This window comes from Cynocephalus volans, chromosome 9 (assembly GCF_027409185.1).
Source record: "Cynocephalus volans isolate mCynVol1 chromosome 9, mCynVol1.pri, whole genome shotgun sequence".
Classification (NCBI taxonomy): domain Eukaryota; kingdom Metazoa; phylum Chordata; class Mammalia; order Dermoptera; family Cynocephalidae; genus Cynocephalus; species Cynocephalus volans.
Window position 1 is genome coordinate 54,599,520 of NC_084468.1, and position 288,358 is coordinate 54,887,877.

A 288,358-nucleotide genomic window follows, 5' to 3' on the forward strand; every position below is an offset into this window, starting at 1 on the left:
TATACAGAATTCTATCAAAGTCTTGTTTTTCTTTTGGGGGATGTTATTTGCCATATGTGCAGTATTTTTAACTCTGCAGGGAAAAAAACAGGGTGAGAATTATAGTTGCTGGAAATTCCTGTCATCTGGCTTCCTGACACCTTAAATTACATGTTATAACCCCTTTCCTTTGACTATATATGTCTTAGGCTGTTTTCTGTTGGTAAAATTGAGTACCTGAGGACTGGGTAATTTATAAAGAAAATAAATTTATTTCTTATACTTCTGGAGGCTGGGAAATCCAAGGTCATGGGGCCACATTTGGTGAATGCCTTCTTTTTGTTGGGAAGTCTCAGCAAAGTGCCAAGTTGGAAGAGGGTATCACATGGCCAGGGGGCTCACAGAGACAGCCAAACTGACTTTTATAACAGACCCATTTTCATGATAACTAATCCACTCTCTTGATAAACCATTAATCCATTAATTCATAAATGGATAAATCCAGTCATGAGAGCAGAGCCCTTGTAATCCAAACACTTCCCAAGGTCCCATGTCTCAACACTGCTCCATTTGGGACCAAGTTTTCAACACATAAACATTGAGCAACACATTAAACCATAGCATTTTGACCCTAGACCCCAAAATTCATGTCTTTCTTACATGTAAAATAAGCTCATTCTATCCCAGTAGCCCCAAAGTCTTGTTTTAGCATGAAATCAAAACTCAAAAATCCAAAGGTCCACATCTCATCTAAATCAGATATAGGTGAGACTCAAGGCACAGTTTGACTTGAGGCAAATTCCTTCCAGCTGTGAGCCTGTGAAGAAAAGTTATCTGCTTCTGAAATACAATGGTGGGACAGGCATAAAGCAGACATTCTCATTCAAAAATAAATAAATAAACAGAAAGCAACAGGAAAGAAGAACGTGGTATCTGTTTCCAAGTAAGTCCAAAACTCAGCTGCAAAAACATTAAGGCTTAAGACTACAGAATAATTTTTTCCACCTTGTGCCACCTCCTGGACACACTGGTGTGGAGATTGGGCCCCCAAGGCCTTAGGCAGCCCCATCTGTGTGATTTTGCTGGGCTCAGCCCATGCTTCAGCTCCGCCAGGCTAGTGTTGCACACTGGTAGCTCTACAGTCTGGAATCTCAGTGGTGGTCCCATTGCACAGCTCCACTAGGCATTAACCTGGTGGAAAATTTTCTAGCAGCTCCAAACCCACAGTTCCACTTGGCATTGCCCTAGTGAAGGATTTTTGTGATGGTTGCATCCCAGCAGCAGTTTTCTGCCTGAGCCTTCAGGCAGTCTGATACATCCTTCCAAGTCTAGGTGGAGGCTGCCATGCTTTTACAGCTCTTGCATTCTGCACACCTGCAGAATTAGCACCATGCAGCTATTGCCAAGGTTTATGGCTTGTACCTCACATGGCAAGGGATTGAGCTGCACCTGGTTCTGCTTGAGCCATATCTGGGGTGGCCAAAGAGTGCTAAGCAAGAATGCAGGAAACAAAGACCCCAGGCTTCTCTGAGAAGTGAGCCTGTGAAAAGCTCTCCACGTCTGTCCCTAAACCATTCTGCACTCCTAGAGCTCTGAGACTATGATGGCAGGGACAACCTCAAACTTCTCTGAAATACCGTTAGAGTCTATCTCCCACTGTCTTGATGATCCCTCGTATCTGTGTTTATCAAATGTGTCCCCCAAAAGTTCATATATTGGAAACTTGATCCAAAAGAGAGTACAAAATCTGATCATAATAGTTGAAAGGTGGGGCATTTGCAAGGTGATGGAATTGTCAGGACTGTGCCCTCTTGAATGGATTAATTCATTCGTGGAGTAATGACTTATCATGAGTGTGGGCTGGTGGCTTAATAAGGAGCGTGTGACAGAGCTATTTCCATTCTCACCATGTAATACCCTGTGTTGTCAAGGGGCCCTGTAGAGAGTTCCCATCCAGAAGAAAGCCTTCACCAGATTCACCCCCTGGACCGTGGACTTCCCAGCCTCCAAAACTATAAGAAATAAATTCCATTTCTTTATAAATACCCATTTCCAAGTATTCTGTTATTAGCAAAAAGAATGGACTAATACAGCCTTATTATGGTTTTGAAATATGTATTGTTATAAAGTTACTTGTATCTTAAAGCAAATATGATGATGGTCTATACTGAGGCATATGTCAAGTGAAAAATAAGACTAGAAGATGCTGGAAGAAGTTCAAATGTATTAAGCTTGAAATGATAGATAAAAATAGCAAAATGTTTCTTATGAACTGAAGTATACAGAAGTCAGAGGTCAAACACACCAAAAAGGCATTTAGTGACATTGAGAATTCACACCAGTAACTTATGAAATACCTACTACTGATGCATAGACTTTTCTGCACATTTTCTGATGTTGCAAGTACAAATGAGAATTTGTTGTATATTGGTAAGTGCCTTACAAGTAAACTTAGAATCCCACCTTCCTGATAAAACTACAGTTACTAAGAGAATAATTTCGAGGTACATTTTAAAGATTCAGGCTTTCTGCTTAACCTTCCTGAGTTCTACATTCCACCTGTGTAATAAAGTGAAATGTAAGAGAGAAAATATTCCTCATAGTGTTATATAGATATATGTTTTTTCAAATGCCCAGTGATGAATCGCATATAGTTGTTATACAGAAAATGTTAATTACCTTCTTTAACTTTACAAGAATTTCTTTATAATTCATCAAAATTTTTAACAATTTTTTTTTTTTGAGAGTGACGATATAAAAACAAAACGAACAAATGAACAAAAAACAGAAAAAAATGATATTGAGCAAGGTAAAAATAAAATCTCTTTACCTGGTCCCTCTTGGATTATTAATAAACCAATGGCTAAATCTTAGTCTTATAACTGCACGTAATAAGAAGATTTTTTTTAAGTGCCTAATTTTTTCCGAACACTAAAATATACCGACATTTTGTATATTTACCTTGAGGTCAAGAAGAGCTCTCTGTATGACCTCAGATTGAATGAGAGAGATACAGCCTAGGGTGAAATGGAAAATAGCATGAAGGATAAAAAAAGAAGCAGGCTTTTCTTTTGTTGTTTTGCTTGTTTACCAATGTTTAAGGCCAATGGTTTGGTAACATACAAAAGGAAGAAAGTAGACTAAAATATGCAAAGCACTTAGGGATTTTCAAAAATAGGAATATTCCCAAGTTAATTTTCATAACACATAATATCTTCTCAGGTAATAACCATAAGACATTATGAAACATTATTAAAATAAGTATTACACGAATAATTTTACCCTCAACCTATCTGCACTTAAAAGTATGAATCACCTCAGAGATGGATGAAGGTAAGTTTCTGTCTTTTTTTCCATTGCCTATCTCTCCAATGTGGGAGTAAAATTATGTCATTAGTTTCTATATCCTATTAAGACCAGAAAATAGATTTATCCAATAATTCCAAAAATACCCATATATTTTACTACAAAGGTCAAATCTCAAAAATCTTCCATATTATTAAAAAAAACAAACAAAAAAAGTACCCAAATCCATCCATTCCTGCTTTCTGTTACTACAATCAGAGCAGTTTATCTTTAGAAGATTCATTTGTTTACAAAATTATGTACTTAGAAAAATGAGCTATATGTATTTATTACAAGTGCTATCTTGGTGAATCTATGACAAAGCATGGTGATGACAGAAAAAAAAAATGTCCTTAAGAATAAATTGGCATTATTTTTAACAGCACATTTATACTGATAGACAGATACATGTTTATGCATTATTTTAAGCAAGTTACATTAGATTATACTGATTTATTATTATAACTTATGCAAGTAATATCCACTATGACAATTGGTGTTCTTTGACTCCTAAATTTGCCTGACCTATAGAAACTAGGAAATTTATCTGCTTAGATATTTTCATGAATGGACTCCATGTTGCTTATAGAGCAGTAGATTTCTGAAGTGGCATAGAAAGACCTGACCTTTCAACCTTTTTAAGTGCAGAGTGCCCATTAGATATAAATATGTAACTTACGATTATATAACTAAATATGTTTTTTCACAAAGCTTTGAGATTTGGGCATAATAATGTGTAAGGTCTATTCACTAAAATTAGCAGAAAACAATTTAAATTGAAAATATGACATGATTAGAAAAAAACATTCTTTTATTTCTCTGAATAATGATGATTTAATAATTCTATACTAGTGAAATGGCTTATGGGTATATTTCCTTAACAGAGAGGTTTCCTGTCATTACACCAAAATTCTGGTATTAAATGATCTTTTGGTTAGTGTAATAATAGTTTCCATTTGAAAATACTTAACAATTTCAGAAAGCACTTTTATACAATATTCCTAAAGTTCTTCAGAATAACTCTGTAAGATGACAGATAACTTGTATTTCTTTTTTTTTAGAAAAATAAATGAATAATGGTTTAAAGAGGCTTTATAACATGGCTACAAAAAATTAGTAGCAGACTTAATCTTGAATCATGTCATTTAACTCTCAGTCCAATGTTCTGGCCACTAAACTACATGGAAGGCAAAAGTTATGAAAATAAAAAAAAAAAATCAAGTCAGCAAGTATCCTAAATTATACTTTACACCAATCACCTAAGTAAAATGGACATATTTAACTATAATCTAAATATTGACAAACATCTGATATTCCAAGTCATATAGCTCCCACTTAGGCCAGGTTTTTAGAAAAGAAATGTTGTAAGAACATTAAAGACAATACACATAATTAGCTCCCAAATGCCTGAATTTAGTTTTTCGGTGAGTCAAATGTGACTCATAATTATTTTTGTTTCAAAAGACCACACTTCCAAAATATAGTTCACTAATGAATTCGTCTATATCCTAGAAAATTCATGTTTTTAGTGATGACGCTTAGAGCTACTCACTATTTGTACTGATTTTGTAGTTCAAATGGGTGCAAATAACTCTCATGGCAATGGTAAGTTTTCCATGAAAATGAGAAGTTTCAGGTACAATGAATGTTCAGATGCTGCAAGTGATCCTGATCCTTTTCTGCCCTTCAGTGGAGAAAATATCCCATTGCTCATCTGCCTAATATATTTGTTTTCAGAGAAAAGTCCCTCTCTTACCCATTATCACTCATCTCGTGCTGCTTTTTGAAGATGCTCAGGACACTCCATCTCAGGAAGACATACTTGGTATGCCTCTTGGCTGGAACACTCTTCCCCCAGAATTTTCCCGAGAGCTTGTTGTGTCCCCTCTTTTAGTTTCATATTCAATTACCAACTTCCTTCAGAATATATCTTATACAACTCTATATGAACAAAGCAGGCTCAATTACTCATGGCATTCTTGACTTTATAAAGTCTTGGCTTTATTATCCCTACTGAGCGTTAATTCTTTCTTAAAATCATCTTAAATATTTATTTGTTGATTTCATTTCTATCTTTCCCTCTGTACTGTATGAATGATAAGAGAAGGGATTGGAACTCTTTCGTTTCACCGCTATCTTAGCAGAACCTAGAAGAGTCTCTTGCATATGTCAGCTGATATTGCATGATTAATTTATACCACTCTCACTTTACTGATTTTATTAATGCTACCAACCCTTCGGAATTCATGTCCAATGGCACCAAAGACTAGGTATTTTGAAGTTCAGACTCAGTTAAATAAATGCTCTGTCTAGCTGTTGTCTTTTATTATGTGGAGAGTAGTCACTTTATTTTTTCCTGCACGATTCAAATACATTTAGTTGTCTAATATTACTTTAGGAAACTTAGTGGGAATTGAAACAATCCAAGTGAAATTTCTGTTAAATCCAAGGGTTTTAGCATATGAATGATTGTACAGGCATACCTAGGAAATATTGCAGGTTTGGTTTCAGACCACTGCAATGAAGCAAATATTACAATAAAGTGAACCAAATAAAATTTTTGGTTTCCCGGTGCATCTAAGTTATGTTTACACTGCACAGTAGTCTATTAAGTGTGCAATAGCATTATGTCTAAAAAACAATGTGAATACCTTAATTATAAAAAGACTTTATTGCTAAAAAATGTTAACAATTATCTGAGCTGTCAGGGAGTTGTAATCTTTTTGCTGGTGGAGGGTCTTGCCTCTAAGTTGATGGCTGCTGACTGGTCAGGGCGGTGGTTGCTGAAGAGTGGAGTGACTGTGGTAATTTCTTAAAATAGTACAGCTATTACATTTTCCACATTGATTCTTTCATGAAAAATTTCTTTGTAGCATGTGATGCCATTTAATAGCATTTTACCTACAGTAGAACTTATTTGAAAATTTGAGTCAGTCCTCTCAAACCCTGCCAATGCTTTATTGACTAAGTTTATGTTGTTATTTCAACACTGTTTACAGCATCTTCACCAGTAGTAAATTCCATTTCGATAAACCAGTTTCTTTGCCAATCCATAAGAAGCAACTCCTCATTTATTCAAGTTTTATCATGAGATTGCATTAATTCAGTGACATCTTTGGGCTCCACTTCTAATTCTAATTCTCTTGCTATTTCCACCACATCTGCAGTTACTTTCTCCATTGAAGCCCTGAACACCTCAAAGTCATCCATGATGGTTTGAATCAACTTTTTCTAAACTCCTATTAATATTGATATTTTGAACTCTTCCCATGAATTATAAATGCTTTTAATGACATCTACAATGTTGAATCCTTTCCAGAAAGTTTTCAATTTACTTTCCCTAGATCCATCATAGGAGCCACTATCTATGGCAGCTTTAGACTTATGAAATGTATTTATTAAATAACACTTGAAGTCAAAATTACTACCTGATCCGTGGGCTTCAGAATGAATGTTGTGTTAGCAGGCCTGAAACAACATTAACCTCCTCGTATATCTCCATCAGAGCACTTTAGTGACCAGATACATTGTCTTTTTTTTTTTTTTTTTTTCCTCCTGAGGAGTAGGTCTCAACCATGGACTTAAAATATTCAATAAACTAAGGAACCAAGCTGTAAACAGATGTGCTGTCATGCAAGCTTTGTTGTTTCATTTAGAGAGCACAGGCAGGGTAGATTTAGCATAACTCTTAAGAGCACTAGGATTTTTGAAATGTTAATTTAGTACTGGCTTTAATTTAAAGTCACTAACTGCATTAGCTGCTAACAAAAGAGTCAGCCCATCCTTTGAAGCTTTAAAGCCAGGTATTGCCTTCTCCTTCCTAGCTATGAAAGTCCTAGATATCATTTTATTCCAGTATAAAGCTTTTTTGTCGATGCTGAAAATCTGTTGTTTAATGTAGCATACTTATCAATTATCTTAGCTAGATCTTCTGGATAACTTGCTGCAGCTTCTACATCAGCACTTGCTGCTTCACCTTACACTTATATATTATGGAGACGGCTTCGTTGCTTAAACCCCATGAACCAACCTCTGCTAGCTTCAAACTTTCCTTCTGCAGCTTTCTAACCTCTCTCAGTTTTCATAGAGTTGAAGAGAGTTAGGGCCTTGCTGTGGATTTGTCTTTGGCTTAAGAGAATGTTGTGTCTAGTTTGATATATCCAGATCACTAAAACTTTCTCCATATCAGCAATAAGGCTGTTTAACTATTTTATTATTTGTGTGTTCACTGGAGTAGCACTTTTAATTTCCCTCAAAAACTTTTCATTTGCATTCACAGCTTGGCTAACTGTTCAGCACAAGAGGCCCAGTGTTTGGCCTATTTTGGCTTTTGACATGACTTCCTTACTACGCTTAATCATTTCTAGTTTTTGATTTGAAGTGAGAGACATGAAATGCTTGCTTTTACTTGAAAACTTAGAGGCCATTGTAGGGCTATTAACAGGCCTAATTTCAATATTTTTGTGTCTCAGAGAACAGAGAGGCCTGAGGAGAGGAAGAGAGATGGGGAAACAAACGGCCCTGTCAGTGGAGCTGTCAGAACACACATAACATTTGTTAAGTTCACCGTCTTATATGGGCATGGCTTGTGCTGTCCCAAAACAATTGCAATAGAAACATTAAAGATTACTGATCACAGATCACCATAACAGATATAATAATAATGAAGACACTTAAAATATTGCAAGAATTATGGAAATGTGACACAGACAGGAAGTGAGCACATGATGCTGCTGGAAAAATGGAGCTGATAGACTTGCTCAATGCAGGGTTGCCACCACCTTCAATTTGCAAAACATGCAATATCTGTGAAGTGCAATTAAGTGGAGCACTATCAAATGAAGAATGCCTGTAGTGCAAGCCAGTTTTAAATAATAAAGTCAATGATTAAAATAGAGTTTCAAACATTTTAGATTCCCATTGGTGGCAGCAATTGGCCGTGCTTTTATTTTTCTGTTTAAATGTTCTTTTAAACATAAAAATTTCCCTTGTGAGCTCAGGTTATTTGATTACTCATAACCAACATTTAGAAAATGCCCATTTTCCTTTTATACTGACAGGCATCCCACAATTTGTCCATTTTTCAATTCTTACTTTTCTCTATTTTCCTGATGTAACTGTTGAACACAAAAATTGTCCAGTGTCCTGGGGCTTCTTTTTGTTGGTTTTGAATATTTTATATTTGAATACATCTGCTTGAGTTAAAACCACTAGGATAGTTTCTCTGCTGTTATTCTTTTCCTCTCCACTATCAAATTTATTTTCATTTTAAACATTATTGCCCTTCTCAACCACAATTTGCATACTTAATCTCCAAGAAACAAAATTGTGTGATTCTAATATATTTCCTAAAGCTCGTTATATTTTTTTTAGTTAACTTTATATTTAGACTACTTTTTCATAAGACACGTCATCTAGATTTGTTATAATAGAAATACAAAGAAACATATATCTTATGTATTTACAGGTCATTCATTGCTTAATGACAGGGATACAGTCTGAGAGATGTGTCGTAAGGCGATTTCATTATTGTGCCTACATCATAGAGTGAACTTACAGAAACCTACATGGTATAGCCCACTACACACCCAGGATATATGGTATGGCCTATTGTTCCAAATTTCATCGTATATTTGCAATCTGTCATTGACCAAAAGTCGTAATGCAGCGCATGACTGTATATATGTATTTATTTCTGAGTTACTTTAGAAAAGAAAACATAGTTTTTAAAATTTCTAAAGTATCAAGTAATATGTCTTTCAATTACTTGCAGAAAATCATAATCACTAACTGACTGAATAAAGAATTCTAAAAAAATTAATCAATGAAATCACTTAATTGGACTTGTATTAGGCAATCATACAGTAACCTTCAGCAACTAAGATATAGTAATGTTTAGTCTACATAAACATTGTGGATTAAATTATTTTAATATCCTCATTTACCAATTCACTAATTCATAAAAATTAGGATTTAGCAGATGTATTTTATTATATTTTGTGGCTTATTAACAATATCGACAACCAAAGAATTAATCTGATTAGTGTTTATCACAGAATTTGCTAGAGTATGTCTTCTATATCAAGAGCTTCCAGTACAAAACTGAATTTGGGAAAATATTTTCATTATTTAATACGATATTTGTATATTAAAAAGCAATAAAAGTGATGTGTCAACAGAATCAGTATTTTAAAATATTTGTCTTAATTAAATATGCAGCTCATTCAAAACTTGGCAAAGGCTTTTGATATTTAGCTGAGAACACAAATATTTACATAAATTACACTATGTTGATGCTAAAAGAGTTGTTAAATGTGAAAAAGAGCTGCTAATTATTTTCATTTTTCAATTCATATAGATTTTTCTACCAATGATTTTTATTAACAAATAAAAATGGAGTATTTATTTCCAAAGTCCAGAATTTACCATATTATTTAAGCTTAACTTCAGCTAAAGTAATATTTGAAGAAACTTTAACTTTTGCTAGTTGAGAGCTCATTAGGATGGCACTTTTCTGCAAACAAAAGTCATTTATATTCTAATCAAAATCGAATGTTTACATCCGTATTTTTGGACTGTAATGTGGTGTGGTTATGTCCAAATAATGTCTTATTGAACCAAATCAGATTCAAAACTTCACTTACAAACAGATTTACTTTAGTAATGTTAGTGAATTTTTACCAAATAAGACAAAAAATGTACTGCTTAATACGTGCACAGTTTTGCAAGAAAATGCACTCACTTGAGCAAAAATGCTCTCTACTTAGGGTTGACACTTCAAGAATCAAAAAGCAATGGGCTGAGACTGACAAATCCAATGTCTAATAACTTGTTCTGCAGTAGTTTCCTGAGGTCATTGGTCAGTCAGCAGTCACTGAGCAGCTTTCAGTCCCTTATCCTACTTGAATATTTGGTTATTTCCCTTTTATGTTTGCAGAGACAATTGTCATTGTTTTTTGCTTATCACAAGTTGATCCAAATGAAATAGGACTATGTCAGACCTGTGCCTAATTATTCAGTTATATATTGAATTAGTTATATAGTGCTTACAGTGAGCTGGTAAATTTCTATCCAGTTTACATATATGAACTCAATGCACTTTTGCAATAACCTTCTGAGTTAAGTAATCTGTCTAAGGTCATGTTGCTTGGAAATAACAAAGCTGGGATATTAACTCTGTCAGTCTGGCCGTGAGAATCTGTTTTTAGATTAACACTCTTTTTAGATAACACTGTTCAGGACTTTCTCCAGTACTTTCTTGGAGTCACTGCTTTGACTTACAATTTAAAGTTATAAGCTAATCACAACATTCTCTTCATACGATTGATGCTTTTTGTTAGAGGATATTTGATATGAAAGTCAAGTTTGTCATCTTGAGCAAAATGACTTGGTCTCTCAGCAACTAACATCCATGTCAGAGGTTTTCATATCTGTGGAAAAGTTGTAGACACATGTGTTTAAACATTATTGTGAATATTCTGATGTACTCCAGTTATATTTTATTTGCTAGTTGGCTTCAAATATCCTTCTCCTAGGGGAAAAATAGAAATAAAACTACCGTTCTATGTTTATGTCTCACAGAATCTTCTCATAAATATTCTCAAGATAAGACCCAAATCACTATTGAAACTTTCACCTGTGTCTATCAGTTTGTGGTACATATCATTATATCTGTTCAACTATAGAGAGTGTATCATAATTGTTGCTCATTTGTATTCTAGATAGGATTGTACTGATTGACTCTACCAATAAAATGCTTCTCTTACTATGCATTATCAGCACAAGTACTTTTCTTTAAAATATTGACAATTTTATAGATGAAATATGATTTCTATATTTTAGTTAGTATTCTAAATTTTTTAATTAAAATATAGTTTATTATATATATTTGTGGGGTACAGAGTTGACTGTGTACAATATGTGATAATCAAATCAGGGTAATGAGCCTATTCATCATTGCAGAATATAATCATTCTTTATGTCCATTAACCAATTTCTCCCTAACCTTTTTGCCCCCCTCTTTACCACATCTAATATCTAATAACCACAGTTCTGTTTTCTCCTTTTGAAAGTTCAGCACATTATTGTGATTGTTGTTTCTTTCATTCTTTCCCCACCCACCTCCCCTCTCTCTCAGCTCCCACTTATGAGTAAGGACATGCAGTATTTCTCTTTCTGTGCCTGGCTTTTTTCACTTCACAAAGTTTTCTCCAAGATCATCCATGTTGGTGCAAATGGCAGAATTTCATTCTTTTTATGGGTGAGTAATATCCATTCTGTATATATATCACATTTTCCGAAGGTCTGTAATCCATTTTGAGTTGATTTTGGTATATAGTGAGAGGTATGAGTCTAGTTTCATTCCTCTACACATGGATATCCAGTTTTCCCAGCACCATTTATTGAAGAGGCAGTCCTATCCCCAGTGTATGTTCTTGGTGCCTTTGTCTAAGATCAGTTGGCTGTAAGTATGTGGATTGATGTCTGAGTTCACTATTCTGTTCCAATAGTCCATGTCTGTTTTTATACCAGCACCATGATGTTTTGGTTACTATAGCTTTGTAGTATAAATTGAAGTCAGATAGTGTAATCTCTCCAGCTTCTCTTTTTTTTTTTTGCTCAGGATTGCTTTGGCTCAGGGTCTTTTGTTGTTCCACATGAATGTTAGGGTTGTTTTTCTATTCCTGTGGAGGTTCATTGGTAGTTTGATGGGGATTGCTTTGAATCTGTAGATCACTTTGCGTAGTATGGACATTTTCACAATGATAATTCTTCCAATGCAGAATATGGAATATCTTTCCATCTTTTTGTGTCCTCTTTAATTTCTTTCAGCACTGTTTAATAGTTCAGTTCTAATTCTTTTCTTTTTTTTAAAAAAATTAATTAATTAATTTATTTATTTATTTTTGTCTTTTTCGTGACTGGCACTCAGCCAGTGAGTGCACCGGCCATTCCTATATAGGATCCGAACCCGCGGCGGGAGCGTCGCTGCACGCCGAGCGCCACACTCTCCCGAGTGCGCCACGGGCTCGGCCCAGTTCTAATTCTTTTAATGTGTAGTGATAGTATACACTTGCTGAATATTTGGAGACATTTATATATTATGAATTGTTAGTTTTATTTTTTTATTAATGTATCAGTGACTTACTTTTTGGTTTATAAATACTTTTTTGTACAACGGGTTGCAAGACTTGTTTATTGTACAAATTAATAACAGATAGTTCAATTAGATTCTGCTCAAATCTTCCTTGCATATATGTATCTGGACAGCTGTTTTATGTATAAAGTCAAATTATTGCCTATTAAGTATAAAAGCTTGAATCTCAAAGCTGTTTATGCATCAGCATTACTTATCAGCTTAAAATACAGAAGATATATTTAATATTGAGGTTCAATTACCTTATTCTTTAAATATCCCACAGATGATTCTAAAATACAGTGAGGATAGAGGACCACTACTGATCCGGATGGCTAATATCTGGTGCAGTTCTACCGGACTAAGTTTTAGTCTACTACTTTCAGGGCTGTGGCTGCTGGAAAAATAAAGACTTGCATGATCCTTATTGTCCATTTCTTACAGGGTCCTTTATGTACTTATACACTTCTTTTAGCTCTTCTTATACTTCTTTTAGCTCTTCTTAATTTTTCTTACTGCTTTCTTGAGAATACATTGCACTAACACCAATGTACTGTCCTCCATTTTCTGCATTTTTTGTTTTGTTTTCTGAAAGTTGCAGTCAAAAAGACAGTTTTATTTAACTGTGTTTAAATAGCACAGTTAATATCTAGGTGTAGACAGAGCAATCATAGTGTTAGCTCGATGCAAAACAGCAACTGCAACCACCTACAGTAAATGTTCAGGCACACACAGCTCTTTTACATATGTATGCTTTGCTTTCTCTGAAAGAAACTTTCAATAGTAGAAGAAGGTAAAAGGATTTTCTGACTTCTCAAAGCCTGCTTAATCTTCTGTTTGAGCTACATCACCCTGAAGGAACATTATTACAATCTAAGAATGGGAGCTAAAAATTAATATATAAATTCACACACACACACAAACCGGGGGGGGGGGGGAGGAAGAAGATATAACAACCACAATTATTTGAAGTTGATACAACAAACAAACAGAAAGGACATTGTTGGGGGGGAGGGGGGGGAGGGAGAAGGGAGGGAGGTTTTGGTGATGGGGAGCAATAATCAGCTACAATGTATATCGACAAAATAAAATTAAAAAAAAAAAAAAAAAGATGTATTCTTTCAAATGTTTCACTGGATACTTAATTTTCTACTGAGAATATGAATCAGCGTATGCAAAGTATTTCCTTTCATACTCGGAAATTCATAAGTTAATAAGTTAACTTACATCCTAATGAAGATTTTATGTATCAAAGAGCATATGGTGACAATGATAAATAATAATATCCACATTCCCTTGTTCGGAGCTGGCTAAAGTCAGGACAAGTTAGTACATGGATGAGGGAAGGAGAACAAGGGATTAGTGAGCTCTTTCTTTCTTTCTTTCTTTCTTTCTTTCTTTTTTTCTTTCTTTCTTTCTTTCTTTCTATTTTAGTATGTAAATAGTATAAAATTTAAAAGGGATTAAATTTAAGAAAGTTGCTTTTTTTTTTTTCCTTCACTGATGAGTAGTTGAATATATTGGAATTCTCTAAATCAAAAGCCCCAAATGTCATTTGATGAATACTAATTAAATTGAACTTTAATGATCATACTATAAATATAAAGGCTATAACTAATTTTAAACCAAACCATTCTAGCCAAAACCAAACAGCAGGGAATGAGAAATGTATACTGAGTAAATTATAGAACATTTTATTCAAATTGATAGGGCCCAGCAAGATAAAACAAACATTTGTCCACAAAGTATTAATGATTCATTTACTATGTTAATTACTCAGTGTGCAATTAAGCTTCCAGGGGAAGTCATTATACTAATAGAAAGGGAATATTTTTGCAAAAGTATTATGCTTGGAGCAATTAGTTTACATTTTGTGAATTTCTGGGGGGAAATAAACAAAACAAGAATTTCTTATTGAATAGGATTAATTTGATTTTCTCTTACCATTCTGCTGTTTTTATTCTTTATTTTTAGTGACACACTATTTTCAATTAACTCAGTTGAAATCCAGAGTAATAGCATTTCTTCTTTTTCTAAAAGAATCTTTAGGGGAACTCAATGAGAACATTCTAAAACAATAAAAAGCAAATTAAAACATTCAAAGTCACTTGAGATTCTCTCTCATGATGACTTTTTATATAATGTGTTTTAACATGTCTATGCTATTTGTTTCAGATCAAATGGCTTCTAGTAGTTCAAACCACAGGCAAGCCAAATGCAATGACAAAGTACAGTGTTAACATGAAAAATTAATTCTAAACTTCAGGCAATACTATAATGCTATCATGTATTGAGCAATAGTAAACGAGATGTCCTTGTGTCAGATATTTTGTAGAAATGCATAATTATAAAAATTTTAAAAATAAAACACTTTTTTCAAAGGACTAGTCTTTTATTTGTTTTATTATACTTTTTTTCTATTTTATCCTATTTTTATTAAAACATAATTGATTGTACATATCTGTGTCTATCACATCAAACAGCAATCCCTGTATGCAATACATAATGCTCAAATCAGGATACTGGTATATTCAACATTACACGATGTAATCATTTTTTATGGTCCTTTACCAATTTCTTGCTAAACCCATCTCTCCCTCCAGCTTTCCCGCCTCTGGTAACCTCAGTTCTATTCTCTCCTTTTGAAAGAAGTTCAGTGTATTAATGTGGTTGGTCTATATTTCTTTCCTTTATTATGTATATATGCATGCATTTACTAGCTCCCACTTATGAGTGAGAACACGTGATATTTCTCTTTCTGTGCCTGGCTTATTTCACTCAGCATAGTTTTCTCTAAGTTCATCCATGTTACTGTGAATGGCAGAATTTCATTCTTTTTTTATAGCAGAGTAGTATTCCATTGAGTATATATACCACATTTTCCTTATTCAGTCATCTGTGGTTGAATATTTAGGTTGGTTCCAACTCTTGGCTATTGTAAATAGAGCTGCAATAAATATGGTGGGGCAGGTATCCCTTTCCATGATTTCCATTCCTTTGGGTATAAACCCAGCAGTGGGATTCCTGGTTCATACATCAGTTGTATCTGAGTTATTTGAAGAAACTCCATACCGTTCTCCGTAATGGCTGCACTAATTTACAGTCCCACCAAGAGTGTAGAAGCATTCCCTTTCTCCTCATTCTCGTCGGCATTTGTTAGTTTCTGTCTTTTCGATTATGGCCAGTCTAACTGTTTCAATGAGGTTTCAATTTGCATTTCTCTGAAGATTAGTGATGTTGAGCATATTTTCATGTGACTGTTGGCCATTTATATATATTCTTTTGAGAAATGCCTATTTAGCTCCTTTGCCCGTTTTATAATAGGGTTACTTGATTTTTAACTGTTAAGCTATTTGAGTTCCTTGTATATTTTGGATATTAATCCTCTGTTGGATTCATGCTTTGCAAATATTTTTATCTCATTTTGTGGATTGTCTTTCACCCTGTTAATCATTTCTTTTGCTGTGCAGAAGCTTTTTATATCATGCTTTTTTAAAATCTTATAATGCCTATTTTCTGTTCATTATTTTTTATGTAACCTTATTCTTTGTTATATATTTTAGCTATTTTGTGTTGGAAATATATTACGTTTTAATTTTTTTGTGATTATTGATGAAAGTATTTACGGTTATAAATAATCTACTTGTTACATTTTTAAATACATCATACATATTCTTATCTGTATTCTTTCATTATCATTATTTTACCCAATTTGTAATTTATTGTATTCACCCTTTTATCCAAATGTTATTTAGTGGAAATTTATAAATTTTCAGGAATGGTCTTTTAGTTGTTTCTGTTTTGTAATTAATTTTTAGTTTTATGTCACTGTGATCAGACTATTGTTCATTTCTATTGTGTGAAGTGGTTATTGATACTTTCTTTGATTTAATATATGAGCAGTATTTGTGAATGTTCATGTAAAATTGAAAGGTTATAATCTCTATTATTGTGGGAATGTGTGATATACATCTATAAGATCAATGTTATTATTTTGGAGGTGTTATCTATACTTACATATTTTTGTCCCCTTGACATGCCTTAGGTGGAAGATAATGTGCTAAAGTTTTCTATTTGTAATGTATTTCTCTTCACTTTTCTTCTCATCTTGTCAAAACAGTAGCTGTGTTATTTGGTTACATGGATAACAATAGTATTTTTATTTATGTTTTGAATTGTGTTTTTTTAGTAATATATTGTGTCTTTCTTTCTTTGTAACATCAAATGATTTATGGTCTAAATACATCCTTTCCTGATACAATATTGCTCATTACATTTTCTCATTACTTTTGCTTTAGTGTCTTAAAGCCAATTTGCTTTAGATGTGTCTGTGGTATGCATCATTAAATTGTGTTTTGCTTTGTAAGCCAATATAAAATAAAGTTTCTTTTTAAACAGATGGTTAAAGCTTATGAATATATATTTATAGGATAGACATACAGCGCCACAACTATGTCATAAAATTTCATGTTTTTTTTATACATAATGAATAATATGTTTTTTGTGTTTCTATTCTACATTGTATATTTTCTGTTTTTTTTTTTTTTAGCTATCTTTAGGTATTTTAGAAAGATATATATTTTTATTTTAGTGATCACCTTTATGCTTGTAGTCTTATAAGGTACTTTATTACTGTTTAAACTACTTTTACTTTTTGTCAAATATGAATAAGTTAATTTAATTTCTAAGTGTTTATTTCTAACTATAGAAATACAAATTATTTTTGTAAATTAATTTGCCTCCTGCAGTCTTTCCCAATTCTCTTATTAAATGTAGTAATTTTCTCTTTGATTTTAGTTTTCTACATATATATTATGTTATCTGCAAATAATGACACTTTTATATTTTTGTAATATTTATGCCCGTTATTTATAGTTCCTGGCATATTGCACAGGCATGGAACTCTTTTACAATGTTCAATAAAATTGGTAAGATCGGATATATTTGGCTTGTTTCTAATCTTATGAAAACAGAAGTTTAATGTTTAATACTAATACTTTATTATGTTTCATTATTACTGTAATGTTTACTGTAGTTTTTAAAAAATCCTTATTATCACATTGAAAAGATTGTTTACTGTAAATGAACATTAAATTTTGTCATTTGATTTTTCTGCATAAATTAAGATGATATATTTTTCTTTTATTGATTTTTGAATGTTAAACAGATTTTTATTTCTGAAGTGTAGAAATTTATCCCCCTTGGTCTTAATGAGTTCAGAAGTAGTTCTTATTTCTCTTTTAGAGGTAGAGTTTATGTGAGACTTTTTAAGGGAGATAATTTTTCTCTTAATTTATGGAAAAATTCACAAGTGAAGGCATTTATACATAGAGTATCCTTGGAGGGTAAATTTTAATTACTGTAAAAGATTTTAATATGACTCATAGATTTATTCAGGTCCAACTCAAAATAATACTTTTACCATTTAGTTAACAGTACAAAAACATTGTAATGGTTTAGTGTGATATATTTCCTTTCCACACCTCGTGCTATCATTTTAATACATTTGATTTTACATATTTATTAATCCAGAAGGCATTATTATTGTTTAAGCAGTCAATGTTATTTTATATTTACTCACATTTGAAGAGAGAATTAGAAAGAGAATTGACTCCAAAGGCTCACAAAAGGACCTTTTAATAAGATAAGATATCATATATTTTGAACGTGATGGTGGTTTTATGTACCAAACATTATCAATCTGTAGAATTAAAAATTGTGAATTTTATTGTGGATGAATAGGATTCACTAAAACAGACTTTAAATACATAAATTACAAATATCTCTGAGGGGTCTTCAAAAATTTTATGGAAAGATTAATACTATCTTTTAATTCCATACTTCCATATTTCCTGAAACTTTTCAAACTACCCTCATAAATAAATTTGATATACATATTATATATATATGTATACATATATATGTATATATATGTACCTATAAGTCTGTAAAGTACAGTTTTATCATATCACTTAATGCATGGCTAATTATTTTGTAGTTTTTCTTAATTACCAAGATACTTAGATTTTAATTATTTTGTACATATTGATGTCTGATAAAATTGTTGCTTAATTCAGCAAGGCACAATATATATGGCTGTTAACTGACAATAGTTTTTAAGTTTATATTTCATAGAGTCCTTTTCCTAACTTCAAAGTTTGGGGAAAACTCTTTCAAGATGTATTGTTTATTATTTTAAAAATGCTTATAGTATGACTGATAAAATAATATTTTCAAAAAGTAGTAGCAAAGATAACTCGGGTATTATTTTTTCCACAAATCCTTGCACTATTAGTGTTGTTTGCAATCCAAACTATATTTATAAGAATACTTAGGCTTTTGGTCATCATTAAAGGTAGTTTAGTCATAATTAGAATATTCTATACATCCATTTTCTTTTCTGAAAAGTATACACTGAAATACGTTACCATATAATGAAACCCAATAAATGATCTTCAGGATCTCATGGACCAGGACAAATTATCTTCTGACATATGCAAAAACAAAAAAACCCAAAACCAAAAAACAAACAAACAAAAAAGAGATAAAGTGTTCCATTTCCAACCCATGCTTCTTCAGTCCTGCTGCTGGATTTTTTCAGTAGTTAATATTTAAGCAATGTTTTCGAATTACCTCTATAGTTAGACATTTTGCTTATTAGATAATTGTTATCCCAGATAATACTATAATTCTGAATATACTGTAATTAACTGAGTAGAATATAATTATATCAAGAAACTCATATCAGATTTTACAATTAGATTTTGTTTGATTCAAGTTTTGATCAAATGGAATAGAAAAGGCAAAATATCTTATTTCATTTGCTTTTAGCCTATAAACATAACTTTTCACTTCAAATGATGATTAACTCTGCAGAGAACTTTTAGAGGTGGCAGAAAAAAATATTTGCTCTAATAGTTTAATTAGACCTCGGGTGAAGCAACATCTAAAGAATTTACCTGATTTTAAGATAATATGTATAGGAAGGTTAAAATAATTAATTTTCTTCTTGGTACTTATTTTTGTTTCTTATGTTCCTTTATTGGCAAAAATTAAGAAGTTAGAGTAAAATCTTTAAATTGAAGAAAAAAATATTTGGATGTCATTTCTCTTTGTATACTGCATATAACAGAAAATACAAAAATGGTATAATGCTATTTGCTACTGGGAAATGAATTCATTTTTTCACTATAAGTTTTGCTGTTTTATGTTTCCAATTTTTGTTTTAATTTCATTTTTTGTTCTTTATGTTGCTTTATTTATTAATGTATTCATTTTGAATGGTAACAAAAATCTCTGTTTGGTATGTTGCTGACGGAATAAGAATTAAGAGACCACACAAACCACTTAGTTCACCATTTAAAATGTTTTTAACAGCATAATTTGCTAGGGAGCTAAAAAGACATATCACCTGAATTGCTGAATTTCTCATTTTCTCTGCACAACCACTAGGTGTCATCTGCCCACTGATGTTCTGATGTTTCTTGGAGCAATACAGGAAGCCAAGGTCATCAGTTGTTTCTTGGGAGCAGGTTTAGTGATGTGATGGTTTAGTGACCAGGCTTTTTACACTTGTCAGAGAACTAGATATTTCTGATATACTTCATGTTCTTTTGTTCAAAAATACAAAATTTGGGTTGAGTTATTAATCTTTAATGTTCCCACACTCCTTATGTTCTTATCTGTCCCATACATGGTGTCAATATGCTTATCAAGATGATCAATACTTATTTCGGGTAACATAAGGCAGAAAATAAGTTTAGAGACAAAAAAAGTTTATTTTGAAGCAATTTCCTATTCAAGACAGTTGTAGGCGTCAGTTAAAAGATCAATTCAAAGGATGAGCAATTCTTTACAATGTTTTGAAATGTATATTCCAAAGTTCCTTAAATTTTTTAAAAAGATAAGTCCTTTTTCTTTTTTCTTTTTTTGGTAGCTGTTGGGTAGAGGGATAAGCCTTTTGTCTGTCATGAAAATTACAGATATTTGGACACATAGAAAATTTAATTAATATTTGAATTTGATAAAATTATTCTAATTATAAAACATCTTGTTTTGGATTAGTATGTATAACAAATTTATTTGTTATTATAATGATTATTAATGACATCAAAGCTTCCCTTACATTTGGTTACCTCATCTATCCATTCACTCATGTATACATTTACCTATCTACCTTTGTTTCATCCATCTATCTGTGTCTATCTATCTATTCATTGGTTGATTTACCTAAACTTTATCTATTAACAATTACTTTTTTAAATAAAAGCTAGAGTTATAAAAGTTAGTAGCAATTTGTTTCTTAATTTTGAAAACTTAGCTTCCAAGTACCTGCTTTAAAGGAAAATAAGTGAAGCAAGAAATTTCGTGAACGAGGATCTGTATTAAAGTTTGTAGATCCTAGCACCTTGAGATAGAGTGAGTTGTCAGAAGTATCTATTATGATCTTATTCAACAAGGCTCCATTGAAGCGTGCCTCAGTTAAAAAGCAGTTCTAGGGTCAGAGTGGTTAAGTTTATGGGGTACTGTTTAAGAAAGAGGTATTATTCCTTAAAAGTGATACAACTAAAGACAACTCAAGAGAGTCTGTTTTTAGTAATTACTTGTACCTTCATTTTATCTGTTTTTTATTGCAAAAATTTATTGTTTTTAATTTAAGGCCAACACATTTTTTTTTAATTTTAACTATTAATTCAGTAAGCATGATTAATACAATAACATTTTTACTGTAACATGTTGATTGGACATTATCTGTATACAATATGTGGTGCTCAAATCAGGATAACTAGTATATTCAACATTATACAATGTAGAAGCCAAGAACATTATTAGCCTTTGCTTGTTCATTTTTGTTTATTTTCTAAAAAATTCCAAATGCAATTTTCTTGTTTGAGATGAGCATCATATTCATTATGGACCAATATAATATGATAATATGCCATTATTTATTGTATTTTCACAGTTTTCATGTGGTTTGATCTTAAAAGTCTCCAATCTTCTTACCAGTGCTTCAGCATTTGACAGTGATGAATCATTGACTGAGAAAACATACTGATTTGATTTCCTATCTGAATTATGAAGTAGCAGTGGAATTTACAATACCCAACACAGAATAAAATCATCGAATTATTTTTAACTATTTTTTTAGCCAAGAGACATATGAAAAAATGCTCAACATCACTCAGCATCCGGGAAATGCAAATCAAAACCACATTGAGATACCATCTAACCCCAGTTAGGATGGCTAAAATCCAAAAGACTCTGAACGATAAATGCTGGCGAGGTTGCGGAGAAAAAGGAACTCTCATACATTGTTGGTGGGACTGCAAAATGGTGCAGCCTCTATGGAAAATGGTATGGAGGTTCCTCAAACAATTGCAGATAGATCTACCATACGACCCAGCTATCCCACTGCTGGGAATATACCCAGAGGAATGGAAATCATCAAGTCGAAGGTATACCTGTTCCCCAATGTTTATCGCAGCACTCTTTACAATAGCCAAGAGTTGGAACCAGCCCAAGTGTCCACCATCAGATGAGTGGATACGGAACATGTGGTACATCTACACAATGGAATACTACTCAGCTATAAAAACGAATGAAATACTGCCATTTGCAACAACATGGATGGACCTTGAGAGAATTATATTAAGTGAAACAAGTCAGGCACAGAAAGAGAAATACCACATGTTCTCACCTATTGGTGGGAGCTAAAAATTAATATATAAATTCACACACACACACACACACACACACACACACACACACACACACACACACACACACACACACAGAAACCGGGGGGGGGGGAGAAGATATAACAACCACAATTAATTACTTGAAGTTGATATGACAAGCAAACAGAAAGGACACTGTTGGGGGGGAGGGGGGGATGGAGAAGGGAGGGAGGTTTTGGTGATGGGGAGCAATAATCAGCCACAATGTATATCGACAAAATAAAATAAAAATAAAAATAAATAACAACAACAAAAACAAAAATTAGTGTTTGAGTCAACATCCCTATTTACAGACAACAAATGCACACACAATAGTTTAAGCAGTAAAATAGTTATTGAGAAACACTGGAAAGCTTACAGAATCTTTGGATGGGAAGAGGAACAATCTCTTGGCTAATGTTAGAAACAATTCCCAGACGCAAACACAGAGGAAGCTTTGTATAGGAGAGGCTGCTGCTTCCTCCAATCCTATTTCATGCTATCTATATAGCAATAAGAAAATTTCTGGAACAGCTGTAGACTCCAGATATATACTGTTTGGGTTTTCATCTCTGTCGTCAAAATATATTACTTATGCCTCGCTTTGTCTTGTGGATCTCTCTTCTGAATCAAAATCCAACATGCTTGCATTCGATGGACAGTTTCTAAAATATACCTCCCATATGTCTGTACTCTGGAAGCAAGGAAAACTGAGAAATTTAATGTTTTCGTGTTCTGTATTGGTTTTTGTTTTGGCTGTACTTATCATTAGAGTAACAAAGCAAGAAACTATTAAAATTTGGAGATGATGGTGTTTAAAATATTTTAGACTGCTACACATGAGACGTGTATACTTCATTTGGCCCCTTTAACATTTATTCTATTCTTAAATGCTTCTGAACTACAAAAAGATAACACTCTTACTAAAATAAGTACAAATTGGGGATGGGACTATGATATGGCCTAAAAAAAGGTGCCAACGGAACAGAATTTAAGGTTGTATTTATTTCCAGGTCTAGGAAGGAGCCCATATTTCCATTTGCAAATCCAATATATCTTCTTGGTTAGGTGAAGCCTTGCGATGATATTCTATCACCTATGAAATAAATTACAGAACTCAACACAACTAAGGCAGTCTATGTTTAATTATAGGCAAAAAGGATAAAATTTAAAAGAGAATAAGGTTAAATGTAACTATAATCATAAAAAAGCAAGAATAGAGAAAACGTGTGCAGTAATTACAATTCTTTTCTCTGCATTTGATTATAAGAAAATAGTTCCTTTGTATAAGTTATTTCCTCTTTTACCCACGCTTCTTTGACCTCAGCTTGCACTACACTCATGGTGGGCAAGGAAACTAAATACATTTCTAGCATAAGAATCTATACCAATGAGGACAAATTGCTGTTTTCTCTGTGATAAAAGTTGTTGCAGGTACTCTATTACAAGATCAGGATAGGTTACAATTTCTGGGCGGTTTTCATCTCCGTATCATTAGGTGTCAGATCAACTCTGGTGAAAGAGAGCTGAGGTTATCAAGCCCTTGCATAACCTTTATATTTGACACTTAGGTCCCATTTTTCATATGCATTGGCCAAGTCAGGATATGCTGGGGTAAATCTGACTGATTCCACAAGACAGGTATCATATCAGACAGGTTCTCTGCAATGGAGTTCTTCCCCACCCCACCCCCATACACAGATCTGCTAAGTTTTTTGCAAATTCGTTCTTGGGATGAAATGAACAATCAAATAGTACCAAAGGGCCTTAAGGGTGTATCTACTCTCCCTACCACTTCTTACCTGCTGCCCAATCTGATGAGCTTACCATCATGTGTCTGGTTGATAAGTGCTTCTTTCTGGCCTTTCCCCATGTATTTGGGAGCCCATTTCAATGACTGAATCTCACATTTACATCCCTATCTTTTTGAGCTTTTCTGAATTCTTGCTATTTTCCTCACCAATGTAGTTTTCCTTGACTTGGTGAAGAAAATGTTCTTGAACTCCTCTCCAGGCCTATAATAAAATAATAGCAAATATTTCACACATAGCTTTTCAACCCATACATCTCCTGGTATCTGGATTATTTTTCTATGTCATTCAATATAGCATCTCAATTTATTTTAGAATAAGCCAACATTGATTGCCAGTTGCAGTCTACCAATTTAACAAACAATTGCTACCATTCCCAGCTGTTTAGCTAGTGTGTTCAATTCAGTTTCTCTAGATAAGTGCATATATCTAATATGCATTTCTCTATCAAATATTTATTATAATTCAGTACTTTGTAGAACCAGGAATCTTATCTTCTCCTGCATCTGTTCATGGCTACAAAAGAAATGTGATTCTTCCAGGGCAGTCCTAGAGACTGTATAGTTCTTTGACTTTGTTTGATACAGGGAGATAAAATGACAGGCTTGAAATTTTCTTTCTTTAAGCATTTCATAGCTGTTATAAGTAATGAACCAGCTCATCCCTTCTTATAAACTTTATGACCATAATAATAATTTATAATAGCAAACATTGATTCTAAATGAATCATCTTGCATTCAACAGACACATCAGTATAGGTGATCCTTTATGAAAATTTAAAACAGAAAAAATACAAGAAATGTTTTAGCTGCTGTGTGCAAAGGACTGTAAGAATTTCTTCCTCTGATGCAAACTAGGATATAATTTTTTCTAAAACTAACTAGGCTCCTACTTTTCTCAAAGGTTTTTTTTCTCTGAAACTAGTCTTGGTATTAACTTTTTATTTATCAACATAATTAGTTTCAGATACTAAAATTCACCCTACCTGTTTTAAACAGGAAGGAATTTTCTAAAAGAAGATTGAGAAAATAAATGAACAATCAGACAGAATTTTTGGAGGGAATAAAAGTAACAGGTCCTGGCTGAATTTACTGAACTCCATTGAAGATTAATGTCCAGACTCCATTAAAAATTAATCTATTAGATAATGCTTAAGCTATTTATACCAGAATCACTTTGCCTTTCCAGAATGACAAGGCTGCTGTTGCTTCCACTAATCAAGAATTGTGCTTTTTCTAGTGCTATTCATGCAGTTACCCTTTTGCTCTCTTCCCATTTCTTTCTTCTGAAATAATATCTCGTATTAATGCAGACTAATGCATATATTTATTGTATAGTAACAGAGAGCAAATGTTCACTTTAACTTCTATCCAAAAACTAAATAAACAGCACTTATACAATTGAATACATATACACGCATTAATTGTACAATAGTTGTTTTTATTTACTTTGGCAAGTTAAACACACACACACACACACACACACACACACACACACACACACACACACACACACACACACACACACACACACACACACACACACACACACACACACACACACACACACACACACACAATGTCCTGGAAAGGAGACAGGGGTTTGCCTGCTTGCCATAAAACATTTTACTAAATGTGGGCTCTATATACATGATATATGAAAGCATAGCACCAATTTTTATAAAACTTGAGAAAAATATGATTTTGGAAGTTTGTGTGTGTGTGTGTGTGTGTGTGTATACTCTGTGCATATACTGTATTTCAGTGTGTGTTATCATGCTATAACTACAATCAGACTTACGCACTGAGAAGAAAAAAAAGGGGTTTGAACATCTCTCCAACATTTCTTTTTATTTATTCAGTGTTAAGTAAAAATTTTTTTTCCAAATAATGTCATAAGTGATTTGGTACTACATCCCTGGAAGTGAGTGAGTGGATTGTTTTTAAGCATTTAACTTGTAGATGGCATGCTATAGATTGGAAATAAAATTTGTTGGTGACTCTCTTGGAAAAGATTTTAAAAGAAGCCTTACCTAATAGGTAGAGTTTTAAAAAGCTATGTGCTTTTCTTCTTTTATCAGATATAACTATAGATAGAATTCCAGGAGCTGTAAAGACCATCCTGTGCTCAAGAATAAGACACTGCTTTAAGATTGAAGCTATGAGCTAACAATGGACAATAAATTGTTTGGTACATTGTTTGCACATCAGTTCCAGGTTGCCTATTTTAGAGAAAGGAAAAAAAGAAATCCATTTTCTTGAAAGCTAAAGATTTCTTTAACAACTGGGCTATATCATGGAGAGTCCTGTTTCCAGGTACAGAGAAGATGTCTATAAATATTCCACTGAAAATCATAAAAGGCCGTCCTGTGCTCAGATTAATGAATATTTTGTTTTGAATAAATGTAGAATTGACAAGGGATGTAATTATTTTGTTAGATGATTCCAGGTTATCAACCACACAGTAAATAAAATCTTACATATTTTCCCCAAGCAACTAGCACATCAGAAGGAATGATGATCTGCAAGGCATGTCCTCTTAAGAATTAAAATCTTATGTAAACATTTACAAATATAATTGCAAAAAATATAACTTTTATTTTTAGTATGGGTGAAACTGCCTGTTTCTAAGCTACATTAACACAAACACAGTCCTGAATATGGATGTGAAAACATGCTAAAATATATTTTATTTGTGTTTAGATAGATTGCAAAGCATATAGAGTATACTGTATGTTTATACACTGTGTAACCCATATATTCATATGTGTGTAATGCATACACACATATACACTTATACACACATGGGTATGTCTAGGCCTATATCTTGCTTTTCCTCACATATGATTTTATGCAACTTATAATCAGTGAAGATAAAAAAAATAAGACTTAATCACAGGTACTGGTTAATAAGTATAATTTATAGATGCTTTATTAAGTGATCCTTCTTAAAAATATTGTTTTTAATTAAAAGTACCCTGGTAGGGGGTCAGCCCCGTGGCTCACTCATGAGAGTGCGGCGCTGTTAGCGCCAAGGCCATGGGTTCGGATCCTATATAGGGATGGCCGGTGCGCTTACTGGCTGAGCCTAGTGCAGACAACACCATGCCAAGGGTTGTGATCCCCTTACCGGTCCAAAAAAAAAAAAAAAAAAGTACCCTGGTAGTGATAATTTTACTACCATTATCCATATAAAAATAGAGACTTAGTACAAACCAGTGCCAGAATATCTAAGAATATTCCAGTGGAGGTAATCCTCAGATTTTCCTCAAGAACATAAACACTGGTTCTTTAAAGTTAGATATACGGGTTATAACTCTTTCTCTTTCAGTTATAATTTAGCCTCTTTGAAAAGATCACATAGGTAAGGTAATTAATACACTGTGATGTAGATGGTATTGTTTAGGTAGAGTTTCTTTTTGACCTCAACTAATTGTTTTACAAAGGCAGTAAACATTGAATGCTATTTAGAGTCTGTTCAATGTTGTCTTTTAGCAACTCTATAATAAATTTTCCTTGTGTCCTTTACCCTGTATGATAGAAGCTACAAGCCTAAAATCTGTATTTTTCCATAATTCCTCTCAGCAGGATTCCAGACTGTGTTATGTCAGCGAGGGGCATTAACAGAAGTTTTGGAGTGGAGAACAGAGGAAATGCCATGCTTGCTCATGTGGGTGTGGCAGGTAATCACAAGGTCAATGGCATAAGGCAGGAATAAGGTTTTGCCAGTGACTGTAGATATCCTCTTTCAAAACACTTCCATTGATGATCTCAGAAAATTGATGGCTGCTTCCTATAATAACTGAAAATTTTTGATTTTTAAAAAGCCACTGGCAGATTTCTTGACTTTTTCTTCATCAGCCTTTGCAATGGTTTTGTAAAAGATCTGTTTCTAAATACCTTTATTAAATTTCTTCCTGTTTGATATTCCTATAGTGCACTGTGTCTTCTCGATTAAAGCAGGACTCATACAGAAGAACCATAAAATAAAAATTATTTACCTATGCCAGTTATAACAATAGCAGAGTTATCAAAAAAAATACAATATTTAAATTTCTGATTGGTCTCATCTTGAATGTAATGCTCTATTTCAAATTTCAAAGCCATTTAACTGAGCCGTAAATATGTATGCTTGTAATTACTCTCTGAACAAAAATAAAATCATTTTTGTTCAAGGACATGAATTACTGTCACTTCTAGGAATCACATACAGAATCATCTTAGTGAATTTTTCTAATAATTCTGTTGCCTTAATTCACAGTGGCTTTGGACTTTTTCTGACTTCTATTTTGTTCCAAATGAACAAAATTTAATATCATAATGTTCTATGTTCTGTTCACAATGCATATTCAATTTCTGATCCATTTTTAACCCTTCTGTAAATTGGAAATAATCTTTAAAAAATTTCTTCATGTAAATGAGAATTCAGAATGTAAGAAATGAACATACCCTCTCACCCTAAACAACAAAAAAAATTACAAACATATGTTTCTCATATCATATAGCACACGGGACAATAATCCCTGAGAAAAGAGACATAAATGATGTGAGCCCAAAGTTTGCTGTAATTTACCGTGTGGAGATAATCTACAGGTTGCAGTGCCTGGAATTAGCTTCCCTGGTATCTTTAGTGTTTGAATCCTTTCAGTTTCTCAGATCTCAGTTCAAAATTCACATCCTTAGAGAAATCTTCCCTTGAATTTTACCTCTCGATCATATTATGACATTTCGTGTCATTCATAGCAGTTATGCTCAGATGTTATCTTGCTCATTTCTTGATTAATTTCTCATTTTTTATATATATATATATATATATATATATGTATCTCCATCCAAAGATTGTGATATTTATAAGATCATAAGCATTTATAGAGTAACATGTCTGATAATTTATCAGTTTCTTCAATGCCTACACATTTCATGGCATAAAATATATACTTAATAATACTATGTCAGGTGAAAATGCAATTAATAAATACAAATAATACAAAATCACTTATATAAAGGTAGAGATGATTTTTAGAAAAAGCAAAACCCTATATTAGCTGTTTTGAATGATTAATACTTATTATTTAATTTAATCTTTACAATAGTCTACTGAGTAAGGGACTATTATCATTCTTATTTTACCTTAAAAGAAACTGAAAAATAACTAGTTTTTTTTTTTTTTTTTAATCCAGTGCCATAATATTAGCATGTGGCAAAGCCAGTCTCGCTTGAATTCTGGTTTGAATCTTAGGTTCTTAACTTTTATTTAGTGCTATTTAACTACTACATATTACAAATGTGATACATTTATAAATTACTAAGTAAAGTTTGAGAGTACAAAGAGGTGTAAATACATAGTAAACAAAGGAAATATAAGAAAAATAAGAAAAGTAAGGACAAGACATGGTCAAATTCCGGGCCAATAATTGAAAATTTTAAAACAGAAAGGCTTTCATAATGGTAAAAGATATAACTACAAAAATTAAACAGTCAACTATATATCAAATACCATGCAATAAAAATGTATAATTAATAAAAAAAAATGATATGAGTACATGAGATGCATGCTAAAATGCAAAATCATTTTGTTTCTTTTTAAAGTACTTAAAAAATAGTTAATGAATGGCTACAATTGCCAAATACAGTGCTGGGTTTTGAATATTCAAAGATGAGTAAAGTACTATTTGTGACTTTTAAATATTTATAATATGGACAGATAAATTTCCTTACTTTCCAATATATTGTTATGGGATCTTAGACATTTTGAAAAAAAATTGGTATTATAACTGATAATATCATGTTTCTATCCTTATCTAATTAGATAATATTGCTAGAGTTGGAAAGGACTAATTTATAATGACAGTTTTTATAGTTCTGAACTATTCTTACTCTTAAGGGGAAAGAATTAGTAGGTTATTGCCAACTGGTGGTGTGATTACATATTTTAAGTGAGAAGTATAATTGCATGTGAATATAAATGGACATCACAGATTGAGGATAAAATTAAAAAGAGGGATATTGAAGTTGCTTGAAATCTTTGCCAATAACAACATTGTTCAAGCTAGACTGTTTACGCTAAATAACACATCAATTTTTATTTATTTGTCTTTGGCAATTACCATAGATTTGCTGCAACAATGTGATGAGCTTTTGAGGAACTTATTTCAACTAGTTTTAGTAGACAGTACTATTCTTTTGGCAGAGTTAAGAATCAACAGTCAGAGGAATTAATTGGAAATATTTGGGATATCTCAAAAGGTCTCCTCAGGATTTAATTGTTAAAGGAAGATTTATGTACACATTTGCCCAAAGATGGAAAACATAGTAGCACAGTAATGATTCTTCTCCTGAAAAATAAGTTAGCAATAATCCCTCACTTCCATGATAGGAAGGGAAGATCTCTCTGGTCCCTCTAATGTGATATTATTTTATATGTCTCTCAGTAGGAAGTGTTCACACATGAAACAGTCCTACAGGAGAAGAAAGAATATCAGTATTCTTGGAGCATTATTGCAGCAATTACATGTCTAGGAAAGCCTATTGCTTTATAATAAAGTTGACTTGCCTTGTGTATCTTTTGGTACAAGTGAGGGTGAAAATGAAGCTCTTCAGTTGAGTGTGATTGTTCAGACCAGGTAGTATTACAAAAGCAAAATAGGTGACATGTTTTAGGACACAGGAACATTTTGTGAATTTCTCAACAAAATAGAGAGATTCTTGCAACTCTTTTTTGAGCCATGACATATTCTAATCCTGTTGTATAATCTAAAATTTTTATTCTCAAATCAAAAGTAAAATGTAATGGCCCATTTTTTAAAAAATAACTATTTTGTACCAAATACTACATGGGGACTTCTCCACATGATATCCAGTAGAATTCTCTCAAAAACTTCCTGTAACAATGTTCATATTATTACATCAATTTTTCAGTGAGGAGAGAGAGGTTCATATAGGATAGGCAAGTTGCTTTATGATTGCAGTAACAGTGTCAGAGTTCATATTTAATTCCAAGTATTGTTGACATCAAGGTCCATACAGTTTATTTGTCACAGTATTATGCTTCCTACAGTGCATACAAAATATAAAAACTGGGTTCCTGCAGTACTCCAGAAAATAAAACTTTTACAGTATTAAAACATATCATTCCTATTTGGTGTAGTTATCACTACCTATTATAATTTAGCATTCAGAAAATTCAAAGACTGATGTAGGCAATGGAATGTATTACTGTAACTGTTATTTAAAGACTATGATTTTAACCACAGTAGGCACGTCACTTTGCTTATGCCCAGTGATTACTTTGTAGTTAAGAATATCATGAAGGAAGGTTTCTAGAGGCACTGTCACAGAACTATCTTATTTTATACCAAGCCTGCCTTTGATTCCTTGGCTTCAAGCATTCAGACAATGCTTTTGCTTGGACTTAACTCTTGAACCTTCAAGGAAGCTCTTGACAGTGGAAGTTTCTCAGGAGACAAAGGGTTAACCCTTAAAATGTTGTTTTATATATATATATATATATATATATATATATATATATATATATAACAAAATAATTCATAAAATAAATAACTTTTGTAAACCAAAACTGTTACCATATAAAAGCAACTTACCAATATTTCAAAGAACACACTTGGAAGATTATGAGAAAAGTTATTGAGAGTAAACATGATGCGTTTTAAACTAGACTTGTTTAATTAACTATAAAAACAAAAAATCTTTGTCATAGCAGCTCAAATTAAGAAAAATGTGTATAAACAATCCCCTTCATTTTTGTTCTACCACGATAAAATCATGTATACCTGTGGCAAACAATATTCTCGTGCGTGTGTGTTTTCATACCTAATTTATGACAGCTATCTTAATTTATTGAAAAGAATCATGATATCTATGAGTTGGCTTATTATGACAATTATTTTATAATTCGTATAAATTGTGCCAATTTAAAATATATTTGCATGTATATACTACATAAATAAATATACCCTACCATTTTAAATTTCAAGTTGCAATTCATGAATATTATATATACATACATATAAATACCTTGAAGTTTTCTAGCTATTAATTTTTCTTTTTCATATCAACACATTTGACAAGAATGAAATGGATTCAAAATTAACTGTCTGTTATTGGTTTGTACTATCAAATTGCTATTTTTAAACATAAGCACTAATTTACTTAAGGAAGAGACAGGAGATTTTGAGAGTTAATGTCCTTCACCCTAATTGTTCAATTTACCAGCCCACATAACTGAAAAATATAAACAAAATCACAGTATTTTAAAATAATGTTGAGAATAAAATTTTCTAATTCTATTAAAGTTGCAACAACTATTTAACAAACATTCATTAAGTATGATCTACGTATTAGATTCTGTAAGAATATATATAAAGAGTTTGTGATTAGTACTAATAGAATCTTATAGCAGTGCTGAAATCTGTAAGATAAATTGAAAAACTAATCTCCCAAATAATTAAGTACTGCATTAGAAACAAAGAAATTGAGTCTGAACTTCAAATAAATAGGCTATTTTTTATTAAATTTAAGTTAATCAAGTTGCTACCTTGCTGTATACCTAACAGATTTATTTTATAAGAAATATAAAAAATATTATATTAGAATTCAACATCTTTTAATATTTCCACTGAGCAGATAGGAAAAAAAAAATCAGAGTCTGCATTTTTCTTTATATTAAAACAAAGAAATTCTAAGTGAAAAAGTTATTTTTAAGAAGTTGATGCTTTAAATGTACAATTTAACTGCTTTTAATGTTTAATTTTTCTCTGTGGTTACTAGAGATCGGAAAGAGTTGGGAGGGAAGTGGGGATGGAAAGAGTTTGATTAACTGATACAAAACTATGTAACTCAACGTATGCTGTTACAAGTAGCCCTGAAGCTTCCTTAATGCCTTGCTGCTTAGATATTTCTTCTGCCAAAAACCTTGGGTTAGCAACTTAAAGGTCCACATTCCATGAAAGTTTTGGGCATGAACAGAATGAAGTCAAGTTCCTTGCCAGTTCATAGCAAGTGTGACCTTTGCCCCAGTTTGTAATAAGTCCCTTCTCATTTACATCTGGAATCTCAGAATGGCCTTTACTGTGCATATTTCTATCAGCATTCTGCTGACCACCATTTGCTCAGTCTTTAAAACATTCCAAACTTTCCCTGGTTTTCTTGTCTTCTAAATTCACAACCAGCATCTAGGCTTTTCCTAGCCTGTTCCTTCAAATTTCTCCAGCCTCTCCTCAACAGCCAGTTCCAAAGCTGTTTCCACATTTCAAGTGTTTGTCATAAGCAACACCCCTCTTCTCTGGTACCAATTTTCTGTATTAGTCCATTTCTGTTGCTTATAATAAAATACCTGTAACTGGGTGATTTCTAAGAAAGCAGAATTTATTCCTTAGAGTTTCAGAGGCTGGGAAATCCAAAGTCCAGGGAAAACATCTGGTGAGGATTTGGGTAGTGGCAATAGTGACCCAGAGGTCTCCCATGGCAGAAAATGGCAGAGCGGAGAGAGACTAACCTCTCATGTGCTCTTTATTTAAAGCCTTCAGAACCACAACTCTAACCATCATTATTATTCCATTCACTACAGCATGGTTTTACAATCTAATCACATCTTCAAGGCCCCAGCTTTCAATTACCATAATAGGATTTTCCATCCTCAACAGTTACAGTGGGAATTAAGTTTGGGGGCGGGGGGATTCAACCCAAGGCAATGTTAGTATGAATTCCTTCCCTCTTGTCACTTACAGTAGGCTAATTTCCTTGTTTAGTTCAGGTTTTTTTCATGAAAGAAGAGTTGAGCAAGGACTGACCGAAAAAAATGGGTCTAACCTCTGTCAGATACCGTTCTAATTATTTTCCTTCAGAAGAATTTCACTGTAAGCATTGCCATCTTTTCCTAACCTAAATGAAAATTTTAAAAAAACTCCCAAAGAAAATTATTAAAAATAATACTTAAAATAATCATTATTTAAAATCATAATAACAAATTTAATAGGCTTGATAGTGATGGATAGTCATCACTATTGCTTGAGGTTAATATCTGCTGGTATGTTTTGTAGTTGCTACATGTTATGTACATGTTACACTTCTTTACTTCCATTTTCATTAAGTTAGATGGAGGAACATGGAAGTCAATTTTTTCCTAATGTGGTGGGTAATATAATGTATTAGGCAGATTGGAATCACACATGAATAAATTATAACAGTATAGACAAAGGGAGACATCAGCAGATATTCCACTGCTGTAACAGTTAAGTACAGACATCCATTTGTTTAACACAATGATTTTTTTCTTCCATAACATTTGTTTATGAGGAAACTCAATGATTATACATTTCACCAGGTGAGCAGCTAATAAAGCAAAACAGTAGCAAATGCATTCTTTCCACAGTTGATTTCAAACGGAGGCTTGTATATTTCTTTTTATGGATTTCTAAATAAGTAAATGAAATTTCACCTGGTGGCCAAGTTCTGCAGTTTGAGTTATTGCAAATTCTTGGTTGAGTTACTGTTCTCAGAAGCAGACAGGTGTTCAAACACCATTTAATTAGCACTTAGCATCCTTTAATTTATATATTATATTTAGTTCCTCCTTAGTTTTATCAAGCAATTAGTTTAGGTAAGAACCTTTTTTTTTTCAGAGTACAAATAAATGTTTCCAAACATATTAAATTAATTTTCCTGTTTTCCTTTATTCTAACAAAAACGAAGAATATTATCATGGTGAACTAAGCACTTTGATGTTTATAATTTATTCATCTCTCCTGTTTTGGTATTAGGAAGATAAATATTTGCACTGTTTAGTATATATGTGATTAATGTCACTGTTATTTTCACACCATTAGTTCATTACCTGCTGCATTTGATCTTTGTTAATAAAACACAAAAAAAACATGATTCTTTTTGCAAAGATGTTATTAACATGCTAATTTAATTTTTTTCATAGTATAAGAAATCTGGGGAAAATGTTTGATGGACACAATGCATTTCAGACCAATGCATGATCTGAATAATGTGAAAAGAAAAATAAGGAAAAAAACTTAAAATGCAAACATTTGTAGTATTAAATTTTCTAGTAATCATTGTAGAATCATTGTTAAATTACCATGTATACATTAGTTTATTTTGTATCATTTAGCTCATCAGCAATCCATTCATTTATTCAGTAAGTACTTGATGTATGTATACACTACATTTAAAACAGTCACTAGGGGAATAAACTTCTATAGCATAAGTTTAATGCAAAGGAAATGATGAGCTATACATTTCTCTTATGTTCATTCTTAATACTGAAAGAAGACTCCTAAGATCACACATATTTAAGAAGCACAGAATGTAAGATCACCTGAGATAAGCTAAGACAAGATTCTCATAAAATTTTGTTTTCTTAAGAATCATTCGGCTCACTTACAAAATTTTTTTATAAAAGTTCAGATTTCCTCAGTTTTACTTGTTCTTATTAATACGTGTGTGTGTCTGTGTTCTACACAATTTCATCACCAGTGTATGTTCATGAGTCCACCATCACAGTCAAGATAGAAAGCAGTTTCATCAGAACAAGGATGCCTTGTGTTGCTCTATAAAAGCAACACACCCACGACCCTCCTCCTGGTCCTTACTTAATTCCTAATCACCCTAATATATAGGTGTGTGTGTGTGTGTGTGTGTGTGTGTGTGTGTGTGTGTCCTTTTTTTTTTTTTTTAAGATGACTGGTAAGGGGATCTTAACTCTTGACTTGGTGTTGTCAGCACCACACTCTCCAAAGTGAGCTAATCAGCCATCCCTATATAGGGATCCAAACCCATGGCCTTGGTGTTATCAGCACTACACTCTCCCAAGTGAGCCACCCTAATATATTCTACTCTTAAAAAAAAATTTAGTCTTTTCAAAAATATTATATAAATGGTATCATATAGTATGTAACCATTTGGAATTGGCTTTTTTACATAGTCTAATCCTTAGAAATTCATCCAATTATATTACCAAGTAATATTCCATGGTATAACTTTACTATACTTTCATAATCATTTACTCATTAAGGATATCTGTCTTGGTTTCAGTTATGAACATTCATGTACAGGTTTTTATGTGAATATAAATTTCCATTTCTCTGGGATGATATCAAGAATGCAATTTCAGGATCTTATGGTAGTTTAATGTTTACTTTAAAAAAAAAAAAAAACCTGCCAAACTTAAACTGTTTTCCAGAGTTGCAGTACAATTTAGTGTTCTCATTGGCTATGCTTGCATGAACTAGTCTCTTTCCATCATCACCAGGATTTGATGGTGTCACTATTCTTTATTTTAGTCATTCTGATAGGTGTGCAGTGGTATCGCATTTTAGTTTTAATTTGCATTTCTCTAATGGTGAATAATGTTATACATATCCATGTAATGTATATGGATATCCAACTATATATCCAACTGTATATCCTCAGTATAATATATTTTATATATTTTCCCATTTAAAAAAAATGAGTGTTCTTTACCATCAAGTTTTGTGAGTACTATATATATATATATATTAGTCCTTTGTCAGATGAGGTTGGCTAATATTTTCTCAGTTTGTACCTTGTCTTTTCACCTTCTCTACAGGATTTTTTGCAGAGCAAAAGTTTTCAGTTTTGTTGAGGCTCAATGTATTTATTTTGTGGACTATGCTTTTAATGTCAAGTATAAGAACTGTTTCCCCAGCTTTACAGATATAGATTCTCATATTATTTTCTAAAAGTCTTATAGTTTTACATTTTACATTTAAATCTGTGAAGCATGTTGAGTTAATTTTTGTTTAAGTAGTGAAGTTTAAGCTGATGTTTATTTTCTGGCCTATTAGATGTCCAATGGTACAACGTTGTTTGTCATAAAGTCTAACTCGTTCAGCACTGTTATGCACTGGTGTCAAAAATGGGTTGGGCATATTTGTGGGAGTCTATTGTTGGGTTGTCTATTTTGTTGTACTGATATGTGTGTCTGTTCCTCTGTCAACACCACACAGTCTTGATTGCTATAGCTGTGTAATAAATCTTATAATCAGGTAGACTGATTCCTACCATTTTAGTGTATGGTTTTCTTAAGTTGTATTAGCTATTATAATGCCTTTATATTTTTATATTATTGTGGACCAAATGTTTTTCTGCCCTAAAAATTTGTATGTTGAAGCCCTAACTTCCAATGTGGTGATATTTGGAGGTGAGGCCATGGAGATAATTAGGTTTAGATGAGGTCCTGAGGGTGGAGCTTCCATGATGGGATTAGTTTCCTTACGAGAAGAGGACAAAAGATCAGAGTTCCTTCTCTGTCCTTCTGCCATGTGAAGACACAGTGATAAGGCAGCTATCTGCACACCAGGAAGAGGCAACTATGCTTTGAATGTATGTGTTCCTACGAAATCCCTAAGTTGAAAATTAAATCCCAAGATAATGATATTAGAAGGCCCAGCATTTGAGCTGTTATTAGGTCATGAGGGCTCTGCCTTCTTGAATAGTATTAAGGTCCTTATATAAAAGCTAGAGGAAACTAGCTGGGCTCTATTGTCCTTTAGGCTCTGCCATGTTAGGATGCAGTTACAAGGTGCCATCTTGAAAGGAGAGAGCCAGACTCCACCAAACAGTGAATGTTCCAGGAACCTGATCTTGGACTTCTCAGCCTCCAGAAATATGAGAAATAAATTTCCATTATTTGTAAATTACCCAGTCTATGGTATTTTGTTATAGCAGCACAAATGGACTAAGAAAGAAATAGGTATTGAAAGGTGGGCAATTGCTATAACCTAAAAATGTGGAAGCTCCTTTGGAACTGGATAATTGACAGAGGCTGAGCCATAGAGGACTATTCTGGTGAGGGCTCAGAAGATAGGGAAAGCTATAGAGAGAGGCTCAGTCTTCTTAGAGATTATCTAAGTGGTCACGAACAGAATTTTGGTATAAATGTACACAGTAAAATCCATTCTGATGAAGTCTGAGACAGAAATGATAGTAAAACTTAGGTAAAGGCGATCCTTGTTATAAAGTGACAACTTGGCTGAATCATGTTCATGTCCTAGTGCTTTGTGGAAGGCAGAACTTTAAAAGTAATCAACTAGTATATTTAGTGATAGAAATCTCTAAGCAAAGTGTTCAGAGTGTTGCATGGTTTCTACTGACTGCCTGTAATAGATTGTGAGAAAGAAACAAATTACAGGTGAAAATTATCATCAGAAGGGAAGCAGAATGTAAAAATTTGGAAAGTTCTTGGCCTTGCCAGGTTGTAATTAATAGAAAGGTGTGTTCAGGAGAGAATACCATAAGTGTGGCCGAGAAAACCTAACCTATAAGGAGGTTAGCATGAATATAAGGAAGCCAGGTGCTATTCATCCAGACAATGAAAGAATGACCACAAAAACACTATGGAGATCTTCAAGGATGCCATTACCATCACGACCTAGAGTGGCACGGCCTTAAGGGAAGATAGTTTTAAAGGAGAGGCCAGGGCTCCCTGTGGAACTTGGGTCTTACTGTCCAGTGCCTCCTCAAGTCTCTGCTCCCTGACTTCTATTGCAGTGTTCTTCAACCACTTCAGCTGTGGCTCAGGTGAAGCCTAGACCACCCATTTTTTCTTTCCTATTTCTTCCTTTTGGAATGAGGATGTTTATCCTAGGCCTGTCCCACCTATATATTTTGGAAGCCCATGAGTTGTTTGATTTCACAGACTCAAACTGCAGGAAAAATTTGCTTCAAGATGAATTGTACCTTAAGTCTCATATATGATTCAGATGATATTTAGATAAGACTTTTGACTTAGACTTTAAAGTTGAAAAGAGTGAGTTAAGATTTTGGGGGCTATTGGGGTAAAATAGATATATTTTGTATATGAGAAGAACATAATTTGGGGGAGGTGAGGAAAAATGCTATCATTTGAATGCATGTGTTTCTTCAAAGTTCACGTGTTGGGTCTTAAACCCTAAGGAGATGATAGTAGAAAGTGGGGCCTTTAGAAAGAGATTAGGTCATAAATGCTCCATCCTCACAAATGAGATAAATACCCTTATAAAATCACCAAAGGATACTAGCTAGGTCCTTTTGCCCTTTCACATTGTTCTTGGACTTCCCAGCCTCCAGAACTGTGAAAAATAAATTTCTATTATTTGTAAATTACCTATTCTGTGGTATTTTGTAATAGCAACACAAATGGACTGAACAGAGCCCTTCTAAATCCCGACCATGCTGATATGCTGATCTCAAACTTCCAGCCTCCAGAACCATGATAAAATAAATCTCTTTCGCTTAAACCACTCAGTTTATGTTATTTTGTTATGGCTGCCTAAGCAGACAAATATAATTTAGTCTGTGTTTAAAAATAAGATCTACCTGGGATTTTGATAAGAATTGTGATATATCTATATATTCCTTTAGAAGATAACTGACATATTTACTTGTTGAATCATACAATTCATGATCACAATATGTGTCTCTTCATCGTTTTAGATTTTTGATATTTTAATCAGTGTTTACAGTTTTCCACATACAAGTCATATACATGTTCTGTTGGATTTATACCTGTTTTTTTTTTGAATGATTATAAATGGTGTACTGCATTATTTTCAATCTCCGTATATTCAATGCTAGTGTATAAAATGCAATTTATCTCCTTAGTATGTGTGTCTTGTATTCTGCAATCTTTCTGAACTGACCGATTAGTTCTAAGAACATATATGCAGATGCCATGGGATTATTATAAACAGTCAAATCATCTATACTTAAGTTTTCTTTCTTTCTTTTTGTTTGGCTTATTTTTTTCTTGCCTTATTTCACTGACTAGAACTTCCAGTACCATGTTGAATAAGAGTATTAGGAACAGAGATCCTTGTCAGGTTGTCAGTCTTAAGCAGAGAACATTCAGTCTTTCATGAACATGCATGATATTATGTATAATATTATGTGAAGTTTTTGCAGAAGTTTCCTAACATCTTGAGGGTGTGTACTGCTTTCTCACAACATTTATTGTAGTATTATTATCCTTCAATGCCAGTAGAATCTTTAGTGATATACTTGCTTTCATTTCTATTATTGGTCACTTGTTTCTTCTCTCTTTATATTTTGTATTCTATTGGTAGAAGTTTCTCAACTTTATTGATATTTTGGAAGAGCTAGCCTCCTGCTTAATTCTCTATTGAGAATGAAAATTGAGAAACAATTGAGAATATTGATTTTCTCTATTGTTTAACTATTTGCAATTTCATTGATTTCTATTCTTGTCTTTATTATGTCCTTCTTTATACTTGTGTTGAATAAATTTTGCTTTTGCTTTTCAAGTTATTTATTTATTTGTTTGTTTGTTTGTTTGTTGGCAGCTGGCTGGTACAGGGATCTGAATCCTTGTCCATGGTGTTAACCAACTGAACTGTATTCTGTAACCAACTGAACTGAACTAACTGGCCAGCCCCTATTTTCCAAGATTTTTGAGGTTGAATTTTGATTATTTATTTTAGACCTTTCCTTATTCCTAATTTGCATATTTTGGATTATGTGTTTCCTTCTAAGTACTACTTCCGATGCATTGCACATATTTTAAGTATTTTATTTTCATTTAGTTTTTGTGTATTTTTTCTTTTGAAACTTCCTCTTTTGTCCATATGTTATTTGTGAATGTGTTATAAAATTTCCAAGTGTTTTGAGATTTTACATTTATCTTTCTGTAATTGTGTTTATGTGTGATTTCACTGTGGTCAGAGAATATACTGTGTGTGAATTCCATTATTTTAAATACGTTGTTGTTTATTTTATGGGCCATGATTTAGATCTTGTTGATTGATTGAATTAACATATTTCATATCCTTGCTTATTTTCTGTCTAGAAGTTCTATCACTTTCTTAGAGGAGAGCAATGAAGTCCCCCAAAATACTAAAGGATGTATCTAGTTCTTTCAGCTCTATGCATTTTAATTGATATATAATTGTACACATTTATGGGGTACATGCATATAATGTACAATAACAAATTAGGGTAATTAGTACATTCATCACCTCAAACATTTATCATTTTTTGTTGTAAGAACATTCAAAATCTACTCTTATAGCTATTTTGAAATATACAATATATTATTTTTAACTGTAGTTACCCTACTGTGCAGTGGAATACTACAAGTTATTCTTCTATCTAACTACAAATTTATACCTCTTGACCAGCCCATTCTATCTCCCCCTCTCCTTACCCTTCCCCACTTCTGGTAATGACTACTGTACTCTTTACTTCTTCGAAATCTATACATTTCTGCTTTATGTATTTCGAGGCTCTGTTGTTTGGGGCATACACATTTAGGATCATTACATTTTTCTGGTGGACTGATTCTTTTATCATAACACAGTGCCCATTGTATCTACAAATTTTGCCCTTAATCTACTTCATCTCATATCACTACAACTATGTCTGCTTTTGTAAATTAATGTTTGCATGGTACATACTTCTCCATTCTTTTACTTTCAACAAACCTATGTCATTGAATTTGAAGTAAGTTTCTTGTTGAGTCATTTAGAGGAAACAAAATAAACTACTTTGCCAATATTTGTTTTTCATTGATATATTTTACCATTTACATTTTTACATATTAGGTCATTTTGTTTTTGTTTTTTCTTCTATTTTCCGTAGATGATGATAAGTTACATTTGTATATTTTAATACCAAGACCATCACGAATAAAGCTACATAAGTATGTACCCCCAAACACCATAAAAATAATAAAAATGAAATCCTAAAAGTGATAAAGTAACTTCAGGAACACAATTTAAAAAATAAAACAAAAGAGTGATGAGAATGAGATGAAAATGGCACTTAATTTCCATGGTCTTTTGCCAAAAATAGATCACCACACTTTAATCATGTGATAAACCTCAGACAAATCTCAGTTGAAGACCTTTCTACAAAATAACTGAACAGTACTTTCCAAAACTATAAGGCCAACCAAAGAATAAAAAATAAAAAATAAAAAAGACATTTCTAAAAACTGTCACAAGCAAGAGGAGCCTAAGGAGATATGGTAAGTAAATATAATGTGATGTCCCAGATGAGATCCTGGAACAGAAAAAAAAAAAAAAAAAAATAGACATCAAATGAGAAAATCTAAATTATGAACTTTAGTTAATAATAATGTATGAATGTTCATTAATTGTAGCATAAAAATGTAAGATTTTAATGCTAAGGGAAACTGGGTGTAGGGTATATGGGAACTGTGTATTATCATCAATTTTTTTGTGTAAGTATAAACATATTTCAAAATAGAGTTTAAATAAAAAATAGGTTTTGATTTTAATATGGATAATAAATTAGAACATTGAAGGAGAGGAGACAAAATTTAGGATGTTATAATAATCCATGTGGCAGATGATGTGGCCTGTCCTAAGAAAATGCCAATAAAAATGAAAAATGGGTGAATGTTTTCCAGAAATATTTAGGAATTAAAGTATTTATGGCTAATTACTGACTTGGGTATAATACTGCAATGTCAAGGGGTCAAGTGTTATATGTAAGTTTTGGTGAATGAATGAATAACGGTGAAATCATTCAAATATATAAAAAAGGAAGAGAATCATTGGAAAGGCAGGTGTAATGAGTTGAGTTAAGTTTTAGACAGTTTCTCAGTTTCCATGTGCAGATATATATATATATATATATATATATGGTTTTATGAATCTTGAACATGATTTTTAAAAATGAATTCAAACATTTGCCTTAACATTAGGCAAGTTAAGCTAACAACAGAATAATGTACTTCATCAAGGTATTTTGTTTTGTAACGTGTTTACACCAGATTCATCTCTGTCATGAACACATACCCAAATGATAAGTAATTTTTCAAGACTATTTTTTCCTATTGAGATGCCTGGCATAATATTTCAATTGTTTTCCCATTCAAATGTTCATACCTGGTTTTAATGTTTGGCTTTCAGACAATAATAAAAATAAATAAATAAATAATAATAATTAAAATACTACAAGTGGCACAGAAAGAGAAATACCACATGTTCTCACTTATTTGTAGGAGTTAATAAAAATAAATAAATATACAAACAAATTACCTCGGGGGCAGGGAAGAAGATACAACAATCACAATAATTCCTTTAACTTGTTAAGACGTGTGAAAAGATATAATGCTGTTGGTGGGGAGTTGGGAGGAGGAGGGGGGAAAGAAGGAATTGGTAAAGGGACCAAAAAGCAAATACACTGTATATCGATAAATTAAATTAAAAAAAAAAAACTTTAAAACACCGTAATACAAATGGGATACAATTTTTTGAGTCCTGTAGATTTTGTTGGTATCCTTTCTGAGCTATTATTTTTCTGATCAAAATAATAAATTATAGAAGTGGTAAGTGGGTTTTACTTCCCCTCAAGTATAAGGTTAGATGGATAAGCCCTGAATGAGAGGTAAAATTAACACTGATCTCCACTAATAAGGACACACACCCCTTGCTACAAAGTAAATAAATTAGATGAACCATACTTCTTAGTTATTTATATGATCTATTTTAAGAGAAAATTATCTCGAGAATATTAGATCTCATAGACATGAAGTATACTTTTTGACCCAAGCAAAAGTGTTACAAATAAAAAAAATAATTTTATTGGAAAATGAATGACTTTATTATGCATTTGAATCTCAACTAATTCCTCTAAATTAGCTTTTGTCATTGGATATGTTTGGCACAGAAATAGTGAAAATGCACTAAGTGTTATGCAAAAAACAAAATCTTCCTTCAAATAATAATATAAAAAAAAAAAAAGCCACAAAGCCAATAATACCATGGCACAGCTCTCATTTCCTGAGTTTTAAATTATTTTTTCAGCAGTTCAGCGAAATGGATACATCAACTTTGCCACATCAATAATTTCTGTCACGATTCTTTGACAATACTGGACTTGCAGATGTATTTCTTGATAATACTACATTTTTCCCTTTAGGGAGTGATAGTTTCTCAGTTGTGAAGCTGATGTCAGCAAACTCTACTTATTCGCTCTTCATAAGGTTATGCTTTGAAAATTGATAGAACAGCTACGTATGAAATCAAAACCAATTTGCTACTTTCTACCGTAGGGAAAGAATGATATAAGGTGTGGAGCATTATAACAGCTGCCATCTTATCTCACTTTTCTTAGGTTTTTTAACAAACTGATTATGCTTTATTCTTGTAGTTTGTAACATCAAAGGGACCCTTCTGTAAAATTATGGCAATAAATTTTACCTCATGCTGGACAAATTTTACTTCTTTCTGTCTATCTGTCATCCTGTTTTACACATAGTGAACACATGACAAAATTGATTAAAGATTTATCTTGTCTTCATGAAATGCAATAACTGCCTTACTTAATTAAAAAAATGGCAATGTAAAAGTACAGCTAAGTTTAGACCAAGTTACTATTTAACTCAGAAAGACAAGTGATATTGAGGTAAACCAAAATAGTTGCCTTTATTATCACTGAATATTTAATTCCTTCTAGTCCAAGATAAAGCAGATTTCATTATTACCGTCAGCATTTGGCAAAAGTTGTTAATCAGTTATTTTAAAAATGCATTGTTTACTACCATCTGTCATCACATCTGTTTTACAAATACATGGCTCCAAAAAGATAATATATAGGTTCAATACAGGACAGAAACTCCTAGATATATTTTTTAAATATTAAAGACAATTTTTTTTCAAAATATCAAACTTTTGAATTTTTAGGATTTTTGCCACAATGCCAAGGATCATCACTCTTTATTTTTAACAGATCTTTGCTATTTTACCTATTTCCTGCAATAAAAAAAAAATCATCATTCACATGCAATCATTTACTATGACACATTATTTAATCAAACTGAAGTTCTAAATAATTATCTAATTATTATTCAAAATTAGAGTTTTCTCCAAAGTTCAGTGTTTATAGTTCTGCTTTCTCACACCTCACCTATCATCACTCAATAAATGATACCCAAATGCACATTACTAATTTTTATCTCTTTATCTATAATTTCTTGCACTAAAATTTCCTTTAATATCTTTCCTGTGAACTGCTGATACTTCCAGAACAAGCATGGATATATTAATATATCATCTAACCTCTATATTCAGGTTTTTTGTATGTTTTCCTGTTTTGTTTTTCGTAATCTGACATATTTTCTGTGTACCAGACCTAAATGTAACTGGCCCTCATTTATTCCCCATAACTGTTTGGTCACTAAATTCAATTGGCTCATCTTTTATCACACAAGGGTTCTCATTTTCAGTGGTACTACACCCATTCTTTTGGAATTTTATCTGTTCCCTGAAAGGTCTTTCTGCTTCCTGTTTTTCCAGTGCTATCATGTAGTAATTACCACAACCCTGCTAATCTTCATAATAATAGTTTTATTACCTCACACTCCCACTTCAAAACACCCAATTAAAAATTCCAAACTTCTTTATTCTTCTTTTTAAATTTCTTCATATTGTGATTCTATCTTTTATTTGCAAATAGTTTCTCAATCTTTTAACAAAAATGATAAAGATATAAATATAGTGTAAACTATTCCTATACATACTTATTGTCAGTTTTTCTCTACTACTCCCTATATTTAATTCTCCATTTGTAAACCTTCCATTATCATAGCAATTGTTCCCCACATGCTCAGACGGCTCATTTCCTTCTCACTCCCTGCGAGTCTTACTCCTCTTATGCTCACTCCTTTACAAATATCTGCCTTGTCTTGATTGTAGTATTCACCACCAGGGAGAGATTTAATCAACATCTCTTACTCATCCATTACCTAGAATAGATTACAATATCTTCTCTAAGTATGTGCAATATGCACCAGCTCTTTTTTCATATATATAACTTTCACTGTTGTACATAATATTACTTTTAACCAATACTTTCTGCATCATAATGCTAAGATACAGAACAGCAGTCCTCTTATAATTTACTCTGCCATGAAAGAGCATGATGTATAGTTAGCAAAAATTTTCTCCCACTCTGTAGGTTATTGTTTCACTCTGTTGATTGTTTCCTTTGCTGTGCAGAAGCTTTTTAGTTTGATATAGTCCAATTTGTTTATTTATTTATTATTTTTTTTTCTTTTGCTGTCTGTGCTTTCAGGCTCATGTTCATAAAGTCTGTGTCCAGACCTTGTTGCTGAAGTTTTTCACCTATATTCTCCCTTAGTAATTTTCACTTTCAGGTCTTATACTTAAGTCTTTAATCCATTTTGAGTCAATTTTAGTATATGGTGAAAGATGGATATCTAGTTTCATTCTTCTGCATATGGATACCCAATTTTCCCAGCACCACTTATTGAAGAGGCAGTCCTTTCCCCAATGTGCATTTGTGTTGCCTTTGTCCAATATCAGAAGGCTGTAAGCATGAGGGGTGATTTCTGGGTTCCCAGTCCCACTCCACTGGTCTGAGTGTCTATTTTTATGCCAGTACCATGCTGTTTTGGTTACAATAGCTTTGTAATATAATTTGAAGTCAGGTAGGATTATGTTTCTGGCCTTATTTTTTTTGCTTGGGATTGCTTTGGCTATTTGGGGTCTTTTGTTGTTCCACATGAAAGTTAAGATAATTTTTTTCCATTTCTGTGAAGAATGTCATTGGTATATTGATGGGGATGGCATTGAATCTGTAGATCAATTTGTGTAGTATAGATATTTTCACGTTAATTCTTCCAATCCAACAAGGGATTAATATCCATAATATACAAGGGACTCAAGCAGTTATACAGTAAAATACCAAATAACCCTATTAACAAATAGGCAAAGCAGTTGAACAGAAAATTTTCAAAGGAAGACATACATATGGCCAACAGGTACATTAAAAAATGCTCAACATCACTAGTCATCAGGGAAATGCAAATTTAAACTACATTGAGATACCACCTCACCCCAGTTAGACTGGCTATAATCAAAAAAACAGTGAACAACAAATGCTGGTGAGGGTATGGAGAGAAGGTAACACTCCTACACTGTTGGTGGGACTGTAAACTAGTACAACCACTATGGAAAGCAGTATAGAGGTTTCTCAAACAACAACAGGTAGATCTTCCATATGATCCAGCAATCCCACTTCTGGGTATATATCCAGAGGAATGGAAATCATCATGTCAAAGGGATACCTGGTTTCTCATGTTCATCACAGCTGTGTTTACAAAAACTAAGACATGGAACCAACTTAAATGTCCATCAATGGATGATTGAATAAGGAAACTGTAGTATATATACACCATGGAATACTATTCTGCCATAAAAAAGAATGAAATTTTCCCATTTGCAACAACATGGGTGAGCCTGGAGAAACTTATGTTGAGTAAAATAAGCAAAGCACAGAGGGATAAATACCAAATTTACTCACTCATAAGTGGGAAGTAAGAGAGAAAGAAGGAAGGGAAGTAAGACCACAGTGGTGTCTTGGAATTGCAGAGGGAGAGAACATATCTTGGGCTACAAAGTGGAGTGGGGGGGAAGTGGGAGGGAAAGGGAGGGAGGTTGGGGCTAATTGGATGGCAGACACAGGGTATAAATGCAATTTGTGGTAATGGGCATGCTGCCAGCATGAATCTGGTCTTCACATTTTGTTCATGAGGGGTGACAATCAGCTCTGTATGCTATGAATATTCATAACTAGTAATAAATAAATAAATGAATGAATGAATAAATAAATAAATAAAACAGAGTGGAGAATTGAAAAAAAGAAAGAGCATGATGTTGAAACCCATGGAGTAACACATACACAAGTAAGTCAAGACTCTGCTGTGCTGTAAACACCCTCTTAAAAAGGAGACCTATTTCAAAATGGAAACAATACATTTTAAAATTTTAATAATTTTCCCTAGGATTGAAGAAAGGGCCACCAGTTCTGAAACCTCTAAGTAATATTACACAAAAATCCCAATCAAGTGACTTTTCTATAAGTAATCAATTTAGAAATGGATTATGAGGCCCTAGATGTTTTCTCACTTGTATTTTCACCCACTCATTGTCCCAAACATGACCAGCCCACGTTTCTACCAAACATGACTACTTTGTTGCTCAAATTCATCCAAGCATCCCCTCATAGCCTAACCTCCTTCTCTGCATGTTTCCTTTACCCTGTTTGCCTTTTGTCACTCCTGTAAGAATACCCCTTACCCTTCAGCATGACCAAATATTGACTGTTTCTGACTCCCTACCTCCTGTAAGTCTTAGAGGATGAGTGTGAGTCCTCTTTACTTCTCATTGCTACTTTCACAACATCTACCAGAGGTGAAAACATAAGAACTAAAGTAGGTAACAGTTAACTGGTCCAGATTTATAATGTTAACACAATGTAAAAGGTAATAATTATATCTCTGTCAATATTGTACAAAACTAGTAATGGAATAATTCAAATATTTTTAAGTGCTAATTTGCCCTTAGCAAGAATTCTTAAACATAAAAATAGATAATCAGAGCTTTAAGACAGACTATAAAAAGTATTTGCAATGTATGTACCTGTCAACAGTCTGCCAAATGAGAAATTTCCATGGACTTCTTGTATCCCTCAATGCCTTCAAAGATTATTATTTCAATTAATCATTATGTAATATAGTGACTTTTTTATTAGTGATAAAAATGTTTGAATGACACTGATGCTTTAACAGAAATGCCATGGAATTTTATTTTATAGTCTAAACATTCAAAGGCCCTCACATGAAAAAATATTAAAATTTATACTTATTTTGAAGGTTGTAATAGCGGGCAAGTTTGATAAAATGCAGAATATAAATTGGAGATTTATGTGTCTGTAAAACTCATTACAGAAATGGACTCATAGTGTTCCATTAAGAAACAGCACCTGTTTTTGTTTAAGTTCTAGTTTGCAAGGAAGTAAATTTAATCTACTGAGCAATTAATTCAATGACATGCATTTGTATGAAATATAATAAATGAAAACTAATTATAAAAACTGTTAACTGAAATATTCATGTCTCTGCAAAGCTTTGTTTTTCACTCCAAAACAAATGAGTTTTTATAATAATGCTTATGAAAAAACATGATATTTTGTTAAGATTTTATTTTTAAAAGAATCTTATAACAGTGATCTATTTTCATTTTATTTAAAAAATCAAAATCAAAATATAAAGATGATTTTCTGAAAAAAAAAATTACAGGATTATGCACCACATTTAAAATAGAGAGAAAAAAGTGAAAAAAATCCAAAAAACCAAAAAACATCTAACAGCCCAACTTATAACTGTGTATTGTTTCTGAATAATAATAATAAGCATTTCTAGCCAATTAAAAATAGACAGGTATAACTGTTTTTAAACTCAGCCATAATCTGACCAAATTTTTTAAAGGACTATATGACACGTCTTATTTGTGTGGCCTAGAAGTAGTGAAAATGTACATGTGTAATACTCTTCCTCAAATTATTATTATGTAAAGACTTGTGTATTTTATATATTCTACAAAATAGGTTGAAGTTTGAGTTGAAAATAAAACTATTATTTTTCTCAATTTAAACAAGGCACTTTTTTTGGTGCTAGATTAAAATTTTAGATTTAATCACTGGTAACATTTTTCTTTTGATGACAACATGTCATATTGATTCATTTTCAGTATTTTGCAAGCATTTTTTTTAATGTCCAAACACACAAATGAAGTAGAGACAACAATGAATTCCATGGACTGATCAAACAACTTAGTTAGCATCCTGCTGTAGTAGCAAATGATCCCCAAATCTCACCCACGTCAGTGTAAGCTTTGGCTCTGCTCCATGTGTTATTTATTCTGAAATCACATTGAAGGATAGAGTTTCTTTTTCAGTTTTGAGAATTTTGAAAAGATCATGGCAAAACAATAGGGAAGCTCTTAAAGCTTCTGCTGAAAAGTAGCACAGTTCGATTTTCCTTGCTTTCTTTGTGGACAAAGCAAGTGCCCAAAGATGACCCTGTCTCACTAAATAGGGGGTCAAAATGTGCTCCTCCCTCAGTGAAGCATCAAAAGTCACATGGCAATAGTTGGGATGTATTAATCATTTTCCAGAGAGGACAGGGAATAAGTTATAAATTTATAAATTGATTTGAGGAGGATTGACTTTTTTTTCTGCTGAGTCTTGCTATTCCAGGTCCTTGTACTTTTTCAATCTGTTTAAGTCTGCTTTGTGTATTTTTGGAGGTTTGCTCATTTATGTTGTAAAAAAAACTTTTGTTGCATATACTTTCCAGATAATTTACTCTTTATTGTTATATAAAATAGGACTTTTATTTTAATTTTTAAAATGTACTCTTTAATAAAAAAATAAATAAAGACTCCAAATAGTCTGAGAGGCAATATAAAATGTCCCAAAATAAATAATTAACATGTCCTTGCTCTTAAACAGCTTATAATTATGCATGACATAAGATATTTCTAGTGAAATTTAAAATAGTAGGTAACAAATATACTAAATGGTGTGACTTTGAATGTGATGGATTTATGCATATGTTGCTCCATTGAGCAATTAATTTAATTAAACTGAGCAAGTTAACACTGTCTGGCTCCTTATTATTCCCTAAATATCTTTTCTGAAACTGTGTTAACCTATTCTTTCACATGCATGCTTATATTATTGAATGATATTTGTGTCTGTAAGTTTTTCTTTCACATGTATGTTTATAGTATTAAAAGGTATAATTTGTATCAAATGTATGTACCAACTTTTTTTATTGGTGAATGACAATAAGTGAAACTATATAGAGTTGAAATGTAGCATATGCTTATACTATATAATTAATACCACAAGAATCACACTTTTTTCCATTTGTGGTTTTCTATTTTAATTTATCATTCATAACTGTATACATGCTTCTGACATTACTGGGTTTATAATTGCCAAATACGTAAATGAAATAAAACCCTAATTCTACATTTGAATAAAAAATAAATAGATTGTTAATGAGTCTATCACATAATTATGTTTTTAAAATAATGTCAATATTTTTTAAAAAGATAATCATGCATTACCTCAAGTCAAAAATATTATTCAGGCAACAAAAATAAAAAGTTGAATTTAATATTGTATGCAATTTTAAATACAAGGTGTGGAGTAGCATGTTAAAATAGAGCAACTTGACTTCTGGTCAGGATGGCAGAATAGACGGTTCCTAGTGTCACTGTCTCCCACAAATCAACCAAGTTACAAGTAGTAAAAAGCAATGACAGGAAGCCTGAGAGCTGCACCAGGACAGGCAGTAGCTATGCACCAGGGGACCTCGAGTCCAGGCCAGTCCCCACTGCCTAGAGAGGCTCAAGAGCTGCCAGGCCCACATGCCCCAAGACAGCCATACCAGAACAGGCAGGTGCTGAGACCCCCAGCCCAGACCAGTCCCTGCTGCCCAGAATTGACATTCCCTGCAGGATCCAGGCTAGATATCAGGGTGGGATGAGAGGATCATTATACCCCCTGCCACAATGACTAAACATCAAAGGAAAGATACCACAAATATGAAAAATCAAGAAAGCATGACACCACTAAAAAAAAACAATACTGTCAAACTCTAGATCCTATAGAACAGGAAGTCCTTGAAATGACTGCCAAAAATTTTTGAGTAACAATTCTAAGGAAACTAAATGAAATACAAGAAAACTCAGGTAGACAACACAATGAAATGAGAAAAAGTATAGAGGACCTGAAAGAAGAAATGTACAAAGAAATCATTGCCCTGAAAAAGAATGTAGCAGAGCTTGTGGAGCTGAAGGATTCATTCCACAAAATTCAAAACACAACAGAGAGTATAACCAGCAGACTTGAACAAGCAGAAGAGAGAATTGCTGAACTTGAAGATGGGCTGTTTGAATTAACACAGGTGGACAAAAAAAAGAACTTATAAAATGAAGAAAATCTAAGATAACAGACAACCTTAAGCACTCAAATATCTGAATCATAGGTATTCCAGAAGGGGAGGAAAAAGGAAGTGACATTGAAAATGCCTTCAACAAAATAATAGCAGAAAACGTCCCAGGTATAGGTATAGTCACAGATCTTCAGATTCAGGACAACCAAAGATCCCCAAATATATATTCAACTCTAAAAGGTCCTCTCTAAGACTTGTTATAGTCAAACTGGCAAAACTAAAAGACAAAGAGAAAATCTTAAATTCTGCAAGAGAGAAGTGGCAAGTCACATATAAGGGTGCCCCAATCAGACTAACATCAGACATTTCATCAGAAACCCTAAAAGACAGTAAAGAATGGGATGATATATTCACAATACTAAAATGCAAAAATTGCCAGCCAAGAATACTTTATCCAGCAAGGCTATCCTTCTGAAATGAAGAACTAGGAGTATATTTCTCAGACAAACAAAAACTGCAGGAGTTTACTACCACATGACCAGCCTTACAAGAAACTCTCAAGGTAGTACTGGGTTTGGTACCTTAAAAACAACCATCACTGCCAAGAATACTCAAGAAAGCACAAAACCCACCAGTAAAACAAAAATGCTAACAATAAAGAGAAAAATAGTGTATCTACCACCCCAAGAAACCAACAAACACAAAAGACAAACAGAAAATCAGAAAGAAAAGAACAAAAGATACTTAAGACATCTAAACAAAAATCAATAAAATGCTAGGAGTAAATCAACACCTTTCAATAATAACTCTAAATGGAAAAGAATTAAATTCCCCAATCAAAAAGCACAGACTGACACACTGGATTAAAAGATTGACCCAACAATATGCTGCCTTCAAGAGACTCACCTCACCTGTAAAGACACACAGAGAGTAAGAGTGAAAGGACAGAAAAAGATATACCATGCAACTAGAAATGAAAAATGAGCTGGTGTAGCTATTCTTATATCAGATAAAATAGACTTTAAACCAAAGACCATAGAAAGAGACAAAGAAGGCCACTATCTAATGATAGAAGGATCTATCCACCAATAAGACATAACAATCATAAATATATATGAACCCAACATAAGTCAGGCAGATTTATAAGGCAAACACTATTAGACCTCAAAAATGAGACAGATACTGTAATAGCAGGGGACCTGAACACCCCACTCTCAACATTGGACAGACTATCTAGACAAAAATTCAATAGAGAAACACAAGATCTAAACAACACTTTAGACCTACTGGACTTGGCAGATATCTATACAACATTCCATCCAACAACCTCAGAATATTCATTCTTCTCATCAGCACATGGAACATTCTCCAGGATAGACCACATTAGGTCACAAATCAAGTCTCAACAAATTCAAAAACACTGGAATTATTCCATGTATTTTTTCAGATCACAATGGATTAAAAGTAGAAATCAATAACAAACAAAACTCTGGAAGCTATACAAACAGATGGAAATTAAACAACATTCTACTTAATGATATATGGGTCCAAGAAGAAATTAAACAGTAAATCAAAAAATATCTACAAACGAATGGAAATATGACACATCATACCAAAGCCTGTGGGATACTGCAAAAGTGGTATTAAGGGGGAAATTTATTGCATTAAATGCTTACTTCAGAAGAATGGAAAGATGGCAAGTAAACAACCTAACACTTTACATTGAAGAACTAGAAAAACAAGAACAATCCAAACCCAAAGTTAGGAGATGGAAAGAAATAATTAAGATCAGAGCAGAATGAAATAATATAGAAATCTGAAAAATGATATAAAAGACCAATGAAACAAAAAGTTTGTGTTGTGAAAAGATAAATAAAATTGAAAAACATTTAGCAAGGCTAATTAAGAAGAGAGAAGACACAAATAGCCAAATAGAAATGAAAAACTTATATTACAACTGATACCTCAGAAACGCAAGAAATCATTAGAGACTACTATAAACAACTATATGCCAACAATTTTGAAAATCTGAAGGAAATGGATAAATTTGTGGACACATAAAAAATACCAAAACTGAGCCAAGAAGATATAGAAAATCTGAACAGACTAATAACAATAAAAGAGATTGAAGCTCTCCCAACAAAGAAAAGCCCAGGACTGCACATGTTCACTGCAGAGTTCAACCAAACCTTCCAAGAGGAATTGATACCAATTCTCTACAAACCATTCCAAAACATTCCATTCTCCTCCTACAGAAGTCATTCTCCCAAACTCATTCTAGAAAGCAAACATCACCCTGATACCAAAGCCAAAGATTCAACAAAAAAAGAAAACTACAGGCCAATATCCTTGATGAATAAATATGCAAAATTCCTCAATAAAATACTAGCTAACAGAATACAGCAACACATACACAAAATTATACACCATGATCAAGTGGGATTCATCCCAGGGATGCAGGGTCAGTTCAATATATGCAAATCAATAAATGTGATACACCACATCAATAAAATCAAAGACAAAACCATATGATCATGCTATAGATGCTGAAAAAGCTAGGTATAGATGGAAAGTATCTCAACACAGTTAAAACTGAATAGATAAGCCCACTGTCAATATCATCCTGAACAGGAACTAGAGATGGATGCTCACTCTCACCACTCCTATTCAACATGGTGTTGGAACTACTAGCCAGATCAATCAGAGAAGAGAGGAAAATAAAGGGCATCCAGATTGGAAATGATGAAGTCAAACTGTCCCTGTTTGAGGATTATATGATCCTATATACTGAACAGCTTAAAGTCTCTACAAAAAAAAATCTCTTAGATTTGATAAATAATTTCAGCAAAGTTGCAGGACACAAAATCAACACACAAAAATAAGTAGCATATCTGTACTCTAACAGTGAACATGCAGTAAAAGAAAATAAGAAAGCTATCCCATTTACAATAGCCACCAAAAAAGTAAAATACTTAAGAATAAAGTTAACCAAAGATGTGAAAAATCTCTATGATGAGAAGTACAAACCACTGTTGAGAGAAATCAAAGAGGACACAAGAGGATGGAAAAATATCTCATGCTCCTGGTTCAAAAGAAGTAACATTGTGAAAATGTCCATATTATCCAAAGTGATTTACAGATTCAATGCAATCTCCATCAAAATAACAATGACATTTTTTCTCAGAAATGGTAAAAACCTATCCAGATATTAATATGGAATAACAAAAGCCCACAAATAGCCAAAGCAATCCTGAGCATAAAAACAAAGCTGGAGGCATAACACTACCTGACTTTATACTACAAAGCTATAATAACCAAAACAGCATGGTACTGGCAGAAAAACAGACACACTGATCAATGGAATAGAATATACTATCAAGAAATTAACCTGTACACCTACAGCCATTTGATCTTTGACAAAGGCGGCAAGTCTATGCATTGGGGAAGAGATTACCCCTTCAGCAAATGGTGTTTGGAAAACTGGATATTCATATGTAGGAGAATGAATCTAGAACTGTACCTCTCACCATGTACCAAAATCAACTCAAAATGGATTAAAATATTTGCAAAATATACATCTGACAAAGGATTAATATTCAAAATATACAAGAAACTCTAACAACTGTACAGCAAAAAAATAAATTACCCAATTAAAAAATGGGCAAAGGAGCTGAATAGGCATTTCTAAAAGGAAGATATGTGAATGGACAACAGACCCATGAAAAAATGCTCAACATCACTCAGCATCCAGGAAATGCAAATCATAACCACTTTGAGATACTATCTCATTCCAGTTAGGATGGCTAATATCCCCAAAACCGAGAATGCTAAATGCTAGCAAGGTTTCAGTTAAAAAGGAACTCTCATAAACTATTGGTGGGACTGCAAAATGGTGCAGCCTTTATGGAAGATGGTATGAAGGTTCCTCAAACAATTACATATAGATCTACCATATGACCCAGCTATTTCACTGCTGTGAATATACCAAGAGGAATGGAAATCATCAAACTGAAGGGATACCATACTCCAATGTTTATTGCAGCAATATTTACATTAGCCAAGAGTTGGAAACAGCCCAAATGTCCATCATCAGATGAGTGGATATGGAAAATGTGGTATATCTACACAATGGAATACTACTCTACTATAAAAAAGAATGAAATGCTACCATTCACAGAAATATGGATGGACTTAGAGAAAATTAATTGTAGAGGATTCTTAAAGCAAATGTACTTCACAGGGCCTGGTTTTCCAAAGCCTTGCAGTTTCAAATATTGACCTTGTGGAGGACTGGAAATTTTCCTCAGGCTATAAAGTCTCTGGTGTAAGATAAAGATTTGTAGCACAAGGAGGTTGCTAGCTCAAGGACAGACTAGTTACTAATTGCTATATAAAGACACTGAGAAATTGCTGTAAGAAGGGAATGTTTGCTAAGATTAAGCTTTTGTTAATGGATCACTTAATTGCCTTACTGGAATGTCATCTGACTTGTTTTTACTGAAAGTTACCAGCCTATGCTGTGAAACTATAACCACACCTATGTCTCTTCCTGTAACTTCCTGGGCTGAAGAATAAATGCAGGAAGAGAACCCCAATTCAGGGTTAATTTCCCAGGAAAGAAATGCCTCTCTCTTTAGAGTTCAGGGAGATTAACCACTTCAGGGCTTCTCACTGTTCAGAAGAGATGGGCTTTGAGTAATCCTTTGTGTCTTCATCACCCAAGGGAAGTGGGATGACAAATCCGTGGGGGGCAAAGTAACAATTAAGTGAAACAAGTCAGGCACAGAAAGAGAAATACCACATGTTCTCACTTATTTTGGGGATGTAATAATAAATAAAGAAATAAATATACAAACAAAAAATGGAGAGGGAGGAAGAAGACACAATAATCACAACAATTCCTTGAACTTTTAAGACAAGTGAACAGGTATGATGTAGCTGGGGGGAAGGGGAAGGGAGAGGAATGGGTAAAGGGACACGAAAATCCACTACATTGTATATTGAGAAGTTAAAATAAAAATAAAATAAAATGAAATAAAATAAAATAAAACTACTTCTTAATGAAGACTTAGAGATTAAATAAAATGTAATATAGCTAATGTATTACCTTTTACAATAGAACTAAAATAAGTCAAAAGTGGGAGAAATTAAGAAAAAAATTAATGGCAATATTGGGCACAAACATGGTTCTTTCTCTCTCTCTCTCTTTTTTCTTTTTTACATTTTTCTTCCAGCCAGCCACGTTTATGTTTGTTTCTTGCATTGAGCATAAAAATTTGTTTATCAACAATTTCAGTCAACACACTTTTATTGATATTCTCTCTGAAGACACTATATAAATAATGGGAATACTACAATTCATGAAAAGAAACATGATTTGTGCTCAGGTATTTTTTGATTATAATACTATCATTATTACTCTAATGCATTCATTTATATTACACAAATACAATTTTATTCTAATTTATTCTATTTAAAAAATAATAAAAGCATCCCCCCATATCATTGTGTTTTCATTAGCTATTAATAAGTTTTGATCCTACATTGGGACAAGTAACTGGTAAGAAAAAATCCTGTCTGTACTCTAGCAGTGATGTCCTGACACTGAGGAAGACCATGAACTTCTACCATAACGATGCATGTGTGTTAAGCTTAGGCAACTTCTGTTTCATTTATCCCACTGCAACAATATTCAAGTGACTGAAGGTCAATGAGACCATAAAAAGGGTAAAACATGGATGAACTTGGAAAATATTATGTTTAGTGAAGTAAGCCAGGCACAGAAAGAGAAATAACATATGTCCTCACTCATAAGTGGGAACTAAGAAGAAAGATAAAAAAAAAAAGAAAGAAAGAAAGAAAAAGAAACACCACAATATATTATTGAACATTCAGAAGGAAAAAACAGACCTATAATTCTTAGAGGTGGGAAAAGAGGAGGTGGAGGAGGGTTAGGGAATAGTAGATAAGGGACACAAAGAATAATTACAATTTGTAGTGATGAACATGCAAATATTGATTTGATCGTCACACATTGTACACAGATACTGATAGTCAACTCTGTACCCCATAAATATGTATAATCAATTATGTTTCAATTCAAAGAATAAATTAATTAAATGTTAAAAAAAGATAAAATAGCAGTAGCATCACTCTTTAATGCCTTTATAGTAGTTCAGCATAAAATCTGCCATAATTTATGCAATCATTTTCAAGAAGATTACAGGTAAAGGTAAATATAATGAAAAATTAATGACTTCCCTTCAAACAATACTTACCTGTGTGTGGCCTATCTTTTGAGTTCTTCTCCTGTTATATGATGATGTAAGATTTAATAAAAAAAAAATTCTTAACACAGAGTTTGCAACACAGCAGGCCCACCCTTGATTTAGTTTCTACTTGTCCTGTTCTTCCAGAAAAAGAAATCCTACTCTAGAACATTGATTTTCTCCAAGGGCCTTGGGCTAAGGCTGCTATAATTGAAAAAATAACTTCTCTCTCATGGGCTTATTTTCTTCCTAAAACCCAGGGGAAAATTAGGGAAGTATATATTGTCTTATCATGCATTTTAAAAGGAACATACTAAATTTATGCAAAAGGAAAATCATAACAATATTTAGTGAGAAAATTTGCATGCACATAGTGGCAACTCCTTTACATTTTTTTATCTTCCAAGATAGAGAAAATTTAAGAAATTCATTCTAAAACTGCTTACATTGTTTTTAAGTTTTAAAAATGTTTTTTTTAGCAACAGGACAAAACTTTTTAGCCTACTCTACAGAGAAAAGGGTATTTTATAATTTGATATTTTATATCATTAGATATAAATGAAGGGAAATTTACCTGTTTTTCTTAATATTGTAAATCATCTATGTAAAACAATGATGATTTTACCACAAGCTGGTTATTGTATTCATATGTTCTGCAAGGTTTTAAATCAATGCTAATTTGGTGTAGTTTTGCCATTAAGGCTTTGGGATTGTATTCATTTATTTTGCTTCTGAAGCTCATGGGAATAGTAACATTTTGCATGATTGTATGCATTAAAATTACCTTAAAATCTAGTATCAAAATCTAATAGCAAAAAAAGACTGCATAATAGGATAGATGCTTTTAAAATTTCTATTAATATTTTATTCAAAATATTTAGACATGGATAATATTAGATGGCAACCAAAAGCTGTAAAGATGTGTCTCTGAGAAAGAAAGGAGAAAAAACAAAAACAAAAAAACTCTTTATCAAAACATAAATAATGGCCAACCTCGTGCATCCTACTGTTCCTGATAAAAGGAGAGGTCATTTTTGCACATATTTTCTGACAGAATGAGGACATTCCTGTTATCTCTGATTAGTTGAATAATGTCCTGTAGCATTTTCTGCACTGATGCAACTTAGCAATGACAGCCTCACTTGCTGTTAATCCTGACCTTTTTCTTCTGCTACACCCTGTCCTTTCACAAACAGGCTTACAGGGATCGGTATATTCTAAGCTATAAAAATACAATAAATTTTTTTCTGGCTTACAATACAAAAATGAGATAATTCTCATTTGCATTCCCACTTATGTTTTGCTTCTTAAAAGTGCACATTTCTAGAAAGAAGCCATTAATCCTTATGAAATAATTACCCAATAAAGTAAGATTTTGGTTTCTATAAAATTTAATTAAAATTTAAGTGCACTTTACTTTCATTAACATTTTACATGTAAAAACTGGATCTATGTCAATTATTATTATATTTTAACTATATTTTCACAGTTTATACATAGCAAACATGTCTTTGAGGTATATTCATAAGAGAAAAATATGTGAAACCAATATACTAAATAATAAAGTCTTTTAATTTTCTATTTGCATCACAAATACACACTTTACAATAATTATTTTTTATTATAAATCTAATCTTGGACATGATATTAAGATAATTCTTAACTATACTGTACTAATTTTTGGTATACTCAGAGAACTCTCTTACTGGAAACTATTTTTCACCAATTTCATATACATAAATGTTAAGATTATAAATAGATGATTAAATGATAAAAATAGATAGATAGAGATTTTATTTTATTTTATTTTATTTTTTATTTTTTTTTAAATTTTATTTTCTCGATATACATTGTGGCTGATTATTGCTCCCCATCACCAAAACCTCCCTCCCTTCTCCCTCCCCCCCTCCCCCCAACAATGTCCTTTCTATTTGCTTGTCGTATCAACTTCAAATAATTGTGGTTGTTATATCTTCTCCCCCCCCCCCGGTTTTGTGTGTGTGTGTGTGTGAATTTATATATTAATTTTTAGCTCCCACCAATAAGTGAGAACATGTGGTATTTCTCTTTCTGTGCCTGACTTGTTTCACTTAATATAATTCTCTCGAGGTCCATCCATGTTGTTGCAAATGGCAGTATTTCATTCGTTTTTATAGCTGAGTAGTATTCCATTGTGTAGATGTACCACATTTTCCGTATCCACTCATCTGATGATGGACATTTGGGCTGGTTCCAACTCTTGGCTATTGTAAAGAGTGCTGCGATGAACATTGGGGAACAGGTATACCTTCGACTTGATGATTTCCATTCCTCTGCGTATATTCCCAACAGTGGGATAGCTGGGTCGTATGGTAGATCTATCTGCAGTTGTTTGAGGAACCTCCATACCATTTTCCATAGAGGCTGCACCATTTTGCAGTCCCACCAACAATGTATGAGAGTTCCTTTTTCTCCGCAACCTCGCCAGCATTTATCGTTCAGAGTCTTTTGGATTTTAGCCATCCTAACTGGGGTTAGGTGGTATCTCAGTGTGGTTTTGATTTGCATTTCCCGGATGCTGAGTGATGTTGAGCATTTTTTTATATGTCTGTTGGCCATTTGTATATCTTCCTTAGAGAAATGCCTGCTTAGCTCTTTTGCCCATTTTTTAATTGGGTTGCTTGTTTTCTTCTTGTAAAGTTGTTTGAGTTCCTTATATATTCTGGATATTAATCCTTTGTCAGATGTATATTTTGCAAATATTTTCTCCCACTCTGTTGGTTGTCTTTTAACTCTTTTAATTGTTTCTTTTGCTGTGCAGAATCTTTTTAGTTTGATATAATCCCATTTGTTTATTTTTCCTTTGGTTGCCCGTGCTTTTGGGGTCGTGTTCATGAAGTCTGTGTCCAGTCCTATTTCCTGAAGTGTTTCTCCTATGTTTTCTTTAAGAAGTTTTATTGTTTCAGGGTGTATATTTAAATCCTTAATCCATTTTGAGTTGATTTTAGTATACGGTGAGAAGTATGGATCTAGTTTCATTCTCCTGCATATGGATATCCAGTTATTCCAGCACCATTTGCTGAAGAGGCAATCCCTTCGCCAGTGAATAGGCTTGGTGCCTTTGTCAAAGATCAGATGGCAGTAAGTGTGTGTGTTGATTTCTGGATTCTCTGTTCTATTCCATTGGTCAGTGTGTCTGTTTTTATGCCAGTACCATACTGTTTTGGTTATTATAGCTTTGTAGTATAGCTTAAAGTGAGAGATAGAGATTTTAAATAGATAGACATAGATAGACATATTTTTGTAACCATACAGGTCATAAAATACTACTTTGAAATGGGTCCAATATCTGCCTAAGCAATATTATTCCCTCAGCAATATTGTTTGCCAATATTAAAAATATTAAGGCTATAAGTCATCTTAGTATATCAGATAAATACTATGAATAGGTTGGGAGATGACTCATTAGTAAAACAAAATAGGCATTGAAACTACACATACAAAATGCTCGTTAAAGTTTTGGAAGGCTTGAATATTCATATTTTTGACCATTTATATCCAATATTCTTACAAAATTCCCAATAAAGTCAAAACAAAACAATTTATTTGAGTTTAACTCAATTTCTGGTGTTCTGTATGTTCATCAGCCGAAGTTCTTAAGAATAAAAACATTGAGTCCTCACTCTATTGTATTATTGTAAAGTAGAATTGAATTAGGGCACTATTTTATGTATCTTTAGCAAACTTCTCAGATGACTGAGTTGCATATGAAACATCGAGAAATTGCATTATACATTTACAAATAATTTTATCTGTGTAAATTTATATGCAAATGTTTCAATTATTTAAATATACATCTTTATAACAATAGCTATAATCTTAAGTATTAAATTTAAAATATTATTTAACTAGTATACTGGAATTTTAAAATTTCTCAGAGGAAGATTTCTTTCTGATACAGAGAAGGCTGGAAAATACAAATTATTAATTTATTAGTAATTTATATCAATAATTATATTAGTTGTAAACAGACAAAATACTCAAGTTAAGAGTTGAAGATTATCTAGCTGTATAAGATTTACAACCTGAACTATATGACATATATAAGACAGATTTCAACGATAAGCACAAAGAAAGCTGGGAAGTAAAAAAAGAAAAGTATATAGTATGAAAACACTAACCAAAAGAAATCTAGTGATGCTGTATCCACAAAAATCAGTATATTTTAAAGCAAAAATAAGCAAAAAACAAACATTACTAAAAATAAGACACAACAAATAGTTTGATACTTAAGACAATTTTATAAATTATTTTTTGTATAGACAAAATAGTCTCAAGTGCTATGAAGTTCAAATACATAGGACTACAATAGATGTATCAGTAATTACAGTGGAGGATTTTAAAACAGCTTGTCAGTAAGTCAGAGGACAATCAGGGAAAGAAAAAAAAAATGTTTAGCAAGCTTGAACAACACAATGTACAAACTTGATCTACTGTACATGTAGAAGTTAGCACTCAAGTACAACTAAATTCATATCTTTTTCACGCTCACAAAACCAATTAACAAAATTTACCAAATTCTGGGCCATATAATTTCAAAAATTTAAAAATATCAAAATTATACTGAACACGTCTTTATAAATCCAGGTGAACATTAATAGCAAATAGATAGAAATCCTTCACATATAGCAAATAGAGAAATATATGCCAAAAAAGTCATGGAACACAAAATGGAAATTAGAAAATAATTTGATAATGAGAGCATTACCCAGAGAAACTTGTGGAATGGAACTAAAGCCATGCGTAGATGAAAAATTTTAGCATTGACTTCACCTTATAGAGAATAAGAAAATTCTAAAATAAGAACATGATCTATGAATGCATCTAAGTTAAAAAACAGTCAATTAATCCAGCAATCCCACTTCTGGGTATATACCTAAAGGAGTGCAAATCATCATGTCAAAGGGATACCTGCACTCCCGTGTTCATTGCAACTCTATTTACATTAGTCAAGAAATGTCCATCAATGGACAACTGAATAAGGAAACTGGTATATATACACAATGGAATATTACTCAGCCATAAAAAAAGAATGAAATTCTTCTGTCATTTGCAGCAACATGTATGAGCTTGGAGAAAATTATGTTAAGTGAAATAAGGTAGGGAGAGAAAAAGAAATACTGCATGTTCTCATTCATAAGTGGGAGGAAGGAAGGAAGCAAGGACGGACCACAATAAAATATCGAACTTTCAGAAGGAGAGAACAGACTTATAGTTACTAGAGGTGGGAAAGGAGAGGAGGACAAAAGGGGTGGGGAGTAACTGGGTAAGAGACACAAAAAATAATTATGATTTGTAATGATGAATATGCTAAAAATATTGATTTGATCATCATATACTGTACACAAATACTGATAGTTCTGTATCACATAAATATGTATAACGAATTATGTTTCAGTTAAAAAAATTATAAATAGTCACTTGAACACAAACTAAAATGAATAAAATAATAATGACGAGAGGTGCAATTAATAAAATATAAATAATTACTATTAGAGCAAAATCAATAAAGCCAAACACTGTGTTTTTAAATACCATTAAACTGAACCCATGAGAAAAGTAATCAAAAGAAAAGAGAGAGGGTAAAAATATCTATGTTAGAAATAAAAGGGGGAAGTGAAGGAGAGTTTAGGGAGAATTTGGTAAAGGGTCACAAAAAATGTTTACATTGTATAATGATAAAAAAAAAATCAAGAAAAAATATGGAGGTCATTCTATTTCAGTACATATAAAGCTGCCACATTCTTTTTTGTGGCTTGGCATATCATAGCACTGACTACAAAGTAAGGGTCAATGAACACTTGCTTGAGAATGAATCACTGAGCTGTTTACAAATATTTAAATATTTAAACATTAAGATAGTTATGACATTTAAAATAATTCTGGCCTTTAGTCCATTAATAAATATATCATAATTTAACCATAAAAAAAAAAAAAAAAAAGAAATAAACAAAGTAATTTTTCTACATAAACTGAAGACATTAATAGTCAATTTCTTTAAATAATTTTTCCCCAATACGTGCACAGTGCATCTTTGATTACTTATTGGTATTTGAACATTTTGAAGATATTTTTAAATAATACATTTTTGTAATTGCATTTTATGATTGTTAGATGTATATAGAAAATCAACTCATTTTATAGTGCATGTTATACTAACAATTTTCCGCAAAGTTTTTATACTTAATTACAGAGATGATATTATGTACAACTTATTCCTACATGTTCAGAAGTTTAGATGAATGGGTAAATTCTGAGAAAATAGAACTCAAAAATGACAGAAAAAATAATTAAAATACTACTAACTATTAAAGTTATTGATTTCGTAATAAAAAATGTTTCCCACACACAAAAGATATGAGTTCAAAGGGTTTACTGGGAAATTCCATTAAACTCTCAAGTACTACTGACAATCTTCCATAAATTCTTCCAGAGAAGAGAGAGAAAACAGAAGAAATACTCCATAAAATGATTAATGCACCTTTTAAAATTGTTGATAAGAAATCAGTTACAAAAAAATAATAATTCCTAATATTGGTAAATTGTGTCTTCTCCCAATATTTTTTCTAAGAGTTTAAAAAAAAAAATATTTTCAATGAATCAGATTTTGGTTTCATTGATTTTTCTCCATTCTTTTTATGTCTTCTCTTTCATTGTTGTCTACTCTGACTTTTACTGTAGTCTTTCTTATGCTAAGTTTTGGGATAACTGGCTGTTTACACAGTTTCTTACAGTGGAAGTTGGGTCTTCTTTTCACATATAAGTGTTTAATGCTATGACTTTCATTGTAACTACTGCTTTAGTAGCAGCCCACAACTACTGATATGTTTTGTTTATATTTTCATTCACTTTCTAATTACACATTTGATGTTTTCTGACCCATGTTTCATTTAAAACTGTATTTAGTTTCAGAACATTTGGTTAAAGCTCATGTCTATCACTTATTTCTCATTAAATCCATTGTAGTCACAGAGAAAATTCTGTATTACTTAAACCCTTTTAAATTTATTCAAATTTATTTTATGGCCCAGAATATGGTATATTTTAGAAAAATGTTCCATGTACACTTGAGTAGAATGTGTATGCTACTGCTTTGGGGTAGTGTTCTACAAATGTGAATGAGGCCCAGTTGGTTAGCAGTATTGTTTTTGTCTTCTGTATCTTAATAATGTACTGCTTACTTATTCTATAAATTATTAAAAGAGTGATATTAAAGCCTCTAAGTATAATTTTAAATTTGCCTTTTTCTCTTTATAGCTCTCAATTTTTGCATCATGTGTTTTGCAGCTCCGTCATTAGGTGTATAAACTTTAGGACTGTTCTGTTCTTTATATTAATTTTGTCCTTTATCATTATAAAATGCTTCTTTATACTTGATGGTAAGAGTCTTTGCTCAGTAATCTATTTAATATTGATATAGCCACTCTAGCCAACTTTTGATTAGAACTGCCATATTATACAATTTTAAGTATTTTACTTTTATTCAATTTATATCCTTATATTTAAAATGGGTCTCTTGTAGGCCTCATACAACAACAAAAACTAAAAATAATATGAAGCCCTGCTTAAACTAAACAGTAATTGGAGAAATCTGAGAGTAACATATAATTTATAATGCTAAAAAAAGAATAATAATTGTAAAGCATGGTTAATGCCAACTGAAAACACACAGTACAAATAGACATTTCCTAAACACCTTCTAAAGATGGACTTTAGCTCAAAGAAAGATAATTCCTGGAGAATAACTTAAGAGACAAGAAGGAATGAAGGAAAAAATTAAATAGCATGCATATGTGTTTACTTAAATGACATGCTGTATAAGATGATAACATAAGTTTTTCTAATTTGGATGTTTAAAAGGAAAAACTTAAATCCTGGGAAAATAAGTGAGCATGTGGCTGACGGGTGAATGATAAGATTAATGTGTATTCAGGTCATGTTAGTATTTAGGAGCGGAATCAATATAGCATACTTTTAACTTTATACTTTATACTTTATACTTTTTACTTTTACTTACTTACTACATAATTTATACTTTTAAAAAAATATTGGCACATTTTCAGGTTTAAACATTATTAAAATAAGAGTGCAAGATATATATTTCAAACCAGAAAAAATAAATATTTGAATAAAAAATAGACAAACCTGCCAACTTAATCAATACATTATAAAAAGAAGAAAACAGGTGTTTTAGTCCGTTTTGTGTTGCTATAACAGAATTACCCAAGACTGGGTAATTTATAAAGAAGAGAGGTTTATTTGTCTTACGATTCTGGGACAGCTGCATCTGTCACGGGCCTCAGGCTGCTTCTACTCATGATGGAAAGTAGCAGGCTGCTGGTGGGTACGAGCAGATCACATGGCAAGAGGAAGTAAGAGAGAGAGAGAGGAGATGCCAGGGTCCTATAAACAATAAGCTCTTGTGGGAAATAATACAGAACTCACTCGTTATGCCACCATCCCCCAGGTAGAGCATTAATCCATTCATAAGGGATCCGCCCCCATGACACAATCAGTTTCCAACACTGCCACATTGAGTATCAAATTTCCACATGAGTTTTGGAGGGGACAACACATCCAAACTCCATCAACAGGCAAATGAAAATTGGAAAAAAATGAAAATAAAAATAATTAAGATGATGGGAACAAGTCTAAATATATTAATGAGCACTATAATTTAAAATGAACTAAAGGCAGAAAATGCAGAAAGTAAAGACGATGGTATTGTATTGGAAAAAAAACAAACAAAAACTCCAGCTATATTCTGATTATTACACTTGAACATGCTTAAATATAATAATTCTGAAAATAAAAGATTCTGAAAGTAAAAAAGATTTAAATAGGAATTCTAGGCAAATGTAAACAAAAATAATTTTCATTTGGCTATAGTAATATAAATGTTTCCTTCTGTACATAAAATGTTATTAATAATAGAGTCACTAGATGAAAAAATAATTCAAAAGAAAGGTAGAATAGTGTGAACTTTTATGCTCTTAACATGATTGTCTTAAATATTTGTAAAGCAAAAATTGATGTAGGAAGCAATACAACTTCTGGTATGGCTGAATAAGTGGCCAAGTGATCAAATGCCCCTCACAGAGAAACTCAAAGTCTGGATTAAACACAACAGTTAGAAATACCTGAAGATTCTGGAGAACAAATCATGCCATTTATGTAAGGATTTCAAAACTTCAAAAGAAGGCAGATAAAGAATGATTGTTAATGGGTACATGGGTTTCTTTTTGGAGTACTGAAAATACTCTAAAATGTGATGATGTTGATGGTTGTAAAACTCTGGGACAATGCTGAAAATCGCTGAATGATATATTGGATTCTAGTACAGTGAGTTTTATGGACTGTCAATATCTCATTAATCTGTTTTACATATATTACAAAGATACATAAAGACATGGGTGAATTTGTATTTTCTTTTTCTTTAGCCTGAAGTCAGACCTCAGTTTCAGCATCATATGAGTAAGATAACACTCTGATATTTTATGGTCTTTCTGGCCTAAGAACAGAAGAAAGAATCTGGGTAACCACAGAAAGTGGCTAGGTAACTGGAAAGTGTAACTGGAAAGTGAGTATGTACACTCTGGAAAGAAAAGCCGTAGATGTAGAGCTCACAATATCCTTATAAACTCTGCGGAAGACTCTGGTTGACCTTTGAAACATGCATGTATAAAGCACACAGGAAAAAGCCTGCTGAAGAGGTAAAAAGAATAGAGATTTGAGTACAAATGTCAACTAAAAATTAGGGGGGAAGCAAAGACATTTTTAGGTGAAAGGAACTCAAGGGAATTCATCACCAGTCGATGCACACTACAAGAAATATTAAGAACATTCTTCAAATAAGGACAAATCACAACAGAGGGAAACGAGAATCTCCAGGAATTAATGAAGAGCATCAGAAATAGCGTATATCACAGTAGACAGAAAATGTTTATTCTCCAATTAGTTCCATTAATATTCATGTGTTTTTGTCAAAGCAAATGCAATAGCACAATATATATGGATGTAGTACACACATTTGGCATAAAAGACTGTGAGAGGTTGAAAAAATGAACTTACACATTGGCAAGGAATCTATATTTCACACAAAGTAGAATGATTTAACTCTTAAGCACATTATGAAAACTAAAAAATGTATATTATAATCCATAGAGCAACTAATATTTATTTTGTAAATAAGTATAGCCAAAAAAGAAAATAAGCCAAAAAAGAAACTCTAAAATATGTTAATAATAATCATCAAAAAAATGAAAAAAAAAGGAACAGAGAAACAAAAAATAAGATAAAAGACATCTTTAAAATGGTAGATGTAAATCTAACCATATCAATAATTATATTTAATGTTAATAAAATCAAAATTATTAGAATATACTAGAAAACAAGTTCCAACTAGATGCTGGATATGATAAATGCATTTTAAATATAAAGACAGATGTTTTGAAATACACATGTTTGTAAGGGAAAATAATATCCCTTACAAACCAAAACCAGGTTGGAATGGCTATATTAACATCACATAATAAAAAAAATAAAACTTTGACAAAAATAATTCCTGAGATAAAGATGGACATTGTTTGAGATAAAGATGGATATTTATAAAATAAATAATACTTACACTTAGAAGACTTATACTACCTGACATTGAGTCTCATTATAAAACTATATTGATTGGCAGAAAAACTGGCAAATAGATCAATGGCTTAGAATAGAAAACCCTGAAATAGATGCTCACTTTTATGATCATCTCATTCTTAACAAAGACACTAAGTCAATCTTATACAGAAAGGCACAGCTTTTAAACAATTTTACTGGCATAATTGGATGCCCACGAAGACGAAAAACAAAAACAAAAACAAAAAGAAACTAAACAAAGTCAAACTTTGAACTTACTTTACACTATACACAAAATAATGAGATCAATTTAACAAAAAACTAATCATAAAGCTTTTAAAGTGAAATATAAGATCTTCATGACTTGGAAGTATATAAAATTTCTCCCAAAAAATAGCAGAAAAAAAGATCATGATATTTTTTTATAAATTATAAATTAGACCTTATCAAAATTATAACCTTCTGGCTCATCAAACTACACTATTAAAAAATTAAAAAGAAAGCCATGTATTGGAATAAAATGATCTATAGAGCTTATATTTGGCAAAGGACTGACATACAGTAAGTATACATTTAGAACAACTGCAAGTCAATGACATAAGAAACAACCCAATTAAAAAATAAGCAAAATTTTAACGGACTTAAAAGACACTTCATCAAAGAAGATTCAAGTGACCAGTAAGCACATGCAAAATTGTCCAACATAATTCAACATCAAGAAATGTATATTAAGAAAATAATAAATATCACCTTACAGCCACCAGAATTACTAAAGTTGTGAGAATGTGAAACAACTAGAAATTTCACAGCTTGTTGGTGAGAGTAGAAAAATCACTACATTTTCAGGCAAAGTTTTAGCTATTTCTTATGAAGCTAAACATACACTTACTAATACCCAGCAATGCCATTCTCAGGTAGTTACTCAATGAAGTTGAAACTTTATTTGACAGTAGATTTGTACAAGAATATATACAGATGCTTTATTTTAACACCCAAAACTGGAAATAACTTTGGTATCCATCAGTAGGAGAGTGGTCTAGTGTATCAGTGGAAAACACACAGCAGACTGAATGACTATAAAACACCTTATACTGACTGAGATAAGCCTTTTACATTGAGTAAATATTGCTTTCTTCCATTTATGTGAAATTCTAAATGTGAATTCTAAATATGTGTGAAATAAATGAATATAGTAAATGTTTATGATAATTCTAGGGGGTGACTATGCATGTGCTCACTGCAATACTCTTTCAACTTCATGCTTAAATATTTTCGTAAAAAAATCTTATAAAGTAATAGTAAAAAAAAACCCTATGTGTTATAGAGATTCCCACATCTATATGACACTTTGGGATTGCTAAACTGATACATCATAAAATATTTCTTTGGTTTTTATCACTAATATTATTTTACCCATAAGCAACAATTAACGTTAACAAGCACTCCTCATTGACACACTTTCTCACTTGGCTTGCCCTGTTGTAAAATACCATATATATATATTTTCTATTCACAGTTGTATAACTGTTGTTCATACTTGTCTTCAAACTCCAGACTCTTCCTATTCAATATCTCCATTAAGAAGTCCAATTGTCATTAAAAAACTTATGATAGCCAATGGTGAGCTGCTGATGTTTCCCAATGCATTTTATTTCTTCAGTCATTCCTTACTTAGATCATTACAATAACATCTTTCCAGTTGCCCAAGCCAAAATATTTAAAATTCTCCTTGATTATTCTCTTAAATTTTCTTGCATATTCAGTCCTATTAATCAGGATATTACCTTAACTCTGTCTTCAAAATATATTCAGAACCCGGTCACTCTCCACTACCTCCTTTTCTAGCACCCTGGTTCAAGTCACTATCATTTCTGCCTGGATTCCTTTGCTTGTCTCATAATTGCCTCCTTCCACCAAGTCCATTCTCAACAGTGCTAGCAGAGTGATTCCATTAAAAGAGAGAACAGATCATATTGTGACTCATCATTCCAATCAAGTAAAAGCCAAAATCTTTCAATACAGTCTCCTCTGACTTCATCGGCTACTACTTTCACTCAGAGTGATTATTTCACTTCAGCCCGGTCCATCTCAAAATGGCTAGGGATACTCCCAGGTAAGGGAATTTCTGTTGGCTGTTTGCTCTGTCTTCTGAAACGGTATCTGTCTGGCTCAGCACCTCACATCTCTGACATCTCAATACTTTGTCTTTTGATAAGGCCAATGCTAATTATGATATACAGTGTTATAGTTCAGTTGCAATTGGTCAACTCCACCCTGCCAGCAAATGTTAAAGATACCCATCATTTTTTTTTTTATTATTATAAATACATGTGGGGTATAACGTTGATTTTTAATAATTGTGTAGAATATGTGGTGGTTAGATCAATATAGTTAGCTTATTCATCATTTAAATATGCAATCATTCTATGTGTCCATTGACCAATTCTTCATTAACTCCCTTCCATCTTCCCCTTCCCTCTCCTTTTCCACCTCTAGTTTTCTAAAAGTTTGATGTATTCCTGGGATTGTTGTTTCTTTCTTTCTCTCTGTCTCTCTTTATTGTTCATTTGTTTGTTTATGGATTCAACTACCGGTTAGAGTGAGAACATGTGGTATTTCTCTTCCTGTACCTGGGTTGTTTCACTTAGTATAATTTTCCCCAGGCTCATCCACATTGCTGAAAATGGTAGAATTTCATTCTTTTTTATGGCTGAGTAGTATTCCAATGTGTATATGTATCACAATTTCCGTATCCAGTCATCCATTGATAGACATTTAGGTTGGTTCCATCACCTAGGTATCGTAAATAGAACTGCAAATAACACGGGAGTGCAGGTATCCCTTTAACCTGATGTTTCCCAATCCTCTGGATATATCCTTAATAGTGGGATTGTTAGATCATATGGAAGTTCTATTCGTAGTTGTTTAAGGAGCCTCCATGCTGTTCTCCATAATGGTTGTACTAATTTATAGTCCCACCAACAGTGCAGGAGAGTTCCTCTCTCACCACATCCTCGCCAGCATTCGTTATTCTCTGTCTTTTTTAAGATAGCCAGTCTGATTGGGGTGAGGTTATATCTCAAAGTGGTTTTGATTTGCATTTCTCTAATGATTGGTGATGTTGAGCATTTTTGCACATACCTGTTAGCCATTTGTATGTTTTCCTTTCAGAAATTTCTATACAGCTCCTTTGCCCATTTTAAAATTTGATTATATGATTTTTTGCTGTAAAGTTGTCTGAGCTCTTGGTATGTTCTGGATATTAATCCCTTGTTGGATGCATAGTTTGTAAATATTTTCTCCCATTCTTTACGATGTCTTTTCACTCTATTGATTGTCTCCTTTGCTGTTCAGAAGCCTTTTAGTTTGATAAAATCCCATTTCTTTATTTTTTCTTTTGTTGCCTGTGTTTTGGGGTGTTAATCATAAAGTCATTGCCCAGTCCTAAATCCTGGAGCATTTACCCGATGTTTTCTTCTGGGAGTTTTAAAGTTTCAGGACTTTTATTTAAGTGTCTTATCTATTTTGAGTTGATTTTGGTATAGGGTGAGAGGTATGGATCAAGTTTCATTCTTCTACAAATGGATATCCAGTTTTCACAGCACAATTTATTGAAGAGGTAGTTTTTCCCCAGTGTATGCTCTTGGTACCTCTTTCAAAGATCAGTTGGCTATAAATATGTGGGTTGATTTATGAGTTCTCTTATCTGTTCCATTGGTCCACCTGTCCTTTTTTATGCCATTACCATGCTCTTTTTGTTACTATAGATTTGTAGTATATTTTGAAGTCAGGAAGTGTAATACCTCCAGCTTTACTGTTGGGCCCATTTTTAGGAGCACACATTATCTGTGAGCCACATGGTGCCTATGGGTGGAGGATGAAGATGGCGCCCACAGGAAGTAGGGGAGGGTAACCCAAGATAGCTCCAAAAGCTTTTTATTGGTCCTCCAGTATTTTTGCATTCGTGAACCATGCGTGTTCGCTATGCTCAACATGTTAGTACAAAATGCATGCCCACGTGATCCTTTATTGATTGGTTAGTTCATGGAAAGCCCCTACTTGCTTGCTTATATAAATTGCAGTGTAACGGCAATAAAGTGGAACTGTCCTGACAGAACCCCTGCCACGTCTGAGTGTCTCTTTCACGGGGCTGGGTTGGCAGGCAGCAGGCTCACTTTTCCCCCAGATCCCTCGGTCCCAACACCGGGGGTAATCCTGTCGGCTCCTTCTCCTTCTGGGTCTGCGGGAGGACCCCAGGTGTGCCCCTGCACTTTACTTCTTTTACTCAAGATTCCTTTGACTATTAGGGGTCTTTTGTTGTTCCATATAAATGTTATGATTGCCTTTTCTGTTTCTGTGAAGAATGTCATTGGATATTCATCATTTCTAACTTAAATATATTTACTTAGTTAGTTATTATGCTGTTCACTCCTTATCTGTCTTTTTAAAAAGTCAGCTCATTTGAACTAAGATTTTTTTATATTGTTTATTCTGTCCATTCACATTTCCCAGGCACATAGACCAAAGCTCCTCACAAAGTTTAAACAGCATAATTAACATGATTCATCGTGTCTATTTATTTAAAAAAATAAAATCAACTGAAGAAAACATATTCTTTTAAGGCATAAGAAACATATTTATATAAATTAAAAGCAAATTGGATCATTAAAAAAATTTCATAAATTCATTTTGTTAACAAGAACATGCACATTTATTTGTTCAAATAATAAATATATAAAGTGAATAACAAATGAATAACAAAATACTCTTTAGAAAGTAGGGCTTCAAATTGTCACAAAAACCTGGAGATGCAAAATGTATTAAATTTTACACATTTCATTTTACAATTGCTAGAATTATTTGAAAGAGCTCTCTAAAATCTTCCAAAAGCATGTAGATATCAAATTGATTTCAAGAGAGGAAGATAGATAAACTTTTCCAAGTTTCTTCAAATTAATTCACATTAATTAATTTCCATTTATTTCAAACTAATTTGTAAACAAATCAAGAAGTCCATTTAATAAGAAGAAATCAAGGACAGTTTAGCAACATAAATTGCATAATTGCATAAAATCAAATAAAACTATAAACACAACAGTGCTTCAAAATGTTTGTGAAAATATAGAATTGAAAGATAATGGAAATCTTTTCATAAACTTTTGTTTGTTTGTTTAATTTTTTTCCTTTATTATTTTTAAGACTAAGATCAAAGAAAACATGTTCTCTGAACAAAAAAACAGAAGAAAATTAGGAAAACTAACATGTGTGGAAATTAAGCAGCACTCTCCTAACTAAACAATGGGTAAAAAGAATAATGACAAGGAAATTAGAGACTACTTTAAAATAAAGATCAAAGAACAACATATTAAAATTTATAGAAAGCAGGGCTCATGTACTTCTTAGAGGAAAATTTATACTTATAAAAACTAATATCTAAAATAAGATAAATCCCAAATCAGTAATATAAACTTCTACCTTAAGAAAATAGAAAAAAAGTAGATCAGAGTAAACCATAAGCCAATATAAATAGGAAATAAAGATTACAACAGAAATATATGAAGTAAGGAATTAAAAAATAGAGAAAATCAACAAAACCAAAAGTTGAGTCTTTAAAAAGATCAGCAAAATGTGCAAACCTTTATCTAGACTGACCAAGGGAAAAGAGAGAAGACCAAAATAACTAACATCAGAAATAAAGTAGGATTGTTTTTTCTATTTCTGTGAACAATGGCACTGGTATTTTGATGGTAATCACATTGAATCTGTAGATGGCTTTGGGTAGTATGGACATTTTTACTACATTGCTTCTTCCAATCCACAAACAAGGAATGTCTTTCCATCTCTTAGTGTCTTCTTTAATTTCTTTCAGAAGTGAATTGTAGTTCTCATTGTAGAGATATTTCACGTCTTTGGTTACATTTATCCCTAGGTTTTTTTTGTTGTTGTTGTTTGTTTGTTTGTTTGTTTGTTTTTTGAGACTATTGAAAATGGGCTGGCTTGCTTTATCTCTTTTTCTTCCACTTTGTGGTTGGAGTATAAAAATGCTATTGATTTTTGTATGTTGATTTTGTATCCTGCAACCTTACTGAATTCATTTATCAGCTTTAAGAGTCTTTTGGTAGCGTTTTTTGGTTTTTCTACAAATAGAATCATGTCATCTGCAAAGAGGCACAATTTGATTTCATCTTTACCTACCTGGATAACCTTTATTTCTTTCTCTAGTCTAAGTGCTTGGACAAGTACTTCCAATTTATGTTAAAAAGGAGTGGAGAGAGCAGGCATCCTTGTCTTGTCCCTGATCTTAAGGGGAAAGCTTTTAGCCTTTCCTCATTCAGGATGATACTGGCAGTGGGTTTATCATATATGGCTTTTATCATGTGGTGATACTTTCCCTCCCTACCTAATTTGTTGAGAGTCTTTATCATGAACTGTTAAATTCACATGGAATGACAAAAGACCCCAAATAGCTAAAGCAATCCAGAGCAAAAAAAGTAAACCTGGAAGCATTACATTTCCTGACTTCAAACTATATTACAAATCTGTAGTAACAAAAGCAGCATAGTAATGGCATAAAACAGACATGGAAAAATGGAACAGAATAGAGAACTCAGAAATCAACCCACACATTTACAACCAACTGACCTTTGATAAAGGCACCAAGAACATACATTGGAAAAAAGATTGCCTCTTCAATAAACGGTGCTCAGAAAACTGGATATCCACTTGTAGAAGAACGAAACTTGGTCCATTCCTCTCACCCTATATCAAAATCAATTCAAAATGGATTAGACATTTAAATACAAGTCCTGAAACTTTAAAACTCCTAGAGAAAATGTAGGGTAAATGCTCCAGGATTTAGGATGGGGCAATGACTTTATGAATAACACCCCAAAAGCACAGGCAACAAAAGAAAAAAATAAACAAATGGGATTATATCGAACTAAAAAGCTTCTGCATAGCAAAGGAAACAATAGGATTTAAAGAAATCCTACAGAATGGGAGAAAATATTTTCTAAATATGTGTCTGACAAACAGTTAATATTCAGAGTATGCAAAGAGCTCAGACAACTTTACAGCAAAAAGCAAACAATCCAGTTAAAAAATGGGCAAAGGAGCTGAATAGACATTTCTCAAAGGAAGACATACAAATGGCCAACAGGTATATGAAAAAATGATCAACATCACTTATCATCAGGGAAATGCCAATCAAAATCAGACTGAGATATCACCTCACCCCTGTCAGGCTGGGCATCATCAAAAAGAGAATAACAAATGCTCATGAGGATGTGGAGAGAGAGGAACCCTCCTGCACTTTTCATGGGACTTTAAATTAGTACAGCCATTATGGGAACAGTATGGAGGTTCCTTAAACAACTACAGATAGAACTTTCTTATGATCCCACAATCCTACTTCTGGGGATATATCCAGAGGTTTGGAAAATATCAGGTCAAAGGGACACCTGCACTCCCATGTTATTTGCAGTTCTATTTACAATAGCTAGGTTATGGAACCATCCTAAATGTCCATCAATGGATGACTGGATAAGGAAATTGTGGTACATATACACAATGGAATACTACTCAGCCATAAAAAAGAATGAAATTCTACCATTTTCAGCAATGTGGATGAGCCTGGAGAAAATTATTCTAAGTGAAACAACCCAGGTACAGGAAGGAAAATACCACATGTTCTCACTCTAACCGGTAGTTGAATCCATAAATAAACAAATGAACAGTAAAGAGAGACAGAGAGAAAGAAAAAAAGAAACAACAGTCATAGTAATATGTTGAACTTTTAGAAAACTAGAGGTGGAAAAGTGGAGGGGAGGGATAGAAGGAGGGAGGTTAAAGAAGAATTGGTCAGTGGACACAAAGAATGACTGCATATTTTAATGATGAGTAAGCTAACTATACTGATCTAACCACCACACATTCTACACAGCTCTTGAAAATCAACATTGTACCCCACATGTATGTATAATAAAATTTTTTTTAAAAAAAGAAAGAAAAAGTAGGGACATCATTTCATTTTCTCAATGGCTTTTTGTGGTAATAAGATTTAGTTCCTGTTTCTCATTTATATTTTTGTTCTACCAGTGGGTTTTGGTATTTCTTCTGTATTAGTGGTAGTCATTATCATTTTTTGGATTCTAGGTGCAGGACTTCTTCGAGGATTTATTGTAGGGCTGGTTATGTGGTGGTGAGCTTCCAGAGTTTTTGTTTTCCTGGAAAACACACTATTTTTCCCACATTTATGAAGGATACCCTTGTTGGGTATAATATTCTTGGCTGAAGTTTTTTCTTTTTGGTATTTTGATGTATCATCAAATTTTCTAGCCTATAGAGTTTCTGTTGAGAAGTCTGCTGTTAGTTTGATAGGGGATCCCTTATAGCTGACTTGATGCTTTTCCCTTGCTTCTTTTGAGGTTCTCTCTTGGTCTTTGAGCTTTGCTAGTTTGATTATAATGTGTCTTATAGAGGATCTTTTTGGGTTGAATCTGTTTGTTTGGGGATCTTTGAACCTCCTGGATCTGAAGGTCTGTGTCTCTAGCTATACCTGGAAAGTTTTCTGGAACACTCATGTTTGAATGTTTGTGTGCTTAAGAGTGTCTGCTAGGTCTGTTAAATTTTCCTCATTTTTTAAAAATTCATTTTATTTTATTTTTTTTCTGCCTGGGTTATTTTGAAAACACTATCTTCAAGATCTGAAATTGTTTCATCTGCTTCTTTCAGCCTGCTTTTAAAGATATTGGTTGTGTTTTTTATTTTGTTGAGTAAATTTTTTCAGTTCCATAAATTCTGCTACATTTTTAAAGGTATTTATCTCTTTGTAAATTTCCTCCTTCATATCCTGGATTTTTTTTTCTTGTTTCCTTATGTTCCTGTATCCCAGTGAATTTCCTTTAGATTATTGCTCAGAATTCCTTTTCAGTCAACTCAAGGGTTTCCTGCTGTATAGGATCTGGTATTTGAGAATGATTTGATTCGTTTGGTGGAGTCATGTTTTCTTGGTTTTTCATATTTCTAGTATCTCTATGTTGATGTGTGCTCAGCTGGTAGGGCAATTGCTTCTTCTATTACTCTTGAGTGGGCTTTAAGGAGAAAGATGTTCTCTCCTTTTTCCTGTCTCTGCTGGTGACTCTCCTTGTGTCAATGCATTCAATTGTCCAGTGTGCTGCCTGCTAGATGGCTGTGGCTGCTGATGTGGTGTCCAGATGCTATTGTCCATAGCCAAGGCTGTGGTGGTGGCTGTGGTGAGCCACCCACACACAAGTGTTGTTTTTGGCCTGCTCTCTTGCCTGCTTTTGGGTGTGGGGGGTACTGCCCTCAGCTCTTTGCCTAGGATCCCAGGTGTGCTGTCTTTGCTGCTGATGGGCAGAAGGGACTGTTCCTCTCAGCCTCATGAATTCAAATGATTGCTACTAACTTCCATGTTCTGAAAATAACAAATTTAGATAGATAGATTTTATCATTTTTAATGATAAAAATAATGATAAATATAAACAGTCATACATTTGGAAATCTGTACACACAATTAAACAAATGCATGAGTCAAAGAAATAATAGCAATCAAATTGTAAAATAAGTTGTGCTATGAGAGAATTTTATAATTCTGAATATTTGCATTTAATAATATCCCTGGATCCAAATAAGAAAGAATAATCAAATTTTAATATTATTCGAGCTGTTTCTTGAGGAAAGTTTATGATCTTGATTGATGATATCGAAACATTAGAAAGTCTGAAAAGTCTAAACTTAAATTTATATTTTAGGAAGTTCCAAAAAGAATGAAATACATTTTTTTTAAAGTAGCACATTTCAGTTTTAAAAGCTAGTTGAACAAATAATATGTGCTTTTCCAAAAATGTGACTGACTCTGTTCCCAGTAAGAGATGTGGTCTTCATTTGTTCATCTTGAGTTTTGGCCAAAGCTTGTGACTCTTTTAATAAAGGATGGTAGAATGATGGTAATTCACTTCTGAATGTTGTCCATAAAAAGCATACAGCTTCCACCTGACTTCTCACTCTATTAGGAAAAGTTCCGTGTGAGCTCTGAGATGAATGTAAGTAGTCCAAATACCATGAAGCCTCCACGTGAGAGAGAGCACACAAACAAAAATGACAAGGAGCTGCAGCTGTCCTCATCCTTAGCTCTTTGAGTCCTCCCAGCACTAAACACCAGACTTGTAAGTGAATGTGTTTTGAAATGATTCCATCTCCTGGCCTTCAAGCTGCAACATACAATTTCAAGAGGAGCAGAGACAAATCCCTGATGTGCCCTGTTCAAACATATGGTTCACAGAATCTGTGAGCATAATAAATAGTTGTCAACTTGACTACAGCTGGAAACTGTATTTGCTCATATTTCTCTTTCATGTATTGAAAAAATAGAAAAGTAAATAAAAATCTTCAGTTGGAAATAAAAAAAGAGGCCATTACTTTCAAAACTCTCCAGAGTCACACCGTTTGAGAGAAAAATGTAGAGGTGTCCAGTGTAATCCAGAACCCAGATGATTTTTCAGACTACTACTACTGTTTCCCTGGCAGCCAACAGCAGATTGAAGTCAACAACCAAGCCCTTCACTGAAGTTGCCTCAAAGACAGCAATTTCCACAGATCTGTCATGGTTTTGCTTTGACAGATAGATATGAACAGCCTCTAGGATTTTCCTTAAAGCTCAAATCTGCCCAGCTACTTTAGTGGCTCAGGTTATTATTGACAGTGATTATACCTTATTTTCCAACTTTCATCTTTCTGACTTTCACTTAGCCAATTCCTTCCACATTTGTGTAAGTTATAATTTTAAAAGTTAACTCTAAAAAAGAAAAAAAAAGCCTCTGTAGCCCCATATATTTTTTAATAGTTCTTTTTTCCTAAATAAGCCCAGCTAATACAACTATGAATTTATCACTTATTATGTTAAAATATGTATAGCAAATATAAACCCATTTTTAACTCTCTAGATTATATAAGAAGCTACCTCATTGTATACAAGATTTTGAATATAAATCTGCAAAGAAAACAACATACTTTTAACTTTCAATGACTTTCATAAATCTAGAGTAGGGGTTGGCAATTTTTTTCCGTAAAGTGCCAAATATAAAATATTTTTTATAATATTTAAATAAAAGTTGTCTGTTACAACTACTCAACTCTGTAGATACAGTATGAAATTAGCCTTAGGAAAGCATAAATAACCATGGCTGTGTTCCAATAAAACTTTATTTACAAAAAATAGTAGGCCAAAATTGGTCTATGGACAGTAGTTTGCTGAACTGTGGTCCATAGAATCATATTGAAAAAACTAGAGAGAGAAGAATCTGATAAGGTGTTCTGCTTTAGAATCAACTCAGTTTTAACATATGAAATGGCTATGTATAAAAAACTTTTTTTATTATACTTTCCTATCTTAATCATTCATTATTCTTAATTTCTACCACACATACATCTTCCTTCTGATAATAAAAACTTATACTACACTTTGGCTTTTGAAGTACTCAGCCCATTTCCAATTTGAGGTCTAATTCCACATATCCACTGACAAATTAGTTTGACTTATGCTTTCACAATCTCTTGTGTATCAGCTCATTGTATCATATATCCTCCTGTATTTATTATGGAAGCCAGGTAAATGTGTGTGATCCCCTATGGTAAGATGTTAAGGGAAATAGTGGCATGTAAAATACAAATTGATGGATCCCCATAATACTGAATGTTAACTTGTCAAACAAATATAACGATTTATTCCCTTTACTCCATGTGAATAAAATAGAACTTAAGGATTGGAAAATACAAAGAATAAATGAAACCAGTGTTCAAAGAGCCTGGAAAATTTGTTAACATTTGCATTTTGTGGAATTCACCTCTTTCAGGCAATGGAATCTCAGATTTATTTTGTTAGCTCCTAGAAGAAGACAAATTAAGGAAATGACATTCCTGAAATATTTGTAATTCTATCCACAGGCAGATTTAGAGCCTCTTTTCATTATCGTTTTGCATTCTGTAGCTGGTGTTGTCTGTTAAAGTCACAGTAAACACTGCTGACAACCAGCTGTTCCTTTCTTATACCATAACCAAACTGCTTAAAAGAGGTCATTAGTTGGCTTAAATTACACATTATTTATGCCACTCAAACAATAAAAATGTTTATCTTCAAATATTCCTAATGTGAATTTTGAATAATATGGTATACTTCTCTGAGAAGAGAATTGTATTTTCAGTGACAAAATGCTTTCTTACTTACACAAGAGTTAAAATATTGTTAAACATTTATATCAATATGTTTTGACTTTGAACAGTGACTGGTTAAGAGAATTCATCTTTTTCCTCCTTATGACATGGCATTATTAAAAATTTTAAAGCATTATCAGCTACAGCTATTGATTGTCCAAGTACACTGAGCATAAATTTTAGAAATTTAGGTGAATGTCAATCTTCTTCCTAATTAAATAATGACATTTTTTACTTTGAATTTAATTCTGGTAGGTATTTTAAATCTAAGGTTTATGGAGATATAAGGATAGATTTTAGCATCATCAGATTCCCTGAAATTGTTTGCACAGTTGAGCGTATGATTTTTTTTCTCGTGGAATAAAAGAATATAGATATTAATATATTATAAAACTAAAACCAAAACGATTATTAATAAGAAAAATTGCTATAATATTAAAGTTAAAAGCATAACTTAAATCCTACTTGCTATGATAACAAAGCAATAACAACATATTTTAATACTATTTTGGTAACTGAGACTCTAAAAATTATTGTTTCTGGATTGAAAGGTATTTAAGTGTTAAACTTTTTATATCACATGCAGAAAGGTATTGAATAAAATTTAAAGAAATACCAGTAAAAGCATGCTTCTTGTTTAAATCAATTGATAACATCATATAGTGAATAAAAATATTGTAAACCAGAATTTTTTACTATGCTGCAAATAATAACCTGTGGCCATGTAGTATGGGAGAGCTACAAAAACTTTTTTTCATGGTTATGATATAATCAATTTTCTAGAAATATGTGCCTGGAAATCAACTGTTTTCCACTATATGCAATTGTAAAAGCCCAAATACATTTCTGTTTGAATGCTTTTATTGTTTAGGTGGCTTTTTCCTTAAAAGTATATTTAAACCACAAAATCAAGCCTTTGGAACATGTTCAATCAACAAAGAGGTCTAGGCTAGACAAGAAGAGAACTAATAGTGCATTTTTCTAATTATCTTTACATAACATTCAACTTAAAAATAAAAAAAAAAAGATGCAGCTTCAGAAGAGGGAACAAAAGAAAAGTCACTTAACCTTCCTGTGTCTTTGGTTTTAACATTTGTAAAATCTCTTTTAGCTGGAAAATGCTATGGGTTTAGTTTCAAGAAGAGCCTAGCTTAATGAACCATAAAAACAATACTGCACTGATTAGGATAATAGATTGAATAGGTCATAATGAGTATTGGTGATACCATTGCAGAGAAAGCAAGCTATTAAACACTTAAGGTCAATTTCAGGCCTCAGCTACTCACACATATTTTCACTCCAGCCACCAGGTAAATTTTCTTGAGCGGAATCTGGGCCTGTGCAATGAATCAATAATGTTATACAATAAACACACATAGGTATAGTATCTCATGGTAATGAGGCAGACAGCCAATCTTTTCCTCTTGGCTTATTGGATTGACCTGACAAAACAGTACTTGTTAAATATTAAACTGGAGGAATAATACACTTTTTAGTGCCATTGAACAAGGCAAAAATAAACTCCAGGAGAGGTACATCAGAGACATGAATCTTCTGAAGTGAAATAAATATGTGAGTTTCTATGACAAGATAGTCCAGTGAAAAAGAAGTACACTGAAACACTTGTCTGTGTCTTCAATATTGAAATGTGTAGGGTGTTTTACATTTGGAAGTTCATTTTCCTTTTCTGTATATGATTCAAACCAGAATTGACCCCCTCCATTTTCAGTGAAATGAAGCAATTAGTTGCTCATATTTAGAGAAATAATATACAACTACAATTGTCAACATTTTTAATTTAAGTTCAAAGATGCTGATGGGATGGTTTCCTCCATCAAAATATATTTAAAAACAAACATGAGCAAATAAGATTAAGAAATACAAATGTAATATAAAACACCCAAGAGAAAAATTACAAATGTAAGAGATAGAAATTAAAGCAAAATTTGTTTTCTTTGCCATCATTTATAGCTAATTAATGTGTGCTTTTTCTTCATCTTTCCTGAGATAACTTCTAAGGTGTTTTTTGTGTGTGTCTTAATGCTAGTCTTTCATTTAAGAACTTTGAGCATTCTGGTTTAATTTTGTGAGAAAAGAAGTGTAAGTATTGAAGATAAAAATGTTCAGATTCAATGCAATCCCCATCAAAATTCCAATGACATTCTACAGAAAAATGAAAAAAAAAAACTATCTTAACATTTGTATGGAATAACAAAAGACCACAAATAGCCAAAGCAGTTCTGAGAAAAAAAAAAAAAAAATTGGTGGCATAACAGTACCTGACTTTAAACTATACTACAAAGCTATAATTACCAAAACAGCATTATACTGGCATGAAAACAGACACATGTATCAATGGAATAGAATATAGAATTCAGACATCAATAAATACACCTACAGCCATCTAATCTTTCACAAAGGCAGCAAGTCTACACACTGGGGAAGAAGAGAATACGCAAATGGTGTTGGGAAAACTGGATATTCATATGTAGGAGAATGAAACTAGACCCATGCCTCTCATCAAATATCAAACTCAACTCAAAATGGATTAAAGAATTAAATATACATTCTGAAACAATAGATCTCCTCAAAGAAAACTTAGGGGAAACACTCCAGGAAGTAGGAATGGCTACAGACTTCATGACTATGACCCCAAAAGCACAGGCAACCAAAGGAAAAATAAAAAAATGGGATATCAAACTGAAAAGCTTCTGCACAGCAGAAGAAACAATTAAGAAAGTGAAAAGACAATCAACAGAGGGGGAAAAAAATATTTGCAAAATATACATCTGACAAAGGATTAATATTCAGAATGTACAAGCAACTCAAACAACTTTAGAGCAAACCCCCCCCCCCAAAATAAATAACTCAATTAAATAATGGGCAAAAGAGCTAAATAGGCATTTCTCAAAGGAAGATATATGATTGGCCAACAGACACATGAAAAAATGCTCAACATCACTCAGCATTTGGGAAATGCAAATCAAAACCACACTAAGATACTATTTTACTCCAGTTAGGATGGCTAATATCCAAAAGACTGAGAATGATAAATGCTGACATGGTTGCAGAGAAAAAGGAACACTCATACACTGTTGGTGGCACTACAAAATGGTGCAGCCTTTATGGAAAATGGTATGGAGGTTTCTCAAACAATTACAGATTGATCTACCATATGACCCAGTTATTCTACTGCTGGGTATATACCCAGAGGAATGGAAATCATCATGTTGAAGAGATACCTGTACTCCAGTGTTTGTTGCAGCACTATTTACAATAGCCAAGAGTTGCAACCAGCCCAAATGTCCATCATCAGATGAGGGGATAAGGCAACTGTGGTATATCTACACAATGGAACACTACTCTGCTGTAAAAAAGAATGAAATAGTACCATTTGCAGCAACATGAATGGACTTAGCGAAAATTATATTAAGGTAAATAAACCAGGCAGAGAAAGAGAAATACCACATGTTCTCACTTATTTGTGGGAGCTATAAACAGTCAAACAAACAAACAAAAAATGGAGAGGGGGGAAGAAGACACAAGGATTACAACAATTCCTTTAACTTGTTAAGACAAATGAATTGATATGATGTTGATGGGAGGAGGGAGGAGAGGGAACTGGGAAAGACAAATTGGTAAAGGGACATGAAAATCAACTACATTGTATACTGATAAATTAAAATTTACATATATATTAAACATCTAATCTGATTTATATATAAAGTCATATATCATAAAAATCATATACTTATTGGAAAAAAAAAGACACATCCATAATATGAAGGAAAAAAAAGAGAAGATATAAATGAAATTTTTGCGAGAGGAGCTATAATTATGAATAAGCCCATTAAAAGAAAAAATTTAAACAAATTAAATATTACAGGGTTTGGACAAAGAGCAATTCATGAATCGGGCAGTCATAGAACCACAACAGGTTCTGAAAGACTCTGGAATTGTCATGTGGCTGGATAACATTTACAGACAGAAAAAGGGAAATGACCACAGAAAACCGAAGTGAAGTACAGAGATAACTTGATTGGTTAGAGCTTGGTGATTGCTTTCATTGAACTGGTTTGAACAGTTGGCCACCTGCCACTGACTGAAGACCAGCTGCTGTGATTAGCTGAGACTAGGCTATTTGTTACAAAGGTAAATTCTTAAATTAGGTTTTCAGTTTGTTTATGTACTAAGTTAGGTTGAAGTTCATTACATAGGGCTCCTATGAAGGCTTCTAAAGCCCAAATTTAGTTTAACAAGTTTTGAAAAGTAAGTTTGTAAAGTGGATATTTAGGTGCTTTTGCTTTCCATTGGGATATGTAGTTCTCTCCTTGAGACTTTTTAGTGAACCTGGAAAATATTTTAATTATTTTTAGAATACCTTTTTAGATGTCTGATTTGAGGGGGTTTTTTTGTAATAAAAAAGTAATAAAATTTTCCAAATATTTGTATAGTTTTGTTCAAATAAGTGAATCGCGTAAGATTTTGTTAGGGCAAAGAAAAAAAGAACGTCCTTTTTCAAAAATTACTGATTAAGTTCAAAAGCCTCACTTTATATACGAGGACACAGAGGTCCAATAATTGTCTTGTTGAAGAACAACATTATTTAACTGAAATTAAAATTCTGCCTTCTAGTTCAGTGTTTTTTCCTAATTCCAGGGTTGCCTGTAATTAAGAATCGGATACGTAAGCATGAAGTAGAAAGTATTTTAAACTGAAGAACACCACCACTAAACTCTTGCTGAAATTACCTCAATTTTTTTTCAAATAAGGTAGAATCTGCTTGGAATACAATATTTTATATATATATATATATATATATATATATAGAGAGAGAGAGAGAGAGAGAGAGAGAGATTTGTTTTCAAGGTTTTCCCACAGACATAAATCATTTAATAAAACAAGGTGGGATTAGTTATGTGGCTTTACTAGTTTCTCTTGGCAAAGAATAACACAGAAGGTGAAGTTTTTGTGCCATAGTAATATTTATTACTGGGGCATTGTAGTGCATGTTTAAGACAGTCCATTTGTTTAACTCAATACTCTATCAATGTTCTGACAAGCAAATTGTCTGTTGCTAGCAATATGGGATCAATAAATACTTTCATTAACAGCAAACAAACTACATATCCTGGCAGGACTTTAAAACCAAAAGATACACACACACACACACACACACACACACACACACACGCGCGCGCGCGCGCGCACACAATAGAATAATACTCTAAAAAAAAAAAATGAAATTCTGCCATTTGGAGCCACATGGATGTACTTGGAGAAAATTACGTTTAGTGAAATAGCCAGACACAGCAAGAGAAATACTTCATGTATTCACTCATAAGTGGGAGCTAAGTCACAAAGAAATAAAGACCATGATAAAACACTGAATTTTCAGGAGAGAACAGACATATAGTTAATAGTGGTAAGAAAGGGGGAGGGGGATGGGAGATGGGTAGTAACTGGATAAGGGACACAAAAAGTAATTATGATTTGTAATGCTAATAATATTGATTTGATCATCACATATGGTAGAGACATACTGATAGTCAACTCTGTATCCCATAAATATGTATAAATAAAAATAATAAACAAGTAAATAAAAGCTTTAAATATAAAACCAAAAGAAAATGGACATAAAGAATGAGTAAAGGCAATGCTCAGTAAATGACTTGGAAACAAACTATGGAGGTTAAAGGGGAAAATTGAAGCCTATATGGCTAAAGGCCTGGGAGTATATCAATTGGCAGACTTAAGTGGGAATTAATAGAAAAGTTATTAGTATTACTGAGCATTTATTATGTGCCAAGTGCTTCAGCACATGAATCCAATTTTGTTTATTCTGATAAATTTACCATAAATTTGGTATTTTAATTCCCATTTTTGTAAATGAAAAATTCAAAAATAATATTAATGTAAATATTTTATGTGCTGGTTATAAGGACACTTAAAACTCCACTCAGGCTTTATCTTTGGTGGATGCTATAAATTAAAGTTCAGCGACTGAGCACGTTTAGGGAAGAAAAAAATGACGACCACTGCATTCTAATTTAAGACAAGTTTTAATATGAATTTCTGTTAGATTCACAAACACCTTATATTCTGTCCAGGCACATCCTTTCTTTCTCAAATAAAAATCAAATCTGAAGCAGAAATTCTCTGCAAATTAAAGATCCACTTTTCATGCAGTGTTAAAAAAAAGAAAAGAAAAAGAAAAGAAAGAAAACCTGTAAACCTTTTGTATTTAAGATATCTTTAGATATTTTTAAAGTTTCTCCTGGAACTGGACATATGCAAAAATTATTATTTTGGTAAAATTAGCTCAAAAAATAAACAGTACTAAAAATTGCTCAGAAATGTAAGCTTTGAGCATAATAAAATCTCATTTTTTCAAAGATTTATTTACAAATGTGTGAAATCAATTGTGAAAGAATTGAATTTATGCTTGCCTTTCTAGGTAGCTGTGTTTAGGAGATTGATGGGGCCTAACATTCACATTAGTAATATTGATGGATGGATGGAGAAAGATATATATATATATATATATATATTTATATATAAAATGCATAGGCATTATACTTTCTGATAATATTAATTTATATAACATTTTGCATTCAATAATAATGACATGTATATAACCTTGACAAAATGAAAAGGCATTAAATTCTCAGCAGAGAAATGGCAACTATAAAAAAATTTAAATGAAAATTTTAATGTTTGAAAAACAAATATCTCAAATTTAGTAAACAATTTATGTGTGGCTTAAATAACAAAATGGAGAGTGTATAAAAGTGATAGTAACTAGAAAAATAAATCAATAAACATTACTCAGTATAAAGACTGGAGACTAGAGATTTTAAAAATTAATTCAGACTCGGCAACCTGTGGGACAATAACCAACAATCTACCATTCATGTCATTGTAGTCCTCAGATTTCCCAGAAAGGGAAGGAAATTGACACCAACAAATTTCCAAATTTAGTAAACGAAAAATATATGAATTTAAGAAGCTCAATAAATAACTTTATGGAAAAAAATATTAAAAAATCATACAAAGACTTATTGTAACCAAACTATTAATAAACAAAGGTAAAGAGCAATCTGAAAATAAGAGAATTATAAAATATTGCATATGGTAAAAAATAATTTGAATGATAGTGGATTTCTCTTCAGAAACATGAAAGGCAGAAGAGTAACTTTAAAATACTCAAAGAAAAAAATTATTAACTAAGCATTTTATATGAAGAAATAAAGAAAGTAACAGAAATGGGAATATTAGGGTACATACAACCAATTAATGTTATTTTAAATTCTGTAATGTATGTATAACAGTTTAAAGTAAAATTATAAATTTGGTGAAGATTTATTTTAAGTCCATGTAGAATATATTATTGAAATAGCATAAAGAGGGAAATTAAAGGAACCCACATGACTGTAATAATTTCACATTTTACTTGAAGCAATAAGGCTAGACAAGAATTTTATTGTACATGTTGTAATTCCTGTAACAAACTTGTAAAAAAGGATGAACAAGAATAATAGCCACAAAATATTTTTTAAATATTTGTTTTCTGTTGTACTGACTGTTTTTCCCCTCTGTTTTCACTTTCCTGCCTAAATTTGGATCATTTAAATGTTTTTAATATTAGATATTAATTTTTTTTTTTTTTTTTTTTTTGTCTTTTTCGTGACCGGTACTCAGCCAGTAAGAGCACCGGCCATTCCTATATAGGATCCGAACCCACGGCAGGAGCTTCGCTGCACTCCCAGCGCCGCACTCTCCCAGTGCGCCATGGGGTCGGCCCTTAGATATTAAATTTAAATACAATATTAAAAACATTTAAATGATCCAAATTTAGGCAGGAAAGTGAAAACGGGAAAAACAGTCAGTATAACAGAAAACAAATAGTAAAATGGTATACCTAATCTAGGTATATCAGTACTACATTAAATAAAAATTATCTACACACATAAACTAAAAGACAGAGATTTTCATGTTATATAAAAATGATCTACAGGTATATATTGTGTATAAGAGACCAACTTTAAATATAGGGACATAAATTGGTAAAAGTAAAGGAGTGTGTGGATAGATAGAGGTAGATAGGTATAGATATAGATATGTATGTACTTATGGATATATACTTATATACAACAGAATATAATCTTAAATATAATGGAAATTAGTATATTAATATTAGACAATGTGGACTTCAAAACAAGGTATATTACCAGTTAAAAAGAATTACATTGCATAATGTTAGGACAATCAACTCACAAAAGATATAACCTAACAAAAAAGTCAGCTTCAAATATATGAATAATAAAAAATGCTAGAACTGAAAAGTGAAATAGGCAAATATGGAATTATCATTGCAGACTTCAACAGTTCTTCCTCAGCAATTAATAAATCAAGTAAAGAGAAACTTGGCAAAGAAAACTGAAAACCTAAAAAGCACTATCAACAAATTTAAGCTATTTGACCTTCACAGGGTGAATGACACCAAATAACAAAATATTGTTCTTTAAAATGTTCAACAGCATTAATAAAACTCCAGCTTAAATGATCAACAAAAGAGAGAAAACATCAATTATCAATGCAATGAAAGAAAGCATGAATATCACAACAAAGCCCAGAAAAATTTTAAAAATTAAAGAAATATAGTGAACAACAGTGTGCCCATCAATTTAACAAATTAGAAGAAATGAAACAATTTCTAGAGAGACACAAATTACCAAATTTCACTCAAGAAAAATCAGATAGCTTCAACCCCCATTCATGTTAAAAACTCTCAGTAAACTAGTAATAAAGGGAAACTTCCTTAACTTAATAAAGAATAACTACAAAAAACTTACAGCCAGCATCATATTTAATGATGAGAAATCAGAAGTTTTTCATTAAAATCAGGAAAAAAAGCAAGGATGTCGTCTCTCATAATTCTTTCCAACATAATACCAAAGGCCTAATTAATACAATAATATGAGAAAGATAAATAAAAGTATACAGATTGGAATACAGATTGGAAAGGAAGAAATAAAATCACCCCCCCCCCCAGATGACATGACTGTGTATGTAGAAAATGCAAAAGAATGGAAAAAAATCCTCTTGGAACTAATAAGAAACTAATAAGAAACTGGTTAATATACAAAAGCCAATTGCTTTCCTATATATCAATGATGTACAAGTGAAATTTGAAATTAGAAACACAATACAATTTACATTAGCACCCTAAGAAATGAAATACTTAGGTATAAATATAAAAAAATATGTACACAATTTGTCTAAGAAAACTATAAATCTCTAATGATCAAGATCAAAGAAGAACTAACTAAATAAATAGATATTCCCTGTTTATGGTTAGGAAAACTCAATATTGTCAAAATGTCAGATGACTGCTTTCCAAGATTTGAGGATGAACAGAGTGGTTGAATTCAAAAGGGCAGCCTAACAATTTTTTGGCACAATGGAACTTGTACACTGTGTGCCCCAAATTAGAAACTATTAATTTTTAACGCATCAGTATCTTATATTATGTAGAAAACAAAATTTAGAGTTACAAACCAAAGTTACAATAATCCTAGCTTTTGACTAATACATTAATAATTTTTAAAAAGTATTAGTTTCTTACATCATGTAGAAACAAAAAAAATAAAGTTACAAACTGTTGTTACAATAATTGTGTGAGATTGATAATTGTTCATGTATTTACATTTATTGAGATCTTTATTTTTCACTCAGCTTTGGGTTACCTTTTAGTGTTCTTTCATTTCAACATGCAGGACTCTAAGCTTTGTTGCAGGGCATGTCTTGTTGTAGCAAACATTTTCTGTTTTTGTTTATCTGGGAATGCCTTAGCTTCTCCTTGACTTTTGAGGGACACATTTGCGGGATATAGATTCTAGACTTTTTTTTTTTTTTTTTACTCTCTTTAGTACTTTGAATGTATTGGCCCACTGCCTTCTGGCTTTCAAAGTTTCTAATAAGACTCCTTTGTATGTAAGGAAGCAATTCTCTCTTGCTGTATTCAAGATTCTCTCTTTGTCTTTGGCATTTGATACCTTCCTACAATTTGTCTCAGTGTGGATCTCTTTGAGCTCATTCTTCTTGTTCATTGAGCTCCTTGGCTTTTTTATTTATCCATTTCATCATATTTTTGAATTACAATTTTATTAAATGGTGTTGGGTTTTAAACTGCATTTCTTTGATTATTTGTAAGTTTAAATATATTTCCATTTATCTCATTAATTTTGTTTTGAATTTAAAAATAGTTTTTCTGTACTTCACAAAACCTTTTCGTTCAGTGGATTAAAGGGAGAAGTAATCAATTCAGGACTTTGTAGTTCCTAATGCACATGTATTTTGCCCATAAAACCATGTGTGAATCTTGCCTTTACATTTCCCCCATCATTTTTAGGGGAAAAAAATCAACTTACACGTCCAGGAAATGGAAGGTTTAAGACTCAGAAAAATACACAATGCAAACAAACCTGCTGTAATGTAATGTTGATTTAATAATCAGTGACAGACTAGAAGTATCTGTAAATTTATTTAACATTTTAATTCCCACATTACTTGTTTCTGAATGTAAATGCTGAATTAGAAATTGTATTGATGTGTAATTTTGATTTAATATTGCCTAACACTTTCAGTTCAATACTGCAAACATTTATTAGTATTTTTCAAAATTTTAGCAAACTGCCTAGTATATTTTCAGCCCATTAGTTTATTTTTACAACTCCACAAATGACTTCTCCTTTGTCTGCTTTCCTTTCTGCTTCTGTAATTGCTTCTCTGTGTTATAAGTAGTCCAAAGATAGTATATGTCAATGAAATATTTGAGTGCTCTGAGAAATAGCACTGTATTTTCATTTGCAAAGTATTTCTAAAAAATGATGTTGACAGTGTTTTTCACGGGCAAACTTCTTGCCATCATGTTTTATAATGCATTATTCACAAATAGTAGTGTGGAAACTCTGTAATCATTCATTATACTCACTCTAACAATGTAAAAATTTTAAGCTATTTTCTCACATGATATATTTCAATAATCCTCAGTACCTGAAACTGCTTGCTTTGCTCAGCATTTCCTAGTAGCCTATTGCTTTTGTCCAGATTTAGCATCCCTACATGAACTGAGTCCAAGCAAATGGAAGTGATCAGTTCCCTAAATACCAACTGAATGAAAGTCCAGTTGTCCATCTTTTAAAATTGAACTTTTCCACATGTAGCAATTGCCATGAAAAATTATGAATCTGAATTACATTATCATAGGATAGAAACTGATTTCACATCAACAACTCTAGATTCAACATTCCTATTTGAAAGAAAGAAAAAAAAAAGGAAGACCACTAAAATTGAATTCTTGCAGTTATCTCTCGTCACTGCAGATGCAAGGATTACTAAAACTTAATCCCTGCCTTAGGAAATGCACAGGATAATCTGTCTACTAAGGCAGGATACACTATCTACTAAGGCAGGCAGAAAAGAACAGGATATATGGTATATAAACTGCTATATCACAGTATATCTGAATGTAATAGAGTATAACAGTATATTTGGAATCCTAGAAGAAGCAATAATGATAACCTGCCAGAAAAGAAGAGAAAAAGAAACAGTCATGTTAGTGAAAGTTTTATAGGGAAGTTAACAATTAGCTTATCTTTAAAGATAATTTCGTAGCTTTTTAGTTTTGCAGAAAACTAAACTTTAGGGATAAACACAAACACAACACACACACACACACACACACACACGAACAGTTAATTGCAATGAAGTCTGATAAAAGTTGAATTAAACAAATGTCTTCAAGGAAGATTTTGGATATTAAAATTCGGCCCCATATTTTGCTGTTCAGATGGCTCAGAGACAGGTGTTACCAAAAGGTAGAGAATTAATTTTGCTTTTGAGGCACTCATACTTATCTGGCTTTGTCCTGCCTGGCTTTGGCCATTAGGCACCCATGCTGTGCCACACTATGCTGTGCCACACTATGCTGTAACCAAGACCCTCGCCTGGATATCATACAGACCCAGCTGCAGCTGCACTCCTGCCTTGTTTCACACTGCAGTTGACACACACTGCTGTAACAGAATTTTCCCTTCTGCTTCCCTTGCTGTAATTTTCCACCCTGAGACAGAGTCATAACCACAGAAGATCATAAGATCACCCCTCTCGCCCGGTTGCAAAAAACCTGGAAATGCTGTAATATAATAATAACAGCCCTGCTGCATTCGGGGTTCAGTCTTCGTGACTACAGTCCTCTGGACTAATGCCAGCATCAATAAACTCTTTTTTCCTGTTTTAAGCCTCAGTGTTTCCTGCCTCTCCCTGCGATTTCACAGCAGCCCACCGCAACACTTTCATTTAAATTTATCTTAAATTTACATGTTAATTGAGTTTGAAGTGCTTAACAAATAGTGACAAATAATTATAGTCAGGGTCTTAACATACAAAAGTGTATTTGTACCTATTTACCTGTAATACAACACTTATTATAATCAGAGGTGTGGGAAATTAGTTGGCAGGAGGAAGCTATTATTTAAAACAAAATATGTAAAATCATAAAATAGCTGAGAAAATAATTTGCTTTCATTCATTTTTGTTTTGTTTTGCTGTTTGTGGTGGTGAAACCTTTTTGGATAGTATTAAAGTTACAACATTAATACTAGAGATATGTATATTCTAGATATGTATATTCTAGATATGTATATGTAGAGATTATGTATATTCTAATGATGTGTACAAGAAATTAATAAACAGAAGATTTTCTGGACCAACAAAGGATATGCTGGTGGAAAGGTGGAAATGCTCCAGTAGATGTAAGAGCCTAGAGTGTGCGGGAATGAGAAATTAAGCTCTAATCAAGATCTGCTGCTGTTATAGAATGACTTTATACACTGACATCTCAGTTTTCATCACAATGTAAAAATCAGTTTGGCAGGATAGACTATAGGAATCCGGAAAGTGGCCTGAGAACAGCATAGGTTATAGGAATGGAAATAACTTTTTGTTCATGGAGTTAAACGCCAAAATATAATTGCAAAATGGTACTAACATAGAATTTCATCTTCACTGAGCCCTCAATGAGCCTGTTGGTGGTACTTATGAATTAGGTAGCTAAAGGAATTTTTCCAAGTAAAGACATCATGGCTCCTGATATATTCTCCCCATGAACTTTTAAGCACAATTTTTGATATGATTTTGAATAACTATTAAATACACATAGAAAAAACTTTAAAACTAAAATGATAGTAATCTTTCATTTTCTTATATACCTTGTAATTAATTTCAGGATAATTGAAAACAGTTTACTACTTTATAATTTCCAAATTATTATCCCTATAGTATTTAAAGTCTAAATTTACTAAAGTGTACTTTTAGAAGTCTAAATTTAGTAAATAAATGCTACTTTAAATACTAATTTAATCTGTATTAAATTTAGTATTTATATCTGAATTTTCAAATTATTATCCCTAGAATATGAAATAACTTACAGTAGCTTTACAGAAAAATCTTACACTTATAAAGTCTACAAGATAGTTTCAAAATAGATTTATTGAAGTAAATGCTGATGGCTGTGTCTTGCAGAAGACAAAACTGTTACATATAGCAGACTGTGTTTAAAGATATGACACAAGAACAAGTAAGCTAACATTTTAATTTCAGACAATTGTTTATATCATTGACTCATATTATCTGTTTAGTTCTGACTTGTACTATATTTAAATATGTCTTTACTAAACTTATTTACTCTTTTATTATTTGTTTCTCCCTCTGTGGCAATTACCTGTGACATGTACACAGAGACCAAAGCCTATAGTTGGTTTTAGCCCTTAAGCAGTAAGAGAATAATGTTTTAAGATATATTGACATATTTAAATGTGTTTATTTGTGTATTTATTTATTTATTTAACCTACTTAATTCCACAGTATATTCAAAATGATATAATAAAGAATATAATGATTTTTAAATAGTACTAGTTAGTAATATTACTAAAGAAAAATATTAGTGGGAGCATAAAAAATAATCCTTTGAAGCCTGAGTTAAACTTGCATTGATAACAACTATTAAAAAGCATTGACAGCCAAGCTGGGGATGCTAGAACTCAGGGGAAGAGGAGGAGTGCATGAAGGCTGAAGAAGCCACGATGAGGGAAAGAAAGGATCACTCCCACTATTTCGAAATCTGGCTGCTTTAAGACCTTTAACAAGTGGCTTGAAATATATATAAAAAGCATACAAAACAAGCACACTGGAAAAGTAACTAAAATGCATCACTTTCTCCCACAAATCAATCAATTTACATTCTTATTTGTCACAGTAATCCTATAGGGTAGGTATTACTATTCCTTTGTTACCTATGAGGGACATATCTGTACTTAGCTAACTTATTTTTGTTATTAAATATTTAATCCTTATGTCACTTTTTTTCCCCAAGCCTATCCCTTTTCTCCCTTTTCACAGAATTATTTAGAGTTAATATTTGTAAATGAGTACTACCAGACTATATTTTAATTACTTTTTATAGAGATTACTTGTCTCTAATATTTGTAGACAAAGAAGTTGGTTAAAATCCACATGCAAGAATAAAACACAGAGAAAAATTCATTAATAATTCAAACATTTCTTGAGTAATAATCTCATACATTGTACTAAGGTTTCAAGATAGGTAAAAAATCACATAGTAATGTTCTAAAAAATGTGCCTGGAAGAAACACTTTATTGACATTAATAGTATATTTCTAAAATAATGATAATAAAATTAGTAATGTCATAATTTACTTATTATGGACCAGTCATTGGACTAAGCTCATTACTATGATCGTTACTGTCCTCATTTTTCTGAGATCTAAAATTTCTGAAGTCTTATCAAATATCACAAATTTAATAAATATGAGAGTCCAATTTGAAGCCTGGATCTTTCTAACTCTAGTTCCATGACATTAACTACAAAGCAAATAAAGAGATATGCACATGATATCCAGGGGAAAAGGAGAAAATTGTAAAACTTACTGAAGGAGGAAAGGTTTGGAACAGATTTTCTGAAGACAAACTTTGAGCTGGATCTTGGGTATCACGAATAGCTAGGATGAGATCCAGTGTGTTACAGGTAGGTACAATGCACAAACAAAAGCAGATGTATTAGAAATAGTGTCTTGCCATTGAGAAAATATAAGTGATTTTTCTATCTGCACAGGGAATTGATATAGTTATGGCCTGATTAAGGAGAGTCCTGCATACCAAAGTAACCACCCTGATCTTAATTCTAATATTATTGGAGAACCACTAATAGCTTTAAATATGGAAGAGGTATGTCCAGGTTAGCATTTGATGTATGTCATTCTATCTTGTTGCAAAAATATCTATATCAACTATGAGTCATTTTAACAATGCCCTAGAATGTGAAAGTTAATAAACACCAGAGAATATAAAAAGAAAAGCAATTTATGACACACTTTTAGAAAATAAGTTTTGAGATGTATTTTGAGACTATAATTTATACCTCTATGAAAAAGTTCATTTCAGGGTTTACTGATTACTGACAGTGTGATTGCAAACAAGTCAAATATCCTATATGTCATGGATTCTCAATGTTGGCACTATTAACATTTTTAAATGAATAACTCATTACCTGTGTGTGGAATGGCTGCAGGGAAGTATATCCTGGGCATTGTAGAATGTAGAATGTAGCAGCATTCCTGGTTTTGTCTCCAGATATAGCAAAATGTCTTCTAGGGGTATCACTCCCAGTTAAGAACCACTGCTGTCTACCCTCTTTAAACTTCAATGTCTTCAGCAATTATATGGAAATCTTATAAGCATGTAGATGGTTGGGAATATTAAATTCAAATACCTCATTCCTGATTGTCAATAAATGTTAGCTATTCAGGTTATTTTTATTTTTTATAATGCATATTAATATACAGGTATGGTTTATTTCCTTTGTGAAATATGTATCTGTAAATTATGGATATACATATTTCATACTGTATTACTTTATCAATTATCTATTTATTATCCATATATGTTTTTCCCTACCAGTTTAAAAAATATGAATAAAAAGAATTGTGATTATATTAGATTTGGGGGAGAAATGGAAGAATGAGAAGACATGATTAAGTCAAATGGGTAGGTACAACTATGTGTTTTCAGATGATGGACAAAGTAAAGCCCCAAGAGGAAACTTAATATTTCTTGTAAAATTTGAAGCTTCTGGATGATCGTTTTGGAGAAAAGGCAATTAGATGAATGGAAATAAGTAGTAAATTGGATGAGGCTTAATACAACCACAATTAAATACATAATCAGGTAAGAGGGCAGTTGTTGGAGCAGAAAAAGCAAGAAGAGGAAAGAGGCTAAAATGCTAAATTTGATATAAGTGGGACGCCACACTGTCTTTTTGCATTTCAGCTAGAATGCAGCTGATTAAATACAAGGGGCCTCAAACAGACATAAGCTAAAGGAAACTCCTGTTATGTCTATTCTCACTTGTTATTGGAAGAGATAACTATATTTAGCGTGGCTGGAAAACAGTACCTCTGGTAGAATTTTAGACCATTATTTTCCTTGGTTAAATTTAGAGGAAGGTCAAAATTACGTTTTAAAATTTTCACATTTTATATATTTAATAAATAGTTGATATTTTAAATATTCTAATTTCATGAGTATTTAGCCTATAAGATGAATAGTCTTTATTCATAAAATTCACAATTACTTTATACTCTATGTGTTCTCTATATTTGTGCATGTAATAAATATTTTTGAAAGATGTTGATTTCAAATTTAAATAATATGAAATTATTTTTATCCAGAGACTACAGAAATAGAGAAGAATTTCACAGTTTTTTATGGTAAAAAATAGCAACATTTCCTGAGTATAGAGCTCTAAATCAATAATAAAAAAAAAAGGGGTATGCACACATTACCCACACAAGTACCCATATATACATAACCAAACACAGAGACACTTTTATCTCTATATGTTGAAATCTAAGTTTTAATCAGAAGCCTCCACAGAGAAGACAGATTGCTCTTTGCAGAATGTGGAGAATGTTTCTAGGAAGTCTCTGACTCAGGAGAAATAATGTTGCTGTAATGGCCATATATGCAGTATGGCCCAGAGATCCCTGAATGCCTGAGTTCACAATAGAGCTTCAAAGATGGTATGTAAAAGCTAATATTTCATTTTCAGTTGCAACATGTTTTGTAGAATTTAGCAGTGTTTGTGGCGTATGTCCTGAACTCAGTGAAATAAAATAACATAAACAAAAATCCTATAAATATATTTCTCTAAGTTTTGATAATAAAACTTTTATATACGAATTAATTTTCAAATGGTTCTACATATTTCTAGGCTGACAAGTCTTTCTTAGAACGACCTTGTTTTATTTTGTTTTGTTTTTGGCAGCTGGCCTGTACAGGGATCCAAACCTTTGACCTTGGTGTTAATCAGTACCACACTATAAAAGAGTGAGCTAAGTGGCCAGCCATAGGCAAGTCTTTCTTAGGCCTCGGGAGTGGATTAAGAGTTTAATCCTCTTGCCTCTATCAATTGAAAATTTATTGATTTTCTGATTAAAAGTAAAAACTAAACTTAAGATCAAGCACTTTACACATTTTAATGATAAACTCCAATCATAAATCACACTATGTTGTCAATGAAGAGGAAAGCAATCACATTAATTTTATTTGGTTAAATCTTTATCTTTTGACTCTTGTCAATTTTATTATATACTTTGAAATTTATATTATTATTTAGGAAAAGGTTTTCCCTTCTACTCTGCTGTCATTTTGAGTAAATTGATAATACAAATATGTAATAGATTTCCCAGTCTAAAAATCATATTTTTTCTATGTGTATTTCAAATATTTCTGTACTTAATCAAATATTTTGTGCTAACCAAATTGCCCTACCTTGCTGTGTAACTTTTCTTTGTATGTCAAACAAGGGTCACATTTTAAATGATATTTGCACCTCCTTTCATTTCTGTTGAGAAAACCAAAAGAGATTAGGATTATAATTTTAGCCATACATCAGAAATTAAAACGTTATTTGTTTAATCCCCTAAACAGTGTAAAGTATAAATTATTATCCTATTGCATAATTGAGCCTCATAGATACTAACAAAATAAACATATGTTCTGAATTGTTTAAATAGAGAAATTGTAGAATTTTGTTTTAAGGATATTTGGGAACATTATAAAGAGCAATTTCATAGACAACTAAAATTTTAATTTTTTTTTGTTAAGACTTAGAAATCTTCACTAACATATCAAAATAAGCCAAAGTTAATTGCTTATGATAATACTCATTAATACTCTATTGTGCATTTAAAAATACAACTAAAATTCATGAAAGTCTAGTAAGCTTGTATAAAATGGTGCACACATTATAAAACTCACATTTTTTCAAGTGCACATTAGAGAATTTACCAAATAAGGCCATATGCTGTGCAATAAAAAGGTTACAAGATATTTCACAGAAATAAAATAAAATACAGAAAAAAAAAAAAAGGAAGAAACATTTAGGGTATATTTTCTGATCCCAATAGAATTAAGGTAAAATAAGACAAAAACATATGTTTACAAAAAGCCCAATTCCTTGAAAACTAATGTTCACTTCTAAATAATATATAGGTGAAACAAGAAATTAGAACAGAAATTGGAATATAAATTTACTAAAATATAAAATAATAATGAATGCATGACCTATCAAAACTTATGAGATGCATCAAAAGCTGTATTTAGTGGAACATTTAATATAAAATTTAAAAAAATGTTGAAAATCAATTATTTGATCTCTATTCTAAAATCTCTATTCTAAGGAAGCTAGAAAAAAGAAAAGCAAATAAAACCTAAATATAATAGGAAAAAAAATTTAAAAAAAGAAATAGAAGTCAATAGAGTAGCAAAAATTGTATATGTTGCATACCGCAATTAGAAAACAACATGCAAAACTATATGCAATAATATTTAGTAATCTTGCATGTTTTGAGTGAAAAATAAAAGAAAACCAAACAGAAGTAAATTATTGTTCTATTTTTACAGCACCAAAATTGCATAATTAATCTATGTTATTAGAGTTACATTAGTTTTACTTTTCAGAATGTTAGTGACTGCAAGGTAGCATGAGGTGAAGGGAGGTCTTCTTGGAAGCTGGTAGTACTCTTTTTCTAAAATAAACTGAACATGTTCAGTTTGTAAAAATGCATTTATACTTAGAATAATGTATAATTTGGGGTGTGTACTTTATATATAAAGAACACTTCAAAGGGAGTTTATGTTGTAGAGTCAAAGATGTATGTTGAAACTTAGCTGTATAAAATCATGTAAAAATTTCAATGCATGTTATGCTGATTAGTATTCCTTGAACAAAGGGAATATGATGAAATATATTTGGAGATGACACTAAAACAAAATGCAGGAACAAGTCCATAAAGGGTCTGGTGTGTTTAATGATGTTTTATTTTTAATCTTATAGTGAAATAGATTATACTTGTAAATGGAAAATCTAGAAAGCAAAGAAGAGTGAAAAGGGGGAAAAAATATTTGTGATACTTTGGGCCCCAAAACAATTGTGAATATTTTGATTTGGGTCTTTTGATTTATTCTTGCTTTTACATTATGACTTTAATATATAAATAACTTTGCTTTTGTCTTCCTTTTCCAGTGTAGTTTATTTTGTTGTGTAATAACAAAATATCATTCATAGGGGAGGAAACCTCATGACTTAAGCACTTTTTAAAAAATTGAATCATAAATGATTGCACATATTTTGGGGGTTCAGTGTTGATGTATGTTGATCAAATAAATATTATTAGCATATATATTATTACAAATCATACTTATTCTTTATGCCCCTTATCAAATCTTTACCCACCCCCTTTCTCCCTCCCGCCTCCCACCTCTAATAACCCTATATTTCTTCTCTCCTTCTGAAAGAGTAATGGTTACTTTGTTGATTTGTTGCTGAGAGAGATGTGTTCAGGTCCCCCACTATTATCGTAAAATAGATGCTTCTAAACATTCTGGAATGGGCTTTATGGAGAGAGACACCTTCTTCTTTTCTTTGGTCTCCACAGGTGACTCTCCTTGTGTCAATGCACTCAAGTGGCTGGCAGGCCATCTGCACAGTGGTTGTGGCATCTGGCCACTTTTGCAGAAGCCGTGGCCATTGTGGTGGCTGTGGTAGTGGGAAGTGGTGTTTTTGGCCTGCTCCTTGCCTGGCTGTGGGAGAGAGTCCATACCCGCCTCAGGACCCTAGGCAGGCCCTAGGACAGCAGCAGCATGCTTGGTTGCAGGAGGAGAGGTTGGTCCCCTGCTACAAGCCTCAGAACCCTGGGTGGCCACCATAGCAGCGGTGGTGTACCTGGTTGCATGAGGAGGCGTCAGTCCCCAGCTCCATCTATTTTTACATTCTAAGATGTTGCTGGAGAGCACTTGAGTGGGGGGGGGAAGGAAATAGGGTGGGAGAAGGAGGAAGGAGAAGGGGGTGTGTTTGAGGCCCATAGCACCCCAGTTATTCCTGCAGGAGAGGCCAGTGGGCTTCCAATGGTGGCTAGGTTATTGCTGGGCTGAATGCAGATGTCAGGGGGGTGTGGCCAAACCCTTTGGCCTCCCACTCTCCTGGTTCAGGAGCTAGGGGTGTTTTTTGCAGCAACTTAGTGGTTGTTGCTGGGCTGGGTACAGTTGTGTGGGGGGGCATGGCCAAGGCCCAAAGCCCCGCTCTGTCCCCACTCGAGAGCCTGGGGCACTTCCTACAGATGCTCAGTGGTCATCACTGAGCTGGTAGTGGGTGCTGGGGGGCATGGCTGAGGTACCCAGCCTTCCCTCCTACCTGGCTTGTGGGCCCAGAGGGCTTCCAGTCCTTCTAGGTTTTATAGGTCTTCTTTAGTGAAGTGAGAACTTTACTAGTTAATATCAAACTTTCTCTCTGGTCTGTGGGTATTTTGTTTATTCTTTCAGTTCTTTGTTGGATTATTCACTGTTCCCACTACTTAAATTCTGCACTGGAACTAATTTGTTGTCCTTTGCCGACTTCTAAAATGGGGGAACTTCGTGTGGGAATCAGCACTTGAGCTCTGTGGTTGAGCTAAATTGCTGCTTTGCTGCTGATTCCCTGGGGAAGGCTTTTTGTGCAGCTCAGGTTATAATGGTTGCCTTTGTAGGTACTTCCAGGTCTCATGAGGTTTGGTGCACCTGGGTTGTGTAGAAACTCTGGTCTGGACCTGAATCTTTTCAGCAAACTGCACCTCTGCAATTCTATATTCCTGATCAGTCTACACAGAATGGGCCTGTGCTGATTGAGGGGCAGATCAGCTGTCCATGCTATGTCCCAGTGTTCGCCTGGTGGGCCCATCTCCCCCACTGCCCTAACTCCAAACATTTCCCATGGGATGGACCATGCACCAGTCCCTTGTGATGACTCACTAGCCTCTGAGTGGCTCCTTTTTTTCAATTGTTTTGGCTCTTCACTCCAATGTGGGTCCATGGGAACCCTGTTAGTGGTCTTGCTGGCCTGGGGGCCATCAGGGCCCTCCTCTCCCCTACCACCTCCAAGGAACTTCATATGAAGGTCACAGCTGCAGCTTTTGCCAGCTCTTGCTCCATGTGCTCACTGGGGTCAGTCTTAAAGCAGCCAGGTTTCGAAATAGTGGGAGTGATCCTTTCTTTCCCTCATCGTGGCTTCTTCAGCCTTCATGCACTCCTCCTCTTCCCCTGAGCTCTAGCATCCACAGCTTGGCTGTCAATGCTTTTTAATAGTTGTAAATTGATTGGTTTGTGGGAGTGATGCTGGAAACCGTATGTTCTGCCATCTTGACCAGAAGCCAACCTAAGCTCTTTTTAAAGATCTCATCTCTCAACACGGTTACATTGGGGACTAACTTTCCAACACATAAGCTTTGGAGAACACTTTCAAACCATAGGATTTCACCCTTGGCACCTAAAATGTATGTCCTTCTCATATGCAAAATACATTCATTCTTTCCCAATAACTCCAAAATCTTAACTCATTCCAGCATCAACTCAAAATTTCAAAGTCCAGAGTTTTGTCTGAATCAGATATTGGTGATGAGACCTAAGGCACGATTAATCCTGAGGCAAATTTCTCTCCCGCTATGAGCCTGTGAAATTAACAACCTATGTGCTTTCAAAATGCAATGGTGGGATAAGCATAGAATAGACACTCCCATTTCAAAAGAGAAAGAGAGCCAAGAAGAAAGGGGTAATTGGTTCCAAGTAAGCCCAAATCCCAAAAGGGAAAACAACATTAAGTCCTAAAGCTGGAGAATAATCTCTTTTGACTCCGTTCCTTGCATCCTGGGCATACTCAGGGTTCGGCCCCTAAGGCTTTGTTGTGCTTGGCTCATGCTTCAGCTCTCTCAGGAATTTCATGTCTGTAGCTCTCCCAGGTTAGCACTACACGTTGCTAATTCTACAGTTCTGGGATCTAGTTGGCAGCCCAGCTCACACAGCTCTACTAGGCATTATGCTAGTAGGGTCACGCTGCAATCACTTCATTCACATGGCTCAGCTAGGCATTGCCCTGGAGGGGACTCACTGCATGAGCTCCAAACCTGCAGCAAGTTTCTGCTGGAGTTTCCAGGCTGTCTATGATATCCTTTAAAATCTAGGTAGAGGCCACCATAGCCCCACAACTCATAAACTCTGTGTGTCTGAAGACTTAGTCCATCATTGGCATCCTCTGAAGTGGTGGCCCAAGCTTCATCTGTGCCTGCTTGGTCCATAGCTGGGGTGGTCAAGAGGTACTGTGTGGAAATTCAGGAAGTAGAGACCCAAGGCAGTGAATGCCATCAAATGCTGAGGTTCTCCTGGCACCTCTCTGGAAATCTTGTCCTCAGGGTCCTGGCTTGCCTCAAAGGACTCCAAAATACCTTCAGGGTCATTCTCCCATTGTCTTGAATCATATAATCTAGATTACTTCTATCCATATTATTATTTTTCTTTCAAACAATTGCTTGGCTACATTCTCAGTATTCTTTCCCGAACACACTTTTTTATTCTTTATATTGCCAGGTTAAGAGTTTTCCAATTATTTTCATTCTGCTTACCTTTTAATATAGACTTAGTCTTTAAACACTTCTCTCTTCTCTCATTTTTACTATAAGTGGGCAAAAGAAGCCATGCAGTAACTTGAACACTTTGCTGCTTATATATTTCTCCTGTCAAATATCCTAGTTCATTGTATTTAAGTTCAGTCTTCCACAAAGCCATAGGACACTGACATAATTCTGCCAAGTTTTTTTTCAACTGTATTAGAAGAATGACCTTTATTTCAGTTTCCAGTACCTTGTTTCTCATTTCTATTTGAGACCTTTTCAGAATAGTTTTTGCCATCCATTTTTCCACCAACATTCTGCTCATGACCACTCAAGTCATCCTTAAGATTTAGATTTAGTCTTTCCCTATAGCTCTTGTCCTCTGAGCCCTCACCAGAATTGCCTTTAAGGCTCTATATTAGTCCATTTTTGTGTTGCCATAACAGATACCTGAAACTGGATAATTTATAAAGAAAAGAGGTTTATTTGGCTCATGATTCTAGGACAGCTGCATCTGGTGTGGGCTTCAAGCTGCTTCTACTAGTGGCAAAAGCTGGTGAGAGGAAGCCAGAGAAAGAAACCTTTTGTCCTTGTAAAGCCTTCAGAACCACGTCCATGACCACCATCAAACCATAAGTAGATTAACCCATTTACTTGGGCATAGTTCTCACAATCTAATCACTTCTTCAACACCTCATCTTTCAATTACCGTAATAGCACTTTCCACTTTCTTAACACTGCCACAGTGGGGATTGAATTTTGGTGTGGGGGGGGGGGCATTCAATCCACAGCTAGCCCATTCACAGCAATTTATACTTTTTGTAGCCTGTTGCTCTGAGTTCTTCCAGTTTCTACCCATTACTCAGTTCCAAAGCTGCTTCCACATTTTCAGGGACAGTCATAGGTTTATGATCTGAGAAATGCATCATTAGGCAATTTTGTCATTGTGCAAACATCACAGACTCTACTTTCAGAAATCTAGATGATACAACCTACTACACACCTAGGCTATACAGTATAGCCTATCGCTCCTAGGTTGCAAAACTCTACAGCATTTTACTGTATGGCATAATGTAACACATGGTATTTGAGTATCTAAACACATCTAAACACAGACAAGGTACAGTAAAAATATGGTATAAAAGATAAAAAAAATGGTACTCCTGTATAGGTCACTTACTATTAATGAAGCTTGTGTGCTTGAAATTTGCTCTGGATGAGTCAATGTATGATAAGTAACTTTATGTGAAGGCCTGGGACATTACTATACACTACTATAAACTTTATAAAGACTATACATTTAGTCTGCATTTAAAAAACAAAGTAATTGAGTGACAATATTATGATGACTGTGATATCACTAGGCAACAGAAATTTTTCAGCTCCATTTTAATCTTATGAAACTACTGTTGTATGTATAGTTCATCATAGACCAAAATATTGTTACGTGGCACATGAATGCACTTGTTATATCAATGGCATCACCTCTCTGTACTAATTTTCTGTCTTAGTCTATTTTATTCTGCTATAACAGAATGCCACACACTGGGTAACTTATAATCAGCAGAAATTTCTTGGGCTCATGGTTCCGGAGGCCAGGAAGTACAAGATTGAAGGGCTGCATCTGGTGAGGGACTTCCATCATAACATAGTGGAAGACATCACAGGACAAGAGAGTACACACAAGAGAAAGGGCAAGAAGAGGTTAAACCTGCTTTTATAACAAGCCCCTCCCTGGATAACGAACCCACACCTGTGATAATGACATTAATTCATTCACAAGGGTAGATACCTCATGAACAAATACCTCTTAAAGAACTCATCTTTCAACACTGTTTCATTGAGGTTGAATTTCTAACACATAAGCTTTGGGAACACATTCAAACCATAGCAGTAGGTTTATTTATATAAGTAATAATTGCTGTAAAGTACTTACATACCTGGATAAAGTGTTTATTCATTTTTATATTCTATTTTATGTATTTAATATTTGATATAGAATTAATATGCCAATTAAAAGTTATAGTATATATATTTTAAAGGCTACGTTATAAATTTATAGAGAGTATGGGTAGCAAATAGGAGATCATTTAAAGAGAAATCATAAATTATAAGAGTTTATCAGAGAAATAACACTGAGTCCCTAGCTGGTAGAATGATGGATTAGACAAGAAATTATCCTTTGCAGTTGTTGTAAATATATCTTAAATTTGATGTAATTTTTTTTATCTGTCACCAGACTTATAAAATTTCATGTCCCAAACAAATGGTATAAAAATGTGTTTCCAATATTCTCAAGAAAATAAATCTGGAATGATTATACATTAATTTCATAAATATTTTATAAGCACTTTTCTTCCTCACATATTTCAGGCACCATTATCAACCTACATTTAAAAAACAAAACCCCATTGTAACAAGGGACTTCTGTCTCTAGAAAAGCTTTTGTACGTTTCCACAACCAAACCCCCTCTGAAGGAAGGCTAATTACAGGCTTCAATATGCACCTGGGTGAAAATGAACTTTTAAGCAGCCTTTAAAATAAACGTATTTTAATTATTATCATTATGCAAAAACTGCATAAATGCCTTTAATTGTACTTATAAAGCAACATTTGCTGTAATCCAGGAGCAACTGTAGGGCTTCCTTAAAAAAAAATAAATAAATAAAACTAATGATAGAAGAAACCTTCATCATTGATTCATATATTGTTTATTATTTTATGAGCACAAATGTTATAATTGACATTCAAGTGCTAAAGTTTAGCATGTGCTAAATGCTACATTTTTTAAAAAATCAAACAAATCTTTCTTATGTAAATGTAAATACATTGATTATACATATTTGTGGCTACAGAATTGAATATCAGTAAACATATATTTACTGTGATAAGCAAGTATGGATAATTAGCATATGCATCGTTGCAAAACTTAATCATTTCTTTGTGATGAAGACATTTGATCTCCTCTCTTATAGCCATTTGATAACATGCAGTAAATTATTTTTAATTGTAGTTACCTAGCTCAACTGTGTACCCATAGAACTTATTTTTCCTATCTAGCTAGTTTGTGTTCATTAACCACCTTCTCACTATCCTCCACTTTCCTCTCCCTTTCCTGCCTTTAGTAACCTCAGTTCAGCTCTTGAGGTTAAATATCTTAAAAATATTTTTAATCACTAGACGAAGGCTAAAGGACAATATATAAGATATTCAAATATATTTACAAATTTTATGACTTTTTTAGGCTTGGATATTGGACATAGTATTTTGATAGAGAAGTAAGATGAACTGACACATTTACAAAAAATTATTTTTAGTGTGTAAGTTTTATTTAAGCAGTGATATTTAAAATTGATCTGTGTGTGTGTGTTTGTGAACCATAGAACAATGTTTTTTTCACGAAAGTTTTACTGAAAAACAAAATGCACTACAGGTTTATTTTTAATCAAACTGCAAAAATTTTAAAATACACACATACAAACAAACCAAATACACCTTAAATGTATCAACTTGAGGTAGAAATGATAAAGGGGTGGGAAAGGAAGCCTTCGGCTGTGATAACCTGGGGTGTAGTGGCAGCTGATTCAACTTTCCTTTGTTTTTCCTTTTTTTTTTTTTTTCTTCCTCTCCAGCTACTTTTTATAAGAAATGTGTGAGAGATAGATAAAGATGTATTTTTAAAGTACTGTTTCTTTGAAAATTGTTTTGGGATAGAGAAAGTATTATTACAATCAATTATTCCGAAAGTAGCTACTAGAGTAACGATTACATTAAATGAACTATGCTGTTTCTTTTCAATATTAAAATCTAGTATTAGAAAATTCTGATGTTAATTTATCACATTTCATATGCTTAATGATGTTCACAGAGTTTAAATATCCAACTTCTGGCTGCTATTTTTAACAAACTCCGAATGGAAGAGGCAAAGCTCTCTATCGCTTGGCAAGTTTCATAATATCACTGCTTTAAATGATTTGGTGGTAGGAACTGAGGTTTATGAATTCCTGCTCTAAATATTTTCAGTCTTTGTTTGGAATAAGGCTTTTACTGGTGAAGACATAGGAAATTCCACTTTGATGGGGGAACACACTTATGAGACTCATTCCTTTGGCTCAGTTTTTCTTTGTGCAGTTTCATCCTCCTAAAAACCCTCTGAATTGACTCATCTTGGGGTACACAAAAGATAATTACTAAACAACAAGTAAACCAATGAATAACCAATCTGTGAAGATATCATTGGACATGAATTTACAGATCTATGCATTTCTCTGAAGAAAGACATAAAAGTAGTAATGGTGTATTTTTTTTTAGATTTAGAGTTTTTGTTTTGTTTTATTTTTATAAATAGCACATTATGTAAATGTGATAGAAATGGAGAGCAAATGCATTCTAAAAAACTATAATAAAAAAATGGCCTTAGAGAAGACTGATTATGGGAATCAAATTCACAATTGCAAAATTTTTAAGCAAGCATTTGCAGGTGAGCTAATGTCTATTCATTTATATCATGCAACCCAAGGAATAAAAGAATGAAACATGAATAAAACCTAAAATTGCTTTCAAAACGTGTATTTTAATTGATTTCAATTATTTCTACTAAGGATTTTTTTATTTTTGTGAATTATGTTGAGTGATGTTTTTAATATTAAAACTATTTGAGATATACCAGCAAGGCTTTAAAATAAAATGATTTCTAAATTGCAAGAATGCAAATTGTTGATTTGATCTTAATTCAGAGATTTGCAGTCTCTTGCAGGCAGGGGACAGTGTTTAGGTTTTTCTGAGTGACACAATGCATAACAAATTAGATGGATGACAATTGTATATCTTTAGGCACACTTATTGAGAAACAATTTTTAAGAAACTTTGATCATTAAAGAAGTATAAAAATGGCAATAATGACAACAAAACAACAAAAATTCCAGAAAGTTCAAGAGAATCATAACAGGAAGAGGCATATTTGTAAATGTCAAAAAGAAATGTGGGATGGTTTAAGAGGAGAAATAGTGTGCTTTTGCTGAGAGTAAAATGGCTTCCATGCATGTGGAAGTTTCAAGTTCACGGTAGTCAATCTGCTGTAATATTCTAATGCATACATATTATAAAGAATATTTAAAGTTTAGCACAATAGTTAAGTAAACAATTATGCAGAATTTCAGTTACAGTTGAACTTATTCTATCTCCTAAATAAGCAAACTATCTAAAAAAGCAGAGGCTGCATTGTGCCCTTCTCTTCTCTTACTGCTTGCCCAAATCCAACATTCAATTCCACAAATGAATCCATCAGTAAATGAAGTATGAAAATTTGGATGTAAAGTGGCAGCATCTTCATACTGTTCTCCAGTTGATATGGCTGATGAGAACATTAAACTTGTCCCTTTTTCAAACAAGAAAATTTCTTCTTGAGAACCCTATTTTGCTTTTACAAAGATATCAGTATATACATATCTCATTAAATTAGAAATAAGGCTTATACATCTCTCTCTATTGAACGGATAGAATGCATGAGTTTCTAATATCATAATCATTACTTGACATAAATATCACAAGTGTTAAAAATACACATGTGAGAATTTTAGAATTTTAGAATCTAAGTATTTTATTTATAGGATGAGAATGTTGACACTAAAACATATTTAGGACAGCATATTACTTCAACAAATAAATATGATAGCAATTTTATATGTAATCTGTCTAGTGTTTGTATAAACATTTTCTGCACTTAAATATTTTACTAACATTTTTCCTTTGTGTTCTATGAATATGATCAAATTATGACATCTACCTTAAAAAAAGTCATATTTTAGTTTTTGCTTTAAGCATATATTTAAAGGCTAAGTTTTAAAATCATCTCCAGCAATTACCCTCACTTCCCTCTATGACCAAACAGGCATGTAAACACAATTGAGACACCTACAACTAATTTTTGCAGTGGTGAATGCTGTTTCTGCAGAAGAACCCTTAAACTGAAATTAAGTTACCTAGATATGTTCCAAAGGAACATGTAGTGAATATATGAGATTATTATATAGATTTATTTTGTATTAGAAGAGATAAATGATTTCTTAACAAGCAATGCAAACTCATTACTCACACAATTCTTATATATTCATTTAGGGAGTTTTATTATAATTTTTAAAGTGTGACTATGAATATATATTAGAGTCAAGAATTTGAAGGCAATTAAAGTAAATAAATTGGGAACAGCAACCTTGGTGAGATAGAGAAGAGCAAGAAGAAATACAGAAGAAATAAATTAAATCACAGAAATTATGTGTTTGTGTGTATAAATTCATATATATGTATATACATACAGATTCATACACACACACGAATATACTTAGGTATATAGCGCCTACAATCGATAAATGAAGGTTAAGTTTTAAAGGCTTAAAATGTGTGTTATGGCTGCTGAAGGATTATACCTGAAGCAAGAATATTAATGACAAGACGGCATAACTTTATCAGGCTCTTTCTTTTGATGTATTAGGCAGTGAGACCGTCAGAAAATGAAAATAGAAACAATTCTTTAAAAAAACTTCTAACTGAAGTACTCATTAACTGAAGTGTATCTACCAACAGTAAGATAATAATTGATGTGGACAAATATGAAGGAATAACTGAGATAAAGAAACGTAGCAAAACAGGAAAAGAAATGTCTGTCATATATGTATTCTATCCTTTTTTGCCGCAAGAAAGATCTTCTAGTAATGCAAGAATGTGCAAATACCCTGGGCTAGCATCAGTTATGAAAACAGAAACCACTCTTAGTCATTAAACAAAGGTATGTTTATCACAGATAGTTAATTACCTAGATGTATAAGGTATATGTGATTTAATGCATTAATACTCTTTTAAAGACCATTAAGTGATGCTATACTATTTCGCTGAACAGGTACTAGGAAGTTAAGGTTCTGTTGTTGTTCTTTTCTCCTGAGATATTTTAATATATACATTTGGGAATAATACTAAAGCTTTTAAAGGGATTCTTTCTTTACTTCTTGAATAATTGGCCACATATCTTAAAGATAAACAGCTACCAAGTACATATATACCTACCTCTACCAAGGATATTTTATCATATATGCATAAGGTCTAAGAGCTTTAATGAGATATTTTGCTGCACGTGTATGTAATCTGAGAATTAGTAAGGCTCTCTAGAAATTAATCCATCTAAAGAATCCTTGTTTAAAAATGAAGAAACGGGATTTCTTCTACATATTTTAAATAGTGTATACTTGTTTTTTATAACATCAGTCTTCTCTTTGTCAAATACATGTGCATGTTCACATACACACTCACACACAACATGTGCACACAGGCTTTGAGAGAACATAAGTATTTAAGAATATAAAAAATATAATAACAAATCTCTTCACTCTAAAAGTCCAAAAATACTCAATACACTTTTTTCCATCACATAAAATCATTTGAGTTATATATGTGTGTATATATATATATATATTTCAAAATATGTGTATTATATTAATATGATGTATATAATATTACATAAATTGATGTATACAAATATAAACTAATAATATATAATCATTTCAAAATGTAATATACATTATATTTAAAAAGATTTAACAAATAATGTCCTGAAAATATTTTAATTGTTATAATTTCTGTATAACAGCATACAATGTATGTATTATAAATAAATAACATATTTGGCTAATTATCAATAGTTCACTTTTAATTAAGGTAGAATTTTCACAAGAAATTGAACTAATAACATAAAATATTTAACATTTCTCAGTAACACATTGAACAATAAAGAAAAATATTACTATCAAAATAATGTGCAAAATTTAATGATTTAAATGTTGCATCTTTTAAAAATATTTACTTTAGAATTCAGATATAATTGTCTTATGCAAATATTATTGTGTAATGTTAATGAAGACAATGTTACTCAAAGACCAATCCCTCAAAAATATATTCAATGCTATTCTTCATCATATTTATAATCTCTAATTATCATTACCTCTAGATTATTATGCTAAATTAAGCTGAATTTTACCATTTTATATTTTTACTAAGTGCCAACACTGTTGTTCAAGAATTGCTGGAACATAATAGTTAATCAGCCTTGACTAAGTGTGATTTAGTGAATTTATATATTTCCTTTCTCTATATGAGATGAGATTATTTATTTTTCTTACAATATAAATGGAATCATTGCTGATTTCCTATGCATATACAAATTGAATTTCTTTACATAAATCTTATGTTTCTTTTGTGCCCACAAAGACATCTGGATACTCATCAGAAGTGTAAAAATCCCAACTAGAAAAAAAAAAAAGAAAGAAAGAATTATTCTTCTTTTCTTATTTCTATGACGGCTTTGGTAAGTTATATTAGAAAAAAGTACCATTAACATATACAGATTTTGAAATATTTCTCAAATGTGCAGTTTCTTATCAATTATCTTTACTTAAGCTCATTGCCTAGTGTCATGATATGTGTTCAATCAATATTGATTGCATGGATAAATAAACATAAAAAATACATAGAAAAGTTCCAAATAAATCTACATTGTATCCCACTGACAGAAAATAATACCCTCAAAATTTTTATGTCTTTAAATTTTTCAGTACTATTTTTCCATATGCCTACACTATCTCTTTACACTTAAACACAAAAATATATAATACAATAAGCCAAATTAATTGTGATTCAAAATATGTGTACAGTGGAACAAAGAATAGATATTATATAGATCCCTTCTAATACATGGATCTCATGCAATTCATCTTCCTGGTGTATGTTGAAAGGCCCGGTATCCGAGACTGCACACTCATGGCCTCTTGCCCTCCTTTCACAAATATTCATGGATATTTGAAGACACTGCACATGTATATCCCTGTGCACTGTTACCACTACTTCTTTTTAACAAAATCTCTTTGCTTAATCAATATACTTGAACAATATTTTGTAGCTTGAATTAAGGATCAGTCACATACAGATAAATAGCAAATACAGCTTCAATATATTTTAATGCTGCTAAAAAAAATCAAAATCAACACGAAAGCATAAAATCCTTTTGAAAACAGACCAAACATTAGTATTTTAGTAACTTTATAACTTTCTCAGAAACCACTTCCTCTAAAGGTACATTTACTTTGATTAATTGTTAATAAAGTTAGGTCTTACCTGGAAGTGTTTGTGTCATGACTGTAAAACTAATCCATGATCCAATCTGTTATATTAAAATATAAATTGACAAACATCTCTGTTTAATCTAGTAATTTGTTCACTTGTGGCTGTAAATAGGCAATTTGAAAGCTTAAACATTAGAAAACCTATAGGCAGAAATAAATTTCCAAAAAAATAATAATTTAATTTTGACATATGATACAATCATAAATAATCTTGTAAAATAGCATCATATTTATAAGAAAATGGAGATTATTTTAGAACTTTGATAAAAATTTAAATCCTGAAATAGCATAACATTTTGTGTCAAGATTGCAAAATCTTTAAATATAGATAAATTTATGCACAAATATTCTTATTTTGTAGGGAAAATTCTGTTTGAAATGTTTGATTTTCCTATTCTGTACCTATATATATAGATAAGACCTATATATACTTTATACTATATATTAATTTATAATACATGTTAATACATAAGCACATACATTTAATACATAATCAAATAAAGTTCAAGTATTCACATGCATTAATAGCATACCTCATAGGTGTAGTTAGGGCATGAAACCAGGAAAAACATCCATGTGAAGGGGTTATAATTTGGACTTGGGAAACAGGCGTTATTTCCTTTTAGAAAGAAAAGTAAAATGTCAGTGATGCTACATTTTGCAAATTTGATCACATACCTATATTATATAATACTAAATTCCCAAGAACAACTATATACCACATGAAATGTCATTGTATATTTATAGTGACCTATTTTACAAATTACTCAGAAGAGACCTAGTTTCAAATGTTATGACCTTTTGACTCAAATAAAATAGCTGTCATATTCTGACCGTGCTATAGTCATGTTGCTGTATAATTGCAGAATATATAGGAATAACCAATTCCTTAAGATTCTAAATAAAACATACAAACATTATTTTTTGTGTTATAATAGTTGTAGCAATATTACATACTGAGCTTATAAAATCTGATTTAACAATTGTAGTCCTCTTCACATTCTCCTTCAGTATCAAAGAAGATACGTTTGGTTGAGGTTATTAAAAACCTCAAAATTCTCTTTGTATTAAATTAGCAAAAATCCAAAGGAATTTTATAAGAATGTCATTTATATCAGAAATGTTTGAACATCTCTCATAAGAGGATTGCACTGAATATCAGTATAGTTAATATTCAGAAATACCACACATAAGTTACTTCGGCTCGGCAATCAGGACTGTTATTTACAGCTCTCATGCTTAGCATATTGTCACTTGATTTTTGTTAGTTATTTTTTCCCTTTCAATTTTTTTTCAGGAAACATTTTAGATAACAAAGTTATAATGATTTCAAGATAAACTTTGAGCTGTGACATTTGTAAAAAGGTAAATATGAATTATAAAATTACTGTTTTATTCTCCATAGCAAGATTTAATTGGATTACAACTAATGTCTTTTAGTCATAACTCTAAAGTTAAAATGAAATGTCAGTCTCTTGTTTCTAAATTATAGCTATGGATGAACTATCAAAGTAAAAATGTATCTTAGTATTGTGCAGATTTTGTGCACTGCTCATTTCAAGATAAGGATAAACAAGTATGTCATTTAGTATCACTGATTATTTTGGTAACATTTATGTAAACATCTTTGTGTAATGTTCTTATTAAATCAAAAGAAAGATATTTGAGAAACAAACCCAAGTTATAGTCATTGAATTTCAGAGGTGAAGACACATACAAAATAATCTGGGTTGTGGCCTCTAGTTTATGAGTGTTCAGCCTCTGGAGGTGGTAGAGTGATCGAGAGTCCACAAGTCCACATTTTTTCGAGATGTAGTTTGTAGATTAAATAATAAATATGTCTTATGACACAGAGAAATATATGTATATAGATAGTATTGTTTCAAGAGTACACAGTATTATTGTGTACACTTATAAATGTATATGTATATAGATAGTATTGTTTCAATATAGATAGCACACAGATAGTATTGTTACTAATTATAGTATGTAATTTTAGGGATTACTAATTTAATACTTACCTTCTCATGATACATTCTCCCACCCTATCATTATTGTAATAGAGCTTTTATTAAATGAAGGCCAGAAGATTTTTTACACTAAAATGCTGTCCCACCCACGTTCTTCTTCAGCCATACAGGTCTTACTCCATTGCTTCAGGGAGTGCTACCGGCAGAGAACCTTCGACTCTCAGCGGCCTTTATGAAGACAGGATTGCCTGGCTGAAAAGAGCAATCTCACCAAGGTAACACTCACTTTTTGGTTTAGCCTTAAACCAAAGCAACCTCACCAATATCACAGTCACTTTTTGGTTTAGCCTTGACCAACATGGCAAATTGATGACTGAATTCAGGACAACACTGATTGCTCACCTCAGCTTTAGAACACCCCTATTGAGACTGTATTGCTTTCAATTTCCTACCTACCATCCCTAATTATGAAATCATTCCCTAGTAAACATCTTGAATGCTAATCTACATATCAGCATCTGTGTCCCAGAAAACCCAACTTACAGTTGGCACAAGGTGTGGCCCAAAAAGCAGATGGTGAAATGGCATTTTTAGACTTCAGTGACCTACCAACAAGCTTGCAGTGAGTACCCCATTTCTGGTGGTAGGTACAGAACAGACAGCTGCTAGTACAGACAGTTGTGGAGATGTAAAACCTTTTACTAGTGGTACGTTGGTATGGCATACTGGTAAAAGAGACTGCCTTATCTGTTCCAATATTAAGAGTAGAATTCAGGACAATTTCTATCAATATACTTGACAAAAATAGATAAAATTAAAACTGATAATTGGCAATTCAAAGTCAATTTGGAAAGCTAGAGGGGCTCTTTGGTAGTATACAAAGATGCTGTAATCTTCTACAATGAGAGGGCAGAGAAAGTTAAGAATCAGGCTGAGGATTTAATTCCAAGAATAGTCAAGCTCCAAAGAATATACATCTCCAATCCAAGGTGGGTCTGCTAACTCCCGGAGCCTGCAAAAGTGGCTTGTCCTCTCTTCTAAAGGTTAGCAGCCCCTTGCTTAAAGGCAATACAGAGCTTTAGGATGTTCCCCATCTCCCCTACTAGCTACTATCTATGATGAGGTTATATCAAAACGTAACCTACCTGAGGTTGTTCTGGGCCTGACAATGGGAAAAAAGGGATTATGCCCCAAAGGAGCCCTTCCCAACATGAACCAACAAATTATAGGAGAATAGACATGTGATTGGATTCTGAGAGTACTTGATAAGAAGGACAATTGGATAAAGGTAGGTTTATGTTTTTGGTGAACTCTCCTGGGATATAGGAGTAAATATTTTGCTAAAATTGTACAAACACAGTGACATGTTCCTGGAAGCATGAACAAAGCAATAGTCCATAGAAAGTGGAGAAGAAATGTTAGAATTTTGGGCCGAGCCTGTGGCGCACTCGGGAGACTGGGGCGCTGGGAGCGCGGAGACGCTCCCGCCGCGGGTTCGGATCCTATATAGGAATGGCAGGTGCCCTCACTGGCTGAGTGCCGGTCACGAAAAAGACAAAAAAAAAAAAAAAAAAAAAAGAAATGTTAGAATTTTCATGGCAGTCAGGGAAAGGTGGTGTTAATTGGCTTAGAGACAGGAATCCTGGAGTAGATAGTCTATATCAGGATGAAAAATGTGAGACGCTGCTAACTTGAGGAACTTTTTTTTCCCCATGTTCTATGCTCCTGTGTTCCATGAGAAGGCCAAAAGGATATACTATTTTCCAAAGCTATGATGAAAGCGTTAATGGAAAAGGCATCACCATCACCAAGATTAACGTTGGCTCTGTGCTATATCTGGCTGACTGTTAAGTGAAGTCATCTTAGAACTGGGATGACTAGTAGTGATTGAGATTAGAGGATCCCTTTCCTCCCCCAAATCAAAGCCAGTTCCAGTGATAGCAATTAATTGTCATAAGCCGTAAGGACTGGCAAGTTTGTAGTAGGTTTGATCCACAGAAAATTATGGCTGGAAAATAGAACACAATGTTCCTAGAGGCTAGATAGTTTGATACTCAACAATGCCACTGCTGAATTTGGTCAAAAAAATAGATAAATAAATTATAGACATATAATCAGGAGACTTGGGACAACTGGTACAATAAAAAAAAATCACTATTTTTTTTTTCCTAATTTGGGGGCTTGAATCCAAATTCACTGACGGAAATACAGTGTGGGACCCTAGGAGGAAAGACCCTAAAACACCAACACAAGTGTATATGATAATGATTCACACAATATTTCACTAAAATAACTTCACTAAATGACCTATGGTCATTTATTTTGGGAGCTGTATTCTATAGAAAGTGGAATACACCTGTATTCCAAGGATTGTTACACAAAGTGGGCCTGCTAGGTTCAATGTGGTCATTTCCCCAGACCATGAATAAATAACTAGAATGTACATACATTGTAGTTTGTACAACCTCCTCATTAGTTTCCTGGTCTTTGGTGCAGGAGCTATTTCAGTGTGAAAAGCCACTTGAAGCCTCTGAAATTGCACTCATTCTTCTGTAAATATAAAACAGTACGTCATCCCTGGGAGATATTAGTGCCACACTTAAGATCTGAAGTATGTTTGGGCAGTGTTCTCCATGATATCACCACTTAAGTCACTATTCTAGTCCCTGCAAAAGTCAAATGTATGTTGGAGGAGGAGAGTGCAATACTGCAAACTTGATCAAGTATTATCTACCACTGCAACTGATTATCAGATATTAACCTTTGCTGAAGCAGATTAACCCAGCCTTGGATATGGACATAGCCACTCAGTTGACAAAGGCATTTTTTTTCATCTTTCCTAGAAAAGGAAATCAGTGAAATTTTCTTTCCCTTAAAATGTCCAATAGCATACATTTACAGGATTTTTCTAGGTTTACTTTAATGTACTCTCTCTCTCTCATGAAATAGCTCAAGGAAACCTAAACTGATTGGATATCGCACTGAATATCACACTTTTGTATTAGGTCAATGACATTATGCGTAGAAATGGCTAGCATGTTGAAGGCCTTACTAAGACTTGTGTGGTCTAATGGTAGCAGAGGAATTAATCAACACTACATAGATTTAGGGGTCCATATACCAATAAAATGTTTAGAGGCCAAATTATTGTAAGACATCCCCTCCAAAACAGAGGAAATATATTGCAATTTATATCACCCCCTACCCTTCCCACCACACACCTTAAGAAGGAAGCAAAATGACTTCTAGACCTTTTCCAGTTAGGGAGGTATCATATGACACACCAGAGAAAACTGTCTTGAACCATATACTTTGTAGTACAAAAAGCTGCAGTATTTGTGTAGAGCTCAAGGGAGAAAATTTGCAGCAGGCTAAAGTTTTAGTAAAGGCATTCCTGCACTTGGGCCTTATAATCAGGTAGATTCTACATACTGAATCTATCAAAGGTGGAAAAAGTCAATGTGTGGTGCTTATTGCAAACCACAATGGGATAATGACAATAATAAACCCTGACATTCTAGATCAAGGCCATGCCATTCATAGTGGAGAATTATATCTCTTTGAGAAAAAAGTCCTAGAATACTACTGAATCCTGGTAAAGTTGAAGGCCCTACTCTAGGGATACTAAGCGACCATGTAGACCTAACTGTGCATCATAAACTGAGTTATGTTGGACATATCAAGTCATAGGTTGGGTGAGCCCCAACATAATCCATTGTAAGATGGAAGTGGTATATTTGGAATCAAACATAGGTAGGACAATAGAGTACAAGCAAACTGCATTAGCAGATATCCCAGACAACCATGTCAGCCACCACCATGGAACTGATGTGTCTCCTTCAACTCACACATTTCACACACACCTATCCCTTAAGGCCAGTTGACAAAAAAAGAAAAGGCTGAACTTGGTTAAGAGATGTGTTGGCTGGTATGTGGGTGTAGGTTAAAAAGGCATGGCAGCTGCAATATAGTCATATTCAAAGTTCGCACTAAAAGACAATTAGGGGGAAGTTTCCTAATGGGCCAAGTTTCTGGAGTTGAAAAAGATGTGTCCAAGTATGCAGTACACATAGAATCACAGGCATTGGCAAATGAACAAACAAGTCAGGGTTGTACAAGCATGCTCATTAATATAAAAGTGGCCAGGAAGTGTGCAGATCTTTCCATCACCTGTTAATACCCAACAAGGAACATCTATAATGGGAGAGCAATAAACAACAGGTAGAAACAATAACTCAGCCAGTTGATGACAGCCAGCCTCTGTAATGGACTACCTCAGTCTGATAAATGGGTGTGTGACTGGATTGTGGTGGCAGGGATGGAAGCTATGTGTGGGCTCAATAGCATGAGCTCCTACTTACACAGGAAGATAAAATTATTGCTGCTGCTAAGTGTACAATCTGCTAGCAAATAAGAAAAACAGTGAGACCATAATAAGGCACCATCCGTCATGAGGGCTAACTAGTAATCTGATGGGAAGTTGATGTATTGGACTCCATTTATTCTGAAAGGAGCAGCAATTCTTATTTACAGAAAAAGACACATACTCTGAGAATGTTTTTTTTTTTTCTTTCCTTCTTTTAGGTCCCAATCCAATCATATTATCTGAGGAATTACACAGTATTTGATAAATTAACATATATCCTTCATAACATACTGTTAGTTTAAGGCATTCGCTTTTCAAAAAGGAAATCAAGGAGTAGGCCCTTAACAAAACCACTTCTCATATGAAATACAACATTATCAAAAAGTTGCCAACATTGATAGATTGATGGACTTATCTGTCGAGGACACATCTAAAGTGCCCAACTTAGAAACAAGGTACACCATTAAACCAACTACAAACCTTACCTTATAAATGAATGGGTACTTCTTCAGTGTCCCATAACAGAACATACCCCATTTGAGAACAAGGATCTCCAAACCTGAACACCTCAAAGTTCTGAAGACAGAATCATTTTCTATTGGCAGAATAATTGGCACTGATCATCAAGAGGAGACAAACCTGCTGTTGTACAATGGAATAAGAAGAGTGTATTCTGTTTCTATTAATCCACTTGGACACTTCTTGGTACTCCCTTGACCCATGAACAAGAGCTACATCCATGTCCTGAAATAGGTGTGGAAACATAATCTCAAGTCATCAAGATAAGGGTTCAGATGAGGCCAACAGATAATCCCTGAGTTGTCAAATATGCCAGCTGAGGGTTAGAAAAATCTAGGGGTTGATGAAGGAAGAAGATGGTGCAAATATATTGGGATCATGTGCACCAATGAAGATTTTACAGTTTGGCACTGGCATTTCTCTTTTAAATTTCCCCCATAGACAGAGGACCATTAACATCGTGGTGGAGCTGCTTCCAGAGAGTATACAAAGAAGTGAATTTGTGAAAGAAAAGGAGTAGACTGTTGGACACTGAGATATGTTGCCGTGATCTCCATTAAGAAGGATGGACTTCTTCCATAAGTGCTGTTAGTGCTGGTAGCAGAAAGATCTCAACTGTCAGATCCTCTGGGATGACGGCCTTCTCTAAAAAGAGCTGCCTTTTCCAAGGTTATTTCCCTTTCCTGGGGAGACCACATTCAATTTACTTGGTCTCCAGTTACTCCAACTCAGAACAACTATAAAATGTTATCCTGGCTTCAGATATCCTGTAGAGTTGACTGAAGCCACCCTTGTGATCGCCTCACAGATTAACTTACCCCTTGCCATAAATTTCCTCACTCCCTAATATGCCTCTTTCAAACTATGTTCCATATCAAATTCTGCCTCCTGCAGAAGACAATTTGTAACACCTTGTTTAAACGATTAATAATAAATAGTATCTCTGTGCATGGCCCGTGCCAAAGGCACAACTACTAGAAATTACTACAAACTTTAATTAATTTGTAAGTGGGAAAATAAAAATCCAATAGCAGCAGAGACTCATTTAGAGTTGACACAGGAACCGATATTTGAAGAAAGATTTATAGAAGGAAAAGGAATGTATTGGGTATGTAGGTATCCAGAATTCATGATCAGAAAATGAGAGTCCACCCCCATAAAAAGATATAAGACCTTATATATCATAACGTGAATACGGAGAACTGAAATGAAATAATTTGAAGTAGTGAGTCCAGAGGCTTTCATCTTGGAAGGGACTTTTTCCCAGAGAAGAAACAGTAACATGGGAGGGCAGCTCACATGGAAAGGCATCATTTAGAGGCTTGGAAAGGAAAGGGAAAAAAAGAAACAAGTTCTGGAAATCAAAGAATTTGTAAAACAAAAGAATATTGGATCAAAAGATGAAATAAAACACACCCCTCCTAGTTTTCTACAGCACACTTTTGTAGAGACCACTTCAGTCACCCCATCTGTTAAACAATTTGTTATTTTTCTTCAAGGACAATTTACACATTTAAAAATAAACATAAATTGCTCAGCATTTATATAAACCTTCCATGTGAATAAAATAGAAAGTTTAATTTTTTTTTTGCTGATAAAAAATAACTCTTCCTCAAAAAAGAAAACTGTTAACAGAATACCCAACCCCCACACACATTTGCAACTAACGAAGAACATAATCATTAAAAAATTCTAAAACTCAAAGTAGTTATGAGTAAGGCAGGATATAAAAAGTAAGAGTTGATTGGATTCATAAAAAAAATGTAGTAAAAACTCTTAGTAATATGGGATATATTTCAATTTGCTAAAAGGTGGCATATTCAATAGAATAGGGCATATTAAATAGATGAAAAAAAATAGACAAAAAAAAAAAAAAAGAAGAATGTGATAGAGAAGCCACAGGCAGAGGATATAACATAGGTAGAATTTAACCTCCCTGACACTCTACAATGTAACAAAATTAATTTTAATAGTATGAGTAAAATTCAAGAAAACGTTCTATAACTATAAAAAGACAGGAATCAACCTACTAGAAGATTACCTAATGCTCCTAAGGAAAATAATTTGGAATGATCAACTCCAAGGCACATGCTAAAAATGAGTAGGCTTTTGCAATAAAGAAAACGTCATTTGAGTCTCAAAGCAAAAAGATCAAGACATTTGACAAAACAGAGAAAATTACGTTGGCTTTTAATTTCTCAAGATTCTCAAGAGAAATATACAAAGCAGATAAAGAGTAGAATGAACATTAAAGGATGGAGGATTTCTAACATGACCAATTTCAAAATTACTGAATGACAAAATTTTCACTTTCAAATGATGACATTATATTCCAGATAGATGAAGAATCTTGAGCAGGGTCACATTTTTAGTGGGCCAGAGTTAAGACTAAAATTTGTAATATTTAGAACTTTGCCAGTGTTAGCATTTTTATTAGATTCTATGTGTTTGCTTCCACACTGAAAAAAAAAAAAAAAATAGACTTTCAGAAATTTTTCATATGGGAGTTCACATACCTCCAAGGAGAATTCAGTCTATCTATGAATTTGGATCAGATAAAAATAGCATTCAAACTCCTAATGAAATAATGAAATATAGGCTTTACATCAATGCAAATGAAGACAAAAAACCACAGTAATATTTGAATTACATGTATTTTTTTCACCAAGGTAAAAGCACAGACATTTTCAAATCATAACAGTTTTTTTTTAGGTACCCATATATATATATATATATATAATTGATAATCATCAATACCCATAAAGTAGTCTTCCAATGTTATGTAATGTTGTAATAAAAACATTCTATTACATCTTTTTACATATATTCATGTGTATTTTAATACAATAATTTTCCTTCTTAATTCTATGTATTTGATGTAACTATTATTCTGGAAAGTGTTTAATATGATTCATTAGCATGTTAGAAATGTGCAAGGCAAGAAAATGTTAGAAAAGTTTCAGGTAGGTATTAAAACATACTTGAAGAGACAAATATGAGTATACCTGTATGATTTTAGCTGGATTGGTAATAACATGAAGTCCAAATGTTGGCCATTTCTATTAGATATTTACAATTATTGTTATATATACATATTATTATTGTATAGAGGAAGCAGTTGGAAATTCCTACATATAATTGGACCTAAATGAGAGGACTGATTTACCAAAATGTCTGTAAATAATATAGACATAGTAAGTTTTTTCAAATATATTTAGCTAACTACTAAATTTTAAATGCTATTCCAGGCACTTCTATTTAAGTGCCATAGAGTTTTTCAAAGAAAGTTCATATTTTTTTTAAACAAAGTTGTCATTTGAAATGTAATGGGATTATATAAAGCATTGTATAAATTAGATTAAAACTGAAAGTTAAGTAATTTGGATATTCATCAATTGATTTCTTACTGCTTTACTTTTTAATCATTAGTTTACTTTTCACATATTTAAGTGAGATTGTCGTTTGGGGTGTTTGTGGGGGTGTGACGCTTGGAAGCACAATTCTTTTTAGAGAAATCATTAGGAAATATGATTGACACTTTGGACGTGTTGTCTCCCCACAAAACTCATATGGAAATCTGATTCCCAATATGGGAATATTGGGAGCTGTGTCAGTCATGGGGGTGGATCCCTCGTGAATGGATTAACACTCTCCCTGGGGATGGAGGTAGTGAGTGAGTTCTCGTTCTATTAGTTCCTGAGAGAGCTGGTTTTTTAAAGAGCCCTGGCACCTCCCCTCTCTCTCTCTCTTGCTTCCTCTTACCACGTGATCTGCTTGTACCCACCAGCTGCCTGCCACTTTCTGCCTTGAGTAGAAGCAGCCTGAGGCCTGTGCCAGATGCAGCTGTCCCAGAATCACAGGCCGAATAAACCTCTGTTCTTTATAAATTACGCAGTCTCAGGTATTCTGTTATAGCAACACAAAACAGACTAATACAATGAGTTAGTTCAAATATTTGAAAAACTTAGACATAAAAGGGTAAAAATTGTGGTATACTATCTTAAGTGAAACACTATAAAGTGAAAGAACTATTGCTATTTTTCTTTTTAAAAAATTGTTCACATAAGGCTTTTAAACAATAATTATTAACAGAATTCACTCTAGAGAAGGTTTTCTTTTTTTAAAAAAGGAACTAACCTGTATGTTTAGGATGAGCCAATATTACGTTGATGAAGTGATTCCCAGCTTCACAAATCTGTAAAACATTTTAAGCCTTTTGAGTGTAATAAGTCTGTACCTATTTTTAAACTGCATTCTAGATACATAAAATCCATGTAATGTATTAATTACAAAGATTCAAGATATTTTTGCTCTAATTGTAAGGAGAGGATATTTTAATATAAAATTATATAACAATAAAAGAAGCTGTTTGTGGGCATCACCATAATTAGTCACAATGAGTTAGAATTTCTGAAGATATTCTTGACATTTTTTGATAACCAGGTTTAAATTGCCTTGTTAATCAGGTAATGGTGATTATCTGCTTTGTACTTGTTACTGCGTGTAGATTTTCATACCACAAAGAGACAACTCATGCTGCTGAAGACAGACTTGGCTTAGGTTTATATATTCTCAGTTCATTAACACAGTAGCAACATTTCTAGTGCAAGGGTGAAAGTTTGCTTGACTCCCAACTGATTTCAGTTCAGTTCAGGAAACCTATTGTAAGCAGTACTGCCCCACAAAGACACTTGCTTGTCATCTGACTTCTTGATGTGATGTCAGTAGGCAGCCACTATGGTCCTCTAAGGAGTAAAGACATACCACCATCTCCTAGGCCTAATAATGCTCCCAATTTGCAACATGTACCCTGTGGAGGTAAGACCCTTCATTTCTCTACCATATATACCTTATCTGATGTAACATAAAGTTGTGTTCAATATATACATATTATGTTATTGATAACAGATTGTTATTCAAAATCTTGTTTGTTTAGATACATTCAACTTTTAACTACAATATATCCCTGAATGCCCTATTAACTCAGTGTCTTTAATACTAATAATCTCTTAAAATATATCTGATTTTGTTCTTTTCTTTTCAACCATTTGTATGCATTTCTTCACATTTAAGAATAGTGCCACAGATTTTAATTTCTAGATGATCCTCACACTGAATAACTAGCATCTATTACATACACTAACCATGCAGTAAATGATTAAAAACACACATGTGATGTTTTTCCTCAGGAATAATTTTTACATTAGCTTTGAAATTATATATTCTAACAACTATAATTTTTATGATTTTATATACAGTAGCCGCTGATTTTAACTTAAATCAATACTATAGTGAGGAGTTCATTTTAGCTGAAAATTAATAATAATTATAACGAATTATAATAAAATGAATAACATAATATCTGTATTAATTTTACATCATTAATTTTCTAACTAGTTTTCAAAATAAATATTTTATAAGTTTAACCAAATTTAGGTATAAAGGTTGAGTCCTATATATGTTATTTTTTATATCAAATGCTTTAGGGTATTTGAAAGGAAACTAAAATGGCAAATGATGGGAATACTCAAGTCCAAAATTTTAAATCTCCTGTAATAAATAGATGTAAATCCTTTTATTGGTATCTATTAATAGTAGGCAAAGCATCAGAAAAAAATTTATCATGACCAAACTTAAGCTGATCTCTTTGAATGACCGCATTTAACTTTGCAACATTTTTCATTTTTTATTTATCTCGTCCATAAATTCTAAATTCTCACAAGCAGTTCATGGGCCTTTCTGTGTTTCCCATGGAAAAGACCCACTCTCCTCTGCCTTTATTAAAAGCTATGATAAATTATTCCCAGCATCCTCTCTCTAATCAGAATTTTCCTCTTTGATGCCTGAAGTTCTTTTCAGCTAAATGTTATAAGAGAACGTGTGCCCACTTGATAAGAGCATATATCTTCTTGCTTCTCCAAGAATATTTGCATTTTAATAGTCAAAAAAATGCTAAGTGAGTGAATAACTAATGGTGATACTGGACACAGAGAGGAAAAACTAGGGAAAAGTATGACTTTCAGTACTTTGTAAACCATGTTTTATACGTCAAAATGTATTCCTCCCATTATTGAAGACAGTAAGAAAAGCAAGGGAAAATTCATTTTTTGGTGAAACAGTGTACACAGAATTGGCAAAACATAAATGCTTCTGAAGAGTAAAAATAAGGTTGAGAGGAAAATTAGATAAAGGAAACAATTGTTATCTATGTAAGTTATATTTTGTTTGCAATTATGATTTTAGAGTTTTACTTGTTGCATTTTGGGTGAGATTGGATTCAGAGAATGAAGAGGGGTCATGAAAACGTGAAGAGACTAAATTATAGAGTGTACTCACAATATTTACAGCAGAAAAACAAAGTTATACCTAAACTTTGTGGAGAAAGTTATTCTGATGCCTTTGTAAATTTGCTTAAATGTGATTCTGCTTGATTTTTCTGTGTGTTTATGATCTCTGAACATATTTGAGGGATCAAAGTTACATTGAGAGCCAGAAAGAATTTAAACAAAAGCTGATAAAATTTTCTCAGAATATAGTATACAATTGGCAAAACCTAACAAAATCAAAGAATTTTCCTCAAAAAAATTAACATTGTAAAGTATGTTATTTTGCTTACAATTTTTTAAATATATTAGGAAACTCAGAAAAGCAGTAGGAAAAAATCAGAGAGAGCCTAAAAGAAAATTATAATTGTTAATAGTCCACAAAATAGATGATTCACACATGAATAATTGAGAATTAACTATAATCGGATTCATAATGGTTCTAATATATTATCTTCTAACTAGGCCATATTTTTTCAGTTCTACATAACAACAGAACCAAAACTAACTTTATATGAATAATGTCCTTTTCAAAACATATATAAGTAAAGAGTTCAGAGACCAATAAATGACACTAGGAAGTTTTGAAAATTTAACATTTTATTAGCAAAAATTTAGTACTTGAAATTGATATTGGCATTTTCTGATTGAATTGTATATTGTACACAAATAATCTATTAATTTTTTCTTTGTTCCTTCTGTACAATAATTTATTCTACTATATACTGTTAGTTTTAATATAAAATAAAATCATCGAACTTTTAATTTTAATATAAAATGATTTAAAATGCATTGAACTTAAAATAAGTTGCTTATTCTTTCCAAATCATTTGCACGTATGTTATTTGTGGTAAACCTCAAATGTACATATGCATGGCTTCAGTTATTATGAATGAAAAAATCAACTTTAAATTTCAGAATATTATACTCACAATGAATGATAGTCTTCTTCAAGTTAGGGGATCGTATGCAAACTTGATTAGATCATTAATTACTATATCCTGTATTAAAATCAATTTTTTAAAACATATCTTAATATCATATGTTATTTGTGAAAGTTAAATATGTCTTACACTGATCATTATTAAGAAATTCTAGGGCTAGTAGGCTGTTTTGATTTGTCATTACAATTTATACTTATAAGAGAGTCACAGCAGCCCTTCTGTCTCATTTCTAATTTTGATTTTCTATGGAAAGCAATTACATTCAATATTTTTACTTTTAAGTAATATTTTCACATTATTCAATACTATCTATAATTAGAAGCACAGTTTTTTAATTTCTTAACAAATCAATCTTAGAAAAGAATCTTTATATATAAATATCATAAAAATCTAGAACTCGTCATATCTTTAAATTATGATTGAAATGCACAATGTTTGTTACGTGCTTAGACATGTGGAATTAACATTATCACATTTATCTAACACCTCCGTATTGAATGTAGCCTATGTTACTATTTATCAGTATTTATGTAGTTTTGCTTCTTGGGCCTTACTAATTTTTGCTTAGAGTAATGTGTAAAGTAGGACTGATTAATAAAAGCATACGTGAAGAGGAAGAACCAGTAGCTAACAAGTTGGAGTCTTTAAAAGTCTCTGGGAGAAAAAAAGTATATATTGCAAGCTATTAGAATTTTGCTTATTTCTAATTATGCCTCTTTTAACTTTTTAAAAATATATACTAAAATTATGACATGAATTTTTTAAAAGTCTATAAAGTTTATTAAAATTTTTCTTTTATTAAATTTTTTGAGAAAAGTGAAGAAATACATATATAGCTATACCTTAAATGAGAAAAAGGAAAAAATCAAGAATATTATATTAAAAGAAAGTTGTCAATAATTACACAGAAATAAATTATAGTAAACAGGTTGCAAAAAAAAGTGGAAAACATCAAAAGAAGGAGAAAAATCAAGAGAATCAGATATTAATCTAAAAACAACATATATAAGGCTCAAATATGTGGTTATTGTTTGTTTATCCATGAATTCATTATTACATTTGCTCAAATTTACTGTGTAGTTAATATGAGGAGAACAGTAGTCTTGATATTATACAGATTAGCAATAAAGGTATTTCAGCGAATGAACCATTGATTACTCTCTATGAACAATATGCATACATAAATAAGAAATTCGAAGTCTGTAATATATTACAACATATTTGCTGAATAAATTCTAAATAAAGAAATAATTTGTGTTATTCATTCAAGCAGGTAATGAGTCCCTACTTTATGCAAAACCAAGGGCTCAAAATATACTCTCACAACCACCATAGTAGAGGCTGTTATTAGCTGAACTATTAACTAAAATACACAAACAGACACAAACATGCAGAGGGTCATATGAAAGCTCTTTGCAAAGTATGGTGGGTGATTTATTCCTTATATGAAATGGTGGGATATATAAAATGGTGGGATATAAGTTGAATACAAACTTCACAAGGGACATGGACTTGTATATGAATCATGGAAGTTAATCAAGAGCAGGAATGAAGGAAAAATATGAACAAAGGGTGAAAGTATGGAGTTATACCATGTACAAGAGCTAAGTAAATGTGTCTAACAAAATTACTTCATTTATGAAATAATTAAGAACCTTGCGTACCCAGATTGTTTTGTACACAATTCAATGAGTTCATATCTCTGATTACATAGAATGGTCTAAAGAACTAGACTAAGAACAATTTGGAAAGAGCCATATTTTATTTTAAAAAGCAGAGTTTTATCTTCATCTTAAATTAGTTAAATTAGCAATTGTGCCAAAGTAGTCTCTGGGTGTTTATCTGTTAGACCTGTAAAAATTTTTGCTCCTAGAGGTTTATAAATTGGTAAATATGTAGACAATAGGAAGAATCACTGAGTATATTTTCTAAATATTTACTATATTTCATATAATTCTAATTATCCTTTATAGATGACTACAACATTTTGATTAGATTTAGAAAGCTAAGGACTCGATTATAGGAAGTTACATGATTTATACTTCATTTTATACCATTATGTATATGATATAAAATATATCATTTTCTACATGGCAATTCCTCAAATACAATCTGTTTTGTATTCTTAATAACAGCAAAATTACTGCAGAAAAAGCAAATATATAAAAAAAAATACATACCAGAAAATTGATAGCAGATACTGTGACTTGCCTGTTTCCAAATGCTAGAGTAGAAAAAGGAGATGTCATGCAAATACTTATATTTTGGATTGTCAACTATATAGACATAATTTAGGGAATATTTATTGAATATAAATATCTTCTAATCCATAGTACTGTGTGGTATATAATTGACCTTTAAGATAATACTTTTGCAATCTGAAGTGCTGAAAATATTTTTGCTTTCCACATGTACTTTTCTTCCAGTAACCTAATGGTATTTAGCATGCAAATGGGATCTATTATTAGTTTGTGTTATTAAACTCTTTGAATGAAGTTCTAATCTCTCTCATTCCTCATTTTAAAAAGCACACTTAGTATGGTCTAGCATATAACAGCACCCAGTGATATCTCTTGTTTCTAATTTTTATTAATAAAAATAATAATGCTAATAATAATAATTTGTGTTTTTCATCAATGTTTTATAAACAAGATATTAAGTGTTTTATAATTTTATCATAAAAATAAACATATGAGGCATGTACTATTTTTCTTAGCTGAAAATAAAGAAAACTATAGATAATATACATTTCCAAAATCCCTTAAAGAGTAATGGACAAAGTAGGATTTAAAACAATGTCCTAAAGGCATCTCGCTAATGGTGGAGAAGTTGGAAAACACAGAAATACTTAGAGGTATTTGATAAACTCCTGTGTATTAGCAGTTGCATTTCTTTTTTCTTGTTATATGTGTATGACTGTGTGCATATAAGTTGTATTTATTTATACAAACACATTACAAATAAAAATTAATATTATGTCTCATTTTGAAAATTTCATTTTTTACCTAAGAATATAAAGATTTTCCCCAAAATAATTATTAAACATTCACTACTACCACTGTAATAAAATCTGCATTATAATGCATGATGTGGCTAACCCTCAAAATATTGACTATTATCTAATTGCTGCTGAACTAGGGTTACTTTAATTTTATGTTTGATAAATAATACTCCTTTGAACATATATATAATGCTATTAGTAAAGTTCTATTTTCTCGGACTAGAGATTTGAAAGTATATTTTAGTTAAAGGTTATATAAATATTTATGCATGGATATATTTGCATAAGATACATATATGAAATATATGTACATGTATTTGAAGTTTTATTTTTAAAAGTGCATGTATTTAATTATAAAATAAAATACATGAATGGAGACTATTTAGGAAATAGAGAAAAGTATAAAAAGAAAATAAAATGCATTAAAAATCCCATAAACTATGGAAAACCATGGTTAAAATTCTGATATTTCCCCTTGGACATGTTCATATCTGTTGCATGTTTTCCAACATTTGATGCAATTTTATAACCACCTTTCCTTTTAATTTTATGTTGTATGCATTTTGTCATATAAGTAAATGTTTTTCTTCAGCTAAATTATAATAACCAGGAGGTATGCATTCCTAACTCCCATAGTTCTGTGTGTGTGTGCGTGCGTGTGTGTGTGTGCGTGCGTGCGTGCGCGTGCGTGTGTGTGCGCGTACTAGTGTTGGTAGCTTCATTCATTCACCTCTAGTTATGAGGAATTCGTGTGATAGGCACTTCACTGCATGCTTGCACTTCACTTCATCTATAGACGAAGTAAAAGGGGACCCTTACCTTAATAAAATTTATAGTGTGACAGAGAAAAAAGTACTAACCACATGATAGCGAATCGAAATCTGTAAACTTGATGAATGCTACTAAAAGGATCTATGTAGCATTTAATATGAAAACTGAAAAGAAGGATTTGGTGTAACCAGGGAGAACAGGGAATACTCCTCAGCACACAATCAAGCTTTGATGTAACAAAAGGAATCGGCATTAGTACAGGGAAGAGAGGGGTTCAGACAATTTTAAGTAGGGGACAGTGGACAGTGAAGATATGTCTTATTCTCATTTTCAAATGAGAATAAATAATGATTTGATGAAAGCAGTATGGGTTTAAATATCTCCTATATTTATTTCTAAAAAACAAAGTTAAAGATCGTATAACTTGAAGCAAACTTTCTACAAAAAACTTTAGTCATTATTAAAACTTTCTATAATATTTTATAATTTGTGAAATAGTTCACATTTATATAGGCAAAAATCCTGTTAGGCCATTATTCCTTGATTATTGTTAATACAAAACATTGATATTTAAGATATTTGAACATATGCATTCTAATTTGGGATTAACGGAATGTTCCTGTCATTGAATAGTTTTCAATTATGATAATGTATTTTATTTATTTGTCTTTAAATATCATTCAGAAATACAGAAAATTATCTCTTTAATGGCACATGTGTTGGAAATACACATGTAATATGTTGTTTTTCATTTAAGTTAGCTTCTGTGTGTTAATGTACAGATGCTGTTTATTTTATGCATCCAAATTTGTTGAGAATAGGTTGTGATGAAGAGTTTTAAAAAAGTCAGTGTTATTCAGAGAATTTAGAAAGAGGTCAAAAGTAACAGTTAACATAGTGGGCAAAATACGCAGTGTAAACTATGACAACATGCAGAAACACAAAACAGAAAAATAACAATCACAGTTATAATTTATTTTATTTTATTTATTTATTTACTTATGTATTTTTTGGTGGCTGGCCGGCATGGGGATCCGAACCCGTGACCTTGGTGTTACAAGGCTGAGCTCTAACCAACTGAGCTAACCGGCCAGCCCCACACAGTTATAATTTAGAAAAAATTATTCTAATTTAAAAACTTGATTATATAAATTGGCAAAACATGTATAAAGTGAAAGTACAAAAAAATGATAAAATTAAACACATAAAGTCTAACCACTGGTTTTTTTTGTTTTTTTTTTTCTAATTTTGAGGATAAAATGAAGGAAAATTACATTGTAAGCATGCAGGTTTCAAAGACATTTTTCAAGAGGAACAATGTAAAAACTGAAACAATTGTCTATTCTGTAACTATAAGCACAAGAATTAATGTGGTCCAAAATTGAAGTAAAATATTTTAAACACATGAATTTCTGAATTTCTGAGTTGGTTAATTACAATGTTCTATTTTATTTTCCTTAAAAATGATTATTTAATAAGATTATATCTACTTTGCTGAAAACAACTTTAGTATGTACCGTTTCCTCTTTTGTTAACTTTTGTCACAGTCTGTTCTATAATTATTTTTATTTTTACTTTCAGACTCAATACTTGTTAGAAATATGATTTTAAGTATCTAGTTTTATTTTTTTCATTTCTTTAAAAATTTGTTTGAGCTTAGAATGATAAAGATTTGTCAGCTAAAGATGATGTAGTTTGTACAATTTTTATTTTGTGAGTACAGCATTGAATTTTTATAATCTAATGTGTTATCCATTATTTAAAATTAGAATTCTTAATCTTCTAATTCTAATCAAAGAGTTACAAAAGAAGAAGGGGCACTCTCATAAAGTCTTAGGAAGAGATAATAAATGCAAAGGAAGGGGGGGTTTTTTTGTATTTTATTTTTATTTTATTTTATTTTATTTTTTTTAAATTTTATTTTGTCGATATACATTGTGGCTGATTATTGCTCCCCATCATCAAAACCTCCCTCCCTTCTCCCTCCCCCCCCCCAACAATGTCCTTTCTGTTTGCTTGTCGTATCAACTTCAAGTAATTGTGGTTGTTATATCTTCTTCCACCCCCCCCCCCCGGTTTTGTGTGTGTGTGTGTGTAAATTTATATATTAATTTTTAGCTAATGGAATACTACTCAGCTATAAAAACGAATGAAATACTGCCATTTGCAACAGCATGGATGGACCTCGAGAGAATTATATTAAGTGAAACAAGTCAGGCACAGAAAGAGAAATACCACATGTTCTCACTTATTGGAAGGGTTTTTTTTTTTGTACCATAGGTACAAAAAAAGTGCATTCTTAGAAAAAACATACAACCTAATAAATGGCATAAGCATATGACAAATTAGAGAAAGCTATTGGAACCTGTTACTTGTTAGTAATGTGGGTTATTCTTCTACGCACTGTCATTTCAATAGGACCCTCTACTACCTGGATCAAAACTCAACATCAAGTTGACATGCTCATTTTTTATCTTTTCCGGCTCCATGATAATATTCATCCAGAATATATCTGTGAATTTGCTAGCCTATTGCTCAAGTTACTGCTTTCTGTGTCTAAATTGTAGATTACACGTTCCAGTTATTTTCCAGGCAAACTTGGAAAATATGCCCACATTTTCTAAAAATTAGCATCCTCATCTGTAAAATGGGAATACTAGTAGTATAATTTTCAAAAGAATTAAGTGAGATAAATGTGAGATGAACTCCTTAACACAGTGCCTGCCATAGAAAGCCTTAATGAGCACCAATTTTATCTTTTTTAAAGATAAAATTAACTTGTATCTCCTCTGTTACATGCATGAAGGGAAAGAGCATTTTCCTTATCATGTATTATTTTCACAATCACATTCTCCGTTGTTTCTACTTACAGTTTTTTCCTTAAATGAAATATACTCCAAGAGCATTTGCAGTTGCTCCATTCCCTTCCTGCTTCATTGTAAAATGAAAGTCCTATCTCTTTTATGGTTATAGAACAAGAAATGCCAATGGCATACAAGTTGGTGAAATGAGGACACCATATTAAATAATATGAAAAGTAAAACTTTATTCTGAGGACTTAACTAAAAGCAGTGGTTTAAAATTGAGGCTCCCGATTGCTTTTTTTTCCCCCCTTCTTCCGTTAGTGCCCAACATTATCCTGGGATGTAACAGATGTGCTGTGTATACTTGCTGATTGAAGAAATAAATGCCTAACTCAACTCCTGTTATATGAGTATTCCATTTTAATCTCCCATTACATCCCTGAGGGATTTTTTTTTTTAATCAGTAAGGATTTCTTCCAAGAAATATTATCAACCACAAAGTATATTTAATAATTTTTTTTCATTTACTTGTGGTTACATTTTAAGTATTAACAATGATGATAAAAAAATATATGAGTATCTTCCATAAACATATTTCAAATGAAAAATTTCTCAAATACTACGCTCTTTGTAATGACATACTAGGGAACCTCTATTTAGGAAGACATATTTATTTATTTTTTAAACCAAAAAATAAAAATAAAAAATAAAAAATAAACACTTTTGGAAATAAAAGCAGTCATTGCTTTGCATGGTAATATGAGATTGTAAAAACAGCCATGCAAATTAAACTATACAAAGTTATTTTACCAATCATGGGGAAAATTATAATTATTTCAATTTTTACATCATTGTGAAAATATTAAGAACTCTTACTATTTATTGGTTGTAAGTGTGTAAGAAAATGAAAAAGTAGGAGCACTAATATTTATTTAGTTCACTGTAATTTAAAATGTTAGAATTATTGAAAATTAATGTCTTATTTCTCTGTGAAAAAGATTTAGAAGTTTAAACAGCACATGCCTTATTCTTGGAGAATTTCTGATTCAGAGTGACAATCTTTTCTATGCCTTGGCAAATGGTCATTCTCCTCTCTAAGATTAGGTCAGCTTCAACTTTTTTTTTTGTTTTACACTTTCAGTGTAGGAAATATATTCAGGATTTTTTTTTTTAAATGTAAAGATTTTGGTCTGTTATCTCCTGTGTAACATTTTGTACTTTTCATCACAACCACTTCCCAATTTCAGTTGAGTCATTATCACTTCGTTTCATTTCTGCACTTTCATCTTTGTTGGCCTATTTCCCTTTCAGTCCATTAAAAAATGTTATGTGGATTATTACTGGGAGATTAAAAAAGCAACAAAACTATATTACGCTTTGCTGGTTATGGGTGAATTGAATAACAGATGTGCAGTTTCTAATCAATGTCAGACGTGATCGGTCACTGATCATGATGCGCATGTATTGATTGCATAGCGTTATGTGGATCGAAGAGCTAGCTGCAAAGTTTGCACTTTATACAATTGCAGTTAAAATACTGTGCTAACTAAAGTTTGAAGCATGGTATTGGGGGCTGGTATTATTTAACTAAACCATAATACCAGTAATTAAAATCTGTGTATATTTGAACCATGCAAAGTGTTTTTACTTACAAGAAATTTATTTTCCACCTGAAATTAGTATGGTAATTCTATATATGTTTTCATAGAATTCGAGTCCTACTTACATATTATGCATTTAAGGTTCTTGAGCACCAGGAAATTGTATAATTCTGGACTTTGTATTTCTAACCTACAGTGAGGAATATTAACACCTACATAATAATGTTGTTTCTAATTACAAAAGAAATAGCATATTTACAGTTTTTAACAAATATTGTTTTCAATAAATATTTTGCATACATTAACAAAACCAATCTCTGTTATTATTTTGTACATAATATGAGAATACTTCAAAAGTTCATGGAAAGATTTATATTATCTTTAAAAAAATAATTAATTTATTTTATTTTATTTTTAATTGACAAATAATTGTATCTATTTATGGGGTACAATTTAATGTTCTGGCATATGTATACATTGTTGATCGATTAAATCAAATTAACATATCCATCACTCACCTACTTCTCATTTTTTTGTGGTAAGAATGTTTAAAATATACTATTAGCAATTTTTTAAAATTAATTAATTTATTATTAGCATATTCATTCTTACAAACTGTGATTTTTTTTAATGTCCTTTGCCTGACCTTCACTTCCCAAACCCCCTCCCTCCCTCCCCCCCATGGCTATTATCTTCAGGTTTGTTCTCTCTTTCTGAAAGTTCAATATATTGTTGTTGTCTTTTCTTTCTTTCCTTCACTCCTTCCTTCACTCTCTCCCTCCTTCCCTCCCTTCCTAGCAGCCAGTTATGAGTGAGAACATATGGCATTTCTGTTTCTTTGGCTTATTTCACTTAACACAGTTGTCTCCAGACTCATCCATGTTGCTGCAAATGGCAGAATTTCATTCTTTTTTATGGCTGAGTAGTATTCCATTGTGTATATAACACATTTTCTTTATCCAGTCATCTGTCAATGACACTTAGGTTGGTTCCATATTTTGTCTATTGTAAACAGAACTGCAATGAACATGAGAGTGCAGGTATCACTTCGACATGATAATTCCAATTCCTTTGGGTATATGCCCAGTAGTAAAATTGCTGGATCATGTGATAGTTCTATCTGCAGTTGTTTGAGAAACCTCCATACTGTTCTCCATAATGGCTGTTTTAATTCTATTTCCCCACAAACTTTTTGAAGTACCTTTGTATGTGAAGTAGCATTTTTTAGAAGTTCCTATTCTTAACATAGTATACAGCAAATATATTTTTCTGTTAATGTTTGTAAGTTACTAAGTACATCTTATGACAAAATATTTGAAAAATAAGTTATACGATAACAGGAAATTTTCTCCTTCAATATTTACAGTTGTTAGTATTTAAAAGAGTTAAAAGATTGAACATTGCAATAAATTACTCTTCACTTTGCATACTGAGCTAGATTTGTTAATCTTAGCAAAGACCTTGATCATTGTAATTCTCTATATCAGTACTTTACCAAAGAAATTAAGCAAGTTTAAGTTATTTTCTAAAGTCAAAAATAAGGCTTATACATATTCATTTCTGTTTATCTTAAACTTTATAAGTGCCAGAAAAAGACCACATAAAAATTGCCATTTAAATGGGAAGCCATTTAATTATTGGACTTTGCTGTGTGTACCTTTTGGGCTACAGTAAAAGCTGAGAAGAGAAAAGTTTATAATTTATGAGGAAATGGAGTTCCTTGATCAGGACAGGCCTTTTGTTCACAAGATTAGGAACTAAGGATTTAGGTTTGGTTCAGTGTACTTTCCACCAAATTGCTCAGATGAGTCAAAGGCCAAGATATTTAATAAATTAAGTTACACATAGGAAAAGATATGACATAGAAAGAGTTTGCCTCTTTTTTCTCATTGAATCATATTTATATGAAAAATTAAGTATTTATTATTTACTTTAAAAATATCTAATAGCTGTAGTACATGACTGTAATTATGTAAATTGTTTTCTTTTTCATCTTTGCTTTTTCATTTTATTATCTGTCCTTTTGGAGCTTTACAACCAATTAAAATTTTTGCCAGCATTCTTATAAAGAGAAAATATCTAAATATACCAGTCAATTTTGGTCTTTTAAATCTACATAAAAATTTAATAGAGTATGATATAGAAGCAATTTTAAATTAGCTTTTGTGTTATTTACTTATTCCTTCAGTATGACATGTTGTTGATCATTTCTATATGGTTTAGAGCAGAGTTTTAATGTGGGTAATCTAGTATGGGGTTAGTTAAAAAGATATTCTACATACATGGTGGTGTATAATATGGATGATTAATGTAGTAGGCAATCCAAGAAGTAAATCCCCAATAAAAGGCACAACCCTGCAAAAAAAAAACAAAAAAAAAAACAAAGCACAATTAAAGTTAGGGAAAATATGTAATATATATGACATCATTTGAAATTACCACAAGCATTTATACTACACACTGCAGCATTTATATATGGAAAACGGTGTAAATTATTTAACCTGAATAAATGTAATGCTTCTTCACCCAGGAAAGTAGCACTTTAAAAGTACCTTTTTGATATTCCTTTGCTCCACTCATTAATATTAATGAGTGTTAAAGATATAAGTTAAATGTAACATGTTTTAGAACGATTTATCAAGAATGTTTTTTCTATCAAGTAATAAGTATGAATAAAGTGATAAAAATAATGTTTTCTATTGCAAAAGATACACTAATAATCATTTTTCCAAGAATAAATAGATAAAAGAGTGAATTATTTCACCATTAGTATTAGCGCATCTTGATTGATTAGAAATGGAAATGGCCTGAGTATAGGAGTCCCAGGCTATAATGCCCATCTTGAATTGATACGATGAATTTTCACATCTTCTGTCAAAAGAAAAGCTGATCTAAGTGATTTCTGAGGTTGCAGCTATTTAGAGTTTACTGTTTTATTACAATGACAACAATAAAATGACTGCCTTGTTATTTATAGAAAGCAGATATCTGCCAAAACCCAGAAATTTTTTTGTAAGGACATAATTCCATTTGCAAACAAATTTTAAATTGAAAAATAAGTTAAATTAAAAAAAATTATTTGAATAGAAAAATGGAAGTACAACATGTTGTCTAATGCATATTTCCACTTCAACATTTCAAGAAATTTCCCAGTTTTTGATAGTTATTTGATGGTTGATAACAGCTACATTCACCTTCTCTTGGATGAGCAAAGACACTGTTATCAACACTGACAACTATCATAAATATTGATATAGTATCATCATTTTAACCACATTCAGATGTATATTTATAGGATTGTTCATATGTGAGATGCTTCTTCTTCAAATGACACTTGAGTCTGAATTCAATGCTAAGTATTTGTAAAATTAAAAGGTTCCTGAGAGTATCTAACTTGTCTTGTAACATAAGATTATGGCAAATCTTTCAATGTAGGGTTAGGTTCAAATGAAATAGATCACTGAAGAAATTAATTTCACTTCAGAAGCAGAATGTTTAAGACATAAATAGAAAAATCTAGGCTTAAGGAAAAAATGATTAAATATTTTGCAAATGAGCCAATAAAATTTCTCAATAATAATTAAAAATTACAAAGCATATCAATCCCCACCTTTATCAAATTTTCCAAAGGTGTATGTCCTGCAGAAACTTTGTGGACAAATAAAGTTTCCAAAAGACATCGAATGTAGTGCATACAATGACAGAAGCAAGCCAAGCTGGAAAGAAAACAAACCATAAACATTAAATTCCCTTCCAGAATCTTGGTTTGCCTTATTCATGAGACATTTAAATATATATATATATATATTATATAATTTATAATAATATAGTATATTATTTTACTACAATATTGTATTATCAGGAAATACTGTTTTCAGTTACTAAAACACAGTGTTTAATGTTCTGTTTTGGAAAATTTCTAAATTTATTTAATAATAAAAGTAACATAAGAATCTCTGTACATTTGCTTCTGATGACAGTAGAAATACTTTCCAATACCAATTATAAACTTATGCTGACATCTGCCCTAAGAGTAGGTATAAGAATAGTAATTGCAAATGTGTTCACATCAAAATGTCTCAAGATTGAAGCAATTTACAAGTTTTAAAAATATCCAAAACCTACTTAGAATGTATTTGACATTTTATAATATTCAGCATAACTTTAATTGTCTGGTTGTCCTTTACCAAGTACCAAGATTGAGAAAGTTTGAATTTCATTTTCTGTGAAGTCATAATGCAGCTTTTTGGTAAGGGTGTTTTGTATGTTTTTGTTTCTTTGGTTGGTTTTTGCCTTCCTATATGTTAATGTATTATAATATTTTATCCCTTTTTGTGTTTGTTTTTGTTGCTGTGTTCCAAGTTACCATATCTTCCAGTCATTTTTATATACCAACTATTTAAAAGTCAGTGTCATATTTGATTTACAGAGGTGTATTTTTCTGGTTATACTAAAAAGAATATATTTTCCATTAAGATCTGTATCTATTTTGTTATAAATAAAAATGTAATATCTCAAAACCTTTGGTTGCCATTAAGAAAATCAGTATGCATAAAACATGACATAGTTTAACCAATAAATATTGAGCATAAAAATCACCATATTATTCACTCTGCAGCTATTGAGTTTATTTATCAGACTGGGAGTTTATTTTAACAAAAATAATTTAATGATTTCTGATATGAGTAATACTGACTTTAGATCAAACGAATAACTAAACAAACATTAACTTAAGTCAGCAGGGAATTTATTATTATTAATTAATTCATAAAATATATAACCGTGCCCCTATTATGTGCGATACATGTTCTATATGATATGTACATCTAAATCTAAAAGAGTAGTCAAACTCTGAAAAACATGAAAGAACAAGCAACATGGATATCTGGGGGAAGAACTTTCTAGGCAGTAAGACAAGCAAAAGCAATGGTCTTAATATAGGAGGTCACCTTGTGAGTACAAAGGATTGGTGAGAGAATTGGTAGCTTTCCTCATTTCTTGATTCTTTTGTAGCATTATTTATAAAAATACCTGAGTGATAAATTTCCATTTTGTAAGAAAACAAAAAATTGGGTTAAGACTAGGAATGTAGCAGAGCCTAAATGAGAAATTTGGATCATACTATGATAACTCTAAAGTAGGTCACTGATCTATTTTACACTCTACCATGAGATCATAGAAACCAGAATAGCATATACAACTAGGGCCTTACTGTTTGCATATATGCCACATTGCACATAATTGGTAACTCACCAAGTATGATTTCATTCCAAAATATCATTATTCTATTTAATTATGTTTGATGTCTGTCTCTTGAAGCACTATTTTTTTCTCTGTTCCTTGCCAAACTAAATGTAAATCTATAAATAGGCTTAGGTCCAATTCTTTATTTCAATCATAATAAAATATCTTATACATTATCAAGAATAGTTCAAGATATGAGGGCTGCGAGAGAGAGAGATTATTTTCACAATATGTTAACTACCATTGTTATGTAGTCTGCTTTGATAACTACGCTACTCTTTTTTTTTTTCTGTCACACTACAAAGTGCTATTTAATTTTGGATTTTGACTTACTAAATATAACTTGCAAATGTTTTTTCTCCATTTATGAATTAAGTCATTATTTTCTTCCTATGCAGTGTTTTCAATGTTTTTTAAAGAAGTATTTATGTTTTTAGTCCTATGCAGGGCCTCTCAAGTTTTGAATATTAACCTTCTTTTCAAGATATTTTTTCTTAACTGTGATCATTAACTTAAATTTCCTCTACTTTAACATATACTTAATAGTTCCATGTTTATAAATTTTCAAACTCATGTATATACACTTTTTATGGTTACTTCAAGTATATTTTCCTAAAATTGAATCTACTTTAGTTGGGTTTACAAACAAGATTTATTAACATAGTATCTACTTACTAGTTCATCTCCTTCTTAACCTGTACTGCTATATGTATCACTTACTGTACCACTGGGTGGCGAAATCTTCTAGAGCTTTCTTTCACATCATATATATATGGAATCCTCAAATAAAAGAGAAGGTATAATAGCAGTGGTCCTGTGTATTCAGCCAGAAATACCTGAAAGTAAGAAGGTGATTTAAATAGATTTTTGTACACGTTTTTAAGGTTTACTTATTATCATGAGCATTAGTTCACTGCATAAACCAATAAAATGGACAAGTGATTAGCCATTATTTTAAAAGAATTAGACTAGATGCTAATGCAAATAATGTCTTCCTTGGAAGAATCAACTAAGAGTTAAAGAGAAAGGATAATATATTAATAGTTAATTTAAAATAAAAATAAATATTAAACCTAATAAAGTGATTTCTTTACAAATGGCACAAGAGAGATTTTATTTGACTAAACAAACTATTATAAATGTATTTTTTGTGTGTTTCTGCAGCCCAATACACACTCCAGCTTGTATAGGTATGAACTGTCCCTGTCACTAAGTGAATTGGCCTACAGTTCCTGTTGTTTATTTTTTTCTTTTTTTTTTTTCGTCCATGGCCCCATCATCTTAAACTCGGTTGATTTGACCCTAATTCAAATAATTCAGTCCTCTGCCTTGGAAATTTTATACTTTAATTCTATTAAGTCTAGTTGCATAGCTAAAAGAATTGACTTACGAATGCTAAGCTGGGGGTAATCATATGTGTGGAGAGATATATGATCTGTAGAGAGACACCTAGAAGGTAAAGAAATATAATTGAAAACAAGACCGTGTGATTGTGGAAAGATTAATTGGCTGACCGGTTTTCTGATAGTTTCCTGAATCTGGTGACTGTTTACTATTTGGCTTTCTTTTGATGATAAAGCTAGATTAGAGAAGGTCAAAGGTTCAAATCCCCACGTTGGCCAGATGCCTAAATAAATAAATAAATAAATAAACAAACAAACAAATAAATAAATAAATAAAAATACAAAAGCTAGGTTAAAGTAATTCTGGAATATTCAGAGAAGAGAAATAATGGCTTCAGAGTTTTCAAAGATGAAAGAAAAAATACAGACAGTGGTAAATTTGGCTATCATTAACTGCTTCGTCTTCATCTGTGTTTGTTTTCTGAAGAAGAAAACTTTAATCTACATGTGTTTTGCTCAAATATGTAGCTGTGCACATTGATTATAAATCATATTCACATTTCTGGTGAGAATTTTGTACAGCTATATAGTTAAAATGCATGATATATATTCATGGTTTATGTATATGCACACATGCATGTGTGTAATTATATACATATATGTGTGTATAAACGGATATATAAACATATATATGAATGTCTATTTTTATATTAGTTTTCTTCAGCTGAATTTCTTCCTTTAGCAATATATGTTATCTCAAGATCCAAGAAATACATCTATGTGAGGGCAAAAACAATGAGACATCTGCTCAGTTCAATATAAGTCAACCCACTTGTGAGACTTTATTTCATGGCTTACAATGTGACTGATTACTCAGATATAAGGAGAGTGTTTACCACTTTTGAATGTATACTAATACTTTCTAGTCAATATTTTGGAAAAATGAAGAGGGTGACTATTTTAGTACAAGAAACATTTTAAAATGTTTATTTCAACACCATCTGATCTAGTAAAGCCAAATTTGAGCAAGAAATATTTCTCTAGAAATATATTAGGAATAAAAAATTTTATGAACAATAGTTAACCTGGACTACAAGTCTCTCTTCATTAAATTAATAAAAATGTTAAAGTTTCTTTGGATCAGAGAAAATTGAACCACAATCTTATCTCCATCATTTCTTAAAAATAATTTGGGAATGCCTGCTGGCATATACAGTATGTTTAGAAGGCTGCATATTTCATTACAAATATTTAGCATGCTGAAACACAGAGGTAAAAACAGTACCAAGATATGATGGATATATCCTGAAAACACAAGAGTGATAATAAAGAATTTTTAGATAATATATCTTTCAAAATTTAATTATAGTGCAAATAGAAGATGAGAGTAAAGATATTTTATTAAACTTAGAATATAATCAGAAAATAGTTTTAGAATTGAAAAAAATCAAGGGCTTGGTAGACAAATATTAGTAAGACAGCCTCTGAAAATGAAATTAATCTTGATCTTCCATTATTAAAATAGAGAAAGTAAAAGCAAAAATATTAGCAATCAGATATGCACCCACCCATCTACAGCCCGAGCAAATCATAAGAAATTACAAAGATTAGGAACTCTGTTGTAATCCAAAATTTTAGGAGAGATTCTATATTCAAAATAATCAGATATACATTTTTTTAACTTTTGAAGACATACACTACATTTAAATTTTAATTTCATGTTTCCTCTTTCTAAAATATTCTCTGTACTATACTAATGCATTGCTTTAAATACAAAATTCATTACTTTTGCTAGGTGTGGAGTATACATAAAGCAAATGTATTTCACAGGGCCTAGTTTTCCAAAGCCCTGTAGTTTCAGGTTTAGCCTTGTTAAAATTACATAGAGAAATGTTAACGTTGTAAAAGACAGGAAACTTTCCTTGGGCTAAAGTCTCGGTAACACAACAAGGTTGCCGGCTCAAGGACAGACAAGTTACTTGATTGATATGTAAAACACTGGGGAAATTGCTGTGGGGAAAAACAGTGTTTGCTAAGATCAAGCTTTTGTTGGTGGATCAACTTAACCTTTTGCAAATTGCATTATGGAATGCCACTTTGCTTGTTTTACTGATGTTACCAGCCTCTATTGTTAAACTTGTTAAACTATACTTAGCCATAACAGCACCTATGTTCTTTTTCTGTAACTTCCTGGTCTGGAGAATAAATGCAGGGAAAGAACCACAGTTTGTGGTTAATTTCCAAAGAAAGGAATGCCTCTCTCTTGAGGGTTCAGGGAAATTAACCCCTTCAGGGCCTCTCACTGCTCAGAAGAGATGGGCTTTGAGTAATCCTTTGTGGCTCCATCACCCAGGGGGAGAGGGGTGACAAATCTGTGTGAGGCAAAGCAACAACTAGGCAAGCAAGATACATGGAAGTCTTTGGAACCTCTGTGGAATCTTCAATTTAGAATATGTCTAAACTGAAAAAATAGCAAGGCAACAGTCATTTTTTTAAATATAAATTAAAACTAGAGGCTGCAATTATGAATTGGTTATGACTAATGTGCTTGGACTGTGCTTAATGCATTTCATCCTATCTTTATATATATATATATATATATATATATATATGTGTGTATATATATATGTATGTATTTAGTGTTATTGTCATTACAGTGTTGTTAGATTTACTTTCTTGTTTTCTAAAATGGCAATTGGCAGTTGAAAGCAAAACAAATTGCATGTTTCAGAGTTGTTGAAAATTCACAACAAAAATAAAGTAGTTCCCACCTAATCTCCTAAAGATAAGAGAGATACTAAACAGAATTATAAGACCACTGCCCAATAGTAACATCTCTTTGCAGTACTTAGTGAATACTATTGAAGTTAATATCATACTAGATAAAGTTGTATCATAACAGATTGTTTTTCTTTTCTTTTCTTTGGGTTTCACGATTATATGACTGGCATATAATGAATAATTCTATTCTAGGTCATTCAAACACTGCATAATAATGAGTCCCACAAGAAAAATTGATCAAAATATTTTTTATATGTTTTAAAAATGTTTAGAAACTCAGAGAGTTTCTATGTCATTGATAAACTAGAACATCAAGATTTTTGAAACAAGCTACAGAGAAGCGATTGAACCTTGAATATGAAGCCTGAGAACCTGGTAAGAAGAGTAGATTGTTTGACAGTGCCTAGGAATGAAAGAACAAAAATTGTTGCTCATTATCTCCCAAGGGTGCAGGGTATCTTTACTAGTACTGAAGCTCTGCCTCAAGACCAAATTGCCCTTTGATTGGCCAATCAAATTGCCATTTCAATTATCGATTGGATCAAGTTAACCTAGAACCAATAGTGCCATTAGTCCATCTGGAGGATAATAAATTACCTTTGAAAGAAGATGATATCATTCCAAGCTTCAATTATCTTTAAACTTTTTTACATAAAATTTCCTGCCCTTATAAATATGTAGGTATAAAAAGCCTGATAATATTGTGACAAAACGAAAAGGAACAGTAGACATTCAAAATAAATGAATTTAAAATTCATTTACATAACAGGATTATAAGACACAGACTTTAAAAAAAACTACTTATGTATTCAAAAAAGTAAAAGACAAAGTTGAGAATTTCAGCTATCTGAAAATGTTGAAAAGAAAAATATGGAAATGTAATATGAATGCCAGAAGGAATATACAAACAGAATAACGGAGAATCATTAGCTGGTTTAGTGGATTGAATTATGTTCCCCCAAAACTCATAGAATTATGTTCCCCATGTTTTATGTATTAGAAACTTAGCCCCCACTGTGACTGTTAAGAGGATGGGAAATCCTTTTGTGGTAATTGAAAGATGGAGCCTTGAAGAGGTGATTCAGTTGTAGGACCTATGCTGTAGTGAATGGGTTAAAAATGGTGTTCGGGGATCTGGTTCTAAGGGCTTTAAAAAGAAGAGGAGTGTCTATCTTGTTCGGTCTCTCTGCTTATACCATCTTGCAATGTGAGATCCTTGAATCACTGTCACCACCACCACATGGACTTTGAACTTCCCAGACTCAGAAACTGTAAGCAATAGATTTCATTTTCTTCATAAATTACCCAGTCTCAGGTGCTCTGTTATAGTAACACAAAATGGACTGATACAGTTGGAGATAATAGTAACTATTTTTTTGAATTAAATACAATATACATATATACATGTGCCAAACAAGAGATTCAGATAACACTATTAACTCAAATTGTGATAAATAGAAGTATGATCATAATTGTGAACATCATAGTCAAAATGCTGTTAACCAAACAAAACAAAAATTTAAAATAAGCAAGATAAAAGACACATTACTTTCAAAGGAGCAGAGCTGACTTTTCAACAGAAACAATTGGAGTCAGAAATCAAAATAAAATTTTGTGAAGTGAAAAAAAATAAAACAAAACCCTACAACATGGAAATATTTTTTTTTCTGCAAAAATATTCTCCAAGAACAAAAGTTAAATGAAGACATTTTAAGATGAACAAGAATTGAGATAATTTATCAATGGCATAACTAGAATAAAACCCTAAAGATGTTCTTAAGTTAGAAGAATAATAATACCAGATGTAAACTCAGTATTAGAAGATAAAACTAAATTGCAGCAAAAATGATAAATCTAAATAAATACTTATCAGATAAAATTATAGTAGTTTATTTTGGCTTGAAATACACAGGTAATTAAAATAAACCACAGATGAGTCAAGAGGAGCTCAAATATAAATTATTTCAACTATTTATGAAGTATCCTTGCATTCATAAAATAAAGTGAAACAATTTATATTAGTGTTCAATATTTCAATGGTGCTCACCATAATTTCTTTAGTAACCAGTAGAATTAGTAAAAAAAAAAAAAAAAAAAAAGAAGTTTTAACTACCAAAATAACAGATAATTAATAGAAAATGAAGTATAACAGTTAATCCAAAATGAGGCAAGACAAGAAAAACAAAACAAACAAACAAACAAAAACCACAGAAAAAAGTGTTATAAAACACATAATGCAGATTGAAAAAGAATTAAGTTTGTAGATTTAAAAAGTACATACTTCTTTACAATAAAAACAACCAATTACTAAATTGTAAAATATAAAACTATTGAACTATCAGGAGAGAAACTCCAAGACCTATGGTTATGTAAAGAGTTCTTAGATATGACAGTGAAAGCAAGATCCTTAAAAGAACACATTTAATAAATTAGACTGCATTAAAATTGAAAATTTGTATAATGAAAAATCCTGAGGATGAAAAGAAAAAGTTAAAGACTGAGAGAAAATATTTGCAAAGCACATATCAAAGGACTTTTATCTAGAACATGTAAAGAATTCTCAAACTAAATAGTGTTTCTTAAATAAGTAAAAAAAAATTATGTTCACACAAACACCTGTACACAGATGTTCTAGCATTTTAATTTTAGTAGCAAAATACTGAAAAGTATCCAAATGTATTTAAAAGGGTAAACGGTTAAGCAAACTCCCTTACTTCCATATAACCAAATACTACTCATCAATGAAGAGGAAACAAGTACGGTCATCCCTCTGCATCCACAGGGGACTGGTTCCAGGACCTCCCCAGGATACCAAAATCCACAGATGCTCAAGTCCCTGGTATAAAAAAGGGTAGTATTTTCATATAATCCATGCATGTTCTTCTATATATTTTAAATCATCTCTAGATTAATTATAATACCTAAAACAATGTAAATAGTTGTTATACTGTATTGTTTAGGGAATAATGACAAGAAATAAAGTCTGTATGGGTTCAGCACAGAGGAAATTTTTTCCCCCAATATTTTTGATACACAGTTGATTCAATCTATGGATGTGGAAGCCATGCATACAGAGGGGTCAACTGTATGGATGGATCTCTCTTTTGCTTTTTTATTGGTTATGAATATTCATGAGATGCAAAGCTGATTGTCACCCCTTCTGTCCAAGATGTGAAGGCGAGATCCGTACTGGCAACATGCCCATTACTACAAATTGCGCTTGCACCCCATATCCCCCACCCAATTACCCCAACCTCCACCCATCCCCTTTCCCCCAACCCACTTTGTATCCCTAGGTATGTTATCTCCCTCTGAAAGTCCAACACACCACTGTGGTCTTTCTTTCCTTCCTTCTTTCTCTCTTGGCTCCACTTACGAGTAAATGTGGAATTTATCTGTCTGTGCTTTGCTTATTTTACTCAACATAAGTTTCTTCAGGCTCATCCATGTTGTTGCAAATGGGAGAATTACATTTTTTTCTATGGCATATACGTGTATATATACCAGTTCCTTATCCAATTATTCATCAGTGGACATTTAAGTTGGTTCCATATCTTGGCTACTGTAAACAGAGCTGTGTGATGAACATGGGAGAGCAGGTTTCCTTTGACATGATGATTTCCATTCCTCTGGGTATATACCCAGAAGTGGGATTGCTGGATTGTATAGGAGAGCTATCTGTAGTTGTTTGAGGAACCTCCATACCATTTTCCATAGTGGTTGTACTAATTTACAGTCCCACCAATAGTGCAGGGGTGTTCCCTTCTCTCCACACCCTCTCCAGCATTTGTTATTCTCCGTCTTTTTTATTATAGCCAATCTAACTGGGGTGAAATGATATCTCAATTTGGTTTTAATTTTCATTTCCTTGATGACGAGTGATGCTGAGCAATTTTGCATGTACTTGTTGGCCATTGTATATCTTCCTTTGAAAAATGTCTGTTCAGCTCCTTAGCCCATTTTTAATTGGGATATTTGTTTTTATTACTGTGTAATTGCTAGGGTGCCTTTTATATTATGTATATTAATTCCCCGTTGGATGCACAGTTGGCAAAAATTTTCTCCCACTCTGTAGGTTGTCATATCACTCGGTTGATTGTTTCTTTTGCTGTGCAGAAGCTTTTTCATTTGATATAGTCCTATTTGTTTATGTTTTCTTTTGTTCCTTGTGCTTTTGGGCTCATGTTCATAAAGTCTGTGTCCAGACCTAGTTCATGAAGTGTTTCACCTATATTTTCCTTTAGTAATTTTACAGTTTCAGGTCTTATACTTAAGTCTTTAATCCATTTTCTGTTGATTTTACCATATGGTGAGAGATGCATATCCACTTTCATTCTTCTGCATATGGATATCCAATTTTCCAAGCTCCACTTATTGAAGAGGTAGTCATTTCCCCAATGTAGATTTTTGTTGCCTTTGTCCAATATCAGCTGGCTGTAAGCCTGAGGGGTGATTTCTGGGTTCTTAGTCCTGCTCCACTGGTCTGAGTGTCTATTTTTATGCCAGTACCATGCTGTTTTGGTTACTATAGCTTTGTAGTATAATTTGAACTCAAGTAGTGTTATGCCTCTGGCTTTATTTATTTTTTTTGCTCAGGATTGTTTTAGCTATTCAGGATCTTTTGTTGTTCCATGTGAATGTTAAGATTGTTTTTTTCCATGTCTGTGAAGAATGTCATTAGTATTTTGATGGGGATTGCATTGAATCTGCAGATTGCTTTGTGTAGAATAGACATTTTCACAAAGTTAGTTCTTCCAATCCAAAAGCATGGGATATCCCTCCATGTTTTTGTATCTTCTTTAATTTCTTTAAGTAGTGGTTTGTAGTTCTCATTGTAGAGATCTTTCACCTCCTTGATTAAATTGATCACTAGGTATTTTATTATTTTCGTGAATATTGTAAATGGGCTTACTTTCTTTATTTCTCTTTCTGTTAGTTAATTATTTAAGCATATAAATGGCACTGATTTGGGGGCATTTATTTTGAATCCTGCAACATTACTGAAATTATTAACCAGTTCTAAGAGTTTTTTGATAGACTCTTTTGGTTTTTCTATATATAGTATCATGTCATCTGCAAATAGGGACAATTTGACTTCATCTTTTCCAATCTGCATGCCCTTTATTTCTTTCTCTTGCCTGTTGCTCTGGCTAGTACCTCCAGTACTATGTTAAATAAAAGTGGTGAGAGTGGGCATCCTTGTCTTGTTCCTGTTCTTAAGGGAAAAGCCCTCAGTTTTTCTCCATTCAGAATGATACTGGCGGTGGGCTTGTCATAGATGGCTTTTATTGTGTTGAGATACTTTCAAGAGCACTATGCTTAGTGAAAAATAAATACTTCTCTCAAAAAACTGTTTGATTTTATTTATATAGCATTCTCTACATGACAAAAATATGGAGATGAGGAAGAGATTGGTGGTTGCCGCAGGATAGAAAAATATGTGTTAATACTCAGGGGAAACATGGAGAGTTCCTTTTTGGGGATGAAACAATTCTCTGTCTTGACTTTGATGGTAGATACATGAAGTTATGCAAGGGATAAATTGCATAGAACTATTCACACACATGAATGAATGTAAAAATGGTGGAAACAGAATAGGATTTTTAGTTTAATTAATAGTATTTATATAATAAAATATTATAATATCATATTAACCCTTTTTCCTAAGTCTTTTATTAAGTTGAGACAAGAAATTTCTCAATATTTTGTGGCACATTTTTCCTTGGTGAAACTATTATTGCTAAATTAAATAGATTGTTTACAAAAAATATTTTTAAAATGCTTTATTATAGGAGCACATTTTAACATTTTATAATTGTATACAAAGTTCATGTATGGTAAAATACTGCTTTTGTATAACTTAGTTGATATGAAGTAGGTGTGATTGCAATGTAATGTGTATATTTTTAGCATTTAATAGGATTGACTCATTTGGAGCAAAAGGATATGTGAATCACAGTGTTGGTTTAAAAATATCCAGCCATTTCAAGAATTCTTTTTTCATTTAGATGACTTTCCTCTCACATAAGCTATAATTTTCTAGTACAATTGTTATAGCATTCTGCCTTAGTACTTTTTCTTCACAGTGCTTATCCAAATGATGCAGCTGGAATTTCTAATGAATTCACAGTTAATGTAGCTCATCCTGACACAATTTTTGTAAACAGTATTTCTTTTTATTGTAAATGTGAACAAAGATTCTCTGAATACTTTAACCTTTGGAGATCAAATCTCCTTGTCTAAAATCTCTTAGCTAGGTTCTGTAGGCATCACATTTAAGTATTAAAAACTTTGTTTACATAATGTGTGTATCAATAAATTGTTTTCTAAACATTATAATACACTTTACATGAATTCAGAAAATTCTAAATTCAGTTTTTAGTGCAACAAATTAGTACTCAAAAGCTCACTAAACTTTGTAAACTAGAACAACTATTTAACAAAAAATACTCCACTAAAATAAAACTAATTATCTAAATACAGGAAGGCAATATACGTTAAAAGCGTAGATTGTTAGAAGAGTAATGAATGTGACAATCCTTTAATTAATAAATGTAAACATAAATTTATCTTTTTGAGAATTAAATAATAATGTATCAATTAGTCTTCCCTTTTAGTACTTTTTAAAATTGGTTAGCTGTTAAGGAAAATCTCAAGGCACAATGAATGATAATGTTGATTGTCAATGCTAGCAAAAAGGAAAGCCATTTTGAATAGAAAATATTAAAAGTAACAACATTACAAATAAGGAGTAAAATGTAATCAGAAAAAAAAAACAAAGTTTAAACAGTACACATAAAATAAGTTTAATTTAATTGAAAAAACAGACAACATTATTTTTTGTATATTGTTGTTAAAATTACGAAGGTACTTCAAAAGTCATGAAAAGATTTGTATTTTCTTTTAGTTCTATTTTTCCATGAACTTTTTTGAAGTAACCTTATATTTATAAGGAATAACTCTTTACTCCCTGTGTTACTAAATATCATATACTGTTTCCTCTTGTTGCTGAATCTATTCTATTGCTTTATTCTATTACATATGAGTAATTTAATAACTGTGAATTAGTATCAGGTCATGCTCAACTTAACAATAGGGATACTATCTGGGAAGTGTGTCATTAGACAATTTTGTCCTTGTGTGAACATCATAGAGTGTACTTACAGAAACCTAGATCGCATAGCCTACTACACACCAAGGTTACAAGAGATAGCCTGTTTCTCCTTGGCTACCAACCTGTACAGCATCTTACTGCACCGAATACTATAGGCCGTTGTAACACAGTGGCTTCCCTAGGCACAGGCATTTTTCAGTTCCATTATAATCTTATGGGACCACAGTGGTATATGTTGGCTATTGTAGACCAAATGTTGTTTATTATGCAGCATATAACAGTATTTTCACTGCTTCTTAGCTCTTAACATTTTTTATGTAGTCCTCATTTTCCTAATGCCATCAGATTCAGTTTCTACCATTATGAGAGTTTATATTGTCCTTGAAGGAGAGCCAAAATAACAACCCCACAAGCTAAAAGATAAACTGTGAATTTCTATTGTTCCAATTCTTGAATAGAACTTTGGCGACTGATCATAGTAAGAATAGGAGATTTTAATATTATTCAGTACAATTTTTGTTTCACTATGAACTTAGTTGATAAAAATAGTCTATCAACAAATTATTTAAAGCAAAATGGGGGACATGTATATTGCATTTCAAATTGATACTTACTGTGGTCCAACTGACTTGTTGACCAAGGTCAGTAAAATAAAGTGTGACAATGGAGGAAGTGGCAACACTTTGAATGCTGACATGGTCCTTCAAAAAAGGCCCACCTAAAATAAAAATAACAAGAAAATATTATTTTAATATAAAACCAAGGCATAATAATAATTTCTTAATGTGAAAGCAGTGAAAGCTAAAGATTAATTTTGAACAGAAATTACAATGTACAATAAATCTACAAAGTCAAGTAAAATGTGAACAAACCCATTTTATAAACTATATATCAACTGTTCAAATGCACAATGGTTTCTCAATGCTATCTAACCAATGTTCAGACTACCATTAGCTACTATCCTATTATTTCTGAGAAAATGTAATTTTAGGACCTAATCAAATAAAGGGCAGGACTTTTGAAAAGTATACATTCGGGTGATAAAAAAAAAAAAAAAACGAAATCTCAATTATTCTTTAAATTATTTTATTATAGGATAAATTAGTTGGGGGTAGATGAATTTCAGTGGTCACTCCAAAGTGCAGGAGAGTGGTATGATTTGCCATTTTAAAAGATCACTCTGAATGCTTTGTGAAAGAGGGAAAGAAGAAAGGAGAGTATTCAGATGGCACTTATATTTGACCAAACACGACATGATGTTTGTTGGGCTTAAGATGGTACTCGGGAAATGTTAAAAATTTTTTCCAGATGCATTTTAAACATTGAGTAAGTTCAATATGCTGACAAATTTGTTGAGAGGAAAGAATTCAGTGAGATAAGGACAGTTGTTGGATTTTTGGCCTGAGTTCTGAAGTTCATTGAAATCTCATTAATTGACATAAATAAAATTAAGGAGAGTAAGATATGGGGTTGAAAATTAAGAGATCTGTAAGGGTATATTAAACGTGCAATATCTATTAGATATTCAGGAAAGAGTCGTCATGCAGGCAGCTAGGTAGATGAGTCTGTACATATTTGAAAGTAATTAGCATTTAAAGACATGGGGCTTGATGAGGTTGTTTACGTATTCAGTTTGAAAAGAAGAGAATGAAAACAGACTAAGTTCTTCAGCACTCCAGCCTTTATACATAGTAAGAGAAAAAAATACAGGAAAGATTGCTGAGAATGAGCTGCTCATATAATAGGTGTAAAATAAACAAAATTGATGTCTTTGAAGGTGTGAACATTCCATCCTTCAAAATAAAGAACTAGAAAAACAAGAACAATCCAATCCTAAAGTTAGCAGACGGAAAGAAATCATTAAGATCAGAGCAGAACTGAATGAAATTGAAAACCAAAAAACAATTCAAAAGATCAACGAATCAAAAAGTTGGTTTTTTGAAAAGATAAATAAAATTGACAAACCATTAGCATGGCTAACAAAAAAAAGAAGAGAGAAGACTCAAATAACAAAAATTAGAAATGAAAAAGGCGATATTACAACTGATTCATCTGAAATACAAGGAATCATTCGAGACTACTATAAACAACTATACGCCAACAAATTTGAAAATCTGGAGGAAATGGAAAAATTTCTGGACACACACAAGCTCCCAAAACTGAACCGTGAAGACGTAGAAAATTTGAACAGACCAATAACAATAAAGGAGATTGAAGCTGTTATGTATCTGTTATGAGAAGGCTCCCAACAAAGAAAAGCCCAGGACCAGATGGATTCACAGCAGAATTTTACCAAACATTCAAAGAGGAATTGACACCGATTCTTTACAAACTATTCCAAAAGATTGAAACGGACGCAAATCTCCCAAACTCATTCTATGAAGCAAACATCATCCTGATACCAAAACCAGGTAAAGATATAACCAAAAAAGAAAACTACAGGCCGATATCCTTGATGAATATAGATGCAAAAATCCTCACTAAAATACTAGCAAACAGAATACAGCAACACATACGAAAAATTATTCATCACGATCAAGTGGGATTCATCCCAGGGATGCAAGGTTGGTTCAACATACGCAAATCAATAAATGTGATACACCATATTAATAAACTCAAACACAAGGACCATATGATCATCTCTATAGATGCTGAAAAAGCATTTGATAAAGTTCAGCACTCATTCATGACAAAGACCCTCTATAAGTTAGGTATAGAGGGAAAGTATCTCAACATAATTAAAGCCATATATGCCAAACCCACTGCCAATATCATCCTGAATGGGGAAAAGCTGAAAGCTTTTCCTTTAAGAACAGGCACTAGACAAGGATGCCCACTCTCACCACTCCTATTCAACATAGTGTTGGAAGTACTAGCCAGAGCAATCAGAGAAGAGAAGGAAATAAAGGGCATCCAGATTGGAAAAGATGAAGTCAAACTGTCCCTGTTTGCAGATGACATGATCCTATATATCGAACAGCCTAAAACCTCTACAAAAAAACTCTTGGAATTGATAAATGATTTCAGCACAGTAGCAGGATACAAAATCAACACACAAAAATCAGTAGCATTTCTTTTCTCCAATAGTGAACATGCAGAACGAGAAATCAAGAAAGCCTGCCCATTTACAATAGCCACCAAAAAAATAAAATACTTAGGAATTGAGTTAACCAAGGAGGTGAAAAATCTCTATAATGAGAACTACAAACCACTGCTGAGAGAAATTAGAGAGGATACAAGAAGATGGAAAGATATTCCATGCTCTTGGATTGGAAGAATCAACATAGTGAAAATGTCCATACTACCCAAAGTGATATACAAATTCAATGCAATCCCCATCAAAATTCCAAAGACATTTTTCTCAGAAATGGAAAAAACTATTCAGATATTTATATAGAACAATAAAAGACCACGAATAGCCAAAGCAATGCTCAGCAAAAAAAATAAAGCTGGAGGCATAACACTACCTGACTTTAAGCTATACTACAAAGCTATAATAACCAAAACAGTATGGTACTGGCATAAAAACAGACACACTGACCAATGGAATAGAATAGAGAATCCAGAAATCAACTCACACACTTACTGCCATCTGATCTTTGACAAAGGCACCAAGCCTATTCACTGGGGAAGGGACTGCCTCTTCAGCAAGTGGTGTTGGGATAACTGGATATTGATATGCAGGAGAATGAAACTAGATCCATACCTCTCACCGTATACTAAAATCAACTCAAAATGGATTAAGGATTTAAATATACACCCTGAGACAATAAAACTTCTTAAAGAAAACATAGGGGAAACACTTCAGGAAATAGGACTGGGCACAGACTTCATGAATATGACCCCAAAAGCACGGGCAACCAAAGGAAAAATAAACAAATGGGATTATATCAAACTAAAAAGCTTCTGCACAGCAAAAGAAACAATTAAAAGAGTTAAAAGACAACCAACAGAGTGGGAGAAAATATTTGCAAAATATACATCTGACAAAGGATTAATATCCAGAATATATAAGGAACTCAAACAACTTTACAAGAAGAAAACAAGCAACCCAATTAAAAAATGGGCAAAAGAGCTAAGTAGGCATTTCTCTAAGGAAGATATCCAAATGGCCAACAGACATATGAAAAAATGCTCAACATCACTCAGCATCCGGGAAATGCAAATCAAAACCACATTGAGATACCATCTAACCCCAGTTAGGATGGCTAAAATCCAAAAGACTATGAACGATAAATGCTGGCGAGGCTGCGGAGAAAAAGGAACTCTCATACATTGTTGGTGGGACTGCAAAATGGTGCAGCCTCTATGGAAAATGGTATGGAGGTTCCTTAAACAATTGCAAATAGATCTACCATACGACCCAGCCATCCCACTGTTGGGAATATACCCAGAGGAATGGAAATCATCAAGTCGAAGGTATACCTGTTCCCCAATGTTCATCGCAGCACTCTTTACAATAGCCAAGAGTTGGAACCAGCCCAAATGCCCATCATCAGATGAGTGGATACAGAAAATGTGGTACATCTACACAATGGAATACTACTCAGCTATAAAAACGAATGAAATACTGCCATTTGCAACAACATGGATGGACCTTGAGAGAATTATATTAAGTGAAACAAGTCAGGCACAGAAAGAGAAATACCACATGTTCTCACTTATTGGAGGGAGCTAAACATTAATATATAAATTCACACACCCACATACACACACACACACACAAACCGGGGGGGGGGGAAGAAGATATAACAACCACAATTATTTGAAGTTGATACAACAAGCAAACAGAAAGGACATTGTTGGGGGGGAGGGGGGGAGGGAGAAGGGAGGGAGGTTTTGGTGATGGGGAGCATTAATCAGCTACAATGTATATCAACAAAATAAAATTAAAAAAAATAATAATAATAAAAAATAAACACCAGACAAGTCTGGAATATGTGTACTGGAAGATATGTACAAAAATATCCTTTTTAGCATTATTTATGATAGCAAAAATTGGAAAAAGCTCAAGTGTTCTTTAATGAGATAATAAATAAAAATATTTTGTTTTATTCAAATAAATGCATACCATGCAGAAGAAAAATTAAGTGGACTGGAGCTACATGTGTCAACGTAGATGAATCTCACATGTATAATGGTATTATTGTTGCTGTTGTTATTATTATTGTTATTATTTGTATTATATTTTATGGTATTATATTTGTGATTTCTATTATCCCCATTAGGTAAAAGTGTTATTCCATTCTATATTTTTGAAAGAATCAATAAAATATTAATTTATGTCTACCATTAGATGATTTTTAGAATCCGAGATATTTATTTATATTTGTAATTGCAGGTCTTTTAAAGTAAGATGAAAAATGTACAACTATTGTATATTACATTTGAAGGTGTTCATTTGATAAATCCACTTTTAATAGCTTGAGAATTTAGATGGGCATAATAATGATATGATTCTCTGGGTACTTTAATGAAAACAATTTCAGAGTTATATTTTTAAAATCTCTTTTAAACATATCAATATGTGTAAATACATATATATATATAATAACATTACATATAAAGATAATTTGATATTACCTTAGCTATGTGAGTGTAGCCCTCAGTTCAGCTAAAAAGACATATATGGTAGGCAGAATTTGTAGATGATCTCTAGATTCCTTGTACAATCCCTGGGATTCTGAATATCATGGGTTATCATGTGGTTGATTAGATTATGTTACATGGCGTTAAATAAGGAGATTATCCAGGTTAATCTGACCTAATTGCATGAGTTTTTAAAATCTGTGTGTACAGGTCAGAGACAAGGATTTCAGAAATTCAGTGCATTAGAAAGGTTCACTGTGCCACTGCTGGAGAGAAGATGAAGGCCACATGTCAAGGATACAGATGGCCTCACAGAACAGAGAGTAGCCTCTAGAAACTGACAGTCAGCAAAAAAACAGGGACCTGTGTTGAGCAGAGAATCCAGCCATAATATGGCTTGGCTTCAATCTAACAAATGAGAATTGTTCTAAACTGCTAAATTTGTGGCAACCTGTTACACAGCAATAGAAAGCTAACACAACACATATCAAGGCAGAGATATGATATCCAAATGGTCAGTAATGTTATGACAATCATATATAAAAACAAGAAAAAGTTTATAAAAATAAAAAATTCTGATGGCTTTGTACCACTTGAAAGTGTGCTGAAAATAGCTTTCTAACACATATCTATTGGCACACTTAGAGAGGGTATTAATTTCTACTCCTTTATCATCTTTGCCCATTTCAAGGAACTGATCATTGGCATTCTATTTTTTAAATGTGGTTCCATCAATATAATATTTTGAAAAAATGACCTGACAAAATCCAGATATATCATTAGCCTTGCCAGTCTTAGAGTCAGGAATCAAGAACCCCTGACCTTGGCCTTTTTTGACTATGTCCGTTTCTGAAAAATAGGAATATGTGGGGACAAGAGAACATGCCTAACTTGAGCCCATGTAATGTCTTTCTAGATCATGCTTCAACCTTTTAAGAAACCTGACCTTTCTGCCCAAATTAACTCAAGCATAACCTGGTCTTTGGATATTTACTCCCAAGAATAGGCCAGGAACTGTGTGAAAACTCCTAAACCTAGAGATTTGTCAGGGCTGTAGTATAAAGGGTATGAATGGATCTTTGATGCATTGGTTGGAGATAGTGATGAGAAGGGAAGAAAAGTCACTTCTACCCATGCTTCACCTTTCCAGTGTAGACATCCAATGACTCTAAAAATTAGAAATTAAACCTAGTCCTTCAAGATCATTACAAAGCATATTAATCAAGGTAGGAAGACAGAACATATTTTACTTACCAGTTTGTATGACAGATTTCTTGTAACAATGGCTGCAATTCTTCACCATTCCCATATATAAGCCATTTAAGGAAGCTTATAGTTTCTCCCATTGCCCATTTCCCCTGTTATTAAATGGGCTAACCTAGTGACTTGTTTTTCCTAACAGAATGTGGCACACGTGATCATCTGTCAGTTCTAAGCCTGGACCTTATGTCTTCTTGAGTGCTTCTGTGCATTTGCTTATAGCTCTGCTTCTTTAGTACAAGACTAAACTATTCTGTTAAAGAATGAGACCCCACATAAAGCCAAGAAAAGTGACAATGTTGTAGCTATTCTAGATCAGCCAGTTCCTAACAGTCCATCAGCTGACAAAAGCTGCATGACTGAGCTTAGCCAGATTTAACTAAGTACAGCCCAAGCTCAGGAGAACAAGTGAGCTAAATAAAGGTTTACCATTTTACCCACAAAAATCAATGCCTGCTATTTTTGTTTATGTTTTGGAAATGTCCTTTTGGTGAGGAAACTGTTTAAGACTCTAATTTCAGATGAAGTCATTACTCATAAGGCAATTATTCTAGTAAATATATTTTGGGAGAAAACATAAAATATTCAACTGCCTTGTTTTGGTATTAAGCCATTTTTTCCTTGGATTAATAACTGATATCATGATTGATGGGACATCTAGCATGTGCATATTATCAAATGCTTTATAAACATAATCTAACACTTGAACAATGATTTCAGTTCTTTATACTCCATCTTAAAAAGAAGTATTTTTAAAATTCTGAGTTGATCCAAGTAACCTTTTCTTTGCACTATATCCTGCTTATCTCAATATATTAATTGATTCTTCCTTGAAACACATTATCACGTTTTTTATCCAAGGACACTTAAACACCTATACTGTACTCAGACCATAACCTGGTACTGTAAAGCAGGCAAATAAATGTCAGGGAAAAATAAAAGTTCATGTTCACCCGAAAAGTTGAACTAAGAGAAATCCCTCGGTTCCATATAGTGTCCTTCAAATCTAAGTTATATTTGACATTGATGCCTTTGGCATTCTCAGAAAGTCTTCTTTATATAAGAGTCAAGTTCAAAAAACAATATCACTATTACATTTCATGTTTGTCAGCATCCATGTGTCAAAAGACATTTATGTCCCTGACATGTTCTAGGCCCCGTGAAGGCAAAAACAAACAAGGCAATGATTTTGCTCCCTAAAACTTTAGCCAAATGGAAATTTGCCTTGAATATTTAAGCAAGAAAGAATTTGAGATCATAAAAATTAGTGACTTCTAAGAATGCCATGGATTTGTTCATTTTCAATAGACAGGTCTCAGAGAAAGATGGAATGTTTAAGATAGTGATGAGAACAAACACATTCAAGACATTCAAGAAAATTATCATTTGTCTTTAAGTGCATGTAATATTTGAGAAAGAACAGCCTGAATATCAGCAAAAACACTAGAAAAATCAGTTTATCATTTTATAAAAAAAAAAAAAAAATTAGAGATTCAATTTCCTTAATAGGTGCCCCTTGTAGATTTACTATTAAGAATTTTGACTAAGTATTGTCCTCACACTGCAAAAATAAAATCTGCATTCTCCCCACAGCGTTCATTAAAGTTAAAAATCCAAATTTAAGGTCAAGTTCATGCAGTGTCAATAATGATGACTCTTCTTAGCATCCATTTTAAAGTGAAAATTATCTAGTGATAAATTTCCTGAGATGCCAGGGTGTAAAATTCTAAGAAACTCGAGGTTTAATAAGTTAATACAATACTTCTTCAAATTCATTAGTTTTTAATCTTCATTACCTCACTTATTATGCTTTATAACACCAAAAAGAAAGAGAAGAAATTAAAAGAGCTAAGCAGTATCCCTGACAGTATGTTAAGGGGCAGTAGAATGAGGATGGGTAGCAGTTGAAGCTTTACAGACAGAAATACACTAGAGCACACCCTACTTCCAACACTCACAGACATTGAATATGTGAGAAATATCCCTTTGAGACTAAACTTCGTCGTCTCTGAAAGTTGAGCATTAATTTGTTGGAAGTACCAGATGAGATAAGATATATTAATGTGATAAATAAATGTTAGCTATTGATAGAAAAAGGATTATAAATTAAATAAAGAAATCAGTGAAAGCTAGTTCTTACCGCATTCTAGCTGCAGGCCAACTCGAGAAGGGTACCACTTTGGACCTATTAAATGCAAAATAACACTTAATTTTCAGCAAAAATGTAAACATAATTTATAAATGTAATAGTTCCCATTGGCAGACAGATTAGTTCCTAGAATGTGAGTAAAATTGTTATACAGTGTTAGAAATGGAAATAGTGGTTACCTGTAGCAGAGTGCTGATCAGCAGTGGTGCACAAAAACTGGAAGAAAGCATGAGGGGAGCTTTAAGGGTGGTACTTTTCTGTTTTTTCATCTTACGACTGGTTACATAGGTGCATTCAGGTTATGAACATATACCAAGCTATGTGAGCTATGACTTGTATACTTTAATCTATGCAAGCGTTTTTCAATAAAAAGCTGTAACATATTCATTTAAAACTGGGGACCTATTGAAACTGCATAAAATAAATTGAAAACTGGTTGAACTAGCTGAAAACGATTCTTTATTTTAAGTCATTTTCCAAATTGTCTTGCAGAATGTAAGCTGAGCATATGAAGAGAAAAGGACCCTGTCTTCCAGATGATCTGGGGACAGCAGTGATCTGAAAATCTTCCTGGATTCAGGTCTAGCCAATTACCCTTTGCCTGAATTAGATGGCCTGACTCAGCCCCAACAATCAGCTCTTAGCTCATTAGCCAATCAGCTCTTGCCTGAGTCATATGACCTGACTGAGGCCCAGCTAATCACCCTTTGCCTAGTCATGTGGTCTGAGCATGAACCAGCCAATCCTCATTCCCGGATCATTACTGATCCTTTAAAAACTTGTCCAGACCCTGGCTGAAGGAGAGAGATTTGAGAGCATTGCCTCCTGTGTCTTTGCCAGTCAGCCTCACAATAAAGCCTTTTGTTTTTTAAAAAACGGGTGCCATGGTATGGGCTTCTGTGCACATCAGGCAGCAAGCCCTTGCTTGCTGAGATCTCATCTAAAATTTATCTACAATATTGGCACCTAAGAGTGGGTATTTTCTCAAACTGGAGTAAGTCACACTATCAGAATATTATGTATTATTGACTTCTAATGTTATGAGTGTATTGATTGTAACAGAAACATCATTTTAGTATGTTCTCTTTAAACTACCATTAGGATTAAATAGAAAACCAAATAATTCTATCTGTATAGGAAAACCAAAAGTTCTTTATTGTATACTTCCATAATTAAAAATTGGCTCACAATTACCAGAATATAATTCTCTTCTCTTGAAACAAATTTTATACCATTACTTTAAAATCTCCTTTGAAAATTTACTTTTCAACTTTGAGATACAGTGTTAAACAAAGTTAACTGATATATAAGAAATTAAAAAGGAGAGTATCTTCAAAGGAACATTTCACAGTTATCAACTTTGTTTTCAAAACTTTATATTTTAAAGCATCAGCAACAGAAATGATAATGTGATACAACTAGACAATTAAAAACAATTTCCCCTGCAGAAAAAAAAACAAAAAATAAACTCATACATGGAAGTTCTCATCGACAAATATAAAAAAATCATAAGGCAAAAATTATAATCACAAGTTGAAAGCTACTTAAGGTTATTTCTAAATAAAATTTAGAAATAACATGACAAGTGAATGAGGCACAAACATTTCACTTAGACATTTTTTTTTTTTAAGAAAATATACAGGCAAAGCCACTTTATTTTTGTTTTGTTTTTATATTTACTAATATAAGTGCTATTATTTATATAGCCATTTTCTTTTTCTGGAATGTATGCTCACATATCTATTGAAAAATTTTAAAAAATATCTACCTTTATTACAGTGAAAATCTGCTGTCAATGAAGATATGATGCAAATGAATGCAGCAGACACTTCTACAGTTTTAATTGAGTTTGTGAACAAACTACGGGTATAAACAAAATACAAACTTTATGAGAATCCATTTATATTTGACAAAAAGTAATTGAGTACCTATGATGGATGTATATAAGCTAGCAAGCCCTGTCCGTTTTAATAATATTCATGTAAGACATCATTTTAAATAGCTCTTTAGGATACTTTTTATTATGGAAAGGCCAAAGTTTTAGTTTTAACTCTATCATTCCAAGCAAATAATACAGTCTATGAACAGCTTATAAAGCATTAAATGGCATATGTTACGTATGGATTCTTTGCATGTCTGAATAGTGTACAAGGTTATTTATAAAGTTGAGTACTTTGAAGTTGGACAATTGGTTCACAGCTGAATTATGTCTATGTAGTAACTCTAATGACACTGGCAATTTTTTTATATCATGTAAGATGTTGAACTTGATTTGTGTAACTCCGCTCATATTCTAACCATGTCTTACAGTTCTTTCCTTAATAATTGGTGGTGTTCATATAAACACATGATAACATTCTAAATGCATTGCTGTAATTCAAATATGTTTAATTTTAAAAGGTAGTTATGTCTAACAATCCATTTGAAAAGAAAAGGGTATTAATATATATAAAAGAATATATATGTATCAATCACATGGTAGCTTCATTTTAAAAGATAAAGAAGGTGGAAAAAAGGTATATAGATGAATGCACAATCAGATATTAATACAAAAGGGTCATTCATACTTTTTAATTGTATCGGGAATAATAAAGCCTAACATAAGTGTGTATGAAAAGAGCTAGAATAATGCAGTCTGTTAGTGGTATTCACTGCTTGAAAATGAACAAAGGAAGGATATCAGCATAGTTGATAAACATGGAAAATACTTGATCAAAAACATTACATCTCACCTTCAGTGGTCTTTTTGTCTTACCAAAGAAAATATCATTAGTGACATAAATGCTAAGTTACTTGCCTAAATTAAATCAATAATTAAATGGCTAAGCCTGATCTAGCATCCAAGGCTCTCTATCCTCTGTTTACCTATTTTTTATAATATGCCATGTTGTTTCATGATTATTTTCAATCACTAAGTGGCAAGACAAAAAGGAGTAAAAGAAAAGCAATAATAAATAGAGGATAATATGCATTGCCACCTTTATTCCTCAATTCCTTAATTATTCTAAGACTAACCTGTAAGTTTAAATTTGTTTCATTTCGTCTTCTATTCGTTATGCACATTAATGACTATAAAACCTAGACATTTCAGTAGCAAATTTAAAGAAACAAAAAATAAAGTATGTAGCTGTTAAATTACTTCCATCACTGTCTATAGTACCTAATCTGTACAGCTTCTCTACGTGGATATTAGTGCAATGAATGATTATTTATGTGACTTATTGTTTGTGTAAGAATAGAAATAGACTGCAATGTTATGCAATATATTTAATGTCCACTAAGTGCCCACTGATAAACTAGTAGCATCTTCATGGCATGGTTGCGATCCTCCAGTGTTTTACAAATTAAAGAGAAATAATTGATAATTTAGGATGACCAAATGCTATCTTTTACAGTGTTGTTTTTAAGAGACATTGGAATTCAGAGAAAGTGGAGATAACTCAGGACTGGAAAGGTAAGAGAGTACGTCATAAGAAAGAGAAACTATGGGATGAGCCTTTATTAATAGGTAAGAAAATAGGAAGTTTACATGAAAAATATGTGTGATTAATTTTAAAGATACATTGTATCCTTTACCTTTTAAGTGTATGAGTGTGTTTGTGCGTGTATTGTAAATACATATTCTGAAGTAAACATAACTTTCTAGAAAATATATTTCCATAAAAATAACAAATGAAAATAACAGATAACAAAGCTGATGGATGTTATTTAGAGATAATGAGTTCTGTGACTTTCTGTGATCAACTGACTTTAGTTAGAAATCATATTTCTGTGATCTTAACTTTTCAATGCATTTATGCTAATAATAAATAAAGCCCCAAATATATCTATAATATGAAAAATCAAATTAATACACTCAATAATCAGTGATTTTTAGAAAACAAATATTTAAGGTGTTGAAAATATAGCACAAGAAATGGCCAAAGCCCAGGGAATGCTACCTAAGATTCTTACTCCATTTTATGAAGTAAAACTCAGGGTTCTACTGCACTATATTATTGCACTACTAAGAAAATAGAAAAAAGAGAAACTGAAAAGGAGAAAAAAGAAATCAGAGAAAAGTCTTTCAAGGCTTGAAATCGCTAAAATATGTTTATATCACCTGGGGAAAATGTTATAATTGGTTCCTAAGCAACACCTGAGTATGCATTGAATTCAGCAATGTTAGAAGAGCCTTACAGTGTCTGAAAGTCGTAATGATTTTCAGAAATGAAACTTCTCAGTATCTTTCCTGATATTTGAACACTGAAAATAATTAAATTTTGCGTCTTATAAGTTTGGGACCTTAAAAAGCCCTTGTTTGAAACTGAATATAAGGGACCTCATAAGGGCACTTAATGATCATCAGTAATTAGGTCATTGCCCATGTGGAAATATAATTCAATGTTGATGAAAAGTTTGAACACTGATACACCATAGGGTGGTTTTAACATTAGACATGAATACGACCCCAAAAGCACGGGCAACCAAAGGAAAAATAAACAAATGGGATTATATCGAACTAAAAGCTTCTGCACAGCAAAAGAAGCACTTAACAGAGTTAAAAGACAACCGACAGAGTGGGAGAAGATATTTGCAAAATATACAATTGAGAAAAAATTAATAGCCAGAATATACAAGGAACTGAAACAACTTTACAACAAAAAACAAGTAACCCAATTGAAAAATGGACAAAGGAGCTAAATAGGCATTTCTCAAAGGAAGATATACGAATGGCCAACAGACACATGACAAAATGTTCAACATCACTCAGCATTCAGGAAATGCAAATCAAAACCACACTGAGATACCATCTCACCCCAGTGAGGATGGCTAATATCCAAAAGACTGTGAATGATAAATGCTGGCGAGGTTGCAGAGAAAAAGGAACTCTCATACATTGCTGGTGGGACTGCAAAATGGTGCAGCCTCTATGGAAAATGGTATGGAGGTTCCTCAAACAATTGCAGATAGATCTACCCTATGACCCAGCTATCCCACTGCTGGGAATATACCCAGAGGAATGGAAATCATCAAGTCGAAGGTATACCTGTTCCCCAATGTTCATCGCAGCACTATTTACAATAGCTGAGAGCTGGAAGCAGCCCAAATGTCCATCATCAGAAGAGAGGATACAGAAAATGTGATATATCTACACAATGGAATACTACTCAGCTATAAAAAAGAATGAAATACTGCCATTTGCAATGACATAGATGGACTTAGAGAGAATTATATTAAGTGAAACGAGTCAGGCACAGAAAGAGAAATATCACATGTTCTCACTTATTTGTGGGAGCTAAAAATAAACAAATAAATATACAAATAAACGGAGGGGGAGGGAAGAAGGCACAACTATCACAATTCCTTGAAGTTGTTACAACAAGCGAACAGATATGAGGATGTTGGGAGGGAAGGGGGAGAGGGAGGTAGGAGGGAGATTTCAGTAATGGGCCACAATAATCAACCACATTGTATATTGATAAAATTTTTTTAAAAAAGAATGTGTAAATACATTTCAAGAAAAGAGATGTTTTTAGTTAATGCTAATATTTAATAAATTACAAAATTTCATCCCAAATAAACAAGGTAAATGAATTCATGTTAGACTATAGATGAACCACCAGAAAATTAAGGGGAATAATGGGGGTGAAATATTCGAATTGTCATGAAAAATCAAGACCATATTTGCTTCAACTAAATTTTAAAGCATGTTTTTATAGAACAGTAATGGCAATTCTATTCTGAACAAAATATTACCACAGCCTTTAAGAATAAGAAATATATTTTTATTCTGGCAATATAAATGCTACACGTAAGAGGTATTTCTAGATAAAATATAATGCAATTATCCATACAGATAGCAAGACAGAAGATCAAAATATACAGTGATAAGAAATAATAAACTGAAAAATAGTGTAGTAAGTTGTGGATTTTACACAGTTACTTTGGTTTCCATGTAACATGGGGAAAGAGTATAAAGCCCTGGACCAGCACCAGAGCTGGTATTGATTTTCCTGAGCAAATATACACTTATAAGTAAAATGGAGAACTGGGAAGAAATTCAGCACCAACATAGGTAAAATATGTCAGTCACCTGTGCATAGATAGAAAGTTTATCTCCCCTGCGAATTTGTAGCTACCAACGTGTGCCATATTGTTTTTTTGTGTGTGTGCTCAAATATATATTATTGGCATGGTTTTGAAATCTTCTAGTTAGAAAACTAATAAAAGGTGGTTCCAAACTCTAATAATTATGAGGCACTTAGCACTAGGTAAAAAACAAACAAAAATCTTTGGAGCGGCATTTATTTAGTGCGGGGCTCTTCGCAAAAATCAAACTTTATGCCCAATCAAGGAGAAGCCCTTGTTACAGCCCAATATTTCAGTCAGTACCCTAAAACAAGGGTGAAATATAAATAGATAAGATTTTACAGGAAATGAAACCAATTTTGAATTATCTCAATCCCTGTTTGAATTAAAGTGATCTTTAAAGTCCAGCCCTACTGCTTTCAGAAGCAAATGTAAATCCTCTCTGGAAAGAGAAAACTTCATCCAGACTCTATAATTACTTCTCAAATTTTTCACATACAATATCCAAGCCTCAATCAAAAATAAACAGGTTAGAGGCTGGCCAGTTAACTCAACTGTTCTGACTGTAGTGTTATAACACTAAGATCAAGGGTTTGGATCACCATGTTGGCCAGCTGCCAATAAATGAATAAATAAATAACCAGGCATGAAAGAAGACAGTACATGACTAATAAACAAAGGCAAATTAAAAAGGGATTAAAAAGATCCACCAAGAATCGAGATAATGGTGTTTTTAGACACACAGTTAAAAATAACTATGATTGATATGGAAATAAAATACCTGATTAGGGATTATTTGGCTAAAAATCTAGAAACCATAAAAAAAAAAAGAAAAGAAATTCTGGAACCGTAAAGTATAATAAGTGAAGTTAAGAACTTGGTGGATGGGTTTAAGAGATCCCTCAAGCAGTAGAGAAATGTAGTGAACTGGAAGTTTGAAGAAAATATCCAGACTAAAAAGAAAAAGATAAACATGTGGAATGGTGAAGGGCATAGGATACATACATGATGTGCAATGAAAAAGTCTAACATATGTGAAACTGGAGTCCTAGAAAGAAAAAGTGAGAGAAAAATGCAAAAACTATATTGAAAATATTATGGCTGAGAGTTTTCCAAAACTGTCAAAATATACAAAGATGCACATTAAAGAAATTCTATAAATGACAAGATGGATTTATACACTGAAAACTGTATGCAGGGCATAATCGCCAAAAAGTTTTAAATCAGAAAAACAGGAGGAAACAAAAAAGACAGTTTCAAAAACTAATGACAATAAATATTATCAACAAATGAATGACAATTAAATGATAGAAGAGTTCAAATACCAATTACACAAGGTTTGGGCAAATAGATTTGTAAAGAAAGTGTAAAGTAAGGACTGTGTTAGACTGACAAGTCTTGCTGTTAATGCACCACTTTTTTCTATCATTAGATGAACATCTAAAGGATCAAGTTTGAGAAGAAGAAATTGATCTAGGAAGAAGGGATGAGGCAAACTAAACAATATTGAGCAAATAAACTAGCATATATATGGCTAATTCTATATAAAGTAACAAAATATCTGTATAATTTGGTTATATAAAATAATAATGACAGTAATAATAATTTTATATGCATAAACAAAAACACAAACTAGACAACGATAACATACAAAATAGGAAGCTTGCTTTGGATTTAAACCTTTCTGAATGCCTTGGATTACTTAGAAAGAATATAGAAATATTGATTAATCTCTGATTTGGATAAAACAATTTATTTTTGAAAAGTAAAACAGTTTTGTTAGTAAAATGTTATATTTATATAAATCTATTGTTTTTAAATTTTTCTTAATAACTTTTTTGTTTTTCTTATTCTGTTATTCAAAGCTGTGTACAACTCTTTCCTTGCTGCCAGGCAAAAGTCCTGCTCCAGAGGAAAATTCTCATTTGTAGAAAACAAAATTAAGGTACAGAAAGTGTTAACCAGGAAATGGAATACCAAACAGGAAATGTGAAGGCATGACAGAAAGTACTATGAACATTCTATTATCACCTTGGGTACATTGTTTTATTAGTTAGTACTATTACATTCTTTCTAAACTGTGGAGACCTAAAGACCTGAGCAAAATCACAGGCACAGGAATTCTTGCCCTTTTTCATTTAAAAAAAAAAAAAGAAAAGAAAAGAAAAGTAAAAGAGTATGACCCCAAACTCTTACTTGATGTGCTAAAAATATTGGATGCTGATTTAATATTGTTAAATAGTTGTTTTATTTGTTAAAAATGATTCATTCAGTATAGTACTTCACTAAAATTAAATGAACCATTTTATTCCCTGTAAACCATTTATTTTCAGTCTTGTAAATGCCACCTACATAATTAAATGATCAAGCCAAAATCGAATCAAGGATGCTAGCTAAACATTTAATGGTTTAGTATGAGATGTGTGATAGTGTTTATATATCTGAAAAATAAGAGAATCATTTCCTCTCTAATCCTCAGCAACAACTAAAGATTAAGCACTCAAACCAGCAACAATCAACATGTGTAATTTTGCTTAACTTGAAAAGAAAATGCACCTGCTAGAGAGTTTGATATTATAAAGTGCTGAAGTAAGAAAAACAGAGTGCTATAACACTGTATAATCAGCAATTGCAGAATAGGGTTTCTGTAAGAAAACAAAGATGTGGTTCTAAAAATGGAAAATTTTAAAGCTGCATAAACAAATATAATTACAAAATAAAAAGAGGATGAAAGGAAGAGACATATAGCAACAAGTTAATATCCCTGTATGAAGAAGGCACAAAACAGAAGGACAGGAAAAAGTGCATACAGAGTCCAACCAAAATGTTATTTTATCCTCACTGGCTAAAATTTAGAACAATTTTGTTTAGTTAGTTACCCACCAACATCTAAGGAACTACCAGGATGGACCATCACACCCACACGTCCCATGTGCATTAGACACCATCAACTGTACAAGTCTCCAGGAGGATCCATTAGCACAATGACTTTACACAACCACTAATCAGAACTAATTGTCCACCCCTCCATGCTTTCTCAGACTTTCCAGTGTACTTTAGGGGACCCATGGCTTTCTCAGACTTTCCAGTGTACTTTAGGGGACTCATGGTCTGTTAATCATAAAAACTTCTCCATCATCAAATTCCACTTAAAAAATTCCTTTGTTTTCTTCCTTTAATATAGAATTTCTCTTCATCTTCTTCAACTGATGTTTATTCTTCATGATAAACCCACTCAACTGTGTACCAGAAAGTGTATTAGAAGCCTTCCCTGATATTAAATACTGCTTCCAAAACATCTATTCACCATTCTCCTTGTGGAATGCATATCACCAGACTTTCCATGTAATGCTATTTTTCCTTATTGCCATTTATGATGGCTTTGTCTTTCTACCTAAATCACTGATACTTTATCTCAGAATATCTTCTTCTCTATTACTTATATATCATTGTTGGTGATGTTAATGTCACTTTAATTTCCTGTGCTTTACATCCTCTATTTACTTAAATTCAAAGATCCTCCTCTCTGCCATTCTTTCTCAGAGTCTTACACTAACCAGCAAATGCACTATACTACTTCCCAAACAAATATCAAACCCCTTACTTTTCATATTCACCATTTTTCCTCCCTGCTTCCTTATGCTAATATTTCTCTCTTTATCCTACTATTTTCACTATGATAAGTTCTTCTCTTCTCCAAATTTTCATACTATTGTAGGCTAAAGTCTTGGATCTATTCCTGAAGTCACACCATGACAAACAGGCCTAACTACTTCGCCCTACTTTCCCTCTGCCTCACTAATTGGCAGCCCTAAACTTCCTTATACTCAACTATTTCACTCTCTGGGTTACTGAATGAATCTTACACAGAATTTCTGTGATACTGTCATATGAAGCAGGTTTCAGTATTGCCACCCAATTACTTTTTCCCACTATTCTATTTTTGATCTTTCTGTCTGAAATTGTTTTATATACCTATTGGGATGTTTAGTGTACATTTGTCCTTAATGTTGTGCAACCTCCAAGACAATAGGTATCCATAATCATTTTGATCATATGTAGTGATTAGAGGATTGCCTGACACAGATAAATGGGTGATTTTATATGATTTGAATAAATATATGGCCTTTTAATTGAAGAAGAATTGGTAAAAGTTATATATATGCCACAGTTTTAGTCAAATATGAAATTTGTTATTTATAATAAATACTTCCCCTATCTAAAGAGTTAGAGTTTTATTGTTAGTAAACTGCCTATTTCTGTGGACATTGACTGTCTGGGCTTAAATCCTAAGAATATAATCTGCTACTTGTCTTATTTATCTTTAGCAATTTACTTCTCTGAATCTTAGTTTACTATTCTGTTAAGCAAAAAATAAAGGCAAAAATAACTAAGAGTTATGACGAAGCTATCCAACTATTAGGGATTAGACTTAAATGAGATAAAATACACAAATTACCAAAAACTGTTAAGGACTCATTGAAATATATTATAAACTTTAGCTTTAAAACAACAAAACCTTCAGTCATTTGCATAGGTACAAGCACTTCTGCTAAAACATGATATGGACATTCTTGTAACACCTTTTCTGAAAAATTACACTGAAAATAACAGGGCTTGTGAAAAAAATATAGTTAGGTAAAGATTATTTAAAATCCTTACAACTCTGTATTATGATCACTAAAAAAAGTAGTAGTATTCATAATAAATTACAGGCATTGGTAAAAGGTGTTTCTAATATGTAAATAGCACAGAAAATATAAGGATTTACCTTCTTAAAAAAACAGTAAAAGATAAGGTGATATCAATCTGTTTAAGAAAGATTTGCAACTGCTGAAATTAATAAAAATAAGGGAAATGTAGACAATGAACGTTTCCAAGGGAGAGCACATGGCCAAACTGATCCTGGTAAGAAAGAGAAATTGTGATATATTGTCTATTTATAGTCTACATCTTCATGTGTTCATGCTGTATAGTTTGTGTTCATCTTCTGTTGCTTAGTGGTGAAATATTATATCACACTCAAAAAATTGTATATAGACTATTGTTAATTCCACACAATATTGATATCATTATTTATTTACCAGTCTTGTGTGAGCTAATTAGAGTTACAGAAACAAATAAAGCAAGCTATAAAATTGAGTAGAAATAATTTCACAGAAAAAATGCAGTTGTTGCTCAAAAAGAAACTAAAGAAATATTTCCTACCTCACTCCTCAGATTACCTTTTAAATGGAATTTTTTACTTACTGCCACCAAGATAAGAATATGTGTGCACAGGTGCATGCGTAAAACATTCTTTCCTGACAAAATTTAGTACTTTACCAAAAAGAAATTTGAATAAAGATAATTTTATTTATCTCATAGATGTTGTTATGTAGGAAATATTTCCTTGTCACAAATTATATAACAGTTATGTTTCAAGTCATAAAAGGATATTTTGCTAACAGGATCTTCATAGCTGATTGTTGTTAAATCAATTTGTCAAGAGATTAACTTCAATTATATTCTTTGCAACCACAGAGAAAACAAAAATAAGGATAAACATAATGTCATGGCTTGTGGGAGAATATTTTAATCTCTTCCCATTTTTAATCTATGGACAGTTTTGTTTTTTTGCTTGTTTTTTAATGCTCAGAAACATAAAATCTTCTCCCTTAATATTAACAGATGAGAGGAGGTGCTCTATCCCCACACATACTACTCTACGAATAAGTATTTGTAGAGTGTATATGTGAGTGCAATGTAAACCAATTAGGTAACCACTTTTATTGACCTTTCAAATTTTCAGCAATTATAATTGGGTTGGAAGAAAAATGGGGTAATATTGTAGTAAAAAAATCAGATACATAAAATTATCTATATACAAGGTTTATTTAAAAGATAGTATTGACATACTCCCTATAAATTTTTATGTCAGATTATATTAATATAATCAGACAGATAGATACAATTTTTGTTTTAATTTCTGACTAGAAATCTGAAATCTGAAATTACAGTGCAGTATGAAAACCTCTGTCCTTATGTGGAAAAAACACAATATATAACATTTTATATAAATAATAGAAAAAGGCAGCATGTGACATTATTTTTATTCAGATTGGAAAATAGACTGAGGTGAGGGACTTCGCATTTGCTATTTCACTATTCAAATGAATGAACATTGACAGTGAGTGCTGAAAATGGTGCCTGCAGTCTCGTGTGTAATTTAAAGCACAGCTCCTATATAAATGTAATGGCTTTGAGGCTTTGAATGAAACCAAATAGTAAATGCACATTACCAACATAGTTCTCGGTAAAGAGCACATAGTAAGAGAAAACAGAGGAAGAAAGAAATTGCAATCTCAAAATGCACAAGAAGAACTTCTATTTTCATCTTGTTTTTTGTTTGTTTGTTTATTGTTTTAAAAATGAAGACATGTTATTTCACACACCAGAGCAATGTGAGACAAGCAGTTCCTGACTGGATGACATGAAGACTGGGACATGAAGACATTGTCCTTGAAGAAGATAAAGGTTTTCTAAGTCAGGCAAGCTGGCCCAGCTAACGTTGTCCTGAACAGAGCTGAGTTGTGTCCAGACAGAAGCAAACGAGGCCACCACCGAGCTCAGATTCCTCTTGATTCCCCTCCAGGGACTAGAAAGAGAATACAGAGCTTTACCTTCCATGAGCATGTTGGAGTGGTTGATGAACACCGATGGTTACTTTTATGTGTAAGTTTGACTGAATTACGGGTATCTAGATAGCTGTTAAAAAATTATTTTATGGTGTATCTGTGAGGGATTCTCTGGAAGAGATTAGCATTTGAACTGGCAGACTGAGTCAAGATCTCCATAACGAATGCAAATGAACACCATCCAATCTCTTGAGTACCTAAACAATGAAAAGACAGAGGAAGGATGAATTTGCTCTCTGCTGGGACATCTCTTGCTCTCGAACATTGATGCTCCTAGGTCTTGAGCCTTCAGACTTGAATCAGGACTTACACCATTTGCTCTCCTGCTTCTCAGGGTTTGGACTGAAACTATGACACTAGACTTCCTGGACCTTCAGCTTGCAGATGGCAGATGACAGATCATAGGACTTTTCAGCCTCCATAATCTCATGAGCCAATCCCTTATAATAAATCTCTTTCCACATTTATCTCTCTATATATCCTATTGGTGCTGTTTCTCTGGAGAACCCTGGCTGATATACATGCTATGCAACCTTGAGAGCTGGTAGATGTAAGATGACTTTTGCCGTAGGCACTGGTAGTGACATAACTCTGACAAGGCACTGGGAAGATTAGTTTCCAACATCTCTGGCACTGATTAAGAACCCTGCTGGTGTAGAAATTTAATTTTTGTTTGATGCCTTCCTCACAAAGGCAATCTCAGAAGTCCTCTCCAGTGTGACCCATTCTGCTGAACAAGACAACAGCACATTCTCTGCCCTTCTGAGGCTTTTATCCTTTGTGACTTTTCTGATGTCAAATGAGCTGAGAGATGTAGCTAAAACATTTCTAACTTTGGCTGTACACATAATGCGTTTCACCAGTGTGGATTCACTGAAAAAAGAACAGCTGTATATATACAGCTAATCTTTTCCACCTTCACTGCACTTGTAATTCCTTTTCCTAGAGTAAAAGGCTTCCCCACACTAGGTGTTTCTTGTGACTTTGTCTGTACCATGAGTGGCTTGTTACTGCAGCACTGACCCACAAGTTCTTCCCAGTCTCCCTACCCATGAAAGGCTTCTGTCGTGTGTGGGCTCTGAAGCTCATCATAGCTAAGCCCTCCTGTCTCTGAGGGTTTGTCTCCACTGTGTTGCTTCAAGTGCTGGTAGAAATGTTGCTGACCTTGAAGCCTCTTTCATGTGCCTATATCAATACCGTTTCTCCCGAGGTGTGCTTCCTGACACTCAACATGGTGAAAAAATATCTTATGACCAGGGCACAGACCTCACAAGAGTGGCCTTGTGGGTTCGTGGATCTTCTTTGACAATCCTGACCTGTGACACTCTTATGGAAACAAGTTGTTCAGGAAGATGTCTCCTCATCATCCTCCTCATGCCAAAAATACAGCAAGGCCACAGGCCCAAGTGCTCCAGCATTCCAACATGGTACAGGAATCTCTGAACCACATCAGGGATCCTCCAGTTTTCCTGGGAAAAGTACATAGTCACATCCTCCGAGGCCACACAGCCCCACCTGGAATCCATAGGCACTTCTAAGGCTATGGGAATGTGTTCAGCTGCCCCGTGACACCTTTACTCTGAGACATCTTAAAACCAACATGTCCGAGATCCAATGCCTGATATTCCCCTTAAAATTTGCTCCCCCACAACCTCCCCATCTCCATTCTTCCAGATTTCAGGTAAGTAAATGTGAAATAGTATTTCACTTTTTATTTTTGATCATACCTCATATCTGATACAGCAGGAATTTTGTCACCTCTATCACTCTGATCTACCTGGAATCTGGTCACTTCTCTCTCCTCTACTGCCATCACTGAGGTCCTCCCCCTCTGTGGTCTCCTGGAGACTGTCCTAGCAGATAACTTACTGGTCTTCCTGCTTCCTACTCTCATTCCCACTCTCAGTCTGCTTTTCCCTAAGCAACCTCTGGAAATAAAAAATAAAAAAATTCCGACTTATAACACATCTCTCCCTGTTTTCAATTTCCCATGGTTCCCAATGAGATTGGCTACTCTGCATTCAGGGAAACCAATGTTGCCAAGGAAGAGGAAATATCCAGTGATAACTGCCCAGGTAAAGGCGTGGAAGAGATCCTTCCTCTCCATTCCAGTAACTTCTACCCTGAGAGCTTCTTGGGACCTACAGGACCAAATGCTCTGAAGTCTCTGATATGAAAGACAGATCCAAGGAAAGACAAAATTACAATTACCTCATTTTGTTTTAAAATGTTATTTCTTTACTAGAAGTTTTTTAGCAATGACAACTTTTAGTAAAGGACTGGACTTCTCATAAGTGCTTTATATTATTTTTTAATAATAATGTGGAAATCTTTTGAGAATCAGCATATTAGAGGTTCCATTGCTTTGATCTTGCTTTGAAATATGACAACAGTTTGATTACCCTGTGTGAAAAGTTTAAATCATAGAAAACACTGTTCAATCTCTGAAGATGAACCCAAATTCCAACCTTTTACACAGTTGCAAATGTTGTGTGACATAAACAAATTATAACTCAAAGCATAGTTGAAAATATTAGTAAGCATTTCATTGTATAGTAAGTAATTTAATATAAATAGTTTAATTGACAACTACAGAGTAAATTCTAAGGGATATACCACACTACGTATACACACATTCTGTTGGTTCTTTGTCTCTGGAGAACCCTAACTACTACAGTAAGTATAGTAAGGTTGTTTGGGAAGTCTCCTGGAAATTGGAGATTTTTAAAATCAGTTTTAACAGTTAAAATTTTTAACTGGTAATTCATGTAAGTACTACCGAATAAAATATGTGTTGGGTTATACCAAAATAGATTTTTAAATGTTGTATATGAAATACACATTTTTTAATGAAAATTAGTCTAATTACATAGCAGATACTACATTTTATTTTATAGAGGACACTTGTAGCCTACACTTTACAAATTAGTCTAATGCAGAGCCTTATTTGACTTAGTCCAGAGCAAAGTATTATGCTTAATACCTCTCCATTGAATTCATTAAATTGTATTAATTAATGTACAGAAAGCATTGACATCAAAACCCTGTTGTAAAATAAGTATTTTTGTAAAGCAGCTGGGTCAAGGGCTAGTGTGGCCTGAAAAAGAAAACTGAACAAATATTGTTTACCTGATTATCATCCATAATACTTAAGTAAGCAAAGATTGACTGAAGGTTTATTGCAAGCTGGCATTTTTCTGGCCAGTAATAATGAAGTGAAATACAAGTCTATTACTTTCAGTACCTCACAGTCTACCAACAGAGAAACAGACAATTCAAATACTGTATTAACACATTGATGAATAGGCTATTGCTGTAGCTGGAGCATCCCTGCCTTAAGCAGCCCAAGTGTGGTTTGTGCAGCAGCTCCAGAGAGCACAAGCAAGAAACCTTGGTGGCATCCACGTCGTGTTAAGTCTGCAATCTGGCAGAACATGAGAGCAGCGGAGGTGTGGCAGCCTCCACCCAGATTGCAGAGGATGTGTGGAAAAGCCTGGGGCCCAGGCAGAGACCTGCCACAAGGGTGGAGCCACTGCAGAGGCAATCTACTAGAGCAATGCGGGATAGAAAAGTGGGGTCAGACCCCTTAAAGGCAGCTACCACCAGGGAAATAGCTAGTACAGCTAAGGTGGCAGGAGTGTTGCCAGGACCACAAAACTTTAGGGCCACTGGCAATGTGCAATGCTGGTCTGGAAAAGCCATAGGTACCAGCTCAGCCCAGTGCGCTATGACTGGCAGAGCTGTGGGGGCAGGGATGCCCGAGGCTTTGGGGGCCCAGATGCCCCATTGTGTCCACAATGCAGAACTTGGAGTTAAAGAAGTTTATTTTGGAACTTTAAGATTTAATGTCTGCCCTGTTGAGTTTTGGACTATATTTGGGGCCTGTTTCTTCTTTCTTGTGGCCTATTCCTCCCCTTTGGAATGGAATGTGCACCCAATGTCTGTTCCACCATTGTATCTTAGAAATAGATAAATTTGTTTTTGATTTTTACAGGTTCACATGGGAAGGAGTTTTGCTTTTGGTCTCAGATGAGACTTTGTACTTTGGACTTTCAAGTTGGTGCTTGAACAAGCTAAGACTTTAGGGACTGTTGGGACAGAATTATTGTATTTTGTATGTGAGACAGACATGAGTTTTGAGCATCCAGGAGCAAAATGATAGAGTTTGGACATGTTGTCCCCAAAAAAACTCATGTGGAAATCTGATCCACAATGTGGCAGTGCTGGGAGCAGTTTGGGTCATAGGGGCAATCCCTCATGAATGGATTAATGCTCTCCATGGGTAGGGAAGGTTGGGGGAGTGAGTTTTTGGTGTATTAGGTCTCACGAGAGCTGATTGTTTAAGAGACCCTGGCACCTCCCCTCTCTCTTTCTTGCTTCCTCTTGTCATGTGATCTGCTTGTACCTGCCTGTTGCTTACCACTTTCTGCCACGAGTAGATGCAGCCTGAGGCCTGTACCAGATGCAGCTGTCCCATAATTGTAAGTCAGATAAATCTCTGTTCTTCATAAATTACCCAGTCTTAGGTATTCTGTTACAGCAACACAAAATGGACTAATTCAGCTATATAGTCATCAGGGCAGACCATACAATTGTTCCTAGAAAAGTTACGAAAATAAGTTATTCTAGAATAGAGTCTTGAGTCACCATGAAAACCAATTACAAATACAAACTCTTTACTGAGAGAGAGAGAGAGAGAGAGAGAGAGAGAGAGAAATAGACAATATCTGAATTTTGTAGGAACACCACAGCTTTGATAATATTGCTCTTCTCAGATGAAGATAACTTAATTTAGAGAATTTCCATGAATTTTTCACAGCAAAAGACAGAAGTATTCATTTTTACTGACATATATCACCACTATCTTTTGAAAATGTTGATTTTCACATGAATTTTGGTCAAGTAAATCTCCTAACTATTAAAACATCTATGGAAAGAAAAGAAAGAAAGAAAAAGAAAGAAAGAAAGAAACAAGAAAGAAAGAAAGAAAGAAAGAAAGAAAGAAAGAAAGAAAGAAAGAAAGAAAGAAAGAAAGAAAGAAAGAAAGAAAAGAAAGAAAGAAAAGGAGGAGGATGAGGAGGAGGGAAGGAAGGAAGGAAGGAAAGAAAACAGATAACTTCTCCTACAGTAGAATTAAAATGGCTTAATATCAATGTACATAGTTAGCTAACTTCAAAATTGTGAGTTTTGACTTTGAATTAGCAATGACAAAGTGAATATCAATTATTATTCATTTGATTTTCAAAATGAAATGTACAGTTAATTCTACAAGATTCTAAAGATTCTATGGTGTTCCCACCCAAAAGTTGATGTAGAAATGTAGAAATCTGAGAGTATAATTAATTAAAAGTTTGGTTATTAAAAAATTATAACAAATATCTAACCATATTTGGTAGGCAGAATAATGGCCCCCAAAGATGTCCACTTCCTAATCTTCATACCTTGTAAATATGGTATATTAGATGGAGATGTAATGAAAACGTAGATTATCCTGGATCATCCATTGGACGCAATCTACTCACAAGATACTCTGACCAGCTGGAGTCAGAGAGATGTGGCAGAAGAAGTTAGTTTCAAAGCATGAGAAAGACTGGATGCATGGTTGCTGATTGGAAAATAGAGGGAGAAATATCAAAAGAACTGCAGGGGGCCGAGCCCGTGGCACACTTGGGAGAGTGCGGCGCTGGGAGCGCTGCGACGCTCCCGCCGCAGGTTCGGATCCTATATAGGAATGGCCGGTGCACTCACTGGCTGAGTGCTGGTCACGAAAAAGACAAAAAAAAAAAAAAAAAAAGAAAAAAGAAAAGAAAAGAAAAGAAAAGAAATGCAGAAAGTCTTCAGCAGCTGAGAGCAGCTCCTGGAAAGTTACTTAATTCTGCTAACCATATTGATAAACTGTATGAAGATTCTTTCCCAGAGCCTCCATATATAATCCAACACCTTATTTCAGACATATGCAACCCAGGGTAGAGGAATCAACCAAGCCCATCCAGACTCTTGACTTAGATAACTGTAAGATACCATATTTCTGCTGTTTTAAGAAGACAAGTATTACAGCGTCAATAGAAAACATCTACGACAAATTACAAAGTTAACAAATATGTAAACGAATCTAGTTATAGCTAACATGAAAAAAACATATGACAAAACTCAACATTCTTCTGTGATAAAAAGTCTCAACGTATTAGGTACAGAAGGAACGTACCTCAACCCAATAAAGACCATATATGACAAACTCACAGCTAACATTGTAATGAGTTGGGAAAGTTGAAAGCTTTTTATCTAAGGTCAGGAACCAGTCAAGGTGGCCATTCTTGCTACTGCTATTCTATGTAGTGCTAGAAATCCTTGACAGATCAATCAGGCAAGAGAAAGAAGTAAAAGACATTCAAATACGAAAACAAGTGAAATTGTCAATGTTTGCTGATGACATGATCTTATGTATAGAAAATCCTAAAGAGACAACCAAAAAACTGTGTGAACTAATAAACAAATAAAGTAAAGCTGCAGGATACAAAATCAACACTCCAAAATCAGCAGTGTTTCTATACAGTAATAACAAACCATCTGAAAAAGAAATTAAGGGTTTTTATTTTTTAACTCTTTGGTTTTTGTATTCTTACTAACTACACCTTAAAAGAGATTCCAGGAACAAATGTTTTATACAGTAAAATCTGAAAAAAAAATGTTTATACGTATGTGCTTATCATTGTTTTAAATAATTTTTGAAAGAACATGTATGCTTTTCAATTTTTTTTTTGAAATTTATCTGTAGGAACAATTGATTTGAGCTTTATTCAGCATGAATATGCATTTATATAAATTCATTCTGAAGCTAAATATTAAATTACAGTAACAAAATTGGAATTAAACACATGGGAATTTTTAGAAGATCTCTGGGGGAAAAAAAGCAATTTAAAGACTTCTGAGAATGTAGTGGTATTACCATCACTCAATAAACTTTTTCCCCCTTCCAGATAGCTCTATCTAGATCAGCAACTCAAATTAATGATGACTGTTTCAGGCCACCTCATAAAACATTTTCATCCTGGTTTTCTTCATTACTTAGAAACCAATCAAATGTGAAAGGATATATAGGGGACTCCTTGTGAAGTATGCATAAAACAAATGTACTTCACAGGGCCTGGTTTTCCAAAGCCTTGCAATTTCAAATAGTGACCCTGCAAAGGACTGGAAATTTTCCCCAGGCTATATAGTCTCTGTTGTAAGATAAAGAATTGTAACACAGCGAGGCTGCTGGCTCAAAGACAGACAGGTTACTGGTTAATATGTAAAGATACTGGGAAATTGCTATAAGAAGAGAATGTTTGCTAAAATCAAGCTTTTGTTGCAAATTGCATTATAGAATGTCACCTTACTGAATGTTACCAGCTTCTACTGTTAAGCTTGTTAAACTATACTGAGAAAAAAACCCCCACCTATGTTCTCTTCCTGTAACTTCCTGGTCTGGAGAATAAATGCGGGACTAGAACACCAATTTGTGGTTAATTTCCCAGATGGAAGGAATGCCTCTATCTTGAGGGATCCAGGAGATTAACCCCTTTTGGGGTCTTCTCACTGCTCAGAAGAGATGGGCTTTGAGTAGCCTTTGGAGGCTCTGTCACAGGGGAAAGGGGTGACAAATCCATGGGAGGCAAAGCAACAACTCCTGAATGTCCATTTTTTCAGTTCAGAGGGAAAAAAAGGGGTCATCTAAAAGAGAATTACGTCTTCAATATATTTTCATTAACTTCAATGTAGGAAGATTTTTATTCAATGAAAAGGTAGTAAAATATATTTTGATTTTTAATTTGCCAAAATTTAGTATTTTAACATTTAATTGCTTCCAAAAAATGTGAACTTATAGAAAATTATTAAGTATTTATTTTCAAATTAGAAAGTTACCACAATTATTTAAAGTAAAAAATATGAATCAGCTAGAATACAATAACAACAAAAATCATTAAACTGCTTAACATACCAGAATTTTGCAGTAGTAAGAACTCTGTCTCTTTTGCAAAAAAATTTCAGAATTTTCCCAAGCTTAGAATTTTGTTTTATACGATATTCACTCAGAATAATTCTTTTGACCATTTGTTTTGTAACTCAGCAGCATTAATTGCCAAAAGAATAAATCATTAGCACATTTTAAGATCTAGAGATAGGTTAGGTAAATTTATTAATAAACATCAATTTTAATAAGTATATCAAAGTTTTCTTTCAGGAAATTAAAGCACGTTCTTAAAATATATTTACATTAGTTTATAATAAGTTAAAACAAAACAAAGAAGAAAAAGAAAAACCTTGTGCAATTTAAAATGAGAGTGTATTTGTAACACTTACATTGTATACTTAGAATTAGTTTAATACATGCTTTGTTTAGTAATGAATGGTGAAAATATCTAGAGATGTTAATCTAAACACTCTAAGTGTTTCAATATCAGTATTAGGCATTTATATTGTAAACAGTTGAGAAGTGTGTTCTTAGGGTCTAAATATTTCTTAAGAAAGCAATGTATTCTACAGATATTTTTCTGAAGAAGAAGCAACAATCAAACAAACAGAACTGTATTTAATGTCTATACTTCATACAAACAACTACATACCACAGATGTATAAAGTTACCATTTTCACTTTGTGAAAAGACAAATGTGATAAATTTAAGAGTAAGAAAGATTAGCTTTCTCAGGCTTGCTTTGGCTATTCAGGATCTTTTGTTGGTCCATATGAATGTTATGATTGGTTTATTTTTCTATTTCTGTGAAGAATGTCATTGGTATTTTGATGGGAATCACATTGAATCTGTAGATGGCTTTGGGTAGTATGGACATTTTTACTACATTGACTCTTCCAATCCACAAACAAGGAATGTCTTTCCATCTCTTAGTGTCTTCTTTAATTTCTTTCAGAAGTGATTTGTAGTTCTTATTGTAGAGATATTTCACCTCTTTAGTTAGATTTATTCCTAGATATCTTAATTTTTTTGGAGACTATTGTAAATTGGCTTCCTTTCTTGATCTCTTTTTCTTCTAGATTGCTGTTGGAGTATAAAACAGCTAGTGATTTTTGTATCTTACTTTTGTATCCTGCAACCTTATTGAATTCATTTATCAGCGATAAGAGTTTTTTGGTAGTTTTTCAGGTTTTCTATATATAGAATCATATCATCTGCAATCAGGGACAATTCAATTTCCTCTTAACCTATTTGGATGCTTTTTATTTCTTTTTCTTGTCTAATTGCTCTGGCAAGTACCTCCAATACTATGTTAAAAAGGAGTGGAGAGAACAGGCATCCTTCTCTTGTTCCTGATCTTAAGGAGAAAGCTTTCAGCTTTTCCCCATTGAGGATAATATTGGCAGTGGGTTTATTGTATATGGCTTTTATTATGTTGAGATACCTTCCCTCTATTCCTAATTTGTTGAGAGTCTTTATCATGAAGGACTGTTGAATTTTGTCAAATGCTTTTTCTGTATCTATTGAGATGAACATATGGTTTTTGTTCTTTACTTTGTTGATGTGGTGTATCACATTTATTGATTTGCATATGTTGAACCATCCTTGCATTCCTGGAATGAATCCCACTTGATCATGATGTATACTCTTTTGATATGTTGCTGTATTCTGTTTACTAGTATTTTGTTGAGGATTTTAGCATCCAAATTCATCAAGGATATCAGCCTACAGTTTTCTTTTTTTGTTGTATCTCTGTCTGGTTTTGGTATCAGGGTGATGCTGGCATCATAGAATGAGTTTGGGAGAATGGGTTCTGTTTCAGTCTTTTGGAATAGTTTGGAAAGAACTGTTACTAATTCCTCTTTAAAGATTTGGTATAATGCAGCAGTGAAGCCATCTGGTCCTGGGATTTTGTTTTTTGGAAGATTTCTGATTGCTGCTTCAATCTCATTGATTGTTATTCATCTGTTCAGTTTTTCTGTCTTCTTGGTCCAATCTTGGTAGTTTTTATGTATCACAAAATTTATTGATTTCCTCCAGATTTTCAAATTTGTTGGCGTATAGTTGTTCATAGTAATCTCTAATGATTCTTTGTATTTCTGTGGCATCAGTTGTGATATCCCCTTTTTCATTTCTGGTTTTTCTTCCTGACATCAAACTATGTTATAAATCTATAGTAACCAAAACAGCATGGTACTGGCATAAAAACAGACATGTGAACCAATGGAACAGAAAAGAGAACTCAAAAAAGAACCCACATATTTACAGCAAACTGATCTTTGGCAAGAGCACTAAGAACATACATTGGGGAAAAGACTGTCTCTTCAATAAATGGTGCTAGGAAAACTGGATATCTGTTTGTATAAGAATGAAACTTAATCTGTACATTTCACCATATACCAAAATCAACTCAAAGTTTAATATGCCTAGAATAAAATGTAGGGGAAATGCTCCAGGATTTAGGACTGGGCAATGACATTATGAATAACACCCTAAAAGTACAGGCAACAAAAGAAAAAATAATCAAATGGGATTATATCAAACTAAAAAGCTTCTGCACAGCAAAGGAAACAATCAATAGAGTGAAAAGACATCCTAAAGAATGGGAAAAAATATTTACAAAAAATGCACCTGACAAGGGATTAATATCCAGAATATACAAAGAGCTCAGACAACTTTATAGCAAAAAACCCAATAGTCCAATTAACAAATAGGCAAAGGAGCTGAATACACATTTCTCAAAGGAAAACATACCAATGGACAACAGGTACATGAAAAAATACTCAACATTACTAATCACCAGGGAAATGCAAATCAAAACCACTTTGAGGTATCACTTCACCCCAATCAGACTGGCTATCATAAAAAATACAGAGAATAACAAATGCTGGCAATGATGTGGAGAGAGAGGAACCCTCCTGCACTGCTGGTGGGACTGTAAATTAGTACAGCCATTATGAAGAACAGTATGGAGTTTCCTTAAACAACTACAGATAGAACTTCCATATAATCCAGCAATCCCATTCCTCGGAATATATCCAGAGGACTGGAAAACATCAGGTCAAAGGACCTGCACTCCCGTTTTTATTGCAGCTCTATTTACAGTAGCTAGACAATGTAATCAACCTAAATGTCCATTGATGAATGACCGGATAAGGAAATTGTGGTATACAAACACAGTGGAATACTACTCCTCCATAAAAAGGAATGAAATCCTACCATTTGCAACAACAGGGTTGAGCCTGGAGAAAATTATCCTAAGTGAAACAACCCAAGTACAGAAAGAGAAATACCACATGGTCTCATAACTGGGAGCTGAATCCATAAATAAACAAACGAACAATAGAAACAGAGAGAAAGAAAGAAAGAAACAACAATCACAGTAATAGATTAAACTTTTACAAAACTAGAGGTGGAAAAGGGGAGTGGAGGGGGAGATGAGGGGGGCTAATGAGGAATTGGTCAACAGACACAAAGAATCATTGTGTATTGTAATGATGAATAAGCTAACTATATTGATCTAATCACCACACATTCTACCCAATTATTGAACATCAGTGTACACCATATGTATGTATAATAAAAAATTTTAAAAATCAAAAAATTTAAAAATTTTTTAAAATTTTTTTAAAATTAAAAAAAGGACCAACAAAAAGAAAAACTAAGGTTAATTCAAAATTTGCCAAAAAATTTTTTTAAATAGAAAACTTAATTTGCCTGAAAAATACCTGTGTATTACCTTGTTCTAAAAGAAAGCTATTTTTGATAGAACCTATATTATTTTTCAATAATTTGTTTTTAAATGCCAATTTTTATAATCTTAAATTAGTTTTCTTTTTTAATGATGAGCCATAATTATGTTGTAAATAAAGATAAATAATTTATGACTATTTTCCTTTAGGAAATTAAGTATAACAGATGGGAAAGCTGATAAGTGAAGATATGATCACAGAATAATATGAGAAGGGTTTTGAAAGCAATAAATGCTATGTTGTTAAAGTAAAAATCAAGGAAGTCCAACATAGTTACACAGAATGTGAGGATATTATGAGGTCCTTATATACCATAATAGTCTTGAACATATTGCTGGAGGTAACAGGAAATGGATAAGATATTAGAACAAATCAGTACATGAGAAAATGTATCCAGTAGGAGACTAATGTGGGTATCAAGATTAAAAGTTATAAAGACTTGAACTGTGGTATCATAGTTAAGGTAATGTACAGGTTCCACATATACTCATGGCAAAGAATTGATAAGCCAAGTAGATAATCGGATATAGAGTGGTGTTTATAATGATTCACAGATTTCAGGACTAAGGAGTTGAATTGGATCACCATTCATTAAATTAGGAAAAATAAGAGCAAGCTTGAGGAAACAGAATTTGAAAAGGAGAATTTGAGAAGCTTAATTCTGAACATGTTGAAGATAAGGTGTCTGCAAGATATACAAGGGTGCTTCAAAAAATTTATGGAAAGTTCATATTATCTTTTAAATCTGTTTTTCCATGAACTTTTTGAGGTACCCTCACACAAGATATTGAGATGCCACATTGGTAATTTAATATACTGTAGAAAGTTCTGGAATAAAACAGTTTTGATTTTATTCTTTAGTTATTTTAAACCATATATTTTATAAACCACAAAAATGTTTGAGGGCACACAGAAAGAAGAACAAAATGTAGAATTAAAAGGGAAGATAGATCTTATGGAATACTAACATTTAAGGGGCTAAAGAATGATGAGAATCCCTCAAAGGAGTCTGAAAATGAGAGGCTGGAGAACAAAAAGAAAGTATAATATCAGAAATCAAGTGGACCAAAATCAATCAATCAAAGAAACACTCAAAAGGAGTCAAAGAGTGGTGTATCATGTGAAATGCAGCTGAGCGTTCATGCTAGCCATGCCCCAAAAATATCCACTGCCTTAGCAGGAAAACAAAACAAACAAAAAAATACTGCTAGTGACCTTGGAAAGATCATTGGCATGCTGGCAAAGTAAACCATTTTGAAGTGAATGTTAACTAATGGGTAGGGAAGGAATGACAATATTGCTATAAGTGGTTTGTAAGCTGGGAACTTCTTGATAAAAGAACAATTTAAAAGGAAGCATTTGCAATTTTGCAGCACTCTTTACAATAGCCAAGAGTTGGAACCAGCCCAAATGTCCATCATTGGATGAGTGGATACGGAAAATGTGGTACATCTACACAATGGAATACTACTCAGCTATAAAAACGAATGAAATACTGCCATTTGCAACAACAAGGATGGACCTTGAGAGAATTATATTAAGTGAAACGAGTCAGGCACAGAAAGAGAAATACCACATGTTCTCACTTATCGGTGGGAGCTAAAAATTAATATATAAATTCACACACACACACACACACACACACACACACACACACACACACACACACACACACAAACCAGGGGTTGGGGGGAAGAAGATATAACAACCACAATTACTTGAGGTTGATAGACAAGCAAACAGAAAGGACATTGTTGGGGGGGAGGGAGGAGAGGGAGGAGGGATGGAGGTTTTGGTAAGGGGCAACAATAATCAACCACAATGTATAGCGACAAAATAAAATAAATAAATAAACTTAAAAAAAAAAAAAGAAGCATTTGAAGATATAGAAAAAATTAGACTTGAAGAAGTAAATATCCTAAGGATATAGAGATGGGACTTCATAGCACAAATAGTTTAATTATGTACAGAAAGATACGTACTCATATAACCTTTTTTAAAAGAGGAGAGATGGGACGATAAGTCCCATGAGAGAAAGTAAGGAATTTTCTTGAAGTAGGAGACAAATCTCTCTCTTAAATGGGAAAAGTAACTTAAATAAAGTGATGGATTTCTGGAAAAAATTGCCAAAATGAGAGACTCAGGTGATCATTAAAGATATTGCTAACAGCTCTAAGTAATGTAGCAGAAGATGAATACATTCATTGTAGGGGCGTAGTTCATGTGGTTTTCTCTAATAGAGTTCAGGAGTAAAGGAGCCTTTATGACAGAGTAAGCACAGGATTACTTGAATTAAATGAAATGGAGGATTAGATGAAATGGAGTCTGAGAGTTCATGGTAGAGCTAACAGTCTGATATTGATCAACTAGTAAGTTGGTTGATAAATCAGGAGAAAGGAGTTCTGGAGTAAAAAACAAGTGTGTGTGTGTGTGTGTGTGTGTGTGTGTGTGTGTGTGTGTGTATTATTCAAGATGTACATATAACTTAAAGATGGTGATACATCATTTTCTATCTAAAATATTCTTTCTAGATTAAATCTTTTACTCTCCAACCTTTTTTTTGTTATACATATATAATTTATAACAAAATTATATATTTATATGTTCTATATATATAGGTAGATAGATATCTATATCTGTATCTATCTATAGCTAGCTAGATAGCTAGCTATAGATAGATCTGAGATATCTGAGTTCCAGAAACTGGGTGTGCCAAAGAATCAGACATCTAGAATGGTAGATGGTCAAATAGCTTTGCTCAGTTTCAAATACTAAAATTTAATTAATTTATGGTGTGGATAAGTGAGTAAGTCACTAAAGCACAGTGAAAATGAAAATTCAAGAAAAATAAGTGGTTTTCAGATTAGCATTTTAGATAGATTATCATTTTAGAAGTAATTTACAATATAATTAAGTTAGAATGGAAAAATCACGTTACAAAATGGAAAAATTATGTTACAAAATAAATGAACAGAGAAACATTTTTAAAGTAGAATAAATCCTCTAAAATTTAGGCATTGTTTAAAAAACAAACCAGAAAAACTCTATAAATATATTTGTAAAAGAGAAAATCATTATACTAATTCCTTAATAATGTATAATAAATAATTTAAAATTATCAAAATTAAAATGATTCGAATCCTGTCATCCATTCTTTATGCCAGATAAGTTCTAGGTATTAAAAAATTTTATGTGGAAAATAAAACTGTAAATTACAAGTGTAGGAATAAAACAAAACAGTTTTAAAGATTAGAGGATGAAAAAATACATCTAAATAGGCCACACAAAATGGAAAATACAAAACAAATCATTGATGAACTTGAATCTATAAACTTTATTTTTTCCAACAAAAAATAGGGAAACAAAGTGCCTGTGCACTAATTCATGAAGACTTTTTGTATTATGAAAACAAATGAAACCATTCAAATGAACAAAAATGTGCATGTAGATACTAAATGAACATGATACTAAATAGTAAATGAAATAGCTTTTTTTTTCAACTCATCAATTATTAAGAATTACTAAGTCTGTAAAAAGCCACAATTATTGAGGAAAGAGAAATACACATTCTGAATCATTGTTTTGGGTATATAAGATAGGAGGAAAAATTCACAATACATGCTAAGATTTCAAATGAGCTTATTCTTTAAAATAACATTTTTTTCTTTCATTATTCTTACAAATACAATACAAGAAGTCTATAAAGATGAATTAATCTTGTGAATACGTCCATGAATGGTATATGGTAAATGTAAATAATCAATAAATATTTTTGTTGTTCAACAAATATTGTTGAATAAATAAACACAATATTGCTTTATTATGGGAGCAATTATGCATGATATATATTGCACATCCAAGCAAAACTATAATATGTTTCCAGTAGTATTGATCATTTAGGTCAATATATATTGAAATATATATAGGAAATATGTTAATAGGAAAAGATACTGTAGGGCAATGTGCAAAATATGTGAAATAGTGTATATAGGAACAGAGAAGTAACTGCATCATATTAATGAAAATATTAATAGTAGCTGGATGATAGTACTTTATTCTTTGGAAATTTTTGTGGTATGGTCCATTTTATTATAGAAAAAAAACTGAAGCTATTATTATCTTGAAAAAACCATTTCATTGTACTGAATCTGATGCTTTGGCAGCATAGTATATACAAATTGAATTTTAAAAATTATCCATGAAAATGAGACATTGTGTGGTTATTAGAGGAAGGAAAGGGGCAGGTGTTAGGGAGAAATTGGTTAATAGACAGAAAGAATGAGTCTGTTTTGTAATGACTAATATGAAAACTATCCTGATTTGATCATCACATATTGCACACAAATATTGATAGTCAACTCTGTACCCCCAAAATATGTATAATCAAGTATGTTTCAATTAAGAAAAAGAAAATGAGACTTTGGAACACTATTATCTTTTGGAATAATATAAAATATTATAATATAATTTAGCACATCTGAATTTAATAGTACGATGGTGTATATTTTCATAAGATTTATAACAGATGGAGTCTAAGCAACTTTGAATAGGACCTGTTTTAGGAAATGTGAAAAATGGAAGAATGTTTTTAACCAACTACATTGATGAGAAAATGTATAAGAGCAAATAACCTAATTAATATTTTTTTTTTCCAGAATAAAGTATCCTAATTACTGCATTTAAAAAGCCCTTGTGCTTGTTTTTAAGACTGTTTACATCGAATTCCACTGTGATGCATTCCATGTCTTTCTGAAAATTCCCTTAAGGAAGAAAATCCCACGGATACAGAAGACTTAATCCTGCTTCAAGCTAAGCCTCAAAGACTCCCTTGCTTTTTTATATTATTCATCATACATTATATCCATAACCCTGCTAATGAATGCAGTTTAATCAGAAACAGCAGCTGCTAAAGGCAGGAAAAAAGCAAAGTGTGTTTACTAAAGCTTGAGAGAGTATATTTGACTGCTACAAATGCTTTTAGTGCTCTGTGCAATTTTTAGATTCTTATTATTGAGAGCATTTCTTTTTCTAATGTGATGGACAGTTTTTCTTACCATCCAGATATCTATCCCTCATTGAATTTTAAATGTCATTTTATGGTTGCATATTCACATATAAATAGGAAATCAGTAGTTCTGATAGAAATAGACTATCTCTTCTAATATTTGGTGTACCTATAATGTGAGTGTTTGTTCTAGTTGAAATATTGCTAACTTAACCATCTAGATACTTGAGGATTATAAAACAAAATTATTCCATAATATCAGGCTTGGGAAACATCAGTATGTCATGTAAGATAAATCAAAATAACCCTGACATTGCACAGCAACACAATTTTAATGCTGTGCCATGAGAAACAAAACCCTTTATAGACAGGATCATACTTCATGCACTTCAAGAATTGTTATTAGTTATGACAGTTTTATTACGTGAAACTTGACTGGCAGAATGGTCATCCCTTCCTAAGACTGTGATCTCCTAACACTTTGCAACTAATGTATACCACATAAGTAAATAGAATTTTCAATGACATCAGGTACATAGCAATATTAATTTGACCGGTATTTTAACATAGTCACAGTGAGAAGAGGTACAATTTCAATGCCAAATAATAAATCAAAATAAAATTTTGTAAATTATCAAAAATTACTGAGATTCAAAACTATAATAATCCTTTCTCTAAAATTGAAGAAAAAATAATAATATGTGGTATAAAATTGTTAAAGAACGTATATGGTATGCTAAGTGAAAAATAGAAATTTTGAAAATCTGTTCAATTTTAAGTGAGTGAAATAAGATTCATGACAACACTTTCACTCTTTTCCCAAAACATCCTTTTGAGGTCCATCAAAAATGCAGCTGATAGTTCTTTTTTGCTATGCCTAGCTCCATGGAGGAGGCATATAATTCAGTTTCTTTGTCTTCAGTGGGCACATTTTTTAGAATTTCTTCAATGACCAGAGCATCAACACTAACAGGTTTTGTTAACTTCTCTCAATCTAGAAATCTACATGTAATATGAAAAAAATGGTGATATTGCTGCCCACTAATAAAAGGGTCTTATTGGAACCTTCTATATAAAGTTCCTAGGTTTCTAGAATGGACATTTAGTCCCCATAGCTTTAAAAAAAATGTAACTATGACTGTTACCAAAGAATGAATATGAATAACATACCAATTTACTCTATTTCTCCATCTGAATTGCTGACAAATTTCATAATTTCTCTTACAGGATAAACTATTAAAAAAAGAATGGTAGCTACTTCTTGAATTAGCAGTAAAGGATTTTTTTTAAAAAAGAAATCATTCTGTCACTTCTTTCATTAGTTGCATTTATCATTTTTCTAGTTTCTTTTGTTGAGAGAACCGGGAATTCTATAGCCTTGTCCAGGAGGCTCCTTCCAGATTGCCACGAGAACAATCATTCTATACCATATGAGATAACTCCTTCTGTTCTGTTATTTTTGTCCTGACATTTTCTCCTTGAACGTTTCAAAGTTTAGCATTGTTTGTATCCTTCTAGCTTTTTGGCAAGACTTATATGCTTTTCAACTGTCACAATAAATTATATATCTCTTCATGTGGTTGAAACTACGATTGTTTTGCTAATTCCATTGGTCCTTCCCTTGCTTTTTTCCCCCATGGCTTTTTTTGGGAACTGAGGAGACAGATAGTCCAAAAGATAGACATCATTAAAACTTTTTATGGTGTTGTCAACTCATAGGTAACACAGAAGTCATGGGCAAAATGTTTTATTTTTTTTTCTTTTTCTTTCAGAAACTTCTTTTATGACAGTCAATGTACAAATTACACTTCACCTGCTCGTAATTCACTGCCTTTTTACCTCAGTTCATTTAATACTAATTTTTAGATTGGTCTCACAAGAGAATATTTGATGGAGTTTGGATGTGTTGTCCCCTCCAAAACTCATATGTAAATTTGATTTCCAATGTGGCAGTGTTGGAAACTGATTGAGTTATGGGGGAGGATCCCTCATGAATGGATTAATGCTCTTCCTGGGGGAGGAGGGTTAGTGAGTGAGTTCTCACTCTATTAGTTCCCGTGAGAGCTGATTATTTAAAGGCCCCTGGCACCTCCTCTCTCTCTCTCTCTCTCTCTCTCTCTCTCTCTCTCTCTCTCTCTCTCTCTCTCTCTCTCTCCCCCCCCTCATCTCGCCATGTGATCTGCTTGCATCTGCCTGCCGCTTTTCTGCCTTGAGTAGAAGCAGCCTGAGGCCTGTGCCAGATGCAGCTGTCCCAGAATCGTAAGCCAAATAAACCTTTTTCTTTAATAAATTACCCAGTTTCAGGTATTTCTGTTATAGCAACACAAAACCGACTAAAACAATATTCAATTAGCATTTTAAGCCAAATTTGCACTCTTCCCTTTTATTAGTATTATCTGTTATTTTTAATTTAATACTTTTTCTTATACTGCCATATGACCTTAGATAGAGATTTCAGTGATTGTAACCAATTGTGAACTATTTTTAGATTCACAGCACTATTATATTCATTACACAATTTCTAAAAAAACTTTTTAGTTCCCTATTTGAAAATGGGGACTAATGATAGTCTTTCTCAGTTAAGATAAACAGTATTGTTTGGAATTCTGCCTGAAGAAATTAATGAAAAATATGATTCAGTAAAATAGAGGCAAAGGAGGAGAGTGGTTATAGCACAGGATACAGAGTCATGTTGCCTGAGTTTAAATTCCAGCCCTTCCCCTTATGAGCAATGTGACCTTGGGCAAGTTATAAAATCTTTCTTTAAAGACTTTCATCTGTAACATGAAAATTATAATTGTACCTAAATGATCACAGGGTTGTCATGAGTATTTTAAACTTTGCTACATGGGAATATCTTAGGAGATTCATGGCACAGGGTAAGTGAGTGATAAAAGTTAACTATATTTAGTATTATAAATGTTAATGCACAATAGGTAGAGTAGGACATGCCAAAATATCATAAATAACTGTACTGGATAGCAAGCACTCAACTGTGATGTTAACAATAATTTTTAAATTTAGAGAAAAATGGGAGTGTGAGAATACTTCAACAAGTTTGTAGAAAAGAGGATTAAAAGATAATATGAATCTTTACATAAACTTTTTGAAGTACCTTCATATAGACAGGAATAGAGAAATTCTCATAGGAAAAAAAAAGCATATATCTTTATAATTAAGTCGTTTTGTTTAAAAGATAAAAAGATGATTTCAACTGGTACAAAAAGGTGTGAGCAAACATGGAGAAAGGAATAGGAATATTCTGCCTTAGAGATATTTTAAACTTGAACAATTTTTAGAGGTGATTAAAATGTCCAAGAACCAAGAAAGAAATGATTCTATAATCATTGATAGAATATAAAGAAAAATAACAAAGAGAAACTCATTTGACCAGTCTTGTACAGATAAATCTCGCACATTTTAGAAATAGATTTTCAATGTTTTAGAGAATACAGGCAGAAAAATACAGTGAATTTAACTATCATGCCAAAATTTAGAAAATTATTCTACAACAGATATATGCACTTTTCTTGTTTTATTCTCTTTGCCCTACTATAATGCCCTTCTGGTTCTTTTCAACATACCCAAATCCTATATGTCTTTATGGTACATATCAGAAGTCAACTTTCTCAAGACTTTTAAACTGGGTTGGCATATTTCAAACAATTCTGTTGGATCCCGTATATGCTTTATTTTTCTATTAAAAATTCTGAATAGATTTAAATCCTTAATCCATTTTGAGTTGATTTTAGTATACGGTGAGAGGTATGGATCTAGTTTCATTCTCCTGCATATGGATATCCAGTTATCCCAGCACCATTTGCTGAAGAGGCAGTCCCTCCGCCACTGAATAGGCTTGGTGCCTTTGTCAAAGATCAGCTGACAGTAAGTGTGTGGGTTGATTTCTGGATTCTCTATTCTATTCCATTGGTCAGTGTGTCTGTTTTTATGCCAGTACCATACTGTTTTGGTTATTATAGCTTTGTAGTATAGCTTAAAGTCAGGTAGTGTTATGCCTCCAGCTTTATTTTTTTTGCTCAGCATTGCTTTGGCTATGCGTGGTCTTTTATTGATCCATATAAATGTCTGGATAGTTTTTTCCATTTCTGAGAAAAATGTCTTTGGAATTTTGATGGGGATTGCATTGAATTTGTATATCACTTTGGGTAGTATGGACATTTTCACTATGTTGATTCTTCCAATCCAAGAGCATGGGATATCTTTCCATCTTCTTGTATCCTCTCTAATTTCTCTCAGCAGTGGTTTGTAGTTCTCATTATAGAGATTTTTCACCTCCTTGGTTAACTCAATTCCTAAGTATTTTATTTTTTTGGTGGCTATTGTAAATGGGCAGGCATTCTTGACTTCTCTTTCTGCATGTTCACTATTGGAGAAAAGAAATGCTACTGATTTTTGTGTGTTGATTTTGTATCCTGCTACTGTGCTGAAATCATTTATCAATTCCAGCAGTTTTTTTGTAGAGGTTTTAGGCTGTTCGATATATAGGATCATGTCATGTGCAAACAGGGACAGTTTGACTTCATCTTTTCCAATCTGGATGCCCTTTATTTCCTTCTCTTCTCTGATTGCTCTCGCTAGTACTTCCAACACTATGTTGAATAAGAGTGGTGAGAGTGGGCATCCTTGTCTAGTTCCTGTTCTTAAAGGAAAAGCTTTCAGCTTTTCCCCATTCAGGATGATATTGGCTGTGGGTTTGGCATATATGGCTTTAATTATGTTGAGATACTTTCCCTCTATACCTAACTTATAGAGGGTCTTTGTCATGAATGAGTGCTGTACTTTATCAAATGCTTTTTCAGCATCTATAGAGATGATCATATGGTCCTTGTGTTTGAGTTTGTGTTTGAATATACACCCTGAAACAATTAAACTTCTTAAAGAAAACATAGGAGAAACACTTCAGGAAATAGGACTGGGCACAGACTTCATGAATACGACCCCAAAAGCACGGGCAACCAAAGGAAAAATAAACAAATGGGATTATATCAAACTAAAAAGCTTCTGCACAGCAAAAGAAACAATTAAAAGAGTTAAAAGACAACCAACAGAGTGGTAGAAAATATTTGCAAAATATATATCTGACAAAGGATTAATATCCAGAATATATAAGGAACTCAAACAACTTTACAAGAAGAAAACAAGCAACCCAATTAAAAAATGGGCAAAAGAGCTAAGTAGGCATTTCTCTAAGGAAGATATACAAATGGCCAACAGACATATGAAAAAATGCTCAACATCACTCAGCATCCGGGAAATGCAAATCAAAACCACATTGAGATACCATCTAACCCCAGTTAGGATGGCTAAAATCCAAAAGACTATGAACGATAAATGCTGGCGAGGCTGCGGAGAAAAAGGAACTCTCATACATTGTTGGTGGGACTGCAAAATGGTGCAGCCTCTACGGAAAATGGTATGGAGGTTCCTCAAACAATTGCAGATAGATCTACCATACGACCCAGCTATCCCACTGTTGGGTATATACCCAGAGGAATGGAAATCATCAATTCGAAGGTATACCTGTTTCCCAATGTTTATCGCAGCACTCTTTACAATAGCCAAGAGTTGGAACCAGCCCAAATGCCCATCATCGGATGAGTGGATACGGAAAATGTGGTACATCTACACAATGGAATACTACTCAGCTATAAAAACGAATGAAATACTGCCATTTGCAACAACATGGATGGACCTTGAGAGAATTATATTAAGTGAAACAAGTCAGGCACAGAAAGAGAAATACCACATGTTCTCACTTATTGGTGGGAGCTAAAAATTAATATACAAATTCACACACACACACACACACACACACACACACACACACACAAACCGGGGGGGGGAAGAAGATATAACAACCACAATTATTTGAAGTTGATACGACAAGCAAACAGAAAGGACATTGTTGGTGGGGAGGGGGGTAGGGAGAAGGGAGGGAGGTTTTGGTGATGGGGAGCAATAATCAGCCACAATGTATATCGACAAAATAAAATTAAAAAAAAAAAATTTTTTTTGAATAGATTTTCACAAAATGTTCAGGAATTTTTGGTCCATAACTATTTGGAATTCATTTCTTTATTCTTTGGATGTATATATTAAGTCTTCCACACAATACTATCTTTGATGGCTAATGGCATATCTACCTTCACTGAATTAGTCATTATGTCTAGAATAACATCATATGTACAGATAGCATTCAGTTAAGATTGTATATTTTTCCTAAAATAAAGTGGTAAAATAGTTCCACCTATTTTACTCTCAAGTATTATTAAGTAGTATAATACATTAAATTGTGAGATTCAATATTGTTTTTTTCACAAAAGAAACATTGTTCAACAAAATCCAAAAGTATTTAAAAAATGCTACCTAGCAAAACACATAGAATATGCAATACTAACTAGAGTGCCCTGATGCAAACTACCCTATTTAGGTTATGATGATATGTTGATGTGTGTAGGTTCATCGGTTGCAACAAACGTACCAATCTGGTGAGGATTGTTTATAATGGGGGAGGCTCTGCATGTGCGGGGACACCGAGTATATGGGAAATCTCTGTACTTTCTGTTAATTCTTTCTGTGTACCAAAAACTGCTCTAAAATATAAAGTCTATAAAAAATAGCTTCTCAGTAACTAGAGGAATTTTCAATGTTTTACAGTTAGGGTAAACTTCATTTAAAAAGTGCAGGAATAAAAATCTAATTTAAATATGCCAAATATAAATATTTCCAAGTAATTCATAATAAGAAATATGTTCATGAGGTAAACTTACCTATTAATAAAATTAAACAATATAACTTAGATTTATTATATAAAGAATGTCTATGTGGAAGAAATTTGACCAGTATAAATACATTGAGTAAAAATTTGGTTAATATTTTGCTTAAATATATAGAAATACTTTGTATCTCTTAAGGCCTATGAGATATAGAAAGTTTCCTGCTAGAATAAAAGAAAGTTCAAATATGAAATAAAAACAACTTTTTGAAAATGTTAAAAAAATATGTTGTAGATTGAAGGATCAAATAGAGTTAAATGCAAGCATCTTTATATTAGAGAAGCATTAAGCATAATATTATTTAATAGTTCTGTGTAAAATACATGGTATCATACACTCTTTTCATCACATTAAACTTATTCTCCTAGATAAATTTGAAAAAAAATACAAATTTTAAATTTTCTATAAAACTTACATGCTTTGTGAAATTTTTGTTTAACATCATGAATAGTAGATGTTTGTGTCACCTAAAAAGGAAAAAAAAAACAACAAAAAACCAGAATTATAAAAACTGTTAATTTGATTTGTACACATATAAGAAAAAGCATAAAAAATATTTTATATGTTTAATAATAAAACTATTACAAAATAGACATTTTTGTTTTGTTTAGTTTTTTTAGTAACCACTGTTTTCACAATCCTGAAATGTTGCAATCACTAACACTAGCTTTTTCTTAAAAGCTACATTTGTATATAGCAGTAATGATGTTATTATGTTAACTGAATCAAACTTTTACCTCTAAAACGTATTTTTTAAAATTTTCTCTGTACAAAATATTTTATTTGTTTCCAAATCTCATGAGACTGTCAGTTAAAAATACGACTTAATGCACAAGAAAGTAAACTAATTTATAGCAGAGGTGCCTGAGGATGTGAAATTGATTTATATGTAGACAGAATATTTACATCAGAATATCATGAGACGAGAATCACCTATATAATCTCCCTAGTTATGTTATCAAAATTCCCAACTAAAAATACTAAAGGTCCATTGAAGTATGTATGAGAAATATTATTTGGATTCTTTATGTGTGTAATGATTTGAACAAATATTTGGTTCCAATGTACTAAAAAATAACTTTCTAAATTAGAAAAACAAATAAAAGGTATTTTTATCTATCTAAATAGAAAAATTCTTGAGGACAAATGGTTCCATCCAAGCACCTCAAGTCATCACAAGGTATTTTGACTTTCTGACTTTGTTCATATCAAAGTTACAAATCTCCTGAAATTTTCCTTCACCTCTGATCTCTTTCATTGGTTTATGAAAAACCCAACTGTCCTTCAAAGTCTAGTTCAAAAGACATTTTAATAATCATTCAAGAAAATATATTCCTTTTCTCTGAATATGCATAGAATATTGATAAAATGTATTATGATTATATGTATACATGTTTTATTTATTTTTGCTAAAGTCTCCTTATGGCTATTCTGAAAGAGTTAAATGGAAAAAAAAATACATAAAAGGTTGGCCCATAATAATCCCTCAGAAAGTTCTTATTGATATTATTAAATTATATTTAATGTTTTACTATACATTAAAGTATAACAATGGGTACATTTCTTTTACCTTATCCACTCCCTCCATAATAGCACTATGACCAAAAGTTCAGTATATTTTTGAGACATGTTTTTTTTTTCTGATTTCTTGGATGTATATGGTTTACTAAATAAGAAAATTTAAAGATTTAAGCCTTAGAAAATGATCTTAATCCCCAATTGAGTTATACTATAAATAAAATGACCATAAAGCACTCTGTGAGTGTGAAATTTTAAAAAACTTCATAGCTTTTCTGTTTTGAGGGAGATGATAAGAGATATTTGAAAAACAGTTTATAAACAGGATAATATATATTTATATACTTGCACATATATTTTTTTAATTTTGATTTTCGATCTTTGATATTTGAATCATATTTTTGAAACTTGTTTTGCTTTAACATTGTCGATTATTTTACCTCAATGTTACTTATTTACTCAGAACTTTGCTTCCTCTAACAGTGCAGCCTAAAACTGCATACTATTTCCTAGAGTCACAAATATTTGTCCATCAATCATTTTAAGAGTCATGTAATTTTGGAAAAAAAAAAAATAATTTTTATGATCATTGATACCTCAATGGGTTTGATATGTGCTCCTCTTGCATTTTATGAAGGCACATTATCTATAAGGCACATGACCTGGTGTTACTGCATTTTGTCTTTCAACATGTAATGCACCACATAACATATAATAAAATTTTAATTAAGTTTTGTATAAATCAAAAATAAAACTGTGAATACAAACTCACATGAAAACAGAATAAGATCACAACTCCTTAATCTGATAGGCAAAATCTGTCACGTGTTCATTTCTACAGAAAAGCTATATGTATTCTTCAAATTATAATAATTTGTGATAATATTCTATTTTAACATATTCATTTTTTCTCTGAATTTGTACATTTTCAAGACTAAGATTATGCTCTCCTGAAAGAAACCTACATGTGGATTGTATTACAAGCTTTTAATAAATATATATTTTTTAAATTCCATTTGACTTTCACATGTTAGAAAAGTGTTGATTTTGTTTAAATCTTTGAGAACTGCCCTTTCTGGAGCAATTTAGACAAAAAACATCAGAAAAAAATATTAAACACTAAATGATTCAGACATTTACTCTATTAGCTACAAGAAAGTGTTTGGTATACTCTTTCAGTTATTTAGTTCTACTCAGAGCACAAAGAGAGGAAATTATGATAATTAACAGATCATATAAGACCTTCTGATTATTAAATTGATGTCTCAGTTGCTTCATCATAATACAAGTTTATTCATAGTAACTTCTACTTGTTAGCCAGTTTTACACACTTAAAAAGGATAAACTATCATCACACTAATTTATTCATCCCCATAAGTCACAATTAGTTATGCTGATGGGAGAAAGAAATATTTCTACATTTAAAACCTCAGAATTCTCTTCATTAATGTTTATTTCTCATCAGAGGAAATAAATCTTAAAATAGTAAGTAGACAGATAAATGGTGTTTTGTTAGTTGAACCAAAAATTTACTTCCAAATTCTAACTGATCATAGTTGAGGGTTGGGTCATTAATACTTTATTCTACATTTAAGTTGATGGAGACAAAAAAAAATCTTTCCACATTCAAGTAATTAATCTATGATTTACTTGAATTTGCACAATATGCAGGCACTGCATATTTCACATAAATACTCTTTTTGTAATGTTGCTACTTTGTAAAACTGTATTTTAACCACTTTCTCAATAAATTCTTGAAATGAGCAGATGTCTAAAAAATACTGTCTATCCTGCTTAGAGAAATGAAAATAAAGTGGTAAAGAAAAACAATAACCACCTGAACCTTGCTTGACAGAGTGACTGCAATATGAAAACCAGAAATTGCTAGTAAACTTTGGGGGCGGGGGTGCGGGGGGGTGCGGGGAAGATCTTCTCTGCAAGTAAAAACAAAAAAAGAAACAAAATAAACATTTCTAAATTGAATAAAAATGAATATACATAGAAGTATGAAAATACAGACATGCATACACAAGCAGGCACACACAAATGCAAAATACCCAGTGCAGAGTTCCTAACCGAAAACAGCTTCTCTTGCTGTTTTTCATTCACAAAGGATACTAGCCTAGAGAATCATATTTTAAGGTTGAGTAATTCAGAAAGTGGAAAAAGTAAGTCTGAGAACTTCCATTAGAATGTTTTAGATTAGCAAATAGAATACATATTTGCATATTTTATTCAGAAGGGAATTCTCTGAGTAAGCAAATATTTTATTAGTAAGTAATCTTCAGATTGTAACTAAACCATATACAAGCAATCTATGTAAAATAATTTTTATAAATTCATAATGTGTTTGGTATTTTATAGGATAGCAAGAATTTTCAATATGAATAAAAGTGATACCACACTACAAATGTGCAGCAGTATCAGTTTTAATAAGGTTTTAATTTTCTGGATTAATCAAATTTCTGGATTTTATTTAGGAAATTGAAAAATTATTTTGTATCTTGTCAACTTTATTTTTTTATAGACTAAAATTGTTTAAAATAAGTTCTTTGTTATGTCAAAAATATATATTCATATATGTACAAATATACACATACATAGCTGTCTTTTGTATCACATAAAATATTTATTTATACATTGTAATAACCCATTTGGTTAATATCAATTATGTCTTTTCAAACCAAAAAGAAAATAAGCATTAATATGTAAATTTGTGTTTTTAAATATTTATCAAAACAAGTTTTAAAAACATACTCATCTGAATTTTTTTTAATGTAAATAATTTTATTGCTAGAAAATTATGTGTAAATTTTATTTAGGAATACAGCATAGACGTTACTGATTATGTATATAATATCTTTATATAATATCATTACCAATATTATATATATAATATTGTCTAGGAAAGTAAGTATGAGACACGATTTTGCATACTTAATTTTGTCATGTATAATTTTTCTTTTTGCCTTTTTTAAAGGGTATGTTATTTATTATCTGCTCACAAATTGTACATTAACTCCAGGTACTAATATTTCTGCTCATTTTCAAGAGTTGTATTGAATTAAGAACCACTAGTCCAAGCTAAAAATGTAGGTAGGGTCTGTAAGTCAGGCAGAAATGATTGAAATCTATTAGTTTTGTTTTTTAAAGAAACTTTATTTTATGTAGCAAATTTCGGTTCACAGCAATATCAAATAGAAGGAACAGAAATTTCCCATATATCCTTTGTCTAACACATGCATAGCCTCCCTAGATATCAACATCCCTGATACTAGTGGTGCATTTTTTACAATTGATGAACCTACACTGACCCATCAAAATCACTCAAAGTTCACAGTTTGCATTAGGGTTCACTCTCAGTGTTGTACATTTTAGAGGTTTAGGCAAATTTATAATGGCATGTTGTCTATCATCACAGCATCAAACAAAATATTTTCTCTGCCCTAAAATCCTCTGTTCTTTATGAATTCATCCTTCACCCACACCCTGCTGTTATAAACATCCCTGTGCAGGTTTTTGTGGAAACATAACTTTTCAACTCCTTTGAGTAAACACTAAGGGGCTGTGATTGCTGGATTGTACAGTGAGAGCTTGTTTAATTTTGAGAGAAAATGCCAAATGGTCTTCCAAAATGGCTTTACTATTTTGCATTCCCACCAGTAATGAATGAGAGTTCCTGTTGATTCACATCTTCACCAGCATTTGGTGGATTCAGTGTTCTGGATTTTGACCATTCTAATAAGTGTGTAGTGGTATCTCACTGTTGTTTGAAATTACATTTCCTTGATGACATGTGACACGGAGCATCTCTTCATATGTTTTTTCATATGCTTTTTTGCCATCAGTATATCTTCTTACGCCAGATGTCTGTTAAGGTATTTGACCCATTTTGTAGTTGGGATGTTTGTTTTCTTATTAAGAGTTCTTTGTATATTTTGTATATATGTTTTATATCATATAGGTCTTTTGCAAATATTTTTCCCAGTCTATGGCTTGTCTTTTCATTATCTTGCCATTATTTTTTTGCAGAACAGAAAGTTTTAATTTTAATGAAGTACTGTTTATAAATTCTTTCTTTACTAGATTGTATCTTTGGTATTGTTTCTAAAAAGTCATCACCAAATCCAAGGTCATTTTCTCTAGTGTTACAAGATCGATTTTCTCCTATGTTACACCTTAGAAGTTCTATAGTTTTGTGTTCTACATTTAAATTTAGAATCCATCTTGAGTTCCTTTCCTGTGAAATGTATAAGGTGTGTCTTGATTCTTTTTGTGTGTGTGTATGTGCATGTCCAGTTGTTCCAGCACCATTTGTTGAAAAGATTGTCTTTTCTCCATTGTGTTGCTTTTGCTTCTTTGTCAAAGATAAGTTCAGTATATTTATGTAGGTCTGTTTTTGAGTTCTCTATTCTGTTCCATTGATCTATTTGTTAATTCTTTCACCAATACCACATCATCTTGATTACTGTAGCTGTATAGTAAGTTTTGAAGTTGTGTAGTGTCAATCCTCCAACTTTGTTCTTATCTTCCAGTATTGTGTTGGCTATTTTAGTCTTCCGTTTCTCTGCATAAACTTTAGAGTTTGTCAATATCAACAAAATAACTTTCAGGTATTTTTAATGAGATTGCATTGAATCTATAGATCTATTTGGGAGAACCAACATCTTGAAAACACTGAGTCTTCCTATCTAAAATATGAAATATCCTATTTATTTACTTCATTTTGAATTCCTTTCATCAGAATATTTTAGTTTTTCTCATATAGATCTTGTACTTTTTTTTTTAGATTTATACCTAAGTATTTCATTTTTGAGAGGTGAATGTAAATGGTGTTATTTGTTTTTATTTTAAATTCCTCTTATCTATTTCTAGCATGTAGAACAGCAATTGGCTTTTGTATTGTAACCTTGTATTCTGAAACCGTGCTATAAATGCTTATTAATTCCAAGATTTGTTTTTTGTTTGTTTTGTTGTTATTTACTTTTACTTTTTTTTCTCAATTGTATCAGATATTCTACATAAACAAACATGCCATCTGTGAACAAAGTTGTATTTTTTCTTTCCAATCTGTAAACTTTTTATTTCCTTTTTTTTTTTTTTTTTTTCATTATCCAGGACTTCCAGCGTGATGCTGAACAGCGTAGTGGGAATGAACATTCTTTCTTGGTTCCGGATCTTAATGAGAAAGTTTAGAATCTTTCACCATTAAAAATGGATTTACTTTAAGTCTTTTGTAGATATTCTTTATCAGATTAAGTTCTCCTTTTATTCTTAGTTTGCTGAGATTTTTATGATAAATGGATGTTGAATTTTATCAAATGGTGTTTCTGCATTTATCAGTATGATCGTGTGATTCTTCTTTATCCTGGTAATGTTATGTCCCACATTAATTGATTTTCAAATATTGAGCCAACCCTGCTTATTTGGGATGAATCCCAATTGGTCATGCAAGTAGTTATTTTTATAAATTGTTGGATTTGCTATGTAAATATTTTGTCGAGGATTTCTGCATCTATAGTTAAGAGAGATATTGGTCTGCAGTTTGTTTTTCTTGTGATGTCTCTATTTTTGGTATGAGGGTAATGCTGGCCTTATAGAATGAGTTAGGAAGTAATCATTCTGCTTCTTTCCTCAGGAAAAAAAATGTCGAGAATTGATAAAATTTCTTCCTTAAATATTTGTTAGAATTAATCAATAAACCTCTCTGGGCCTGATGCTTATGTTTTGGCAGGTTATTAATTATTATTCAATTTATTTAATAGATAGAGTCCTATTGAGATTGTCTATTTCTTCCTGTGTAAGTTTTGATAGGTTGTACTTTTCAAGAAATTGGTTCATTTTACTTAGGGTATAAATTTGTGGGTCTGTAATTGTTCATAGTTTTCTTTTATTATCCTTTTAATGTCCATAAGACCTATAGTAATGTTCTCCCTTTCATTTCTGATGTTAGAAATCTATGTAAGCTAAAAGCTTATAAATTTTATTGATTTTTTTTAAAGAACTAGCTTTTGATTTTATTGATTTTCTCTATTGATTTCCCATTTTCAGTTGTACTGGTTTCTGCCCTAATTCTTATTATGTCTTCTGCTTACTTTGGAATTAATTTGCTCTTCTTTTTCTAGTTCCCTAAGGTGAAAACTTGCATGACTGCTTTTAGATATTTCTTCCTTTCATTATTTTATTACTGAAACATAATTGACTATACATATTCATGGGGTACAGAGTTGACTATCAATGCCTGTATATAATATGTTATGGTCAAATCAGGATAATTAGCATATTCATCATTACAAAACAATTGTTCTTTGTGTCCACTAAACAATTCCTTCTAACCCACCTCCATCTTCACCTTTCCCACTTCCAGTAACCACAGTTCTGTTCTTTCCTTCTGAAAGTTCAACATATTATTGTGATTATTTCCTCCTTCCTTCCTTCCTTCCTTCCTTCCTTCCTTCCTTCCTTCCTTCCTTCCTTCCTTCCTTCCTTCCTTCCTTCCTTCCTTCCTTCCTTCCTTCCTTCCTTTCCTACTTAGCTCTCACTTATGAGTGAGAACATGTGGTATTTCTCTTTCTGTGCCTGGCTTATTTCACTTGACATAATTTTATTTGTTATTTATTTTTTATTATTTTGAGCTCCTTTTTATTTTATCTGCCTCTACTTTTATTTGATATAGTCTTCACTTACATGTGTTAATCATCATGACTAATGTACAAGTATATATGTGTCACTGACATGTTCATAGGGAATAAAATATGGTACTCAAAGACTGTAGCAACTATACGAAAATAATAGGCCTTAATCAATTATTCAATAATTAGGTGATATGTTTTTAAACTATTCTTTTTAAAAACAGATATTAGAACTGTAAGAAATCAGTCTAAGAATATTTGGAGTAGTCTTTTCTTTTTTTCTTTTATTTTTCTTTTATTTTTAATTTTTAATTTTTTTTATTGGTTATGGATATTCATGAGATAAAAAGCTGGTTGTCACCCCTCGTGCCCAAGATGTGATGGCCAGATCCATACTAGCAGCATGCTCATTACCACAAATTGCAATTATACCCCGTGTCCCCCACCCAATTATCCCATCAGTTATCCCTGACCTCCCTCCCCATCCCCCTTTCCCCCACTCCACTTTATATCCCTAGGTATGTTCTCGCCCTCTGCAAGTACAACACACCACTGTGGTTTTTCCTTCCTTCTTTCTTTCTCTCTTAGCTCCCACATATGAGTGAGTACATGCAGTATTTATCCCTCTGTGCTTTGCTTATTTCACTCAACATAAGTTTCTCCAAGCTCATTCATGTTGTTGCAAATGGGAGAATTTCATTCTTTTTATGGCAGACCTAGTATTCCATGGTGTAGATATACCACAGTTTCCCTATCCAATCATTCATCAGTGGACATTTAGGTTGGTTCCACATCTTGGCTATTGTAAACAAAGCTAGGATGAACATGGGAGTGCAGGTATCCCTTCAACATGATGATTTCCATTCCTTTGTGTATATCCCCAGGAGTGGTATTGCTGGATCATGTGGAAGTTCTATCTGTAGTTGTTTGAGAAACCTTCATACTATTTTCCATAATGGCTGTACTAATTTACAGTCCCACCAACAGTGTAGGAGCATTCCCTTCTCTCCACATCCTTGCCAGCATTTGTTATTCACCGTCTTTTGGATTATAGCCAGTCTAACTGGGGTGAGATGATATCTCAATGTGGTTTTAATTTGCATTTCCCTTATGAGTAGTGATGCTGAGCATTTTTTCATATACCTGTCAGCCATTTGTATGTCTTCCTTTGAAAAATATCTATTCAGTTCCTTTGCCAATTTTTTTAACTGGGTTATTTGTTTTTTATGTGTAATTGCTTGAGTTTTTGTATGTTATGGATATTAATCCCTTGTCAGATGCATAGTTAGCAAAATTTTCTCCCACTCTTTAGGTTGTCATTTCACTCTGATTGTTTCCTTTGCTGTGCAGAAGCTTTTCAGTTTGATATAGTCCCATTTGTTTATTTTTTTTTCTTTTGTTGCCTGTGCTTTGGAGCTCATGTTCATAAAGTCTTTGCCTAGACCTAGTTTTTGAGGTGTTTCACCTATATTTTTCCATAGTAATATTACAGTTTTTTGCCTGTGTTTTGGGTGTCTTATTCCTAAAGTCTTTACCCAGTCCTACATCCTGAAGTTTTTCCTGTGTTTCCTCTATGTTTTCTGCTAGGAGTTTTATATTTTCAGGTCTTATATTTAAGTCTTTAATCCATTTTGAGTTGAATTATATATATTTCATTCTTCTACACATGGATATCCAATTTTTCCAGTATCACTTATTAAAAAGGCTGCCCTTTCCCCCAATGTATGCTCTTGGTGCCTTTGTCAAAGATCAGCTGGCTGTAAGTATGTGGATTGGTTTCTGGGTTCTCTATTCTGTTCCATTGTTCTGTGTGTCTGTTTTTATGTCAGTACCATGCTGTTTTTGGTTACTAGAGCCTTGTAATATTATTTGAAGTTAGATAGTGTAATGCCTCCAACTTTATTTTTTTTGCTCAGGATTACTTTGGCTACTTGGGATCTCTTGTTGTTCCATACTAATGTTAAGATTTTTTTTCTATTTCTTTGAAGAATGTCATTGGTATTTTGTTGGGGATCATTTTGAATGGATAGATTGCTTTGCATAGTATGGACATTTTCACAATATGTATCTGATGCTATAAATTTCCCTATTAGCACTGCTTTTGAAAAAAGTTCGATAAGTTGTGTTTTTGTTTTCAATTAGCTTATAATATTTTTGACTTATCTTGTGATTTCTTCTTTGACCTATGTGTTATTTAGAAGTAGGTTGCTTAATCCCCAAGTATTTTAGAATTCCTCAGCTATCTTTCTGTTACTGATTTTGATTTTAGTTCTGTAGTGATCTCAGAAGAGTTATTGTATGAGTCCTAGTTTTCTACATATTTTAAGGTGTGTTTTATGGCAAAGATAATGTTTGCTTTTTAAAAAATTATGTTATGTTTTCAAATAAGCTGGGAGGTTAACTCTGTACTATAAGTAAATTGTTTACCTTTTTCTCTGCTGCTGATATTTAAGAAAAGTATGGACTAACTTTAACTTAAAAAAGCACTCAACTTGCAAATTCTGTAATAAATAAAATTCCATGTTACCACTGTGAAGTGTATCTAAAAATATTCATGTCTCCCACAGACATTTAAGCTTAATATTCAAGATACTTACTATTTTTTAAAAAAAGATATTCAGTGCAGTTAAACTGAATTTTGACAAACACACATAAACACAAACTTATTATATATAAAACTTTAAAATGCGTAGTTTATTCACATCATTACTCAAAGTAATCCCCATTCTATCTAACATGCACAGCATTTTTTGGGAAGTAAGTCATTATAGATAGTCACTTTTCTAAAAAAAAAAAAAAAAAAAAAAAAAAAAAAAAAAGTACTGACTTCTTTAAGCATCAAATATTTTTAACCTTTCCAGTTCAAAAACTATTCTCCCTAAAGTATATTGTACTTTTTGTCCTATTAAAAGGAGTTGAATACTTTAAATTGTTTTTGGAAGCTGAAGATCTCTGGCAAATTAGGCCATTTTAGCAAATTTTTCTCTATTTTCTCATCTCCATTTCTATGGAAAGTGATGCTGGTTGATGTTGAATTTGGCTTTTTGGTTTTTGTTGACCAATGGAACATGGATGGGAGAGGCAGTGTGTCCATTTCAAGACTTAGCACTTAAAAGGCATTGTAAGTTTTCAAATATCTGTCTGAGAGCTACTGACTTCTACCATTACAACTATGTTCTCAATACTGCTTGTTCTTATTTCTTGGATTTGTCCCTGAATTCGTGCGTTAGAGGTCTCATTTGTCATTCTTGCTGAGAAACCAGGCACCTGAAAGATTATTCCAAGGAAGCAAATAAATTAATAGACTTGGAATGATGAATTGGATTAATCAAAGAATTCTACCAAACATTTAAATAACTAATATCAATTCTTTTCAAACTCTTCTAAAGGAGGAATGTTTTCAAACTCATTCTACAAGGCCAGCATTACTCTTATACCAAAACTAGAAAAAGACACAACAAAAAAGGACACTACAGACCAATACCTCTAATGAACAGACATAAATGTCCACAAGAAAATACTAGCAAACTAAATCCAAAAACACATTTAAAAGATCATACACTGTATCAAGTGGGACTCATCCCAGGGTTGTAAGAATGGTTCAACATACACAAATCTATAAATGTAAAACATCACATCAATAGAATGAAGGGGAAAAAAGATAATTTCAATAGATGCAGAAAAGGCATTTGATAAAATCCAACACCACTTCATGATAAAAATGCTCAACAAATTAGGTCTAGAAGAAATGTATCTCAACACAATAAAAATCAATATGACAAACCCAGTCAATATCATACTGAATGAACAACAATGAGACTTTTTCTCTAAGATCTGGAACAAGAAAAGGGTGCCCACTTTCTCCACTCTTATTCAACATAGTACTAGAATTTCTAGCCAGTGCAATAAGGCAAGAGAAAGCAATAAAGGGTGTTCAAATTGGGAAGGAGGAAGTCAAACTATCCCTATTTGCATATGATGTGAAAACTCTAAGGACTTCTCCAATAAATTACTAGAACTAATAAAGGAATTTAGTTGACTGGCAGGATAAGAAAATCAACACACACACAAAAAAACAGCATTCCTATACCCTAATATTTCAATAGCTGAAGAAGAAATCAAGAAAGTAATCCCAGTCTGTCACAATAGCAACCAAAAAAATAAAATACTTAAATTTAACCAAGGAGGTGAAAGACATCTACAACAAAAAACTATAAAAATTGGTGAGAAAAATTGAAGAGGACACAAATAAATGAAACAATACCCCATAGTCACAGGGTTGAAGAATTAACATCCTCAAAAATGTCCATATTACTCAAAGTAATCTACACATTCAATGCAATCCCTATAAAAATACCAATGACATTTTTCAAAGAAAAAATATAAATAGTGATCTTAAAATTTCTATGAAATCTTAAAAGACCCTGTGTAGATAAAATGATCTTGAACATAATGACCAAAGTTGGAGGCATCACACTTCCTGACTTCAAAATATACAATAAAGCTAAACAAACAGCAAGGTACTGGCCTAAAAGCAGACAAATGGACCAATGGAGTAGAATACAGAGCCCTGAAATAAACTCACACATTTATAGTCAATTAATTTTTGACAAAGGTACCAAAAATATAAAATGGGGAAAGGACAGCCTCTTCAAAAAATCGTGCTTGCAAAACTAGATATCCACATGAAGAAGACTGAAACTAGACCCCTATCTGTCATTGTACACAAAAATCAACTCAAAATGGATCCAAGATATAAATTTAAGACCCCAAACTATGAAACTACTTGAAGAAAACATAGAGGAAATGCTGCATGACATGGGAGGAGACAGCACCTTTTTAAGCAAGAGTACAAAGGCACAGGCAGCTAAGGAAAAAAATACAAATGGTATTACTTCAAACTAAAACTCTGCACAACAAGGGACACTGTCAACAAAGTGAAGAGACAACCCATAGCATGGGAGAAAGTGTCTGGTATGTATGTATGTATACACACACACACACACACACACACACACAATAGAATACTACTCAGCTGTAAAATATATGTATATATCCTATCATTTGCAACAACATGGATGCAACCACATGGATTCAACTGGAAATCATCATGTTAATTGAAGTAAGTCAGGGAAAAACTGTGAATACGATATGATCTCACACATATGTGGAATCTAAAAAAAAAAAAAAGTGGTTCTCAGAGAGAGTAGAATAACACTTACCAGAATCCTGTAGGAGTGGGTAGGACTGAAAAGTGTTGGACTAACGGGTACAAAACTGTGCAATTTACCCTAAGTGAATCACTGTGCAGCATATACATATATTGAAACAACCTACTGCACTCCACAAATATGTATAAGTAAATGCTTAAATATTTTAAGTAAATAAATTACCAAAACATAATAAAATAAGGTGACATATATCACTTTCTCTTATATTTTCTTATTTGCAAAAGCACATCACGTGATCACATCTAATTCTAAAGGGATGGAGAAATGTGGTTTTGACTGCAAAGGTCAGGCCATTTGATGCTTTTGTATATGTGGGAAGAAGAATATTGTTTCTGCTTTACTCATCACAACCTTGTGATCACAGACATTTTTATGTAGGATTCTGTAAAATAATTATAAATAAATTTTATAAATTTATATTTGATTATACTACCCTCCTAAAAACATTGAAAATAGAAAAAATATGAGAAAATTTTAGCTTATTAAAAAACGCTTGAAGGAGGGGAAAGGTGTCATACTAGAGTAGACTGGAACTTGTCTCCCCTATAAAGAGACCTAAATAATGAGGTGCCTGAGGAACCATGCTGGAGAGCACCAGGAGAGCAGTAAAACCCCTCTGGAGCTTGGAAGACCAGGATGCCAACATAGAAAATGAAGCAAGCCACGTTCCCTCCACTGCACCATTTCCCCACCAGGATCAGCTCTGAATCAGGGGAGAATTTTTCTTAGGGAGAAAAGGTAAGCTGGAGATCAACAGTAGTATCCATAGCCCACAGACACCAACAGTCTTTACTACAAAAGAGTCCCCTGGTCCCCACAGGGACTGTTTAGAAATCTTTCAGGAGTTCATATGACTATAGGAGCCATGTAGTTCCTCCCTAACATGTGCATCCAAAGTTGGAGCAGCAAGATGCCATGTTGAAACCAGACCCATTGCTGGAGTACGTCCGGCCTTGGAGACCAGTAGCCACAGCCTCTCCCTATCCTTAAGGCCCTACCATTTTTCACCCCACCCACTGGTGTGCCTACAGCTCTGTTCCACAACATCACAGAGTCTGGGCCAAATAGAACAACCAGGACCAAAGAGAAACCTCCTCAGACCAGGCCAGCACCCTCCCTAGGTGCACAACCAAGTCAGGCCCTGTCAGCCACTTCAGAGGTGGCCCTGACCTTTGAGATTCGCCCATAATAGGTAGGCCCCAGAGCCTGTGTGCACCAAAGACCAGTCCTGCCAGTCACTCCAGAGCTAGCCTCATCCTTCTGGCCCCACCACCGAGTAGCAGTCCAGTGCTCCCTGGCTGTGCACGCACACACCCAGGCTAGTCTGTTTTTCCAGAGGTGGCATACCCATTGGAACCATGGCCACATAGTAGAACAACCATATATGCCCACAGGCTCCAATGCCTGGCCCTGTCACCTGCACAGATGTCATCCCAGCCCTATGGGAACCACCCCTGCCCCCCATATAGGGTGGCTCTTCATGCCTGCCTGTGTCTGTGCTTGTTCCTGACAACTGTACCCCCAAGGGCCACTGCCACACAGCAGGCCAGCCCTTTGAACTTGTGCAAGGCCCTGGCAGAGGCCTTAGTGGTGGCCTCACCCCAAAGAGACACTGATACACAGTTGGCTGGCCTGCTGCACCCAAACATACCTGGCCTAAAAACCAGTCAGGCACCCTCGACCACATCAAAACCACACTATCACCAAAAGAAATCATCAGAACCCAGGCAACACAGGCAATCAACATAGATGAAGAAGATTACAGCTGAAGAAATGGCATGGAGACCATGTAGCTTTGCTCATCCAGAACTAAACTCAACACAGCTCACTTAACCAACACACGAGAACCCATCTTCTGGAAAAAGTCTACCTCTGTGACAGCTGCTCCGTAAAATTGAAAAACTGACTGTTCTACTAGATACACAAATATCAAAGTAGAGACACAAGAAACATGAATCAGCAAGTAAATATGACACCTCCTAAAGACCCTAATAAGTCTCTACCAACAGACACCCAAAGGGGGAAAAAAAACATATCGACAAAATTCCTGATAAGAAACTCAAATAAAGAAAAACAGTTCAACATGATCAGGAAAATAATTCACAATCTGAATGAGAAATGTAACAGTGCTAGAGATCATAATAAAAAAATAGAAATTATAGAGATGAAAAATTCAATAAATGAAATAAAAATACATTCGAAAGCTTCAACAGACTAAATCAAGCAGAAGAAAGAACTTCAGAACTCAAAGACAGGCCTTTTAAAATAATCCAATCAACAAAAAAGAAAAGAAAAAAATGAAGAAATAATTAATAAAAGAATAAAAAAGCTTATAGGACATATGGGACATTGTGGAACAATATTTGCATTATGGAAGTTCCAGGAGGAGAATAAATGGGGGAAAAATAGAACTTATTTAATGAAATAATAACTGAAAATTCCCAAGTCTTGGAAAAAATACAAAAATCAAAATCCAGCATCACAAAGAACCCCAAATGGACTTGACCTTAAAAGTTCCTTATTGAAGTACATTGTGGTCAAAGAAAGAATTCTAAAAATTGCAGGAGAAAGGCATCAAATCACATATACAGGAATCCCCATAGACTAACAGCAAATTTTCCAGCATAGACATCACAGGCCAGGAGAGAATGGAATGGTATATTCAGAGTGCTGAAAGAATGAAACTGTCTGCCAAGAATTCTATATCCAGCAATGCTATTCTTCATAAATGAAAATAACTAAAATCTTTCTCAGATAATCAAAAACTAAAGGAAGTCATTACCACTAGAAAGACCTTACAAGAAATGCTTAGAGGAATCCTGCATCTAGAACAATAAAAACCATCATGAAAACTCATGAGAGTATAAAACTGGGTGGTAGAGCAGATACACAACTTAGAAAAAGAAAAAAACAGAAAACAAAAAACTTATTACTACAGAAAACCACCAAAGCACAAATATAAACAATAAGAGAGGAAGATAGAAACAAAAGATATATATATATATAAAACAACAAACAAAAGACAGAAAACAACCAACAAAATCAAACATCAAAAATAACATTGGATTAAATGTACCCAATTGAAAGACATAGACTAGGTGAATGGATAAAATTAAAGTAAAGTAAAAAATGACCCATGTATATGCAGCCTGCAAGAAGCTCACCTTACCTATATAGACACTCACAGACTGAAAGTAAAGGAATGAAAAAAATAAAAAAATAAATAAATAAATTCCATGCAAACAAATACCAGAAGCAAGCAGTGGTAACTACACTTTTATCAGATAGAACAGACTTTAAACCACAAACTGTATAAAGAGATGAAGGAGGGCATTATATAACAATACAGAAATCTATACAGAAAGAGAATATAACAATTATAAATATATATGCACCCAGCACTGGAGCACTCAGATATATAAAGCAAATATTATCAGATCTACAGTGGGAGACAGACACAAACCCAATAATAGTTGGAGTTTTAACATCCCACTGTCAGCATTTGACTGATGATTCAGAAAGAAAATCAAAAAGAAACAGATTAGATGGACTCCTGGTATTCTGTGACAATGGTGGGGGCCATGGACCTCAGCCCCACCCACCACCATCCGCAACCAGGGCAACCAAGCAGCCAGAATCAAAAGCCCTAGAGTCAAAAGCCCCCAGGGCTCTGAGATGGGAGGCCAAGGGCCTTAACTTCGAACCTCTTTCCTCCTTAGAGTGTACTTATTAGACATGAGTGTTTCTATGGGGGGGATGTAAATTATCTGCTCATGTCCTTCACCGATTTTCTACTCAGATTTTTGTAATTCATTTTTAAGAGTTCTTTTTTCATTAATGATGTTAACCTTTGTGTTAAATTTGCTCATTATCAATCAAAAATAAAAATAAATAAATAAATAAGGGATCCTTATTTTCACGGGGACCTGCTTTCTTTAAATTAAAATGTTTCTGAAAAATATAAAAGAGAGAGAGAGACTGGAAAACCAGGAGACCCAGAGAGGCAGGCAGACAGAACACCAGTAGTATAATTTTATAAAACTAATCCAGTGTGGTGTCTATTTTTGCAGATGGCAAAGGTATTTGGAAAGGTGCTAGGAGCTGTTGCTCTGGGTTGGTTAGGGTTATTCTAAAAAGAAAGGCAAAGAATTGACCCAAGGGAAAGTTGAAAAATTCCAGTTTCTTTTTTTGTTTGTTTGTTTGTTTGTTTGTTTTTCCAATGGAGTTTTTCAGTATGGCCACACATCTGCATTTAGTTAATTGCAATTTAGGCAAGGCACAGAAATTTTAACTTTTTAAAATAACTATATCTGAGATGATAGATAGATATTGGATGTATATACACAGAGTGATGTGCAGAAAAATGGGACAAGTAGATTTCTTTCACCTGCAATTAAAAGCTGGGGAAAGTTTGAATGTACTCACTTTGTAACCAAAGACAGCTTTACAAAATAGAAAGGGAAGCATACTGAAAGAACAAGAACTTGAGATATGGAATCTTTTCAAGTCTGGATTTCCCAAATGTCTTAACTACTCAATTCCCTAGAGGAATTTTTTTTTTCCCCTGCAATAGCAAATAAAGACATTGAGGGAAACAAACAAACAAACAAAAAAAGAAAACAAATATTTTAAAATGATTTTTAAAAAGAAAGAAAAGGAATATCAGATTTGAACTGCACCATAGACCACATAGACCTAACAGACATTTACAGAACATTTCATTTGACAACTTCTGAATAAACATTCTTTTCATTAGCACACAAGACATTCTCTAGGATTAATCATATATTAGGCCACAAAAAAAGTCTCTACAATTTGAAAAATCTAAATCATATAAAGCATATTATGTGACCACAATGGAATAAAACTAGAAATCAGTAACAAAAGGAAGTTTTGAAACTATACAAGTGCATGGAAATTAAACAACATTGAATGACCAAAGGTCAAAAAAGAGATTAAGAAGAAATAAAAAATATTCTTGAAACAAATGAAGACAGAAACAAAACATACTAAGCCAAGGCAATAGTAAAAGGAAAGTTTACATTAGTAAACTCCTATATCAATACAATAGAAAGATTTCAAATACACAACCTATTGATGCACCTTGTGGAACTAGAAAAGGAAGAACAAACCACACCCACAGTAAGTAGAAGAAAAGAAATAATAAAAGTCAGAACAGAAATAAATGAAATCAATAGTAAAATATAATACAAAAAAAACAACCAAGCAAAAAGTTGTTTTTGCAAAGAGATAAACAAATTAACACACAATTGGCTATATTAAGCAAGAAAAACAGAAATGTCCCAAGAAATAAAATCAGAATACAAAAGGAGACATTACAACTGATACCTAAGAAATACAAATGATTACTTGAGATTATTATGAAAAACTACATGCAAATTAATTAAAAACCTAGAGAAAATGGATAAATTCCTGGTCACCTATCACCTGCCAAAATTGAACCAAGAAGAAACAGAAAACCTAAACAGACCAACAACAAGTAACAAGATAGATTAAATCAGTAATAAAAACTTTCTCAACAAAGAAAAGCCCAGAACAAGATGACTACTGCTAAATTCTACCACTGCACTGTAATAAATAAATAAATAAATAAATAAATAAATAAATAAATAAATAAATAAATAAATAAGTAGTCTTCTATCAGACTTATTTTCTATAGTTCTACCATTTTTTTCTTCTGTAACATATACTATTACACAAAACAACTATTAATATAGTGAATCTAATATATGTATTTTCAGTATATCCAATATGATTATATCTGAAAATTATAGGCCTAAAGAAGAATTACTAATATTTCTAGGTTGAAATATTGTAATTATATGAGGCTTGATTTATACTTTGAGGCTTATTTCTTAATGTCACTATGTAAAATATCCTTAAACTTTTATTAGGTTAAGTGTAATCACAAGGTTAGTAGACAAAGCCATGAATGACTGCTAGAAAGCATTTGGAATAGTATTTCAAACTTATCCTATAAAGAATTCCAATGTATTAGTTCAACAAGAACAGATAATATAGTTATGTTTCAATTATTTTTGTCACTAAGCAATGGTGTTGCATCAGTGTATGTGAGGTACTTTTCATTTGGGAGGCAATGGAATTTCAAGCAGGCAACATTTTATGATGTGAAAATACGGTTTATAATTTGGGAAGTTTTTAACATCAAATGTTAGCATGCTCCAAAATGAAACTTTTCTTTATAATGCTAGAGAACACCATAAACCCAGGTACTATTCCCATTTCTCTGAGTCTTAAGTAAGAATACAACATGCATGTTATTTTACTTTCTTGATATCTAGCTAGCTACATATAGATGTACATATAATGTTACATATATTATATATTCCAAATATATATATATATATATATATATGTATGTATGAAGGTACTTCAAAAAGTTCATGGAACAATTTGTATTATCTTATAATTCTGTTTTTCTATGAATGTTTTGAAGAACAGCTCATATATATATGTGTGTATAATTCCCTTGGAGTAGGAGGATAGAACTTAAAATATAATTCAGTTTTTCCTCCTTCAAACAAAATACATGCTTTCCATTCTTGACCAAGAGATTTGTTCACCAAGCAAAATACAAATAAAAATAGTCAGCTCATCTTAAATTAAAAATATAAAACCAGCTATTGTATTACAGGAATTATAGTGTTACTTCCACCATAAACATATGTATAGTGACCGTGAAATTATCCTTGCAATAATAATAAAAATTCTATCCCACTGCAGTACAGCTTAGCCTCTGTTCCTCATGGTACAGAAGTGGCAACTATCAGACATGATAGCGCCATTCTCCTCATTCTTGTGCTGTTACCTTTTTTTACTGTCATGATTTTTATCAGTCTCTTTTGAAAGTAAAAAAAATAATAATCTTTAGTAGTTGTGAAGGACATAGACTTCCAGAGTGTATTCATCCCACAGTCTTAAATGTAGAAAAAGTAACTATAGAATTTGTAGTTCTAACCAAGTCAGTTTTAAATGTGAAAGAAGTGTTATCAATAAAAACATAGGGAGACAGATAAAAATAATTACAGTGATAAGTAGTTTTACCTATGCTCTTTTGGACATATGTATCCTAATATGAGTACTATGGACTTTTAGAGAAACTGAATGTTATTGAATCCTGTAAGTTAGATCAGTATCAGCACTTGATATATACTATATGCTATCTTCTATTATTTCAACAGAGATTAGAATTTTTAATCACATAAGTGAGTTTGATAGCTGTTTTTTTGTTATACTTAAGATGTTTTCTCATTTTTGTTTGCATTTTTGGTTCTAAGTTAATGTGTGATTGAGAAATATTACTGGGGACCATTAATAATAATGCTAGCAGTAATAACTAACATCACATTGAGTATTTAACAACAGACCATTAATATTCCAAGACCTTTCAATTTATTAAATAATTTAATTCACACACTATCATGTACCTTAAGATATATTATTTCACTTTATAGATGAGAAAACTATGACTCAAAGTTGTTAATTAATTTATCCAGTTCACACTGCTAATAAGCTGCAGAGATGGAATTTAAATGCAAATAGCCTGGTTTCAAACCTTATTATTCACTACTACACTATATTATGTGAAGAGATAGTACAATGGGAATGGGAAGTAGAGGAAAAATTATTGAGCATTTACTATGTAGCTGGAACTACTTTTTAGGATCTATACAGATAGACACTTGATCATCATAAACCACATTGTAAGGAGCTTAACATTGAGCCACCTCTTTAAAAGATGAAAAATTGAGGTCATGAAATACAAATATCTTTCTAAAGTTACACAGTTATTAAATTAACTAATAGGATTTTTTTTAAAACAAGACTTGAAAATTACGTATTTTAACTAAATCATATTTAAATACTTAAACTATGACATACCTGAACCATTAACATAAGTTATAGGAATTATTTTACCAACAAAGGCCTAAGAAGAGATTACATCTATACGACACCAGAAACACTGTTTAAAAAGTAAAAGCAAGTAAATACATTTATGGCTGTATTTTTTATAATTACTGAAAAAAAAACCATGAAAAACCGATTTGATTTTTTCCTCCTACCTTGAAATAAAGCATATTTCATTTGAGCATTCAGGTTTTGTGGCTGTTCTTGCTCTTTATGTTCTTAACATATCAAGAGTTAAAAGAATTCTACATAAAAATAGCTCTTAAGATAAAGGTAGCTTATCAAGAATTTTAGAGTGAAAGTTTTTGAAATGTTCCCATCTGCAAAATAGTAGTAGCTTATCATCTGAATTATGGCCTCAGGATTCTGTGTTAAAGTTCTGATTAAATTAAGTTCACATTATAACAGGTTTTTATTAAACGAAGTTTATGAGAAGCACATAATAAATCTGTATTCAATGACACACAGACCAGTATTGAAAAATAAAGGACTCAACTAGACAGCCAGTAATTCCTCAAATATTTTACTAAAAGAAATTGCTACTTACATTAGAATTTGATTTTTAAAAAGTCAAATAACTGATAATTGTAATGTCAGAAACACCCAAACATAAAGTAATATTTACTGTTTATTTTGAGGCAGTAAACACATGTAATGGGAAAACTTAAAAGGCAATAAAAAAAGGACAGGTAATAATTCACTCTTTTCACAAAATGATGTTAGAGTGATGAGTTTATAAGAAGGCAGAGGTTCAGCAATCCTTGATTTAAGAGTAAGATCAATTCTCAATATAATATCTGCTATCTAGATGCAGTAAGCTGTTCAAAATAAATCTCTCTAAAAGAGAACTAACTTCTGATAGGAAAATAAGTGAGTGTGACATTCATAGGCTTTATGTGGTGACAGAATGGTGGGCTCAGGCTACCCACTTCAGTCCCAGCAGATGAACAGGGACTGAAAATGATTTGATAACTGTCAGTTTAAAAATCTGCTAGTAAAATATAATACACTAATGGTTTGAAGTTGAAAGGTTTGCACATTTGAAACTCTCAAGTGGACAAGGAATTTATCTTGGATTTCCTTTCTAAATTCTCTGGAGGTGTCACGTTAGCAATATCCTTTAGTTAAAACCTGAAAAGCCAAGGATATAAGACATTTAGAGGAGATAATTTCCACTTTAGGAGATTGCCCTTTACTGTTAGAGATATCCCCATGATGATCCTTCAGTGTGCTAGGAATGTTTATAACGAAGAAATTTCTAAAGCTACTCTTAATTTCTCCAGTAGAAAAGAAAACTGTCATATGAGCTCAGTCAGCACCTTGTTCATGCTTCTATTTTAGCTTGTGTTATATTATCTTGTGTTGACTCCACAATACTATCAACATGTAGAGAATAGGGAACATATTTGGTTTGGTTTGGTTTGTTTTTCATGCTAGTGTCACTGAGGTCTGTTACAGTGCCTAGCAAGTAGAAAATGCTCAATGCATATTGAAGGAACAAGAAATAAGAGGAAAAGGAAAGAAGGAGAGAGGGAGGGAGAAAATGATTCAGGATTATGCACCTGTTAGATATTCTTATAAGTACTTGATAATAAGCAGTTGAAAGCATTTTAGAGGCAACATCTTCAAACATTGATTTTCCTCCAAACCTTGGCACTCTTATCACTTATCTATGCATGTAAGTTACATAAGATGCAATGTGAATATGCGTAAAATGGAGATTATTCACATTTATGTACAATTTAGGACTGTGGGAAGCTTAGATGCTTTTGTTACACAAATAATTTTAGCAAAAATGTAAATTTCATCACTCCTGTGCTTCTAATAATGCAAATTTAAGGCCTTAGGGAGCATATTTTTGTGCCCAGAAACTTGGGATGTGAGGACATTAAGTCATAATGAGGTATAAATATCAGTTTCTCCATACTACAAATTTGCCCTTCAGACCTCTCTCCCTGAGGGCTTTAGATAATTTAAACTATAAATTAAAGACATATTTATTTATTAACAATGCCTTAAATTTCTGTTTTTGTTAAACGCTAATTTTATGAGGAATAGGTACAGGAAAGAAAGTCGTCATTAGATAATTCTGACCACAAATGTTAGTAAAAGGAACAAAGAAAAAATCACAATGTGTGATATTTAATTACACACTAAAAGCATAAAAGCTTGTTAGGTAATAATTTGATAGTTCTTTGCCAGGCTACCAGAAAGTATCAGTAAAATGATAATCTGGACAAGACACAGATCTCTAATATAATTTTCATTTAATTTCTACAACAAGACTCAAACAAAAGCATGAAAAGGGGAAACCAAGGCTGTTTCCCAGAAATACATTATGTAAGCATAGTCTTTATCTTTCTGTTTGAACTGTTAGATCATCAAAGACTAAGAATTCTTTAATAATGAACTTTTTGATAATTAGTAGGGCATGCACATTTTCAGGGTTACATTTATGGAGATACCTTTAAGTAATTGCAAATCTAAACAGTAAAATCTAGGTTAAAGTAAATTTAACTAAATTAAAATGAAGATGGAATATCAGATTCCTTTTACCTATAATACCACATTCTAAATTATATTGTACCTGATATATAATTGTATCTAACTGATGTGTTTGTAATTACATTCAATAGAAACTAAAGTATATTTATTCTGTTTTGTCACATAGATGATGCTATGGACAGAATGTTTCCTGGAAACTCATATGTTGAAACACTAGCCCCCCAAGCTGATGGTATTGGGAGGTGGGGACTTTGGGAGATGATTCGGTGTTGAGGGAAGGACTCTTGAGAATGGGGTTAGTGCTCTAATAAAAGCACACAGGGACAAGACAGCCATCCATCTATGAACCAGGAAGCCAGTCCTCACCAGACATGGAATCTGCTGGTGCTTTGACCCTCGACTTCCCAGCCTCCAGAACTGTGAAAAATATATATATTTTTTCTTTTCTTTTTTGAACAGGAAGAGAAACATGGAATGCTTCATAAATTTGCCTGTCATTGTTGGGCAGAGACCACGGTAATCTTCTCTGTATCATTCCAATTTTAGCATCTGTGCTGCTGAAGCCACCTTTTAGTATAGCTCTTTATAAGCCCCAACTCTATAGTGTTTTTGTGATAACAGTGCAAATTAAGACACATGGTTGGTGTACAGTAAAAATTAAAATAGAAAAAATATATATGTAACTATATGTTTCTTACAGGTCCAAGCCTGTTGTTTTAGTCTGTTTTCTGTTGCTGTGACAGAAATACCTGAGACAGGGTAATTTATAAAGGAAAGAGGTTTATTTGGCTTATGATTCTGGGACAGCTGAATCTGGCATGGGCCTCAGGCTGCTTTTACTCATGGCAGAAAAACAGCAGGCAGCTGGTGGGTACAAGCAGATCACATGGCGAGAAGAAGCAAGAGAGAGAGAGAAGGTGCCAGGATCTTTTTAAGCAACGACCTCTCGTGGGAACTAATAGAGTGAGAACTCACTCATTAGTCCCCCTCCCCCAGGGAGAGCATTAATCCATTCTTGAGGGATCCGCCCCCATGACTCAATCAGTTTCCAACACTGCCACATTGGAAATCAAATTTCCAGATGAGTTTTGGAGGGGACAACACATCCAAACTCCATCATTCCACCCCTGGCCCCCCCAAAACTCAGGTCACTCTCACATATAAAATACAATCATTCTATCCCAACCGTCCCAAAAGTCTTAGCTTGCTCCAACACCAACTTAAAAGTCCACAGTCTCATCTGAGATGAAAAGCAAAAGTCCTTCCAGCTGTGAACCTGAAAAACAAAACCAAATTTATCTAATGCCAAGATATAATGAGGGAACAGACATTGGGTATACATTCCCATTCCAAAAGGGAAGAATAGCCCAAAGAAAGGAAAAACAGGCCCCAAACAAGTCCAAACCCAGCAGGGCAGACATTATGTCTTAAAGCTCCAAAATAATGTTCTTTGACTCCAAGTCCTACATTCTGGGCACAATTGGGCATCTGGGCCCCCAAAACCCCAGGCACCCTTGCTCCCACAGCTCAGCCAGGTGCAGCCCAGTGAGCAGCGCTGGTGCCTGCAGCTTTTCCAGGCCTGTGTTGCACATTACCGGTGGCCCTGCTGTTCTGAGGTCCTGGCAGCAGCCCCACTGTCTTGGCTCTATTAGACATTTCCCTGGTGGGGGCTCTCTGTGGGGGCTCTGACCCCATTTTCCTGCTTGGCATTGGTCTAGTAGATGTCCTCTGCAGTGGCTCAGCCCCTGGAGCAAGTCTCTGCCTGGGCCCCCAGCCTTTTCCATACATCCTCTGGAATCTGGGTGGAGGCTGCCATGCCTCCACTGCTCTCACATCCTGCCAACTTGCAGACTTAACACAATGTGGACGCCACCAAGGTTTCAGGCCTCTACTTTCCAAGGCTGCTGCACGAAGCACACTTGGGGCTGCTCCAGCTGGAGCAGCTGGGATGCAGGGAGCAGGATCCCAAGGGCAGCTGTGCCCCAGGTCTGTCCTCCAGAATAACTTAGTTCTTCTAGGCCTCAGGGTCTGTGATGGGTGGGGCACTCATACAGACTTCTCAAATGCCTTTAGGGCATTTTTCCACTGTCCTGGTTCTTAGCATCTGGCTGCCTCACCGCCAAGATAATGTCTTTAGCAAATAGTTTATCAGCTTCACCCTTGCATTTTTCTGCTGCTCTCCATTTCTCTACTGCATTGCCGGGCTGCAAATTTTCCAAACCTTTACACTCTGCTTCCCTTTTAAATTCTGGCTTTACATTATGCCTTTACTGCCATAACTCAGAGTAGGCTGTTAGAAATAGCCGTGCAGCATCCTTAATGCTTTGCTGCTTAGAAATTTCTTTGGCTAAATGCTCTGGTTCACAACTCTTAAGTTTCAACTTCCACAAAGTCCAAGGGCATGGACACAATGCAGCCAGGTTCCTTGCTATAGTGTAGCCAGGGTGATCTTTTGTCCAATTCCCAATAAGTCCCTCATTTCTACCGGAGACCTCATCATCCATATGGCCTTTACTGTTCACATTTCTATCAGCATTCTGCTCACCACCACAGAAGTCTCTAAGACATTCCAAACTTTCCCTCATCTTTTTCACTTCTTCTAAGTCCTCCAAACTCCTCCAACTTTTGCCCATTACCCAGTTCCAAAGCTTCATCCACATTTTTAGGTATATGTTTAGCAACATTCCACTCTTCAGTACCAATTTTCTGTTTTAGTCCGTTTTGTGTTGCTATGACAGAAATACCTGAGACTGGGTAATTTATAAAAGAAAGAGGTTTATTTGGCTTATGATTCTGGGACAGCTGCATCTGGCATGGGCCTCAGGCTGCTTCTACTCATGGTAGAAAAACAGCAGGCAGCTGGTGGGTACAAGCAGATCACATGGCAAAAGGAAGCAAGAGAGAGAGAGAGAAGGTGCCAGGGTCTTTTTAAGCAACGAGCTCTCACGGGAACTAATAGAGCGAGAACTCACTCATTAATCCATTCATGAGGGATCTGCCCCCATGACTCAATCAGTTTCCAACACTGCCACATTGGGGATCAAATTTCCACATGAGTTTTGGAGGGGACAACACATCCAAACTCCATCACGTGTCCTAAAGACGTGCCCAGTAATTTATATTTAATTTGAACTCTTTTATACTTGTTCCCCAAACATAGATTATGCACACATCCATAAAAGAAAAAAATAGTTATTTTCAATACTTTTATTATAATGTGAACATTTTATTTCTTCTGTTGTTCTCTAGTATATTTAATGGATATGAGAATTTTCATGTTATTATTAAATCTGTAAATTTGAATTTTTAAGCTATGTTCTACTTTATTTAAGGTTTGTGCCACAGCCATTTCCTGGCTGAAATTTCTCATGGAAGGTGGTATTTGTCAAGTGCCTCCAATGAAATAACTTGTGTCAATAAAATATAAGGGAAAGAAAATAAGAACATTGCCCAATGTCACAAGCTGGTTAAGTGTGGGACATGGCTGAGTATCTTCAGAGCCTAAGCAGATCCCTTGATATCATGTTGCCTCCAAAATGTGTCAGTCCTGAACAGGCTCACAAAAGATTTGATTCTCAGTTTTCCTGAACTATCTTCAGTCTTTTTAGGATCAATTCTATCTCCCACATGGTTGCCAGAATTAATTTTCCAAAAGGCAGATATGAAAAAATTCCTCCCCTGATTTGAAAGAGTTTGCACAGCTTAGCAAGACATTCAGACCCTCTCTCATCAGTCCCAACCAAACCATTTATTCTGTTTGCTCCATTCTGCAACATCACATCACGTGCTTAATTATATCAGGCCAGGAGCCTTTTTGTTAATTTCCTGCTTTTTTTTCCTTGATATCCTAATTCTTCTTCCTGGGATGCTCTTTACACCCCTCCCAAGTTAATGCATTGTACTGTGCAGTATATGTATATATATATTTTTAAGATCATTTCAAGTGACTCTTTCAGCCGAATAATTCCTTGATTCTGATCCTCATACCTTAACTTTTAATAGATAAAATAACTATTTTCCCAGCTTTCTTAGTATATTTTTTGTTAAACTTATATATGCTATTTACAATGTTATAATTTGTTTTAAAATTTGTAATCTGTCTTTCCAATTAGATTCATGTGTTTTAGGATAAGGAAATATATTTGATTTTCAACACTATGTAATCCAAAGTAGCCACTCATACTAATTTGAATAACAGAGTAGACATAGCCCTCTTATGTTTATATGTCTCTCTTGAATATAGTCTCTACTTCACTGCTAGTTTCTTTAAACAGAAATGCTATGTAAGCCTTATGTATTTTTTTAAACATGTCTTTCAACTACTATCTTCATCAATCTTGATTTAACAGGAAACAGGCTTTCCTTTAATTGCACAAGATGTTCTACTTAGTTTTATTCCCTTAATAATTAGCATTTCTTTTTTCACCCCATCTTTCCAGAGTTAATTAAGCAGAAAATTTCCAAAAAAACCCCACAAGATTGATTTGTTTTTTATTGGTCTAAAAATATGAGTTATTTTAGCTATAAGTTGTTCTCTACATTTACAACACAAACCTTTGTGAAGTATTATTTTATCTTTCCTGTCAAGAGAATGCAATCTCTATAATGAAAGTCAGGAGAAGCCTGGATATGACATGTTCTTTTCTTTTCTTTTTTTAACTTATTTTTTGACTTGAAACATAATTGATTATGCATATTTATGGGGTACAGAGTTGACTATCAATATTTGTGAACAGTATGTGATGAGCAAATTAATATTACCAGCACATTGATCATGACAAATTGTAATTATTCTTTGTCTTTTATCCAATTACTCCCTAATCCCCCTCCCTCTTTCCCACCTCTTGTAATTATAGGTCTGTTTACTCCTTCTGGAACGCTCAACGTTTTATTGTAGTCTCTCTCTGTCTCTCTCCTCCCTTCCCTCCTTCCTGCCTGCCTTCCTTCCTTTCTTCCTGGTGAGGGCTTTCTTCCGGATGGGACCTCTCCACAGTGTACCATGGTATGGTGACCAGGGCATCACATAGTGAGAATGGGCTGAGCGAGAGAGCTAACCTTCACACTCCCTCTCCTTGTAAAGCCATCAGAACCACACCCATGACAATACATAGAAACATCAATCCATTACTCCATAAATGGATCAATCCATTCAAGAGGTCACAGTCCACAGGATCCAATTATCTTTTAAAGGCCCCACCTTCCATCACCACAATGGGAGTTAAGTTCCAACATGAGATTGGGGGGACACTCACACCACTGCAAGCACTTTCTCCTTTTTCTCCTCTTTTTTTTTAAACCATCTTTTCTTTATTTAAGACATTTACATGTTGGAATTCCTCAGTCCTCTGTAGTTTCTTTTTTTCTCTTCTTATTCGTCACATTGTTCCTTACAAATTTTATCTTCTCTTCTCCAATGTTGGCAAGGACCATGAATACATTTCTAATTCCATAGTAAACGTATATGACCATGACTGCTCTCCTGAGATTTAGATTCTCACACCCAAATGCCTCCTAGTTATCTCTACTTGGACGTCTCATAAGGATTTCCAACTTGAAATTAACAAACTGAGTGCTTCTTATTTGCCTCTCTACTTGTTTGCACCAAAAATTCAAAAAAAAAAAAAAAAACCCTGAAAACAAAAAAACAACGGCAACAACAGCAACAAAAATACAAAAAGGACTCAGTAAATCATACCAGCCTCAAAGTGTACAGTTTCTCAAGACAATTCAGCATCAGACTCTCATCCTGCCCCTCCCTCAACCTTGACAACCAAACAACATGTGTTATTGTTTCTACCTCCTGAATATCTATCATATCCCCCTACTCTACTCATCCTGTTCGTTATTCAGGATACACATATTATCACTTCTTTAGGGAGAGCTTCCTGTTCTACAGGCTAAGTTATCACCCTTTGTGTACCACCTCAAATTACCTTGTTTTCATCCTCACTATATAGATATCTTTACACCTAAAATTAATTCTGCAGTGCTTGTCTTCCAAAGGAGAGGATAAGATCTATGAGGATAGGAATGGTATCTGTTTGAGTTATTTTATTTTTTTTCTAAACATTTACTAGAGTGCTGGAAAACTATAATAAACAATAGCTATTAAACTAATAAGTAATTGATTGTGTCACTCTACGGTGTCAAAATAGAGAGTCAAAGAACCACTAAATCTCGTAAATTTTGACTACTCTATTTTAAAATGCATCTTCTGAAACTTATTCTCCTATGTAGGTAATATGTCTTCTAAATGGAGTATCATTGCATCTCATATACTAGAAAATAGTAATGCCATCTCCTTTACAGCTTAACCATAAACAAAAAGAGTTGTTTTGTGTGATGATACATTTAAATGGAAAAAATATAGCTGTCATTTAATTGAAACACATGTAGTCTATATTTGTTTTGTAAATGTTATTCATGTACAGCTTCTACAACATATTCATTTTATCTCTACTAGTCCATTGATCTGTAGTACTTATAACTTCATATGCATGGCACATTATGGTATATGTAACAGATGCAGTTTTTTGATGTATGAGAATTGTATATAGAATGCTAAGAACTGATGCTACAAAGATGGTCCTTGTGGAAAATTCTAACATGCTTCCTAGAAAGAGATATAAATGAGTTTCATACAAAATTCCTAAATTAAATAGTCATCATAGAAAAGTATTACTTGAATTGTTTTCCATGTCAGTAGAATAAGGCTTTCAAGATTAATATTCCCAATATATTGTCACTATCTAAAATATAGCTTTCATTTATAAAAACTAACATGTGCTAAACATAATGCTACATTTTACATACCAATATAGAATTCTTAGATAATCTTGAAAGATAGACACATAACCCAGCTTTGTTAAAGGAAAATCAAGAATCAGTATAGGTAAATAAAAAGTTAAAATAATAGAACAATAATTTTGAAAGCTTAAATGTAGATACAGATATGTCTGATTTCAGGGCATAAACTGCCTCTTATGCCTCTTTCTACATTACGTATTGCTTTAGTATAATAGGTCTCGCTTTTCTGAGAGAAATCTAAAAATAGATAATAGCAAACCAATTAAACTGATTCTTTGAAATTAGAATTACATGCCGTATTATAGAGTTCTCAAGTATATCAAAAAAGTGGGGTGGATGTTGGGGCTCCTTTGGGTTCACAGAAAATTATTATGTTCATTACCAATGTCAGGAGGAACCATTAATCTCAACTTCAGACAATGTTTAATCATATAAAAGTTTTAAATGCACATGTTGTTCTTAATTTAGCATTAAAGATATTTTACACATCTGTTAAATTTCTAGGTTTGAATGTTCACTAATGCTATTTTATGTCTATATTTTTAAAATAACAGAATGAATACTTAAGTACACCTTTTTTTAAATTTTAAAGAGAAGGGCAAGTAGACGTCCTTCAACAGATTGTCTGGATCAGAAGTCAGATGAGCAAATTTTAAAGTTAGACAGAACATGAGAATTTTATATAATTGTAGTCATTAATATCTCGCAAGTGGCTGTATATTAAGAGCTCTGTCAAGAGCAGGGCGTAAGACATGCATCGACTAGGTTCAAAGTGAGGTGCTATCACACACTCACTTCTTCATTTCAATTCTCTGTGTCACAGTTTCTTTCTGTGTAAAGGGGAATAACAGTAATACCTAACTCCTTTTCAGAAAAGGATAAGGCTCGGAGATATTAAACCATGTTTGAGGAAAAAGAAAATGCACTGTCAGATTTATGTTAAAATTCTGGCTCATAAGCTTTCAATCACATCATGAAAAGTAGAAAGAGGACTGAAGTGAAGAAAAGGAAAAAAGGGGCAGGGTTGGAAGGAAGAGGCAGAGGAGTAGAAGAGGAAAAGAGAAGGAAAGAAGAAGAAGAGGAAGAGAAAAAAGATATTGTCATCTGCATCTACATGAAATTCTGAAAACTGCTCAGACACCATTCTAAGGCAGATGCCATTCCTATTTTACAGATGAACAAATTTAGGCATAAATATGCTAAGTATAATGCACAAGGTAAAACATTAAAAGTGGCACTGTCAGAAATTAAGAATTCTCAAAATTTCTAATGAAAGTATAAAAGGTAAAACTTGTATGTGGTCTTATCCTCCTATAATTTACTCTACTGTTTTCTGGTGCTAAATAGTATTTTTACCGTTAGAAGGATTGGAGAATTAGTATGTGCTTTATTTTATTTGTAAGAAATTTTTAAAAACATTTTTAGAGTTTTGACATAGAGAAATCAAAACCATAGGAGAAAGAGGGCTCTTGAAGTCAGAATTGCTGGAGTAGAGATTAAAGAAAAGAGAATGGGATGGTATTGGGAATGTCTATCAGCCCTAGCTTTTAGAGTTCTTTCCATGGTCTTGAATCATTGATGTATCACTAGATAAGCCTCTGACGTTTTATGAAATAGAAGTGAGACAAGGATGGGTAGCAATTGAAAATAATTCATTGCTATTTTTTTTTAAATTTATGTTTTCTATGATCTCTTATATTTTAGATTTCCCATTAAATACTTAAGAATGATGTTTAACCATGTTTTAAATCTGCTCTCCATTTTATCATCTTTACTTACTTATATTATTTTAAGCATTGATGGGAAATAACCATATTAGGTAGGTAAATATCCCCATTTCCTTTATGAAAAGCTTTTTAGCATTTAGTATCGGAACATGACTATCTGCTAATAAATTATACACTAATACAAAGTTGAATTACATATATCTGTGTTCAGAGCAAGCCAGGATGAATTTGGGCATTTGGTCGAACAGTGTAAGAAAATGACTTTTTCTGTGAGTTCATGTATATTTATTCCAATATTACTTTGATTTAGAAAACAAAAAATAGTATTTTCAAATATTATACTCCTCCACCCCCAAACTATAACTACTAAACATGAGTGCAGCATGAATCCACTATTTCTTGAACAGGCACCCATTAATTCAACACATATTGGTTAAAGATTTTTGTGTCCCACACCATTCTAAATGCCAAAGATACAGGACTAAAAAAAAAAAAGAAAAGAAAATCTCTGACTGTGTGAAGCTGATGTACTCAGGGTAGGGCAAATAAACTAAATGAAAAAAGAATAAATAGTAGTTTAGATGGTAATAAGCAAATAGAGAAAACAGGGAAGACTAATACAGAATGTTGACAGGCTTTGTAATTTTAAATAGGAAAAGACTACAGGAAAATTTCACAGTTAAGACCTAAAGAAAGGCATTGACTAGTTTTGGTTAAGGAATTAAATTATCTGGCACTATTTAACAGGCTAGTTATGGTTGCTATGTAGAAAAATATATCAAAGGTGCTAAGGACAAAAGCAGGGGGAATATTTAGGAGTGCTGGCAATAGAAATAGTGATAATTTGTCAGTCTGGATATATTTTGAAAGTTTCACCAAAAAGATGGATTGTACATGGGGTGTGAAATTAAGAAGTGAGTCATGTTTCCTCCAAGTGTTTGGCATGAGCTATTTGAAGGATGTAGTTGCTGCTTACTGACTTGGAGCATTCCAAGAAGACAGATATTTGTGGGGAGACCAAATGCTCAGTTTTAGCAATACTAAGCTTGAGACTCCTAGTATATATCCCGATCGATAGAGAGATAGTTATAGGTAGGTAGACAGATAGATAAGATATAGGGATTTACAGTTAAAGAGAAAAGAATAGGTTATAGTTACATGTTTACAAATCACTGATAAGAAGATGATATTTAAGGCTATGGGACACATTAAGATAAATTATTGTACAGGAGGAGAAGTTCTGATGACTTCTGTTGTTGAGAGTCCATACCTAAAGTCAGATGATAGAGAATCAGCAAAGAGGAAAGGTAGAATTCAATGAAGTAGTTTTTTTGGTGGGTTTTTCGTTTGTTTGTTTGTTTGTTTTTTAATGCATATTATCCTGTAACTCAAATAGCAAAAGTGCTTTAGGGAGGAGGATGTGATTAACAGTGATGCATGTTGCTGATATAGCTAGTAAGTCAAAGCATGGGAAGGGACCTTTAGATGCAACAAAGCACTGGCCATTGCCTCACTGGTGATCTCAGCAAGTTCAGATTCTGAAAAGTGATGGAGATAAATGCCCAAATGAAGTGGTTTTACCATAGAATGAGAAAAGAGAAACGAGGGCAGGCAATATGAACACGGAGGAAAGTAATGGGAGAAATGGCGCAGAAGCTGGAGAAGACAGTGGAGGCAAGAGGCTTTTCGTTTGGGGTCTGCGCATGCACGTGTGTAATTGTCAAAAAAATAATATATTTTAGTTAAACCCAGGACGTTTTCAATATTTGTGTCCAATGAATATTTCGAGTCCCTCCTTTGCCCATTTTAAAGTTTGTTATAATATCTAGACACAAAATTTCTGCTGGAGCATACATTCTTAAGACACATACATCCCATTCAAGATATTTGAACATATTACATCAAACTTTAGCATAATAACAAATCATGTCATTGGATAATTAAATTTCTAGAAGTCAAATTTAAATTCTGTATCAGTTATCACAAGCCTTATCATTTATTTTTTTCTTGGATTTTTATGTACGTTAACTTTATCTCTCCAAATGATTATTAAAAGTTAAAAAATTAGTTTTGTCCCTATGATGGTCAAGGCACTGTCCTAACCATGTTACATATTTCATCTTTACTTTTCACTACAAGCTTATGAAATCGGTTCCATTAACTTATATGCTAAATGAGGATCAGCAGTTCAGTGACTTCCCTCGGTCTTGATCTATATGGATGATGTAGCAGGGATTCAGTCCCAAAGTTCTTACTTCCATAGTATATTTAATTTTTATACTTTATAACATGGTAGATACAAAAGACAGGGACAAAGTCATAAGCAACACTTCTTTACACACTGGGTGGAGTCAAGTATAACGAAAGGCACTTAACAGGACCTTACTGTAGAGCTGTTAATTTGGATAAGAAAAACAATGTCATAAACAATAAACAAAATCAACTCTTAACATGCTTATTAATTTAAACTGTTAGACACCATGAAGCAAAAAAGTAAGTTAATTCAGATGTTTTTTCTGTCAAAAGTCACACCATTATTAAAACAATTTATCAAACTACAAAAATAAAACAAGACAAAACAAAATCCAGTTCTACCAAGAAATCAAAGATTTTGACGTAGTAAAAAATGTTAATTGCATAATAAAGCATGACGAGAAATCCAGTTAATCCTCTACTTGGCCTACTGAGTTTCTATAAAGGTTTGCACTTGAGATGCAAATACCAGGACACTCACAGTTCTAGTGTGAGATTCCTGAGCAAAATTCTTATCTCTAATGAATGAAAGCTTTCTGAATGCTTAATAGTTTTTGCAATTTAACACCTAGAAATGTAAAATTTAATGTCTTGTCCTCAAATAAAATCTCAATAATAGAAAATTTAAATGTGTGAGGAAAATAATTAGAAACTCATTAGTTTTTTCATTACTTTAAGGTGAATTGTGTGTCATGATTTAAACACCTCTGAAAAGACACAATGACAAGTCTCATTTTAGAATCTTGGTCTTTGGAAGTCCTTGACCTGTTTCACCTTCCACCCCATACATCGCTTTGTTTTCGCTGATTTAACTGTGTTCTTGTAAGTTTTGTGTTTTTGATAGTGAAATATTACAAACATCAGCAATTTCTAGATAAAAATTTTATTTTATAGATTTGTCTTATTTCTGTATGACATAAAAATTCCAAAACCTTTACTGAGATACTAAAATAGAAGTATACTAGGCCATGCATATGTTAAAATTCAATTTTATATAATACATATTTATCATTTACATATGGCCCCAATAGTACTATAGACAAAACATATGATTTAATGTTACAAAGAAATGGTTTTGGATCTCTTATGTGCCATTTATGACCTGTATGAACTTGTAAAAGCTCTTAATCTTTCTTTTCCACCAATAAATAGAAGTTAATATTACCTAACTAATAGTCTGGTGATAGTATAATAATTATTCAGTGAGAAAGTATATATGATATTTGTGGCAATTAAATGCAGTAAACAATTTCTTCTCCTTTCCTCTTATCTAGAAAACAAGCTAGAGCATGGGTGAACGGAATAAGTGATTGCATTTTATTTTTATAACAGCAAAAACATTATTCAACATTCCTGTTAAGCAATATAAGATATATTTTTACTAAAAAATATCAGCCTTTCTCATAAGGAATTAAACAACTAGTGTCTTTTCAAAGTTTTGAGAAACTGAAAATATTTGGAATATTGTATATGCATATGTATATCTAAAATGTATACATATGTTCATATTTTAATTTTCTAACTTAAGAATTGTATATTTTATCTTTCCTTAGGGAAGAACCTGTGAATATGAATATAGATGGGTAGCATATTAAATATGACCTTCTTTTAAGGAATCTGAAGACTGTGGTTTTGAAATAAGTAAACATTTCATAAGAAGTGAGATGGTCATTTTTCGATACAAATAATTAAACTAATTCAAAATAATATTTTTAAATGAATGGATTTTACCTTATATACTAGACATTACCATAAGTAACTTCCATGGCTTCTATTAATACTCTATGATGATTTGAATATGCATTGAAATACATGAAGAGAAAAACTTGAGATACTTTTTGTATAGGCTGAGAAACTGAGCACTGAAAATTTACCTATGGATAATTGTCAACAACAGTAGGAAAATAGGAATCTAATAATTAACTACTATTTAATTAATTCAAACAGTATGAAAGATGCAGTGAATATCTTTTCTTGAAACAATGTATAAAGTATCTGAACTGTTCACCATAAAATTAAGGTTAAAAGTTGGGAATGTGTTTTAATACAGTCCTGTCAGCATTTAATCAAGTGATTAATAATCTTTAGGACAGAGAAATTTCAATAAATAAAACTCACCTTATCCACAATACATATCTGTTTTCTTGTTTCAGCATCAAGTATTTCAATCTCAAAGTGAGCAGTTTTTGGACGTTTGACTGCTGGAATTAGTTTCAGCGGGCCTGCTGAGAGCACAAGTTGCGACAAGCAGTGAAAATTTCTCATATCATTCTTCAGAAGGGACCGTGTTGCTCTTTGGGAAAATAATTGTCTCTTGCGATCTGAAGCAAGGGACTTGTGCCTTTTGAACATTGTGTGAACTAACAGGAGAATCTGTCATGTCAACAGGAGACACTTGCAAGTGTGTTCCCTTTGCACCAGTTAAATACTGCTGGTGAACCCCTGCAAGGTCAAGTGGCATGCCATTCCACGAGTTCAGTTTTATTTAGCAGGCTTGAAAACAATGACTGATCATATTTCTATATATAACACACTATAGCAAATTGCTGCAATGTAGAGTATTCCTTTACCAGCATTTGAATATTTCTTGCTTTCTTCTTTTATCTCTGTTTCTTAATACGACCACTCTTATCTGAAATACCAAAGCAAGAACAGACAGAACATTTTTACTATCTCTGAATTCTGGGCGAACTAATCTTCAAACACACACAAACTATTACACACACATTCACATTTAGATATATTTAACATCAGCATAGTGCTATCTTCTAGTTAAATTTAGAAAACACCTAGTACATTATTGTAAAACACATCTTTAAAGTACTGTCTAAAGTAAAGTTAGTGGCATATCTAAGTATGTTATATATATGTGTATATATATGTGTGTTATATGTGCATGTTCACTTAAAGCATTCTAAAATAAATTTATTTTCATTAGTACTAATTATAAATTTCAAGTAATTTAACAAAACAACTATTACACAATACAATAAAATGAATTCTTTATACAAGGAATGAAAAAATGGCATACTGTGAGGTTAGAATATGTACAGAGCAATTTTATAACTTAGGGAAGAGGAAGTAAACCTTATTTTAACATTTGCACACATTTCTTACCTTTGGAAAATTGTTGAGCTGATATACAACATTTATAGTAAACATCATATTTTCCACAACACTAAGTTATGGCAAATTCAAATTGTCTCAGAATGAGCAAAGAAATGAGATAAACAAGCTAGAAAGAGATTTTAGAAAAAGAATCCAAGTAATATGAGATACATAAATGTGTGAAGTAACAAGAGAAAAAAGCCAAAAATATATTGTCACTAACTCAAAAAGATATTAAAGAAAAATATTCTGGAATGTTATTTTAATGAAAACATGAAAAGGGAAATGACTGAAATTATAGAGGGGAAAATCTGTGTTGTCTGTATAAGGTTAATCTTTACTTTTGTAAATAAATAAAATGATTTAGTAGTTACAGATTTTACTACACATTATGTACTGGAGATTCACTTGCACATTGTTCAGTTATCATTTTCATACTCTAGACCAACATTGCGCTCATTATCTAGTATTTTCAAAAGCATAAGACAGGGATAGACGTGAGTACATATGTGTTTGTGTCTGAGTTTACACACACAGACACGCATGTGCTCTGTGCAACCTCACCACCCAGTTGTTCTGGTCTCTTAACTTGGAATCACATTTAATTCTCCCATTCTCTCATGCTTCAAATCTAATCCATGAGAAATCCAGAACACAATCTGTTCACCATCTTCACAGCTACCATCCACCCATCAATCTCACCTGTATTGCCTTTCCAAACTCATCTTCCTGCTTCAACATTAGCCAGTGGATAGTCTATTTTTAACACAGCTAGACTGATTAGGCTCCCTATTAAGGCAGATAACTTAGTAATCTGCTCAACACACTGCAGGGGCTTCCTATTTTATGTAAAGAACAAGCCTAAGTTCTCTGCAAAGGTACACGAGTTTCTGCATTATTCAGCACCATGTAACATCTCTGATCTCATCCCTAAACTCAATAGTGACTAGAACAGTGGCATACAGTAGGTGCTTAATAAGTATGTATTAAATACATAAATGAATGACCAAGAAATGTATTGTGAAGGTGTAGACAGAATGAGGCTGTGCTAAGTTACTGCATTACATTAAAATGACATAGTTACAATCCCATAAAATGTTTCTTCACAATAATTCTTATTTTAAAAAAGGAATAGTCAAAAGAATGCAGGAGCCAATGTGAAAGAGCTCCTGTAACCAGAGCTGGAGAAACAAAATAAGTACTAATAATAGTGGATTTGAACTCAAATATAAATACCCATGAGTCCATACAGTTATAAACGAATGATTGCATAAATAATAAGTAAATAAGAATAAAGAACAACTTTTCCTTACACAAGAATTCCCAATAATAAATGTAGATACCTCTCATTGAATATGGTTTTATCTTAGTGATACACTTGCAAAAAATAATGGATGAAAAGAAAAAGTAAAAACTTCATAAAGAGAAGTAAGACAGACAGGTGGCATCTTAACCAAGTGACCAAGTCTCCTACCACCATAAAAAGTCATGTTTCTATCATGTCCCTACTATATCATGAAATGAGAAGGTACTTCAACTATAATACTCCAAAATTCATGACCTCAATCTAACCATGAAAACACATCAAAGACAAACTGAGGGACATTCTATGAAATACCTGACCAACACTCTTTGAAGGTGTCAACACTATGAAAAATAAAGAAAAATTGAGAGACTGTTATAGATTGGAAAATGCAATGTACCATCCTGGATCATTTCCTGGAACTGAAAAAAAAATTAGTGAAAAAACTGTTGAAATAGATAGGACATCTGTAGTTTAGTTTATAGTATTGTACCAATGTGAATTCTGAGTTTTGGTAAATGTACCATGGTTATGTAAGATGTTCAAATTACAAGCAGATGGGTAAAAAGTACACAAAAGATTTCTGTACTTTCCTTGTAATGGTTTTGTAAAATTATTCCAAAAGGAAAAGTATAAAATAAATGCCTAAAATAAACCATGAATATAATAATAATTATAATAATAAGGAATGCAAAAAGAGAAAAAATGGAGCAAAATGGTATTATTCAAAAAGTGAAAGTTGTATATATTTATCTGTGCTAATCACCTAAGTCAAAAATTTTTTAGAGAAGAAAAAAATTCAGATATTATTTTACTTATTATTTTATTATGTATTTACGAAATAGTATTAAAAATAAAATGGTTTCTTTTCCAGCAACATTTATTGAAGAGGCTCTCATTTCCTCACTGTGCATTTTTGATAACTTTGCTGAAAATCAGTTGGCTGTAAATAAGTGGGTATATTTCTGGGCTGTCTATTGTGTTCCACTGGTCTATTGGTCTGTTTTTATGCAAGTACTACGCCATTTTGGATACTATAGCTCTACATAGTATGTTTTGAAGTCAGGAAGCATGGTGCCTCCAACTTTGTTCTTATTGTTCAGGATTTCAGTAGATATGTGGGGTCTTTTGTGGTTCCACACAAATTTTAAGATCTTTTTTTTCTATTTCTGTAAAGAATGTTGTAGGTATTTTTAGAAGGATTGTATTGAATGTGTAGATTGCTTTGGGTATTATGGGCATTTTGCTGATGTTAATTATTATAACCCATGAACATGGAATATCTTTCCATTTAATTGTGTCCTCGAATTTGTTTCACCAATGTTTTATACCTTTATGTTAAAGAGGTCTTTCACTTCCTTGATTTAATTTATTCCTAGGTATTTTATTTATTTATTTATTTATTTATTTATTTATTGTGAATATTCATGAGCTACACAGCTGATTGTCCCCCCTCCTGCCCATGAAGTGGGGGCCTATTCATACTGGGGGCATACCCATTACCAGAAATTACTTTTGTCCCCTTTGGCCCCTTCCAATTATCCTCCAACCTCTCTCCCTTTACCCCTCTCCCTTCCCCCTCTCCCTTCAAATCCAATTTGTAGCCCTAGGAATATTTCCTCCCTCTGTTGAATCATGGCACTACTGTGGTCTTTCTTTCCTGCCTTCCTTTCTCTTAGCTCCCACATATGAGTGAGCACATGAGGTATTTATCCCTCTGTGCTTTGCTTGTTTCACTCAACATAAGTTTCTCCAGGTTCATCCATGTTGCTGCAGTTGGGAGTATTTCATTCTTTTTTATGGCAGAGTAGTATTCATAGTGTATATATACCAGTTTCCTTATCCGATCATCTATTAATGGACATTTACGTTGGTTTAATATGCTTATTTCCCATCTATCTATCTTCTTTAATAATGTGTCTGTTCGTATCTTTGGTTTATTTTGTAATTAGGTCATTTGCTTTTTTATTGTTGAGTTTTATGGGTTCTTTGTATATTTTTGATATAAGTCATTTATTAGATGCATGTTTTCTAAATATATTCTTCCAGTCTGTGATTGTTGGGTCTGCCGCCGGCTGGCCCTAAGAGCCCTTGCCTCGCTATCAGTCTCTCCCTTGGTGTTTCTTCTGGTGAGCGAGCGAATTGCCTGGATTCCTCTTTCCCTCTGGTCACCGTTGGGAGGAGACGGGGAAAGAGAGCTGTGAAGAGAGGTGAGCACAGCCGACAGCCCCAACCAGCCTGTTAAAGGACACTCATACGCGCGCGGCGGGGATTCTGTCGAGCAGTTCCCTTTATTATCACACAAGCACTTGCTTTTAAAGGCAAATGGGGAAGGGAGGTTTTTACATCCTCCAGTCAGCTTAAAGGTTACAAGAGCACGCATCCTGTCTCAATGCCCAGCTATTGCAATCACGCAGTGTTCATAAGTGTGGAAGCACGTATTTGGCCAATAAGGGCTAAGGCAAGGTTCCCTCAGACACTCCCACCCTACTTCCTCCCGGTGCCGTCTTAGGCTGCCACGTTAATACGCCCTTGTGGGCCCATAATGGCGCCACTTATAATGTCACTTAAGGTGGTGTTAGTTTTTAAGGCCCGACAACATATAATTTTTCCCATCACTGTCTTCAAGGCATGGGACAATTCCTGGCATGTAGTAAGTAGTCAACATCATTTGTTAAATGAATAAATCATCAAATGAATGTTTTTTTTTTTCTCTCTAACCTAGGATATTCGTTATTGATATCACAATAAGGTAGCCACTGGAGTTCAAAGACATCTTTAATAGTAGGAAGAATCTCATGATAAAAACTATTCTTTCAACCTGTGCTAAATGCCACCCAAGTAAATGCTGGAACACACTGAACCTGGGAATGGGTGGGTAAAAGAGAAAAAAAAAAAAATAGATATCTAAAGACAAACCATCTGTGTTGGCTATTTTTGTGTCAATGGACATGAGAAAATTTTATATATTATGTAAAAAGATTTGGAGCTTAGGAAGTTAAAGAATGAGTAGAATATTAAAACATACAGCAAGCTACAGTATTCCTGGACTTAGGCAAATCTATAAGTAAGTAATATGCATTTAGAAAATAGCGTTTTTTGTGGAAATTGCATGGGTTCAAGTTCCTAGTTCTAATTAAATAGTTATGTGATCTCAAGATTTCATTATGTGTGACATTTTATAACATTATGAATTTCATAAGAGTTATGAAATCTAGTAGATCAACTCATATGAAGTAAATAGAGAAGTTTCTGAAAAATTGAAGACATTGAATATCAAATCTATGTTTCACCAAATCACATCTATGTCTTTCTTCAACTTATCATCCTGCTTGAGCATTCGTGTTATTTCTGTTATCTACCTTTCTAATCTTAAACGGTTATAATATTAGTTCACAGGAAATTCAGATTTACTGATAATAACCACACTAACAGGCAGACAGGGTTCTCACCCAGGTCAATTGACTCCCCCAAATATCTGCAAGTATATTATCTTCTTCCCCTATAAAGTTTGTATAGTCTTATTTTTTTCTCCAATTTTCCCATTTTTAGGATTACAACAAATTATGAAATGATCTCTAAGTCAGCAAACTAAAAGCAAATAAGAAGGGTTTGGGGGGGGTTGTTTTTGTTTTAATCTTTTAGCTTGAGCCAATTTTAATGGGAGCTCTAAGTCTCTCTCTCTTTTTTTTCCATTGGCTTGTAGGAGGATCCGAACCCTTAGATAGGAAGATCTGAATCCTTAGATAGGAAGAGTCTTAATAATACAAAAACAAATTATTTTCCAAATCTAAAGAGGGTATAAGTTTTCCCAAAAGAATATTTTATATCCTGATCTGTTACACAAGTTTCTGAAAGTCCTAAAACCTTGTTTTTTAAAATTCTTTGACCAATAATATTAAAACCACCAATGTTAAGATTTCAACTAATACATAAATTGAAAAATTATTTTGGTTACATGAAGTATAGTCCTTAGAAGAACAGGAAAAGGAAAGTAGGAAAATGCAGGTGTTGTCAGTTTTACCTTTGTGACCAATAGATTAGGATTGTTGATCTAAAGTGATCATCAAAGAGAAAGATAAATATGTCAGTTAAGACTGTAAATAAATGACAGTTGCTGTACTATATTTCAGGCAGTTTACCTGTAATGCAGAGGAAAGAGCTCTGTGGTTAAAAGTCAGAGATAGGGATTTTTGTTCTAACTCTGCTAATGTGTTCTGTAGTATTATCGGATAAGCTGGGGAACCTCTTGGAACACTAGCTATATTGTTCGTGAAATGATGCCATTCTCTACATGATCTTTAATGACTTTTCTATGGTTTCCAACCAATATTTAAAAGTTTGCTTTCTGTTCAAAATCAATTATAACAAAAAAGTGTTGAAATGAAACTTGCACCATAGTCCTTCCCCCAGGTTACTGTACAGTTAAACTAATATGTGAAAATGTACTATGACTTTGTTATTAATGTTCATATGATTTTGTTATTAATTAATAAGTCAGGGGTGGAAGATTATACTTAACCAAGACTATGGTAAAATTAAATAGCTTCCTGAAGAGCAAATAAATTGGACTGAGATTTTATCTTTCTTTAAGAAAACTGGGAAAAATATTCCCGTCTTTCGTCCATAAGATTTGTTTCATATAAAATTAAAATATCCATGGAAGAGGGGGGATAAAAAGAGGTAACAATGTCATAATCAGTTTGAGCCAGGTTATATATATATCTCCTTTTTAAATATTATTTAAAAATTTTATATGAATATTTTATATGATCTATTTTATATTTATATAAATACATATATGAAAATTTTATATGAATGTCTTCTCTGAACAATTTATATAAACTCACTACAAACCATACAATCTCAGTCTTTAACTCAGCTCCACCTGCTGCATTTTTCTTAATTGCCTGCTATTCTTTTATTAGTGCAATTATCTATGCTTTCTCTTTTGGTCTCTGATTCATCCCTGAAGAGTTTCCAGGTCATTCAGGCCTGCCGTTCCCTGGCCTCTGATTCTCGCTCTTGCAGTTGTTCTTTGTGTGTTGGCAAATGACGCCCTTTATTTTGGGAGCTTAGGCCATGCCTATTTCTTCTTCTCCTTTCAGGTGTTTCTTGCCAGGAATGGTGTGGACTGTAGAACTCGCTTATCAACATTGAAAGAAGAACCTAAAAATATTCCAGTGCTCTGGATCAACATATTTAGAGGCAAAACTAAACACTTCCTCTGTGGCTTTATCTCTAGTTTGGTAAGTTGTGGGAGAGTCATGGTAAATATAAGTTATGGTTCAATTTTAAAATCAAAAACTTATTTTTTAAAAATAGTAAGTAGCTGTGATTTTTTTTTTTTTCCTCCAATGGGATGAGAAGATTAAGACCAGTACATGTCCTTGTTTCATAGATCTTTAGGAAAACTTAAAATACATCCAAAGGATAACAATAAGACAGCACAGGGTGAGGAAATTAAGTTTTAATCTTAATCTTCATAATTTAAAAATCAGTAATATTAATTTTATTAGGTCCATTATGCACATTTTAAAGAATTTAAGTAATATGACCTGAGAGGTTTGAGGTACATTTTTGCCTTGAAGTACAGATCAACCAACATTATAATGACTAACATCCTGTCATATGATTCTATGGGGTCGTCATGTTGTTTTCATTTTAAAATATATTTTATGCCATAAGAATTGCATGGTTTAATCCACTTCAAAGAATAGTTATGTTTATACTGAAGTACGTGACGTTCACATAATAATAATCAATGCTCATATGAGTCTTATTATGGCCTAGACAATGTACCCAGTGCTAATTTATTTAACAACTCTATAGTGGCTGTTATTACAGATGCAGAAACTGAGTCACAGAGAATTTAAATAACTTGACCAAAGTGAAACAGTCAAAAAATTGTATGACTGGTCATAAACCAATCTGAGCTGTTAATCGCTTCACAGCAACATCAATCATGGCCATACAGATAAAAAGGTAAATATATACGCAGGTGTCTATTACTTATCACTATAGTTAAAAAATCATTCAACACAGAAATATGCATGTACTATCAAGATATAATACATGCAAAATGGTAAATAGACACACACACATTTTTCAATGGCAAACTTTTAGAACCTACAGATCCTTCAGACACAATATAATCCATGTGTGAGTATGTTTGCATATAAATGTGTGTGTGTTTGTCAGAGAGTGAGGGAGGAAGAAAGATGACTTAGAGACCTAAAGCAACTAGTGCTGCTTTTGAGGAGTTTGCTCTTAATGAAATAGCAAAACAAGATGTTCCTTGACGGGCACATAGCTCATGCTTCCCTGACTTTCATTCACTTTAAATTTGCACTAAGGTAAGTGGATAACTTTCCCTGCCATTCCTACATCCCAACCATTCTGAGACTTACATGGGTCATAGTTGATAGTTACAACCAGAGTTACACAATTTTTGTAAAGAACAAGAGTCATTATGTTTACTGTAAAAGGAAACTAAACTGCACTGTGCTGAATAAAAATTTGCTGTACATTTTATTTTATCTTTTGGTACTTAACATATTACACAGTTTATATGAATAAGATTATCTTTTCTTTAAGTCTTAGGATTTATCTTAGTTAATTTATTTTTGAAAGAGCACACCACAGTACCTACTACATAATATGGCATGCATTCCACAAAGTTTAGTGAATAAATGAGTAAATGGTAATACAAAAATTATGCTTAAGAAAGTGCAATAAAAAGACTTGGATAAAATAAAATGTAGTTTTATGTTAATAATTACAGTGACTATCAGTGTATGTGGGAGCAGAATATTCCTTTGATTTTATTAGGAAATAAAGATTTGGTCAAGAATAGTCATACATAGATTCTGACAAGTCTGTCTCTTAGCAGAATGGACTGCTAATACATGAATGAAGACTCATATAAGGAAGATATAAAATTCAGGTATTATTTGTATCTCCTGTCTTACTGCAATCTCATAAATAGTGAAGAGTGGCAAGATATTCTTTACAGTAGAATGCCAACTAATAAAGAATAATGGCATCCCACATACACCATTTTGTAGTACACCATTTTTGTAACACAATGTAGTACAATTTTTTTTTTGAGAACATTACTCCAACTTTTACCCTCCTCTTTTCTGTTTCATCACTTTCCAATTTTTTACTATATCATTAAATCAGCTTATAAATGTCATATTACCATAAACAAGGGGTCTTCAAAAGTTCATGGAAGATCTCAGTTATCTCTTAATTCTATTTTTCCATAAACTTTTTGAAGTATTCTAGTACTTCGAAGTAACCTAGTTTAGTCATGCATTGCTTAAAGATGAAAATACGTTCTGAGAAATGAATAGTTAGGAGATTACACCCTTCTGAGCACATCATAGGGTAAACTTACAGAAACCTAAATGGTGTATAGGCTACTACACACTTAGTAGTGTGGTACACTTAGTACAGCCTATGGCTCCCAGGCTTGAAACCTGTACAGTACGTTACGTTATTTTACTCTACTGAATACCATAGGCAATTGTAACACAATGGTAAGTATTTGTGTAACTAACCATATCTAAACAGAAAATTACAGTGACAATACAGTAAAATGATAAAATTGGTACATCGTATAGGGCATTTGCTGAGAATGAAGCTTTCAGGACTGGAAGTTAGTGAGTGAGTGGTGAGTGAATATGAAGGTCTAGGACATTACTGTGCACTAACGTAGACTTTATAAACACTGTAAACTTATGCTATACTAAATTATTAAAAACTATTTTTACTCAAAAATAAATTAACCTCAGCTTACTGTAACTTTATAAACTTTTAATTGTTTTAACTTTTAACTCTTGTAATAACACTTGGCTTAAAACACATTGTATAACTGTTCAAAAATATTTTCTTTGCTTATTCTTATTCTATAAACTTTTTTCTATTTCCAATTTTTTTATTTTTTACTTTTTAAACTTTTTTGGAAAAACTAAGATGCAAACACACACATTAGTGTAGGCCTCTAGTGTCATGATGACCAATATCATTGTCTTCTATCTCCACATCTGGTCCCACTGGAAGGTCTTCAAGGGCAATAACATGCATGCAGCTGCTGTCATCTTTTATGATAGCAACATCTTCTTCTGGATTATCTTCTGAAGGACTTGCCTGAGACTGTTTTACAGTTAACTCTTTAAAAAAATAAGCAGAAGGAGTATACTCTAAAATAATGATTTAAAGTATAGTATAAGAAATACATAAACTGGTAACATATTCGCTTATTATCATCACCCAGTATTATGTACTGTGCACATTTGTGTGCACTATACTTTTATATGACTTGAAGCACAGTAGGTTTGTTTGCACCAGCATCACCATAAATGTGTGTGATACATTGTGCTATGATGTCACTGAACAATAGAGATTTTTCAGCTGCATTATAATCTTATGGGACCACTATCATATATGAGGTCCCTCATTAACCAAAATGTCATTACGTTGCTCATGACTGTGTGTGTGTGTATGTGTGTGCATGCACATGCATGCACATATGTTTCACAAAAGCATTTTATTCCATATATCTTCTTCCAACTAGCTAGTGATTCTATGTTCCCCTTTATATAAAAGCTCCTACAAATTGTATTTACAAACCTCATCCCTTTTCCTCTACTACTGCTCCCTTTTGGCCTAATTTTGACATGTCTCTTGTTCACACCCAATTATTTTTAACAAAATCATCAGTGATTTTCTTTCTTGCAAATCAAATTTCCAATTCTTAGTCTTCAATTTTTGAACCACTCTTCAGCATTTAACCCAGTCAGTCATGCTGTTTAAAGCATTTTTATCAGTTGGCCTCAGGGATGTACTCTCCCCTGGTTTTCTCCTAGCACTTGTCAAGATCATTTTCTAGAATTCTCCTGAACCCCTAAATGCTACTGTATTTCCCTTGGATTAGTCAAAAAAAACACAAAAAACAAATAAAAAAACACATGTTTTTTTCCATTCACAATCATAACTAAATAATCTTATCCTTTTTAATGGCTTTTTCTTAAAGTATCAACATATTTCCTGAAGTATCAATAAATATTAATTTACCATCTATTGTGTGCCAGGCACTATGTTATCTGGAAGAGACATGTCATTGAAAGAAATAAACAAACATTTTGCCCTCTGCAGTGTACATTCCATTAGAGTGAGATATAAGCCTAGAAAATTAAATTTGTATTAGATGATAATAGATATTAAGAAGAAAAATAAATCAGTTCTAGAAAAAAGTATTGCAATGTATAATAGAGTTGATGTGGACAATCTTGGGAGGTAGGTGATATTTAAGAAAAGGCATGAAGAAAATAGAGTAGTGAGGAATGGATTCTCAGGAAGTCCAATATTGCCTCTGCTTAAAAAAAAATAATCCTGATTTTATTGCTCTGGCTCTGGACTGTACCAAACATACCACATTTCTATGTCCAACAATAAACTTATACCCCACTTTGATAACTAACCTAAGAGGCATCTCCAATGTAACAAGTCAAAAAACAAAGCACTCTATTTTTTTTCCAACAATTGCTCTTCCTTGTAGTCATTTATATTTAAATTCTTATATTTGAATTTGTATTACATTCTCAAATGTAAATTCTTCTAGTTTTTCTGGCCAAGATTTATATAGTTAAACTTACCTATCCCCTTTTTCACATCCCATAGCCAAGCCATATACAAATGCTATGGTTGGCTTTCCTGTCTTTATAGAAAACAGTATGGAGGTTTCTCAAACAACTACACATAGAACTACCATACCATCCAGCAATCCCATTATTGGGTATATACCCAAGGAAATGGAAATCATCATGTTGGAGAGAAACCTTCACTCTCTTGTTTTTCACAGCACTATTACAACAGCCAAGAGTTGGAAACAACCTAAATGTCCATTGTCAGATGACTGGGTAAGGAAAATGTGGTATATATATATATATATATATATATATATACACACAATGAAATACTACTCAGCCATAAAAAAGAATGAAATTCTGCCATCACAGTGACATGGATGAACTTGGACAAAATTATGTTAAGTGACATAAGCCAGGCACAGAAAGAAAAATACTGCATGTCTTCATTCATAAGTGGGAGCTAAAAACTAAACAAAGAAAGAAAGGAAGAAAGAAACAAAGAAACAACAAACACAATAATACTTTGAACATTGAGAAGGAGAGATCAGAACTATGGTTATTAGATGGAAGAAAGGGGGCGAGGGTGAGGGAGAAATTGATTAACGGACACAAAAAATGAGTATGTTTTGTAATGATGAATATGCCAGCTATCCTGATTTGATCATCACATATTGCATGCAAATACTGATGGTCATCTTTGTACCCCACAAATAGGTACAATCATGTTTCAGTAAGAAAGAAAAAAATCTGGAGTCTGATTATTTTCACAACTTCCGCAAAAACCACTCTGACCCAAAACACTATTATGTCTCGTATGAATATCGAATATGGCAATAACCTCCAAACTGCTATCCCTTCTTCCAATCTTGCTTTCCAATAGCTGATTCCCACACAAGCCAAATTGCTATTAACATCTCCTGAGAAGTAAATGCAAAGATAATACATTGTGGTCTTTTCTCGCTGGAGCCCCAGCCTTCTGATGCTTTCCCACGGTTCTTCTCCTAGCTCATTCTGCTCCATCACTCTGGCCTAGCTGTTTATAGAACGCACTGAGCATCTATCCCCTCAGGTATACACTGTCTTCACCCTTCTTAAACTGCAGCTACTCAGATATTTGAAAGACTACATTTTTTTTTTTCATGTTTTTCAGGTCTTTGCTTAAAATCACCATATCAGAGACTATGTCCCTAACCACTTCATCTCTGTGTGCATGTCCCCACACGTTTGTGTCCTGATCCCTTTTTGTTTCTTCTTAGCACAAATAACCTTTTGACACATTAAGTATGACTTTGTTTGTTTGTTTGTTTTACCTTCTCCCTACCCCCACTGGAACATAGTAAGCTCCACAGAGTACAAATTAGTCTATTTTGTCTATTATTGTATCTTCAACACCAAGAATAACTACCTGGCATATAGTAAGCATTTGAAAAATATTTATTGAATGTATCTTGAATGAATTAGGTATGAAGCAAAGCAGACAGTTTAGATGTGCTTGCTATAGGTTGTTGTAATTGAAAATAGTCTAAAGTTCAGTTGTTTTGCAAATGTGAGAATCGAAGTGGACAAAAGAGACACGGTAACATATATATTTCACTCTACATCAAGAAAAACTTTCTAGGGCAAAAGCTATTCCTGTCACACCTCTGACCATTCTCAAGAGTTTCCAAGAGCTTCCTAGGATTTTTTTTTTTTTTTTTCCCCCTTCAGGCAGACTATATGATGCAAGGTTTAGAGAAGAACATAAAAGAACTAATATTTCTTGACTGTCAATCTAAAGAGATAGCTTGAATTTCCAATAAAAATCTGAGAAGGGACATCAATATAAAACATGCTGGTTTTCAGAACAGATTCACTGACTAACTAATGCATTCAGAAACTATTTGAATTCTTAAAAAACTTGCATTTCACAATTTAAAAAAGAAGTTTTTAGTATTATAAAATAGTTCTTTCAACCAAGTTCTGCATTTAGTTTAATGCACTATTATAGCTTCTCTGATTTTTCACTAATCCTCCTCATAATTATATAGCCATACTTTCCTAAATTTCTAAATTAGTTTTCCTCTCTATTTAAAATCAACCTCTGTTATTCTTCAGTATTTTGTATTCTCCACATTGATGCTTACTGGATTGGCAAAACTAAATGATCTATTCATTCAGTTATTCAGAAAAAGAATCATACTGAATAGAACATTGACATAAAATATATAGAATGGAAAATAAGTACACTACCTGATATAATAACACATGGGGACAGTATACCTAATATTGAAAAAGATTGCTTCTATTTTTCAGAGTGACAATATTATATTTTTAGGGTAAAAACTAGTAATTTTGGCTGCTTAACAAAGATTCAGAGTTTTCACTTAAAATTGCTTTCCCTTGTGTGCTCAGCCTATACTGATTTTATGATATACTAGTATCATGTTACATAAAGTGGTTTTACTTCAGTAGAACAACGCATTCATCACACATGAATGCTGCTAAAAATCACATACTGGTTCCACACTACCTTTCATTTTAGCTTTATAAAGTCTGGCTAATTTATAATATATGGTCTTCAGTTACTAGAGAAATTAGTAGCCATTTATATTACTTTTCATAAATTCATAAATTCTGGATCTGAAGAGACTTTAGGAAATATTCATCAAAGTCATAGGATATTGTTCTCCTAGTTTAAATTTGACTAGGAAAAAAAAATCTCACTCTGTCTTATGAAACATCGCTTAATAATTATACTTGGTTGTTCATTCTATTTCATTGAATATATTTTCGCAAAGCTAAAATACATATTTTTTTCTGATTTTCTACTTAATTATATACTTTAATTGGAGACGCAAGGTCAAAATGAAACAAATTGACATTTTTAATAAGTTCTTTGTCATTATCATTAGTCATAATATTAGATTGTGTGTAGCAGGTCATGCTGCACTTTAAAAACTCCATTGTGTGGAAAAGTTCCCAGTGCACTGTTATTTTTATTGTGTCATCATTTTAGCAAATGCCTAAGTCATGTACTATGAGATAATGCTTGCCTTTAACATAGGAGAATAGCTATGCTCTTGCTTCGAATTATGCTAACACAATTTCAAACTATGTTTCAGAATGATTGTAAGTCTGTACACATATTGTTGAGGCATACTGATACTGGAAAACAAATAACAACTAATATAACCAATTTTGTCTAACGACATTGTATATACTTTCTAATAATCTTAGTAGCTAAAAACAATCAAGTGTAATTAGTTTCAATCTTTGTTAATTAGAAGTGGATACTGCAAAACAGGTGGTTAAGTATACTTAGTCTTGACCCCAGGTCTTCTGAGAATAATTCAGTGTCTTCCCGATAAGTATTTCAGCACAATAACAGTAGGAGACAACAAGAGAACTAAAAATGTTTATAGGCAAAATAAATACGTTTTCTCTGTATGACAGAAAATGTGTGCTAAGGATTTAACCCTACCAGGCTCCAATCTTTGTGTGTTTGCATGCTTTTATAGGTATAGTGGGTAGTGTGTGTGTACAAACTCACGTATATGAGATATGCATATTTAAATGTGATTGAACATGTCAGTTTTATTGATTTTATTTTTGAAATATATTATGGATACAAAATACTAAATATAATGCAGCTTTGAAGTTTAAAGAGCATTAAAATAAAGCTCAATTATTATGACATAGTATAAAAAAAATTTACAATCTTGTTTGTACCCTACACAAAAGTACCTTGTTCTTTCCTTCAGTTAACCCTTTTACTTAATGATGGATAATTTACACCTAAACAATATATTATGTGTGGTTTGGAGGGATGACCATTTGATACTTATATAAGCAATGCTTATTCTTCTGTGATTTGCATGTTCTCTCAAACATTCCATTTTTGAGATTCAGATATATTTATGAATGTAGTCAAGAGTAATTCCAATAGAAGAGAACATTCCCAGTTGACTTGACATTGTCAAACCATATCATTCCATTTTTTGAATGTTATAAAATTGTTATCGAACATTTGATATTTTTATTGTATGTTTGTCAGGATTTTTGTTTTTTTGTGTTTTTGGTTGTTTGTTTTTTGCTTTTACAAACAATTATGCACCAAAAAATTTACGTACATGGTCCTTGGTACACATATAAAGGATTTTGCTGTTGAACTCCCACAAATGCAATGACTGTCACAAACACAGTCATGTTCAATCTACTGGATGATGAAAATGTTTTTCCAAATCTATTGCATAAATTTTTCACCAGGAGTGTCTAAAATTTCCAGTGCTCCACAAATTTTTGTAAAAGTATATTGTCACATACCTTTACATTTTTTTCCAACGTGATGTACGTAAAATGATTTTTCACTCTGATCTTTATTTTTATCTCCCAAATTATTAATGAAGTTGAGCAAGTTTTCATAGATTCCTTGGTCATATTTTATTCTTTTTTTGTTAAAATCAGTTCAAGAATTTTGTTTATGTTTTCTGTTAGGTTGCTCATTCAAATAATTTGTAGAGGCTTTTTATAATTTCTGCACTTAAATCTTGATTATTCCCATAATTAATATATTCACCAAACTTGACTTGTCATCTCTCCCTCTTTCTAGTGTGCTTAATAAACAAAAACTGTTAATTTCAATGTAGTCTAATTTTTCAGTCTTTTTTAAAATGTGACTAACTGCTTTTGGATTTTTTTTTTTTTTTTTTTTGTCTTTTTCGTGACCGACACTCAGCCGGTGAGTGCACCGGCCATTCCTATATAGGATCCGAACCTGCGGCGGGAACGTCGCTGCGCTCCCAGCGCCGCACTCTCCCGAGTGCGCCACGGGCTCGGCCCTGCTTTTGGATTTTTAAAAATCTTTCCATTTTTTAAATTGCAAAGCTTTTTCTTTATATTTTCTCCTAAAGGTTTTGAAATTTTGTTATCCAAATGTAACTCCACAATTCATTAAAAATTGATTTTTTAAAATAATGGATGGCTCATATTTTTCCCACAGGGATAACAAATGGACCCAGCACCACTTATTTAATAGTCTACTATTTCCTGCTAATATGCAATGCCAGCTTTGTATATAAGAGTTCTCCATATAATTAATGATCTGATTATGGGCTCTCTGTATGATACAATTGCTGAATTGCCCATTCCTGTACCATTATTATACAGATTTGATTACTATAGCCTTAAAGAAGCCATCGTAACACGTAGGACAAATCCTGCCCTTTGGTTTTTCTGCAGGTATATCTTTATATATTTGGCTCCTATTTTGTGTGATTTAATTTTAGAATTATGTTAGCAAGTTCCTTGAAAAACTGTGTAAAAATCTTGATATCCTTAAAATTTGGAGAAATAACGTTTTTGTTAATTTTAATAATTTTTCAATGGTTCATATTTTTTCTAGAACTGTCTAAATTATGATAGTTTGACTTCTTACATTGCTTTTCTCTTATTTTACTGGTTAGAAGTTAATTCTTATTTTTATAAAGAAATGGTGATATGAAGCATTGTAGTTTTATTTTTTCTGAACGAAGTTAAAGGTATGTGTTTCTTTCTAAGTACTACTTTTATCTTCATTCCACATTTTTACAATTTTATTTTTAATTAAAAATAATGATTTTATATACTTACAGAGTTATCAAAAAGATGAAAGATAACAAGTATTGGCAAGGTTGTGGAGAGAAGGAAAACTGTACACTGTTGTTGGGAATTTAAATTAGTATAGCTATTTTTAAAAGCATTACAGAAGTACCTCAAAAAGCTAAAAATAGAATTACTGAATCATCCAACAATCCTCTTTCTGGAAGTATATCCGAAGGAATTGAAATCAGTATGTCAAAGGCATGTCTGCACTCAACAAGTTTTAATGTGTAATATTTTATTTTGTTCTGTTCTAAATATTTAATATCATATTTTTCTTTTTTGAACATTTCACCATTTAGTAGTTTAAATTTCTTAATATTTGGGTTTTATAAAATTATGTTATGTATTGATTTCCAATTTATCAGTAAGGTGGTCTTTATGACATTCGTTTCTTTGACATCAGTTGAGGTTCATTGTTTCTCCCAGAGTTTGGTCAATTGTATTGTGTTGGCAGCAGTATTCAAGATATGGCCAATAGACTTATATGTTTAATTGCATTTGAAATTATTCTGTATAAAAGAATTTTCAATAGCTAAGATTATTATGTTAAAATCATCACTATGATGACATAGAGGTTTTGGCAACTTAATTCTGACCGTTGTTGCTTTCAATATTTTGCAACATACACATTTATTTTAGTTACAATTTTCAAATGAATCAAACTTTTAAGGTACCTCTTTTAACTCAGGTCCTATTGACTTAAAGAACATTTTGTTTAATACTAATATATTTTACCATCTTTTTGTATATTAGGGTTTTCCCCCCTAATATATAATTTAGTGTTATTTTACTTTTAATTTTAGGTTCCCTTAAGTTTTAGGTGCATCTCTTATAAGTAACAACTAAAAATATTTTTTTCTTTGAATATCCATAGAAATTTTATAATCGTCTTTTAAAATTGCACAAAAGTTCTGATGATACATTTTTATTGAGGCCAACATGTAGATAGATGAACAATTAGATCAATTTGAGGAGGACTGATGCCTTTAAAATATTAACTGTACAAATGCATTAGGAATGACGTATCCTTCCATTTCTTTAGTCTTATTTAACTTCTTCAGTTAAATAAGACTTGTACTTATTAAATAAGTATTAAATAAGTACTTATTAAGTAGGTGTTGTACTTAATATAGAAGTCTTGTAAATATTTTTATCGATTAATTTCTAGGTACCTGATGCTTTTGGATCCTAATGTAATGTTATATTTTTATCATTACTTCACAGTCTAGAAACCTGCTAAATTCACTTATTTATTACTATAGTGTGTCTGCAGATTCTTTGATATTTATCATGCATAGACTTTCAGTTTTACATCTTTATTTTTCAGCTTATGGCTTTAAATTATTTTTCTTTCCTTCACACCCTGGGTAGAAATTAAAATATTATTTTGAATAATAGATATCTTCTTATTCCTTAATTCAGGGAGAAAAATTTCAGTAAGTTTATACTTTTACGAGTGTATTTTTCTTTTTCTTTTTCTTTTCTTTTTTAACATGAGTGGGTGTTTAATATCACAAGATATTATTTCCCTTCTTTATTTTTATGTGGTAAATTACAAAGATTCATTTTCAAATGTTAAAACATTCACTCATTTCCAGAACAGACTACATGTCGTCATGATACATTATGTTTATCATATTGCTGAATCCCCTTAGCTAATTTTTAATAGAATTTTTATTTTTATGTGCATAAGAGAAATTGATCTGCAGTTTTTCTTGTTTTATGTCAGATTTTGGTACTATAAAGATAACCTCATGAAATTTTTAAGGAATGTTTCTCCTTTTCAAATACCTGATAGAATTTGTATAACACTCGTATTATTTTTTCTTTAATGTTTTGCCAAATATTTTACTGAAAAATTCATATGGTATTATAGTACTCTTTAATTTAGTTATTGATTTAATTGTCAAACATTGCATTATCCAAAATTTCTTTTCTAAGATAAAATAAGTTGTATTGCTTTGGATGAAAATTCCACTCTATTTTTTTTTCTTTTATTTAGTTTGGATATTTTCAGTTGAGTATTCTTTCAGTTGACTAATAACGATTTCGATACAATTGAATCTCCTACCAAACCTACCCATTGACTTATTTTCAGATACTGTATATTTCAGTTCTAGAAAAATTTACTTGATTATTATATTTTCAAACTCTTATAAAATATCCCTTTCAGACTCTTTTCTCCATTTTTTTCTTATTTATGTAAACAAATTAATTACATTTCTTTAAATATAAATAACTTCAATATTTGGATCTACTTTAAAACAGTTGGAATTCTACTAACTTCAATATTTGGATTATTCCATGGCTCCTTCATATCTCCTTTTTAAAGGAGGGATGAAGAGAGTTGGTTACATAGCTTTGCCTCCTTACATGTCTTAAAATTTGTGATTGAATGCAAAACATTCTGTATAAAATATTAAGGACTGTAAATAACATTATTTTCCTCTAGAGAGGAAATTTTTCTTCTGATGAATAGTCTCGTTCCCCTGAAGCTTTGGAATTTGGAGCCTGAATACTCCCAAACGTCCAAATTTGACACTGCAGCCCCATAGGACTATGAAAAGTTCTGTTAGATTCTCTTTCCACCAGCAGTTGCCCTCGGCCTGCACCAATCTCAACTTTTCACATTTTGAACAAGTTGAAAATCAGAAAAATCTCCAATACATAAAGAAAAGTCATTCCTCTAACTGAGAGTTCCTGCTATCTGTGAAAATGTATGTCTTCTATTCTACCTCATTTCTTTTATAAATGTCTGCTCTCTTTAAATAAATTATTTTTATATTTTAAATTACTTTTCTTATTGTTTTGAGTGTAAAGATTAGTCTAACACAAAATGCACTATCCTGCTCTGAAAAAGAAATCTCATCTGATTTTTTAAAAATCAACTCATAATAATTTTCTCTTTGACTGAAGAACTTAGTTCATTTACATTTATTACATATCTCTCATACATAAATATAATATAGAATATATTCATTTATTTCCATATTTTATACTTTTCTTGACCATTCTATCTTGACCACTTTCTCAAAATTTTTTGTATTACATTCCTTGTATTGCTTTTTGTTACACTTTCTTTTTTCTTGTTTCTTAGTTCTTTTTTCTTTCCACTAATTTGAGAATTTTACACTTATTTCCATTCTTTAGTGATTAATCATAAACTTTTAGCACATAAAATTAACAAAGTGAATGTTATTTGATAGATTTGTTTCAATTCTGAAACAATTAGTGAACTTTAGAATATTTTGATTAATTTTATAACATTTATACTATTCTTATCCAGCAAGTTTCTTTTTATTGATTTATTTATCCCATATATATGTTATTATTATTTTTCTGTGTTTCTAGAAATAATCAGAAATGTCTAGATTTTTCTAAACGTTTATTGTTTTCTTTGATCATTTTGTTCTCAGATTTCTTGTATCATTTTTCTTTTTCCTTGAAGTTTATCCTTTAGTTTTCTACGGAGACGCTCTGCTGGAACTAACCTTGTATTCACTGTATATCTGGAAATATTTTACCATGTTCCTATTAAGAGAGAATTTCACTGGGTTTGTAATAAAGATTCAATTATTTGAAAATACTACTGTGATGTTTCTATTTCCATTGTTGCTGTTAAGATATCAATTGGCAGTCTATTTTTATTTTTCTATAAGTATTCTATCTATTCTTCCTTCTTCCTCTTTCTCTTTCTCCTTTTCTTTTCTTTTTTTTTTTTTTTTTTTTTTTTTTCTTTTTTTTTCCTTTTAGGGCGCTTTAAAGATCCTCTAACTTTGGACTTGTGAAGATTCACTAAGATACATCTAGCTATGAATTTTATTTTACTTATCATTCTTAGGGTTTTCCTGAATTAACAGAATGTGAGAATTAGTTTCATTTAGTTATGTGTAAATCTTATCCATTTTCTCTATCAAATATTCACCTTCAAGGATTAACTTCCCTTGAAAATAATGAGTATTTTTATATACATTTATAATTCAGGTTCATTTTTGACAATTTTGGAATACAAAAAGTTTAAAAAGCACTTGTAAACACAAGTCAGTCAAAAAAAATGATCACTGTTAAGATTTCAATATATGTTATTGTCTATATTGCTTGTGGTTTATTTGTGAACATTCAAAAGGTATAGCATAGACAATTTAATATAAAATTATTTCAGACCATTTCTAAGGTCAATAAATATTCTTCCACAGCAAAATTTTAGTAAATCCATAGTATTATATATCAAAACCAATTTAATCAATCACCTATCTTTTAAATATGTAAATTGTATACTTTACTATTAGGATATATCAGTGATCGAAAGAGGCAAAATCCTTGTCCTCATAGATCTTACAATCTACTTGAGAAAAACCAACACTAAATAACATAGAAGAGTAAGTATTCAGAATTTTATGTCAAAAATGCTGAGGGAAGAAAAACAGAAAGGCAGATACAGTTTGTCAACATTTTCTGTGCAAAATATTAATTAGAGGGTCCAAGAACGGTTTATCTGAGGTGTTTTGATGAAGATATGAATCAAAAACCAGCCATATGGATATCTGGAGGAAAACCAGAAAGAGAAAACATCAAATACAAAAATCTCCAAGTGGCAGCATGTCCTGGAGAGGAAGCCAGAGAGTTGGAGTGAAGTAGGTTTAGGATGGGCATTTGGGAATAACATAACATGGTATCAGAGAGTCACATCCTGCTGAGTTGTAGGGGTCATTGCGAGGACTTCTCTTTTGCTAGGAAAGAAATGAGAAGGCTTGGGAAGATTCTGAGCAGGGTAGTGGCATGACTGAATTAAATAATATCATTTTGGCTATTCTGTTGTGGTTCAACTGACGAGTGGACAAACACAGAAGCAGTCAGACCAGTTAGGAGGTTGCTCCAATGTTCTAGGCCAAACATAATGGGGAGGAAGCATGAGGGATAAGGAGAAGTGATGAAATTTTAGAGCAAGATCAAACAAAAAGAACTAAAACTGCAGAAGGAGAATTTTAGGAGTTAGGGAATACTAGGAGATCATATACATAGGTAAATATCGTGCGTATCTCTACTCATTTAAGTCCCTGAACGTGTGTCGGGCCTTAAAAACTAACGCCACCTTAAGTGACATTACAAGCGGCACCATTATGGACCCACAAGGGCGTATTAACGTGGCAGCCTAAGATGGCGCTGGGAGGAAGTAGGGTGGGAGTGTCTGCGGGAACCTTGCCTTAGCCCTTATTGGCCAAATATGCACTTCCCTGCTTGTGAACACCAGGTGATTGCAATAGCTAGGCATTGAGACAGGATGCATGCTCTCGTAACCTTTGAGCTGATTGGAGGATGTAAAAACCTCCCTTCCCCATTTGCCTTTTTTTTTTTTTTTTTTTTTTGTCATTTTTGTGACCAGCCACATAGTGCTCAGCCAGTGAGCACATTGGCCATCCTTATATAGGATCCGAGTGTGCTACAGGTCAGACCCCCATTTGCCTTTAAAAGCAAGTGCTTGTGTGATAATAAATGGAACTGCTCAACAGAACCCCCGCTGCATCTGAGTGTCCTTTAACGGGATGGTTGGGGCCAGCGGCTGTGCTCACCTCTCTTCATGGCTTTCTTCCCCGTCTCCTTCCAACGGTGACCGGAGGGAAAAAGGAATCCAGGAAATCTGCCCGCCACCCATGGAGGAGAACAAGGGAGGGACCAATAGGAAGGCAAGGGCTGTATGGGCCGGCTGGCAGCTGACCCAACAAACATGAAGTGCTGTGTCAATATACATGTACATTTAAATATTTTGCTATGTATTTTCCAGTACACTTTTACTAATTTATGCATTCTTGAGCAGAACATGAAACTATTTTCTTTCATACTGCTGAATACTAATATTGCACTTCTTTAATTGCTGTAAATTTTATGAATAAAAGTGCATCTCAACATTGATTTAAAAGGCTCTTTGATGAGAATAAATCAGTTGGGTATTAAGCAAGCTTAATTACAAATACTTGAGTAAAATACCACACATTTGCCACTTCTTTCCTGAAGGACATTTGAACTATCTTACATGTTTTGAGAATTCTCTATTATGCCTCTTGCACCTGGGAATTTGAAAGGGATACATATTTCCTATTTCTATTATTTGGCAGAAGAAATTTGGCTGCCTTGGCTTATCAAAATGTCTTCACCTGCCAACAACTTAGGTTCTTGATTGAGTGACTCAGTTGGAAAGAGAACAACTTGCAGTTGTAACATTTATTGGCGTGGTATGAACATGTACTTTACATGCCTTGACCAAGTGTTTTAAAGAATAAAATTTCACAGACATACTAGATGTGGCCCTATTTAAAATCTACATCTCCAGTCTTTAATGACCCTTTTCCATACTGCGTATTTTAAAAATAGTTCCATTTCTTGCTTACTTCAGCTAGAGTTGAATTCTACTGTAAGCAGGAATGCTGACTGGTACTGACTGCAATGTTCCATTAGGTTCAGAATGGTTCTTGCAGATTGTTGTTGCTTAGTACTTTAATGGGACAAGAATGTTTTTGTTTATCAGAATTATTCTTGGTGAGAGCATTGTATATACTGGCAAAAGTATTTTGTTCAGCAACTTGAACTGAGAATAAGATCTTTACTAAATGATTAATCATAAAATAAAAAGAAAATTGAGTTACTCCTGAGAGAAAAATTATGAGATAGAGAAAGAGAACACAGTCAATAAGATAGCATGGATCATGGGCTGTACAATTTGATTTTTCTGCATTAAAAGCAAAACAAAACAAACAAACAAAAAAGAATTGAACTATTGGTATTGCTGTCAAAATTGGAAATATGGGGCAAGTTGGAGTTATCATGTATCTTAGTAAGAGGTGAATATAAAATGACTCAAAATGATTGTTGAGAGATAGTGGTATATTATTAATAAATACACAGGTAATCCTAAAATAACTAAGAACTCATCATGTATTTTATTTACAGACTACTTTTGAAGTGTTTTGTCCTTGTTACTTGTACTCTTTGCTATAAAAAAACAAACAAACAACAACAACAAAAAAAACTGAGGCCAATCAGAATCAAGTCTTTTCTTCTTAGAGGTTATTTTGTTTTAGATTATTATTTTGTGTCGGGCTTTAAAAACTAATGCCACCTTAAGTGACATTACAAGCGGCGCCATTATGGGCCCACAAGGGCGCATTAACGTGGCAGCCTGAGATGGTGGTGGGAGGAAGTAGGGTGGGGGTGTCTGTGGGAACCTTGCTTTAGCCCTTATTGGCCAAATACGTGCTTCCACGCTCGAGGTTGCAATAGCTAGTCATTGAGACAGGATGCATGCTCTCTTGACCTTTAGGCTGATAAGATTATGTAAAAAACCTCCCTTCCCCATCTGCCTTTAAAAGCAAGTGCTTGTGTGATAATAAACAGAACTGCTCGACAGAACCCCCACGGCTTCTGAGTGTCCTTTAACCGGGCTGTTTTTGGGGCAGGTTGTTGTGCTCACCTCTCTTCACGGCTCTCTTCCCTGTCTCCTTCCAAAGGGGACAGGAAGGAAAAAGGAATCCCGGGCCATTCGCTCACCCACCGAAAGCAACGAGGCTAGGGCTGTTCCAGTCAGCTGGCGGCGGACCCGACAATTTTGGTTCATTCCACATCTTCTTAATTACAGTTTACTCATTCTTGAATTCTTATTTTGAGATATATGTCCACAGAAAGTTTGGGTAGAAATTGGAATTGGATGACATGATTTCTGTGGATCAGAACATGTCATTGTTTCCAAAAAATATTTCTTCTCAGTATAAAAATTTATATCCTGTATTGTTAAGTACTATTTCGATTGCAACTGACTTAAAACAACTTTAACTAAGTGGGACAACAAAAAGGAGAGGGGTAATTTATGGTTGAGATATTGGGATATTTCATGAAATGGAAATGGGAAATGAGCAAGAAGCCTCTGGATAAGCAAACATGTATCTGGAAATCTGATAACTAAAATTAGGGCATTTGAACATACTATCCCTTGGTCCCTACATTCAAATATCCTGAAGAAGGAACATGTTCAACTGATGAGTACAAAATATTTTATGCATTTAAAATATAATTTAAATTCTGAAATTATCTATATCTTAGTAAACCCAATAATTGTTACTACAATGCAATCACTATTAACTTACAGTGTCTCTAACACCATAGTGATACATGCTGGGTATCTAAGGCAGTATCTCACTGTGTATTCTCCAATAGATCAGTCACAAACAAAACTTTATGAAATACACATTTTATTTTTGAATGCTACAAATGCTTAATATAGTGTCTCGCACAGAGAAAATTCTCGATAAAAATGTATAAAATAATAAATGTTTCACTAAAAATAAAAAATCCAGCTCAGAGTTACTTTTAATATTACTAAAAATAAACTGTCTAATCAAGGTTAGGCTATTGCACATCTGCTTGATTTGAGCATAACTAGAAATTTCCATCTCTCACAAAGTTTTACCTTTCCCTTATGCATTCACTACAGCTAAGCTTATTTGCTCTCAGACTCAGTAGGTCTGGGATAGAATAAAGACCAAACTTATTCCACTAAAAGCAAGAGTAGACAATAAATTTGCTGGATTAGAGAAAGCAGGACAGAGAATGCGGAATTGAGGTGGCCACCAAAATAAATAATGGAGTCAGAGGAAATTATACAAAAAAAGTGTTTATCATTGTGTTGTCTTTATTTTCTCCAAATTGAATCATTGTATCTCTTTTGCAGTGTTAATAGTATATACATAATACTGTTAACTACTCAATGTGCTTACTAAACCATTTTCACAAACAGGTTCTTATATAAACAGCCCTTCACATAAATTACTTGAAATTAGTCATAATTTTATCTATAAAAACATATTCAAATTTTATTATGCCTTTCTTAAAACTCTTCTTTTAAATAAATATTATTTATAAACTAAAACTCCAATTTCTTTATCCCTAAATATTTAGTTCTATGTCTTAAGATTAAAAATTCAAAGATGCTGTAAGGAACTACAATGCTAGACTAAAATTTTATATCTTCTTAAAGTTTTATATTGTGCTTTAAATTTAAGCAATATATATCAGTACACAGGTATTTTATACATGTTTTTCATACAAGCTTGTACAATTGTGCTAATAAAAACTATATTCTTTGTCCTCCCTCTGCTCATTGACAAACAGGCTGTCTTCGGGGGAAATTCACAAAATGAGTCAGCTGGTTCAGAAAAATGTAGGCTGTAAAAGGAACTAACTGCATGTTAAAAAATATATATATATATCTTCATGTGCATTATACATATATTAGTGATTTTTTCTACCAAAGAAGTTTACTTATTTTCATTAAAATGTCAACACAGAGAGGGGGAAATATGATTTCATGAATATGGGTAAAAAAAGCTCCTTTAACAAAGCCCTTTCAAATTTTTATGAATTATTCTAAATAAGGAAAATATCTTCGAGCATTCAAAAAGAGAAATGCACATTTCAGATTCTAACAGAAATTTATTCTGCATTTCTTATTAGTGGGTAAAAATTTACTCTGTGTGCAAACTTTTTTACACCAAAATCCCAATTTCATTCTCGTAATTTGAGGGATCAAGAAGTCACTAATTAAAATTTATCCATGCTTCAGATCATCAACATAAACTGCCAGGATTTTTACACAATTGTTAAATTATGTGAGTCTTGGTTTATGTAAATTTTTCCAACTGGTTGACAGAAGTACATAATTAAATTATAAAGGATGAAAGGAAAGTAACCCTGTGACAGAAAAAAGCAAATTAAAAAATGAAAATAAACTTGCATTCAAAGAACAAAACAATACAAACAACAAAACCTTATCATTGGCATTTCTATTTCAAGAATCAGATAAATAAATATATATATATATTTCTTTAGAATTACATATTATATCATTAAAATTAGAATTTATAATTTGAGGTTCATGGAGGAAAAAACAGAAATTATCAAAAGAAAACCTTTTTCTTCACTTAGGTTTAACAATTATATTGTTTATAACACTAATGACCCATTCCAATTGCGGATATAAAACGATTTAAATTAAAATCTCTCACAGAATTGGAGATTAGAATTTCTTTGGGAAATGTCCAGTCCAACACTATATTCTTTTCTCTCACCATGGGGAAAGGGAGAAAATTATTTTTAATTATTTTTCCTCTCACATCAAGCCTAGTCATAGCGGCTTTTTTAATGACCATGCTGAATTTACTGTTTGTCCTCTGCGGTTTGCTTATAGAACCAGGAGGACTGGCATCATGAGGACAGATCCTAGAGACTGTTGGGATAAGGAACCCATAGTCTCCTAGAGATTAAAAAAAAAAAAAAAAGGCCAGAGGACAGAAGCAATTTAAAAATCTTGCCTCAGTTGACTACCTTGAGGGTCAAAGACCCTATCAGAAAAGTTAGGAGAGAAATTTAAGTGGCCATTGGGTGAAAGTATGACTGCTCTTAGATGAAATAAAGATGAGGAATCCTAGTGGAGGGTAGTCTGAAAAACCCACCAAGCCCTTCACAAGAAATAGGGAGGACTTGGTGTGCTCACTGTCCCAACCCTGCAGGGATCATAAACTATGGTTAGCAAGTTGGAGAGAGGAAACCAATTACACCCACTCCAGGCTTCCACAGTGGAGCAGGCTAGGGGAGAGGGATGATGGAAATGTGACTTGAAATATAATTCAGAGTTTGCTTATTATATAGTGTGTTACTAAGGGTCCTCCAAAGAAACAGGATCAAGTAGATGTATGTACACACACACACACACACACACACACACACACACACACACGTGTATGAAAGTAAAAAGAAAGTCATGAGATTGCTTTTAAATTGCATCAATTAAATTAAGAAAATAAGCCCTATATATGTTTCAATCAAGCCTTAAAATAATACAACATAAGAATGGTAACAAAGGTAAGAGAAAGATCTCTCTCTTTCTGTCTCTCTGTCTCTGTCTCTCTGTCTCTCTCTCTCTGACTCTCTCTCTCTCTCTCTCTCTCGCTATTATGGATCAAAATTTAAGGAAAGGGAAATTCTATCTTATTTGGGAAAAATAATCTCATTTTCATTCCGAATATCAGAAATAAATTACAGCCCATTCACTTGAGTCTAAATAATGGTCAACTGCAAGCCCTGAGTACCAATTTAACAAGGTGGGGGGAGATGGTAGCCTGAAAATAGGGTATTCTTCACTGTTACTTATGGTATGATGTGAATGGACACTCCGTCTCTTAATTTAATTGGACTGCTTTATAAACTATTTCAGCCATTCACCAAGGATGAAACAAAACTTGGGACTGAAGAACCATAATGGGTAAGTTTCAAGAACAATATTGTTTGATAATTGTAGCAGTTCCAAGTAGTTAACATACTCCACATTGCATAGGTATGGAAAAATGATATAATTGAAACAAGATTTTCATATCTTACACATGAACTTGTATTTTACTGTTCATCTTTAAGCTGCTTGGGTTTTCATGTCAATTAACGCAGGTAAGAGGAACCAGGCCCTTGGGTAAACAGAAAGTCCAAGTTAAATTTTTAAGAATTTTGGAACTGAGAAAGAAATGTTTCCCACTTTCTGTCCTTTCTCCATTCCATGAATAGAAATAATAAAACTCAACTTGTTTGGGAACAGTAACAAGAGTCAAAAGCATGGAGAAGAGATGACCTACTTTTGCATTTACCTCAGTTTCCATGAAAGCCCCAGTCCCCATATTATCAGTCAGACCTCTATACCCATGTGCTTTATGATTTCATCGTCCATCCTTCCTACATTTTCAGAACGTTTCCATTTGAGATCTGAACTTAACAACCATAATAAGTACCCTAATATCCCTAACATCTTCTCTAGCTGTTTCCTTTCTCCACTGCTAACTTTTCCCAAAATTGGACTCTCCCTGAAGTCATTTCTTGCCCTCCAATCCTTTAAAGCAGTGGCTGTTTTTTCCCCACATTCTACATTCCCCAAGCCCAAAGATGGAATGGATGGACTTGTTCACAGTTGCTCCTAAATAAAGATTTAAAACCAGACTCACTGGCACTTTCTCACATACTACTCTTGACATAATTCTTGATGATTTGAAGAACACTGTTAGTGTTCTCAATATTTTTTATCCTCAGCTCCCTGACCTCGTTTATCCTAATAATTTTTTTTCCTCCACTGTATCCCAGCTAACTTACTCAATTGTACAAACCTTAGAGATTCCCATTACATGTTACTTTACCCTCAACTCTATTTAAGGTATGCTATTCTCCAACCCTTACTTCTATCTTTCCACCTCACTCCAAAATATCCACAATTCTAGCAAAATGGAGCAAGCATTCCATTATTCTTACCTTTTTTTTTTTTGTTGAAGTCTCTCATTCCCCTCATGTTCTTGCTGTACTTTCTACTCAGAGTATACTTCACAGTTCCATCTTCATAATTGCACCTTACAAAAAATCCTGAGGTCAATTACCATTATTTCCCCTTATCTTAATGCCTACTCTGATTAAACTAAAAGTATCATCTACATTCACCTAATTCCAGATAGGTGTATATGTTTGACAAATACTCACAAAACTTCACTGACTCAATGCACTTTAAATTCAAGACCACAGTTGTCTAATATATTCTTATTGTTTCCCAACTTGCCTACTACATTTTTTTCTACTTCACTCTCTCACTTTCTTAGATGCCTTTTCATGAATTATCCCATCTCTTCAAGCCTCCAGTATCTCTTTTTCTATCCCCAAACCCTACTATAAACATGTAGTAGAAAATTTCTGAGAAGATAAATGCATTCAAAAGATATTCTACATGTTCTTCCCATCCATAAATAAATAAATTTGTTTCCACATAAGTTGCTTTACCTACTGTTAGGATGGGTAAACTCCTATAGTCCTGTCGAAGTCAACCTCCTTTGTAAACTAGAGCCCATCCTTCTGTGCGTACCAAAGACATAGCTTAAAGAATTATATCTTTCCTGTTATCCACTGTATCGCTTTACGATTATATCGTTCTAATTGAACAAACACTGGCTGTAGATACAATAGTAAAAGATGCTACATCGTTTACTATCTAGAAAAATATTTTCTTGAACTATTTCCATTAGCAACTATCTTGTCTTTCTTACCTGTGTTAGCGCATTGTCTGTTGCTCACAACATAATACTTGAAACTAAGGAATTTATAAAAAAATGAAATTTATTTTTTTACTGTTTTGGAGGCTAGGAAGCCCACAATTCAGTGTGCTGCATCTGATAAAGACCTTCTTGATGCAGAGTCTCTGAAGAGTCAAATGGTGACCAGGGTATCACCTGGCAAGCATGGCATGAGCAAGAGAGCTAACCTGCTCACTTGCTCTCCTTATAAAGCCATCAGAACTGCTTCCTGATAACCCATTAAACCATTACTTCATGAATGAATTAATCCATTCAGGAGGTCACAGTCCTCATAATCCAATCACCTCTTAAACAACCCACCCTTCAAATACCATAATTGGAATTTCCACCCTCTTTATACTGTTAAATGGGAGTCAAGCTTCGATAAATCTTAGGGGGGCATTCAATCCACAGTGTTACCCTTTAAATCAAAACTTCTAAATAAACATTGTCACACTAACTTTCTCAATATCTGCACCTTCAATTATTACCAGAATTCACATTAATCATACTTCCATGCCTACCACTTCAAAAAAACTTCTTGTCAAGATCACCAGTGTTCTGTATATTGCTAAATTCAATACAAAACCTTTACTGCTCACCTCATTAGAACTATCAGAAGCATTTGATAGGGTCCATCACTCCATCTGGAACACCAGTCCCTTTTGGTTCTCTTCTTATTTCTACTCAGTTTCTTCTATAGGACCTTATCCAAATTAGAGGGTCTAAGGCTAAATGTTAGAGATGTCCAGGGCTTAGGGAAAAGGTCATTATTTTGTTTTATTCACACTCAACACCCTGTGAATTATTTTAGTCTCATGCCTGTAAATACCATTAACACACTGAAGATTTCAGCCTAGACTCTCGCTTTAAACTCAGGCTTCTGTGTCAACTGCACATGTGAAATTTCCATTTTAAAGGTATCTCAAACTTAATAAATCCAAAACAGAAGATATCTTTTCTATAAACTATTCTTTTGCAATTTGCCGGTTTGGTTGGTAGAAATTGCCTTAACCTACTACTGTGACACACACACACACACACACACACACACACACACACACACACACACACACACACACAAATTGGAGCTCTCTTTGACTCCTTTCTTTCTCTTTCACCTCACATCAAAATCATCTTAATATGCACACACATACAATCAAATCACTCACCCTACCCCGGTACAAGCCAAGGTAATCTGCCTACTGGATTATTTTAATAGTCTCTTAACTGTTCTTTCCCCTTTCAACATAGCAGCCAGATAGATCTTTTTAACACATAATCAGATCATATCAACAGTCTCCACAAAGCATTGTGATGACTTCTCAGCTCGTTCAGAGTGAGTCAAAATCTTTACAATGTAGTCTACAAAGCTGCATGTAACCTTCTCCCCAGTATATGGTTGTCTGACTTCATTTACAACATTTCTTCCTGCTGCTTATGCTCTTCCAGTAATAATCGCCTCCTTTCTAGCCATTGGACATAACAAGCAGTTCTCTACTTCAAAGCCTCTGCACTTGTTCTTTCCTACCCCAACAGATGTTCCCTCCCACACCTCTTTTTGTTAGCTGCTCTAATGTGACTTTGTCACAGAGTCTCTCTTAATTATCCTCTATAAAACAATCAGACGCAAAGAAGATAACCTAGCCCTGTTACCAGGCATTGCGTAGCTACATATCACATTTAATTTATTTCTTTATTTTTTACCCCAGCTGAATGTAAGAATTGTGATGGCAAGAACTTTGTCTGTTTTGGATACTGATATATTTCCTGCACCAGAAACCTTACCTAACACTTAATGGATGTTCAAGAAATATGGTTAAAATAATGGATGGATGGATGGATGGATGGAGAGAGAGATGAATATTATGTTGTGTTATCAGAGATAGAAATCTTTTATACTGCTCCACAGATGAAACACTTAAGGTGTAAGTAAAACTTCTAGAAACACTTGTAGAATTTGAAAAAGAAGATATTACCCCAGTTGCAGGATAAAGATCCAAGGATAGGGCAAGATTCCAGAAAAACATTGACTTAATATGCATTAACAAAGACAGATCTTAATCTTGCAAGGTTACAAGTGCTGGAGCAAGAGGAAAAATTATTTATAGAAGTAGTAAAGAGAGCTGGTGGCTCTAAAATGGTCAAGGCAGTTGCTAAATGAGATTTGCATGAATTGATAACGAGGTAAGGGAGTAGGAAATGTGCAATGTGATGGATTTCTCAAAGAATCTCTTCAGGCATTGATAGTATGAAATATAGCAGAGACACTTTGCCTTCAAGATCTGGCACAATAAAAGGTTTTATTTATTTATTTATTTATTTTTCCCCCACAGGATATAGGATAAAATGACTGGTAACTGGCTTTACATTTTTCTCTCTTACTGTTAAATTTCAAAACTCTGTTCAGAGACTTGGTTTATGGGAATGATTCTAATTGGCTGATGGAAACCTCCAAAATCTATCTACAAACTTAACTTTAATAGTTTTTATAAAATTACATATGTAACAATTGAATACTAGTATTTGAGTTTGTCTCATAACAATTAATATTTGTCCATTATTATCTCAACTTCGTTTTTGATAGAGTTTGCTTCTGTTAATAGCATTACGTTTAATATTATAGATATTTTTCTGTTTTTCCACTTGCTGAGTAACAATATGTTCTGTAATGGACTTAAATGAGTCACATAGATATGCAGATTATTTTGAAAGAACATCGAAGGGAAATAATGTTTACAATCAGGCACAGAAACCTCTACATATTTGAATGGGAGATATTTAATCAGGCTATCAAAAAGATTTTTAAAAAAAAGTATCTGCAGGAGTTTGGACGACTAACAACCAGATATAATTTTTCTCCTGCTCCAACACTTGTAAACTTGCAAGGTTAAGATCTGTCTTTGTAAATGTATTTTAAGCCAATGTTTTTTTTTTTTTTTTTTTTCTGGAATCTTGTCTTATCCTTGCAAATATTATATTTCCCTATGAAAAGGAAATTCATAGGTAGTTTCATTTAAACAGTTAGCTAGACTAGTTTACCCACTCACAAAAAAAGTTTATTGGATAGGTAAACATTACTATAATTTTCAACAGATTTTTAAAAATATTGTTCAATAAATGAGGTAATAGATCTCCCTCTGCTTCATAAATAGTATTTTCTCAATTACTGAAAACAAGAGAGATATAAACATATCATATATTGCTTTTCAACACACTAGCCATTTTTTAGGGATAATAAGTCTGTCGTCTTAAGAACTGAATAAGATTTTATCCAGAGTAGTTTGATTTCATAACAGCAGGGACAAATGGAACAATTTAATGAATGGTATCTGACTAAATAAATGAGTTTCTTCATCTTCATATCCGTATAAAATCCCAGCCCATATCAGACAAAAATTAAAATTGTGTGTAAGGGGCAGGGGGACTTATGATTCATTTTATTTTCATTGATTAATAGATTTCTCATTTTTGCCAGGAGATAGCTGCAAAATTGCAATCTATGTGAGTAATTAATTGGGTAGTCTTGTTATTTTCCTCTCTAACCAGAATGAACAAATGACACCTAAGTTTAGATGGGATAAATAGGCTTCTTTTATTATCTTGCTAACATTTTTTCACTATTTTCTTTTCAATTAAGATGCAAATGAAAGTAGCCTCCCTAGCACTACAAAACAGATTTTATAACAAAAGAGAAAGGGATTTAGCACCTTTCTGGTATGCAACAGTGTAGTGAGTGCTTATGATTTTATGTAGCCTCAGCATCCTTTTTAAAATATAAGTTTAACACTCTTATGCCAAAAGCAGGCCTCAGTCACCCTTAACATAGTTTTTAATACTGTATCCATCCAACCTGAATGGCTCCAGATGGTGGTCAGAGATAAAACCTTAAAGGGATCTCTCCTTCCTAGCAGACTGGACTCCCAACTTTAAGTGAACCATTCAGTCATTTGCCCTTGAACTTTAAGTGACTCACACCCTGTTCCCCAATATATACTGCTAGTTGCCAGCTCCCCTTCTCTCTCTCTGCCTGTACTTCCTAACTCCCTGTGTGTGTGAGTAGGGCCTTCTGTCATGCAGTCTAACTTCAAGGTCTGTAAATACTAAAAATCTCTTGAACTTTTATATGGTGGTTGTGTCCTTGAAGTCCTGTAGAATCCAACCCCTGACAGAGGAAAAAACTCCAGGGGACCCATGCAGGTAGATATCCTGCTGTGCTCTTTTCTCTGGGCCTCTCAGCTACTGGGGACAGTTATCTACCAGCTAAATTGATAAGAGTTCTATTTCTGCTAATTAAATATTCCCAGCAGCCAAAAATAAACACTGACAGTGCTTGTGTTCTTGAGAATGAATCAAATGTAGTTTTCTATATTTAAAACTCTCCAGGTTATCTGATATATATATATGTATGTATGTATATATATATAAATTATAAATAAATAAATAAATAATATATATATAAATAAATAAATTGGAAATCAACTTTGGGCCATATTTAGAAAGATGAAGTTGTCACAGGATGAATATTTATTTGTAAGCCAAACTAATCACAAGAGAACCTTTGCACAAAGATTCAGAATCAGCTATGACTGCACATAGAGTATTAGACATTTTGTGGTCAGAGCTCTAGATTAATAATTGGGATACCGAGGCTCTGGATTGATTTCATTTCTGATCCACATTACCAAATAATAGGCCTCAAATAAATGTATTTCAAAAGCATGCATAAGTAAATGAATGAAAGCTTGCTTATTTATTTTCTCATATATTGATGTAAAGTAAGATTTCAAAATCATTGCATCTTATACTTACTATTTTTTTCTGTTAATTGTTGTGAGACCAAATAGAATACATATGGGATACATTTACAATTGTTGAGAATTAGATTTTACTCATAAATATTTTCAATTTCTTGTCAAAAAAAAAAACAAAAACCTCTCTCTCATTAGCACATTGAAGTTGATCTGTGCAGCAAATTTACCATTAAAGTTGTATTCTGTTCCAGGTAGGCTATGTAAAAATGTAAAGAGGCTTATGTAAAACTGTTAAGAGGAAAATGTAATGAGAAAAATAGGTGCCACCTATTGGACCGTCTCTGAAGGGAACACTATGACTTTGGATAGTGGCTCTGTAATTAATATTTTCAAATATAAATGAAAAAAGAGGATAAGCTACTACTTGACAAAGAGGCATACTGAAACTTCTCATTTCAATAAGCAAAGAAGAGGAAAAAATAAAAAATAGAGAAAGAAATGGACTTTTAGAAATTAAACTAGCCCTTGGGATGGACTTTAATATGTAAAAATCTTAATTTTATTTTATCTTCTTATTTTTACTTTTGAATGATTTTTGTGGATGTTATAACTGTTAATAAATACTAGAAGTAGGATGTGTGGAAGTAGGATTAATCCTGGTGATCAAAAAATAAATAAATAAATAAATAACTGTGAGATAAGGATGTAGCCTGAAGTCAGAGGAATTCAGGATAAAAGAGCATGGGGTGTGATTCCTTAAAAAAATAAATTTAAAGAAAAAAGAGTCAAGAAACTGTCAAATAAAGAAGACTGGGTTTCAAGGCAAGGAAGACTAAAATGTAAATCGGAAAAGTGAAGAAAAAAAAAAAAGAAAAGAAAAGTGAGACAAAGACCAGTGAACGAATTAAAACCACATGGCAGGATTCAGGCCTCTCACTTGTCTGGGTCACCACAAGCACAATGGATACCAGGTATGGTTCAAAGAGGATAAAGTCATCTACAAATCAAACTCACACCACAAAGCCAGAAACACAGAGGTTCTAGTACACTCCTTCCCTGATTAGAATTGTTTAAGGAACATGGAAGATCGAATCAAGTTGAAATTTTCCTGTTTTCCATAAATCAAACTAATAACCCATAAGCTATATAATTTATTTGGTTTGGATTAGATTAGCACTTCGAGTCCCTTGCCAATCTCTGAGTGTGATATGTTATGGGTGTTTTATTTTTTAATTTTAATTTTAATTTTTTTTTTTTTTTTTTTGGCAGAGGGCTTTTTACAGGGATCAAACCCTGGATCTTGGTGTTATCAGCATCACGTTGTAACCAACTGACTTAACCGGCCAGCCCCTTGTTATGGTTTTGAGTTTAGCTAATTGTTTTTCTCTTCAATCTCTTAAAATATCTTGAAGTATTTTTTGATATAACTTTTCTAATGTGTGATTAATAAATGTTGAACCAACAGTACAGCATCATCGATAGCATTGCCAACAACAGCATCAATACAAGTCATTGAACAAACACCTATTCTAAATGAGTAATTTTCCATCTAAAAAGAAACATATCTTTGGGTTTCTCTTAATTGCCACATAATTACACAGTACTTGTGATTTATTTTATCAAATCTGCTTTCAAATTTATGGGAACACAAATGGAAATGTTTCAGGGGCCTTATAACACACAACTTACTCAGCAAGAAAATGTAAATTTGTCTTCATGGGGGCTGTGCCACTTTTTCTTTTCATATCCTATTGACATAATGGAGAGGAGTGATTACATGCTTGTGTTAATCTCTGTGTGATAGCACCACGTGAAGAAGGCCGGCACTAGGAGAACAAAGCAATTAGAAACAGTCGCTGAGCCCAATATGTAAGCAGACCCTGCCAAAAGGAAGCACTTGACTCTCCCCATGCTAAAATAGCAGCATGTCACTCACTACTGTTGTCCTGAAATTGCATATATGAGACCATCTAATAGGAGGTTAGGTCAATTTTATTCAACTGCAGAGTGACAATAGCAACCCTGAACTCCAAACTGGAAAAGAAAGAAAAAATGATAACATTTACTTTCCTTCCCATGGTGATAACTCTGATTAAGATGACAATCTGAACACATTTGTATCTCCTTTTTCTTCTGAAATTTCTACAAAAGTGATCCTCAGATTACACAAATATAAATAAGAAAAAAAAAAAAAAGAAAATCAAGCAAAGAAATCTCATCATTACCAGAAACTTAGAATTAGCACCTTAAACTATCCAGACTCTTTGAGGATTTTTATTTTAGACAGCATGCAGATGGGACCAAACTGTAAGAGGTGTTTTTGTAATAGAGTGATGTACAGGGGAGAAGTGGCAGGCAGGGTGCACCCTCATGACCCACCCCCAACTCTATGGACAGGTAGCGATCGCTTTCCACTAGCACCAATGGGAAGACCCAGTCTCAGCATTTTATTAAGTCCAGTCTCTTGTAGCAAAGGCCAGAGATTAAAGGTTTTTGCTTATCATGAAAATAACACCAGTCAGACAAGTAGCAAAACAATAAAATTCTACACTGACTTCTTACAATAATGCAAACATCTCATTTAGCTCAGGCTGTTTAATCTCTAAACTAATATTGTAAATTTATGAGAGTACTTATTTCCCTTATGACCTGAAAGTTATCATAAAGGTTTTGAAAAGAAAGGAAGAAGACATCAGCTAGCATCCACCTGACAGTAAACCAACTCTGGATAAGCACAAAACTCCCTGTTTAAGTATGAGAAGCAGAAAAAATAATCAACAGATATTTTAAACTACTATGATTCAAAATCACATAAGGAAATAAGAAGAGTGTATAAAAGTGAAACATTTTTAAATGTCTAATTTATATTTTTGTAAGGTTCAAAACAACTATATACCAAAAAAATCAGTGCATGCAAGAGCACGTGTAGACACACACACACACACACACACACACACACACACACACACACACACATCCTATTCATAGGATCAAAATATGTAGAAGGTAGGAAAAAATTACAAAGCGTTCTGAAGGTTAAAAGTTAAATAACTCATTTCATTTTATCTAAGATATCTTCTTTTTGCCATTATTCAATATACCACTAAAATTATAGAACCCAACACCTGATAAACCTGTGACATTATCAGTTTTAAAGGCATCCATCCTTGTATCAAAATGTTACTTACAAAAATATCTTAGAATCGGTGTATTATATAGTAAATGAGACAATAAACTGTTTTTCTAGGGTGGATGGCATCATCGTAATTAGATCAACTACTTTCACATTACATACAGATTCTCCTTGACTTACAATGGGGTTATGTCCTGATAAACCCATAGTAAGCTAAAAATATCATAAGTCAAAAATGTGTTTAGTACACCTAACCTAGTGAACATTATAGCTTAGCCTAGTTTCTCTTAAATGTGCTCAGAACATTTACATTAGCCTACAGTTGGGCAAAATAGTCTCACACAAAGACTATTTTATAATAAAGTATTAAATAACTTATGTAATTTATTGAAGACTGTACTGAAAGTAAAAACAGAACGGTTGTATGGGTACTCAAGTACAGTTTCTATTGAATGCATATCACTTTTGCATTATCATAAAGTAAAAAATCCTAAGTCACACCATTATAAGTGGGAGACCATTTGTGTATACTCATTTGTGTATATCTAAGACACACACAGACACACACACACACACACACATGTGGGCAAGATATATAGAGAGAGACTTCAATTAAATCTCCAGATTTTTTTTTTATATCACAGAAATTCTTCTGAAAGGATGAATCAAGTAATAGAGTTTTTATATAGAAGAGCAATTAAAGCAGATTTGTCCTACTGGAGTCCCACTTTATTTTCCAAACTTAGCTACAGTAACATTTTTTTCATCCTGTATTTCATTTTTTATAAAGTAAGGATACTACAAGATAATTTACATTCTCTCTTATCTTAGTATTTCCATTTAGACTATCCTCCACAGAGGTAATTTTCACATTCTCACGTGAATTTCTCTGTGGTGTCTCTGTGTCACCTCTGGGAATAAGGCCAGGGTCAAGTGAGCAGAATTCTGGACACCCCACGCTGTCTGCTTTAGTCAGAGAGGCTCTACATTTATCTTCTTTACATTCCAGCTTTACATTCCAGCTTGGGAAAGATAGAAAAATTTACCTTGAGGAAGATTAAAGTATAATTAACAAGGCAGAGGCTTCAGATTTCTTATTTGAGGCTATATTTGGTGATATAAATTGGCAGTCATCTTTTTTTAACCTAACAGTAATCAGAAATTTTACATGACTGCATGAATTTTCATACAGAATCAGAAAATAAATCTTGCTGACTGAATAAACAGAAAAAAAAAACCTTACTTAAAATTACAACCAATAAACCTTGTCTGTGTTCAATATACAGTTACAGTAAATTAGATAATTTCCTTGCTTAAAAACCTTTTCAAAAATTAATGGCCCAAATCTTTAAATGGTCTAAAAGTCTCTAGATAATCTGATTTTTGCCTCCTCGATAATCTGATCTTGTGCCATAGTAAACTTGATGTCCATGTGCCAGCCACAGTGTCGTCTTTCCCCGGCTCAAAGATGCCATTTTCAGTATGTGACTTCCAAAGTCACTATGGTAACCATTTATGCCCATTTGAGACCTTTAGATATGTGATCCTACCTGTCAATTCCACAATTCCTGACAACTCAGCAATCTGTCTTAGAAGATTCAGCATAAAAGGACACATCCACACACCATTTTCCTCCCATAGGCTCTCTCGCTACTCTGGGCTTATTCTTCAAGGCGTATCTTTAATTGTTTAATTCACTGGAAGCATTTATTTTTTTTTTTTGTAGAAAAATGAGAATATAACTTGTCATAAAAAATAAAGAAGATTTAAAAAGTTTTAAGAAGGAGTTTGTCTAGTACTGAATTATGTGGATAATTATTAAAAATATGTCACTGGTCTCAAAACATGGCATTTTGGGAACATATTTTCCACTAGTATTTGGCATCAAAATCATGTTACAAATGATTAGAAAAAAAAAAATGGGTTTGAATGACAATATGCAGACAGAGGAAGTATATTTGTTCAATAACAAATCTGATATAAGAAAAGAATCAGCAGCGCAGTTTTGTTGAATATACCACTAAATCTATACAAAAATCTAAGCAATTCTACAAGAAAATCAATGTTTACAAGGACAAGAAGAAAGTGTCACAATATGTAGTCAGTATAGAAATTAGAAATTGTAGCCATTTATACAGAATATAAAACTCAGAAATTCTTAAAATTACCAAAAATTTAAATGAACATGTTGTTCTTTAACAGGAAAGTAAGGACTGAGAATGTGTATAGATACAGCCTAAAATTTTGTTCAATTATAGCAAAAGTTCAATACATGGAAACAAAATATATCTTCTTACTGATGTTACAATATGTATATAGAAATTTTCTTTTATGTAACCAACCAAGAAAGAGGTTTACAATGTGAAAATCCAGATGTTGTAGGTCTTTTAAATATAAGAAATTTGAAATCATGTTAAATGAATATAAGATCATATTATTTTACCTAATTAAGTATTTTACCTAATTACAGCTATTAAATAATGCACTTAAACAGCATAAGTTTTATAGAAAATTCACATTGCATCAGACAAAACAAACATAAATATTTAAAATAAGCATATGCTTATATCCTTATATTTATAATATAGCTATATTTGTCCCCTAAAATAATATCAGATAAACCTAGCAACCATCTCAGAGGCCTTTTACATATGAATAATGTCAATGTTCTTCAAAGATCAACTTTGTCTCAAGTATGTTTACTTTTATTAAGTGGGGGGAATATAAATAAAAGAAATACATTCCAGAACTGCTTATTAATATCTAACACTAACAAAGCACTTACTATTTGCCACATAAAATAAAATAAATAATGAAATACATTGAGGTAGATGAATATTAATTGAGGCAAACTCTATATTTTTAAAATTATAATCTATAATATCTCTAAGTTATAAGTCTATCTATCCATATTTGTAGCACAATTTATAGAAAGTGATATAATCAAATAAGAGAAGGCCCACTGGAATTGAATTCAAAACCCCATTCAGTTGAGTTGGTGTCACAGGGCCAATTATTTTTTAGAATGAAACAGGGAAAATATCACTCCACAAAGATGATTACACACACACACACACACACACACACACACACACACACACACGCACACACACACACACACCCTCTCCTGGAGTGATCAGCAAGTTAATGCATCTCACTGGGGTGACTGGCACTTGGCTCCACCCTCCTGCCACTCACAAAGTATAAGAGCAAGGGCAAGTGAATTATTGTTTGTTCATGTAATGGCACACTACTGAACCCTGAAAATAGACGAACTGAAACAACACAATTGACAAAAACGAATATCATGAATATATCAAGCCAAACAACAACAATAACAACAAAACAAGTAGCAAAAGAAAAAAAATACATAAAACATAAGTATAATATAATTCTTATGTTTTTGTTTTTGTTTTTGTTTTTGTTTAGTATCCAAAACAAAACTGTCAAAACAGTATATATTTCTTAGGGGCACACACATATGCAATAAAAGTTAAAGAAATATCAGTGAAAATAAGTTGTTACTTTTTGGGTGGTGGTAGGACAAAAGAGATGATAGTATAGACAGTATACACAGTGAATTTTATTTTTACTAGAATAATTTATTCCTTATTTTTACTGATGTGTAGATGGGTGCTCATTATTTAATTCTATGTAGAGAACATATAATATATAGAGAAAATATGTTCTATATTATTCATTTTATACCTAAAATAGCTTATAAAATTTTAAAATAAAAGTTATAAAATCTTGCTGAGTTATAGAGAATAAATTTATTTAATAAAGTATATCAAGTAAAGACTTTAAGATCTTGGACTCTGGAGTTAAATGGTTAACATTAGTAATGATCTGACCTGGTTGAATTTTGAACTCCAAACCTCAGTTTCTTAATTTGTTAATTGAGGATAATAATAGAATCTCCTCCATAACAGCTAAGGACCAAAGTACAAATGCAGATAAACTGTTGAGCATGATTCCCAGACCATAGTATTCACTGAATAAACATAAACTATTATTATCACTATTATCAGTATCAGAGTGTAAGTACAAATATAATTTTAAATATTAGTCCCTATATATTAGTTCATTTCTGTTGCTTATAACAGAAATACATGGAACTGGATAATTTGTAAAGACAATATTTAATGCTTATCGTTTCAGAGGCTGGGAAGTCCAAAGTCCAGGGAATACATCTGGTGAGGGCTTTTCCTTGGTGGTAACTGTACAATGACACAGAGTGTCACATGGTGAAATGGCGAAGCAGAGGGAGAGCTAACTCCTCACTTCTTCTCTTTTTAAAGCTCTCAGAACCATGCTCATAACCACCATAAAGCCATCAATGGATTAATCCATTTATGGGCATTGTCCTCACAATCTAATCACTTCTTTAAGACCTCCACTTTCCAACTACCATAATATTATCTCCCACACTCTTAACACTGTCATATTGAGGATTAAGTTGGGGAGGGGCATTCAATCCACAACAGTCCCCAATAACAATAATGTAATTTGAAGAAATCAGGAAAAATAGGAATAAAAATGCCTGGTAAAGTTTAATATGAATATAAAAAAAACTAAAATATGGAGAGGAGAAAAGGAATAATGTTTCCATATTTTATAAATGTTCCTTTAAAATCAAAAATTACAAGGACTCCTTTTGCAGTCAATTCTCAATGTTGGTTGCAGTTATGAACTCAATTATTTTTACTTTTTACTTTAATCTCACTATTTCTAATAAGTGTAACAAATTCTTGAACACAAAAAAAGATTTAAATTACCTGTCCAAATGAAGTAGAAAAAATTTGTGATGATGGTAAATATGTGGCTTATTACCCTCCCTGAGAACATAAGCCACTCTAGATTTCATGTATGCAATGCTTCACTGTTTATAGACCTGATAGAATATTTTCTTATAGTTTATCACTAATTGATAATACATTTCAAGAGAGCAATTTGGGTATATATGCCAACTTGTGGGGACCTGTGCAGGCCTGACTAGCTTGCGGGGTGCTAAAGAGGGCCTTGAAAAGGGTCCTTCTTGTATGTCCTGTAAGTATGTAAGGAGATCTGGAATAATGGTGTCCTTGCTAAGGGTCATGCACAGGTCAGTGTATGTGTGCTTCTTGCCTAGAAATACACCTTGAGATTAGATCTGGTATTTGCTATAAACGTCATGTTCCTCAGATGTTTATGAGCCATTGACGTGAGAGCAGGGAACAAGGAAATACCAAGGCCATCTGTATTGTTTTTGAAAAAGCTTGTTTGTTACATTCCTTCACATAGACTTCAGCCAGTAAGGTATAAATAAGATTGTAACTTGAATAAACTTGCTAGTGAGCAGCATCCCTGCTCTTAGCCCCCTCGATCCCTGCTTTTCTCTGTCTTTATTTCTCAGCGGTCTTCTACTTTCAGGTTACTTTCGTTCTCGTCGGAGCCGGCCTCCGACACCAAGTGGTCCATGTAACTACCTTAGAAATGTGGTAGTGGGCCGAGCCCGTGGCGCACTCGGTAGAGTGCTGTGCTGGGAGCGCAGCGACGCTCCCGCTGCGGGTTCGGATCCTATATAAGAATGACCAGTGCACTCACTGGCTGAGTGCCGGTCACGAAAAAACGACAAAAAAAAAAAAAAAAAAGAAATGTGGTAGTGCTTTAATAGCATTATTACTTGAATCTCTAAATAATTTCCAAGTTAAGGGTTGGAAATATTTCAGTGTGCTTACAGAATATTACTCCATATTATATATTATAAAGAGGCTCTTTTAGAAATTCTTGTTTGCATAATTTTACTCCAAGTCATTTAAGATAATTGGTTCTACACAAACAAGACAAAAATATCTCTGGAAATAGGCTAAAACTCCAAATAACTATTTAAATAACATGAACATAACTATATTAATTGTATTTTAAATGTCATCATGAGATTTTCCTATTCTTACTGAACCAGCAAAGGCATTGGAAATATATGCCTTTTGAAAACAACAAAATAAATTTTGGTAAATCATTTTGTATTTTAAAAATATAACTCTGGGTAAAACAAAATATTTATATATTCCCAAATGGCTATTTAACATAGCAATGTGTATATTTAACAAATTAAGTATTGTTTTATTTTTATTTTTAAGCAATCAAATTTAATTTTTGAGAACTAATATTAAATAATATTTAATGGATAGAACAATAATTGGTAAGTATATATTCTTCGAAATGATGGTGTGTTATTCTGTTTCGTGTTGCTATAACAGATTACCTGAGACTCGGTAATTTATAAAGAACAGAGGTTTATTTGACTTATGATTCTGGGACAGCTGCATCTGGCATGGGCCTCAGGCTGCTTCTACTCATAGAAGAAAAAGGTAGGAAGCCACCAGTGCAAGATCACATGGTGAGAGGAAGCAAGAGAGGGGTGTGACAGGATCCTTTTAAACAATCAGCTCTTGTGGTAACAGAGTAAGACTCAATTATGACCTCCCCCTAGGGCATTCATCTATTCATGAGGAATCCACCCTCATAACCCAAACCACTTTCAACATTGCCAAGTTGGGAATCAGATTTTGACATGAGTTTTGGGGAACAATACATCCAAACTCTCTCATTTCTTCTCTGGTTCCACAAAACTCATGTCCCTCTCATGTACAAAATTCTATCCCAACAGTCCCAAAATTCTTAGCTTGTTTCAGCACCAACCTAAAAATTCAAAGTCCAAAGCATCATCTGAGACTAACGACAAAACTTCTTCCAGCGGTGAACCTGTAAAAATCAAAAACAAGTTTATCTACTTCCAAGATATGATGTTGGAACAGACATTGGGTACACATTCTCATTTCAAAAAGGTGGAATAGGCCAAAAGAAAAAAATAAACAGGCCCCAAACAAGTCTGGAACCCAGCAGGGCAGGCATTAAATCTTAAAATTCCAAAATCATCTTTGCCTTCAAGTCCTATATCCTGGGCACAATGGGTGATTTGGGCCCCCAAAGCCTTGGGCAGCTCCACCCCCATGGCTCTGTCAGAAGCAGTCCACTGGGCTGCACTGGTGCCTGTGGCTTTTCCAGCCCAGAGTTGCACACTGCCAGTGGCCCTACAGTTCTGGGGTCCTGGTGGCAGCCCTATTCCCTGGGCTCTACCAGACATTTCCCGGGTGAGGTAACCCTCGGTGTGACTCAGAGCCTCCACATTTCTGCTTGGCACAGTTCTAGTAGGTGGCCTCTATGGTGGCTCTGCCCATGTGGCTGGTCATTGCATGGGCCCCCAGTCATTTTCATGCATCCTCTGAAATCTGGGAGAAGGCTGTCATGCCTCTGCTGATCTCACATTCTGCTGACCTACAGATTTAACATGACATGTATGCCACCAAAGTTTTCAGCTTGTGCTCTCCAGAGATGTTTCAAAAACCACACTTGAGGCCACTTGAGGCAGGGCTGCTGTAGCCAGAGCAGCTGGGATGCAGGGACCAGGTTCCCTAGACAGCTGTAACCCTGGTCTGTCCTCTGGAACAACTCAGTCCTCCTAGGCTTCTGGGTCTGTGATGGGAGGGGCACCCTTCCAGACTTCTGAAATGCCTTCAGGACCTTTCTCCCTTTGTCTTGGTTATTAGAATTTGGCTGCCTCATAGCCATGCTAATATGTTTAGCAAGCAGTCCCTCTGCTGTACCATTGGATTTTTCTCCTGCTCTCTGCTTCTCTACCACATGGCCAGGCTGCAAATTTTCCAAATCTTCATGATCTGCTTCCCTTTTTATTATAAATTCTAGCTGGATGTCATACCTTTGCTGCCATAACTGAGCATAGGCCATTGAAAGTAGCCATGCAGCCATCTGAATGTTTTGTTGCTTAGAAATTTCTTCTGCCAAGCATTCTGGTTCACAACTCTTAAGTGCTACCTTCCACAAAGTCCTAGGGCATGGATACAATGCAGCCAAGATCCTTGCTGTGGTATAACAAGGGTGTTATTTTGTACAATTTCCGATAAGTTCCTGATTTCATTCTGAAAATGGATCAACATGGCCCTTACTGTCCACATTTCTATCAGCATTCTGGTCACAACCATTTAACCAATCTCTAAAATATTCCAAACTTTCCCTCATCTTTTTGTATTCTTCTGATACCTCAAAACTCCTCCAACCTTTGCCCATTACCCAGTTCCAAAGCCACTTACACATTTTTAGGTATCTGTATAGCAACACCCACTCCTCGGTACCAACTTTCTGTATTAGTCCATTTTGTGTTGCTGTAATGGAATACCTGAGACTGTGTAATTTACAAAAAACAGAGGTTTAGATGGCTTATGATTCTGGGACAGTTGCACCTGGCATGGGCCTCAGGCTGCTTCTACTCATGGTGGAAAGTGGCAGGAAGCCATATGTGCAAAATCATATGGTGAGAGGAAGCAAGAGAGAGCAGAAGTGCCAGGGTCCTTTTAAACAACCAGCTCTCAGGGGAACTAACACAGCAAGAGCTTACTCATGATATCTGGGGAGTTAATCTATTGATGACGGATCTGCCTTCATAACCGAAACCACTCCCAACATTGCCAAGTTGGGAATCAGATTTTGACATGAGCTTTGGGGAGACAACACATCCAAACTCTATCAGATGGTGCATAAGCTATAAAGTGAAAGATAAAATAAATATAGAAAGCTTTGTAATCATTTTATAATGTTCTTTGAAATTTCAGAATAAGATTTTCCCTTTGATTATTAGTAAATTTGTAATGTTTGAAATCCAATTGTGTCAATTTTTTTAAAAAATGAAAATACATTGAAGAAAGATCCCTTTCAAATAATGTAATGCTTTGGCTCTTTGAAGTACTTTTGTTTAAAATATAATTTCCCTTGTCAACAACTATTATTAGTATTAATAATAATATTTTAGCTGTATATTATACTCACCCTCCCTCTTTTACTCCCTCTTTTACTCTTTTACTTTCTGACAATATACCAACTTTTCCAGTCCTGCACTCATAGGAGTGCCATGGATTTTAGGGAAAACTGCACTTAGTTGCAATAAACTTTTATATAACATATTTTAGAAAATCCCACATGGCAAGCATCTCTAATGACCAATGGATCATTATGAGAAAACTTTATAAAATTAAGGTGCATCAATGCTGCTGGTACATTTTCATTTTCAATATAACCAGATGAATTCACTAAACATTATTGTAATAACTGTACTTTTTACCAGAAATTACAAATATGATTTTTAAGATACGGGCTATTTATTCCTCACAAAGAGCATCATATAATTGAAGCTGCAATTCACCTCAATTGCAAGAAAAGGATAATTACTTGAAAATAAGTCTCACACTTTAATTGAAAAAGGAACTCCAGATAGTTTGTCTTTGTAATTTTGAAGGAGGAGGCACTTAATTAAATTCCATACTAGTGCTGGTATAACCTTATGTAAAGGAATTAAACATTTACCAATAATTTCTTTAAAATAATTTTAGAGCTCATTGCATTTAAATCAGCCAGCTTATATTTTTAAAAAGATGTTGTGAGCAAGCACATCTCCTGAAAAGTGTATGAGAGAAAGATCTGAATTAGAAATAATTATTTATTTTAAATAGTGAGGTTTTTGATATCACATTTAAAAGCATTGAGTGATCTGAACATATAAGTACCAGTAGAGTGTAATTTATATTTATTAAAGGCCTCTTATGTGTCAGCCACCACTGAGACTATATCATATTTTAGCCACCCCAACCTTCACCACAACCCTACATTTACCTGTGAGAATTCTGAGCTTTTGCTAGGTTATGGACACAAAATTAGTAAATAATAAAGTTTCTTCAATTCCCAACTCCAAGACCTCCATATATTATATTCCCTCAAATTATCAAATTTATTAACATTTGCTATTAGGTTACATATAACTCTATGTAAAGAATTGCATTACAATATGGGAACTTCTTTAAAGAGAAAGTCATCAGAATCCTATCAGGAAGAGTACATCATTGATTACAAAATAAATAAAAATAAAAGTTTACCAAGGTGTGAAAATATTTAACACATATTTATGTTTATCTTCTCTAACTGAAAAAAAAAGTCTGACAAGATTTCCTTCTCTAAAATACCCAAATTTGGTACTCATGTATATTGTTTAACAATAAAAACGCTTTCATTCTTTGGGGATGGTGGGGGGTAATTATTTTACCAACCTATGTAAGACGTGATTCTGGAATGTAGAATGATAATCTCCAAAGACCCGACATGGAACTCAGCACATCAAGCTTTAACTTGAAAACAAAGTATCTGCAGCAGCATGTACTATAAAATGTCCCTTTAATAGTCAATAAAATTGGCAGGAGTCATTGCTTACCACTTGATAGTTAGCAGGTTATCAAATTACAGAATTCATTTGTTGCACTCCACTTGGCAAATCTATAACTTTCCAACAAGAAATGTCATCTTCAAGCAGTTATTTTAATGGGTGAAGGATTAAACGGTAAAATAAGAGGTAATCTAAGGGTAAGTAAATGACAATTATGAGTGTATCCCATCTCGTAAGACAGAAATGGGGATCATCTGAATGAGCATGCTTGTTTTCTCAAATGACTTTATTTAAGAGGATACATAAAAACACAGAAAAATAAATAGCACATCAGTAAATGCAGACTTGGTTTCAGATGCGTTTGCAGATGAAATCTTTGTAATGGTAGTGAGTATTCTTTATAATTAATGTAAAATATCATGCAGAGAACAGAGACGATTGTCATGATTCACTGAAGCAAATCTACATCCATGTAGAAATATGTCTCACTTATTATGAACCCTTACTAAAACAAATCTGCTAAAACTACTCTTTCACATTACATGCTATGAACATTTACCTTTTTATTCAGTAATAATGGATAAAATATTTTAGTAATTCTTGAAATTATATTTTATCAGAGCAATTTGGTCACTCACTTACCTAGTATGAGGTAGAAATAAATTATAGTCCAAAACTTAACAAAGTTGAGAAAATAAGAACAATCGTTAAGTACTAATAGCATGCTTTGTTTGAAGTTCCAGGTGAGAACATTTTGAGTTGCCCTACTGTGACAAAGTTGACATCTAGTGATAAAAACTAATGTAAAGGGGAACAACTTAACAGTAGTGTAGGCAATGGCAGTGTGTTAGAACTTATCTTCTTGAGGCAATGAAAACTGCCCAGACTAAAATTAATACCTCCCTCAAAATAGATTGCTTCTGTATGATACTGAAACATTTAGTAGGCTTTTCCCTTTGAGTATTACATGTTATTAAATATGTTTTTTATTAAATATGTTTTAAAAGAAGATATATATGTATTAAATGTTTTAAAAAAATATTTAACACTTAATATTTTGTCATGAAATTCTTTTGAAACAATTGTATTGCTTGCCTTTATCTCTTTAATTTGTCTTTCAAAACTATTACTGCTATATATATTCTTTACACCAAATTCCAGTATATGGTGTTTGCTTTATGCTTAGAGTTCCTCTGAGTTAGTATTTCAGGGGCTTTTACTGGACACCTCCAGTATCTGAAAATCCTTGGACAACATAAAAAAAATCCTTTCCTTGCAGACAGTTATCTAAGGAAAAAAAAGCTTATTACCAAAATATGGTTAGCAATGTATCTTTTCTGAGGATTTCGATCTTTTTAAATTCGTCATGGGAACGTTATCTCTTTGTGTATTCAATCCTAACAAGGAAGAGAAGAAAGTTGAAATAAAGAATGAATCAAAGTGATCAATATAATATTCTTTAAATTTTTTTCATAGGGAATGAAGACATAAAAATGTCTCAGATCAAGAGTAAATGAGTATAATTGGAAGTTGATGGCACTAAAGGAAAACTGAAGCTAGCCTTGCCTATAGGTACCAAAGAAAAACATTTGGGAATTAGATGTTGTGTTTATATTGATATTACTGAGCTCAGCCTATATTTCTCTTCTGACTTTCTGGTACAATTCTTGCTAGTTCATGATTCAAAATTATTTTGCTTCTCTCAGAAATTACCACATAACAACCTAAGAAGCACATTTCCTCCCACACTTTCTAATTATCATTTGAAAGCTAAAGTTTTCTTCTAGAATAAAAAGATAAATGATTATTTTTAAGTTATGAAACTTGTTTCTATAACTATCCTGGGTTGTTGGAATTTAAAATCCAAAGATGTAGTTCGACCTACAGATTATTAATGAGCTATGTACTTTAAAATAGGTGAAAAAGAGGTATCTGACTCTTTTTAGGTTACTCACATATATCTTCAACAACAGCTTAAACATTTTGCAGGTTTGATGTTTGATGAGAAAATCAAAATAAAAATTTATTAAGGTTATTTCTGTTATTTTATCTTTTGGCCTAACTTATCCAATATATTTCCTCTTAAAACAAATCTGTAATGTCACTTCTATTCTGTGGCTCAGTTCTCTAATTACGTGCTCAAAGCTCTCAACAAATAAAATACACCTGTAATTCAAAAAATTTTAAAGACTTTTTAAAATTAGGAAAATATCATTTTACAGCTTATTTTAATATAACTCAAAAGCAAGTTAAACATTTAATATTAAACTTGATTTCTTAAATAAACATGTTATAAATAGACCTGGAAGCAAGGTATCATGAAGGAAAACCTATTTCCATGCAGTTTTACAGTGACATCTGACTGTGTAGTGGTCTTTATCATTCGTTCATATATAAATTCTAATGCATTGCCAAATACATATATTACAATATGTTTAATTGGAACTAAATTAGTTAAAATAATTTAATTTGGGATTATTCACAGATAATAAAAGTTTTATCACTGAATCTTTAAGGTATGTAAATATTTGGGGGTTAGATATTAAGATCTAATATATCAGGGTTCCATCAGAGGAACTGAACCATTGAATGTATATAAAAATGTGTAATATGGGATTTGTCTCAAGGATATGACCTTAAACAATTATGAGAGCAGGTCAGGTATTCACTGTAAGGTTGCCGTGTCCATGTCTGATGCTAGAATCTGAAGTATGCAGCAGGTACTGAAGAAGAAGGTGTGTTTACAAAGTGGAGGAGAACAAAGACCAGAAAGAACCCATGAGGACAGACTGAAACCCTTGTCCACTTTTGCCAGTTGTCACACTCGTGGTATGGGTGTTCCAAAGGAGAAGCTGGAATCCTTCCTCATGATGCTAAATGCCTGGCCCAGAAGTTGAAAAAACTGAAGGAGGATCCAGGGGATGGTAAATCAGTTGCAGGCCAGGCTGCTGCCTCCTGCCAAGAAGGCGAACCAGCAAATAAGTGACAACATTTATGAACTACAAAACAGCTGCTGCTTCATTGCAGCTCCCCAAAACATGTTTAAGCAAGTCTTATGTGGCCTATCTTAAATGGAAACATTGAGAGAGAGGAAACGTGGGACATGTAGATCAGCATAGCCAAGTTGATATTACAAAGCCACCATAGCCAATAAAACCTATGACCCTACTTCTGGGTGTCTCAGTATAAATCCCTAAGTCATCCATTTTATTAATACCAATAATTTTATATTTTGTTTCCAATAAAAAAATGCATTAATACATCTTGTTGCAGTTATTCTCTGTGGTAAGTAAGTATGATTCCTCGTTGATTCTGAAATTATTGAATAATTTTACTAATGTATATTAGGTAAAGGTGAGGAGTACAATGTTTAGATAAGCATGAAAAGAAAGGTAATCATGGTTTTCATTGGTTGAAAGAGGGGTAAAAATTATCTCCTTTTTGGTACAAAGAACACATTTGCATAAAAGATAATCTGAGAAGCTAAGCATAATGTAGCAGAAACTTTATTATGAACATCTTAAATGATCTGTAAAATAAATTCTAAAATTGTGCTTTCTAAATTCATAATACTCTCTGATTCAAAAATGCTGTGGTTAATCGCTTACATTTTTTCAAAAATAGAATATAATATTTATTGTATTTTTAATAGTAATTTTTATTTTCAGATTATTACATGAATATCATGGTTTTTTTTATTTTAAAAGTGTCATAAAAGTAATATCTAATATTAAATGAGTACTCACTATATGGAAAATATTTGATAGACATTGTAGAAAATTACTAGTGAAATAGGAGCCTACAGTGCCCAACATTTTTGTGTCCTTACAGAATTAAAATAATTCAACAAGAATGATGATAATAAACTCTGTACACTTGAGGAAAATTTTCGAGTTTATCGAAAAGATACCAAAATCCATATTGTAATTCTGATATGTTGGGCAACCAGATCAGAATGCTACCTAATTAAGAATATGAATATGGAAAATGTCTGAAGTTCGTTCCAGTGTGTGAATAAAACTAAGATCAAGTGATATCAGTAATTAAATATTGCAGTTGAGAGCTCTAATATTAATCACTTTTGATAATTTCCTAACACATAACTGGGAATTCCCTAAGAGAGTCTAATATAAGCTCAAAAGCAAATTTGATTTCTGGCTGGGTAATTACTAGCCTCAGTTGTTTCTATTTTTGCCACTTCACCTCTTGTGTGGACTCTGCTGTCCTGAAATTTCCTGTAACACTTACCCTCAGCTCACTGCTCTGAGCTCTGGATCCGTCAAGGTAAAGATGTCTTCTGCTGACCTCAAATAGAGACACACTCAAGCTGTTGCCTCCAGTCCTCACGGGTCCAAAGAGCCAGGGAATCCCTTATAAAGAGTCTTAAACAGTTACAGAGATTCTCACGAGGTTATTTTTAAGATTTGTGTAGCCCAGCAAGTTGACACATAAAGTCAACCGTCATACCCTTCCTAAATAATTTTAAAACAAATAATGTAATAACTAGTGTTAAATTCAACTCTCTTATATTAACTGAACAAAGTGAGATATATATTTATATATACACACACATATATACATATATATGTGGGTATTTTTAAAAGTTCATGGAAGGATTTATATTGTCTTTTATTTCCATTTTTTATGAACTTTTTAAAATACCCTTGTGGGGCATGTGTGTGTTCGTACTCATGTATATATATATATATATAATATGCATGTGTGTGTCTTTTATTTGTCCTTGCTACAAGTGTCCGTCTGAATAGATTCAAAGCCTCTTTACCTGTGGAAATACAGTGTAGCCTGACATTATGAGAAATAAAAGCTTCGACATTTTTTCAGATAAAAGAATCTTTTTTACAAGTCAATAGTATTCTCAATTATATTTATAATTTTGTTTAGTTTGTCCTTGATTTTGTATTCAGAGGATTCAGAAGTTTCTATGTGGGTAAATGTTTATGGAATAATGTAACAGAAAAGGAGACAAGATCTAACTGAAATTATTTACAGTCACTTTCTAATCCATTTTAGTTCTGATAATGGGGCAATCACATGCCAATTTGTAGATATACATTAAGCAGAACTGAAATTTAACACTTGTAATTTTAAAGGTAAGTGTGTATTTTCTGCATGAAAAGGATCATCATAACTGCCGCCTATTAATCAATATTTATTAAGCCTTTATAGGCTGCATTAAAAAGAGAGGCTAGGGATTATGCATTTGAATTGTTAACCTGCTGAAAAATAAACTCTTTTTTATTATTATCATTGTTTGGGAATGGAAAAAATAAATTGATTTTATGGAAAGAAAATGGTTTACATCAATACAGTAAAAGTTCCTGAGAAATATATATAGAAATTATGTTTAAATAATCTTGCTGAATGTGTTCCTTCATTTTATCCACAGGTTCTGTTCAAGGAGCAAAAACTTATAGCAGTGATATTCATCATCTATCACTCTTGGAAGCAGTAAGATGCAACCCCATTTCTTGAAAGTCTGAGATACACTGACTTGTTGCTAAATATTAGAGAAATGCACTACAACAATAGCATATAAAAT

General features: G+C 32.9%; 1 protein-coding gene and 1 non-coding gene across 2 annotated transcripts; both read right to left on the reverse strand.

Annotated features, from left to right (window-relative positions):
* Positions 1–108,628: 108,628 nt before the first annotated feature.
* Positions 108,629–234,246, reverse strand: TECRL (trans-2,3-enoyl-CoA reductase like). Its single transcript, XM_063108083.1, has 13 exons — positions 233,935–234,246; positions 197,609–197,660; positions 160,928–160,972; positions 152,553–152,656; positions 141,421–141,536; positions 139,067–139,172; positions 137,739–137,811; positions 129,460–129,503; positions 124,150–124,207; positions 113,691–113,776; positions 113,150–113,195; positions 112,159–112,282; positions 108,629–109,367 (listed from the first exon to the last, which is right to left on the reverse strand). Exons 1-13 carry the CDS (start codon positions 234,166–234,168, stop codon positions 109,319–109,321), a joined length of 1,137 nt encoding a protein of 378 aa, XP_062964153.1. The 5' UTR covers positions 234,169–234,246; the 3' UTR covers positions 108,629–109,318.
* LOC134386680 (U6 spliceosomal RNA) lies at positions 221,493–221,596 on the reverse strand. The gene has a single exon (XR_010024510.1). It is a non-coding gene; the product is annotated as a U6 spliceosomal RNA (small nuclear RNA).
* Positions 234,247–288,358: the final 54,112 nt, after the last annotated feature.

Bases quoted from the DNA above. Each gene is read 5' to 3' on its own strand.
- TECRL (XM_063108083.1), bottom strand. From the start codon at position 234,168: ATGTTCAAAAGGCACAAGTCCCTTGCTTCAGATCGCAAGAGACAATTA. The intron at 113,777-124,149 runs GTTAGTTCCTTT...TCTTTCTAAAAG, and splicing joins GGCTCATCCTAAACATACAG to GAAATAACGCCTGTTTCCCA. The intron at 113,196-113,690 runs GTATGCTATTAA...TTAATATAACAG, and splicing joins GCCCTAACTACACCTATGAG to ATTGGATCATGGATTAGTTT.